Source organism: Rhyacophila brunnea, unplaced genomic scaffold, assembly GCF_057557595.1.
Source record: "Rhyacophila brunnea isolate RB1 unplaced genomic scaffold, BYU_Rbru_1.0 scaffold_23, whole genome shotgun sequence".
Classification (NCBI taxonomy): Eukaryota; Metazoa; Arthropoda; class Insecta; order Trichoptera; family Rhyacophilidae; genus Rhyacophila; species Rhyacophila brunnea.
In genome coordinates, this window is record NW_028232893.1 from 18598134 (window position 1) to 18884601 (window position 286468).

General features: G+C 34.5%; 8 protein-coding genes across 11 annotated transcripts; 4 read left to right on the top strand and 4 right to left on the bottom strand.

The window, feature by feature from the left end:
* The first annotated feature begins 75360 nt into the window (after positions 1 to 75360).
* LOC147069631 (uncharacterized) lies at positions 75361 to 170439 on the top strand. Of its 2 annotated transcripts, none has more exons than XM_085950388.1 (11): positions 75361 to 75711; positions 153595 to 153747; positions 157215 to 157338; positions 157677 to 157820; positions 158268 to 158387; positions 164785 to 164947; positions 165683 to 165920; positions 166872 to 167010; positions 167673 to 167812; positions 168221 to 168418; positions 168716 to 170439. In XM_085950388.1, the coding sequence occupies exons 2-11, from the start codon at positions 153630 to 153632 to the stop codon at positions 168856 to 168858; spliced, it is 1527 nt and encodes a 508-aa protein (XP_085806514.1). In that variant the 5' UTR covers positions 75361 to 75711; positions 153595 to 153629; the 3' UTR covers positions 168859 to 170439. The 2 variants fall into 2 exon arrangements, with proteins under 2 accessions (XP_085806514.1, XP_085806515.1); XM_085950389.1 differs by lacking the exon at positions 75361 to 75711 and adding an exon at positions 123152 to 123341.
* Positions 170440 to 174079: 3640 nt separating this feature from the next.
* On the bottom strand, positions 174080 to 178608 carry LOC147069632 (uncharacterized). Of its 2 annotated transcripts, none has more exons than XM_085950396.1 (3): positions 178490 to 178608; positions 178271 to 178402; positions 174080 to 175024 (listed from the first exon to the last, which is right to left on the bottom strand). In XM_085950396.1, exons 2-3 carry the CDS (start codon positions 178386 to 178388, stop codon positions 174561 to 174563), a joined length of 582 nt encoding a protein of 193 aa, XP_085806522.1. In that variant the 5' UTR covers positions 178389 to 178402; positions 178490 to 178608; the 3' UTR covers positions 174080 to 174560. The 2 variants fall into 2 exon arrangements, with proteins under 2 accessions (XP_085806522.1, XP_085806524.1); XM_085950398.1 differs by having other exon boundaries at positions 174561 to 175024; positions 178478 to 178608.
* Positions 178609 to 178804: 196 nt separating this feature from the next.
* LOC147069633 (uncharacterized) lies at positions 178805 to 182135 on the bottom strand. Of its 2 annotated transcripts, none has more exons than XM_085950386.1 (2): positions 181822 to 182135; positions 178805 to 180523 (listed from the first exon to the last, which is right to left on the bottom strand). In XM_085950386.1, the coding sequence occupies exons 1-2, from the start codon at positions 181981 to 181983 to the stop codon at positions 178961 to 178963; spliced, it is 1725 nt and encodes a 574-aa protein (XP_085806512.1). In that variant the 5' UTR covers positions 181984 to 182135; the 3' UTR covers positions 178805 to 178960. The 2 variants fall into 2 exon arrangements, with proteins under 2 accessions (XP_085806512.1, XP_085806513.1); XM_085950387.1 differs by having other exon boundaries at positions 178812 to 180518; positions 181822 to 181943.
* A 218-nt stretch (positions 182136 to 182353) lies between these two features.
* eIF3c (eukaryotic translation initiation factor 3 subunit c) lies at positions 182354 to 201304 on the top strand. The gene is made up of 17 exons (XM_085950145.1): positions 182354 to 182479; positions 184932 to 185033; positions 185907 to 186039; positions 186947 to 187091; positions 187357 to 187496; positions 188699 to 188918; positions 189311 to 189467; positions 190760 to 191022; positions 191537 to 191746; positions 192540 to 192693; positions 193577 to 193792; positions 194717 to 194857; positions 195200 to 195372; positions 195826 to 195985; positions 196285 to 196474; positions 196961 to 197142; positions 199360 to 201304. The coding sequence occupies exons 2-17, from the start codon at positions 184941 to 184943 to the stop codon at positions 199594 to 199596; spliced, it is 2814 nt and encodes a 937-aa protein (XP_085806271.1). The 5' UTR covers positions 182354 to 182479; positions 184932 to 184940; the 3' UTR covers positions 199597 to 201304.
* A 13837-nt stretch (positions 201305 to 215141) lies between these two features.
* Positions 215142 to 223127, bottom strand: Mst85C. The gene is made up of 3 exons (XM_085950395.1): positions 222473 to 223127; positions 217803 to 218036; positions 215142 to 217050 (listed from the first exon to the last, which is right to left on the bottom strand). Exons 1-3 carry the CDS (start codon positions 222787 to 222789, stop codon positions 216882 to 216884), a joined length of 720 nt encoding a protein of 239 aa, XP_085806521.1. The 5' UTR covers positions 222790 to 223127; the 3' UTR covers positions 215142 to 216881.
* A 642-nt stretch (positions 223128 to 223769) lies between these two features.
* Positions 223770 to 231862, top strand: LOC147069636 (uncharacterized). Its single transcript, XM_085950857.1, has 4 exons — positions 223770 to 223896; positions 226358 to 226592; positions 231620 to 231760; positions 231821 to 231862. Exons 2-4 carry the CDS (start codon positions 226404 to 226406, stop codon positions 231860 to 231862), a joined length of 372 nt encoding a protein of 123 aa, XP_085806983.1. The 5' UTR covers positions 223770 to 223896; positions 226358 to 226403.
* A 388-nt stretch (positions 231863 to 232250) lies between these two features.
* LOC147069637 (uncharacterized) lies at positions 232251 to 233090 on the top strand. Its single transcript, XM_085950334.1, has 2 exons — positions 232251 to 232350; positions 232573 to 233090. Exons 1-2 carry the CDS (start codon positions 232269 to 232271, stop codon positions 232710 to 232712), a joined length of 222 nt encoding a protein of 73 aa, XP_085806460.1. The 5' UTR covers positions 232251 to 232268; the 3' UTR covers positions 232713 to 233090.
* Positions 233091 to 240906: 7816 nt separating this feature from the next.
* On the bottom strand, positions 240907 to 282677 carry LOC147069638 (nardilysin-like). The gene is given in 21 exon segments (XM_085950858.1): positions 240907 to 241820; positions 242600 to 242698; positions 243328 to 243596; positions 243894 to 244044; positions 244046 to 244102; positions 247508 to 247651; positions 249923 to 250157; positions 253927 to 254066; positions 254329 to 254479; positions 255313 to 255637; positions 259070 to 259199; positions 260163 to 260303; positions 261865 to 261948; positions 263273 to 263393; positions 268674 to 268795; positions 268979 to 269149; positions 271526 to 271734; positions 271833 to 272001; positions 277093 to 277233; positions 278983 to 279220; positions 282508 to 282677. Coding segments are annotated over 21 exon segments (3510 nt in total). The 3' UTR covers positions 240907 to 241577.
* Between the last annotated feature and the right edge of the window lie 3791 nt (positions 282678 to 286468).

Sequence of the window (286468 nt, forward strand, 5' to 3'; positions counted from 1 at the left end):
GTAGTGATAGAGTAAAAGGGTACCTACGTATATGTTAATATTATAATACATTACAAACAAGTACAGCGATCACTTTAATAATGTAGATGTTAACATCCCATTAATACTTTGGACGCGGAAGACGCGCACAGCGCGTAATGGCCAGGCGGCCAATCGATGTAATTAACGTGCATTTTAAAGGGGGCAATTAAAATCTCATTATCTCTTCAGCAGCGAAAGCGTTAAATCTGTAGAAATACATATAAAAACAAAATAAAAATAGACGAGGACTACGCCACTGATATAATATTGACTTTTCTTCAATTACAACCGTATGAGATTGGAAACAGGTTGTCCGAAATTTCAACTTCAGTTATAGTTGACTGTCCGAAAATAAATTAAAGTATGTTGTAGAAATAATACAAAACCATTCGTTTTAACGTACTTGCAGATTATAATATTTTTTATTCGATGAATAATACACAAGATTAAAGAATATAACATTCGTTATTGCGCAGCGCTAACCCAACATCCCATTAATACAAGAATGAATGTAATCGTTTTGACGTAAGCAGAAATAATTACATAATAATAAGAAATTTTTATATACTTACAACGTTTTTAAATTTTCTGTTTAATCATATAAACTTGGCTTGACTAGCTTAAACGATCAAAAAAAAATGTACTTGATAGAAATAATACTGAAATGTCATTTTGACATTAATATTGATTTCCATAGTAACGCACGTATATATTAATAATTTAGTTGCTAGGACCATCCCGCTTAGCAAGCAATAAAGGTGTCGAAATAACTTTTCATACAAAACAGAATTAACTGAAAATGAATTCAATTCTACTTAAAGATGGCTAAAAGTCAATGTCATTGCTAAAAGTATTAAAATAATGCATTGGCATCGTGTTCTGATATATTCTAAAAGTTTCAAATGTTTAGCTAGTCGGGAAGTTAGTTAAAAATCGAATGCAAGATTTGTACTGGACAAACAACTACCGGACAAACAAGAATACGAGCTATGGTAATAAAATACATACGGGAAACTGCGTAGAAAAATTGTATTTATAAAGAAGACTTTGAATTTATTTGTTTTAATTCCAGAGATTCCAGGAACACAATATGCATAATATTGCATTCCCTAATGAAAATAGAATCTCTTGCGAGCAATTTTATCTTATGAAAATGTACCTACATCTACCTACCTATCAGTAGCGAAGATTGCAGAGGGAGGTAAACGATGGCTAAATGAATTAAAAATAGTGCACATTTTAAAAATAGTATCTAATAAGTGTCTCAAATGGTATAACAACATTTACATAAACATATTTTATTGAAGACTGTTATGTACCCAGGGCTCGAGATGGACCGAAGCGCACCGGAGCGCCGTTCCGGTTCGTGAAATCGATAAAATTGTTGCTGTCTCGTGGAAAACAATATTTTGACCGTCTGAACTAAATAGCCTATAATAATAGAAAATCGAACACACTTATTTTTATAAATACACATAAAATTTGATAACTACAATGTAAATATCTTCAGAAAATTGTCGAGCGTTCGTAAACTTTTACATTTCGAACGCTGCATGTGCCATAAATTATTTGACTAATAAATAGAACAGAATAATACACGAGATTTAAAAATGTAACAGTATTTAGATATTATTAATCTATGAATAACATAATAATAATTATTTCTAATTGAATATGTATAACTTGCGACTCATCCATGTGTGTTATAAAACTAATTTATGTAATGTGTATATACCTACCTACAAGCGAGGTATTTTCCAGACCCAGGATTCGTACCTGGCACCCACTACACTATAATTAAGCCGACTAGACTAGTAACACCATTTTGAAGCGGGCCCCCAGGCTAGGATCTTTTGCGGCCCCCCCTACTTATCGCTAAGGATAAAGGCAGTGCGACGCTCTACAGTAACGTTTTCCAAATGGTGTACGCGGTAAAATTAATGTGTTTATATACATTTTACCTATATTATTACCTATATTTAGTGTTTTTTTTATATTTTAATACATCCATTTGAATTATGGATTTGTTGATCATCGATACACAATTAAAATTGTATCGTACAACCACATAATTTTAAATAATAACATTATCAAATGAGAATAGCGCCGCGGCCGACTTTTTTTGCTATTAAATCAAATTTGTGATGTGTGTTTATCTAACTTAACTGGTCGACTCGCCACGCCGGGCCCCTCCTGAGCGATGGCTCCCGGTTTAGAGCCCTGTTAGCCCCCCCTTGCGGGGGCCATGAGACACACGGTATTAGAGGCGAAAGCTCTGTCGGTACAGTTCGAATGCGGGTGCAGTGTTTACGTGTATGCAGTGTTGCCAACCGTACTAAAATTATAGTACAATACTATAATTTTGATTCGGCGAAAAATGTAAAATACTATAATTTTACGCCAAATATGCCAAAATACTATAATTTTAAAGGATTCAAGACGAAAAATGTTCCTGTACTATATTTTTTTCAAAAATACTATAATTTATACGCCTTTGTACTATAATCAGCACAGAAAAAGATGGCAACACTGCCTGTATGAGAAATGTACTCATCCAGTGGTACCCAAAGTTTCAAAATATCCGAAAGATAGACCTACAATCCGCTGGATTAACGACATTATTCAGTTAGTAAGGAAGATTGATGAAGGTGGATTGATCCAGACTGATGATGACGGTTGCGATTGCGAAGACGTTCCAAGCCTTGAGCGTGCGCACAGTTCGTGTTCAGCCCGTCCATATTGTATGAGGTCACGGCGATGTCTTTGATTATAGATTGGATTATTTGCATGCCATCTCGAATTCGCACATTTCGAACCCGAATTCAGTTTGTAGGTACGACATGGTTTCAATAAGCAATCATCTATGTTGCCGTGTGTGATCTATGTGTGAGTATACACAAGGTAGTGGCCAGTGGCGAAGGGTGACTTTTGGAAAGAGGTAGGCTGTGGAGATATGATAAAAAGAGCACACTTGTCAGGTATACTTACGAGAATAGTACGATATTTACTACTAATGAATAGGCACACACTAATAAATGATAACGACACACTAATTCAATGAAACTTCAAAAACTCATTGACGACATAAAAATGAGCGATGTGTTTAAATTACGTATTTTTCAAAACATGTATACGCATCAAAAATCATTAGATAAAATTTATTTTTATTTTTAAAAACAATCTATACTTACTTATTTATTAATATTCGATTAAACGCCGTTGAAATTATTATTTTAATTATCTAATTATTAATGATTTTGGACAAAGTGCGCAGTCGTGACAACAATATTATGCGCGAATGTTTTAGGCTCTGCGAAAGGAGCTTGCCTCATTTCGTACAAATCAGCAGACTTGCTGAGGTTACGAGACGTAAAGTCCATACGAAAAAAACTCAGAATTATTCCAAACATAATCGGAAATTTATTTACCGAGAAGTCGCGGCGCGGCGTTTATTATTTAATTTACGGCGCGGCGCGCTGTGGTTTTTTTAATACCTTTGCAGTTGTTTTGTAAACTGTGTAATACTGTAATACATTCCTACATATGCGATCTCGTTGGCAAAATAAATTATTGTTATATAACATAAAATAATGAAGTGATTAAGTATATAAATATGTCAATATGCAATTAAAAAATATTTTTCTTAAGAAGGTAGGCTTTAAATAATCGCCTAGTATGGAGTCTTCGCCACTGGTAGTGGCACACCCGGGCCCACCCTGAGGGATTCAACCGCCCGGCGAGAAAGCCAAAAATTCCTCCCTCCAAATCATTAAAAAATATTAAACTGTTTTTCTGACTCAAATGTGATTCTTATTAATGGCATTCAAATATAGATTTCCCATTGTGCATAAAGTATCTAACCAATAGATGCTGATATCTGCGTGTGACAACCATGGCCTACTATATAGGCAGGCCGGGGCACCGAATTGCGAGTCAAAATGCTACTGCTAGTTATTGATTAATTTTTAATACAATGCGGTAACGTGTTCGCAGTAAATGAAGCTTTTCGTTTAAATCATTGAACGTATTACAATTTTTAACATTTTACCATTTTTCAGTTAAAGTATGAGCAATAACTACGACAGAAGTTTATAGTTTCGTGTTACGGCCTTATTTAGTAGGCCTTAATAAACGCAATAATATTATAATACTTATTGGAAAAAAATAACGACCAATCTTCAGTTGACAAGGTTCTGTAAAGAGAACGAAAACCAGTCCTGGGCATTAATAAATAGTATGGAATAATTACTAAATATTGTGTTTTATTTTAAATAATGTATATTTTTACAAATCCCATTTCTCATGTATTACATAATTATTTTGGCCGTTAATAGACGCTATTTTCATGTATATAAATTTATTATTTAATTTAAAACTAATCCCAAAAACCCGGTAGATATCGCAAAGTCTGATGAGTACCTATATATTATTTGTTCTAGAATCTAGTTAAGGATTGCAATACCGGTATTCTGAAAATAGGGATCCCGCTATTCATCGATATCGAAATACCGGTTTTTTAAATCCAAAATACCGGTAATAAGAAATAAGCGAAATTAATAATACTATAATATCTCAAATGACTGAATCACCAGATAATTGTGAAATTATAACAAAAATCTACCAGATATTTATTTTTGGCAGAAAACGTTTTGGACGGAATTTGGAAACTAAAAAAGTCCTGTAAATTTTGGTTTCTGTGTGGAATTCTAATTCATTTTGTGCAGAAAAGTTGACGACACGGAAAAAAATGGGATACCGTGAAAGAATATGTTTTTAACAAATACCGGTATTCAATATGCAAAACCGAAAACCGGAATTACAATCTATAATTCGAGCCCCTTCATTAAAAAGCATGATAATCTATCTGAAAATCAATTATACCTATATTCCAAGGAATGTTACCAGCATTTGTGGTAGGTATATTAATTAATCACTTCATTTATTTAACACGTTATAAAAACAATGTAATAATTTATTCTAATAGCATTAGTATAAATAAATAATATTGGCGAACGGAATATTGTGTAAAAGCATTGGACTTAATTATGCAAATTGAATTTCGCTTTGCAAATGGATGTTAATTAATTCAAAATCATTAATGCAAGGTTTATATTATTAATATTATAACAGAGTTAATCCAAGCAATGGCTGCCTCAGTGGATATAATATTTGGATAATCACGTGATGATTTATTTATTTTACACCACTAAGATTAGTATTGATTTTCGTGTTCCCACCAACGTCACTCGTAATCCTGCTGTCTTTAAGAAAGGAGGTGGTGCATAATGGTGTTTATCGTCCGGCTGGCTTAAGAGCATCCCTTCTTTGATGTATTTTTAATATCAAGCTAATTTTTAACACTATAACAGTCTACGAATTTACCAAATGCAACGGGTAAAGCGCCAATAGTAAAAATGTGCAATTTTATCAAAAATATGTAATCCCATTAAAAATGCTTTTTGTTAAAATATTATTATTCACTCGATTGTTTTCATAATATGCTGCCCCTATAATTAAAAAGGCAGCTTTTCGACAAAAATCACAACTTGAGTAATAGGCCATCTATGGACTGAAACCGTATTGGCGTTTCGAACCGTGTGCCATACTAAGCTTATCTTTTCTGTTCATGGAAATATATGTTCACAAAATATATTATAAGCATCTGATCGTATCCGTTTATACCATACACTACACTTACAAATTTAGTGAAAATATATTTTCATGAACAAAAATCATAAGTTTAGTATGGCACACGGATCTAAACCACATACGGTTTCAGTCCATGGATGGCCTCTTAGTGTACAGATAATGCTCTACGTGAAATTCTGAACCATTTGAAATAAAGTAAAAAGCAGTAAGTATAACAATTATTTCAGTATAAAAATCGACATATTGTTTTTCGTTTTTTTTTTCATGAAAACGGTAGTTTATCTAAACAAGAAGACAGAATAACGAAGACAGAATATACAGAATAAATGAAGATATTCATAAGCAAAAACACAGCATCGATTGAAAATATACTGGTTTTTGACAAGACTAAATTTTATACAAATAACTATTTGGAATTTATGGTTTTTATCTTATTTTTTACCGTATGGTCCTCAAAATCAGTCAGTGCGTCGGGACTCCACCACCCTGAACGCGCCACTGCCGAGGCTACAGTAAGTAATAAAGTGGATTTACACAGCAGTGGTAAATCTTTGCTACATCTGTCACAGGGGAGAATTTTATTGACATCCGTATGAATTGCCAAACCATGTAAAACCTAAATAATTGGCACGTAGAACACCATGATGACAAATGCAAGATATTTTGATGAGGGTGTAAAAACGCATCCGCTGATTGGAAATGAAATATCTCAAATTCCAGGCTAAAAATATTTGGCAAGGAGAGCCAAAAGAAGAAGCTCACGATGATTTAGATCCTCGACTGAATTTTGTTTAACATAATTACAAGATAAAAAGAACTTTTTACATACTTACCACGTTTTTAAATTTTCTGTTGAATCATATAAACTTGACAATTCTATGTATTAATAAAAACTTTTTATTGTACTTGATAGAAATACTAAATAAATAAAGAATACTGAAAGGGCATTTTGACATTTCATATTGATTTCCATAGTAACGCACGTATATATTAATAATTTTGTTGCTAGGACCCCCTTAGCAACCAACAATAATAACCTTCCATACAAAACAGAATTAACTGAAAATAAATTCAATTCTGCTTACAAATAGCTAAAAGCATTAAACGAATGCATCGTCGTTGTGTTCTGATATATTCTAAAAGTTTCAAATATCTAGCTAGTCGCGAAGTTAGTTAAAAATCTTCAATCGTCCAAATCTTGGATAAACAAGAAAAAAATTATACTGGACACACAAGAAAAAAATTGTACCGGACAAACAAGAATACGAGCTAATAAAAACGTGGTGAAACAAACTTTAATTTGGTAAATTCACGGTTAAAAAATTGGCCTGAAGAGGTAAAAAAATAGCTCATGACTGACTGATGATTGACTCATGATTCTGAACTGAATTTTAAAAATTACTGGGTAAGAGAGTTAAAACAAAAAAACACCTTGGCACACCACGTATTATCACATTATTTTTGTTGTTTTTTTGGCACATAAGCATAAAGGGTTCGCCACCCCTGGTTTAATATAATATACTATTTTTTCGTGATTCCATTTGTTTGTATAACGCGTTTGTGGGTGCGGTAGGTTAACCCAACTACCTTCCTAAAGTCCTTGCATTTGCAGTATGGCGGAAGGAAATATTGTGACATGCCGGACACTGTATCTATGTGTATTATTATAAAAGATAATCATAATAATACAACATTGTTGACCTGCTTGGACCTATAAGCTTACAAAATGCCTTTCACTTTTATTCGAGTGACATATTTTTAATAATTGATCTTGAAACAGCATTCAGTTGTAATTAACCAATATTCGAAAACAGAACATCGTCATAAAACCTCTATGTAAATTATATTATTAGAGTGATCAGTCAATGCGACTGATCCATTGACAAGTCAAAATTCCGAGGTCCGTTTTGCCCACGTTCTGCTACTGACCAACGGACTCGAGGACAACGGAGGTTTCTCGAGAAATAACGACATAATTTGACTCTCTTTTGTCGAGAAATATTTATTGACAAATTTGGAGATTCTCATTTCTTGAGAAATCAACCAAAAAGAAAACCACAAGAATTCGAGAAATTTTTACCAAAAATATGTAGTTACCTACATATATTTTTTTTAGATTCGGGAATAATTTTATCTTGAATATATGATTTCTAGTGGCGTATGGTGACTTTTGATTGTGGGAATTCGGTTCGAGTCAATTGTGGCGGCCCTAATCTGATATAATTTTCTTACCTACCCCCATCATTATCCATGTGCACCAGACACACTATTAAAAATTCAGTTATTATGGCATAAACACATGTTCACATGTCACCCGTCGAGACGTCATTGCTGGCATAAGTGTGAGCGTCGATCGCCGCGACACAAGGTAACTCAACAAGAAGTTATCGTGCGAACTTCGATATCGCTAAGGTCGCGTCCATCGTCTATTACAAACTCATTTTCATTATTATTAGTATTACCGCTAGAGTGACACTACTAGTGGGAATATGGAACCAGTCCAGCGCGCCCACTTTATCAACATTAAAGGTGAGTGCCTGGAATCCATTTATAACCCCCAGCATCCAAGTCATCTCCTTACTACTACAGTTCACTGAAAAGCGTAGCCACTATATTATTATCCACCTAGGATTTGTAATTAACTGAATCTTGATACGAAGTATAATAATTTATACTACCATATCACACAACTGTACAAACTACGTAATATACACATACTATTTCATCGAAATTTAGAGGTGCTCCGCATCTATAGTAGCGACCGTACGCCACTGGCGATTTCTTCCAATGCGCAGAAATTAGTCAGGGAGAATAATATTATGATCTTGTAACATTTGCTTTTTTCGACTATTGTTACATCAAATCCGTTGAATTGTTTTCTCTCTAATGTCCACTATAGTCAGGCCGTGACATGAAACTATAAATTTAGATCATAGTGCTAGTTATTGCTCATACTTCGAGTGCAATATGGTAAACTGTGTAGAAAATGATGATAATATCATATTGAAATACCGACATGGCAATACGTTAATTATATTGGTTTAAACGAAATATACAATCGATACACCCACGATGGCCGCACGGCTTAAGCGTCGGCCTATAGTGACGTGGGTCCCAGGTTCGAATCCTGGATCTGACAAATACACATAATATTGTTGTTTATTAATTTGTGTTTGAGTCAGAGTATGAGACCTAATAGATTAAGCAAGTGGCTGACATCCATTTCTCGTATAAATAAATCTGTTAATACAAACTTCCACTCTGTGGAGGCCCATAAGATCTTATTCGGATCGGACATGGTCGAAGAGAAGAAAGATTCCAAGCCATAGTAGATAATAGTCATAAATATTCGTTTATCTATAAAAAATATCTAAAGTTATGCCATCAAACCATACATAATAAGTATTATACTTACATAATATAATAATACAAAAATACAATCGAAAATCAATAACTAACACTACCATCGTAACGCGCAATTCAGTGCAATAGTCTGTATATAATAGTCGGACTTATTTCTCCTGCTCGGAGCCATTCCGAATATGCATTGTTGCGTGGCAAAATTCTCGAATAACGTTAATGTTAATATGGTAGGTATTTATAGTTGTGTGAGAATTTTCCAGGGAAAGGGAGCCACTGAGAAGCTATCTTTGAAAAGGGGTGAGTAAGTCAAGAATATTTGGGAAACGTCTATTATACAATATATACAAATACGTTTAATAGTTAACTAAGTAGGTAATTGAATTGAACGGGGTTGATTTCTGAAAATGAGAAAAAAATCCTGGATTTTCCTTTGTGACACTTTTCCCGGTGATGTCATTTCTTGTTACAACCCATCTATTTTTGTACCATCAGGCGTTGTATTGTAGGATTTTGTTTACAGTTTGTTTACACTGAAGTTAGGTACAGAGCTCAATGGCACCAGCGTATCCGGTCGTTCCCAGTTCACCCAATAAAATATTCAATTCACTTCCTGTCCTGTTTCCCTTTCTCTACCTCCAACGACGATTTTACTTTCCCTAACAACTACTCTTGATAGATTCGACACAATACTATATGGACAGCGTTGTATTTATAGCACGTTCAGGTACTTTGTAGAATATTGAGGCGTATATTATTATTTAAAGAAAAAAGAAAAAACGACAAGAACACATAATATTGTATAACGTGGTATTACTGCTAAAATTTGGTAAGTCTCGTAATCATGTTATGGAGTAAATATTGCAATTTGAAAGTTTGTCATGCTAAAATCAGGCATACTGCTATTTTTTGTACTTTATGTGCTTTATAATATATGGGATGCAGATAGATAATGATGCAAGATAAGCGACAAAGTAGGCTTGAAAATAAATGTAAGTACTAAAGACAAAAGTAATGTTCAACTGCTTTGCGGGCCAAAAAGAGATCCACATCAATGGCACTCAGTTCGAACAAGTAAAAAACTACATATTTCTGGGACAACAAGACGTGTCTATATAAGTATGTGTGTATATTTGATGAAATTGTTCGCAAAGTAAAGCTGGGCTGTCGTGCTTTTGGCCGCCTGAGTAATGTCTTATAAAAAGACCTCCCACTGTGCCTAAAGTGTTCAACCAGTGTGTGCTTTCCATAATCACATATGCGTGTGAAACATGGACCTTAAGTAAAAGAGAGATCAAGAAACTTAGAGTAGCACAGCGTAGTATGAAGAGGTGCATGCTGGGCATGACGCAAAAGGACAAAAAGCGGAACAATTGGATAAGAAAACATACAAGTGTTTGCGATGTAATAGATATCGCTAAAAAGCTCAAATGGAAATGGGCTGGACACATAGCTCGAAGAATGGACAATCTCTAGACAAATCTAGTCATCCAGTGGTACCCAAGAACTATAAAACGTCCGCAAGGTAGACCTAGAGGCCGGTGGTTCGATAAAATGGTTAAGTTCTGCGGAAGTACCTACGTGGCAATGCAACGCACATGCCCGAGATAAGTGGAATCAGCTTGGAGAGGCCTTTATCCAGCAGTGAATAGATTCAGGCCGATGATGATATATCGGATGACCTGGAATTTTGTTTCTAGCATAGGTACATATTTATATAATATATACACATAATCCGTTGTTAACTCTAAATACCTAAATTATCGATTTACCAACTTTTGGCAGCAACCACACGAATTATGTAAGGTAATAATTTAGAACTATTATAATTATTGAACAGTCGATTGCGGGATTGAATTTGGTCAGGCCCATTGGAATTGTGTCGTGGATACATGATTTTATAGAGATTTTGAAGACGAAGCATTAATCATACCTATTTTGAATACCTTAAGTAGCTTATTTTAAATTAACCATGAGGAAACCCAGTGTAACCTAGTCGTACTACTTGATCTACATTGCATCACTCCCAGCATGGTGCAGAAGTGATATAAAGAGATGGTGTGAATCTCCGTACTCTACGCTAAGGCGTGGTTTTCCTTTGAGCACAGTAAAATGTTTGCACAAAACAATTTGACGATGAGTGGAATGAGTACACCAAAAGCTTCAAAAACAAATCATTTTGTTACTTAAACACTTTTCGTATTAATCCTTTTTTTTAATTCGGCCCAAATTTTCTGCCGGCTGAATCCGATGAAGATCAAATTTGACACCCTTTTTTAAAGCTTATCTTACAAAAAAAAAATCATCACCGAAATTATAAAATGCTTTTTTATTTATTAAATTAGCATTTGTTCTCTTCGGGGAATTTAAGAGTTTCCATTTCAGATCATAGTCAGCGGTTTTCTTTTTCTGTTCCAAATCCCTTTTGTTTTCATGTTTTACTTTTTTTTTCTAGTGACAATATCTCGAATTTTCGAGATTCGAGAAATAAGAACTCTCGAAATTTATTTCTCGAGATTCGTGATTCACTTTTTCTAATTATTTCGCAAGAAATACCTGTAGCTATTACTAAAACCACCTTATCTTGGCGACGACTGTATAGCGCTGTAATATGCAGTGTTACGGACTATAGCGAAGGTCGAGGGTGTAGATTTATAAGTACCTGAAAGTGCGGGGTTTCGTAGTTCCCCAGATCACCGTTATGACGCCCGTAGCCAAGATATTATAATGGTAAGACTATAACTAAATCAAATATTTATGCGCCAAAGAAGATTATTTTTTTTTTAAAAATATTTTTGGTAAGTAAATATTATGTTTCTTTAGAAAAACTCCGTCGAATTATCTCAATAACTATATTATTATTATGTAAATGTTACTAAAGGTTGCACTGGAAAATAGCGCCTGTAAACCTTTTCCTTTAATATCACCCAAGGGTAATTTTGTTTTACGTTCAGAAACACTGCAGGTGCACTGTTCTAGTACCTAAACAAAATTTATCGTTCACTTTAAGAGTATTTTCTTATAAAACAGGCCGGGTACTAGTAATTATTAGTACACCTATAAGCTCACGATAATAATGTAACTAATCGTTCCCTTTGTGATAATAACATGAACCTTCGCATACATTTATAGTAAGTTATCTATATTTTGACGCAAATAAATAAATTCATATAATGACTAAAAATATTTTTTCTACTACGACGTTATAGATTTTTCTCTCCATATAATATACGCAGTCTAAATAAGTGAATGCAAAGCTGTTAAAAGGGTTTACTAAGACTCATTCACACGCATCTGTCAAAAACTACGAGTAGGTATTTCAATAAAATTTTAGATTCACGCAAGTCAGTCGATTCCGTGAATTATTTAAGGTTCATATATCGGGCATTGATTTATTAACCACGTACTCAGTGTTTTTCAAAGTGGGCGTTTTCCCTAGGGGACTCTGGAGCGAACCAGGAGGGAAGTAGTAGCCTCGGACGCGCAATTGGGGGGCATTGAATATGGGACGGTGGAAGCAAAAAGAAAGCAGAAGTTTTTTTTTAAAACGGCTCGTACACGTTTCATGTGTTTCAGTTAAATTCGTAGTAAATACTGTATTTTCCAAATAAATTAATAATAAGTAATTTAAATAATAATTAGTTATTGTAAAATTTTTCTGTGTTAAGTGCAAATATTACTATAGTTGATTTTAATAAAATATTTTTATAATACATTTAAATATCTTTCTTTTTTATATTCCGTGGGTGAAAATAGGGTTGGTGGGTCACACAAACACGGAAAATGTTCGATTTGCACCAAAACTAAAATATCGACAACATTATACTTAATATAAAACCTACTAATGTACCTAGTGCTTGCTTGAGAAATGACGGGTTTTTGTAGATAGGTAACCAAATACACCGAACCACCATTATTTAGAACAAGGTGCAAAGCCCATCCAGGGATGTACGAAAAAATTTAAATTATTTATAATTATTACGAATTTTATGCTGACATTTATAATTTGAGAACGTATCTCACGTAAAAGAACAGAAATGATTGTCTAAAGTCCCAATAAAATGGTTTTATCTAATCTCATTAGCATTTGTTTACTTTACCACTATCAAGGATATGTTGCTGATGTGTTGCGTATGTACAACTATTATTTCCAAAATTAATAACTAATGAAGTCATCCAAATAGCTTGGATGTTTTCTGAAATCTTCCAATAAATCTTTTTCATGGTCCCCAAAAATGTCCTCCACTAATTTAACAAAACACCACAATATACCTGTGGTGACATGCAGAAAAGTAATAATTTAATTCATAATCATAAGTATTTTACAATGCGTAATGCGAATGAAAGCAATGCTATTTTGGTCAAGTGTCATTGACTTCTAAATAATGTTTTTAATAAAGAAACTGCGCAGAATTTCCATGCGCATCTCAAGATTGAAACTTTGGAAATAATAAAATTGTTATACCTGTATAACATATTTAGGCAAACAATTATTACAAAAACATCGAGAGCAACAATATGTAAGTATGCCATGCATATGTACTTTGTAATAAAACGTCAAAATAGACTTCTATAGTGTTATGGAACGGCGGGATCAACTTCATATAAACACCTTTTATATTGAAACTAACTTCAATATAAATAATAATAGATTTTGTTTTAGACAATAACTTGTTAACAGTCTGTTAGTGAATTGATTCAGTGATTGAATGTAGTTGATGCGTCCTTCTTTAAGGTTGAATTGAAAAGCTATTTTGATTATATATTATTATATAATCGTTCGGAGCGCCGTTCCGGTTCGTGAAATCTGTAAAGTTATCGCTCCGTCTCGTGGATAAAATAATTTTACTGTCTGAGCTAGATATGCCATGTAACAAAAAATCTAACATACTTATGTTTATAAAATACACATAAAATTTGATAACCATGTTAATATCCTCAGAAAATTTTCGAGCGCTCCGGTTCGTAAAATTTTCCATTTCAAGCGCTGGTTCTCAGACATTTAGTTTGATAAGGAAAGTGAAAACCTATAAAACAATATCGTTAGAAAGAAGTTTGAAACAATAAGCGATAAAGATGTATTGCATTCAGACGATTGGTTTGATAAGAAAAATGGTGCGACAAAGCAAATCTTTATCAAATGCACTGTCAGCCATTCATTATGCATGATTATTAATACTTGATAAGAATATAAAGATAGGCTCATAGCTGCGGGGCTATAACAATAGAGGGCCGGGATGTGGGTTCGAGTCGCATTCTGTACAATTTTTTTCTACAATTTTTAATATATTATGTTCAAATTATGTATGATATTGATAATAATATATACAAGTATAACGCCGAATTGTGTATTTATTTGTGACAGTAAAAGACAGACCATTTTGTTTAATTGTGTTCTTAGTCAAAAATGTTCAAGCCGAAGAATGACAATCACTGCTACTGGATAGTACCTACTTCACAGCCTAGGTACTTGAAGTTGGACATGCCTGCCCTATTTATATCATTAAAATTAATCATAATATTATTGAATATTGTCGTAATAACATAACTATACTTGTAATAATTATTAACTAATACAATTTGTTAGAAGTCTCTGTTAAAACAGTTATAATTATTATGTTAGATACCACAATATGAGGCTAATTACTGTAATAAGTAAGTATTGAACTTGTCAGTCAATACAAATTATATCAAATTAATTTTAATATGCTTGCAATTAAGCATGTCAAAATACTCGACTCTTTTCATAACCGGATAGTAAAGTATTACAAGACTTAGTAATGTGTTTTATGCAAAAGTGAATTTTGAATTCTTAATTCTAAATTCAAATTTCCACCCATATCCTTCCAAATTGATGTACAGTTAATTTAATACCAAATCGATCGCCACTTACATCAACATCAATAATTACAGACCAATAAACAGCAATAATACAAGGTGACCGCGCGCACGTGTTAATAAGTAACCCAATCATAATATAATAGTAAAAGTGTGCAAGTGAGTGGTCCGGGATCAAGGAGTGCTTCAATGATCCAGAAGAAGTTTCTCTACTCACCATACCATAATGTCTAATGTTCGGACTCCCATAGTCCACTCTACTATTTATAATGAACTTTTTTTTAACGAATAATTCACAAGTAATATTTTTATCGAACATACATAACTTTAAAACACTTCAGATATATACTTAGGTACCCACTAGAAAAAAATCATATTTGAAAAAAAAAAGATGCTCGACGGGATTTAAATCCGTATAAACACTGGTATCGCGCCAATATACTGTAACCAATTAAGCTACGAGCCTCATACCTAATTGCGATAATTTAAACTAGTAGGTCCTACATGAAATGTTTATCAAATACGATTTTTTCTAGTGGGTATATATCTGAGGTGCTTTCAATATAATATGGAATGTTACATTCTCAAATCTTGTGAATTATTCGTTGAATAAAAAAATAGTGTATATTGTATTTTAGTTTGGAACTACACTTCATAAAATACTTTAAGCCCGGATGTGTGTGCATACTTAATTATAATACGTCATCCAGAAATATCTTCAATTGATTCAACGTTTTTTTTAACGGAGAATGAGCGGCTTTTTTGATTTCGCACAGGGGCAGCCTAGTCCCCAAGGGTGGGCCAGAATAACGTGTATATTAGTTTTACCCAAGATTTTGAAAATATCCTCAAAGCAATGTTTTAATAATACAACAGCGCGCTCGCTTGGCGGAAATACTTGTAATGTACTTCACATTAATTAAAACATACTTCATTTAAAACGAAGTTCTCGTCAGAGGTGATAATTAATTGTCATTGCAATTCAACGATAGAAATGATTAAATTTGTATTAAATAACTTTACTAATTAGCACATATTTGATAAGATTCTAATGCTGGATTGTGTGTGATGAGCTCATACGACAGAAGTGAAACCGATTATTAGCTATATTATTATATTCTCAGATTGTCGATCGGGCTTACATTCAACCTGTTTTCAGTTTTCACAAAATATTTATTATTCTGTTCCTATTTCATATTTTTAAAGGGATTTATTTTATTCCAAAAATAGCTGACCTAGTAAAAATTGACTGGCAGTGAAAAGGTTAATTAATTTAGAGCTGAAAGTGCGGAAGTCACATTTTTATATTTTTATTAGTTAAGTATGCAGATTTAAATGTGTATTCACATTCTCTTTATGCTGAAAATTTGGGAGTCCAATGTCACATGGTTATCAAAATACTTACTTCTAAAACGATGGCAGTCCAATTATTATACTTTAGAGCTGAAAAAGTGAATGTCCAATTTAAGTAATTTTTGCTTTAATATATAGCAAAAAGATTAATCGCAAAAGTGCGGAAGTCCAATTACATTAGATTAACTATTTTAAAAATGCTCTCCTGCAAAATATTGAATATGTGAGTTTCAGACTTTCAGCTCGAAAGTTAATAGTTTTTTTCATATTAGGACAAACACAATATGCGAGGAACGAATATTTAATTAAGAAATTATTTATTGTGAACTGCTTGATTCAAAGGTTTGATATCGACTGAATATTAAATTCTTATATTATGATAAGTTCGAGTGACGAGTACTTAATTATCGTCTGAGCTCATTTTTTATAATGTATGTTGATAGATGTTACTATAGTTCCTGAGTATTAACGACATGTAAACAACTTTTCCTTGCCCTATTTCAATTGTATTTTAAAAAGTCGAATGAACTGAAAAAATAAGTGGTAACGACCATTAATCGAAATAAGCTCAAAACGCCAATTAACCGGTTACTCGATATAATCGGCTTCATGCCTAGTTGTAAGTAGATAACGCACATCAAAGACAAAATACCTACTTCCGATTGATTCATATCAATACACTGATTGCTTAATTACATGAATAAATTGTAACACACTTTACAAAAAGGTCAAACAGTATTATAGAACTGTCTAACTGTATTTAAATGTGAAATGATAGTAATGAATGACTACTATGAAACTTATTAATTACATTATTTTCACATGACGAGTTATTGAATATAAACTTGCGTGAAATACCTACACACCTAATTAATATACATTTATTTAACGATATTATCAATTATCCCATCACTTCCAAAAGTAAGGGAGAGAAGCTTTTCGTACTCCCTCTCACTGAGGTTGGTATATGATAACATCGTTTGCTGTTTGTTACCTATTTCGGATGATGAACAAACAGTGAGATTTAATCACTGGAGAATAATTGCAGTTGTTACATTAGAATAAAATTGTATAAAAGGTACAAGAGGAGGTGACAGTAGGTACTACCGCGCCGATTGAATGTAACTAATTTAAAAAGAGAACAGCGCGTGTCCATCCAGACGATCAAAAACGAGTTGGATCATGCTAAAGACCCGCGCTGACATTAACATATTACGGTTCAGAAACATATTTTAATATTATTATTAATTTTGAATAATACATTTTTTGTCTCTTTTTCCTCATATTTCACTGAGACTGCCCGATAATGATTCCGGCTTCTTTAGGGTTCCATGGAATTTGATTCTTAGAGAATGACACATTTCGAACACATCCAAATGGCCAGAATATTTTATAAAATTTACCAAAAATGTTGTTAATGCTAGGTTTTTAAAATTTCACCTATTATTTTAAGGAACATACATAAAATATAATATTCACATACAATTTCATTAACTATTTTTTCGGTGTGTAAGAGAATGACGGAAACGCTATTTTCATTTGTTTTGTTCATCTATCACGTCATAATTTGCACACGTAGCCTAGTGCATAAGACACTAGCCTTTCATCCGGGGGCCCCGAGTTCGATTCTCTGTAAGGTTACAATATATTTAAGTATGTGATTTTTTCAAAGCCTAGGTGTTTGTGATTGCTTCTCTTCTATTAATAAATACACTACTGTTTTACCACACTACAGTCATTGGACCTCACGGCATGTTGCAATGTCAAAAAAATAAGAATATATTATCATAATAATATGTATGACTGCAAATTTAATGTAGTGTTTCTTTGTTTTATTGAACGTGAGTTAGTGCATAGTTAGAATTTATGGTTTTTATCTTATTTTTATGGTAAATAGCTCCAAAATCAGTCAGTGTGTCGAGTCTTCACGTCCATAAACCCAGCACCGTTTAAATTGCATATATTTACATACCATATAATATGTAGATAGTGTTTTCTTACACGTGTTTGAAAAGTTTTTGAAAAAAATATTTATAGATTTCAGGGCACATACCGACTCGCGAACTGATTTCTATTTGTAATGGCCCTTAGGCATCCATAGGGACTGAACATAGCTTTAATATGGGCCATAGTACTGCGATTGTGGAATAAGGACCTATTTCAATATGTGCTTAGGTTAGAACATATTATATCCAGGCCACGGCACCAGTGACGTCCCTAGGCAAAATGCCGCCGTTAAACAAACTTAGAATGCCGTCCACTTTCATTTTCATTTATAAATTTCTATACCTATTTTATTATTTATTTTCGGCTATCCAGACTAATACACAAAAAATCTTTAAATTGACATATACTATCTACAGAAAAATAAATGAAAAATTCTCTCAAATAGTGGTTATTTTAGGTACGTGGGGGTCTGTAACGTAAATTTGGAGGCATTCATGTTAAAAATTTACCTATGTGATAAATCGCTATTACAATGTGTACTACAATGGATATTGCAATACAATAATGATTGTGCTGTCAGGATTTTCATGCTTCAATTGGAATGTGGATATGTGTCTTCAATTGCTCTCAAACATATACATGTTCCAATGTACTTCCATGGAGCGGAGGTAGTCATCATCAGGCTACTGATGATTTTACATAATAATTCTGTTTAAATTTGGTAGCCGTACTGAGAAGCAACATGATGGTTTAGAGTTTCATAGTTAAGTTATAATATATAATAATAAAATTGAGGTTCTACAAGGCGTTATACGCAATTTGATAGCAACTTACCGAATTACCGGTAGTTTCATTTTATATAATAATTTCTGTAGCCCTTAACCAAGTAATACATCATTCTAATAATTAATGATATGTTGCAAAAGCATAATATTACTTTTTTTAGTCCACTTTTCTCTTCTTTTTTAGTTTGGGACAATGGCATGGTAAATATGCACGCCAATAAAATGAATAAGCCAACAACACTATAATTTTTACGGATTTTAAGCGAATAATGTTTTGTTAACTAAGTTTTTTTAAAAACTATGCCTAAGTATTTTTTTACATCTTGGTACTAAAATCACCATATAAAAAAGATGACAACACTGCTTCCCGTGAAAAAGTGAAAACTATTTGACGTACAAATGTAGACAGTCAACGCAGTACGGTCCACTCATGCAATATAAAGCATTCGCACTACTCGCTGATAAAACCAGAATTAAAAAGTTGAAGCGAAGTGGAAGATGAAGTGATCGGAACAAATATTGACATAGCTATTCTGACATCGAGTTCTGTTTGCGAAGTGCCATCTCCCGTGATGGATTTATTAGGTAACGATAAAATAAAAGTGTGAAAAATACCAACAAGATTTGCAGTAGAAATATCAAATCGTTTGTCGACGTAATCGCTAAGAAGTTTCCTCGTGCCCTGGCCGGACAATAGAAGGCCTTGGGTGGAGCGCGTTTGTTATAAAGTATCCATCGAGCGGCTGCAAATCTCTTTGTGATCTGCGATAATATTAGCTCAATGCCGTCGATGTTTGCGCGACAACGACATAATAATATTATTATTGCAAAATGTACAACGTAATTCGTAATGAAAGGGCGGTTGAAAGGGCCTAACTGTATAGTGTAGGAATTTAAAGGGTTTACAGACCTTATGTAAACATCTGTGAATGAGGGGTTTTATGAGGGATTTAGTATGTGCTTATTTTTTTTAGTACCCACTCATTTCACTGGCAATAATTAATATAATATACTTATAGCAGAGTGAACAACTGGTTTGTTGTTATAATCAATTTTTACATAAAAATAATATAGTCGCGAGCTACATAGGTACTAAATTCGCATTATGAATGAGTAAAGAACTAAATGCTGTGGTTTTTCACAAGTAATAAATTGTTATTTTAAACAGAGCGTTGGAGCGGACCCTTTTTTTAGTTACTCCGTTCCAGCTCCGCTGAGGGACCTAATACTTGCTCCAGCTCCGGTCCAGGGTCTGATCGGCTCCGGATAAATGTTATAATATGTATTATAATGTCAAATAAATATAATGTTTTCATTGGATTTTAGGACGAAAATTTAATAATAATAATAATAAACATCCAGAGCAGTGGACCACTACAAATTTTCGGTGCTCCGGGTAAAACCCCATTGCTCCACTGCTCCGTGCTTCTGCTCCGTGCTTCTGCTCCGAGCTTCGATCCAACGCTCTGCTTTTAAGTCCTTTAAATGGAGAGTATTGAGAAAGAATAGACATTTAGAAAACATTTTGTTGGGTAACTCGACATTCGAGAACACGGCTGTTGTCAGGAACAAAACTAACATCTCCCTAAAAACGAGATGAACCTCGTACTCGCCAGCAGATTGAAGAGAGAAAATGCAGCGTTCTTCACACTGAAGAGAATATTCAGGTCCAACCTGTTGTCTAAAAAGACAAAATTCAAAGAAAACAAAGGTGGCGCTTCTGTACGAATGCTGAAATTTAAGCTCAATGTCTTGAGGGCGCAAAGACTCAGATGGAACAGTCACGTTATTAACTAAAGCTCTTCATAAAGTTTATGAAGGAACCCATGTAGGCACACGGCCCCGGACCATCCCCAGATGACACGGGTGGATAACGTCAAGGGGGTCGGATAGAGACTGAGTGGAGAGAGATAGGTCGAGACAGAGTTTCCTGGATTTCGGTTTTACAGTCGGCCATGGAGCTATACGTAGAATAAAAAAACTGCCTAAAAATACGTAAAGCTATTCATTTTATACGGGCAGTAGAGTTTTTTTTATTATATAGACACAGGTCATAAAAAACTACTGACGTCAAATATCATTATTTAAATTTATAAAAATAATTTAATTTCCGTGATTCATTAACTGATAAGGTATAGATTTTAATATCAGAATACTGATAAGACGTATTATTAAATTGGCACATATTAAGTTTATTGTATAGAAATAGAACCAAGGGGGTCTACATGTAGAAGTGGATAATTGGAGCGTAATAAACCATAACGATGATATCTCTCCACGCATAAACAAACATGATTTTTTATCTACCTTAAATTTTACTTGACCTTATTTTGAATTGGTAATAAAATGTAAAACGTGATTTAGGTACACAGTTACTTCATTATGACTATTATATTATTACCTATCATATAGCCATAAACAATATTTGAAAAAAAAAATCAACCGAAATACTCGGATCGTTCGAAAATTCGAATATATTTGAACGTAATAATGTTATAACGTATAGTCAAATGTTACTTATTAAAAAAAATATCTTAACATTTTAGAAAGAAAGACTACAATGTACGTTGATGTTTTAGAATCTAAATGCTTTCATTTAAATACTAACAGATTGTTCTTTCAAATTGTTGATCAAATTTAATTTTGTCATTGATTTTCTTAGAATTGGGCTCTTATCTTCAAAATTCTAGAAGCTCGTACATTTGTGTATTCCTTCGCTGCAAGGTTCTTTTGTGATTTCAAATTATTTTTCAGATTCCGGAGACCTACTAATTTAAGGTCCTGGACCTGTAGCCCGTTTAGCCCCTTTTGTAAACACATCTGAAGTCCGAACAGCCTATATTATATTATAGACCTTGTAGGACTTATCATTTTTTATTACATTTACAATCTTTTTTCCCACGAATCAGTTCTTACAACTTTAAAAACTACATACCTACATGCAATATTATCTCAATAACATGAAACGGAACGCAATTTTCAAAGAAGCCACGAGCAGGAACGGTATCTTTTAGAATTTCACGAGCAGGAACGGCACTCCGGTGCGTTCCGGTCTATTTCGAGCCGTGATAAAACCATATACACAGAGATGATGTTAATTTATTTCAATAATCTATCTTTGGGGAGCAAGGTGCTGTTTGATGGTCGAAAATGAAGAATTTGGGGTTAGGTTTATTTATGAGTTTAGCATAAATTATGGTAATTGTGCCGCAGAGGTGGACACGAGCATTTATAAGTTTTTTTTTACGAAATCAGTTTATTCCATGTAGACAATTATAATAAATACCTTTCTCTGTCGGCGCACCGGCTTTTCGATCCAATAATCGTTAATTGAAAATTTGAAATTTTCATAAATTTTGATACACCATTATCACAAACTAAGTTTATAATATGAGGTAATATTAGGTTGGGGTAGGTTAGATTAGGTTAGGTCTAAAAAAAAAGAAAGTTGTAAAATCTCATGTCCACCTCTGCGGCACATTTACCTAAATTATATGTACCCTATGTAAGACAGACGCACCTATATGTCATTACTCATTATAATACATTGTCGTTTGTCATCGTCATCATAGATATTAAGCTAACCAGATAAAAAATAATGATAACACAATTAAAGCGTATTATTATAAATTATTATCCATTATAAATCCATAGATATTCGGGGTGATATTATAATATAACACTTTTTAGAATTCCTTTTTTCTGAACACGTGCATTATAATAGGTTCAATTTTCATATAATTTCACATTATATGAGTCACAATATTTTGTAAGATTTGTTATAAATCGAAATTGCAATATTTCACCATCTGCATTTTCCATGGTAGTATTATTTTATGGCGTCTTCTATTTTCATTTTCATTCAAAACAATGCTTAATAATATAGATATTTTAATTGTGTAAAATTTACTTAAAATTGTCTATGATATCTATCATCTATTCATTCGTAAATATTAACATATTTCTTTTGAAATGGAATAGTCTTGATCATGGCCCCCACAAGGGGGGAGGGGCTGACAGGGCTCTAGCCTGGGGGCCCGGGCTCATGGGGGGCCCGGCGTGGCGAGTCAACCAAATAAGTGAGGTAAACACACACACACGACAAATTTGCTCTAACAGTAAAAAAGTCGCCTGCGGCGCTATTTTCCTTTCATAATGGTTTTATTTTAGAATATGTGTTTGTGTGATGTAATTTTTAATTGTCTCATTACTTGATAATTCCATAATTCAAGTGGATGTAAGTATTAAAAATACACTAAACACCCTTACTTTTACCGTGAACGACATTTGGAAAACGGTACTATAGAGGCGTCACATTGCCTTTAAAATTTACGACAGGTAGGGGGGCCCGACAAAAATCCTAGCCTTGGGGCCCGCTTCAGGATGTGGGGGCCATGATCTTGATACAACTGAAATACACATCGACTATAAATATTTAATAATATTATCAAAAACTGTAAAATTGGATTTTACCAAGAAATTTCTATAACACCCCAGAAACATACACATTAGAAACTATGTCTTCAAAAAATATTGAACCATCTCAATGGATAATCTTCTTTTGCTGTAGTTGAAAATCATTTTGAATATAATAATATATAATATCATATCATACGTAATATCTATTGCATATCGTTTGTATGCGTAAATATCCCGATTTCACTATATGAAAGGGTTGAAAAAAGAATACAGTTTTAAAAAAAGTATTTTTGTGAAAATTATACGCAGGTACGTAATAGTCTGAACCATTCTAACTAGCACGTAATAAGTTTTTTTTTTTTTATTTTCCATTTTCAATATAAGAATTAAAATATTATGTCTGATTGTAAATAGTATATTTTTATAACATTAACCATTATCTAGTTTTAATATATGGGATTGCGTTTGAAAGATGGAGCGACCGTGTGCTCGTCCTATGATCTGATTGATGCTGGTGCATGATATTTAGACATACGAAAAAATATCATAATTTATTATGATAATTTTATCAATAAAGTTGATTAGGTACTTATTTCACAACAAAGGAGCACCATTTTCAATAATTAAATCATTGAATTTTGTAGCATATAGAGTGAATGAAATATAGAATATAATTTAATGTATCTAATGATTTAAATTTGTATAATAATATATTACTATTATTATATACCTACCTAAGTATATCGACAGACAAACGCATCCCCTGCGTGCATACAGCGTGGTAGACTACAAAAAAAATAACGCGATTGCCGAATACGAATTAAAAACAAACTAATTACTATTGTCTATGGAAATATTATGCTCTATGAAATAATTTGACAGGTCATTGTAATTTTATTTGATGGTTTATTCGATGCGTTCGTAATTCAAATTGTTTGTGTCGAACTTTTGTTGTTTTCACTAGACAACGAAAAAAAAACACTCACCTGCTCACAACGTGGTCGAAACAAATTCGCCTCAAAACGTAAATATAACGCTTTAAAATAATCACTTTTTAATTTCACCCATTTGCAATGGATTAATTAACAAGTTAACATTGAATTAAGCCATTAAATTGGCCAAATTTGATGCAATTGTTTGAACAAAACACGCGAGCCGTCTGACTAAATTCGATGCAAATCAATCTGACGTAAATATTCGCGGCGCATGCGCACTTTTTAATATTAATGACACTGACATCTGGAGGGTTGCGGGAAAGGATAATTTTCTCGAATTTCCAGGAAATTGGGAAAACCTATTGTCGACTGGTTTGCGTTCTGGCTTAGCGTATACCTACATCATGCAATCGTTATTGGGAAAAGTCCAAAGTAGCAAACCTGGATTGGCATCTGATGCGCACCACATAGGTATCTAAAATCATTTGTTATATTGAGTGCATATTATAGCAGTGACAAAGGGTTGATGTTAAGGCGTCATATTTACAGGACTTGAATTTTTACTTTGTTCATCTTCAGTATTTCACATTTTTATAATAGATAGAAAAAAGACAACAGACACTAAAATAGATAAATTAATTTTAAATTATACTTCTTTTGGCGCGTTTGGGAAATCAGATCAGAGTGTATTTTCGGCGTGTGACATGAAACACATAATTTATTTTTTCACACGAAAAAAAACGCACTCGATTGGATTCGAACCACCGATTGTTCGGTTATCAGCCAAGCGCACTACCTTCACTTACGCCATGGTATGGTACTGCAAGTGTGACGATTATACAGCATAATATTATAGTTTAGAATTGTTCCGTTGCCTAGGCAGCGAATTTATTATAGCCATTTGCAATTCCTTACGTAAACAAACAGTTAAACGTCAGAGTGAAAGTTGGTACTTTAAAAACAACGAGAAACCATTATATATTTTAGTAATATAAGTAAAAATGTATAGAAATAAATCAACGGCGTTCCAATAAGCGGTCCTTTTTCTTGTGTGTGTAATTTAACAAGATAATTAAGAGCTAGTCAAAGAGTCTAGTTTATTACAAGTTTTGTTTTTGTTTTGTTACGACAGATAAGTACCTATAACTTATAGCGCGCGTAAATAAGTACACACACCGATTTTTTTTATTCAACGAATAATTCACAAGATTTAAGAATGTAACATTTTAATTATTGAACATAAATAATTTTGAAAACACTTCTGAGAAAATATATTATAACTCATTTAGTGCTAACCGCGACTGGCGCGTTTGGAGTCGTTGACCATTAGATATTATAATTAATGTGTTATTTAAATGTGGTAATTAAAAGGTTAGCAGTGATTGTGATAACATAACTAATAGAAAAAATCTTTATTGAAAAAAGTAAAACACCCCGCAGGAAAAGGAACCTGCATCTGTCAGGCTTCACGTCCATGCGCATAGACCAGTATGCCAGAGGCGCCATACTTAATTTCGAGTATTTAATAATTAGTATCTACATGGTATCTTCACAGATAAATAACCAATAAGGTGCTCGGTGCATAGATTCTGAAAAACTATAAATCATCATAGTGATCGAGTGAAACTTTGTTGTTCTCTTGCCTCTTTCAAAACAAGCTACTAACAAATTTATCTTATATTTCCTGTCCTTTTCTTATTTTTCATTCTCTAGTTACCAACTTGGTACGGCTACTAGGTCGGTTTGGTTTTGCCAAATTTGTTTTGCATTTTCTATGCTAATACTAACCTAATATCCGCATCAACTCTGATCAAACACGATAACTTGCAGCGCCGTGTGTCGTATACCAACTGCTTAATTTCTCCCTTAAACTGTGTGCAATTCTTAATAAGTATTACCTGTCTGATTTATATGTAGATATAAATATCTGCCTGATTTTCCTTGGTCATTAATTTTTATTAATCATTATTATTATATATTAATGCGATTAGTTCTGTTGGTTGACCATAATAAAAATGCAATATATTGTATAACTAGGTTTTATATATACATCTTAATCACATATATAGCCAAATAGAGACGTTTAAATTCAATCAATAAATAATAATATGTATATATTTAATCACAGCCTTGACAAAATAAATACTCACTAAATTGGATATCCATAAAGAAAGTAATAAATACTTACATCAATTAATATCTTTGATAGTTTTAAGGTTCAAATAGACTGTATGACGATCGGGCACATATATGCTAAGAGCGTTTTAGTGTCTATGATCAAATCTATGCCATTCCGACATTTATACATACATATTGTATGACAGCTATGACATCGTATTTACACTCTGTGACACCCTGTGACACAGGACGCCAACATAAGAAACGGGTTTTTCGACATATATATGACCGATCGTCATAGAGTGTATTTGAAGCATTACATCGGAACATATAATAAAACCATAAACAATAACAAAAATGATATTTAGAGACCTGACCGGTATATAAATAATGATTCATTAGCTTTTTAAATACGGTAGTATTTATTTATGATTGGATTTAGAGATATAATCGATATTGTTAATATTTTGAAAGCAGTCAGTGAACGCGATCGTAGGGTTTCCTGATTGCAAAGTTTATTTTTATTGCTATGTAACATTTTAGTGACCTTAGGTTGAATAAATACCTCGGGTCGTTAAAATCAACGTACTTCCTTGGAGGCCTAGACCTGTCTAGTTGTCATGTCGGAATTGATTTATTTCATAATTATAATAATCAGCTGGTTTCAGTTGCGTAATGCTGAAGTATTACGTATGTAAGTAAATAAAAAATTGTAGAATTTGCGTCATATTTTTACAGCAACGATAGAGCGAGGACGTTGAAACGAACCTTCTCTACCAGACGGAAATTAACTATGTACTTATATGAAAATGGATCTGGAAAAAAATGAAAAAAAAATAAAAGTCCCTCAAGAGTGACACATGTTTCACACTGACAAAGACCCTACGTTAATGTTAAGAGGGATGAGTTTTTAGCCATGAGGTCCTGATGGTGAAGAAAATCTTTATAAAGGGAGCAAATTTTGTTGCGTTACATTGGCTTGTCTAAACAAGAGGTTACAAAATATGGTGAGTAAAGGTGTTTCATTTCATTTAATGCCCTTCAATATGACGTATATTATCTTGTGTATAATACGTACACTTGTATGTACTATGTACCAGTCATTGGCGATGGGTGGAGGTAGGCTGTTAAGATTCGACATAAATAATGCACACTAAACTTTGTCAGTCATACTTATATGTTTTCATTGATTTTTTTCCGACCATGTCTGATCCTAATAGGATCATAATATGGGCCTCCACAGAGTAGAGGTTTGTATTAACAGATTTTGTTTTTTACGAGAAATGGATGTTTGCCCCGAGACGGAAGCTGTCCTCTTCAGGGGTAGTTCTCGGGTCAACATAACTCGACGGCTGCCCACGGTTCGTTTTGGCCAGACCTCAGTGCGTTTCTCCGAAAGGGTTACGTATCTGGGAGTAATTATTGATGACAAGCTGTCTTTCGTTCACCACGCCAAGACGGCCGTCTCTAAGGCCAATTCGGCCTATCAGAGAATGGCCCGAATGGCGGGCAACAATTGGGGACTTAAGCCTAGAGCCCTTAAGGTTGCATACGGAACAATTTTCATGGGAATTGCCGGTTACGCCTCCAGCATTTGGCATTCCCGAGTAAACTCCTTAACTCTCGTGAGACGCGCACTACTAAGCGGGCAGCGACTTGCGCTGATCTCGCTTACCAAAGCCTACCGCACAACTTCTACTGACGCGCCTGCCGTACTCGCGGGGGTGCTACCCCTCGATCTGCACGTCCAAGTCAGAGGATCGATCACCCTCCTCTTGAGGGGGATCAGCACAATACTCGCCGGTGTCCATCTGACACCACCGCAGAGATCCGAGGTACAAGTGTACGTGTGTACAAGTGTACGTGTGGTACGAGTATACAAGACCGCATTTGCGGCATGGCGGGCGAGGTGGACCGCCTCCCCCAAGGGGCGGCACACTTACCGTTTTTTTCCAGACGTATTCTGCAGGCACCAAACTAGAAGACTCCAACCTTTGCACTGGATTAGCCAGTTCCTCACCGGCCATGGCAACTTCGCCGCCAGACTCCACGAGTTTGGCTTGATAGTAGATGGGCCGGGTTGTACCTGCGGGCATGACCACCAAGATGTTGAACACATCCTCTGGGATTGCCCGCTTATGGAATTCGAACGAGCGGAACTGTTTGCCAGGGTCCGTCCTCACACGGGCCCAATTGGTCATGGAGATCTGGTAGCAACCGAGGCCAACTTTGCAGCATTTGAGAAATTTGCAGCGTCGTATGGGGAGCAGGATAGTCCCGACTCTTCTGTAGACTCATCCATTTCAATTCGTGACACTCAGTATGCGGGTACACAAAGCGCTTAACATCAGCGGATAGCAAAGCCAGTCCAAAAACAAACATTTTCTTTCTTAACTTTCTTCTTTAAGCACTACGGTGCATGGTTGCAGCATCAGTCCCGTGCGGCTCCGTCTCGGGATGGAATGAGCACTTAAAATCACTTCTTTCAGACACGTTTAAAGCGTCATAGAAAGCTGCCGTGCATATCCATGGTTGTGCATATATGACGGTTGGTGGTGGGCACTTTAACGTAGTCCACTGCTAAAAGCGCCACCAGTTGTTTTTATAGAAGGTGATGTTGCGGAAGAATGCTGGAGCGACCAAGTGAGCTTAGCCAGTCCTAAAGAAGTAGAGTGCTATGAATTTGGAAGCGATTCTCAGCCATGATGCAACGACTGAGAGGAAGAAGAAGAATACCGCTAATTTATACGTCTAATTAGTTACTCATCTTAGATAACACTTAAAATATATCATGATTCGAGAATAATAAAATATTCATAACACGCTAAGAATTCAACATAAAAACAATCGTAATAGTATTTCGTGTCAAGATTCGAAGGTCATCATCACTAGAGCGTGTTCTAGTAAAACCTTACTTCAAGTTCGATGCCGTGTTAGAAGTGCATTGAGACCAGATCTTTATGGTTTCGGGCAATGGTGGCTCGTGAAAGTACAGGTGTAAAATCTGTGATTATATTTTTTGTCTTATGTCCATGAATTATTATAATACTACTGCATAAGAATTTTATTAAATGTTCGTAGATTTATGTTAGCTTCCTTACAACCTTTCCAATAATGATAACAATATGTCTTCGCCATTATCAATTGGATTAATTTATCGGAGGTAATAGGAAGATGCTTGGTTTTCCCCGCTGTTATGAATATATGTTCTGAAGGTTGCGGATGTGTGCGTAACATGGAGTGTTCCGGGACGTGATGAATGACACAGATGTGGTATTTTCATGGTTTTATATTGTGGTAATAAAGTTTGTTTATACACGGCACTCTGGAAAGACTGTCACATTTATATTGCTTGAGTTGGAATATTTACACTATACTTTGGAATTTAGATTAAGTGCGACGCGGAACAAGGACGCGTCGTCGACTACATTGTTGAAAGGCTAAAATGCAATTTTTCTAGGACGGTCGAGATGCAACCGTTTCCTTTTCCGTTGTTGCCTAGTTGTCTATGGTATATCAATGACCATAGACAGCAACATGACAGTTTGTAGGTTTATATACAAAACCTCCAAAAATTCACTGCTGGATGAATGCGTCTGGGCCGCGTTGCGTTATGGCTGTGGCAATTTGGGGAATCAATATTGATCATACTCAGGCATCCCGAAAATTACTAACAACACCATATCGACATGAGCGCCGCGCAACGGTCGCACTTGTTACTCCCTTCTTTGCTCTTGTACCTAGCAGCCTGTTTTAGTTTTCCATCAACTTGTCAGATATAGTAATATGTTCGTCGTCAATACATTCACATTCCTATTACTCCAAATTTTCAATAAATGTCTCGATGACTGTGATCATCAAACTTATTTGGTTGTGTACCAAGACAGAAAAAAGAATTAACACGTACTTACAATATAATTTATATAATATACTTATGGAAAGGTGTATGTAATTGTTGGGTTGTTTGACTGCTGGATTAAGGCGTCCCTTGGCATATATTGCTCTTCTCGGTCCCTAGTGATTCGTTGCTACGTACATCCACCAAACTTTATGAGGTCGCTTAGGGCTTCTCTGGTCGTTTAGCGGTTCTTGTCTAATTGTCATCTCTTGTCTTGTCTCTATCACATCGCGTACTTTTGTCTGCCTCCTTATCTATTGTATTTCCGTGTTGTGCCCAACATACACCTTTCACGCCACGTCGCGCTACTCCCATATTTTTAGTTTTTCTCACATCAAAAGTATATGTTTCGCATGCATTGAGTGAATACTTTATGCTTAAAATACAATGGGAGGTCACTTTTGAAGATACTCAGATTCCCAAACAAGTCCATGCCAGTTTGTTTCTGCAAGCAAGCTCATCATACATACCACCGTCAATTGGCATGTTTTGTCAAAGATAGACGTACATTTTGACCCGCTCGATTTGAATGCCATTAATTAGGATTGCTTTTGGTTCAGCAAAACAGTTTATCATTATTATTGTCTTTGAAACATTTATCTTTCAACCTGTTTTACGGCTTTCATTTGCAAGCTCCTGCATTCTGTTCTAAATGTCTTCTAGTTTGTTTGCAGAGACAACAATATCGTCTGCAAATAATGATGTTCATCAATGTCTACAAATCACAGGTTACCGGCACATATATTTATCCTATTTGAGTAATGTTCTTTTTTAAAACTACATTAGGCCATGAGGCCCAATGATAATAGTGTGTTAGTAGAAGTGAAATCTTCACAGAAACACCCAGGCTTTGAGAAAATCACATAAAAATATTGTAACCTCACCGGACATCGAAACCAGAGCTTCTGGATGATAGCTAATGCCTTACATATTGGTCTACAAGTTTTTTTTAAGCCATGTCCAATCCTAAGAAGATTATAATATGCAATAAATTTCGTTATAAATACCACTTTCAATAAAATTGACATCAGCCTATTCAGTAGCGCACCCAGGGGGGGGGGCAAGGGGCCTTGCCCCCCCCCAAAAACATTGAAATTGAAAGCCAATAGATTAGACAAATAAAAACACGGCAAAAAAAATATTTGAAATTCTCCAGCACCCTCTAGAAAAATTTCTTAGATTTTAATTTCTAACACAAAAATTTCGAAACACTAATGTCCGGTTGTTTTAGAAACTCAATCTCTAATGGAAATGTCAAAAAATTCTCGGTGTCCATCCGAATTCCGGAGTGGAGTACACCGAGTGCAATAGACAAAAGTCCGATAAACGAGAAATTAGGCTGTGTTCTGTTGGGTAGGTTTTTGCACCTATAAGTTAAATGCAATAATACTTTTTTTTCCATTTTCAATTAATATTTTGGAACTTCACTATTAAAAAACCCAAAATCGACGATAAAAATTCGGCGAAAAGTACGACTACACCCACCACCATGGGCTGACATGGCTATAGCCTGGGGGCCCGGGCTTAAGATAAACACACACCAGAAATTTGTTATATTATAAAAAAAAATCACATGTGGCGCTATAGATACTACTTCATCAAAATTAACATAAAAAATATGAAGTATGATGAAAATAATATGATATACGTAACTACATGATAATAATTCACGTGTATCATTTTATATTACAATTATTTTTAGTGTTTCTAGAAAAATAAAAATGTTTATTTAACCAATATCGATGGGTCGAATGCAACTTGGCTACCACAAGAGGGGGTCGTGACCAGTGGTCTATAGTATGATAACGATCGATAATATGATATGAGGTCCGACAAATCAAGAATTCAAGGGAATTATTTAACAATATAGATAAATCCACGGAATACCATTTGGGAACACTACTGTAGAACATCACATTCCCCTTAACCCTGTTGATAGATAAGGGGGCCCGCCAAACATTCATGATGTGGGGGCCATGCCCACCACAGTCGGTGGTGGTGTAAATTAAAAAAAAAAACATTTTTTCGGTGGAATTCAGCATAAATATTGTGGCTCTTGACCAGTGGTTCTTAACCGGTGCACCGCTGGCTTGTTGCATGTGCACCGCGAAAATAATGATAAAAGCAGAAAAATCCGCGAAATAGCGAAAACCGAAAAAGTCCTTCGTGAAATAATGATAGCCGATGAAAGATCTAATGTGATTTCGATGTTGCCGAATCGATCGCACGCGTCTAAAATCTAAAATATCATGGAGGAATTTGTATGGATGGTGCTCCGTCAATGTTAGGCTCATTTAAAGGATTTGTTACTCTCGCAAAGACAAGAAATCCTAACATTATATCTACGCACTGTTTTATTTACACAGGGAATCTATAGTTTCGAAAACATTACAGCAGTGCTAAAACCTGTACTAGACCAATATTTCATCTAATCCAGACCTTTAAAAACAGGCATTTTAAAAAAAGCTTTGCATTTCTATGGAAGCTAATTACGATTGTTTGCTTTTTCACACTGAAGTGAGGTGGTTACAGTGGCGCACCCAGGGGGGGGGGGGCAAAGGGCCCTGACACCCCCCAAACATGAAAATTATCAGAATGATTTTAACCATTAAAATTGAAAGCCAATAAGCATTTGGGCTTAGATAAATAAAAACACTGGCAAAAAAAACACAAAAATTTCGAAACACTAATGTCAGGTTTTTTTAGAAACCCAATCCCTAATGGAACTGTCAAAAAATTCTCGGTGTCCACCCGAATTCCGGAGTGGTGTAGGTCATGGCTGAGGAGGGCTGACAAGGCTCTAGCCTGGGGGCCCAGGCTGTGGGGGGCCCGGCGTGTCGGGTTGACCAGATAAACACACATAATAAATTAGCTTTAATAGTAAAAAAGTCGCCTGCGGCGCTAATATACTTCTTGGCCATGAACATTTTCAATTACTTATATAATTGTGCAATATATTTTTTGATTATTATGTGTCGATACTCGACAGCTCCATTATTAAAGTGGATGTATTGAAAATCGCCAATAATTCTTATGTATAAGTACCCTTAATTTGAACTAAAACACAATTTGAAAAACGTTAATGTAGTGTTTCACACTGCCTTCTTAGCGGTAGGTAGGGGGCCCGCCAAGCCTAGCATGAGGGCCCGTTTCAGGATGTGGGGACCATGGTGTAGGTACACCGAGTGCAATAGACAACGAGAAATTAGGCTGTTTTACATTCTCCTCCTTGGGCCCCCCCCAATATTAAATCCTGGGTGCGCCACTGAGCCTATTGACCCGCTCGAACTAATAATTGCCATTGATGAGGATTGGTTTTGGTTCAGCAGAGCAGTTAATTGTTACCTTTGTCTTCAAAACATTTACCTTTAAACCCACTGTGGGTTTCGTTTGCAAGCTCTTGAACCTCTGCGCTCCATTACACTCTTCCACATTTCTTGTTATTGGTGTAGTGGTCAATGACTTCGTGCCTTGTCAGCATTATTTCGACAGTGTAAGAATTAGCAAATCATTTAAACTATCGCACAATAGTCACATCCACAGTCAGCATATTCTACACGCAGTGACGTCCCGTAGGGGTAGGCAGATTGAGCGTCGCTTGGGGGCGGCAGCTACACGAAGGGCGGCAAATCGAGGAGAATCATTGGGTATATATCGAAACAAATGTACCTAAGCTTAGTAATAACGGAAAATTTCCATTAAAAAATTCAACTCACTGGCCCCCTATGTTAGAACTTGCGAGTGCCAGCTGCTCGGTCGATATGACGTCATATGACATCATTGTGACGTACTACCGGAGTGATAATAGCATTCGAGAAAATAACGCTACTCAGACAGCGGCGCTATTCATTGTCACCATACACATATAGGTGTTTCATCGTAATAATATCTACGGTGAGCACTGTGCGCTGGGCGGCATGCCTCGAGCGTGTATTGGCTGACGTCACAATTACGTCATGTCGTCTGGTGCCACACGAGTCGATAGTTAGGAAATCGCGGTGCTGGTTAGACAATTACTATAAAAGTTTTAATATGACTATACTTTTTGTTGAGTTCGCGATGTCTAGTTTACTTACGTTGTACTTGGACGTCACGTCCTTAGTGAACAGAAATGACATGTGCAGGTTTGCGAATTATATTTGAATTAGGTATATGTAGGTAGGTAGTAAGTACATACTTACTTAATTTTGTGTAAAATGTTTGCCAGCCACTCGCGAGTTTTGGAAGTTGTCAGGGGTATTTTTAAATGTATCTGTAACGGTTTACTCGCAACATTGTCTATTGAAGCAGAGATTTCATTTCAATTAAATTGAGTGGTATATATCTTGTTAGTAATGTATCCATACAACACATTTCATAGATATTGGAGTCATGAAAGGATGATAAAAATACAAAAAATGTGGCGGCATTTTGGCGCTACCTAGGGGCGGTATTTTGTCTAAGGCGTCACTGTCTACACGTGTGACATCGAAGTGCAATAATGCATGTGGCCAGCGGAGTTCTCAATTGCAAACTTCATTAGCAATGACTCGCAATTTACCGAATATTCATGCGTATTATGTCATAGTTGATTAGTGGCTCAGTCTAAATGTCTATTAGTATCAATCATAATCTCCGTCTGATCAGTAAGCTTCGTGTAAGTCGCTCCTGTCCTACGAGTTCGGACATTGGGACAATACCATTAAGGCTATACTCCAGCTGGGACACGGTCTAAAACGATCGTGACTACGCGACGCGAAGATTGTGCAAATGGTGCGTGCAGAACAAAACATAATTTGTCATAAAAAGTCAACATGCGTCCATTTAATGTTATGTTTATTGTTTTATTACTAATAATAATAATATATATTCATTGACATGTTTTCTTTTTCAAGTAAATGGGTAACGTTTTTTAATCATCTTTACACGATTTAAGAATTAATTCTCCCGTCGCCATTACAAAACAAATTGACGTGTTCACAGCTCGACTTTCGCTCTCCGATTGCCAGCCAGTCCGAAATTTCGTCGCATCTATAGTTGAAAATTATTTGCCGTTTCATTACGTTTTGTAACATAACGCTCTTGTAACATACTATTGTACCAACTGTTTACGCTGCAAATAAAGCTCGCTCCTGCATCCATCGGAGCAACCACCACCAAATCTCGACTTCTCATATATTCTCCTGACGACTCTCCATCTACACCTCCTGCTCATCCCCTAATACAGCGGTCTCGTCCTCCTCCAACCACAAGACCTCGCAAAATTAGAATCAAATTATGTATTTTTTTCATCTAAGGTGAGTTAGGGTAAGTGCGTCTATGGGGGAAGAGCATCTAGGTTAAATAACTTTTTACTGCAATGAATATAATTACTGCCGTCGATAGGAATCTATTACAAATACATAAATGTATGCCAACACCCAAAGATGGCATCATAATAATGTTTGATGTGTCCAGTATGACAACTAAGAGTTTGACGTTCGTTTGAAGTCAAAAATCAAGTTGGACATGTTTTTTCAATCGATCTGTATCTCAACAATCTTTCGTGCTAAGAAGGATATATTTGGTGAGTACCTTTTTTTTAAATTGTGATTTGTGTTCCGACTGTAAGATTTATGATTAATGCAAATGATTATGTTTTATTGAACTAGATGCACTTACCCCGCCAAAAATATATCATGGGGTAAGAGCGTCAGATGCTCTTACCCCATATTCTCTATTTTTTTTGGTTAGTGATGTTCCTTGAAATAAAAAATGTAATGATTTTGTAATTTGTTGTACCTAAACATTTTTTAATACAATCTCTAGATCCATACAGTACATTACTTAAAATATAAGGCCACAGATTAAATACCTACCGTGCAGTGCTTATTACATATCGACATGACCGATTACTTCATGGCATAACACACCAAATCTAAAATGTTAACTTTTAACCTTATATTTTTTCCTTTACTATTTATAATTATTGCATAAGAGAGCGTTGACCAATTTTATTACTGTTATCTCATAATACTGTGTTTTTTCAGAATAAATAAATACATAAATATTAATTCAACATAAATCACAAGACGCCAATGATATATGTTGTCTATGATACGATCAAACAATATAATGCGATATAATTATTCCATTACCCAGCCATCACGTCGAGATAATTCTTTTTTTTTATATTAAAACTCATATAATCATTTATAATCATAACGGACGAAACATTGCACTTTATAATTTTCTAAAAAAAAATAGAATTACATAAATTATTACAATTTAATTTGATTGCCATTGTTAACGTTCGCGTGATTTAATTATACGGAGATGTGTGAGAAGGAACCAATCCACAACGAAATTATAAAATAAATTAATTTATGTTTAGTAAGTATATTAAATCAAGATATTATATTAAAAAAATCGGTATGTGTACTTATGTGTGTACACGCGTTAGAAGTTATACTTCTTTGGTGTAACAAAACAAAAACAAAACTTGTGATAACTAGATTCTTTGACTATTATCTTGTTAAATTAGACACTCAAGAAAAAGGACCGCTTATTGGATAGCCGTTGGTTTATTTCTATACATTTTAACTTATGTTACTAAATTATATAATGGTTTCTCGTTGCTTTTTTTATTTTAAAGTACCAACTGTCACTCTGACGTTTAATCGTTTTTTTACTTAAGGAATTGCAAATGGCCGTCAATAATAAATTCGCTGCCTAGGTAACGGAACAATTCTGAACTATAATTTTATACTGTATAATCGTCACGATTGCAGTATCATACTGTGGCGTAAGGGTAGTGCGTTCGGCTGATAACCGAACAATCGGTGGTTAGAATCCAATCGAGTGCGTTTTTTTTCGTGTGAAAAAATAAATTAGGTGTTACATGTCACACGCCAAAAATATACTCTGATCTGATTTCCCAAACGTGCCAAAAGAAGTATAACTTCAAAAATAATAATTTCAACTTTTCGGAAATAGCTGTTTGATAACAGCATATGCTTCTATCCATGTCAGTCCAAAACTACGTCTATCCAGCTTTTGTAGCCCAATATTTTAAATCCAACTCGATACAACTTGTTCGAGAAACATTTTTCGGCTTTTTTTTACTAATTAAAATGTAATACTTACTTTAAAACTAAGAATTATTAAAAAATAACTTTAATAGCGTACGAAATAACTTATTAAACTAAATTTTTATGACAAAAACAACCATATAATATTCTTTCGACGATGTCTGATCCTATTAGGATCATATGGGCCTCCACAGGAGTGGAGGTTTGTATTGACAGATTTTGTTTTTACGAGAAATGGATGTCAGCCACTTGCTCAACCTATTAGGTCCATACTCTGACTCATACACAAATTGAAAAACAATATGTGTACTTGTCAGACCCAGGATTCGAACCTGGGACCCACGACGCAATAGGTCAACGCTTAATCTGCGTGGCTATCGGGATATAATATAGTAATATGTAATATTTAAACGAGGCAATTCAACGAATGCACATTATTTTCCTGAGTTTATCTAAAATCTAAAGAGTAGATATCTAAAATATCTAAAAGCATTAACGACTTTAAATGAAAATTGTCAGTAAAATTAATCAAATTGCAATTTACGCCAAATGTAATAATTATTAACACTCAACGTCAACATCGTTAATACGTTTCGAATACTTACTTTAAAAAATGTGGAGAATATTAAATTTTCTCTTTGTGGTATGCCTAGTTTCTGTACGACGACGTCAAATTTAAAAAAAGCAAAAACATTGATAGTTTTTTGCCGTTATTTTAAAAAGATTCAAGAATGTGTCAAAACTTATTAAAAGCATTATGTAAGTAAGTACATTATTATTATGTAAGTAAACAAACAAAAAACTATTATTAGGAAGGTAAAACTAAATAGATGTTTATTGTTTTTTTAGCTTACTAAAATAGTAAATTATTTTCGTATGAATTATGAACCGTTGCATAATAATAGACCCTGAAGATGACGTAGATAAAACAGTTTATTACTGACTCTTTATAATGGCCCGTCAGGTGAATGTCAATTGTCACGTAGTGCTCACCATGGTGAAGAGTGCGACATACGCGTTGGATGGCAAACGTTTGCCGTCTTTAGACACAGTGTCAGTGATTTAACATATTATATCAAAAAGCATCAACACTTTAAAGAGGAAGCATAAAATTCAAATATATACGTATAAAATTAAGGGCGGACGTGCTCAGCGTGGGTCAAAATGGAGCTTTTTTTCTATTTTCAAAGCATGATCCTGGACATACCTTAAACGTTGTAGATAATCTATTTATATAATTATGAAGCCTTATTATCCGTTATATTTATTTTAAACATTTGATGACTGCATAAAGTATTTTTATTACATAAAATAGTATTGTTTTAAACCTCTCGCTCTAATGTTTTAGAATATAGTCATATTTCGGTACATAACTGTGCAGTGGTGTTAAGATTTTTTACATTTATTAATTTTTAAACGCATTTATAAAACCATCAGTATAATTTAAATTGACAATATTATAGTGAAACTAGCTGATCCGGCAAACGTTGTTCTTCCATATAAATTATTTCTAGTGAATATTTTGGTTGTTAAATAAAAAAATAACGAATGTATCGTAAGTGTGTGGGGATGGAATCTATGATAGAAAGAGGAATAGAGCGCTGTAGACGATGACCGCCGATAAAAACAAAAAAAACATCAACCATTCATTTTCTCAATTCAAAATGAGTAATGATGTTCATAATGAATGACTTACCTGTGACAGGATCTCGTTGTATAATGTTTATGCGATATCCGTCTTGTCCCTTCCAGAAAATTAGCGGATATTGGAGAGCGTCGTATGAACGGTGTGTGTCAGCGATGAACTCCAGATTATTGTTTCTTCTTCGAATCACGATTTCTCGCGTCGATGTGCGGTCGCCAACCATGATTCCAGCAATGTCGTCAACAACAGGCGCATTGAATCGACGCACGTGCTCTCCAGCTGGTGTTTTATCAGGATTGATGACAATAGCGTGATTGTCACTTTGCAATTCGTGCATGTGTGCTTTGAAGAATTTCAATAATTCATTGTGCTCATTCAACAGGGCGTCCAGTTCGCCGACGATGCGCCTGGCATTAGGCGAATTGAGGTTATTGTAGCCGCAACGTGCATCCACATGATTGATGTCCTCACCGCCCATGAAGTAGATTTGTAAAAATTTATGTGGTTCGTTTGGCATTGGCAGCAATGAGCCTACTTTGTGGTATACTTGGCCTTGATTTTGAACGTAGAATGGAATTGTTGACCATTTTCCGCAGTATTGTGAACTATTTCTGTTGCTCCGAACGAAGTCATTTGGAAGCATGAATTGAATGTGAGAATGGACTTCAGGAACAGGTTTGAATCTGGAACCGTGCCGATGAGCAAGCCTTTCAATGGTTCTAGTGGTATCTCAATTTCTGATAGTTGCACTTTTCCTGATGCGCAACACATCCCGGCTGACTCATGTTTGAATTTGAGCGCATGACAATGGGGCCATTCTTTATCCATAGCACCAATCAGCACTTTCGGATGAGCGGTATATTCAATATCTGGCTCGTTCTCGAATGCGAGACGAAGGAACGAAGCGGATGTAAATGTTCGATGTACTTGTTGGCGTTGTCGGTCATTTGCTCTGCGTGTGTTAACTACGAACCGGCGCGCTTGGCTCCGTTCCAATTGTCGTTGTTGATTTCGTTCAGCTCGAGCCTCTTGTGATTGGGATGCACGCAATTGCGACATGCTTACACGCATGTTTTTGTTATCTTGTTGGATTTGTTCGTCTGTTCTTTCTGCTCTACTATTTTGCATGTGTGTTGCTTTATTCGTTCGACGGCCCAAATGGCCCCCCTTGCGTCTTGGTAGCATTGTGCACTGTAATACACGCACATAAAAATAGATAAATTAAAATAAATCGTACAAAATTTTGCACGCACTGCGTTGTGATATGCCGAATGAAATGTCAAAATGACGCGACGCTTTTCTTGAATTCTTCTCGGACGTAGCGCCATATGTCATTCAACAACATAAACAATTTCGTTCTGTTTGAAATACGAACGACGGTTAAATTTGTTCATACAAAAATAATAAAATCGCGATTAAAAAATGGGAGGGTAGGAGTAGGAAGGTGAAAATTTGGGGTTATAAGTATTTTTTATGCCAAATAATAAAAAAAAATACAAAAAAAAAATTGTCAAAAAAATAAAAGAAAAATTTTCTGGATAGAGATACCCTAATCACCTAGCGGTATGAAATATACTTGTTGACCTATTCTCATATCTAACAAATATACATTAAAAAAATCATAAAAATCGGTCGAGCCATTTCGGAGGAGTTTGACCACAAACATCGTGACACGAGATTTTTATATATATAGAGATATATACGATAAAAAAATATATTGATAATCTCTGTGATCCCAAATTTGACATTTGATCCCAAAAATGCCAAAAGAAATGGCGTATTTCAAAAAAACAGTACCTTATTCTTAGGTCAATAATTATTATATAGCAATCATTATTCGTAGGATGTTTATCACACTTGAATGGTCAAAAACATAGCTTATAATGAGTATCTTTAGAATTATCTTCAAATATGTTAATCTTGCCTATGTTTTGAATAATGAAATGCCCAATTCTTGTCAAATTTGGGATCACAGAGAATATCAATATAATTTTTTATCGTAAATATTTTACTATAATAGTGTCGATATAAATTATACTGATGGTTTTATAAATGCGTTTAAAAATTAATAAATGTAAAGAATCTTAACACCACTGCACATTTATGTACCGAAATATGACTATATTCTAAAACATTAGAGCGAGAGGTTTAAAAGAATACTATTTTATGTAATAAAAATACTTTATGCAGTCATCAAATGTTTAAAATAAATATAAAGGATAATAAGGCTTCAAAATTATATAAATATATTATCTACATCGTTTAAGGTATGTCCAGGATCATGCTTTGAAAATAGAACAAAAGCTCCATTTTGACCTACGCTGAGCATGTCCCCCCTTAAGGGGGGACATGCTCGTCGAAGGTCAAAATTGAGTTTTTATTGTATATTCAAACCATGATCCTGGACACTCCTTAAACGTTGTAGATGATCTATTTACATACTTTTGAAGCCTTATTATCTTTTATATTTAATTTAAACATTTGATGACTGCATGAAGTATTTTTGTTACATAAAATAGTATTCTTTTAAACCTCTCGCTCTAATGTTTTAGAATATAGTCATATTTCGGTACATAACTGTGCAGTGGTGTTAAGATTTTTTACATTTATTAATTTTTAAACGCATTTATAAAACCATTAGCATAATTTATTACGAGATAATTTTTGTAAAATATTCACGATAAAAAATTATATTGATAATCTCTGTGATCCCAAATTTGACAAGAATTAGGCATTTTATTATTCAAAAAATCGGCAAGATTAACACTTTTCAAGATGATTCTAAAGATATTTATTATAAGCTATGTTTTTGACCATTCAAGTGTGATAAACATCTTATGAATAATGATTGCTTTATAATAATTATTGACCTAAGAATAAGGTAGTGTTTTTTTGAAATACGCCATTTCTTTTGTCATTCCCCAGTAGTTAAGCTACAACATACGGCCGTAGCCATAAATTGACAAACTATAATTGAAGTAGGGAGTAAAATGATATTGACGCGCGTGTTTGAACATGTACCGTTTAAAAAAAAATAAAAAAAAATTCGGTTAGGTACATGTTCAAACACGCGCGTTAACATAATTTTACTCCCTACTTTAATTATAGTTTGTCATTTTATGGCTACGGCCGTATGTTGTAGCTTAACCACTAGGGAATGACAAAAGAAATGGCGTATTTCAAAAAAACACTACCTTATTCTTAGGTCAATAATTATTATAAAGCAATCATTATTCATAAGATTTTTATCACACTTGAATGGTCAAAGACATAGCTTATAATAAATATCTTTAGAATCATCTTCAAATGTGTTAATCTTGCCGATTTTTTGAATAATAAAATGCCTAATTCTTGTCAAATTTGGGATCACAGAGATTATCAAAATTTTTTTTATCGTGAATATTTTACAAAAATTATCTCGTAATAAATTATACTAATGGTTTTATAAATGCGTTTAAAAATTAATAAATGTAAAAAATCTTAACACCACTGCACAGTTCTGTACCGAAATATGACTATATTCTAAAACATTAGAGCGAGAGGTTTAAAAGAATACTATTTTATGTAACAAAAATACTTCATGCAGTCATCAAATGTTTAAAATAACTATAAAGGATAATAAGGCTTCAAAATTATATAAATAGATTATCTACAACGTTTAAGGAGTGTCCAGGATCATGGTTTGAAAATACAATAAAAACTCAATTTTGACCTTCGACGAGCATGTCCCCCCTTAAGTTTTTCAATTTATGACGTTGAACATAACGTTTTTGGTGGCGTATTTCTGTCGCTGGTCTCACCCGTAAAGTTTGTCAGTTTAGCCTAATGTAGTCATACAATATGATTATGTGATCAATCACATCTAAGACTGTCCGCATATATGGGATGTACGGGAAGAGTACTGAAGTCTGTCCTGACTTAGGTCGATCGTCTTTTACAATCTGGTTTATACGAGGGGTAATTACAAAGTTGTTGATATATTAGATTATTTGTTAGGTTAGGTTTTGGTTTCATTCTTGAATTCATGAATTTTGCCAAAATCAGCTATGAGAATTGAATTAATTAATGTTCATATTTAATCTATAGCATACGGTCATCTCTTTCCGATAAGAAAGCTCACGGTAAAATGTTTTACGTACAATTTACATGTAACCTTTTCTGTGTCCGCCCCTGCTAACTGCATCTTCAAGCGTCTGCGCATGCTGCATTAAATTAATTGAGTCGTATAGTTCCTATATACGATAAATCAACTTTTGGTCAAAATTGAGAAAATGATGACATTTTTTTCTACCGCCAGCGCTCCACAATTTGGTTCAGTCGATCGGTTCCTAAAGGCTATAAATTCATATGAAAAGAGAGTTTCAAAATCACGATGAATTCCTATTGGCGATAAATCCACAGTGCGGTTTGTTCCAAAGGCCGATAAGTCCATGCGACCTTGTAGACAGCTAATTAGTGAATATTTGTATAAAAACAACACACCACCATAATATAAATTCAATCATATGTTTTCATAATAAAAAATAGTATTAAATGAAAATATTTAGTTTGCCAACATATCATCAAAGTGGACTTATCGTATATAGGAACTATACGACTCAATTATTCACTTGCTGGTTTTTTTTTAAATGTGAGTTTAATCCAGATAAATGACACAATGCGCTAGCTACTAGGACTCTAGGAAACAGAGATCAATTTTATATCAATGCGTAAAAAATCACCATTCACAACAAAGATCTGTGAGGGTTGAAAGCGGTACTTTCTGCAGCGTAATTGAATATCCAAAATAATCCCTTATTTATTATTCTAATGTAATCACCGGCTTACCATATTTTACGCTGTTCTGATAAATAGTTTTAATGGATTCATAATCCGGTATTCACAATTGCAAAAGTTACAGTCCCAAAAAGTTCTGAAACCACTAAAGCTTATCTGCATACTCTATTTCCCCGCGTTCTTTAGCAATCTATACTGGGATAGTATGAAATTATTGAAGTTTTAATCACGTAAACATATTCTGCATTTTAGGATTTTAGATTACGGACTTTATCCGCTTGAAATAAGAAAAATAACAAATGGACAAATAGACAAAATGAAGGAATAAACTACTAATTCAGTTTTTGGTAGTGATAATATGTTAGAGATGAATACACTGAAGTTTGTTGAGTAGATGTGAGAGCGTTTATTTACAGAAAAATAAATACAATGACATGTGTGAAGTTAACCATGCAAAGTAACGCGCCGTGAGTTCTGTTCAGTCCGAGGCATGTTGGTAGAGTGCCATCTCCCATCAACTGTGACTCACTATTTATTGAAATGAATATTAGATAAATTGCGGCAAGCTATTATTAGTGTGGGTAACAATTGGTTAAAAAGCTCACTATCACATTGCTGCTACGTCGCAGCATTTTTCTGACAAGTCCTGAGTTTGTCGACCCTCACCGGCGTATGTCACACTTGCAGAATGTACTGACAGTAGATGAAGAGTGATGTGCGAATATTGGTTGATTCGCTGATTATCGCGTTGTTGTAATCACTCCGACACGGCCTGAAGTTGTTGACCCTCACAAATATGATTATTTTTAAATTAATGAGATGAACATCGATTGGCTCTAGATACACGTCATTCTATCTGCACTTTACTGTATACACAACGTAACTTCATTTTCTTTTCGTAATTTCCATGTGGTTTTCTCTTCCTGGCACCTTGCATTTTAATAAACTCAATAAACTCAGTCAGGGCTCACTTTGAGCGTAGCAACCTAAGTCTTGGGCATCTTCTCCCAGGATACTCCCAGTCTAATTGTTTCAAATGCTTCACATCACCAATTGTAGGGTCCCGTGATACGCTCGATTAAGACCGAGTGTGGTGCGGGGCGGGTTTCGGTTGAGGGCGCTTAACTTCAATGCACTTCACCTTGCCACTCCATCGCTACGCACTCTTTATTAATTGTTACAATTGCGTTGTTTTCGATATTTTTTTATTGTAACACGATAACCTTTAGAGAAACTGACACTCCCTTCCCCCTCCGCCTCCCTTATGTGTGCATCTTGTACAGTCGTTGTTTGAGTTATAATGATGTAATAAGTAGACAGACAGACAACTATTATAAAAGCAAAATCAACCTTAGCCCGGTTAGTCAGCAGGAAGAGATACAGTTCAAAGGCCGGGCCTATCTACCTTATATCAAAAACACCACCGATACCATTTCCAGGATACTTCGGAACTCGAAACAATATTCTCAACATCGACAAAGGTCCGAAATATGTTAAGACCAGTAAAGGACTCGCAACCTTTGGACTCGGCAGGTGTATACCAGTTAAGATGTCGCGGATACCCAAAAAAGTATATAGGGCAAACTTCTAGAACAGCAAAGAAGCGTGTGAGTGAACAGTAGAGGGCATACCGACTTAAACATTACACGATATCAGCAATTTCCAAACACAGGCTACAGGATACAGGACACAAATTTGACTTTGAAACCAAGATATTGGGTCGGAATAAAGGATACTTCACACGATTGGTAAATGAGGCCATTGAAATCCATAGAAACCCTGAAAATATTAATAGGGATGATGGATTACGGTTAAAAACATCATGGCTTCCGGCACTATCAGCAAAATCCAATATTCGAACCGGTATCCCTGGTCGTAATGATTGACAGATTACTCTGAGCAACGCATGCTCTTAGCTAATCGGATTCCTTTTGACATTCTTAGAGCAACGTTTACATTCATATACATACACTACATTTTCATCATAAAACATATCATCTCTTGATAATGGCCTCTGAAATGAGCCCGAAACGTCGAGTAAAGAAGAACACACGGTGGAAACCCAAAAATCTACTACGATAAAATACAACCGTGAAAGCCTCAAATATTATATAAACAATTATTCTTTGCGAATATGTAAGATGCTGACCAAAAGAAAATTTGGTAATATTAACAAATAATAGACTGATACTTTTATACATAGAATTCTTGTAAATATTCTGTTACCTGAGACTAGCCGTAACAAATTCTCTCAATTTCCTCGTTTTTCCTTGAGACAGATGTCACCAATGTCGGATATATTATTTATACATCACAAAACAACAAAAAAATAAACAACAAGGATTAGTTTAGTAAGTAAAAAAACTTCGTTAAAACCAACAGCGTGCACTTGAACTTGGTTTTATTTGAAATAATGTCAAAAAAATGTAAGGAAATCCGTTCATGCTTGATCGAATTCTCGATAAAAGATTACCTATTATTGATTTCAACATGGTAAACACTTAGGAAATTAAATATTATATTCAATGCACACAGTAAAAAATAATAATTTACAGAACTAAAGATTTATATTTTAACACGATAATATTACTGGCATATTATTATTCATATTTTTGTGAATAATATACAGGCCATCAGGGAAGTTATACAACATAATATTATTATCAAGAATAATATGTAAGCTAATAGTAATATATTTCGTAAGCATGTCAATTTTAAAGCTTACTGTTATAATTTATCTAATTCTATTTCGACCGCTGCAACTTTTATGGCACCATCTTTGGTAAGTCGACGTTATACGAGGGTGGGTCAATAATTCCTTAGAAAAAAGCATTAAAACAGTTTTTATTTTTGTATTTTTTTTTTATTTCTCAACATAATCTCCTTGGAGCTCAATACACTTGGTTAGACGTTTCTCAATTTTTTTTAAACCGTCAGAAAAATAAGTTTTCGGAAGGTCCTCAAAATAAGCATTTGTCCGATCGATGACTTCTTCATTTAAAAAAAAACGTTGTCCACTTAGCCATTTTTTTAAGTTTAGGAAAAGGAAAAAGTCACTGGGGGCTAAATCTGGCGAATACGGTGGGTGGTCGACCAATTCGAACTTCAATTCTTCAATTTTAGCCATTGATCGTAAACATGTGTGAACACGGGCATTGTCCTGATGAAAGAGGATTTTTTTCGTGTTTAAATGAGGCCGTTTTTCTTCAATTTTGTTTTTTAGCTGGTCCAATAAAGATGCATAATAATCCCCTGTTATTGTTTTTCCTTTTTCCAAATAGTCAACGAAAATAATTCCACGTGCATCCCAAAATACAGTAGCCATAACCTTACCAGCTGATTTTACGGTTTTCGCCTTATTTGGACATGGTTCGCCTTTCCCAATCCACTGCTTTGACTGTTCTTTCGTCTCGGGAGTATAGTGGTGTATCCATGTTTCATCTACAATCACAAAGCGATGAAAAAATTCATCCGGATTGCGTTGCATGAGCGACAATAGGGCCTTAGAGGCCACCACCCTATTGCGTTTATTGTCGACTGTGAGCAAACACGGCACCCATCTTGCAGACATTTTTTTCATGCCCAATTTGTCATGTAAAATAGAAATGACGCTACCTTTTGAGATCCCTGTAACCTCAATTATCTCACTTAACTTTAATCTTCGGTCACTTAACACCATATCGTGGATTTTATTGATCATTTCTGGTGTAGTCACCTCTACAGGACGTCCTGAGCATGGTTCATCCTTTGTTGATGTACGACCACGTTTAAATTCATTTAAGCAGTTATAAATAGTTGCAAGTGAAGGAGCAGATATGCCGTGAACTAAATCCAACTCATTTTTTATTTCCTTTGCTGTTAACCCTTTTATATTAAAATGTTTAATAACAGCTCTAAACTCAATTTTCTCCATTTTTTTTAAATGTACGAGAAACACACAACAACCCGACCAATCTGATTGAAACTTCGCAGCATACTGAATCGGTAGTGCCGCTGCATGAAAACAAACCGCTTACAGTACTAGTCGTGCCACCTGTTGGCTTTTCTAAGGACTTATTGACCCACCCTCGTATATCTGATCAATATTTTCTTTTTAGAGTTATCAATGGTTTTGTTGACTCGCCAAACCTACTCAAAAGGGTGGGTTACCATTGTCCATCAAGATTTACGCGAAACCAAAATTTGTACCATATCAGTCGTAGCGGTTCTAATTATGCACAAAACTCTTTTATTCGGCGCTCTTGTTTAAATTATAATATATATTTCTCCACCGTTGATCCTTTTAATAACTCACCTGTTTCATTTAAACGCGCTATCTCCAAAATGTTGTATAAATAGATATATATGTTACTTTTTTTTGTATATAATTTAATTATTCATTATTCTTCCTCATTTTTCTCATGTAATTTTCTTATGTAATTTCTTTATATTTATGTTATTCTTACTCTCTATCTTGTTAGGCTTAACTATATTATAATGTATACATGGAAACTTTGCTGGTTGTAATAAATTTTCATTATTATATTTTAAATTTTTGTAATCAAAATGTAACTGTTTGTTTCCTTAATAAACAAAATAAATAAAAAAAAAAAAAAAGAATAATATTTATACTCTACCACCATACCTGGGTTCCATTGATTGTGGAAAGGGTATTTGATTCTATCAAAAATCCTCAATTATAGACTCCTTGTATAACCAAGGAATCTTCTGGCACTATATAAACAATAATGAATAGGTAATATAATACAGTTATGCAATCAATATCCAGAGTAAAACTTCAAAAGCTTCATAAATTGCAGGTTTTATAGGAGCAATGGTGTCCGATAAGGCGACACGATCTCACCCATAGTATTCACCGCTATTATGGAAGATTTATTCAGGTAACTTGAATGGAAAAACAGTAGGATCGCCATAAACGGTAAATGTGTTTTGCAGACAATATTATTGTCTTTAATAGCGACCCAGAGTAAATACCTATACGGTATGTAGTCGTTACTTACTTTGTTCCAACTACACCCATTATTCGTTTGACATCAGATAAAGTTGCTTGTGTGAGTGAAATGCGTTCGGGCAGAGTTGAATAATACACGAGCTGATGTTTTATATCGTTTATATTATGGCGCATATTAACTTGTTTGTTATTTCACGGCAAATAGCATGGTGTTAAATTATATTATATGGCTATGGTTTGACATGAATCTTTTAACTTGATAATTCAGACTGGAGTGTCCTTATAACCTCTACACAGGAACGAGGTCTCTAGACAACTCCCAGTTTCTTATTGCCGCTTCGCTGCTGTGTATGGCCCAAACATGAGCATAGACAATGGCGTGGCAGTTGTAGAGTTGGGTAAAACCTCTACATAAGTATCTTGCAAATGCAAGCCGCAAAATAGGTAGGTATAGTCTATATTTAAAGATAAATGTGTTGAAGAGAACATTTAACGATAAACTGTTTTTCTGAACCAACAGTGATCCTCATTAATATCCCCCAAATCGAGCGAGTCACCAAGTACGTCTATCTTGGACAAAATAATAATATGTCAATTGACAGTGGTATGTATGATGAGATTGCTCGCAGTACCAAACTGGTATGGAGTGCATTTGGGTGCCAGAATAGTATTTTGAAAAGTGATCTCACATTGTGTCTTAAGTGTAAAGTTTTCAACCAATGTGTACTACCACTGCTCCCATATAGGGATTCCAATCCCGGGATCCCGAGCTATTTTCGATACCTATGAATCCCGGGATTGGTAAACATAGTCCTGGGATTTCAGGATTGATTTTTGTCTTGATTGATTGATTGATCAATTTTTATGGAAAATAAAATAAAAGCGAAATATAACAGAAAAAATACTTTTGATAAAAAATAACTACATTAGAAATAAACTGAGTTTGAATGAATTTTGATTTATACCCACGTGTAGGTTGCCGATTCATTATATTTTTTCACATAAATTATTAAAAATGGAAAGATTGGAAAAAAACAAAGCTTTGCACTTTTAACAAAGTAATTCCACCATGATATCATACGTTTTACAGCAGTTTCATATTTGGCTGACTAATTAGATTTATGAAGCGGAAAGGCCATAAGTACGCCATGATTATTTGCTTTACTATTTTAAATCTCGCTAATCCATTCATTAAGTCTTTACTATCAGAAACAGCAATCTCCTATTAAATTTACATTATTATTTATATTACAATATTATTTACTCCATTAAACTTGTGTATTTCCAAGATTAAACGTAAACAATAAATGTCTTAAATAGTATAAATTATACTTACTAGATTTATTTTGGACCGATTTTATCAATGTTATTTGTAAATATAAAAAAATTATATTAACAATTGAAAAAATGCCAATCCCGGGACCAGTCCCGGGATCCCGGGATTGTCAAATTGTAATCCCGAAATCCCGGGATCAGAATTTTGGCTCGGGATTGGATTCCCTACTCCCGTATGCATATATAATATGGATTCAACCCTTAACCAGGCGACATGAAGTTATTACAGCAATAATTATAATTAATTTCAATGAAATATATCGTTTATTTATATGGTAATTATAGTAGTTTCAGTAGGTAGGTATAACGCGTGAACGATTTTCCCATGGCCTGATTATGGGGACTATGTAACCATTGCCCGATAAAAACAGCCAAATTGTATGTTATTGTTGAAGGACATTACCATGACCTGATTAAGGGTTAATAAGATAAATGCAGAAATTACGGGTAGCGTAGCGTGGCATGGAAGGTGCATGTCAGGCATAACGCGGAAAGACCACAAAAAACTAGTGAATAAGTAAGCAGACACGAGTATGCAATGTGATGGTCGCTAAGCAGATGAAATGGTAATGGGCTGAGTATATAGCTTGGTGAGTGCACAATCTGTCAATCAGGTGAAACCTTCATCCACCTGTGGGTCAATCCTGGCTGATGATGATTCATATTATTAGTATTATTTTCAGGGTTAATATCATCGTAAATAATAATGTTTTATCTGTGGTCGTAGTTTTAGGTATATGGAAGGCGTTGATAGGCTGAGGTCACCTACAGAATTCCAAAATCTTTATGATGTTTGACTGAAAACCTTATAACTTATAACTATCTGCATCAATTTATCTTTGCGAAACCGGTTTCAAAGCCATGAGTATAATTATTGAGACAAAACGTTACAATAATGAGGAGTTTCATTATCGTGTGGCATTGTCCTCAATATGACCACGACTTGTTAACTTATGGGTTAACAACAAAGCTCATATAATGATTCTCATTAGCTTCTAACATAAGTGTACCTATAGAAGTCTTAGTAGGTATATATTGTAACCCTAAGGGCCAAACCACACTGCTAGTGGCCGTGCGATGCACAGCCTAGTGCACAAAGCAAGTACCGTTTAATACCTCCCGCGCCATGTGCGCATCGCACGCCTTCTTGCAGTGTGCTCCGCTATTAAGACGCCGCTAAAACCTTAACTTTCTCATGGAAGATAGAAAACTATTCATCGTGATTGCATTTCAAGGATGTGGTGTATTTCAAAGAAAATAGAAATTCCTACACGGTTATAACGTTTTTTATAATCTATACACAGTTTTTCCATTCTTACGTCAGGTAGGTAGTCAGCAGTATGACTAAATATCTCCTCCGATTAACAGATACTGGCAAGTTTTATATTTTTAATAATCGAGTATTACAGAACATCGTAAACATCGATTAACTGAGAAAATATTCGATCTCCCGCCGGACACCTAGCTCCCTCTATTTTTGTAAACTGTGTGCAAATGGTGGGACATTTGAAATTTATAAAAAAATCCCGGCATGTTTAGCTCAAACAATTATCCTAAACATAATAATACATCGTTTTGAAGTCTCAGCGAGGCGCTATAGTATTGGTGGTAATACATAATATTGTATTTACCAGGGAACTCATAAATAATGGGAACTGAAATATTTAACGGGTGTGGAGAAACAGGCAACCGATCTCGAATGTGGAAGAATACGGAATAAACTTAAACACGTGTTAAGAATACGCTTGTATATATTTCTGACAACTGTTCTCGTTTTATGAACTGACGCTCATTCAATATTGGGGAATTTGAAATTGCAACACACACAATTGCAAGTATATAATGTGTGTTTCATTTTCGTAGGGCACACACATTCAAAACCCTGCGTCAAAATTTAGTGTGTTGGGTTATAGCCAATCAGAATTTTATTTATTGATCTGTTCTGTGATATTTACTATAGGTACCGTCTAACTCCACCAAAATATATATTATGTAGGTATGGGTACTATTATATCGGTCGACTTTATGAGACAAATTCAGTAGCTCTGAACTTTGTCCATGGATATATTGATTTTTAATTGAAATAATTAAGCAGTTCACAAAATTTAAAACAATTTTGATTTAAATTATTACGGATAAAAGTGATAAATTTACAAAACAATAGTTCCGTATAAAAGACAATTAATCGCTCATTAGTTATGGTACTCTGCTAATTCAATTAAACTAATCCATTATTCAATAATTTGTTCGATATTATTCAAAACAATGCTGCGATCATAAACAAGTATTGATCCCGTTAACCTTTTAAGTGTTCCAGTTGATTAAATCATAATTACGCCGCCAGGGTTTTATCTAATCGAATAATTATTATGTCAAATAGGTAATAGGTAAGTATTATTAACAAAAATCATAGAAAATATAATTTAAAAATTAATTATAACAGTGATAAATTACTCAAGAATCATTTAACCAGGAAGGCAACTGTTTTATCAATAACGTTCATTGATCATATTTTACACACAAATTCGGTTGAAAATACAATAAAAATTGATGCTTTTATTTTGAAAGAATATCAGATATTACAATAGGTACTAATAATAAATAATAATAATATAAATACAGACATAATATGACGATCGTCTTATTTTTCACTGCACTGGTGGTTTTCATACATATTTTAGTAACGGTCGATAGTAACGCAATATTGTACCTAAATAATTTCAACTAAATTTGGGAGAATTAACGGGAGGTATTGTAATGGGATAATAGGATGATTCGGCGCGGGGACAATTGGGCGCTACACAATCGAATGAAATTCGAAAATAAATGGACGTTCGTGAATGATGAAATATCGTCACTGTTCTGGCAGAAGACACTAATTCGAAAAAATGACATATTGAGTTAGTTATACCAAAATGTTCCTTATTTCAAACATTACCGTCTGGAAACCTTAATAAATAAACAGTCTTTATTTTAAAGTCATTCTTGTTACGATTACTTAATAAACTCACATGATAGACCATTTCAAACATTTTAACAACTTCAAAGTCAAATTACTCAAAACTAGTATCCTCCAGTTAGTGTGTTGTGCCAGAACAGAGACGATATATTCTTATATATTATTATATTTTATATTGTTTAATACTAAATAACGATTTAATTGTGCATATATTTAAGTTCCAACGAGAAGTTATTTTTATTTGAAGCGACATGTAGGTATAATAAAATCCGCAGTGAGAGCAAAATCAATTAAAACTACTAAGTAGTAGATAGAAACGTATTAAAGTTCATTAATAATTAACGTAATTTCATTCGACAGTGCGGCGCACACTTGTCCTGGCGTCCAGTTGTACCAGTGCCGATTTTCGAATGCAGTTAGATTTTAGAATTGATTATTATTTTCTTCTTTTATTGGCAGCCACAAAAATAGAATGGCAGCTCGCATAAGTCTGCTACTTCGTTTACATAGCCTACCCATTTTACGTGATTATTTATCATTAAAATAATGATCAGTGTATTTTTATTGACTGCCTACATAACATTAACGAGATAGTGTCTTTCCACGTGTATTTAGAGCTAAATTTTATATTAAAATGTCTACTTTGATACGGCAACATGTGAGATGTGTGAAATTGGAATTACACTATACGTTATTAGCGTCGTGGGACCTAGGTTCGAATCAATTTGTGTTTGAGTCAGAGTATGGTCCTAATATGTTGAGCAAGTGTCTAACATCCATTTCTCGTTAAAATAAAAATCTGTTAATAGAAACCTCCACTCTGTCGAGGACCATAATGATCTTGTTAGGATCGGACATGGTCGAATATATTTTTAATTAATAATTTATATTAATTTAATAAAAATATAATTTATTCTTTGCTTCAATAGACAATATTGCGAGTCCACGGTTACAGATACATACCTAACAATTTCCCAAAACTCGCGAGTGAAGTATGTACCTACTTATAATTCAAATGTAATTCGAAAATCTGCACATGTCATTGCTGATCACCAAGGACGCAACGTCCAAGGATAACGGAAGTAAACTAGACATCGCGAACTCGACAAAAAATACAGTCCCGTTAAACCTTTTATACTAATTCATACATTTTGTTTCCAACCAGTGAGCTGATTTTTTTAATGGAAAGCTATTTATTTATATACCTAATGATTCTCCTCGATTTGCCACCCTTCGGGTAACTGCCGCCCCCAAGCGACGCTCAATCTGCCTACCCCCACGGGCAGTGACGTCCCTAGACAGAATGCCGCTCCTGGGCAGCGCCATAACGCAGCCCCATTTTTTATTTTTTACCATCCGTGTTCATGTCGTTGCTGGTCACCAAGGACGTCAAAGGGTAACGGAAGTAAACTAGACATCGCAAGCCCGACAAAAAAATACAGTCCTGTTAAACCTTTTATACTAATTAATACATTTTGTTTCCAACCAGTGAGCTGATTTTTTTAATGGAAAGCTATTTCTATATATACCTAATGATTCTCCTCGATTTGCCACCCTTCGGGTAACTGCCGCCCCCAAGCGACGCTCAATCTGCCTACCCCCACGGGACGTCACTGAATGTTACTTAAATACCCATCTGAAATATTTTCTCACTGTCTAATTGCATCCTTATCTCGACGTGTCTATCTGCAGATTGCAATGCAATCAAATTATAATTAAGGCGTGCTATCCGATGATAATAGTCGATTAGCGAATCAGGCATTTCACACTCGGACGGCGATTTGTATCACGGGATACTATTGTTTCACGCTTCGGCGCGCGGTCCTTCGGCGGGCGGCGTTTACGGAGGTGCCTCGCGAACGCCTTGACCTTCTGCCAGCTCGAAAACACCGAAAAACTACACGCTCAGACGGCAAAAAAGTGCCGAATGCCTGATCGGAAACTTAATGCAACACGGAGTTTTCGATAGTCGCCGACAATGCGAACAGTGCAGGTCTGAGTAAAATTATTTTTAACCAGAAATGAGTAAACCTTGAACGAATAAGTCAAGACCGACTATAGACAGGCCGGGGCACTGAATTGCAAATAACGATTGTATAGTCTGTCTTCTATAAGCTGGCGTGCGGTTTCCGCCAGCTTCAGCACCATAACACTGCATTCCCTCTCGTACCCTCCCATTAAAAACTTGCAACAGTCAAACGCGATGGCACAATGCTTTCCGTCCACAAACGACGTGACGTGAACGCTAGTTTATATAAGACAGACTCTAGTGCTGATTATTGATTGTCTTCGAATGCAATACGGTAACCAGTTCGCAATAAAAAAATAATATTCTTGATTGCATATTTTGTTCAAATTATTGCCATTTATTTCAATATGCAACAATCATCATTCGCCACAAATCACATATTACATTCGAAGTACGAGCAAAGTATTAGCACTAACATCAAAGATTACAGTTTCGTGACACGGCCTGGCTATAAATAGTGGGCCTTGACTAATTCCCATCGCTATGCAGCAAGACCATATTAACTGAAATCGATACTTACATTTTTTAAGTTCAAATTTTCTAAATGCATCAAAATTTGCTTTTATGGCAACCAAGTTGGATGACCCGATGGCCCCAGCAACTTGTATAACAGGGAAAGATGTAAGTAATTAAGTAACTGTAAAAGATCTTTTTATTCTTCTTTGACCATGTCCGCCCGTAGTTAGAACATTTATGGACACCACACGACGCCTCCAAAAGTCCCTGTCACTCGCCAGTCTTCCCAGGTAGGGATTGAAATACCGGTATTCCAAAACCGGTATTCCAGTATTTATGAATACCGAAATTTTCGGTATTAAGAAACCACACTCGTTTACGTTTTTGATGATGAATTTAATGTTATTTCTTCATTAGTTTGTACTCTATTTCCTATCCAATTGAGTGTATAAGTTATGTACTGATAAAATGCAAAATATTGACTAAATCCAACATAGGCGAAATAACAATAAAAGACAATTCATTAAATATACCTATTTATAAAATTGTCTCAATAAATAATTAACATTCATACTGATATTATTTCGAAATAAAAAAAATGTTCAATTATTCGATAATAACATTATTGATTATCGTAGCGTTGTATTGTAAGTGTTGAATTGAAGAAGCTTTTCCTGCAGCTGTGCTTGTTTACACTTAATGAACGAGCTTTTTTGAAGACCTTAGTTGAAATTATCAATATATTCAAATTATTAAATCACAAATAATTGTACAATATTGTGACTAATACATCTTTTTAAATGTCATCATAATAAATGTAGGTAGGTAGGTTTTTTCTATAAAATTATATTTTTAAAGAGATTATAAAAGCTATATTTACCGATAAGTACTTATATTTGAACGAATACCGGTATTCAATAAGAAATACTGAAAAACCGGTATTGATATTTTCAATCGGTACTGTAATCCCTATCCCCAGTCCACCCACGGTGGCCGCGAGGCTTAAGCATTGGACTATCACGCCGTGGATATCAGGATCGAATCCTGGGTCTGGCAAGTACACATATTGTTTTTCAATTTGTGTGACAGGGTATGGACCTAATAGGTTGAGCAAGTGGCTGACATCCATTTCTCGTAAAAAACAAAATCTGTTAATATAAACCTCTACTCTGTGGAGGCCATATGATCCTATTAGGATCGGACATGGTCGGGGAAAAAAACGTGTACACGTGCACATACGTTTAATATTTTCCCTTTACCACCAACCAAATCTTAACTTTTCATGTGTACCTTCTTCTTTAACCATATGAACACTACACGGCGTTTCTAAGAAACCCTGTCGCTCGCCAGTATTTTTTAGGTTTTCTAGGCCATCCCAGCATTCCGTAGCTCCGCCGTATACACCATGTGGATGATTGTTGCATATTTAAATAAATGGAAATAATTTGAATAAATATACAAACGAAAATTTTGATTTATTGCAAAAATACTACTGCTTTACATTCGAAGATAATCAATAACTAGCACCATCGCCCCCACAAGGGGTAGGATGACAGGTATCTAGCCTAGGGGCCCGGCGTGGCGCTTAAGTGAGATAAACACACACCAAACGTTTCTCCAACAGTAAAAAAGTCGCCTTTATTAAACTAAATTTCTCTTAATGTGTTTCCTGACGAATAAAAATGATTATTTATACAATATGGCGAAGGCTTGCATGTTACTTGGCTATCAAAGGGGGTCGCGATCAGTGCTTCATAACGTCTCTGTTCTGGCAGAACACACTAACTGGAGAATACTAGTTTTGAGTAATTTGAATTTGAAGCTTTTAAAATGTTTGAAATGGTCTATCATGTGAGTTTATTAAGTAATCGTAAAAAGGATGACTTTAAAATAAAGACAGTTTATTTATTAAGAAGGTTTCCAGACGGTAAAGTTTGAAATAAGGAACATTTTGGTATAACTAACTCAATAATATGTCATTTTTTCGAATTAGTGTCTTCTGCCAGAACAGTAACGATAATATTATTATGGTGCCGAGTGCCGACAATTTAAGTGGATTTATTTAAAAATCTGTAAACATACACGGGATACATTTAATTTTTACATGTAACCTTGGTGTTTTGGGGAACACTACTCTAAATGACTGTAGAACATTATGTTGGGGGGGCCACCAAACATCGTGGCCTGAGGGCCCGCTTCATGATATAGGGGCCATGACTAGCACTACCATTGTAATTCTCAATTCAGTGCAATTGCCTGAATATAGTCGGCCTTGTATTACCAATATATTATTACGATTTATAATACTACGTAAAATGGGTGGAAAATACCAACTGACATTGCCCGTTCAGCAAACAAGTGGCCGAAAAGAAAAACGCAGTTCCGTTACAACAAAAATAAAAATAGCATGAGCTGTCTGCAGTCAATAGGTACCGTTTTTATTTTATTTTTACATCAACAACAATGGCCGAATCGCTTTGTTTAACTTTATAAAAAGAAAAACACAAGTTTATATTTTATCACAAAATTACAGTACTGTATTTTCATTATTCAAGTTATCTTTGATCGAAAATATAAAATAACAATTTTGACTAATCATTTTGTAGTTTTTTTTTTTATATATTATGATGTATGTGTAACAGAAGAAAAAAATATATCTGCCATTAAGCTACCTGTTCAGTGTATAAAGTCAATAATTAAAGTAACAGCTTCCGCGTCAACTCGGTGGACACTTGAATGGATTATTAAAGGGAAATCCTATAAAGAAAATACGCATTGAACGTCCTTCAGATGATAATAGTTGGTTGACCAATATGGAATATTTTAGTGTATGGCCGTTTTGTTTGGCAGTTTGTAGCCTTTTTAAATGTTTGCCTCTATGAATTATTTGTCTCTTTTGCGGGCACTTATAGTTTCAAGCTGTCTTGGAAATGGAACCGTAACTAAACCCTGCAAACTTGAGAACCGTTTAATTATTTTGGAAACGGGACCCTTTACAAAATACGGTTTTTTTTCTAGATGCTTTTATGGATAGGTACATCGCATTTACTATCGAGGTTTCTAAATGAAAATTGTACCGGCTGAGAAATATGCCTTATTGAAAACTATTCTTCTACCCGCATCGGGTATTTCTAATTTGAATTCGGCCAGGGCCTATGAAACCGCCTTGCAAAAACCCTGAAAAATTCTTTGTACCCCAAGGCAGTGGTGATTCTGATGAATATTTTGTCGTATTCGTTGGGAACTGAGAACTGCAATTATTTATAGCCGAGTTTTTCCCGTGGTAAAAGAAATGTCGCATAGGACTGATATTCTGACCATATACTTATCCTATCTTAAATGACTGCAGTCACTGGATCTGAAAGGCATGAATCATCATTACAATATGTCACCATTTATTATTTTGATTCTTTTTATTACATCAATACAGAAATTATCGTTAGGTTATATATTGTTCCAGTATTTTTGGTCTTCCTTTACTCATCCTGGACCCAAATATTCCAAAAATCAGTTATTAATCTAGGTATATGTATTTATATAATACCCGCGATGGCCGCGTTGGCATATAGCGTCGTGGGTTCCAAGTTGGAATCCTGGGTCTGGCAAGTACCGGCACATATTGTTTTTCAATTTATATATGCGTCAAAGTATGGAACTAATAGGTTGAGCAAGTGGCTGGCAACTATTTCTTGTAAAAACAAAATCTGTTAATGCACATCTACTTTGTGGAGGCCCATACGATGGTTGAAAAAAAAAAGTCATTATATTATTATTAATATGATATTTTTACGTAATTATACAATATAAGATTGAATACCTACATTGAAGTTAATGGCCTCACCAAACCACAACAGCTCAGCACCACACCCGGTCTTAATCAGGATTATCGCGGGACCCTACGTTTGAATGTGAAGCGTCATTTTTTTATGACTTCTAATGTCTCAGGAGTAGTTACCCAAGAAAAGTTAAAAGTGCCCACTGGAAATAGGAAGAAGAAAAAGTGGTCAATATAAAAGTTATTACAACGTTTTGTAACGTTGACAGAATCATTTGCTGCATTTTTTGTATCTAATGTAACAAAATTGGCTTTTGTGGCGACCAGGTCGGACAGTCTGATGGATCTAATAGCTGGTTTAACTTAAGCAATAATGGTGTCCTGATGAGTTTATACAATAGGAAAACATAGAAAATCGTCTCGACGGAATATGGTCATAAATCAAACACACCAGCAATGTTGCATCTGTCTTCCGCGCACGCAAGCGGGATCATGCCGGAATAATGACGTCACCTGGCTAGCCGAAACGAATGAAAAACAGCATCTCCACCTAAGTCGTTGCAATAATTTGCTATTCTAACTGCGGTCCATGCTGCGTAAGATTTGTTACGTGCGACAAGCAGATGATTTTTTTCTATGTACATACTGATACATTTGTTCCATGTACACTGTAGAGTTTAGGCGCAATTTTATTTGGTAGTTATTAAAAAAAATGTTTAAAAAAACATTATATTATTATTAATATGATATTTTTAATTTTGATATTTTATTAATATGATATTTTAAAAAAATGTTTGCGCGATACAACATATTTTTAAAATTCAAATATTTTATTTCACCCATTGTGGGTAAAAGGTTGCAAACCACTGGATGAAGCTTGAAATAATATGAAAATGGACAATATAAACACAACGGAAGAAAAATAAGGGCTGTTACTGTTACTTGGCGAACTTCAGTGATTGATTACCAACTTATTTTCCCTAATGGTCCTTTTATATATTAGAGTCATTCACATTAAGACAGTGGTGTATTTTATTAGATAATTCTCCCGCATAAATGGATAACAAGGTGTACGAAAATTTGTCCAACGAGCCACAGTTAACCGAAATGACTATACTTACATAATATTATCACTGTGTACATTATTCATTTCATTTCACGAAAAAGAAACGGAAATATTTCATAGAAACATCAGTGAAATGCGAGATATCGCAGGGTCTCGAGATACCTTTTTGCATCGCAAAAGTACACATAATGAATAAAAGGTTATAATATGAATCTTTTGAAATACATATAATATATTCTTTTTATTAAGGAAAACAAACAGTTACATTGATTAGAAATAAATACATAATTTGAAAATATCTCAGAGAAATATATAACCACTGGAGAAAATCTTTTTATAACAAAACGACACCCAGCAGGATTCAAACCCGCGCCCTGAGATTTGTGCCAATGTTTCCAAATGTTGAATGTTCAATAAAAGAATGTTACATTCTTAAATCTTGTGAATTATTTGTTGAATAAAAAATAGTTAAGTAATCAGATTATAAATTGAATATACTTATATAAAAATAGATTGAAGAACATATGTGGGAATCGGTAAAGTTTCCATATTTATAAGAATACCTATAGCAAATTTTATCAAGATAGCGATAACATAAAATAGAAATAAATTAGAGAATAAAAACAGAAAAAGAATATTGAATATAATATAAATAATATGACGTAGGTATGTTAGATAGATATTATTGAATTTTGTACACATTAATGTAAAAAAGAGCAGAAAGGAGAAGAGAATAATAAGGAAAAACCAACAACATACATTTGAATTTCGATATGGGTCGATTGTACGATATGTTGGAGATAGCGCGTTTAAATGTATTATATGTATTATTAAATGGATATAATATATCTTTTCTTTCCGATACGATTTAAGCGTCGTAGAAGGCGGCACTGCATATCCATAACTGTACATACATCATGGCCCCCACAAAGGGAGGGCTGACAGGGCTCTAGCCTGGGGGCCCAAGGTTAGAGGGGGCCCGGCGTGGCGGCTCGACCAGTTAAGTGAAAAAACCACACCATAAATTTTCTCTAATGGTAAAGAAGTGCCAATAGCGCTATTTTCCTTAATGATTATTAATATTTAAAAATATATAGTTGTATGATATAATTTGATTTGATTATATTATGATTGATAGTATATTAAATGATAATGATTCACGTGTAAAATTTTATTTAATAACTGACTTACTTATTCAATATGCAGTGCTCGAAATGGAACGGAGCGCACCAGAGCGCCGTTCCCGTTCATTAAATCTCCAAAATTATCGTTCCGTCTCGTGGAAAAAAAATATTTGACCATCTGAGCTAAATATAACATAAATGACAAAAATATAACATACTTCATTTTATAAAATATATATAAAAATAGTTAACTATGTTAATATTTTAGGAAAATTATAAGCGCTCCGGTTCGTAAAATTTTCCATTTCGAGCATGGCGAAGGGTTGCATGTTACTTGGCTACCACAAAGGGAGGTCACGATCAGTGTTTCATAATATGCTAAAAACTCAATAAATCAACTGGATTTATTTAAAAATCGTTAAAATACATGGAATACTCTTAACCCTGGGGTTCCGTGGAAACCACTTGGGGAACACTACTGCAGAAAATCACACTACCCTTAACATAAGCTATGGGTAGGGGGGCCCGCCATAGATCCTGTCCTGGGGGCCCGCTTCAAGATGTGGGGGCCATGACATACATGAAGGGTGGAGACGGGGAACCTAAAATTATCGGTAAAAAACCTTGGTCATATTGCACTTTTAGCTATATTAACCTAACCTAACCTAACCGACGAGATAAGTGCTAATTCCTCATGAAATTTAGCCTGATAAGATACCCATAATTTGCTGCATCCTGGTGTGAAAATAGTACTTAACTTTTTACCTTAAATGGTATTAAACAGTAGTTATATTAAACAATAAAACGAAACATTGTTGTGGTTAATGTATGACGTTTTCAAATACAACTAAACTTGATTCTGCAGTAACAAATACTGTTTCTTTGAATTGACGTATTTTTTGTTTTGCTATTTTCGAATACCTGTATATTGTAATCGACCAAATATGCGACCGAGATCACTTCCCCCTTTCGAAAAACCTGATATGTGTTAATTTTCCAAGAACGTTACTTGCTTAAAAAACGAAAGTGCAATAATAACAATGTTCGCCAATGGATCACGTGCATATGTTGTCGTCACAGAGTCTCCGTTACCATGTCATTATTTATGGCGTAATGTATTTAATGCCGAAATAATCACATGGCTTTGCGACATCTTCGATTGCTATCAGAGAATCTATAAAGGGTAACTTACATAATTCGAATGTTAAAAGGAAGACGGTCTTAACCCACACAAATCAAATATTACAGAAACCATAAAAACATTATTATTATGGTTTTAGGTCAAAGTTAAAATATTTAATAAACATAAACCTTAATTGAATGAAGATAATTATTTTGGCATTTTATTTCACCAATGTGATATTAAATATTGAAGTAATTAAAGAAAAAAACAATAATAATTACAAAGAAATTTTTATATACCACGTTTTTAAATTTTCTGATTAATCATATAAACTTGACAATTCTATGTATTAATAATTTAGGACAAATGAGGCAATTATCAACAAATCATTTTTTTGCTATTTTGTAACAAACAAATATAGAACACTGAAATGTCATATTGATTACCATAGTAAGGCACGTATATATTATTAATTTGTTGCTAGGACCCCGGACCCCTAGCAACCAATAATGGTGTCGAAATAACTTTTCATACAAAACAGAATTAACTGAAAATTAATTCAATTTTACTTAAAGATGGCTAAAAGTATTTAAAAATGCATTGGCATCGTGTTCTGATATATTCTAAAAGTTTCAAATGTCTAGCTAGTCGGGAAGTTAGTTAAAAATCGATTGAAAGATTTGTACCGGACAAAAAACCACCGGACAAATAAGAATACGAGCTAAGAAAAACGTTGTAAAAAGGACTTAACCCACACAAATCAAATTTTAGAGGAGGCGTAAAAACATTATTATTATGGTTTTAGGTCAAAGTTAAAATATATAATAAACACAAACCTTAATTGCATGAAGATGATTATTTTAGTATTTTATGTCACCAATGTGATATTAAATATTGAGATAATAAATAATAAAACCAATGAAAATGATGGTTAAGTCTTTTTTCCCACTTTACTTCCTTATTAAAAAAAATATATATAAGCTAAATTTAGATAATAATTCGGCATTTGCAGCTAATATAATTTTTATACAGCGTGTATTAGGCATGTTCAATCTTATTCTCCAATAAAACTTATTTTGAAAAAACCGAGAGCTAATTATTATTCCTTTACCTTTCTACAATCGATATTATATAATTTAAATTTGAAAAATTAATACGTCATTTGCATTAGTTACAGATTTTAAGATTGTTATTGCTTATACAAATTAATGTACTGAACTAATGTAATGCAATGGACCCTAGATACTTACCTAGTAAGTCTTATAAATGTATTTCGTATTAAGAAAATTAAAGGCAGTTCGATTTCCGAATCGAACGAATGTACGTGTGGTAGCATTGGTAACGAATTCATTAATTTATTCTTCTATTGGCAGCCTCAAAGACAAAATGGCTGCTAGCGTTCTGAATTGAAGTCTGTTGCTTTGTTTACGTAAAAAAAATACACTTTTACATAATTATTTATTATAAAATAAGGGTAAATGTACCGTACAGATCTTGATTATTCAACGAATAATTCACACGGGTTCAAATCCCGTCGGGCGTCGTATTTTTTTCAAATGTGACTTTTTCTAGTAGGTATATATCCGAGGTGTTTTCAAAGTATGTATGTTGAATATATACCTACAATGTTACATTCTCAAATCTTGTGAATTATTTGTTAAATAAAAGAAATGGTTAATTAATAATTGTCAGCAAGTTCAAGTAGACGTTATAACTAAATATTTATCGAGAGCCGGGCGTCGGTTAGTAATTATGGTAATTAATAATTCCTTGATTTAAAACACAAAAACCGATAGTCAAAAATAGCACAATTTGATAAGCATTTCATATAGGACCTACTAGTTCAAATTGTCGTTATTAAGTATGAGGCCCGTAGCTTAATTGGTTAAAGCATATTGGCGCGATACTAGTTCAAATCCCGTCGGGTGTCGTATTTTTTTAAATGTGATATTTTCTAGTACTTAGATGTTTTCAAATTATGTAATTTCAAAATAGATTGTGTTCGTTAGTTTTTCCTGGATATAGACAAATTTTGAAAATAGCCGATATACTAGATAATTTGTTAGGATAACCTAACCTAACCTAATTTAACCTAACCTAAACTAACCCAAACTAACAATTAATCCAGTATATCGGTTATTTTCAAAATGTGTTTGCTGCTGTATCCAGGATAAACGTATATAAGCCAAAAAAAATAATAAGAGATAACATTTTAACATTAACTAAGATAGAACTTACAAATATAATGCTATGTTATGTTATAATATAATAAGTATATGATTGTATTTAAATTGGATTAATAGTTAAAAATAAAACTGTGGTGTTATTAATTACGTATGTGTTACAATATTATTATTCTGTTATCTTCCTAAACATTTTAACTAGACATATCCGCTGACAGGTTTTCGCTTCTTGTCAGACATCTAGCCAGTAAGCACTCCTCGTACCAACCTATAAATGATAAAAAATTCTCAGTATTGTTTTTTTAAGTGGTTGGTATCCATTTAACATCGTTGTCCGTCTTCGTTTTAGATCATAGTAATTGATTAAAATGCGGTCAATAACACTCATCATGCGCGGATTCCTATAGTGATGTCTACCTACTTAGCTGACAATGATACGAGGGTGGGTCAATAAGTCCTTAGAAAAGCCGACAGGTGGCGCGACTAGTACTGTAAGCGGTTTGTTTTCATGCAGCGGCACTACCGATTCAGTATGCTGCGAAGTTTCAATCAGATTGGTCGGGTTGTTGTGTGTTTCTCGTACATTTAAAAAAAAATTGCTTGTGGAAAATGGAAAAATGGAAAATGGAGAAAATTGAGTTTAGAGCTGTTATTAAACATTTTAATATAAAAGGGTTAACAGCAAAGGAAATAAAAAATGAGTTGGATTTAGTTCACGGCATATCTGCTCCTTCACTTGCAACTATTTATAACTGGTTAAATGAATTTAAACGTGGTCGTACATCAACAAAGGATGAACCACGCTCAAGACGTCCTGTAGAGGTGACTACACCAGAAATGATCAATAAAATCCACGATATGGTGTTAAGTGACCGAAGATTAAAGTTGAGTGAGATAATTGAGGTTACAGGGATCTCAAAAGGTAGCGTCATTTCTATTTTACATGACAAATTGGGCATGAAAAATATTTCTGCAAGATGGGTGCCGCGTTTGCTCACAGTCGACAATAAACGCAATAGGGTGGTGGCCTCTAAAGCCCTGTTGTCGCTCATGCAACGCAATCCGGATGAATTTTTTCGTCGCTTTGTGACTGTAGATGAAACATGGATACACCACTATACTCCCGAGACGAAAGAACAGTCAAAGCAGTGGATTGCGAAGACAAACCATGTCCAAAGAAGGCGAAAACCGTAAAATCAGCTAGTAAGGTTATGGCTATTGTATTTTGGGATGCACGTGAAATTATTTTCGTTGACTATTTGGAAAAAGGAAAAACAATAACAGGGGATTATTATGCATCTTTATTGGACCAGCTAAAAAACGAAATTGAAGAAAAACGGCCTCATTTAAACAGGAAAAAAATCCTCTTTCATCAGGACAATGCCCGTGTTCACACATGTTTACGATCAATGGCTAAAATTGAAGAATTGAAGTTCGAATTGGTCGACCACCCACCGTATTCGCCAGATTTAGCCCCCAGTGACTTTTTCCTTTTCCCAAACTTAAAAAAATGGCTAAGTGGACAACGTTTTTTTTCAAATGAAGAAGTCATCGATCGGACAAATGCTTATTTTGAGGACCTTCCGAAAACTTATTTTTCTGACGGTTTAAAAAAAATTGAGAAACGTCTAACCAAGTGTATTGAGCTCCAAGGAGATTATGTTGAGAAATAAAAAAAAATACAAAAATAAAAACTGTTTTAATGCTTTTTTCTAAGGAATTATTGACCCACCCTCGTATTTCATAACGTGAATATTCATTCATAGTTTGATCGTAGAATCAAACAAAAAAAAACTAATATTAATCCTAATTGACGTAAGTTTTGATTGAATTAAATCATTTTTTTAATAATCATTTTTTTTAATAATCATTATTATTAAATGCTAATATACTTCAAAATCAAATGAAAATTATATTATTTATTAAACACTATTAGGTATACTTACTTAAGTTTTTATTGAAGATTTAAGAGCTTCATTTTTTTTTTAAATATCTAAGAGATGATTTTAGACATTTATTAATTTATACGTGAAATAAGATTCAAACACGTATTGATTTACATAAAAAAATATACTTTAGTCCAAATATTGGATAATATTTCATAGATTCTTTGGTATACAATTTTGCTATTATTTAAGTGGCTATGTTATTCAATTTCAATGATTTTGCTTGACTTGTCCTTCTTTAAATTCTAAACACATTAATCTACTTTCTCTTGCATTATGAGTTGTAGTAAAACTATGTTGGATTTCGATCACTATGCCAGGACCCAGGTTCATAAAGCTGGGACGATCTTCCAGAGAGTCGGCCGTATGGCTGGTGACTGAAGGGGTCTACGCACAGAACAGATAATAAATAGAATACCGATAGGCAATATTCAATACGCTGCATGGTGAAGCAGGCTTTTGAATGTGTGAGTGTCCTACGAAAATGAAGCACGCATTATGCACCAACATTAAATGAGCGTAAATGCATAAACCGAGAGCAGTTTTTAGTATTTGACGTAAAACGTATTCTTAACACGTGTGTAAGTTTAACCCGGATTCTTCCTTACTCGAGTCGGTTACCTGCTATCGCCTTACCCGTTGTGTATTTAAGTTCCCATTATTTCTGAGTTCACTGGGTCTACGATTAAGGGCGTTTAAAATTGCCTACAACGCCATATATGCATGGATATAGCTGCCAACGCTGCTAGCGTTTGGTGTACGCGTATCCAAGTATCAAAATTAGGAATATCGTGCGCTGTTATCTATCACAAAGGCCTACCGCACAAAATCCCTGTCCTGGCCGGACTCAAAGGTGAGAAAGCCGTTGTTGGTGACTTTCACCTGGCCCGCATTCAAACCTTGATACTGAAAAAGTATCCTTGAGGAAGCGAACAATGCGTCTTATGACGCTTGATGCGGGTTCGAATACCTGGCAGCGAAAGTGGGATGCTTCTACTTAGGGCAGGTACACATATTATGTGTTCTTTCCGAATATACAATGGCGATTGGAGATAACCGAATTGACTCCTGATCGCTACACCAGCTAGTTTTAGACATGCCATGGTGGATTCACTGCCAAGCTCTATGACTTTGGACTTGTTACCCAGCCAACACGTCCTCTTGGTGGAGAACTACATAATGCAAGCCACGTTCGAGAATGTTCTCCGAGAGAGAAGAGATGCTCAAGTCGGTCCAACCAGCTGTTAGGCCCATCGGTTCGTCCAACCTGGTCGCCACAAAGACCAATTATTATATTACATTAAAAAAAATTGCGGCGTTTTATTACGGACGTGAAGATCTCTTCGTATAGTTTTGTTTATCCGTATTGTTTTAGCTTTGTTTTTTGTATCTTATTATATCATTAAATTCATTGATGTGCCTCCAATGGCACTTTTTTTTTTATTAAATTACGTCTTTCATTAAACTCAGGTAAAGCTAACTTGAGAGTGTGGCATCTACTCCTGAGACATTCCCAGGTGTAAAAAACTGCTAATGCTTCACATCCAAGCGTAGGGCTTTGTGATACGTTCAGTTAAGACCGAGTGTGGTGCGGCGTGGGTTGGTTTGGAGATCCATATTTGCCTCATAGTAAATCATACTTCTCACTGCTTCATTTTTGGTAAATATTATACATTTACCTAAAATAATTTATGATACTCGTACCTTAAAAGACTCATGTCGATGATGTGCTCTTATATTCCAATCCTACACTGAAGAACTGCAGCATTTTGAAACGGTTATACCTATGTAAATTGTACGTAAAACATTTCACTGTGGCACAGTTCACCGTGAGCTTTCTTATCGGAAAGAGATGGCCGTATACTATATTATGGTCTCGAATTTTATTAGATTCAATATGAACATTAATTCAATTTTCATAGCTGATTTTGGTTTGGCAACATTAATGAATTCGAGAATGAAAATCTAACCTAACAAAAATACCTAATCGAAATATCGGCTATTCTCAAAATTTGCTTGCTGCTGGCTTCCTGTAAAGTGTAAATTGACAAGAACGGTGTTTTATTTAGACATGAATTTTATGTCAGTACTATTATATACGACCCAAAGAGGTTGGACGGTCTTTAACTGGCGGCCAAATATTTCCGATACAACATTTAACGGTTAAGTGTGATACAGAGAACTGTATACGTACAAGTTTCCAGACACGATTTGAAACACAATGACATTTATATCAGTAGTTTAGTTGACAGAAGCCACTAAGTAAAAAAATCTTCACTTCTGTTGAGTGTGTTCGCCGGCTACATTAATTTTGTTATAATTAAATACAGCACTTCATCGTCTATCTATAACCATGGTATATTTCACTTTCTCGTAGTATATTAACACACATAAATATAACTTTCATTGAGATGATAACTGTAATATAATGCGGTCTAGAAAATCTCGTTAAATTTTGCATCTAGCGCGGTCGGGTTCGACTTTCATTAGCACACATTAAAAGTAGGTTTTTTGCGATGTTTTGTAGCATTATTTTATTAACACATTACGTAAATACCTACTTACATAAATACTATGCCGAACAAGAGGTTTTTGCGTGGATTGGTTAGTGCTTTTTCGATTCCACCATGACTTTTTGTGACTTATTTTATAATTTTATTATGATTTTGGTTTCTTATGTATTTTTTTTCTTTTTGAAACTATACTTCTTGGTTTGGAAACGTTTGGAAAATCAGATCAGAGTGTATTTTTTCGATTCGAATCACGATTGTTCGGTTATCAGCCGAACGCACTGACTTTACGCCACAGTATGATAATGCAATCGTGATGATTATACAGTATAAAATTACAGTTTAGAATTGTTCCGTTAACTAGGCAGCGAATTTATTATTATATGTACAAAGAATTTTTCCGTTGCCTAGGATACGAATTTATTATTGTTGGCCAAAATAAAATAAAAACAACGAGAAATAATTACATAATTTATTTAGTGATATAAGTTAAAGTGTCTAGAAATAAACCAGCGGCACTCCAATAAGCGGCCCTCTATTCTAGTTGTTATTGATATGGGGCTATTAAAACGTCAATTCTTATATCATACTTTATTATTTTACAGATCTGAAACATGACGTGTCGCGCAATGATGTGATCACAGCCGACCATAGTGACCATAGAATAAGGAGTATGGATTATTTTGCTTGGTGAAAAATATTATTTCGCGTTGTGAATTGTACTCGTACCTACTCTTTTTATATGTGATTAGCTGTCAAAACTAAGCTTAATATTTTTAAGTGTGATAGGTACGTAACTTTTGATTGGTATTACATTTAGTTTATGTAAAAACTATTTTATAACTGTTTGAAAATTTTTGGTTGATGTGAATTTTGACGTTACGCCAAAGAAGTATAACTCCTAACGCGCGTACATAAGTACATAAGTACACACACCGATTTTTTTTTATTTTACTATAAGCCAGATGCAGTGGTGTTACAACGGGTGTGCGAGCGGGCAGAAGTGGAGTTTCGTTGAACGTACAAGGATACAAACTGAAAAAATTTCATTATAATATGACCATATTATGGGGGAACGAACATTTTTGATCATGATAAAAATTTATCATCTATCGTAGTATGCCAAAAGTGTTTATTATCTTTAAAAAAATGTGTTTATGTACTGTCCAACAAGAAGATTTAGGCACAAGCCGGAAGTCGCTGTCGTCCATAAATAATAGGAGCTTGTTTAGTTCACAGTTTTAACACGTGGATAACTCGTCGCTAATCGGAAGACGCAATAATCGAAAATGGGAGGAGGTTGTTAGTTCACAGTTTTAACACGTAGCCAAGAAGATCTTGTTGGACAGTAATACTAAGTGTGAGTCAGGGTATGGACCTAATAGGTTGAGCAAGTGGCTGACATCCATTTCTCGTAAAAAACAAAATCTGTTAATACAACCCTCTGCTATATGGAGGCCTATATGATCCTTTAGGATTGGACATGGTCAACGTACATAATTTGAAAACATCTCATATAATATATACACACTAAAAAAGATCATTTTGTAGAAAGAAAAAAAATACGACACCCGACGGGACTTGAACTGCTATCTGCTGGATTCCCGCCAGTATGCTTTTCCAATTAAACTACGGGCATCTTACTAAATTACGACGATTTAAACTAGCAAATAAAACAGCAGAATTAAACAGCAGATACAGGTCGAAGTCCCATTGGATGTCGTATTTTTTTCTTTTAATAATTTTTAATATTTTCTTTCTCCAAATGATTATACATAATATAACTTTAACTAGATATAAAATTAAATTGTTGTTTAATTTAATAAAACGCAATTTTTTGTAGTACTTATTCCACTTTTAATTAATAAATTAGAACCGGTTTCGGCCACCTTTTTCATTTTCAACTGAATTTTTTAACTCTTTGAGTTGAAAATGTCCCTCTGAGGCGGACGAAACCGGTCCTAATTTATTGATTAAAAGTGGAATAAGTACTACGAAAATGCGTTTTATTAAATTAGACAACAATACAATGCAGTTCCACCATGAATTGACAGTTGTTAACAAAATAAAAGAAAATTAAAATAAATGTTCAAATACACCCCCATATGAGAATTAAGGGAGAAATTCGTCCAGTAGTGGATCGATCCCGATTAAATATTATATAAATACTAAATATTACACTATTTTTGATTCTTTGTCGCAATCGAAATTTGTTTCCCATTTGTTTTTTGATCAGCATCGTTTGCAATTATTGTAAACACTTTAATAGTTAGTTAAACTAACATATAATATCTTTCACTTACAAGGGGAGGGCATTTACCGCTAAGCCATCAATCAAGTCTAATCAACGAAAAAAGTATGCTCGAATCCCGAACAGTCCAAGATTTCGTCGACGATTTCTCAACATTTCTGAATTACTCTTGGTGATTTATTTCAAATTAATAATCTTCTGAAAGTATATACCTACTTATTATGAAGAAAAATAACACTTGCAAACACAGATGTAAATTATGTGTAAAGTTAAGCATTGCAATTCAACGTATTCAAGTAAAGTGGCGTAGTGTTATGAAAAAATCGGTGTGTGTACTTATGTACGCGCGTTAGAAGTTATACTTCTTTGGCGTAACAAAACAAAAACAAAACTTGTGATAAACTAGATTCTTTGACTAGCTCTTAATTATCTTGTTAAATTACACAATCAAGAAAAGGGACCGCTTATTGGAACGCCGTTGGTTTATTTCTATACACTTTAACTTATATTACTAAATTATATAATGTTTTCTCATTGTTTTTATTTTTAAAGAACCAACTGTCACTCGTTGGACTCGTTGAAACTGACAACGTTTACGTATGGAATTAAAGGCTCAAATAACACACGTATTTTACTTGCCGGGCATAGTCATTTACTAATAAGCAACCCAGGCAAGCTCAGTCGTTTCAAAATATTGTCTGCGATTTTGTATGCTATGTAGTTACATATATTTAGTTATGAATAAAAAATAATTAATTAATATAATATCTTTCATCTTCGTAGAATATACTCTATACCTGTAGCGACTTTATATTTCATTGCCATTCAAATGAATTTCACACCGAGTAGGCTATTCAAGAAAAATATGTTTTGAATTTATTTTGATTTTCAGAAAAGCTCTCTCCGCTCGTTTATTCATATGGAAATTGGATTTTCCAGAAGAATTATGTAGGCATTCACTCGCATGGATATGTTATTACCTACGGTTTCATCGTTACTTTCCCAATTCCGTATTCAAATCTAGATAAAGGGAAATTCCCGGAATGTACCGCGTACGTTTTTTTATTCCTATTACTCAGCATGCAGTTTTTGGAAATAGCAATCATATATTTTATTTTATTTATTCTGTAAATATATTATGGCAATACTATATAACATAAAACTTTTATAATAATGGGCGACCTAAATGCAAAAATAGGCCAACCCAGACAAGACGAATACTTAGCTACGAAATCAAACGGGTATGGAGAAAGAAACCAGAGAGGCCAGAGATTAACACTTTGGAGGAGGCCTTCACCCGAAGAGGGGTTCTTACAAACCAAACAAACTACTTACATACCATTGTTCAATTTATAAACATTGTCTAATAGTATTATAATATACAAAAATAAAAATCTTAATATATATAATATGTATTATACAAAAATACAAAAAATAATAATAATTAATATTATATAAACTAGAAAATAAGTAAATAATACAACCATAGACAGATATATATTCATAATAGATATATTCATAGATTATATATATGTATATTCATTAGATATAGTCATTTAACTGGCATTTACTTTTGTTTGTAAGAAATAAAAAGGCTTTTTATTTTATTTATTTATTATATTATGGCAAAACTGCACCACATATTATAATTAGTAAGTGTTTTGATGGGAATCTGATGTGAACCTTGGACGCTTCCCGAATAGGACTTAGGAATAGGATTTTTTTTTACAATAAATGATTGTTAAATACACGTTCAATTTATGTATTTCATATACCTATTCTCTAAATTAAAAAAAAAACATTTGAATTTGTCAGGGCTCGTGAATCGAACCCGTCATCCACAGCTTCACATCTGACACTCTATCGCGGTGACGTCTTCATTGTAGTAGCTACCTTTTAATAGCAATAAATATGAGATTTAGTCTATGGTTACAAAGGCGCAAACAGACAATACACTACACTTTTAATAAGTTGTATAACTTAGGTAGTGAGTTTTGACTATGTACCTACACGTAATTAATTAATATAAAGATTAATTTGCTTTTTGCAAATTAAAGCTGTTGAAATAGGTTTTGTCAATGTTCAATAAATATTTAAATATTATTTACGTTTTAATACTACGATTATTGATTAAACTGAAATAATTTCAGTAAAATAATTTAAATTGAATCGCCTTCCTGGATGGCTGTCAATTTATTATTCAGTAAATAATATGAGCAATTATCATTATGATATTAGCATCATGATATACACTTGATCGGATAAAACAGTTATACGAAACCAGTGACACGTATACCGAGTCGCATTTTAATTATTATTAGTGTGTGAAGCGATTATGTTGAAATAAAATTGTTGTCATGAAAACTATCAGAGCGGCATTATAATAAATATGGATAGGATTTTTTAATAGAGGAGGAGGAGTTTTATTGATATTTAGTTATTTAATTAAGAAAACAAAACATTGTGGACATAATAAATTTAAAATCAGGACGTTCACAACATGAAATTTACATTATAACAAATATTATTCTCAGAAGAGAGAAGAATAATGATAATAATAATAAAAACATAACAATTTTTTACAATAAAATAATGTATAATAAATGCAACTTTGTGCAAAAATAAATGCACAAAGTACAATATTGAAAATGTCTATATGTTTAGGGAGCGTATTTACTAGTCTTGCAACCCTCGCTAATAAATGGTGCCTGATAGGCTTGACTTGAGGAAACAGTTCTGACCCAGAATAAGTCATGGCTGCGACCACGTAGGTAGGTAATTTGACAGGCGCATATCAATTTTAATTCTTTAGGATGCCAGGATTAGAAACCATCTCTCGTGATAGCGGCAAAAATGTTTCAAGAGCATAGGTGACTTACGAGATTCAAGAGAGTGAAAAGTGAGCTGCCTTGTAGAAAGGCAGTCGGAAAGTAATCGTTTGACTATTATTAAATATTAGAATATTAGAATTTTAGAAAATAGAAAATTTGTGATTTATTTAGCATTTTATTATACGTTGTTGACACTGTATTTCCATTATATTGATTTTGGAAAAAGGTTTTATTAAAAGCAATTTTGGCAGTGTTTTCATGATGTAAACATGTCTTCAGAAAGAGTAATCGTTTAACTGGAATTACGTACTTTGATAAAAGTACCACAAAACATCGTTCACATATAAATAATGAATTAAATTGAAATACATTTGAATAGTTTATGAAAATATACAAAAGTTCTCTCGATAAGATGAGAATTTTGGATGCTTAATCATATAGGTTGAGCAAGTGACTGACATCCATTTCTCGTAAAAACAAAATCTGTTAATACAAACCTCTACTCTGTGGAGACCCATATGATTCTATTAGGATCGGACATGGTCGAAAAAAATCATATTATATTATATTTCAATGGTAAAAGTAAGTACCTTTTAATAAAACTGTAATATTTGTATGTAAATCTGTCATACTGTAAGTTTATATTGTTTTTATAAAGGTACGTATCGCTTAATTATTTTTTATAAAGTTATTTTTCAGTAAATTGTCAGTAATTAATCGCATGTTTAGTAATAATTATCCCTTCACTTATTATCCTCAGTAGCACGTCATTCACTTTTAATATAATTTATGAGCCCGTAGCGCACGCAATTCTAGAAATGTTGACAATCCGCGCAGCTTTTCTTACGTAGCCACCGGCCGGCTACAACGCCTAATGTCAGGGTTACGAATCGCAACCTATAACTTGTTCATTGTTACGATACGATTCGCGAAGAGGGGGGCTACATTGTAACGAATCCACCGCTAAAGAGAGGGAGGGCGACTTCGCGAAGCTCTGGACATTTTAAACTTTGAGCTGGAACACCACCAGTCAATAGGGCGATCCAAGACTGCTTGGACCTATCTCCACAGGCCAATAATCACCACCGGAATATTAATCCAATGGCCTAAAAGTGAAAGAAAAAAAAACAATTAATAAAACCTCTTTAGTTCAAATTAATCGATCAATAATTGTGTCCCAAATTCAAAGACTATGTAATTAATTTATTATTCCATCACCAATAATTAAAGTGTTCCATTTTCAAATTACCTTTAATAATTTCAGTGCTTTGTTCTTTTTTTTCAATACTAATATTGATAAGGTTCTATACCTAGTAGAGCTTTGTTATTTTTCCTGATACCGAAGAAAGCTTGCATTTTTTGCTGTCGGATTTTACAAGGTGAGTCTTTTTTTTGTATGCATTTTTTTCGAGAAGGTCGTTAATAATTCAATTGATATTTAATATTGTTTTTTGCTAGTAATTAATATTAAATTCTTCCGTATTGCATTTTTAATAATTATAAAGGACTAGTGACAAAACGTTTAGTTCATTTATCGCATGTTATCGTATACTTGATCAGGAATTATATAATTTTAAATATTCTCTAAGTATGGGGATGTGTAATATCATATCAAGTAAATTTATGAATTGACTTTTCTATAATATAACGTATACCTATGAATCTGACTATCCAGATAATCGATGTCATATTTTGTAATAGATTGTCAACTAAACATAATTACGTATACTATACTATAAGTATTAAAAAAGTTATATATATATATCGAAATTAAGTAATTTGTTTACAATGTAACCAAGATACTACATAATTATAGTCAGAATATAGACGTTTATTCAAAGTTTAAGGCTACATAAGTAAATCTCAGTAACCGAGGTACACTTCTATATTCTACAGTTAATATTATTATTCTTTGATTATTATTCTATTTCTAGGAGGAAAGACATTGTACTTAATTGAAATAATAACACAGTTATTATTATTTTTCTTGTTATATTATTTCTTTTATATATTTAAATTATGTACTTTTCTACATTTTTTTAAATACCTACGATTTAGGTTTTAAAACTGGTTTAGAAAAAATTTATAAATGTAGTAAAAGAAATAACATATTGAAAGCATTGTATGGCTATTTTGTTCAAATACAAATAAAATTCTTCGTTGCAAATGACGTTTTTGTGTTTCAAACGTAATTGGTTGATTATAACGTTAGTCTCTTATTGATATGCCCGTTTCAATTAGCTAATAAATCCTTTATTTCAATAAACATATTATACAAAATTAAATTGCACATATCGTTATAAAATTCAATTAATCGAGTACTGCTATAAGTTTTTCACATATAATATTATGTACCCATGTACGTATTTTTTGTAATATTCTAACTTTATAATATAGACTTAGGAATCGGTTTTTCGAAATAGATGTCTGAAATATTACATCTTGTCATTTTTTACGTATAATTATGACTGAATATTAATTATCATTGATCACACATGTTAAAAATCGACTTGGTATCCCCGTGTGTCTAATTATTTAGATCCAGTCTCGTGCGTATATTCAATTTTTGGCTAGCTCTACTTAAGTCAAATTGCAATCTTATGCAGATGTAGCATTTTTTGATTGTATTAAAACATAAGTATATAAAAATGTCATAATAATTAGTGGGTCATTGCTGGAATTTTAATAAAATCTTAAAATAGAATTCATGGTAGTTATAGTCTTTAAAAAAAATATCTGGATTCTGTAATCTATTATTTCGGATAGGTACATATAAAACACAATCAAAAATATGTCAATATTTAACCAGTCATGGATATAAATAAGTAGGCAGTCGTGCGGTGATTGTTGTTTATAGAGATGCTGATAAAAAACTACATATCCACATGCCTAATATTTGCTGCATGTTATCTTATTAGGATTTTGAGTATGAGGCTAATAAAGTAGTATAGTGTGCAGTATTTCAGATGTATATTTACGTAACATAAATAATATAATAGAGCTCTAAGAAGTGTGTAGTGAAAAGTCTCACACTATAATCCCCACTCTGTGGAGACTCGTATGTGGGTAGGTAGGTCATGTGTTGCTTAGGGGTGACAAATTATAAAGGCTAGCAAACGAAGAAATGAATACGATCATTACAACTTTTGAAAGTAGTGGATGTTTTCGATTAAGCGGAAATACGCTCACTTTGTTAGTAGTACCTACCTACTAACCAATGCTCCCTGTAAGGTGTGCGCGTGGGCATGTGTACACCTACCAAAATGTGTCCGTACACATGTTTTCATCCCCACACAGTCCTCATACAAAAATATTGTAAAAGAAAGTTTCCTTTGCCAGATTTTAGTTTTGCTCGAATTCACGAAACCATCATAATATTATGCACAATTCTTCGACTCATTTCTCGGAAGGCGAAGGTCAAGTGCGACTAACGCGAGCACGCAAGTAAATTTTTACGTCGAGCGGGTGATCACTATATTCGTCACGTTGTATCGCGTGCCAAAGTATACACACACGTATCTTAGTGTTTATCACTGAAATTAATAAATACCTTAAAAATATACGTTTAAATGAAAATTGTATGTGTGTGTTTGTGGGGGGGGGGTGTAAATGTACCGCACCGGATGACACAAACCCTAGTTGTGCCACTGCTCAGAAGCGTTGATGACCCACACACATAATAGAAAGAGGGAACGTTGCTACTAACATCTTAATTTTTCAAAATCACAAGGGGTCCTCCAAAATAGTCAGCGCTTTTGACTTCCGTGTACCTAAAACTGCTGCTCTTTGATTTTTTTTTGAAATGCGCTTCAGTAGATAATATGGATACCCCTCACAATTTTGTAGACAATTTGAGACTAAAAATGAAAGAGGGCTGCATTCTAAATATGTATGAGGAAGCACTTTTCATATTCTCTACTTAGGGGTAACATGGTTAAAAGAAAGGAAAATACTAAATACAATAATTTAAAGTTTGATAAAATGGTGTCTAATAGAGATTTTTCTTTCTCGTTTTTATATTATGTAGGTACGTCTTCTTCAATGTGACATAACATTAAACTTGAATGTTCGTTTCCCTGGCTTTCATAACTCATTTTTTTTAAATGTCTCTTGATCAATTAATTTTAAATGCAATCAGAAATTCCGATAAAACCGGATTTAAATCATATCAAAAATTTATTTAAAAAAATCCGTACAAAATAATAACTAAGAGCGGAATGCACAATCTAAGATTTCGTTCCTAAGGATAAGTCGCCGAAAAGCATGACTTAACTATAGACAATCCTGAGTATAGAGTTAAGGAATCCTTAACCATAGACTACTTTTGTTATGAACACCCCCCCTTCTGTATTACCATTTACCACTGACAGCTGCTGTCAAAATAAATTCGCATGTCTATAACACAGTCCATACACTCAAATTCATTTAACAATGTATCTCAATATGGATATTGATAGTGTTAATTCGTTTGGCATGTACTTGCAGAATATTATTTTATTTTTATACGCCAGCCCGCAGAAATACAAAATACCAGATGAAGAATGACACTTGATGCTAGTGTTACCATGTTAAAAAAAATCTTGTGGTGCCTGTGGAATCACGTATAATGACTTATAACGGAAACATAAGAGTATTATAATTAAATATTAATATGTATTTATAGTTATTGCATTTATAAAATGCAGTTGTCATATTTTTGTCATCGTTTAACAATTATAAAATAATTTACCTAATTTACCTAACGAGAATTTTTAAATATGGTATTATTTTCAATAAAAATGATCTTAACTAAGGACAGTGTTTCTGCATAGTGTTTTCTGCTAAGGAAATTTTAGTTATGACAAATGTTTCTGCATTCCGCTCTAAGTATATACCTAATAATAATTACAAAAAGGCCAATTCCTGCGTATACTTGTATATCCCCAATTATTCGTCATTTGGTAAATTAATAATTAGTCATTGTCTTGATTATTTTAATATTTCGAGTGATAAGATAAGAAATGATAATAAATACTTTATAGTATAATACTACAATCAATAAAACCTGTGTGACATAATAGTGTACCTACATATAATATATATTAAAAAAAATATATGTCATGCGGTTTTCCGTGTCTCCTGCATTTCTTATCATGGAATTAACGTAACTACAATATAATGTCGCCTCATTTCCTGAAAATAAATTTAAATTAAACTGTATTCATATCTCGATATCACACGATATAAATTGTATTTATTATTATTATTATAAGTAAACACAGATAATATACATAGAAGTATGTGAAGGGTGGGGGCAGGCTGTTAATATCTGACATAAATAGTGCATACTAAACCTTGCCAGTCAAATGTATTTGTTTTAATTAAACCAATACAAGAATGTGTGGATAGTATTATTTTGATACTTTTTAAAATTTAATTAAACCCTGCTTAACCCAAGCCATAGTAGATAAAAGTAAAAAAATATTCGTTTATCTATACAATATATGAAATTATGCCATTAAACCATACATGCATTTAGACATTTTATAGATAAAAGAATATTGATATACAATGATGCAATTAAACCATACATAATTTTAAATATTTTATAGATAGAAGAATATTTTTTATCGATTATGGTTTGCTGTGGGTGTGAGTTTTAAAACTGACTAAGCAATTTGTATTATGACTAAAAAAGTCTGCACCATTTTTTCGGATTGCCCATAAATTAATCTACCTATACCTAAATGGCTGTTATGGTTTGGTTAGGCAGTGTTTAATTGAATTTTCAAAACTAACTAGCAACATCTGAAAATTTTATTCTTAGTTCAATGAAAACAAATAAGTATGAATGACAAAGTTTACTGTGCACTATTTATGTCGAATCGTAACAGCCTACCACCAACCTTCGCAACTTATATATACTTAAGCGTCAATTACATTGAGCTTCTTTACGAGCTGTTTGTTGGCGAATTTATAATCTGCCTGTAAAGTCGCCCAGTGTAATCATCGAAATGTCAGCTTGTTCGATGATACACTGGGCGACTTTATAGGCAAATTATAAATTCGCCAACAAACAGCTCGTAAAGAAGCTCAATGTAATTGACGCATTAGTAAATATACTAATGAACTAATGAACAAAAATGATAAATACGACAAGCAAAAACATTAATTTTATTTATGTAAAAATGTACAATTATATATAAAAAAAAAAGATCCCATGAATTTCGTACAATAAATCAGCCGAAAAAGAACATAAAATCACTTCATAATTTTTATACTGCGGTCATTTTCGTTGCCATGTAGAATATCTGATTTTATGAACTTCCAATAATGTTTTACAGTTTTATTTTTAAATTCAGCACTCCCAAAAATATATAATTTGACACGAAACTTGCATTTAATAAAATAATTTTAATGTTATGGCTGGAATTTCTCAAACATCGACAATATCGGTGTGGACACGACTTGTGCCAAGTTTGATGGTCTCCTCAAAAAGTGCAGCTTATTTTACTTACTCGTATTTATGTGTGTGAAAGAAAGGTAAAATAAGAATGAAGAAGTAGATTAAGTTTTCGACAACTTTGTTTGTGAATGTTTGTGTGAAATTTACCTTTGACTTGTGCACACAATATTATAAATTTGGTATATCTCCCTTTTTCTTACGAACAGATTCATTCTTCTGATGTGATTGTATTATATACATTCAATTTATATATTTGTTTTACACGAGACTAATCATATAGGTATATATCGATTTGATGACCAAAGATTTTTCATGGCTTAGAACCATTTTTTTTCGATTGTTCATTTCAGTGTTTTTTTTTTTATTTTTTATGGTCAATTATCGGAAATAAATTGAGGCGTCTAATTCCAAAAAGCGATAAGTCCATATTTGGTCAAAATCGAGAAAAAATACGTACACATTCTTTGTATAATTTTGCACAATATGTATTGATCTATAAATTCCAAAACGCGGCATAACCCTACGAAAAAAAAATTGTTAAGTCTCGATTTATTACAAAAAGCGCCAAGTCCGTGTTTCAAATTATTATTTAAAGCTTGGTTGATTTCACGCGTGTTTAAGTCAACCAATAAGGGAACGTTCAATATTGAAAAGGGCGTCTCCCATGCTGTAGCATCTGGTAAACTCATGAAAGTGCCATGGAAATATGTGCCTTATGTGGAGTAAATTAAAAAGTGAGGTACAAATAGCGCTACGTCCAATTTTATTTTGCCTATATTTATTAAATTTAAGAGTTTATCGGCTGAAACAAATTATACATAGACATAGAATACAACGGAAAAAATAATCTCACGGTAAAACAAATAATTAAAGCTTGAAACATAAAAACGTTGTTTCCCGAAAATATTGATCTGTGGGCTTGTCGCTTTTTGTAATTAGACACCTCAATTATTGATTTTGACACCTGGACATAATAGATCTTCATCTACATATTATGCTTCATCTAGAATGGACATTGAATTGTTTATTACATAAATACTCTCTCAATACCTTGTTTTATACGGATGGCGGAATACAGGGATCGCTTGAGAAACAACTAAGGCATTTGATACGAATCACGATCCTCAACAGCGAGCAATACAAAAAGAAAGATGGAAAAACGAATAATCATGAGTCATAGAATCTGTGATTATTTAGAAACCAAATTGGTATAAAGTTGTTTTGATAATAATGAAGATGTTTAGTTCTGAGATGAATTACAATAAATTATTGTTTGTAAAAACCTATGACGAAATTCTCAAAATATTAAAAAATAGCTTGTTAGGCTGTATTTTAGGTCAAAACAACATCTTTATTATTTCTATGATTTCTATCACGTGTTACACATAATTAAAATTCATCCATTCTGGGAACACATTCTGAAAAATCATGTGATTTTTAAAAACGGATATTTCGTTACGTCATTGAATAAAACCAGAAATTTTAATCGATTCCAAAATATTTTAATCTGACGTATCTTTATAGAAAGTATATCTAGAAATACGCACACGTTTATTGGCATCAAATTTAAAAGAAATCATTAAATATTTTAAGAAAAAAACTATATTTAAATTCTGTAGAATAATAAAATACATAAATTCAAATGAAGTTTAGGTACATGAAAAATGAATACGTCAAAATAAACTAATATTGTTTATGGTATCAATTTACCTATTCGATTTTTAAATTTGTAACTAAAATTAAGATAGTACAATAACATTGTCAGTACATAATGAGGCGTCATTAGAAATTAAATATGAATTCAAAATTGACAGATGGGCCTACATTAGGAACGCATTGTGCAATTATTACATAAGCTCTACCTTGACATCTTTAGGTTTAATACAATACAATAATAATAATCAAATTTCCAGTAATAATACAGTACCTACCTTGTCGTTATTGAAGTCAAAACATATTTACTGTGTTGTCAATATTATAGATTTTTAATATGATGTTGTTTATTACAAATTAATGTATCTACTACATTGTATTCATTTAAATTTAAATAAAAGACAATATTTTAAATCTATTTATTCCTTTAATGTATACGTTTTTGGTATATTTCAACTGGTTTTGATGATTATTATAAACTATGACGTAAAATAAATAATAAATACTGTAGTTTTTTAAGAAAAATATATACTTTAACGGCCCACATGCTCAGCGTACGTCAAAATGAAGATTAATAAAATGAAAATAAAATGATTAAGGGGGGACATGCTCGTCGAAGGTCAAAATTGAGTTTTTATTGTATATTCAAACCATGATCCTGGACACTCCTTAAACGTTGTAGATGATCTATTTATATAATTTTGAAGCCTTATTATCCTTTATACTTATTTTAAACATTTGATGACTGCATGAAGTATTTTTGTTACATAAAATAGTATTCTTTTAAACCTCTCGCTCTAATGTTTTAGAATATAGTCATATTTCGGTACATAACTGTGCAGTGGTGTTAAGATTTTTTACATGTATTAATTTTTAAACGTATTTATAAAACTATTGGCATAATTTATTACGAGATAATTTTTGTAAAATATTCACGATAAAAAATTATATTGATAATCTCTGTGATCCCAAATTTGACAAGAATTAGGCATTTTTTTATTCAAAAAATCGGCAAGATTAACACATTTCAAGATGATTCTAAAGATATGTATTATAAGCTATGTCTTTGACCATTCAAGTGTGATAAACATCTTATGAATAATGATTGCTTTATAATAATTATTGACCTAAGAATAAGGTAGTGTTTTTTTGAAATACGCCATTTCTTTTGTCATTCCCCAGTGGTTAAGCTACAACATACGGCCGTAGCCATAAATTGACAAACTATAATTGAAGTAGGAAGTAAAATTATATTGACGCGCGTGTTTGAACATGTACCGTTTAAAAAAAAATAAAAAAAAAACGGTTAGGTACATGTTCAAACACGCGCGTTAACATAATTTTACTCCCTACTTTAATTATAGTTTGTCAATTTATGGCTACGGCCGTATGTTGTAGCTTAACCACTAGGGAATGACAAAAGAAATGGCGTATTTCAAAAAAACACTACCTTATTCTTAGGTCAATAATTATTATAAAGCAATCATTATTCATAAGATTTTTATCACACTTGAATGGTCAAAGACATAGCTTATAATAAGTATCTTTAGAATCATCTTCAAATGTGTTAATCTTGCCGATTTTTTGAATAATAAAATGCCTAATTCTTGTCAAATTTGGGATCACAGAGATTATCAAAATAATTTTTTATCGTGAATATTTTACAAAAATTATCTCGTAATAAATTATACTAGTGGTTTTATAAATGCGTTTAAAAATTAATAAATGTAAAAAATTTTAACACCACTGCACAGTTCTGTACCGAAATATGACTATATTCTAAAACATTAGAGCGAGAGGTTTAAAAGAATACTATTTTATGTAACAAAAATACTTCATGCAGTCATCAAATGTTTAAAATAACTATAAAGGATAATAAGGCTTCAAAATTATATAAATATATTATCTACAACGTTTAAGGAGTGTCCAGGATCATGGTTTGAAAATACAATAAAAACTCAATTTTGACCTTCGACGAGCATGTCCCCCCTTAAGAAAAAGAGAGCATAACCCTGGACTATGTGCTACGGCCGTATGTTGTAGCTTAACCACTGGGGAATGCGAATAGAAATGGCGTATTTCAAAAAAATACTACCTTATTCTTAGGTCAATAATTATTATAAAGCATATATTATTCGTAGAATGTTTATCACATTTGAATATTCAAAGGCATAGCTTTATAATCAGTATCTTTAGAATTATTTTCAAATGTGTAAATCTTTCCCATTTTTTGAATAATAAAATGCCTAACTCTTGTCAAATTTGGGATCACAGAGTTTATCAATATAATTTGTTATCGTAAATATTTCACTATAATAATGTCGACATAAATTTTACTAATGGTTTTAAAAATTAATAAATATAAAAAATCTTAACACCACTTAACATGGACGTACTGAAATATGACTATATTCTAAAACATTAGAGCGAGAGGTTTAAAAGAATACTATTTTATGTAACAAAATTACTTTATGCAGTCATCAAATTTAATGTTTAAAATAAATATAAAGGATAATAAGCCTTCAAAATAATGTAAATTGATTATCTACAACGTCCAGGGTTATGCTATGAAAATAGCATAAAAGCTTCATTTTGACGTACGCTAAGCAGTCCCCCCTTAATAATGTATACAATTTAGTGATGATTAGGTGTAATCATTGATACCTTCTCCTAAGTATTATAAACGTATTTTAAAAAAGTTAATCAAAAATTAAATACTCAGCTACGTCTTAATAATTCCGAGGGCAAATAATATTTAAATTATTATTAATTTTGCATAATATTACAATTTATTATTTAATTGCCTACTGACATAAAATTATAAGTAAAGAAAGGTCAGTATATTCAGTGGTCCGCTAAAAGTTGGATTTATTTCCGTTGCAAATAAACGTTGTAGAAAAACTGTTGGGTGCAAGTTTGAATCCTGTGTTTGGAAAAATTAGACATTCTTTTTTGAACGGGTGTTTGATTGTAAGCAAAGAATCAATAATTTTGGTGAAAAGCTGATAGTAAGTAAGAACCAGGGAACACAAAATAAATGGAAACTGGCTCATTCTAACGGGTTTGCTAGCAATTTTGAAGCATGATCTGTTTTATTATTTTAGGCCATAAAACCAAGGAACACCAAAGCGCACTGAATGTTCTCAAATATTGAATGCGCGTTATGTTTACTTGAAAAACTTAAGATGCATATTATGAGACAGATAGAACCAAGCGAATATGGGTTCGAGTTTCACAAAAGAATGTGATATTCTCAAGTCTTGTGAATTATTCGTTGAATAAAAAGATATTTATTGAAAATCTTGATTTTCGAGGGAAATGTAATTTTTTCGGTTTAGTCTAAAATATTATAAATTATTTAGCAATGCTCAATGAACTTGTAATGATCCGATAAGGAATCAACCCCAAAATATCCATAATATGTACCTAACTGAATTATTCGTTATTGGGTTATATGTAATATTTAAAAAATACTTGTTTCTTTATTGGATTATAAAGAATAGATCTCTCTATATTGGATGGCACCATTAACTTTGAAATTTTGAGTCGTTTCCATATAGAACTATAATCCGATATGCTAAGATGAGAATGTATCAATAATTTTAAAAAACTTCTGAGAAATATTTATAATGACTAAAAAAATCTTTTTCAAAAAAATACCCAGCATGATTCGAATCTGCACTTCTCGAAATTCGCACTCATGTGCACTGATCACCAGTGACGTCCCGTGGGGGTAGGCAGATTGAGCGTCGCCTGGGGGCGGCAGTTATTCGATGGGCGGCAAATCGATGAGAATCATTAGATATATATGTATAAATAGCTATATAAAATTAGTAATAACGGAAATATCTTTCCTTTAAAAATTTCACCTCACTGGTTGGAAATAAAATGTAATTAACATAAAAGATTTATCAGAACTATAATTATGTTGTCAGGTTCGCGATGTCTAGTTTACTTCCGTTGTCCTTGGACGTTATGTCCTTGATGACCAGCAATGGCACGTGCAGATTTTCGAAGTAGGTATATTTTAATTATAGGTAGGTACTACCTACACACTTACATAATTTTAAATGTATTCAAAAATGTTTTTGCCTGTCACTCGCGAGTTTTGGAAGTTGTCAGGTATATTTTTTAATGTATCTGAAACCGTGGACTCGCAGTATTGTCTATTGAAGCAGATAATATATCATTTAAATAATATTAGATTTAGTGGTAATTATATTTTGTTAGTAATGTATCCGAACAACACATTTCTTAGAAATTGGAGTCATGAAAGGATGATAAAAAATACTGTATAAAAAATGGGGTGGCATTATGGCCGTGCCTAAAGGCGGCATTTTGTCTAGGGACGTCACTGATGATCACTATGCTATACATGTCCTATCTAATTGCGACGAAGTTAACTAATATATTACAATGATCTCTGAAGCGCTTTATAAATTTGTATTTTAAAGCGAAGTATTGAATTACCTTAAAATTACAAACCGGTATCAGGATCACTCCAAATTTTTGTTATAACGTACTTGCACTTGATAATAGTTAAATTTTATAAATTAAATTCAACATATTATTTTACTAAAATCTATATAAAATCACAATCAAGCATTAGAAAACAAACATATAGGTTATACAATGCAGTTGAATATAGGAGTTCAAAGCCGTCGATAATAATACAATATTAAATTGAACCATAGATAATATACGTCATATTATTTAAAATTGGAATATTCGTATTTCTTTACGTTTGAAAACCGGATATCAAATCGTAAAGTAATTCAACCCCACTTTGAGTCAGTCACAGTCAGTAACAACATGCTGTTTCAAGGTTTTACTTTTTGATCTAGCCACCCGGCCGGCCATTGTAATAAAATAACACTCGATCAGGCTCGCTGGACCTTATTATTATTCAGCGACTCAGGAGTTTTCAATCGCTTCGATTTATGTATATCTATATATTATTATTATTCTCTAAAGGCGATCAAGTCAGGCTTCTTTGCATTGGCGGGTTTAGGGACATATCCCGAGGCATACTGACTTATTTTTAGCCCCACGATAATAAATAAAACAAAACCAGAAACTTCAACTATCAACTTACCTAAAATAACAACATACTTATCTCTTTTTAGGGATTTTGTTATGCGTTGAGTATCATTTTATACTCAATTTGTGAGAAATAGACATATTTTTAAGATGTTGGTATAATTTAATAACTATGATTAGTTTGAACTATTTCGTGGCCCCTTTTTAAATATTCTGATGAATCGATTGCATCTTTTGCGTTAAAGAAAATCGCTGCTGTATTATATTTCATACATTAACACTAATTACTGTGTTACATAAGTACTTATGTCTTTAAAGTTACGCAGGGACAATGGTATGACGAAAGCCTTCTCTGTATGCATAAACGGAGCCTGAATATGTTGAAGTAAACCTGAAAATGTTACTTCAAAGACTAATGATGAAATTAGCTAGGCACGAGTCGTTTGGAGTTTCTGATTCATTTGTAACAATAGTATCACGTTGTTACTGTACGTATCTGTCAAAAACCTAGAATATTTAAACGGGATTTTAAATTCACTTAATCGATCGATTCCATACAAAATTAAATAAGTATACAGATTTGCCAAATAAACCATGAATTATTACGACTTTGGATTAAAACAAATACGTACCTCACGTTGACTTGTCAATCAGCACTATAACATGTAGTTTTATAATAGTATGTAATAATTTGATTTTATAAATTTATGTTTATTTACGCTTTTGGTGTTGTCCAACGCTTAAAACTGTATCTATACATGCTCATAAAGCCATTAAACTTGTATAATATTGTACATTTCATTATACTTCATTTTATTGGGCGTATGTTGAACGTAAAGACAACCAAATTAATAATAATTAACATACTATTACATCGAATATTAATTATTGAAATCTTCACACAACCAGTGACAGCCCTCGGTAAAATACCTCCCTTACGAAGATAAATTAATTATTTTGCTTTCTACCAGGTTAAGTATCAAATTTCTAGTAATCGATATGTAAGTAAATTTTATTAATTAATAATGGCGTGGTTAAATTAGATAGATAAACTGAGATAGCATACTTATCCACTAACAATAATAGTTGAAGATTTCACACGCACTCAGTGCTGCGGTCGAAAAAATATCATATCTACGGAATCTACGGTGAAAAGTTGTAATATTCGTTTAAATTATCGCCCATGCAGTTCTTAAGCAACCCATGGCCTGCCTACTTCTACGGGAAGTCACTGCAATGAATATAACAATCTTTAGGCCTTTTACGCACTGTCAACTAGTCTCCGGAAATCATGGTTGTGACTGGTTGTGCCAAAAACAATATGCGTAAACGGTGATGAAGTGATTAGCATGAAAGACGACCCTCGTAGTCCAATGCGTAAGGCACTGACTTTTTAATGTCATAATAAATGAGATAACATTCTTCAAAAAATTTGAGACTATAGAAGCGATGCAGATTTCAATGAACAGGCTTAACGAAACGAATTGAAATCATTATAATAAATTTATTTATCTTTTTATAAAAGCGGGGAGATTTTGTACAACTTTAGTAATGAAAACTATCCCCAGTTGTCTATGGCTAAACCTGTCCGCGAATTCCTATTTTCAAACTTTTGTTCACGTAGCTACACACTTCCTTTGTTAGAACAAGTTTTGGCTCAAGTCGCTGACCGCAGACTAACATAATTATTTTCGAAAATGGCGGAATGAAATCAGATCACGAATCTGTGTGATACGGCTTGCAAATTATGCCATCGAGATGATTTCTTTTGACGTAATGGGCGTGAAACATTTTGGCGAAATTCGACTTGATCTTGAATCTTGATACATGACCATGAGAGCCCGCTAGAATTTATTACAATTTAGATGTGCAACAAGCTGTACCAGATAAATTGCGGCGATATCCGAATTATTATTTGTGTTTATTTCTTTTAGTAATCGAATCAAATCCTAGTTAAAATTATTTGAGTAAACAAAACACTTTACAAATAAAATAACAAGATTTGCAATCCATTATAAATGCTGTTTTACTAGCAAGGGCGATGGACGTCTTTTCCAAGCAGATCATTGCGCTTATCAGTTTTAATTGTTGCCTTTTTGCGGCAGAAATCACGCACACTTTAATTTTTCAATTTAAAATTTATTTGATATATTGTGGAGATTACAAATTATAAGTTTAAGACGTTCACAACATGACATGAAACATTATTATAAAGAATAAAGAAAAAGAAAAGTAATAAAAGTGATAAAAATGAAAATATAAAAAGAGAACATAATATAAACATACAAAAGCAGTGAAAATACAATTATACATTATTATAGAAGTTCAAAGTAGTACACCAAGTTTTCTACGGAGACCCTATTTTAAGAATTTATAAAATAGCGTCCACCTGAACTCAGCTCATGCAAGTGGAATATATCAACACAATAAACAATCGAGGTTGGTGTATATCGTTTGATATGTTACGGTATCTACACAACGAATGTAAACATGTATCAGATAGTGGAGGGTAAAAACACGTTTAATACTATCAAATCATTTTATGACATATTTTTCTTCATCGTGAAAACGGATGATTTGGCCGTCTGTAAGACTACTCCACAGCTTGGCTGTATCCTACATCCCTATTGGAATTTAACGGGACGCACGGCTGTGTTAATGAATTGTTTGATCCCGTTTGATCTGTCAATATGGAGGGAGCTCTTCGTCGTCCTCTCCAACTTTCGATCTCAATCTTTGATAACTGGTCCTGATACATTCCCAGGCATATAAAACTGCTGATGCTTCACAGCAAACACAAACCCTTGTACTACGCTCGATTAAGACAGGTGTGGTGACCAAATATCGCATTTTATTCAGATCCTCGGAATATATGAATAATAAAATTAGAGAGTTCGGTGAATAAAAACCCGAAGAAATTATGCATTGAATCTAAAGTTCGCTTATCATAAAATGATGTGTCTTGATATTGGAGTTAAATAACATTGTATATTTATTATGTACCGTTATACCTTTTAATTTATTTTGAAATATTTCAACAAGGCGTAATGCTCATAATGTCATAATATATCAGCTCTCCATAATATAATATTATTTTGTCGTAAGTTGCAATGCGCAAATAAACCAACCTTTATTTATTTATGACTATTGCGTATTTTCGATTTTTTTATTGTTATTATGGGTCATTTACATTGTATTTTAATATTTTATCTGAGAGCGTATACATATATTTACAAATTAAGCGAGCAGAATTTCCATTTTGCGTCGAAACATTTAGTATTTTGATTTTAGTAGCAATAAACGACTTGTTCTATAAAAATTCTACCTTCAACTTTCGAGTTCTTATTTATTTCTTTATTTGTTTATAAAAGTGATATTAAATACATTAAAACATAATATTCATTTAAGACGTTCACAATGAGAAATTTAAATTTTAAAAAGAACTGTTTATAATATAGATGAATTAAAATAATGTAATGTACATTAAGAATAATTCCAAAGACGAGCGATCCAAAATATATGACAGCAAAAAAATGCTAATTATGAATTTTCTTGGAAACTGGAAGAAAACTTTACATTGTCATCTGTCTTAATCGTTATTTAAACTTAATTTAAAATCCTCTCAAACAGTCAATACAATAAATTATTAAATAAATATGCAGATATTGTCGAATAAATATCAAAATTTGAGTTTGTTATGCATGGAAGATATTACTTCATTAATTAGGAATATAAAACATGATTGACTTGTACTGAAACCAAAATATTCAATATCAAATAATAGCTTTAGCCCTTTTATAAGACAATACATAATTTTAAAATGTTTAGATGTAAGCCAATAATCTAATAAGTCTGTAAGCCAATAAGCATTCAATTCTAAATTAAAACTATTATTTTAATTTCCAATGCCACCATTTTGGTATAATTCTAAATATTAACACAATCAATAACTAATATTAATAATTATAGCTATGGCCCACCTGCAACCAAATAAACTAAATAACTCAAAATTTCGGCTCGATCACACCAATCAACATACGAGTTTATGAATAAATTAATAATGAAAATTATTCGCCAAGATAATTTATAAGTAAGTATATAAAGAAAATATGTATTTTTATTGAGCACTTGCTACAAGATTTATGTGTTTTTATGACGTAGGCCAATCGAGATGTTGTGTAGTTGTCGACGATTTTGCAAAATGTCGTATGGCGCAAATTAAGTAGTTTCTCGATGTATTGTGATATAATCCATTTTAACATTCTATACAAAAACTGTTTCAGAGGTAGGGTAGTTTTGTATCGAAGTATTAGCACTTATTGTAACAATTATTACTATAAGTAGTTTTAATTGTTACAATAAGTGATATGCTTTAACAGCACCTCTCTAGGGTGTGTTAAAGTTTAGAGCGAGATAGACAGTTTTGACTGCTTAGACGGCTAACGTATTGCAACAATAATACATATAAATAAAACATATGAAAAACTACCTTCAATAGCTACCGATAGCAGTCTTGTGTGATGAGTAGATAGATGCGTAGTGTAATGTCTAGTCTCTGTCTGTAACCTTAGGTTACACGACCCATTCAAATGAAAATATTTCAGTTAATATGCACTTCGTCATCTTCATATTTCGGCTATTCTTAGATTCATCAATATTAATTACATCTAATTAAAATGTTATTTTCAACATCGATAGCATTATCCAGTATTTAATTTACCTGCTGGCTTCAATTTTCAGTGGACTGTAAATTATGACGGAATGATTCGGATGCTGGGGGGAAGTTATGTGTAGGATGCCAGGCACTGACGTTTTATGCTGTTGAGGCTGGCTCTACCATTCTCGCGCGCTATTGCTTATTAGGTCACCCGGTGCGCGGCACTGCACGTCAAAAATTTGTTTAAAAATTAAGTTTTGATCTCTTTTACAAATTGTCAATTTTGTATAGTAACGGTTAAACGGCGTATGCGCCTAATGCGTCAATTACATTGAGCTGCTTGTTGGCGAATTTACAATCTGCCTGTAAAGTCGTCCAGTGTCATCATCGAACAAGCTAACAAGCAGATTGTAAACAATCTACCGAGAAAAGTTGAAAGCCGGTCAACTTTATACGCTACACGCCGGCGTGTGGGCCTACTGCGTCTGCGCAGTAGAGCGTAGTAGCAACCTCCCGGTAAAAAAACGAACTACGTTCTGTCAAAACAGTCGCTGGCTTGTGGCTTTTCAGCGAATGGAAAGTTTTGTGTGTAATCATCACTCAGCTGAATCGCCCGCTTTTAAATTCGCCAACAAACAGCTCGTAAAGTAGCTCAATGTAATTGACGCTTTAGAATGACAATTAATATCATTTACACATTATTAAAATAAAATATAAGTAAAAAAAAAGTGTCGGAAGAACTTTACAAATAGTCCTGTCATAAGCATATCCTATCAAAATATATAACTAAACTGCCAACCTGAAGAGAAATGGTATTTCTCATTTAAATTATGGCAAATATTTTTTTTGACATACGACGTATTGACAAATCAGCTTCATTGTCACAACATGATATAACAAAACTATGTAGGCAGTAAATATTAATATTATCAGTGAAGTAGGTAGGTACAATAAATCTAATAATTTACAATATCCTCGTGACTTTAAAGACCTTGCTGTGAGACACGTCTTCTTCCCACATCTTATCACTAATAATTTTCTCATAATAATACATTAACCGATTATTAAACGAAATGCTCAAAGATTATAATTTATTAAACACACAATGTAATTATGTTACGGCTAGAGTCTCTATTTGATAATACAAAAATTCGAATTGGTATTTTTTTAATCTTTATTTTATGGCCATAGAATAAAATTAAGGAATCTGTTTTAACCAAAGAAATTCGGTCAGTTCTGTTGTGACATTTGAAATTGCAATCACACGAAACTTAAGTTGATAAACTCCAAAAATATTAAGATCTTTCTGTCTGTCAGCTCGTCGCTGTAGATTGGTTTGTCGAATAGACCAAATGTCAAATGTTCAGGAGACGAAAAACAAATTTGATTAACCTATATTTAAATACACGAAGGTATTTAAATTGTAGTTTTTACAGCATATGAATGCTGTTTTCATTATATAGCAATTTAAAGAAAAGAATGGTTTTGGTCCACTTAGATACAAAAAATCATTCTACATTAAAAGGTCGATTTCAACAAAAACGACGAGCTGTCTTTATGTTCTTGCTCAAACTATAGCAGCCATTTTTTGAGTGAATTTTGATAAAGTAATTATAGACACCTACTGCTTTTCCAAGAAAGAAGGTATAACTGACTCTCACATACTTTCGAAATAAATGACATACTTAATGTGTTTTTTTCCATTTTTTTATAATACTGTGAATTAATAAAAACGGTGATATTTTGTATTTTTTTTCCGACCATGTCCGATCCTAATAGGATCATATGGGCCTCCACAGAGTAGAGGTTTGTATTAACAGATTTTGTTTTTTACGAGAAATGGATGTCAGCCACTTGCTCAACCTATTAGGTCCATACCCTGACAAACACAAACTGAAAAACAATATGTGTACTTGCCAGACCCAGGATTCGAACCTTAAGACCCACAGCGTGATAGTCCAACGCTTATGCCGCGCGGCCACCTTGGGTGTCTTTTTGTATTAGTAGGAAGTTAAAATACAAATAAAGTAGTAATAAATAAGCAGTAACTGCAATAAATACGAGCAATAACTGCCTTTTTGCTAAGAAACGTGTATAATTTTAGCAGATGTCCATTTTTTCACTAAGGATTTTAACGGTATTTTAGTGATAATACTAATTTAAAAGTTAAGAGAATATTTAGCTTTCAAAATTAGCTGACGGATGGCATTCATAACTAAATTTCATAAATTTTGCGAGTTACTGCCTTCTTCGTTGGAAGGGCAGTGTAGTGGATTGCAGATATAAATGGTTTTACACAAAATTTACATGAATTTTCAACTAAATAACATTACCGATGAGTATTATTCTACTAATCGTGACGAATTGTATTTTTTGTCCGTCACTAAAATTGTCGACAAATAAAAGTCGTAGCAGTAGTGTGAAGTTCTCTACAAATGAACATGCTAAATCACTTGTAGCTTAGGTAATCAAGGACACAGTGGTCCTTTTTTTGTTTCTTCATCTCTATATAAGATGTTTTTTGAACATCTTTGGTTTTAACGTAGTTACCTATTCTTTTTGTCATGAGTTTTTAAGGGGGGACATGCTCGTCGAAGGTCAAAATTGAGTTTTTATTGTATTTTCAAACCATGATCCTGGACACTCCTTAAACGTTGTAGATGATCTATTTATATAATTTTGAAGCCTTATTATCCTTTATAGTTATTTTAAACATTTGATGACTGCATGAAGTATTTTTGTTACATAAAATAGTATTCTTTTAAACCTCTCGCTCTAATGTTTTAGAATATAGTCATATTTCGGTACATAACTGTGCAGTGGTGTTAAGATTTTTTACATTTATTAATTTTTAAACGAATTTATAAAACCATTAGCATAATTTATTACGAGATAATTTTTGTAAAATATTCACGATAAAAAATTATATTGATAATCTCTGTGATCCCAAATTTGACAAGAATTAGGCATTTTATTATTCAAAAAATCGGCAAGATTAACACATTTGAAGATGATTCTAAAGATACTTATTATAAGCTATGTCTTTGACCATTCAAGTGTGATAAAAATCTTATGAATAATGATTGCTTTATAATAATTATTGACCTAAGAATAAGGTAGTGTTTTTTTGAAATACGCCATTTCTTTTGTCATTCCCCAGTGGTTAAGCTACAACATACGGCCGTAGCCATAAATTGACAAACTAAAATTGAAGTAGGGAGTAAAATGATATTAACGCGCGTGTTTGAACATGTACCGTTTAAAAAAAAATTTAAAAAAATTCGGTTAGGTACATGTTCAAACACGCGCGTTAACATAATTTTACTCCCTACTTTAATTATAGTTTGTCATTTTATGGCTACGGCCGTATGTTGTAGCTTAACTACTAGGGAATGACAAAAGAAATGGCGTATTTCAAAAAAACACTACCTTATTCTTAGGTCAATAATTATTATAAAGCAATCATTATTCATAAGATTTTTATCACACTTGAATGGTCAAAGACATAGCTTATAATAAGTATCTTTAGAATCATCTTCAAATGTGTTAATCTTGCCGATTTTTTGAATAATAAAATGCCTAATTCTTGTCAAATTTGGGATCACAGAGATTGTCAAAATAATTTTTTATCGTGAATATTTTACAAAAATTATCTCGTAATTAATTATACTAATGGTTTTATAAATCCATTTAAAAATTAATAAATGTAAAAAATCTTAACACCACTGCACAGTTATGTACCGAAATATGACTATATTCTAAAACATTAGAGCGAGAGGTTTAAAAGAATACTATTTTATGTAACAAAAATACTTCATGCAGTCATCAAATGTTTAAAATAACTATAAAGGATAATAAGGCTTCAAAATTATATAAATAGATCATCTACAACGTTTAAGGAGTGTCCAGGATCATGGTTTGAAAATACAATAAAAACTCAATTTTGACCTTCGACGAGCATGTCCCCCCTTAATAATTTCATAGATACTTTGGTGTGTTAAAGTTAGATCATTAACTATCAAATTCAACTCCCACCGATCGAAAAACAAGAGTTAAAAAAGGAATTTCAAACGTGGTAATATCAATCAGTCGATCGTCATTATTTAGTACAATGTTTATTAAATCCTGACTGAATGCCTTTCTTAATTCTTTTCACTATTCTCGGCCGCTGGTTTCAAGGCTGCCACTTACCTGCCTAGACTTGATGAATTTGTCAATCTAGCTGATTTATAGTATCCCTGTGATCACACTTATCGCAATTGTTCATCAACTGGCCGAGATACCTAAAATACGGAATACTGTCATTTCATCAGCTTGAAGAATAATTAATTAGTTTTTGTTAACACTTTGAATGATTTGTAGTATTTCTGAAAATACACATATTCCAGTCACGTTACGATACTCTCAATTTTTAGATCCATATTGTATCTTATTACATCGATGATGATTTACATCCACGATCAATGGATCAAGAGGCGAACGTTATTACCTCTGATCCACGGTGTACTAAATAATCAATAAAATCCATTGATTTTATTCAGCTATTGTACGTTAAATGACTCATGAGAATGACATTGAAATTGTCGTTTTATAAACAATAATAATTCCTATTAACATCAACATTTTATACATTATGAATGTTGTATTATTAGTTATAACTATTTTCTTTTTTGGTCTAACCCAGTGGTTTCCCAACTTTATGTTACTACGCCTCCCTTTTAAAAAAAATCTAATCTTGGCGCCCCCCCCTTTATTTAATTAATAATAATAGACATATATTTAATTAGTTAAAAATGTACAAATACAAAATGAAAAAAAAACAAGGTTGTTATAATTAAAATTAATTTGTTTTTCATGCGATGAATGTGCTTGTTAATACAAAGTGCTCTTTTTCTACTAAACGGGATCGATATTTGGATTTCATTGCATCTATATGTTTTCATCTATTTGTTTCGCATAAATATGATGTTGCGAATGTTAGCAGTACTTTACTTACAACTTACATTACTTTTCTTGGCAAAGTATTATATTATTCTTCACTTAGTTTCAACCAAAATTGAACTAGGGTTTTTGTTTCAATGAATTATCGCATGATAATTCTACCAATTCTTCATTTTCAATTAAAATTCATCATCGTTCATTGACAAATCGATTCTATCATAGACCCCACACCCTAAAGCGGTCCCCCAGGCCTAAATAAAGTAGCACCGCAAGCGGCTTTTTTACTATTATAAAATTAGTTTCCATCATTCAGACAGGTTTGCAAACAACCTTTTATAGGATTGTTTTTTTATGTAGTTTATAACTAGCGGCCGTTTTATAAACTATGCATTTGCAAACTGCAAACCTGTGGCTTCATCAATTTGTCATTGTGTTAAACTTTTTGCGCCTCCCAGTTTGGAAATCGCTGGTCTAACCTAGCCATTTTCCTGAAAACGCTTAGGCTTTTCCGACAAATCATGCTTTGTCACTCGGTTAATGAAGCGGAAAACCGATAAAACATTTTTCTCAATGAAAACTTATTTATTATACTATTTTACTAAGGTCAAACAGTTTACAATATAAATATGTTCAATTATGTTTTATAAAGTAGACAATTTATAAGTCTGTCAATTTTCAATGCATACAAATTAATTAATACTTATGTAAAACCTTTACAACACTTATTAATATTGAACGTCGTTTCTTCGTACATCATTAATTGAAAACACCTCAGCAAAGCTATTCTATACACAAGACGGCTATCAATGGCTATTTATCATATGTATGTATTGAGACCATGGCCCCTACATCCTGAAGCGGGCCCCCAGGCCACGATATTTGACGGGCCCCCAACCTATCGCTAAGGTTAATTGAAATATAATCTTCTATAGTAGTGTTTCCCAAATGATATTTCGCGGAATTCCGTGTATTTTTTAATGTGAAAATGAAAATAAAGGGTATTCCGTGTATTTATTATCGGCACTCAGCATCATAATATTATGAAAGACTGGTCGCGACCCTTTTTTGTGATAGCCAAGTTACATATTGTCACCCTTCGCCATGTTGGATAAATATACATTTATATTAGTCAGGAAACACACTAAAATTAATTATAAAATAAAATTCTACCTGTCTTATAGCGCCGCATGCGACTTTTTTACTATTAGAGCTTATAAATTTACGATGAGTTTATCTCACTTAACTGGTTGACCTGCTAAGCCAGGCTCCTCCTAAGCCCGGGCCCCCAGGCTAGAGCCCTGTCAGCCCCCCCTTTGTGGGGGCCATGATTGAGACGGTTAATTGTTACAATAAGTCTGTCAAAAAGTGCTATGTTCTAATAGCCCCTCTCTTGGCTTTGTTAACTTTTAGAGCGAGATAGACAGTTCGACAGTTAATTTATTGTAAAAATTAACTGCCTCAATATATAAATGTGATAACATGTATCACTTTACCCGTCGATAGCTGCATTGTGTATACAATAGTTTCGTAGATATATTATAACTACTAGAAAAAAACTTTCGAGATTCGAACCCACATCTATTGAGTAGTAACAGTATGAAATTTAATATAGCTCTAATCAATGCCATATTATTCTTCTGATCATAATGTACGATAGCAATACAATTTTCGTAACTAAATCTTAAATATTTGTGCTACAAAAACGTGAAAGAAAATGTGGCTTGACATCAAAGTTTGAACTGTTCACGTCTTTGGAAACAAAAGTGGAACTATTTTTGACAATCGTGCTTTCGACCAATCACAGAGCTGCCCAGTCAAAGAGTCAGAAACGTCAAAAGCGTAAAAAACATTTTGGGATAATTTTCTTGATTAATGGATTGTTCTACATATGATTCTATACGACTCTATTATTCTATTGGATTCCGGCAAATATACTTTACTAATTTTCCCCATCTGCGTCATACCTAATCATGACGAAATTAACTAGTATTCATACAACTAAAGACAGAACAGATACTAAATATAATTCCGATAGGCTATATACCAGTACAGTAAATTTTGACGCAGGGTTTTGAATGTGTGAGTGTCCTACGAAAATGAACCATTATAGACGCGTAATAGTGTGTGTAATATACCGATATTAAATGATCGTCAATCCATAAACCGAGAGCAGTTGTTAGTAGGGATTCCAATCCCGGGATCCCGAATCCCGGGATCCCGGGATCCCGAGCTATTTTCAATACCTATGAATCCCGGGATTGATAAACATAATCCCGAAACTTTCGGGATTGATTTTTTTATAAATTTTTATGGAAAATAAAATAAAAACGAAAATATAACAGAAAAAATACTTTTAATAACAAATAACTGCATTAGAAATAAACTGAGTTTGAATGAAGTTTGATTAACATCCATGTGTAAGTTGCCGATTCATTTTATTTTTTCACATAAATTAATAAAAATGAGAAAGATTGGAAAAAACAATGCTACGCACTATTATCAAAGTAATTTCACCATGATCTCATACGTTTTACGGCAGTTTCATATTTGGCTGACTAATTAGATTTATGAAGCGGAAAGGCCATAAGTACACCATGATTTGCTTTACTATTTTAAATCTCGCTAACCCATTCATTAAGCCTTTACTATCAGTAACAGCAATCTAATATTAAATTCACATTATTATTTATATTGCAATATTATTTACTCCATTAAACTTATGTATTTCCAAGATTGAACGTATACAATATTAACAATAAATGTCTTAAATAGTATAAATTATACTAGATTTATTTTTGACCGATTTTATCAATGTTATTTGTAAATATAAAAATTTTATATTAACAATGGAAAAATGCCAATCCCGGGACCAGTCCCGGGATCCCGGGATTGTCAAATTGTAATCCCGAAATCCCGGGATCAGAATTTTGGCTCGGGATTGGATTCTCTAGTTGTTAGTATTTGACGTATGACGTATTCTTGACACGTGTTTGCTGCTTCTCCTTATCCGTTAGGTATTTCAGTTCCCATTATTTCTGAGTTCCCTGATATTAACTCACTATTAATGCAACAGTAAGACAAAAACATTTTGCCTTGTTATACAAATTAATTGTATAGTGTTCAAAGCAACATATTATTAAGGCGCACCAAATTATTAGTGCCTGAGGTTATTAATTCGGTTCTGGTTATAACTTTATAAAAATAATAGTCTTCAGTGTGCATTGTAGACAACAAATCAATGCATATGTAAACCTTTATAAAATAACAAAACAAAACGCGTTACAAACGATACGTCATATTGGTTTATTATTCGCTGTCATGGCGTCACGTGTTTACCTATTCGTTATTTATTATTCCTGCTAAAATATCGTGAATCATTTTACATTTAATAGACCTAGAAATACTAGTAATATTATTCAAATTTCCCAGTATCACTATGTTATTTTCTAATAAATTATTAATATTATAATAGTAGATTGTCTCTGAAATTGATTGGTTTTTACAACGGCACGTTAATTACCACCAAGCCAGTTTCTTGTTGAACTATTTTCATTGCCAATGACAGATCAATCATATATTCTAATATACGTATGTAATAGCCTGTTGCTATGCAATTATTATTGTATGTAACTATGTAATATACCTATTTGTTTTTCCTTATTGTTTTATATTTACATTGTCTACAATATGACAAGTTTTACAAAAAAAATGTGGCTTCCTATAAATTTACAATCCTATCAAATCCTGAGCATGGAACGATTGAAAATATTGATTTTTAACTAACTTCCCGACTAGCTAGATATTTTAAACTTTTAGAATATATCAGAACACGATGCCAATGCATTTTTTTAATACTTTTAGCAATTTTTAAGTAGAATTAAATTCATTTTCAGTTAATTCTGTTTTGTATGAAAAGTTATTTCGGAAAAAATCCGTAATCCAATCCACTATTATTGGTTGCTAGGGTCCTAACAACTAAATTATTAATATATACGTGCGTTACTATGGAAATCAATATTAGTGTCAAAATGACATTTCAGTATTATTTCTATCAAATACATTTCTTTTATCGTTTAAGCTAGTCAAATCAAGTTTATATGATTCAACAGAAAATTTAAAAACGTTGTAAGTATATAAAAAGTTTTTTTATCTTGTAATTATTTTAATTCAATATGTAAAAATAACATTAATTGTATACTAATTGTTATCAAATATCTGATAATAATGACGCCGTTATTTGATAATTGATACAAGCACGAAATATTTACGATATAATTGTACCTATTTCTAATTTAATTAACTACCCATTTTCTTTTGTCTCTCCGTTGCATTCCGGTGGTTTTTTATTACGTGTTTTATTTAGAAATGGAGTTGATAGCAATGCTATTCGCCCATCTGTTTACGTACAACATCTCACTGTGAACTGTGATAAGGCCAACTGTATAAGTACAATTTTCCGGACACATTTTTTTTATAAAAATCAGTATTATTTTTAAATAAATAAGTAAATACCTATAAAATATATTAAAATTATGATTCAAATATTTTCACTGCATTAGAAAAAACTTAAGAAACGAAATCACGTTTTATAACGTTTTCTTATTGTGAGTTTTAATATAAAAAAATCTTTTAATGTTTTAATTTGCGTGCAATGTATTTTTCCGCTTTGGTTGGCGGAGCATTCACCTTAATATCGGTCCAGTAGTTTTAAATTATAATTTAAATGATAAACTATATTTTGTGCTTCTATAGTAACATATCAACATAAAATAGAACCAACGATCTCAGACAATAATTAAGTACGCGAACATATCATGTTATATTGTATTATATTATAATGATTAATCGATATCAAACCTTTCAACCAAGCAGTTCACAAATAATCTCTCAATTGAATAATCGTTCCTGGCATACTGTGTTTGTCTGAGAATAACGCAAAACCATTAAATACTAAAATCACATATATAACATAATATATACATCCTCAAAATGTGATACAGTTTACAAGTGCATACAATAAAACAATCATAAAATTAGTTATGTATTTATTCAGGGCTCGAAATAGACCGGAGGGCATCGGAGCGTCATACTGGTTCATAAAATCCCCAAAATTATCGCTCCGTCTTGTGGAAAATTTAATTTGACCGTCAAAGCTAGATAGGCCATATAATAAAAAAAATCTAATACACTTTTTTTTAGTAAATACGCATAAAATTAGATAGGTAACTATGTTAATATTTTTGTAAAATTATCGAGCGCTCCGGTTCGTAAAATTTTCAATTTCGAGCGCTATTTTTAATGTGTATCCATATAGAGCTTAAGTTATGGGTGGCCAACCTTTTCAGCAGCCGGGCCAGATTCTAAAAATGAGACTTCCTACCGGGCCGTATAACCATCCTACACGCAAACAGTTTTCCAAATGCACATCAGTGATTCGTGTTCTCACTCGGGATTTGATATGCTTCATCCGAGTAAAAAGCTGTTCACACGTGTTTCCAAATAGCGAAGTCACCATTAGAACATGTTTGTAAAATGCAGGAAATTTCTCCTTATCCAAATATGTTTTGTAAAACTCTTCCAAACGAACCTGATGGAATTTCTCCTTTAACTGTTCATCGTAACTTATTTCACAATGTTCCATTTGTAAATTTCCCGGTAATAAATTCACCTCTACGGAAAATGGCGTTGAAAATGCAGCAAAAAGCACACGGCAAAACTATTTTTGCTTTATTTTTTTCCTCCACTTTGTTTTTTCTGATTTTCCGAACTGATTACTTGTAATTTTTATTCAAAATGTCATGTTGTGAACGTCCTGAATTAATAATTTGTTATGTACTCAAAGTGTCTTTTTCAAATAAATAAATAAAAAAAATAAAAATAAAAATCTTGAGATAATAACGAATCTCAATTTGCGAAATTAGCACATCTAGCTGTAGCATTTGATATTATTTTTATTTTCTCACTGCTACACGGGCCACAAGTTGACACGCAGTGGGCCGCATGACGCCCGCGTGCCACGGGTTGGCCACCCATGGTTTAAGCTGATACTGAAGGTAAGAACAGGACACACAATGGATACAAGATTTGATGTCCTCATGGGAAGTTGACGTTTTAGAGGACATTCTACATATAGCAGTACAATGCCCTAAATATAAATTACATATAAATGACACAGAGTACATTTGCGAATTGGGGATATCTTTGAGAATGTCGACGAATTGAAAGGTACCCTGGCGGTGGGTAAGACGGAAGAGCTTGGCAAAATTGTAAAGTTCTTGGAGTGAGGGCCTGGTCAGCGGATCCTCTTCCAAATGAGAAGAGGCGATATGACAGCGAGTCGCAGTCAAAGCCTCGGTAAAATCATAAAAACAAACTAAACTTAGTGGTTAGATGTCATACCAAATTATAATGAAGAACAACAGCTACACTTCCGTAGCATAGAAGTAGTCAAAACGTTAACCAAAAGATAAAAATAACTCGGAATAAAGCCCACCAAAGCAAAGTAGGCCCCCTCCCACCCGCGCATTACCCTTCACCTATGTAATAAGGGGCACAAGAAGAACAAAATAATTATTATTATCAGCGTCTCTCATAACAGAGCAATAAAAATATTATTAAATTTCTCGGGGCTTGTAATTAATATTCATCATTCTACCAGCGAAATATCGGACACGCAGCAACTAAACAATGAGTTCACTGTTATTAAATAATGCCTACACGCCCGTCTATCGACGACGCTTCCAGAAGCGTAATTTTGCTTGCCGTGTTCAATGAACGGGCTATGTTGTATTTTCGTTAATTCGTCCCGCTGAGAAGCCAAACAATGGTGAATCATGGGGCGGGCGGGCACAATGCGTCGTCAAATCCAGTGTGCTCTGGCGTATTTGATTACGTTGTATTTTCGATGATTTACGCGCCTTTTGTGAAATTTTGCGCGAATGCCCCACTCGCTGCGTTAAGTGGGTTTTTACGCCTAAATCAGCGGCAGAAACTTACATTGTTTTATTTGTATTATAAATAGATGGGGCAAGAGAAATAAATAATTCTATCTGAATAGGAATAAAATTATATTCATAACTATAATCCTAATGTTATTGTATAGCTGTAGTAAATATGTAAATCAACTACAATCAGCTTACGTTTATTTCTAAGTTTGATTTAATGACATAGTAACAAAGTAACACATATATTAATTAAAACAGGTTTTTTTTTTAAAGAATTCCATGTAGGACGTAAGTAGGTATGAGGAGCTCCTCGCAATTTTAACTTTTCAAGGTTTTAGTAACTAACTAAGAAGTACTTGCCAGAATAATCTAAATAAAAAACCTATTTTATGCTAATTTAAAAACAAACGAAACATGCGATCGGACACTTGGCTTATATATTATTTAGATGCCATGTATTGTATTAATAACCAATTTTTAGAAGAACCCTACAATTATAATTCGATAAGCAAGACAACATATTTATTATACCTGCTAGGTATATCGTCTTTTTTTTCATGCATAATTACCGATTAGGAATCTCAAAGTATCATTATGTAACAAAAAAAAGCTTTCAATATACCTATATTAATGAATTTTAATTGTGTGGTATTGCTAAACTTGTATTGACAGTAGTGTAAAAAAATCCGGTAGGTTGTAGAAGTAGGTATATGCTTATTACAATGATTAGGGGTGGAGGTATGCTGTTAAATAGTGCAGTGTGTGCAATAGTAAGCTTTGTCAGTCATACTTATTTGTTTTCAATGAAGTATGAATACAATTATTTGCAGATGGTTTTGGTCAGTTTTTAAAATTCAATGAAACTATGCCTAGTCTGAACCATAATAGTTAAGGTATGCTATGGGCGATCCGACAAAAATATTCCACAGTTTTTTTAGTCATACTTATTTGTTTTCGTTGAATTAAAAATACATATTACAGATATTACAGCCCTGCCTCAACCAAACCATAATCGATAAAAAGTATTCTTCTATCTATAAAATATTTAAAATTATGATATAAGTATTATAAAAAACGAATGTTTTTTTACTATTATCTACTATAGCTTGGATTAGGCATAGTTTAATTGAATTTTAAAAACCAACAAACTTTATTTACACACTGTAGTCTTAGTTCAATAAAAATAAATACACTCAATTGACAAAGTTTATTGTGCACTATTTAACAGCCTACGTTCACCCTTCGCCAGTTTAGCCCGTTTACACGTGCATGGATTTACTGACGGCAGTACGTATTATCGCGACCACAATAATTATACAATGCAAATGTAAACACGTATTAATTATCGTGCGTGTTGCAAGACTGAGTGCATGGATCTAGCAGCTTATGAATTTTCACGCGATAGTGGCGAACCTTCCGGAAAAAATACGAAGTATATAATATAATTTTTCCGTTTACCTATTTTCACAACCTGATAAATAGTACCATACAATGACAGCAACGCGTTTCGCTTAGGCTTGAAGAATGAGATTGACGAGACAGTCTGCAGTGTTAACACTTTTGCGTGTAAACAGTTATTATCGCGACTTTTTAATTTACACACTTTTGATGCCAGTAATCCATGCATGTGTATAATATACGCTATTATGTAAATTAATTAAAAATAATATGACTTTTTTTAAATTCTTTTTCTAGTAGTGCCATTCCCTATCAGTGGTTGGCATCTGCTACACGTAACAGTTCTACGGCTATGTACTCCTATCAATCACAGAATGCGGACCTTTCATTTGCTACGTTTTCTGTAGATTTTCCTTGAATAATGAATTTGGGAACGTTTCACTTTTCTAGTGTGGCCAAAGTATTGTAGTTTTCAAATTTCGATTCTATGTAAAACTTCGCGGTCTTTTTACATTCGTTTGAGAACGTCCACATTAATAATTATTATTGTCACCCATTTTTGTTTGATGGGTAGGATTCCTGAAATGGAAGTTAATGAGACCACCAAACCACAGTCGCCCGCACCACACCCGGTCTTAATCGAGTGAATCACGGGATCCTACGTTTATATGTAAAGCATCAGTATTTTTTACATACAAACTGGGAATGTCTCATGAGCAGTTAGCCAATACATAGGTCGCCATGCACTCGAGTGTGCTTTCACTGAATTTATATTGATAAATACAAAACCTATTACAAAACTGCAAACAATCTAAGTAAATAGAGCTTTACGTTGACAGTATGACGCCGCAATTTTTTTAAATGCAAATTGGCCTTTCTGGCGACCAATTCAGACAGTCCGATATGTCCAACAGCTGGTTTAACCGATTTGAGCAGCTCTTTCCTTTCTGTACACATTTTAGGATTCCGGATAATGTGCTTTACGAATTGATATGTTTTTGACGTGTTTCCAAGATAAATATAATATAATGTCTTTGTTTCTTGTGTCGTTGACAATCTGCCGCCATATTACGACCGTTTGTATTTAAATTAACAAAATATTTAAATATTTATTACAACTCAATATTACGACCATGTACTCGCAAAAATATCAAGCCGCATATCAAGGTTATCGTAAAAATAATATGCAAAAACTTAACATTCTTCTTCATTATTACATAATTTTATCGACATTCTGTATTAATTTCCGCATATCCGTTTTAGTCATAAACTCGTTACTAATGCTAATATTGTGTTACATTAGTATTGCATTTGCAAAATAATAGCTATGATTTGATACATTGGTTTGGTGCTATTCAAAGTGTGCGCCATGATCAACCCCTTGTCACAATGATAAGCTTGTATATTTCGATGATTGTTTTCATATTTCAATAACAATATTTCAACTGTTATTCCTTTGTGGAACGGCCCATGACCGAACGACACTTTTAATAAAACAAACAAAATAACTTAAATATGATTCTGAAGGAAAAGCTAAACATATAGTTACTCTCGCGCTCAACCATTAAAGGAAAATATTTGATTGGTCCACGCAAAGCAAGAACACCTACTCTAGGTGGTCATCACTTTCCGTCGGGGTCACCATTTTTAGTTGTTTGGTATGATTTTCAACTACATACTAAGTTTAATTGTATATGAAAATATATTTGATTAATAAACACATAACTACTGTTTTAATGGTTGTTTATTATTTCACACATATTTTAATATTACATGATAGTATGGCTTTATTGTTTTAGTAGTTTTATGTATATTGCGGACAAACACAGTATGCGAGGACTAATTATTCAATTGAGGGATTATTAATTGTGAACCACTCGATTGAAAGGTTTGATATAGACTACTTGTTATATCTAATACAATGCAATATGATGATTCCGAGTGAAAAATACATACTTCATTTTCATTTAAATCAATTAGAATTTAAATTCAAATTCCACCAAGTATATAGGTACCCCCGATTGATAGTATTATTGTTTTAAAACAATCCATGGTTAAAATTAAATACGATAATTTGAATAGAAACATAAATGATGATGTTGTCAACTTTTTTGTTATATTGTGTACATGGCTTTAAACGATATGTATGACTGAACAAAGTGATGAAAATCAAATATATTATAATATATAGAACCATACTAGAGACATATTTTGTCATTTTAAAAGATTTATCTGCTTAAAGATTATGATTCGATTTATTACTTCTTTCCCTCAAGTGTGTACCTGTATGATATCAAGTAAATCACATTTAAGTAACTGTACACTAATCCAAACGCTAACTAAAATAGCACGAAACGTTGTTCACTCGTACTGTTATTTGAAACTTAGTCAATAAACGTATGCCACGAGATTTGACCGTCTTCAGTCTTCACTGACTAGTCTCCCATAGCTTCCAAAACGGTTTAAAACTTCATATAGGTATGCAGTCAGACCGTTGCTACAAAAAACAATCCATGATAAATAAGAAGTTCAGCATTAATTCTAGGACGAACTACTTATCAATTACTATCACTTCTTCTTCCTCTTCATCAGGATCTCATACATTACTGAATATTGTGACTGGGAAAATTTGAATGTCGAACAGTTTTCTCAACGGGTCCATCGGAATTCAATGATATGAACAAGAAAGGGGTGCCAGACGAAATCCCGAACGCTGAAATCCCGAATGGCTGAAATCCCGAATAAATATTGCGATGTCCAATAATCAGAGGAAAGCCAAGTGACATTTAATATCCAAAGGGATTCCGGCCATTCGGGATTTCAGCGTTCGGGATTTCGGTATTCGGGATTTCGGCTTTCGGGATTTAGGCTTTCGGGATTTCGGCCTTCGGGTTTCCGGCCTTTGGGATTTCGACCCAAACCCACAAGAAAGGCCTATTAATTTCCACGATAAGACCCGTAATACATAGGTTGTTGCCATTTTGGTAATTCAATGTTTGCTTTAATATTCTGAACTCAAAGTGTGAAGTGTCTGAGCATGGAGAATGTATTTGTAAAGTGTGGAATTTCGCGACTAAAGCGTCGAGAAGACATTGAGTAGGTGGGGAAAATGTGGAAGTCAGTGATATCTGCAAGATTTTATTAACTCTGCCCTCCCGCCGCCATCATCAATAATAAATCATTATGGATATTTTTTGGAAATGGACCCCTCCCCTCAAACTATTTTTCTATGCGCGCGCCTTTGGATATTAAATGTCACTTGGCTTTCCTCTGATTATTGGACATCGCAATATTTATCAGAGTAAGTAGGTATACGGTGCTTTTAATTCCAAATTAAATTATAAATTAGTCATACGGATCTTGTTTATTCTGAAAAAAATATCCAAAGTTTTAAAAAGTTTGCTTCCCCTTTTAAATGTTTTACTTCGGACACAACTTAGTTTAACAGTTTCAACTTTAGACTATAGATACATCTAGAGGCCACCCGTTGCATTGCTAAATGAAGCCGCGTGCCTTGCGTTTGGTGTGTGGGCGAGCGAACGCATTCGTCTACAAATGTTCGAGACCATAAACGATTTCACTAGTGCTCGCCCAAAGTGCTCGCACTAGACGCTCAGAATTAAAATATAATTTTCTATTTTTTTACGTTATATAGTATTTTTAAGCGGTCAAAATGCAACCATTAGATAAAGATATCCATAATTTAAGTTATTTTAAAGAAACACTAGGTCACTGATATTAAAATATATAATAAAATACAAATAAATTATCACGAACATGTATCAACTTACTTATGAGACGTAATACCATCTTCGTGCTTATCAGTAGGTACGGCTACCACATTTTAAGACAACACACAGAACCATCTTTTCTAGTTAATTAACTAAAAATATTTACCACTGACGTTTCGCCCCGATTTGATGGCGATACTTTTGGAAACTAGCTCACACATATGTAGACCTTTTATCTTACTCTAGCGCATGTCGCAGAGATTGTAAGGGTGCCGAATACTTTCTCACTCGCACTCATGCATCGTTTTTGTTCAGGCCTTGGTTTCAACACAGGTCAATTAGATTATACCGTAATTTCGTGTATAATAATAATATAAATGCAATAATGCAGCAAACATTATTTTTTGATCTTTCCATAGGTATACATTAAAAATAGATCCTAGGGGGTCTAAAAACTAGAATTGAGATCACAAGGAGTGTTTTTCTCAAAATGAGACGCCTCCTTAGCAATCGAGACCTTAACCGAGGTCTGACATTGCGTATGGTACGTTATGTTCTCTCAATTTTTTTCAATAGTATGGAAGTGTGGATGCTAAACCAAGAGATGTCACGGAGAGTTGAAGCTTTCGAAATGTGGCTGTATAGACGCATCCTCAAAATCACGTGGACTGACAAACGTTGAAGTTCTAAATTGAAAAAGGAAAAGTAAAAGAATCGAGAAGTTTTGCGTAGTATTAAAACCAGAAAACTACAGTACCTCGGCCACATTGTGAGAGGACAAAGGTACAGCATTCCCCAACTCGTCATTCAATTCATAAGCCTAGCAAAGGACGACGCCGCAACTCGTGGTTGAGTGGCAGCTCCACTGAACTGTTTCGGGTAGCAAATGATAAATCTAAGATCGCCTTAATGGTGGCCGACTTCCGTTTTTGATGACACGAAGGGAGAGGGGTCTATGTGAGCTATGGCCATCCCTTTAGATATGTGTATTTTTAAATACTTACTATATTGGACTACAAGAGTCGACAAAGCCTTTCAGTATATTCCTGTGAGAATAATATATACTATTATTAACCATAATAATATATTGGCGAATTGTCCACAGAAGCCGCCGTCGATTTAATTAAATATTATTTTTTTCATTTATAAAGCAAATTCAGTTCTCGTTTTGTGGTCAAGTTTTTCAACGCATTTTAAAGTTTTTGCTGTGTTTTAAATTTATTTATGGGCAGGGCCAAGGCCGCGAATTGGAAACAAAAAAACACCGGCTTTTTTGCTATCGACAAAATCATAGGAGTCTGACGAATTGAAACCTAGAGTAGTGTTGTCACAATAGCCATCAACAGGCTCGATAAAAATATAATTATTAAAGATTTGTTTTGTTGACCACACAGACAACTGAAGAAAAAACTGATGAAATCTTGAGCGAACATACACTAGATCTAACCATTTGCTGCTAAAATCATTATTAGTTCAGTTGCTTAGTTACCAATATCGCTCCATCCAGAAGACAAAAGCTCTCGAGAGTTCCTTTCTTCGATGTCACTAATAATCACCTTCTTGAACGTACATAATTTTGAAAAACACTTTCTGAGAAAATATTTTATAATCAATAGAAAAAATCTTTTATGAAAAAAGTAAGCCACCCCGGCAGGGAATCGAGCCCTGCATCTCCCGGGTATACACCCCATCCACGCATTATCTCTATGCTACGCAGTGACATACTAATTGCGACAAATTTTAACTATTGGCCACTTTTAATACCCACTCATCAGCGCTCTTCTAAATCAAGCTACTTTGGCAATCGATTTTTGTTTATTTAAGAAATAGCAAGTTCAAGTAAGTTACATCATAAAAAATATTGGAGAAATCCACGACGTCGGTTACTAATTAGGTATCTACTTTGATAGCAGGCAAAAATGTTTGTTTCAAGAGCAGAAGTGACCTACGAGATTCAAGAGAGTGAAAAGTGAGCATGCCTTGTAGATAGGCAGTCAGAAATATTTCCACTAAAGTATTGCTCGAGACCCTGTAGATAAAGGGACACCACTAAACCAGTTATTTTTTACATACTTTTTTCATGAACTTTGTGCAACCTGAATCCACTGCTGTTTTTCAATTATGGACATTACGTGTGTGTAATAACTTTTTAAAATGACATAACATTGTTTTTATACAAAAAAATGTATCAAAATAGTGTGCGTTTCATTCCGCATGAATAGATTACAGGTAACCTAAAAAATGCGTAGGTATATTTTAGATAATTTTAATAAATCAACATATTACAATATCACTTTCAATCTTCAGATTTCCACCTACAGACCTACAAACTTATCTGAAGAATGGGATGGGGGAGCCACTGTCGAAAACTACCCAATCAAGACTCGTAACTGAACAAAATTTGACATTCGAATGACATTTTAAAAATGGCGTCCTATGGTCGTTCGTAGTTCCATTTTTGGCCATTTTACAGATAAGTTAGTAGGTCTATACTTTGAAACTATTAGGTATAGGGTATTTTTTTCATTCAATTTCTTTCATTCATTTTTCTTGGATTTTATAATATGCAAGTATGTTTCTGATTTTAATCAATAATTAATTATTTAATTTTAAACATCTTTGATTTATATTGGTAAATGGTTATTTGTGACTGAAAAAATATTGTCATTATTATGAAAAATCTAAATTTGAAAACACGGCTGAAAAAATAATAACCACTAGAAAAAATCTTTTTGAAAAACAATAGGTACGACGCCCGGCACGATTCAAACCTGTGCCCTCGGGGCTTAATAAACTATTACCAAGTACGTTATAATAAAAATTTGGAGTTATCCTGGTACAGGTTAGTAATTAAGGTAATTATAAAACTTTGATTTAAAATATAAAAGCCGATTGCCAAAAAGTAACGCAATTTATCAAGCGCTTCAGAAAGTATTGCAAAATTAGATAGGCCACGTATATCATAGTAGAACAGTGCAAATGGGCGCAAATCCTGAGGAACGCAGGTTGGAATCCTTCTTTTTCCCAAAAAGTTTTTTTCTAGTGGTTATGTACCTATTTCTCAGAACAATTTTCATATTATGTATGCTTAATAGAAGAAAGTTACATTCTTAAATCTTGTGAATTATTCGTTGAATAAAAAATAGTTTCGTTTCTGCAATTAGTCTTTCAGTCTTTTTTGAAGAGGTGAGATGCGGAGCTTCAATCCCGGTGTTTTTTCAACGTGTGTTTAATCCAGAGCATGGTCTCATTAAGTTGAACTTGTCAACTATTCTTTGAAAATAAATATTACTATAACTTCATTATCGTGAAAATTGTTGAAGATAAAGCAATGTTATAAGATAAGACTATCTGGTAATTAGTATGAGAAGTGACAGGTCGGCCATGTTGTATTATATATTAACTATTTTTAAAATAAGAACTTAAGAAGTAATATTATTAATAATTACAAGATAAAAAGAACTTTTTAAATACAACGTTTTTAAATTTTCTGTTGAATCATATAAACTTGACTTGACTAGCTTAAACGATCAAAAATATTTGTACTTGATAGAAATACTGAATAATAAAATGTAATTTCATATTGATTTCCATAGTAACGCACGTATATATTATTTAATAATTTAGTTGCTAGGACCCCCTAGCAACCAATAATGGTATCGAAATAACTTTTCATACAAAACAGAATTAACTGAAAATGAATTCAATTCTACTTCAAGATGGCTAAAAGTATTTAAAAAATGCATTGGCATCTTGTTATGATATGTTCTAAAAGTTTAAAATGTCAAGCTAGTCGGGAAGTTAGTTAAAAATTGATTGGTAGATTTGTACCGGACAAACAACTACCGGACAAATAAGAATACGACCTAAGAAAAGCGTTGTAATATACACTTTGCTCAGTTATCAGACAACAATGGCTAATATTCTGTCATGATTTTACTCGTTTTTACAAATCTGATCATTATATCGATCTGTAGATAAATTCAACTGTGACTTTATCAATATTCAATATCACCAACTAATAATAATTGCACAATATAAATCCGAATACAGAGCAAGGTATTTAGATACGCCTTGATATAAATTTATTGGTTTTTTGTTTATACAAAACATTATAAATCTATGTCTACAACCGGATATAGCCTCTGGCTTGTGTAAAATCAATTAAACAGCCATATATTGTATAGCTTTTAGTTTTATTTACTCTAAATAGATATAGGTAGTATACGATAATTGTGATGTATTGCAGTTATTCAGTTGACATTGTTAGACTTTTATTAGAGATGTAATGATATTTAAATGCGATTGATTTAAAAAGTGTTTAATTGCGTACCTTATTTATTTATGTACTTATTCACCATTTCCGCTCTATATTATGGAAACAATCTAGGAGATAAATACCTTAAGGTACTTTTGCGAGGAGTTTTTAGGTTTAGATTCACGCACAATTTAAATACAATGGATCCAGATATAGGCATGAGAAACTAAATATGGGTGGTTCACAATAATTATGGACCAAGTCTATCAAAATGAAACCTGAGATATTTGGACCTAAAAAAGTTAAAACTCCTTTTGTAAAATTCAGGAATATTTTTACTGTATATACTTATATTCCATATTTTGATAGTATATGGATCAATTTAAATAAATAGTCAAAACATAAAGTATATTCAGGCTTTATTAATATTTTTTTTATTTTGTTAACTGTCAATTCATGGTGGAACTGCACTGTATTGTTGTTTTAATTTAATAAAACGAATTTTTTTGTAGTACTTATTCCGCTTTAAATAAATAGATTAGGACCGGTTTCGTCCGCTTCAGAGGGACATTTTCAAAATTAGCAAATTCATGTTAGCGAATACCTCTATATTGCTGAAGGAACTGTCAAAATGGACATGATTCCACACTCAATTTGATGTCTTATCAATATTAGTATTGCCATTTATGCGGAAGATTGTAGAGCTGCGATTGTGATATTGTGTTAATACACAAAATAGAAATATGGGTACAGTTCAGTTATGAGGAATAAAGCGGAAAACACATTTTTAAAATACCCGATATACTGGATTATTTGTTAGTTTGGGTTAGTTTAGGTTAGTTTAGGTTAGGTTAGGTTGGGTTAGGTTAGGTTAGGTTTGGTTAGGTTAACTTAACAAATAATCCAGTATATCGGTTATTTTCAAAATGTGTTTGCTGCTGTATTCCTCATAACCGAACTGTACCGAAATATGTTTTATATAGTCACTGAAATAAAAAAATGAATTTGATTAAAATTGGACTTGATCCATAATTATTGTGAACCACCCATATGTACCGGTATCTATTTAGCAAGGACAGTGTGAAGAGGTCATTATCGAAAACACTACCTCGGTTTATTAGTCACTTGAACTCTTCAGTATCTTGAATATTGAGCCAATTACAGAAGATTTTCAGCAACAACACATCCATTCTATGCTTTCGTTCTTCTTTATCTGTCTGTATTTTGTGCCTAAGAGAAAATACTTCCCATTTTTAAAAGGAAGTATTGGTAAACGGTTTATATTTTACAGTGATGATGATTACAGTGAGCGTACAGTTTACAATATTTAAGTAGTTTAACTGGGATAGCGTTAATCTCACGCCGGAGAGAGGCTGGATCTGACCGCCCAGATATCCTTCCCAAAACGATTACGATACATGAAATTGCCTTCTTAATTTTTTTGTTCATTGAAGTTAATGGTCCCACCAAACCACACCCAGTCTTAATCAGGCGTATCGGACCCTACGTTTGATGTAAAGCATCAGTATTTTTGTGACCCAGGAGCAGTCGCCCAATACTTAGGTCGCCATGTACTTAAGTGTGCTTTGACTGAAATTACATGACTTTAAATTAAAAATACCCATGGGAGATATGAACACGTATAGGAAAAAAATGGTAAATACCAAAACTATTATAAAACTGCAGGACAATTTAAATAAAAAGATATTCACGTTGACAATATGGCGTCAATTTTTTTAAATGCAACACAATTTGGCCTTTGTGGCGAACAGGTCGGACGGTCCGAAAAAAATTGTTTAGCTCATATTCTGACAAGCCTTAGTTTAATTGAGGCCAACTCCTCGTTATAAGATCGCCAGAAGCCAGTTCCAGCCTAATCCACGAAATGTGGTGAATTTAATGGATGTGGTCCAAATGAGCATATTTCTTAATCATGACTTAAAGTTAGTTATGACTTGTATAGTGTTCCAGAGTGGCTGTGAAACTTAGTAATCACGAATCGACGGATAAAGATAAGATGGCATACTCAACTCAACTTTACAATAATTACGTAGATCTTGCTGCAAATTGGTTACGTAATATAAATAATATGTTGACATTCCGCAATTTTACATTAATTTATAAAATATCTAATCAATTAAATCTCATGCATCGCAAAACGAATACAAATAAATTCATTTAATTCGCTTCGATGACTGGAGAACACGAAATATTTAAATTCAAGTAAATGCGTTACATTTTCGAACATGCAGAATAAAATTAAAATCAATATTTTTACGTACTGGTAACTATTTATTATTCAGTAATGTATTGAATCCAGAAAACTAATATTACTGTTGTGCCCAATACATTTTCTTTCGTATAATAATTGTGGCATTTGATCATTATAGTAAATAGAATATTATTAATAATTATAATACTTTGGACATATTACATGAAACAGCACGTAGTGTCACGACCTCGGACTTCGGGTCTTATACCTAGAGTACCTTTTAGGGGTGTAGAGTGGCCTGAACACGCCCTTGGCCTCGTAGTCAAATAAACTGCACCGAGCCGCACCCTTGACCACCCAGAGGGACGTTTCTTTCCAGAAATAAGTCCCACGGCCCGTGTCTTTGAGGCTGAGGACACGGTTCGTGGAAGACCAGGCCTGAATAAATAAGAAAGCATGCGAGACGACGAATGAAATTGGGCTTTTGCCACTTAAACATGTCAGTAGAATGTGTAGGCAAAACGCCAATAGATTGTAATAACTTGTATTGTGAATGAAAGAGAGGAATGTTAGGCAGTGCTAGGAGAAGAAAAAGAGTATTACGTCATAACTAAATCGTAAGATATGTAAAATTAAGATATATAAAAAAATCCGCAGTACGGACACTACGTTGTAATAACGCGTAAGTGTGCCGTACAAAATAAATGTAAACAATTTAACAGCGTTGATTCCGAAATAGAAAATAATGTTAAAAGTCGGCCGGCAACATTGTCTTTGACCGTTGGAGATATGCAACGTCGCCCAAGAAAAAAACCGTTGGGGATGAATTTCAAGATGGCTTGAGTATGACGAAAATAGTAAGATGCGGGACACGTATTTCGTACTCGGTAACATAAACTATTAAAAAAAAATCGCGTGTCGATAGTATTTCGCGGCTATTGTATATTATAAGTAACCAGCTCGGGGATATAAATATTTTGGAATCAATTGCGCTTATAAATTGTGTGTTATGAATAACTTATAATAATTCTTTAAAAAAAAACATATTGTGTCCGTAAAAGAAACTATAAAACTATGTAATAATTATATGACATCGACGTAAATATACCCTGCCGTTATAAAATTAATTCCGGTGCGTTATTTTACCCAGCCCAAATCCTAAAAAAAAAACCATACTAAGAATAAAAAGTGATCGTTTATCAGTTACTAACAAAAAATTGTGATACCAGGGTTCGAATTGAACTTTGTCTGAGCTAGACCGGAACCCTGGAGTTATCATGTGGCGCCCAACATATGCGGCTTGTGAATTGTACGGATTTGCCGATCCCGCAACCATGAGGACCGAAAAAAATTAAAATAAAAATATTTTTTTTTTGTTGATTTAAAAAAAAAAAAAAAAAAAAAATACGCCCATTTGCGCCGACAACCTCCCAGTATCACGAGCTAGATATTGACAGGATTGTTCGGCCGTGAAAACAAAGAAAAATAAACAATATTCACCATCTGATACCCATATAAATAATATCAAAGAAACCATACTGAGATCGTCAAGACGATACCTACTTGTTAGTTAAAAAAAATATATATACTTAATTTAGATATAACATTAATAATATTATGCATAAACCACAAGTTAAAACTAGGTAAGCAAGTAATTGCCCCACGATTAGATGTTAAATTAGAATATTAAGCTAGATTCCTTTTAGTATCTATTTAGGTTCAATAGGTAACTATTATAATAGGTATCTTCTAGACTATCAGAGGGTAAGACGTGTGGCCACGTGATCAGATGAGAGCCGATGCCGTAGAAAGGGGGAATAAATTAGTTTGCAATTCTCACATCGGTCTAACTGATGCCTGCATATTAAATTCGGACGGATAAGCGAGTCCACTGATCACACGATATGGCTTAATAAAACATATAATCCGACACCCTGATAGCCTACCTGAGAATTAAGTTCGATTTGAATTTCTCTGTTGTATTTGCCAGATCTTTAGTAGATCTGGGAATATATAAATATGTAAACGAATGCATGTATATGTATCGTCACCCGAGCGAACTGGAAGTCCCGTCTAAACCCATGGATTGCGACCAATGCATTGGTAATAACCCTCTCCTCGATTGGGCGGACTAAAAAGGCGCATGCTGGTGTCTACATCGGTCCTTTAGGAGTGATGCTTGATTACAGGCCGAGATGACGTCTGCCTCCCTTTCCGGTTCCTGAGATTCGCGACTCACGGTCTAAATAGGTTGGATGTGGCGAGTCATAGCCCCGATCGTGTCACCCTCTAGAACGAACGCCTAGACCTTAGACACTCTGATTCTGGAGAAGTCTATTGACGAAATAACTTGTAGAATACTGAATAGAATAATAGAAACCTGATTAAAGTAAACATTCCGAGGCTGGAATATATGAGTCATTATTAAACCAAAAGTAATTAAAATAAATGTAAAACTAAACACTGTATACGATATTCCTATACCCAACGGTTTGTCAAGTGGTGGGAACGGTGGCCTATTTGAGACCAAGGATTATGTTCACGCCAAAATCCAGAGAGGTCGAATTGTCACGACCTCGGACTTCGGGTCTTATACCTAGAGTACCTTTTAGGGGTGTAGAGTGGCCTGAACACGCCCTTGGCCTCGTAGTCAAATAAACTGCACCGAGCCGCACCCTTGACCACCCAGAGGGACGTTTCTTTCCAGAAATAAGTCCCACGGCCCGTGTCTTTGAGGCTGAGGACACGGTTCGTGGAAGACCAGGCCTGAATAAATAAGAAAGCATGCGAGACGACGAATGAAATTGGGCTTTTGCCACTTAAACATGTCAGTAGAATGTGTAGGCAAAACGCCAATAGATTGTAATAACTTGTATTGTGAATGAAAGAGAGGAATGTTAGGCAGTGCTAGGAGAAGAAAAAGAGTATTACGTCATAACTAAATCGTAAGATATGTAAAATTAAGATATATAAAAAAATCCGCAGTACGGACACTACGTTGTAATAACGCGTAAGTGTGCCGTACAAAATAAATGTAAACAATTTAACAGCGTTGATTCCGAAATAGAAAATAATGTTAAAAGTCGGCCGGCAACATTGTCTTTGACCGTTGGAGATATGCAACGTCGCCCAAGAAAAAAACCGTTGGGGATGAATTTCAAGATGGCTTGAGTATGACGAAAATAGTAAGATGCGGGACACGTATTTCGTACTCGGTAACATAAACTATTAAAAAAAAATCGCGTGTCGATAGTATTTCGCGGCTATTGTATATTATAAGTAACCAGCTCGGGGATATAAATATTTTGGAATCAATTGCGCTTATAAATTGTGTGTTATGAATAACTTATAATAATTCTTTAAAAAAAAACATATTGTGTCCGTAAAAGAAACTATAAAACTATGTAATAATTATATGACATCGACGTAAATATACCCTGCCGTTATAAAATTAATTCCGGTGCGTTATTTTACCCAGCCCAAATCCTAAAAAAAAAACCATACTAAGAATAAAAAGTGATCGTTTATCAGTTACTAACAAAAAATTGTGATACCAGGGTTCGAATTGAACTTTGTCTGAGCTAGACCGGAACCCTGGAGTTATCAGTAGGTACTGACACCAGCGAGGCTATTCTAACATATAAATTAACATCCAAAAAGAGCTACATGTGATAAATATATCACATTTATCACTTTATGTATTCCGGCAGTTAATTATTACAATAAGTTAACTGTCTGAAATGTCAAAAAGTATTATCTTTTAACAGTCCCTCTCGTGGCTGTGTTAACTTTTAGAGCGAGATAGAGTACCTACTTATGTCAATTTTACATATTGAGAATTGAAATGCAAGATACCTACGACTGTTTTGAAAAATAATTACGTCATGGCCGCCGTCTTCATATATAGTTCCCCGCGTGCTGTCAAATATAGAGTGGATAGTAGTAACATAATATTTGTGTTACAACATGCTGCAATCGCAATGACATGCATGGCCCCCACAACGGGGGGGGGGTGACAGGGCTTAAGCCTAGGGGCCCGGGCTTTGGAGGGGCCCGGCGTGGCACGTTGACCAGATAAATGAGATAAACACACATCATAAATTTGCTTTAATAGTAAAAAGCCATTATACTTCATGACCATTAACATTTTAAATTATACTATGATAATGCTATGTAGTTTTTGATTATTATGTGTCGATACTCGACACCTCCATAATAAATAGATTTATTAAAAATACAAAAAATTGCTAGTACCTAATACATTGAATAGGTACCTCCCTTAACTTGATCTAAAACACAGTTTGACACAACCACAAAACGGTAATTTAGTGCGTCACACTGCCTTTAACCTAAGCGATAGGTAGGGGCCCTCCAAAGACCCTAGCCTGAGGGATGTGGGGGCCATGATGACATGACTAATAAAACTATAGGTTATATTGATATGTTTGACGTTTCCATGAAAATTTTGGGATTCGGGTGGATACGCCAGTACGAACATACCCGAATTTGACCGACATGTTCACTAACCTAAATTTTCACCCAATTACAAATTTACCAATTATTGGAAATGACCGTTGCCTTTAACCACCTTATATATGGAATGGCTTCCATGTTAATTTGAACCAATTAAAATAACGGAAACGTGCTAGAGTGCTAACTGTTAAGAGTAGCTGTGCAAGACAGCTCTCAGTAGGCGTAGAAAAAGTACAAGAAAATTAAATTGCTAATGTACGTTTTAAATGTACTTATAGACATCATTTTATTCCAAGTCATACACTTAATAGGTACCCTTAATATTTGACCTAAAATACAATTTGGAAAACGATAATGTATCGAGTGCGTCACATTGCTTTAACCTTAGCATAGGTAGGGGGCCGGCCAAAGATCCTAGCCTGAGCGCCCGTTTATATTTTTTTTTCCTACATAAAGCGTATTTTACCACGTTTTTCTTAGCTCGTATTTTGTTTGTCCGGTGGTTGTTTATCCAGTACAAATCTTGCAATCGATTTTTAACTAACTTTCCGACTAGCTAGACATTTGAAACTTTTAAAATATATCATAATACGATGCCAATGCATTCTTTTAATACTTTTAGTCATCTTTAAGTAGAATTGAATTCATTTTCAGTTAATTCTGTTTTGTATGAAAAGTTATTTCGGAAGAAATCCGTAATCCAATCCAATATTATTGGTTGCTAAGGGGGGTGGTCCTAGCAACTAAATTATTAATATATACGTGCGATACTAAGGAAATCAAAATGACATTCAGTATTTTCTATATTTGTTTGTTTGTTGCAAAATAGCAAAAAAATGATTTGTTGACAATTGCCTTATTTGTCTTAAATTATTAATACATAGAATTGTCAAGTTTATATGATTCAACAGAAAATTTAAAAACGTGGTATATAAAAAGCTCTTTTTATTATTCTTATTGTTTCTGTCATATTTATTTAAATACTGACCACAGTATTTTCCAGTATCGTCACTAATATGCGTGTAATAGGTACAGCTGCAAACTAAAATGCTTACTTTTCGTGATAATCTTATAAAATATTTTTACTCAGTAACCAATAATTACCTAGCTACAACAAAATCGACTCAAATCAAGGTTGACAGTTGAATCTTTATTTTATTATACTCACAGTTAAATATATACATTAAAATAATATAATAATTGCGTTTATGGTTTATTACAACACAATTAAATTTTGCATAAAATAATTACACTTTAATAGAAAAAATGTAATAAGAATAAGTGTTACCAAGAGATTATTGAGTTTTTTTTATTTATTCTTTATTTCATAAATCAGTGGTATTCAATATTTGCACCGAATGCTATTGAAAAAAAGAGAATTCAACATTACGTCTGATTACAAATTATTACGATAGATTTTCAAGACCCACTACAGTGAATTTCAATCGTAATGTCAGTTATTTATCATCAATTGTTTGTAGAAAACAATGATGTCATATACTATACTCGAGCAACATCTTCTTGGCTACGTGTTAAAACTGTGAACTAAGAAGCTTCTCCCATTTAGTCGACAACAGCGCCTTCAGGCTTTTGCCTAAATCTTCTTGTTGGGGAGTAGTTTTCAACAGCAAATATCTCATAAACGGTCAGAGATAGAAAAAAACGTATGATGCAAAAACATTATGAAATTTAATAAGCTTTAAAATTGTATATAATAATATTTTTGCTACGACCGACCGTTTTTGAGATATAAGCGAAAAACAAAAAAAATCCCAATTTTTTTCAGTTTTTTGCCCGTCAAAAGTTGTGCCGAAGTCATCCGAATTGGCAAACTCGTTTTTTTCTTACTTATTATCATCTATATAAGTAGGAAAAAAAATCTTCTACCCCACCTTTTGCAACCATAACGTATTTTTCGGTCTAATTTGACTGCAATGTCCTTATAATTGTCGATTTGAAACTGTACCACGACAGAACAGTAGGTACAGTAAGATATAGCTATATGTTACGAATATCATTATTTAATATTCCCTTCCAGGTATAATGCGTTAACATCGTTATCTTGAGTAATATCACCCGTATTGCATAGGCTGTTAAAGCTAATTTTTGTACATGGTATCGAAAAATGTAAGGGTGTCGAAAATAATAAGGAACAAACTGGGAATATTACTTTTTATTTATTATAACTTGAAATATGATTTTCGTAATATACTTATTACATAATATAACATTTATATATTCTTCTTCTTCTTTCACCCTGTCACGATCCAGCGTTGGGATATAGGGCAAGCACAAGTTCGCGCCACTTCCCTTGATCCATCGCCAACCCTTGCGCGTCCCGCCATTCCAGACCTACAGCATGTAGATCGCTTTCGTAGCACCGCTGCAGGGTGAGGGAGGGCCGGCCACGACGACGGAACCCTTGAGACTTTGCTACAAGGGTACGAAGTGTCGCACTTCCGGTAAAACGTCTCTTTGTGATTACGTCAATCACCGAAGGCTGCTGTGTTTGCTCACGAACTCGCGCGTTTGTAACGCGGTCGTACCAATGTACCCCTAAGTTTCGGCGGAGACATCGATTCTCAAAGCTCAAAAGCCAAGACCTTTGAATCTTAGTAAAATGCCATGTCTCACAGCCATACAGGAGCACAGGTAGCACGCATGCGTTAAACAAACGGCATTCTTTGGTCCTCAACATTTATAATCGCGGTCTGACTATAGACGGCTTTCTCGATTTGTGTGTTATCATTTTGGTGACTGTTTTCTTCAGGCGATAATAAAATGTAAACTGAAGGCCTTTTCTGTATAGCGACGATGGTTATTCATCAATTATTATTTTAGAGGATACTTGTTTTTAGCGGTGTCCTTTATTTTTTTTCAATAATTCATATTAAATTTGTCCTCCGTATTTCAAAATGTATATCTTTATTTATTTTCGTTGAAATTTTGATATGTGTATAATTATTGATAATACCCAAAAACATCTGCGCATATATTGACACTGTAAAAGAAACACTCAAGTATCTAAATAATACATTATTGATTGTGATAAAGACATTTTATTGGCAGTACGAAAAAATCTCGATCTAATTATATGCAAAAAAAAAGATCAATAATAATTGTCTGCTCAAAATAAATGTGCAAGTATCCTTCTATATATACTTCCCTTCATTAAGTGCACCAAGAAACTTGAAAACTACTACAATATCTACGTACATAGCCTAAAGGAGGACGTCTTCTCCTTTCCCTATTTTAAGGTAATGTCTTTCTTTCCAATACATATTTTATAAGACAAAAAAATGATTTTTCATATTGACTACTACGAGAATTGCTTTTATCTAATTTTGAAAGGAAACCTCATAATTATGTTAGTGCGGAAGATCTAAAAACGATCATAAAAACTGAATATCATTGTAAAGGGAAAAGGAAAACATAAAAAGTACTTACCCATAATAATATTTCATTGCAATTGAAAATATTGATTGTCACCAAGGCCTGAACAAAAACGATGCATAAGTGCGAGTGAGAAAGTATTCGGCACCCTTATAATCTCTGCGACACGCGCTAGAGTAAGATAAAAGGTTTACAGATGTGAGAGCCGCCAAATCTTACCTTATTGCTTAACTAAGCGTCGATAACCATGTTGCTAAAATTGCTATATTTTGTATTAAGCATAAAGTCAGTGGTAAATATTTTTAGTTAATTAAGTAGAAAATATGGTTCTGTGTGTTGTATTAAAATGTGGTAGCCGTACTGATAAGCAAGAAGATGGTATTCATTTAGCAATGCAATGGGTGGCGTCTAGATGTATCTATAGTCTAAAATTGTCACCCTATTTCTTTTTCTCATCTGGTAACACACAGCCATTAAAAATCTATTAGTTTACCAATAAATTGTTTTACTATTGTAAACCTACTACGTTTGTCTATGGTAAATCGTTTTAATTAAGTAACTTTGTGTGTCGGTTTTTTATTAGTATTTTTTATTGTAATGTCATTAATTATTGTACATGCACTTTGTGAAGTATTATTTCCCTCAAACCTTCTTAGAAATGTCACTTCTTTGTCTTATTTTATAACTACACAGTCCCAGCAATCGAAATGGAAAATTTTACGAACTGGAGCGCTCGATAATTTTACGAAAATATATAAATACATAGTTTTCTAATATTTTGTGTATTGTATAAAAATAAGTGTTATATGGCTTGTCTACCTCAGATGGTCAAATATTTTTTTCCACTAAACGGAGCGATAAATTTGAGAATTTTCTGAACCTGAATGGCGCTCCGGTCCATTTCAACCACTGCACAATCCGAGGTAAGCCTTAACCGCCTCAATCAAGACAGTATTTTCAAACCACACTATTTGTGTTTTTTTAATTATATGGATGACTATTTAACCACCCTCCTAGTTATGTCTGTAATTATCTTTAATATAAAAACAGAAACACTTGTCAGAAACTCAACATTTTACTAAGTAAAATCATGAATCATAACTTCCTGCTGTCCATTGAAGGTAACAAAAAAATCGGAAGGTATATTATATTATTTTCTACTGAATGCTTAATAGTAAAGACACAAATATAACAGGTAGGTATCTATCAAGCGTTCTTTAATGGAAATGATGCACTTGATTCTTCATAGATTAAAAAAGAAGGGGTCAAATCAGTTCAAATGATTCAAATTATTCCAAAATCTTAAACAAATTGAGGATAAAATATTACCCAGAACAAACCACCATCAAGGGGGTCTATAAAATAATTAATCAAACATATACGTGCCTAGTTTTACTCGAAACATAATATCTTTATCTGTATTTTACGGTTCTCTTCAATACTAATAATTATTTTTGGTTACAGGATGTGACTCTAGGAAAGCGATTCATTGATAATTTTACAATGATGGAATTTATGGTTTTAATTTAATTTTTTTATAGTGGGACATGGCCCCCCTACCTATCGCCACGGTTAAGGGCAGTGTGATTTTTTACAGTAGTGTTCCCCAAGTGGTTTCCACGAAATCCATGGGTTAAGGGAACTATATCGAATATATAGAAAATAAATCCAGTTGATAATATTATATTGAATTGTCAGTACTTGGCATATTATGAATCATTGATCGCGACTTCCTTTTGTGGTAGCCAAGTAGCATGCAACCCTTCGCCATATTAAATATAGATCCATTTTGTAAGTTAGGAAACACAGTTAAAATAATTATAAAATAAAATTCAACACGTGAATTATCATTTAATTATATCATTCATTATATCACATCAAATTACACCGAATAGCCACATATTTTTAAATGTTAATAATCATTAAGGAAAATAGCTCCGCAGGCGACTTTTTTTTTTTACTATAAGAACAAATTTGTGGGTTTTCTCACTTAATTGGTTGATCCGCCACGTCGGGCCCCCGGGCTAGAGCCGTGTCAGCCCCCCTTGTGGGGGACCTGAAAATCAATCAATGCTTCGGGCCTTTATGTCCCTAAACCTACTAGTGTACCTACTGAAACAAATCAAGAATGCTACATTTTATTAAAGATACTCGGCTGTGCTTCACCAGTTTAAAACACCTTGCAACGACCTTGACAGGACGTGATCATTATCAATAAAAAAACGTCCTTGACACAGGCGAGGTCATGGTTAATACCTTTTTATCGTTCCGTGTACGCGTCGCTTTGTTCGTTTTTCTATTCTTTCACCATGGTTCAATGGGCACCGCTCATTATTCCATCAATACGGAAAACTTAAACAATGGTAGTTGTACATCGAATTGCGATAATCAATTTCGATCTTATTTTTTACTATTTGTTCAGACCATCTTCGGGCATGAAATAAAAAGCATGCCAAGCACTAAGGCCTCGCGCACACGGAGTGTTTGCAACAGAATCACGCAACTGTTGAGCATTACAGCCAATGACAGCAATATGGACGAAGCATCTGGAAAAAAAATGACACTCACTTTTTTGTCGGGTCTGCCGAATGGCATAATCTGTTCTAACGCCATTACAGTAAAGGTGATATTGCTATAAATTCCCGATGCTTTTTGTCTGGTCTGCCGAATGGTTCGGTTCGAACGGGTTCGCTCAAATGAACATTGACACTAGAAACACTGTTCTAACGCCATTACAATAAAGGTCATATTACTTTAAATTCCTGATGCGTGATATCGCATAATGGAAATTGCGTGACGTCTACCAATACATTTGCGAATGTCGCTATGCGCGAATTTACTTCCTAGCTACTATTTTGAGTGCGTTGTCCATTAATAATGTCATTGATAACAAACAGCGCCTCTATTCTATACACAAGGCTGCTATCGGCGGCTATCTAGGGTAGTTTATCATTTATTTATTTAAGAAAACAAAACATTGTGGATATAAAAAAAATCTAAATTCAAGACATAGACAATATGAGATTTACATTAATATAACAAATATTATTACCCTCACAAGAGATAAGAGAATATAATATATTAGTGCTAGTTAATGCATATACCTACTTCGAATCTAAGTTAGCAAAATGTATGTACGCTAAGTAATATGGACGAAATATGCAATCAAAAATCAGCATTTACTGCAACCAGATTACTGTATCGCATTTGAAGTTAAGCAATAACTATCACTTAATACTACCTAGGTACCCACCACCACCCGTCATGTATGTAGCCGCGGATATGCACGGCTCCCTTCCATGACGCTATAAACGTGTCTGAGAGAAGTAATTTTAAGTTCTCATTCCGTCCCGAGACGGAGCCGCACGGGAACGATGCTGCAACCATGCACCGTAGTGCTTAAAGAAGGAACCAAAGAAAGAAAAAAAATGGACTGGCTCTGCTGCTCGCTGACATTAAACGCCCTGTGTATCCGCATACTGAGTATCACGAGTCGAAATCGATGAGTCTACAGAGGAGTCGGGACTATCCCGCTCCCCATACGACGCTGCAAAATTATCGAATGCCGCAAAGTTGGCCTCAGTTGCTATCAGATCTACGTGGTCAATTGAGCCCGTGTGAGGACGGACATGTTCAACGTCTAGGTTCTTCATGCCTGCAGGTACAACCCAATCCATCTACTATCAGGCCAAACTTGTGGAGTGGGTTCAACTGGATAATCCAGTGCGAAGGTTGCTGTCTATTGGAACTCGCATTAAGTGCCGTATCCTGACTTCATGGCCCCCACATCCAGAAGCGGGCCCCCAGGCTAGGCCCTTTGGCGGGCCTCCCTACCTATCGCTAAAGATAAAGGTAGTGTGACGCTCTACAGTAGGTGTATCAAAATAAATGGTGTAGGTAAGCGATAAAATTAATGTGTATTTAGTGTTTTTTTGTATATTTTGGTACATCCATTTGAATTATGGAGTTGTCGAGTATCGATACGCAATTAAAAATATTAAATCGTACAACCACATAATTTTAAATAATAAAAATATTGAAGAACAATAGCGCTTTTTTTACTATTAGAGAGAATTTGTGATGTGTGTTTATATCACTTATCTGGTTGACCCGACACGCCGGGCCCTTCCTGAGCCTGGGCCCCCAGGCTAGAGCCTTGTCAGCCCCCCCTTTGTGGGGGCCATGCCTGACTTATAGACTACCTTGGGATCTCTCTTATATTACACATTAAGAGTCCGTGTGTCGCTCACTAATTGGAAACTTTCTGCATTAATTGACACAATACGCTATAGTTTTTCTGTCTAATAAAAACCTTCCCAAACGCTTTATTCAATGCCAAAACTTGTCTCGAATTTCCGTCGAATTGCATTATTTAATTTTCCAACGATAACACCAGTGTCGATTACAAAATAATCAAATTAGAAGCGTAGGATTCCGTATTAACTGGTTGACCACGAAATCAAGTCGAATTGGGCGTATTACTAGAGCAAATCATTGTTCGGTTAGAATTGTTAGATAATTTTTGATTGAAAACATTTAAACTTGAAATTGATCAACCTTGCTAGTCACATCGGGTGGCATTTTTGAGGTTAAACAATTAGCTACCTACCTATTTTATTTATAGTCAATAACATGATATAGTAACATAGTTATAAAAAGCTAAACATTTTTTTATTTAACGGATAATTCACAAGATTTTTTTATTTTTATGATTTTACCGAGGCTTTGACTGCGACTCGCTGTCATATTATCACCTCTTCTCGTCTAGAAGAGGATCCGCCGATCAGGTCCTCGCTCTTCCGTCCTACCCACCGCCAGGACACTTTTCAATTCGTCGACATTCTCAAAGATATCCGCAATTCGCAGCTGTACTCTGTGCCGTTCATATTTAGGGCATTGTACTGTTATAATTATGTACAGGTACAATGTCCTCCAAAAAATCACATTTAAGACGGCACATCAGTGAAACAGCAAATAATTTTCAACTATAGGCGCGACGAAATTTTGGACTCGCTGGCATTCGGAGAGAGAACGTCGAGCTGGGAACACGTCAATTTGTTTTGTGATAGCGACGGGGGGTATTAATTCTTAAATCGTGTAAAGATGACTAAAAACGTTCCCATTTACTTGAAAAAGAAAACATGTCAATGAATATATTATTATTGTTACTAATAGAACATACGCTTAAGTTCCCACCACCACCCGTCATATATGCACAGCCGTGGATATGCATGGCCGCTTTCTATGACGCTTTAAACGTGTCTGAAAGAAGTGATTTTAAGTGCGCATTCCGTCCCGAGACGGAGCCGCACGGGACTGATGCTGCAATGTAATGGTTAGCACTCAGGACTATGTTACTAATAGAACAATAAACAGGACATTAGATGGACGCATGTTGGATTTATATTACAAATTATATTTCGGTCGGCATGCGTCATTTGCACCCGCGACCCGCAATCCGCGCATCGCCTAGCCCGATCTTTTTAGACCGTGCCTCAACTGAGGTATAGCCTTAAATTCCTTATTGAACATACCACAAAAGCCGATTGCCAATTTAACGCGATTTGTAAGCTAATGATACTAGCTAATTTCATCGTGATTAGATAGAGCATAAGTGGCTTTTGGTAAAGCACATTGGCGCGTATCCAGTGGATGCGGGTTTAAGTTCCGCCGGATGTCGTATATCAAATTTAACGTTTTTTTGTTGTTATTACTAACGTAAGCCATCTGCAGACAGGTGTATGTGTCAAATTTAACAAAACCGTGTTAGATTTAATTTCACATAATTCATAATTAGACGCGGTACATATAAGTATAGAGACGAGAGAAAGAACGTTTTTTTATTTTTTTAAAGATTGGATTCATTGTTTATTACCTGTTTCAATATAAAAGTGAGAAGAGATAATCACAATAATGAAAACCTAACTAATTTAAAACGATAATAATATAATTATTAACAGTATGTAGAATATTATTTATGCAAACCATTCAGTGTGACTAGTCAATCATGTTGTGCTACATTCGCAAGCGCGTGGCATCTGCCTCCGGTTCGCTGGTCAACTGTTACTGTCATATTAATATCATGGCATGACCTCATTATGCGAATGCACTACGACAGCTGCTATGCGTTTATTAAGGGGATTGTACCTTATTTTTTCCTCACAGTGTATTATTTTACATGCACTGTTAAAAGAAACTGATTATTATGTAATACAAACTTACTTTATTTACAATCTTATACATAATACCTACTCTTTTACAGTTATTTTACCACGTTTTTATTAGCTTGTATTCTTGTTTGTCCGGTACAATTTTTTTCTTGTTTGTCCAAGATTTTTAACTAACTTCCTGACTAGCTAGACATTTGAAACTTTTAGAATATATCAGAACACGACGACAATGTATTATTTTAATACTTTTGGCCATCTTTAATTTTACAATTAATTTTCAGTTAATTCTGTGTTGTATGTTTCGGAAGAAATTCGTTAAAAGTAATATTTACTACTCACTATTACTGGTTGCTAAGGGGGTCTTGGCAACTAAATTATTTACATATACGTGCGTTACTATGGAAATCAATATGAAATGTCAAAATGACATTTCAATATTCTATAATATTTATTCAGTATTTCTATCAAATACAAAAAAAGTATTTATTTATACATAGAGTTGTCAAGTTTATATGATTCAACGGAAGATTTAAAAACGCGGTATATAAAAAGTTATTTTTATCTTGTAATTATTTAAGTTTTAAAACTACATTTTTTTCTCAAATATACGGCAAACTGCTGTAATTGACTGTAAGGATTAGTGTCCGGAAATTTGTACGTCTGCAGTTGGGCGTATCACAGTTCACCGTGAGCTGTTGAGCCGGAATATAGTAATGAGATCAAATTCAAGTTTAAATAAAACATTTACTTAATAAATATATAGTAAAAAAAACTACCAGAATACAAGGTAGAATACAAAAGAAAATAGGTAGCTAAGTAAATTAGAAATACAATCATATCGTAAATATGTATATAAAATTCGGGTAGGTCCTCGTAATTATCAAGTCATACCTATCAAATATCAGATATTATTTGATACCAATCAATTTCAAATTAATTTTCTTATTGGCACTAATAAAATTGAAACATTAGGTACTGTCTGCAATGCTCCACGAATAACCCGTTATTTTTATCTCAATGCTATTCGGCCATTTCCTTCAAATATGACAGCTCACTGTTAACTGTGATACGGTGAAATGTAATACGTATCTATGTACAACCCTTAGACAATGTAAAATGTTATATTTACCGTCTTTAAAGTGCATCTGTGGGTTTATTCTATACACAAGGCGGCTATCGACGACTAATGTGATAAATTATCACTTTATCATTATTCATGTATTGGGACGGCTAATTTTATTGTTACAATAAGTTAACCATCTAAATCTAAACTGTAAAATTGTCTAAAAGAGGGGCTATTAAAAGTAAAACATATAACTTTTTGACAGTTTAGCTTAGACGGTTAACGTCATGGCCCCCACAAAAGGGGGGCTGACAGGGCTCTAGCCTGGGGGGCCGGCGTGGCGAGTCGCCAGATAAGTGATATAAATACACATCACAAATTCTCCCTAATAGTAAAAAATGTCGCCTGCGGCGCTATTTTCCTTCAGTAATGTTATAATTCAGAATTATGTGTTTGAATTATACATTTTTTATTTGTGTATCGGATACTCGACAACTCCATAATTCAAATGGATGTATTAAAATATTTTAAAAAAAACACTAAAAATATACACATTAATTTCACCGCGTACACCATTTGGAAAACGCTACTGTGGAGCATCACACTGGCTTTATCCTTAGCGATAGGTAGGGGGCCCCGCCAAAGATCCTAGCCTGGGGACCCGTTTCAGGATGTGGGGGCCATGGTTAACGTATTATAATAATAATTAACCTTTCAATCATGGCCCCCATATCCTGAAGCGGGCCCCCAGGCCAAGATGTTTGGCGCCCCCCCCCCCCCCTACCTATCGCTAAGGTTAAGAGCCGTGTACTGTGCTACAATAGTGATCGCCAAATGGTATTCTGCGGAAATGCAGGTTTCTGGCATTTTTAAATAAATCTTGAATTGTCAGCACAGTATCATATTATTATAAAGCAATGATCGCGACCCCCCTTTGTGATAGCCAAGTAACATGTGGCCTTTCGCCGTATTGGATAAATATAGAAGCACACTATAAATAATTATAAAATAAAATTCCATACGTGAAATAGCGCCGCAGGCGACTTTTTTACTATTAGCGCGAATTTGTAGTGTGTGTCGACCCGTCACACCGGGCCCCTTCTAGCCCTGCCCCCAGGCTCTAGCCCTGTCAGCCCTGTGGGGACCATGCTTTCAATACAATAAATATGATAAACTACCTCGATAGCCGCCTTGTGTATAAAATAGCTTCGCAGGGAGAGTAATTATTCCGTGACATTTATTTTTACAGGGTAGTGAAAATATAATATGACAAAACGGAAACCAATATAATTCTTTTTTCAAAATTAATGATTTCGTATAAATATAAAGTTGCGGAATCATAAATTACCCTTGAATGAATTGAGTTAAATTCCTGAAAACCATTTAATATAATAATCGAGGTGTTAATCTTAAAACTACCTACCTATCTGTATTGATATTAATTTCTCAACCGCAAGATAATCAATCATCCTAGAAGTGGAAGTAATATTAAGTCCCTTTGAATTAAGGTAACTCGCTTGACCATTAGCTAACTAACAAACACTGAAGGGTAAATAATAAATATTTCTTTGAACGCATTTTTCTTTTACATTGTTAGAATGTGCCTTTTTGAATTATTAAAATCGTGACTGATAAAGAGTAAATACTAACATAAAATATTCATAATAATGACATTTATTTTTCTTTGTTATATAATTATTAGGTATAGTATTTATGTAATATACAGAAGAAAAACAAAAGTAAAATGTATTTGTTATGTTGGCAGGACCGTAGTGTCCATAGACAATGTAATTATTTATATGTCTAATACATAGTAAATAATATTATAAGTATGTTAGGTTAGGTTAGGTGTAATGCGCCGGCTAGACGACAGCGACTTGCCCGCGCGGTATAGTCTGTGCAAAAAATAAATGCAAACACTTTAACAGCGCTTTTCGGTTTGCGCGAGCTACAGTTTTCCCGTCCATATACACGGACTTCCCGATACAAACCGGTCTGCGCAGGTAAGCTTGTGGTAAACCATGAGCGTCTAGCCGGCGCTTTAGGCATATTGGACTATATATAGGTACGTTATTTTATGTTATAATATTTCAAATTAATTAGCAAGCGTGTGAAGCATGGTTAATTTGGCAAACTCCACAAATATGAACTTCGCTCAGTTGCCGATCTGATTTTCTTATAAACACAATATGGCAGCCATTTTTATGTTATTTGTAATCTGATAACTTACTCGAGTACAATAGTTATAAGCGGTCTTACACAAATTTTACTAGATTTTTCATCTAAATAATAATGCCTAAGTTGTAGTATTACTGGCTCCTTATCTATTCATTGTGACGGATTATCTTTTTATACGCCCTGCAAATTGCCAAATAAATGTCATATAAATAGTGTGAAGATATCTGCAAATGAACCTGCAATGTGAAGTTACTTGTAGTATTGGACCAGCAGTCCTTTCTTTTGCTTAAATTTAATTCATTAATTGTGCTCAATCTTCGTAGAAAGAGTTTTTCAACATCTTTGGCTACGTTTTATTTACACGATTATTGTACGATCGGTCTGTTCTTCAATTGATTTTTTAAAACCCAATTGGAGATTCTAATCGGATGCATTTGGAGTCATGTAAGACCTGCGTCGATGCACGCAAACTATAGTTTCGTGTGCCTGAGCCCTTAGCCTTTCAGTAAATCCGACCCTGACCGCAATTCTATCATTGCAGTGTTAACATCTTACATCGCAGGGCAGATGTTCTGTTTCGTGATGCTGCCTATCACGCTGTTGGTTTATTTGATAGCATCATTAAGATTGATGCATTTCTATTGTTAATTACAATATGAATAATGAAGTGTATAGATTGTCATCGGCGCAAAAAAAAACTTTACATTCTGAAATTATTTTTTATAATTCTCGAATTTTCAAATCGTTCTCAAACTTTTGGCATAATATAATATTAATTTGCATAAAACGAATGGCTCAACATTGCGAATAAATTATTGTAACAAGAATTTTCATTCTGAGTTCCGCCAGTAAAACTCAGCATGGGCGACTCACACAGTTAGTTACCCACAATCTGTTGAAAGATATTTATCGCTAAACCTTTTGCTTAAGTAACCGGTCAACCTTGAGACAGGTTTTGATTTTTTCAACAATAACACTGTTACGCCTGACATAGACATTGGTTGCCGAAGTATGTTTTTATGGTAATTCATTTTCATTACCTGTGCATATCGAAGTTCTTTCGGTAGTGTTACTCGGTTAAGCGCGAATTAAGGTTTAATTAAACTGCCGATTAACAATCGGGTCGTTACGACAGCGAAGTTGTATTGAGAAGCGCGCAGAGACAAACACAAAACTAGCCAATTCTAAAATTTATATCAAGTCACAGAATTGCGACCAATTGCATTCATTATTCACTCATTGCTTACTATTGCATCTTTCCCAGATCTCTCACAAGTCACAGCCAGTCAGTTTCGTCTGATTAGCTCTGACCCTTTTGATCATGCAGGTTCTCAATTTTGAGACTAAGCACCTAACACTATTGAGATTCATTTCTAGTGGTGAGTGTGGTAACTAGTGATACCTATCTGACTTGAACTAATCCTTTGGCAAGTGTATTTGGTTATTTAGTCGAGAGCGACATTTTATATTGTTAATCTATCTTCGTGTACCGTTTGAAGTATTATCGGTTATTGTTGATTAATCTCTGTGAACTCGAAATGCATACTAACACCGGAAGTGTTTCTATTTTATAAAGACTATAACATAATATTGGCGACCAACGTGTCCTCAAAGTATTGTTATTGTTATCTATAAAATAAAAACCTTCTTATAACTGGCTGATAATTAAAGCTATTAAGCCCATGATAACCACACGTCTCAGCAACTTTCTCACTTCTGTACAACAGCGCGCAACTCATACTCTGTCCAATTTTCCTCTGTAGCGATTGTAGGGGCCAACCTATGTCTACATTAATTGATAGCTTTCATCTTCCATTTCACTTAACTTTAAAATTCTGGTTTTAACATCGAGTCGTTTTGCACATGCTTTAGAGGTGGAAAGCGTGTTACGCACCGCACCACCTCTCTACACGTGTACGTCAATAAGTTTTAAAATTTTCACACGAAGATTGTCATATTTTTATAAATATGTACAAAGATGTAAAAAATATAGTACTTACACAAAACATTTTTCGTTTTGAATCCTTCAAAATTGTAGTATTTTTAGATTATTTGGCCTAAAATTATAGTATGATATGAATATACTATCACATAATATTTTTCGCCGAATCATTTGGTTGGCAACACTGACGTGATATTTGGTTATGGATCTACGTGCGCTAGCACTTCCATCATGAAAAAACGGCAATTTTTTTCGACGCCCTTGTAGTCGTTTAGAACCTCTCGTATACCACCGTATGATGGCATTTGTCCAGAAGTTGTCCACTTGTCGAGCAAAGTGTACATCCCATTGCCATGTCATGTGCTTGGCAACCTCTATCACATCAAATACTCTTGCCTACTTCCTTATACCTTGGTTTCTTTTGTGGTGACCTCGCATACTTACTAGCAATTGTTATGACATCATTGGAAGCCACTTGAGTTGGCGAGTGTGGCAATTTCTTAGTTTATTATAAATATTAATATGTATTGTTTAATTTTACAATAATACTTGGATGTATATTTTGTTGAGCACAATTATTATCTCGACTATGATATTATTACCAAATAAAATAAAATTGTTACTTTCCATCATGTTCTATTCATTGCAGTTTAAGAAACACTGTGTCGGGAATTGTTTTAATAAAATTAAGCCTTGGGCGATTTACATAACACCTAAAATGGTAAAGAATTATTTTTTATTACCCACGTAATACTAACATGTGTTAATATTTTCTTTTTAGAGTCAGAGTAATGGTTGTGAATTGCCAATTTTAGCCATTATAGTAACACTGGAGCCTTGTTGGGGCAATAATTCTAATCTATAATTACCTACTATCCTGTCCTATCCGGTTCGCTTAGCTGATTTACCTTCGACGCTTTCAGTGATCACCTCGTCTCCAGATTGATTGTAAGTAAGTATATCTTCTAACAATGTGGCCGAAGAATTGAAGAACGCCGCGTCTCTTGTGGATAAACAAGATACGTTCTTTGATATTTAGATTTATTTTCTTTTTATTACTACGTAAAATACCATTAATCACTTTAAACTAAGAGCGCGATGCAGAATCATCTGGATTAACTAAATCGCACTTAGCAATAAACACCATCCAGAGTTGCTAATTCAGCCCGACTTAGTCGTGTCTTGACCGTATATTAAATAGCTTCGTTCTGGGCCACTGCCTTTTTCCGTAGATTTACTACCTGCTATAATATGACGTATTGCTATGTATGGATACTGTAGGCGACGCAATATAAGTTATCGATATCGATCTATTAAATTTAATATAAATTATAATTTATCTTAGGGTCTTACGTGACTAAGTATGGTTCTACATCGCTCTCTAAGGTCGATCGCACAATTAAAACCATCTCAACTGGGATATGGTCGTAATTCAAAATCAGGTGTAATTTTACAAGTGTCTTAAGTGCGTACACGTGAGGATATTCCGATACGAACGTGGCTAGAAGAAACGAATGAACAAGAAGCTTCTGCTCATGTGTCGATATGGCATTCTTTCTAGTATTATACTAGCGCCTTCTTTCGAGTGAAATATGTTGGTTGCGACACCAACTGTTTAACTGAATTGTCGCATTCGAGCTTATGTGCAAAGATATATTATTATTAAGTTACATTAGTTTTGTGAATACCAACAAATTCACATCGACATATTCGATGTGTTGCAGTCGAGACGAACTTAGATGTGCGACACGTTTTAGTGATTTTCAAAAAGCCTTAATATATAAACAAAACTACACACCTACGTTGAGTATAAAAAATACTGATGTTGAGCTAGTCAATTCATTCCTCTACCTATAAATCTCGGTGATTATGAAACGAAAGCACAACACTTCCATTCATTATAGCCAACGATAGTTTTTTTTTTTATCTAACTAGCTGAAAAAAAACTGAAAGTTTCAGATATAATTTGGTGAAAAACTTCAGCACAGTTACAGAAACTACCAAACTCTGATAAAATTTAATAAACGTATTGTGACCTCACAGGTGACTACGAGAACCATTTCTTATTATTACAGTACCTATTGACAATGTGTATACTCGTATCTTATCCATTAAATATTAAAAAATGCATCAATGATTTTTAATTTTTTTTCGCTCATTTTAATGTGTGTCCATGGTCATGTATTATACATTATTATCCACAGAAATTCACAAAAATCTGTTGACAATTTGTTAGAATTATTTATTGTCATTCAGTCAGGGTTAGACTAGTTATCTTAAGGGCCTTGGCTTCTTATACTGGTACAATTGGTACCAAGATACAGAATCTCATTTTTTAATTTCAATTATCTAAATTAATTGACCTCTTGTCTACCCGTACAAAAACGTCTGTCAAACCTTCATGTAGTCGAATCTGTCATTACGACCTGGTTTTTATGAGGGATAATTATTTAGTAATTGGCCAATCCGTGGTGTTACACGGTGAGAGAAGATATTTATTTTCATCGTAGCATCCCTATATCGGGTTAGGTTATGTTAGGTTACCAAAGGCGGCAATTTCAACCGAAGGGTTGGTCTATTAAGTGAAAAATTACTTGGATAATTAATTGATTAAGTTAAAGAACACATCATCTAATTCTAAGTTAACAGTCAGCATTTCTAGAGAATGTACAGAATAGCTAGAATTACGCGCCCACCAAAAAACAATAATAGTGAATCTATACAGGTACACACGTCTGCATAAAGCGATATTCTCGGGTCAGAAAAACGTGCCTAAAATTATAAACATGGCCATTTAACCGGCGATGTTACTTCTTCTTTAACCATATACAGACCTCAAAGCATATGGACACCACGCGGCGACTCTAAGAAACCATGTCTTTTTGCATCTTCACAGGTCATGCCAGCATCATTTCGTTCCACCGTATACACTCTGTGGATGGTATTTAATGGAATTCGGTTAGCTTGAGGAACAGAATAGCGATGTTTAAATTCTCTTGAGGTATCCAAGTTCAACGTCGTCTCCTCACTGACATCATGATAAGAAGCTGCATGCCCCCTCTCTCTCATCTAATAGCTACCTACTTATAAAGTTATACTACCGAAAACCCAATATTTACCACAAACAGAGCCTTCGTAAGGTGCCATGACTCGCTACTGTAAAGCAGCACCATTAGAATGCAAGTGTAGAATAGGCCGCATTTTGTGTCACATCACAAAAGTAAATTCCACGGCATTATAATACTTTTTTCATAGCACCAACGACACAAGAAGACTTCCGTTGGTATCTATAATATGCACCACCTAAGACATATACATATACAGAAAATAAAACGCAACTATGTGTGTTCCTCTTGAGGTAATTTTATTTTTAAAAAACCCTTTTCTAAGGAGTCAAGGAAAATATGTTTTAAAAAGGGCAACTACTCAGCACTTAACGAACCGATCACGATGCATTCCAGGAACACGCACAAGGTCCTAGCATAATTCTATAATACTTGCAATCTTCCCACGAAGTCCTGAGAAAATATATCGTGCCACACGCAATATTAATATCAAGGAAAATTGGCCCTAATATTGTTTGGAGCATTCATGAGAGCACCTTAATCTCTCAGAAGTTTAACTACTCGTAGATCGATAACACAGTGTACTTTCATGCCAGAAACGTATTTTATGATACATAATAATATATTCCAGTGGTTATTAAACCTTTTCATTCATTCATTATCATCATTATTACAACCGAACATGGCTCTTGGCTCTTCTATCTATCGCGAACTCCCTACACTCCTTTAACCTAAGGGATGATTTTCTACAGTTTATAACCTTAGGAGTCTAGATCAGTCCGATGGCCTAATCGATAGAATCGCCCCAAACAGAACTGGAAATGGAACCGAAACCAAATCCAAGAACCCTAAAATCCCCTTAAATGGTTTGCAACGGAACATGTCCCACCAATGATTCAATTCAAATTCAAATATATTTTACATTTATAATATGTAAATTACTTATGTAATGAACTTAAAAAATTTAATTTAAGATGTTTAACAAATAAATATTTAACAGTATTAACAATATTTATACGAAAAGAGTAAATAGGAAAGTAAACAGAAACATAATAAAAAATAATACTTAAGGTATTTTAAGAGTTATATAAAATAACGTCCGTCTAAACTCACCTCACGCAAATGGAATATATTAATATCCGAAGCAATTTCGTTTACCACAGTTACTGCTCTCCCAATTGGCATTAGCAATGGCAGGCTAGTTCTGTACCTTGCAAACATTTGTTTTACATAACACCTAATTTGTAGTTTTCAAATTATTAGAATTAAATATCCACATAACTAGGTACGTATTTATTTGTTATTTTAATGTACCGGAACGGTTTAAACCATTCTTTAAGCTATTAAATTATATTAAAATCTTAAAAAGATGCAAATTTCTTGCAAATTAGTTTTTTTTATAATACGTTGGAGTAGGCAGATTATGCGTTGCCAGTAAGACAGTAAGTAACAGACCAGTAACCAGACAGTAAAATTAGGACAGAAATTGCAAATAGTTTATACCTAGTTCAACTTTCATAATGAATTTCGTTCACGTGATTTTTTCCATCTTCAAAATCAACGCTTCTACGTCACTAAAGTCGCCGGTGGATACTTGCAACAGTTGCAACTGACAATAATATGTTGACAAATTAGTAAAAAATAATATTGACAGTTTTTAGTAGTCAAGTGGGTAATTAATATTTTTTACAATGCTACAAACAGGTAACAGGACGAATAATAGTTTATTAAACACTTCCGTAAGAAAGCTTAAAAGGACAGTCACTTACACTACTATAGTAAAGTATGTACAGTGTAGGTATTCATTAAAAGACAACAATGTTAATAATTGAAATAAATACATTTTCTTTTTAACATACAAATAATAAATTATATATACATAACACTGAATAATAATAGATTGTATAACTTCCCGTCTCAATGTAGTTACAGTATCTGAAACTGATAAACTACATTGATAATATCTTTTAATGAATTTTTTTAATCACATAACAACTTGACCATGAAAATTCAGCAGGTATTTTTGTCTTGTACTAGCCTACATATTATTTCAAACGCGACCTTTATTTTACTCACATAATAATAAAATATGTTGATTTATTTTTAATATATATTTTTTAATTAATATCATGAGGAGTGTTCGGTTCACCTGTCATACTAAAATATAATTAAATTTCATCAGAATACTTTTATGTCGACCCTTTTGTTATTTTAATAGTGAGTGTGTAATATAACTCACATTGGCCGAGCAGTTACGCGTTAGGCCTTTAATGTCTAGCAAATTCACATGTTGTTTTTCAATTAGTGTTTTGAGTAAGAGGTTGACCTAGTGGCTAACATACATTTCTCGTAAAAACAAAAATCTCATAATACAAACCTCTACCCTGTGGAGGCCCATATGAACCTATTAGGATCGGATATGATCAAAAAAATGACTCACATTAACCGACCAGTTACGCATCGAATCTATAATGTCGTGGGTCTCCGGCTCGAATCAAGGGTCTGGCAAATTCACATGTGTTTGGATCCAGAGTTAGGATCGGATAGCAAGTAGCTAACTTCCATTTCTCGTGAAAAAAATCTGCTAATACAACCTTCACTATGTGGAGGTCCTAATTATCTTCTTAGATGGTTTAAAATATACTTAATGGGTCTCTGCAGAGTGAAGTTCATTTTTTAATTATTTTAATGAGAAATGGTTGTTGGTTAGCCATTCATTTTGCTCGTTGGGGATTTACCCTGAGCACTGACGATTTTTAATGAAGTAGTCAAGGCAATGGCTTTGTTGAAAAATACACAAATCTTAAATGGATACGTACCTTTTTACACCATCTGAAAGCAAACAAAAAATAAAAAAAACCTGGTAACACTGTTATATCCAATACCGGCTTATCGAATAGGTAAAATTTTCAAATACAGAAAATATTTTTTCATAGTTACCAACTCAATCATACTAATTAATGTTCTAGAATCGATTTCAAAATATTGTTTCTCATACAATACATAATTTATATACGGAGTATTTACTTCTGTTTAGTAGTATGTAGATATATTTTTAAAAATTTAATATTAGTTTAATCAACTGCCCCTTTTGATAGATTGGCGCTGTTAAATAATAATGTTAATACATTCCAATGTTTCTTGTAATGGCGTCATTTTATTCGGAACTGAAATCAATTAACATGAGGAATTACCAAAATTGTTGACAGGTAGAATTTATATCAATAAATCAACAAAATTTTGTTTTAAAATAAAATATTTACCTCAATAAATATTCATGCGGTGCATAATAATTTATAACCAAAAACAATTCATAAATAATTAAACTATTTTTTCGATAGTTAGAACGCATCATATTTGAAAAAATCTTGACACTTCTTGCTATTATTGGTACCTTGATTCAAAGCACAAAACTCAGCGCTTCCGATGCACGACTACTAAGTAGATAGGTAAGTACTTAATTTTGTTTGTAATTAAGTAGAGCGCAACTGGCTAAATTGATAAAGCATATTGACCGAAATCCGATAGGCGCGGGTTCGACATATTTTACATTTTTTTTTTCTAATAGGTATATTGTATCGTTCTGAGGTATTAACGAATTATGTATGTTCAATAAAGGACGTCACATTCTTAGATATTGTGAATTATTCGTTGAATAATAAAAATAGTTTATCATAATATCAATATTTTGTATTCTACAAGTTTTGACAGAAATTCCAGAATGATTTTTAATATGAACTGAAAAGCTTGGATTTTTGAAACAATGAATAATATGTAAGTATCATTTATTGGACATACACAATTGGGATCAAACTCAAAAACATACCCAACAGACAAATTCTAGAAACAAAAATATATAGTCTAAGAAAAATATACTTAACGGAACTTGAATCCACGTCTATCGCAAATCGGGCAGTCCGGTGGATGCAAGTGGAGGGGGGGGGGGGTAGGGGAGGTATTCATCGAGCAGTGAATCGACCCGGCTGATGATGAATATATAATAGGTTCCAGCAAAAGATTTATAGAATTCTCGAAAGTTGATTTATAAAAACGAATGGACATATTAGTATAGATAAAAAATATGAATCATTGATTGAATATTTCCGATTGAAATACAGCTGGAAATTTTCCTTTGAATTATACAAATTAGTCAGTGAATAATATAATAGATACATCTTTTACTTTTTACTTATGTCTATAATTATTTTTAAGAATATCTTTGTATTATTTTTCGGCTCCCTTTTAACCATAATAATAATAATAATAGACCTGCTGATAATATTGTGGAAGTATTATGAGTATTGCATAAGTCAAAGGTTTTTGCTTACATTTTTAATGCGGCTTTGCTAATTATTTATCATTAACCCTCTTACGACTTTGTCACTTTAATTTTCGGGGCATTTTTATTTCTAAGCATATTCTGTTAAATAGTAAAGTTAAAAGCTGGAAAAATTTGTTCATGTCCAGTCGAGCTACATATTAACAGAAATTCAGCATGGCGCTGATAGATTGATTAAAATTAACCTATTCAACATAATTCAATAAATATCCAATTGTTTTCATTTGTTTCATCGATTTTAGTAAATTATCTGGCTGTTAGGTATTACTTATATTGTCTTTTATTTTAATTAATAATACATTGTATTTCAAAAAGAATTGGCCGTTCACAATGTTTACACCTCAGAGTAATGGTTTACAGTGTTTACACCATTAAAGTCAAATGAATAATCAAAATGGCCGCTATTAACCCTAGGTAGTATATTTTATCACCATTTTAAATGAAATGGAAATGTCATTATATATATATAATAATTATATCAAGAGGGATTAATGATTAATATTATCATTTTAAATACAATAATTTGATGGTGATTCCAGAAACGTTTTAGTAGGTGGTTTAATTATTAGAAGCTATGGAAAAATTAATATTCTAAATAAGCCTTGAAAAATGGCGACATAAACAAGATACCTGTCTGTTTTGTATGTATGGTGTAGGTTCTTTATTAGCGATATTTTTAATTGATCATCTAAGTATAAAAATGTTTTACATCTGTAACGCAAGGCAATGCAAGATCTCAACTTTTGATATTGTGTTAAGTATATGTATTTTATAATAATATAATGGAGAGATAGAGCCAGAGATCCAACTACGAAGCCTTCTGAATGATGCCCGACCAGAAGCTGCAAAGGCATGGTTGAGAAGAGTCTAGCTGTGCACATCTTTCGTACGGCACGACAGACGACAAATAATTAAATATTTATTTCATATGTACTTTGTTTAACAATTAGAAAATCTCTACCCTAATAAAACCATGGAGTTTGTTGTTATTAAATACATACATCTAATAATAATTAGAATATCCTAATGACGTTTTGCTTAGTGCAAGGAAAATTTATGAGACACGAGGTGTCAGCGTTTACCTTAATAGTACACGTTAAAAATTTACAAATACTTACTTGCAAAAATAATCATGATTAGTACGTACTTACCAAATTAAAAGAACCCACAATATTGTAAGTTTAAAGTAAGCACCGTCAATTTTAGGGTTAGTAGTTAGTTTTTATATTAATGTAACTAATACACAATATAAATAATCATTTAATAAGCCGAGGCTATAATTTATTGGTGTTTTGACCTACACAAAATCACGACTACAGGTCATTATTTCATTTTCAAACATCCGAATAGTTTTTGCAGCATCATGTTAACTGCAAATTCGTAGTTTTTATTTTATTTGCAACGTGTAGTTGGCAAAAGTATTCGCCATTTGGGTATGTAGTAATTTTAACAATATATTATTATGTTTTTTGGCAGTACTTTAATAAGTAGGTAGGTGTTACTTGCATTTGTGTTTATTATAATAAGTCTGAATATTTGATCTGTCTTTGTTCTCAATCTAATATTATTTCTTGAGTCAAACTTCTCGATAATTCATAATAATTAATATAGATTCGATTGTCTTTATTATTGTACAGGAGTTATGGGATTTCTCTCCAATGCAGTGAATATATCCTTGTCAGACATCTTCAGTTGATCTTCTTTATTAAATTTGACACTGATACGATAGCTGCCGTCTTGCACCTGTAGTATCTATTCTTTAGTTACTAGATACTAATTTGTAATTATTAAAACTTTTATTGTGCTGAAGATTATTCAGAAATAATAAAAACACAGAACTAGTGTGAATTATTAATGACGTTTAATGATGGAATCAAAAGAAACAAGTGACAAAGCGACTCACTTGTTTCAAAAGAATGAAAATAATAAAACGTAAAAGCATAACTCATTTGTTTTTTTAAATCAAATGAAAATGCAGTAAACTGCATTACCGCCCGAGCTTTCATTTATTATTTTCGCCAATTGATGTCACGATACACCTTGCCATACTCTCATAATATGGTACATCCTCATAGGTTTATTATAATAATGTCTGATATTTTTAGTGTTCTTTAATTTATTTTGTAGTTGGCAAATCTTGGTTTTGTAACTACTTTTTCAGAAGGTTTTTTTTTAATTCTCGCGAAACCCCTGAGATGAGACTGTCATTGGAAATAACTATTTAGTTGTGATTATATTGAGATGCATGTCGCGTACTATCACGGCGACAAATTTAGTCTGTGGTTTCGTCATTTTGTAGAATATTTTGAATGAACACGATCACTGTAAATTCAATGATGGAGTAACCTAGTAACGAGTCTCTGTAAATTTAATAATATTTTGAACATAACCTAACATGCAGATCATAGATAATAGACAACATTGTTATAGAAAATACATAGTGCCAACCGCCAAAAACAAAAAACACCCATGTAGAAAATGATAAAAAAAACGTTCATTGAGTCATGCAGGTGTCGATGCAGTGCAGTACAATGTGAGGTGACCTCATTCTTGTTCTGGTGATTTCGGCAGATTTTGCTAACTGACAATATTTGTTTAAAGGTTCAAAATGTACTACGGGATAGGAGCATCAGTCTGATAATATTTTTAACACCAAGAAAAACGACATCACATACTTATTTCCCGCAGCGCAGCTTACTGTGATGTCACGTGATAGTACGCGACATGAACCTTAATATATTTCGCGCTTTATAGATAAATCCATAGAAAGATTACGCAAATTCGCATTACGTTAATTTTCAATGGTTTTTTTTAATATGTTGTACTTACAATATAGTTAATCTCGTGTTTTAAACCACCAATTGTTACTTATCAATCGATCTTTAAATGAATGTATTATAATCAAGGACACTTGTTATTTTATTACATTTATAATATTGCATATCGAAATCGTTGATTATATCATTGGATAAAATAACCACATGACATACGAACCAAACTTGTTCATTAGTAAACTTGTCACTTAATCGCATTACCGTTTGTTTTTTGTCCGCATATCAAATTTAAAAAAAACTTATCTAATATAATATCATTATTTGATAATGTTTTACGTCATATATTTTGTAGGTAACACACCCATAGCCCCCACATCTTGAAGTGGGCACCCAGGCCAAGATGTATGGCGCCCCCCCCCTACCTATCGCTAAGATAAGGGCATTGTAATTTAAAACAGTAGTGTTCCTCAAATGGTGTCCGCGGAACCCCAGATTTAAGGTTATTCTGTGAATTTTTAGTGATTTTAAAATAAATTTATTTATTGCGTTGTCGGCACTGATCGCCACCTACGTTTGTGGTACTAGCCAAATATCATACAACCCTTCACCATATTAGATACATAGCCGTTTTGTAAGTCAGGAAATACACTTAAAATAAAATTCTATAATTACGTGAATTATCAGTTTATTCCTATATCAATCGACAATATATTACATCAAATTGCATCGCATAGCCACATATTTTAAAATGTTCTTTTTTTACTATTAAATGTGTGGTGTGTTTTGTTCTCACTTAACTAGTCGACCCGTCATGCCCGGAATAATAAAAAAACGACACGGTATTAAAACAGCACACGTCATAATTATTATCTAGGAAATGGTATGCGTTTTGAAAAATACCACTTCCTGTAAATCATTATAGAATGGAGAAAGAACTCCTGGAATAAGGAGTGCATTGAGAAGTGCTAAATATGCATCTTAAATTTAAAGAGGTTCAAAAACTAAGAGAAACACAACGCGGTATGTAGAGATGCATGTTAAGCATAACACTCAGGGATCGAAAAATAAATAAATGCTAAAAATGGTAAATTTTGAAACAAAGCTTTTTTTATTAATTCTATTCGTAATTATTAGGCAGTTTTGTATTAGATTTTGTTAACTTTATTATTACATGTTTTAATATTGTCTTAACTTAAACTCATGTAAACTCAAAATAGGTACTCTTAAGACCTCAGTCTTGTATTACTGCTCCCGAAACATTCGCAGTCATAAAAAATACTGATTCTTCATAACCAAACGTAGGGCCTAGTGATACTCTCGAGTAATGGTCACTCTGAATCTGTAGTCCAGCTATAAATACCGGTGCTAACATACGAGTTATTGCGACTGTATTATCAAATGCTAGTGAAGATTAGGATCGTTAGTGTCCGTTTATGTCGTCCGCGTTGTCTTGTTACGTTCGAATATTATAACAAATATTGAATTCCTCAGATGGTTGCATTAATTCATGAATTCGACTGACACACGCTTTGTGTGTCACCGAATACCGAAAGCTGTTCAACAGCCAAGTCATACAGGTTACGATCCTGAATCATGAGGTCCTGACGAAGAACGAGAAGTCATATTCCATACACCTAGGTACACAGTTTGTCTTTTTTTCGTTCCGTTGTGTGTGATCCTGTATATATTAATAATTAATAGGACAGTATACTGCGCTCACTCCATTAAACTAACCGTTCGGGTTCTTTCTTATTGATAAATTAAAATCAATAAAATCCATCTCTTCAAACAGATGTCACATCAGTTTAAAAAATTGACATCTCATAGTTGGACCACTTTTAATTTCACCATATTCATTCTTCCGAGCACAGCGACTCTTTGCGGTTGAAAAAAAAACTCACGTGTATATCATGATCACTCATGTTATTCTTAATATTATTGTTACAGTACGTAGCAAGTTTAAATAACCAGTGACGTCCCGTGGGGGTAGGCAGATTGAGCGTCACTTGGGGGCGGCATTTACTCGAAGGGCGGCAAATCGAAGAGAATCATCTCGTATATATATAGATATAAATATTTACCTAAACTTAGTAATAATGAAAATATCTTTCCATTTAAAAAATCAGCTCACTGGTTGGAAACAAAATGTATTAATTAATGTTAAAGGTAAATTGGTGTCAATTAATAAAAGGTGTAATTTTTTTGTCAGGTTCGCAATGTGTAAAAAGCCACTGTACATGGTGCTGATGGAAACCGATAAAATACCAAGATGGCGGTGAATTATTGAATATATTTAAGACGGTACTTCAGTGAAACGGCAAATAATTTTTAACTAAAGGTGCGACGAAATTCGACTCGCTGGCAATCGGAGAGCGAATGTCGAGCTGTGAACACGTCAATTTGTTTCGTGATGGTGACGGGGGTATTAATTCTTAAATCGTGTAAAGATTACCAAAAAAGTTACCCATTTACTTGAAAAAGAAAACATGTCGATGAATATATTATTATTGTTACTAATAGAACATTAGATGGACGCATGTCGGATTTATATGACAAACTATATTTCGTTCGGCACGCGTCATTTGCACAATCCGCTCATCGCCTAGCCACGATTTTTAGACCATGCCTCAACTGAGGTATAATAGCCTTAATACAATCGACCAAGAGTTCTTGATGGAATGTTAATTTTAATTGTAATTGATTTAAATCTTGTTCTATTCCATTTGAGTCGTATTATTATGATCCGAGTTTCGCTTTTCGACATCTTCTGGCACTATGGGCACTCACTGTGTGCATTTGTCTAAGTCGGTGTGAATTTACAATTGGTGAGTACACGCACTGGACAATCGAATTACTTTTATGATACTATTAACATAAGGAGTGATATACGTACGACAGAGTGTTTAGATTTACCCTTTTTGCGAACCTATTCATTGCTAAAACGTACGTACGATTGGCAGAAAAGCCTACATTTGCAGAAGTTTCTGCTAATCTAATAATAAGTATGATTATATACAAATTACTACTAAATGCATACTAAATAGTCAGTGGTATACTTTCAAATCAATAAAGCGAACATAATTATTAATAGTCGAAAACATTAATTAAACTAATCATTGTCACTATAATAAAATTAATAACAGTTTTGTGACAGGTACATATTATTATCATAAATTTAAATGAAATTGTAACATAAACCTCTTACTATATACTTAACAGATTAGTTTAGTAACATCCAAGGACATAAACGACATTTTTAATCGTTAATAAAAGTGCATTGACTTATTGAAAACGTCAAAGCTATTTGACCATGGTGATAACCAGAAACGTATAAAAAAAAAATAAAGCGATCAATTACGAAACGTTAACTCGTAGATAGTTATTGTTAATTGAAATCAATGTTAACAGGTTTAACCCAACAGTTACTGAAGTTAACAGGAAGAGAGCTAAATGTGTATTGAAGTAAGTAGTTTTTTTTTTTATATATTATTATGATACTTTTCTTCTTCGACATTATTATCAATTTTAGACGAGAGGCGGTTTATTATGAAAGAAAAGATCACTTAACTATGCGCTTATATGCATATTGTCTACTCGTTGTCCAGTGAGTAAGACATTGGGTTCTCATTCGTGGGCTCCGGGCTGGATCCTTTGAGACCATTCATAGACTGAAACCGTATGCGGCTTAGAACCGTGTGCCATACTAAACGTTTGATTTCTGTTCATGAAAATGTATGGTATAAACATAAACCAATGATTCCCAACGTGGGGCGTACGCCCCACCGGGGGGCAATTTGAATGTTTTGGGGGGCAAAAATGTCATCTTGAAAATCATATTTGAAGACGAATCATAACACAAGGATCGCACTAATTTCCTTCCTAGTTAAATTAAATAATTACAAGATAAAAAGAACTTTTTATATACAACGTTTTTAAATTTTCTGTTGAATCATATTATAAACTTGACTTGACTAGCTTAAACGATCAAAAAAAATTGTACTTGATAGAAATAATACTGAAATGTCATTTTGACATGTCATATTGATTTCCATGGTAACGCACCCATATATTAATAATTTAGTTGCTAGGACCCCAGACCCATAGCAACCAATAATGGTGTCGAAATAACTTTTCATACAAAACAGAATTAACTGAAAATGCATTAGCATCGTGTTCTGATATATTCTAAAAGTTTCAAATGTCTAGCTAGTCGGGAAGTTAGTTAAAAATCGATTGCAAGATTTGTACCGGACAAACGTTGTAAAATAGTATTGCCTATGTGCATTTTTTAATTAAAGCAATTCATTTTTTTCAGAATTAGTTAGGTAAGTATAAAATTTGTTGAATTTAGAGATGTTTGAAGCGTTGAAGTGGGACTTGACAGAAAAATAAGGTTGGATAAACGGATACGATCAGACGGCACACGGTTCTAAACCGCATACGGTTTCAGTCTATGGATGGCTTTTTATGTGATTTTTCCAAAGCCTTGGTATTTCTGACAGTTACGACCACGGATCCGCGTTGCAAATATTCTTTTACTAAAGAACCTATTGCAATTATGCATTTTTCACATGCAGTAAACTTTGGAACACGGGCCTGTTATAGTGTTAAAAATAAAATATTATATGACAGTGTTTCTTTTTGTTTTACAGTCCAAATCTCCATAATGATATACATATTATGAAGAATACCGACCAGAAACTTGCTTTAAGTGAACTTTGGTCCAATTATATAGCATATGGCACTACTTTTTATATTGGTATCTTGTTCAAACTTGTATTATATTATTTTTTCAACCGGAATAATCAGCTATGCGTTTATACATCTGAAATGGAAAACAAATGTGAAATGGGGGTTAACACAGCCTTCGCAGATATCTGGTCAATATTTCACGGTTTTAACTGGTCGTTTAAATTCACTTTTGACCACTCCTACGCTCGGCGTTCATTACCATTTTACACTGCGAATGCATTAAGAGCGATAAATTTGAATTTTCAATTGGTAAAGTAAACATTTCACATTAATAACCGGCCAGCTGTATTTTTTACATTAACTCCACCGTGTGCTTTTATCAATAACCGGATTATATTATTTTATAACAATTATTTATGCGTGAACCATTTTTATGGCTAAAGCGTCAATTACATTGAGCTTTTTTACGAGCTGATTATTGGCAAATTTATAATCTGCCTGTAAATTCGCCCAGTGTAATCATCGAATAAGCTAATAAGCAGGTTGTAAACACTCCACCGAGAAAAGTTGAAAGCCGGTCAACTTTTCACACTACACGCCGGCGTGTGGGCTTACTGCGTCTGCGCAGTAGAGCGATGGTGGTGGAAAAACGAACTACTCATTTTGAAATTTACCTTTTTGACGTTTATGGAAACATTGTTATGGAGCGTAGCGACCTCCCGGTAAGTTCCGTCAAAATCGCTCGCTGGCTTGTGGCTTATCAGCGAATGGAAAGTTTTGTGTGTAATCATCAAATCGCAGTAGCTGAACCGCCCGCTTTTAAATTCGCCAATAAACAGCTCGTAAAAAAGCTCAATGTAATTGACGCTTAAGTGTCAAAGTTTTGCGGAGCGAGGCGTGTGGTGTGAGTGCACACAATATTCACGCTGCACGCTCCGCACCGCAAAACACTGCCACTGAGGCCATACACTTAAGAGTTAAATATTAAATATTAATACTATTAAATATAAAATAATATATTAAATAATAAAACTAAATTTTAGTTTTATCTAGTTATTTAAATTAAATATTTTTAGATTCTGGGTACAGCTCTAGAGTGACAAATATCACGGCCACAGAACAGATTAAAAAATAGGCTATACTCCAATACACTACATTTTGAAGCAGGGTTTTGTATGTGTGAATGTCCTACGATTAGTATGGTGTAACAATATAATAATAACAATGTAAGTATTTTGTAGAAATTCATAATATGGTCTCAAAATGTAATTCTCCCTAGCGAATTTTATCTCAATTAATAAATCAAGCTAAATTTCATACTGAAGACAAAAATTGATTCTTTTTAATGAACTGCGACCAATGTTTCCCAGTATATCCTTGACATAGTAGGTACCTAATAAAAAAATCTTACATCACGATGAGTTTATCATTGTAATATTGTCAGCTGATTGTCCAATAGCTTCATCTAGCCCAGTGTTTCCTAAAGTGTTCTATGCCGTAACAACTTTGTAATAATAACTTGTAAATGAGCACCAGTAGTTATAGCTGCTGTCCATAGTTATACTCAAAATGCGGAATGCCTGGGTATGGGGAATATACCTGGAAGTTGTCGAGTTGAATAATGCTCCAACCATTTCCATTCGGATAGCGAGCTCTTTTTTCAAAATGCAATCTCTCTCAGTATGACACTCTCGATGTTTTCTCGTCGCTAATATGGGGGAAATCTAGATAAGGATAGCTGCTATTGCACAAAACGTTGTCTTTCTTCGCATTGATTTGAAAATCAACGCGAGATGAATAATAAAACAATAATTGTCATGCGCAGCCTATCGATTGTCTCTTGAATGCCCACGATGTCGAATAGTAGGTACAGCGTATGCCTCGGTTGGTGGAAACAATATCTCAAAAGGGGTACGCCTGTGTTACAAGTTCGTGAAACACTGGCCTAGCTGATGGTTATTGATTGAACTAATTCAACAGCAGATACGAGATACAAACTAATTATTGCTAATAAAACAATGCCGCGCTTTAAACGGCTGCATAGCTAACTATTTCGAAATAAATAGTAATTATAACCGCATTTTTTATTGTTGTATAGTGATATTATAAGTCATTTTGTTCATCAACAATAATTATAAACATTAAACGATCTTAACATTATGCGTTGATGGCTATTAGCGTTTGCATTTATCCATACAAATGTCATGCAATGCGAACATAAGAGTCAGCGCCCATTACGACAGTCAGCCCATGTCAGTCGCAGTCAACAGTTATAATTTTACAATATTTGTTAATTAATTTTCCAATACATTCAAATCTAACGATACCAATACAAATAACGAAGACATTATAATAGTCATGAAACTGAATTACAATGCAGTTGCATCATGTCTTATTTAATTGAAAGAAAATCACATAACATTGCTAACTATGTGGAAAACTCATAGAACATTTTAATATATATAATTCACATAAGCTCCCCAATACACCACATTTCGAAGCAGGGTTTTGTATATGTCCTATGAAAATGAAACACACATTATATACGTGCAATAGCGTTCATATTTTCATATTAATATTTTTTTATTCATAATAATATGTACATTCGTTTTTTATAAATAAACTAAATAAACGAGAATTCTATAGATCTTTTACTGAAACCTATTATACATTCATCATTATCATCAACCAGGGTCGATCCACTGCTTGATGAATACCTCCCCTAGCCTCCTCCACTTGCATCTACCGGACTTTATGAGTTCGTCTATCCGATAGATTCCAGGGAGTCCCTGTGCGCGTTTGGGTACCACTCGCAGAACAGCTGATTAATAAAAAATCAGATTGGCTATACCCAAATACACTACATTTTGAAGCAGGTTTTTGAATGTATGAGTGTCTTACGAAAATGAAGTATGTACACATTATAGACTTGCAATCGTGTGTTGCAACCTTCAATTGAATGAGCGTCAGAGAAATAACCAAGAGCAGTTGTCAGAAAGAAGGACAAACTTAGAATGACGTATTCTTGACACGTGTTTAAGTTTATCCCATATTCTTCCACACTCTATATCGGTTGCCTGTTACTCCACACCCGTTAGGTATTTCAATTCCCATTAATTATGTGTTCCCTGGGAAACCCAATACATGGATGAATGAAAGGGTATCTACATTCTTGTTAATTATATGGAACTTTATGCTGGCATGTATAATTTAGAAACGTGTCTAATGTAAAATAACAGAAAAAGATTGCCTAAAGATTTTTTGCCACTGGCAAGGAAAATGACTTATATATATAAAACTATTATTTCCACAAGTGATTATAATATTAATGAAACCATCCAAATGGGCAGAATTTATTATCAAACCTTCTAATTGCTTTGCAAAATGATCTCCAGTCAATGACATTAATATGAACGAAGCATCTGGAAAAAAATGACACTCACTTTTTTGTCGGGTCTGCCGAATGGCATAATCAGTTCTAACGCGATTACAATAAAGGTGATATTGCTATAAATTCCCGATGCGTGATATCGCATAATGGAAATTGCGTGACGTCTACCTATACATGTGCAAATATCGCTATGCGCGAATTTACTTGTCTATTAATAATGCCATTGTCTCCAGTACATAGATATAATATAACCTGCAGTAAGCGCGTATAACATAATTAATAAAATAACCATTTTTTTCAATACAAATTGCGAATTGTTCATCTAACATCGACTTCAAAATAATCTTTTTAGAATTGGAACTACGCATGTCAGGCTTATTGTATTTGGAAAACGAAACGTTATAACAATATATTATTAGATAGAAGTAGATGTTAATTATTGTTAAACGAAATAGTAAAGTTGAATCCATTTTAACCAAAATATTTTTATTTTTTTGTTACAGGACCTCAAGCATTGGAGACACCATAAAGCAGCACGATGGCGGTCGGACTGAAAAGCAAATTGGCTGAGAAGCTAAGGTCTCTCTACACGGCTTATGTCCTGGGCATCGTATCGATTGGATACATCCTCGGAGAGTTGGGGCATTATCTTATAGGTCAGTATTTTTGTGAATTACTGCGATTTTAACGGGTGCAACTTTCTTCTTCAAAATCAGCTTAAGTTTAGTTTGTTGGTAGGCACATCTCCTGTCATAGAAAAATCTTGATGTATACGAGTAGTGCTGTAACTATGGATGGTCACCCAGTGGCGCACCCAGGGGGGGGGGGCAAGGGGCCCTGGCACCCCCCAAAAATGAAAATTATCAGAAAGATTTTAAACACTGAAATTGAAAACCAATAAACTATACCTTTGGGCTTAGACAAATAAAAACACGACAAAAACATGATTTGTAATAATTATCCAGCAACCTTTTTAGAAAAATTTCTTAGATTTTAATTTCTAACACAAAAATTTCGAAACACTAATGTCAGGTTTTTTTAGAAACCCAATCCTTAATGTAGCTGTCAAAAAATTCTCGGTGTCCACCAGAATTCCGGAGTGATGTAGGTCATGGATGGGGAGGGCTGACAGGGCTCTAGCCAGGGGGCCCGGGCTGTGGGGGGCCCGGCGTGTCGGGTTGACCAGATAAGTGAGATAAACACACATCATAAATTAGCTTTAATAGTAAAAAAAGTCGCCTGCGGCGCTATTATACGTCATGGCTATGAACATTTTCAATTACTTATATAATTGTGCAATATATTTTTTCATTATTATGTGTCGATACTCGACAGCTCCATTATTAAAGTAGATGTATTAAAAATCGCCAATAATTCATTGTATAAGTACCCTTAGTTTGAACTAAAACATAATTTGAAAAACGTTAATGTAGTGTTTCACAATGCCTTTAATCTTAGCGGTAGGTAGCGAGAAATTAGGCTGTGAAGAAGAAAAAGAGCCTATAGGACTAATTTACATTCTCCTCCTTGGGACCCCCACAATATTAAATCTTGGGTGCGCCACTGTGGTCACCTACGAGCTATTTCGACCGGTCGTAAATTGTATTATTATTAGGAGCGTCAGTGACAGTTTGTGTCGTCTTGTCTATTAGACATCCCGCATCAGAATATTAGAGCAACATTTGGATGCTTCAGATGGTTGCACAAATTTTTAAGTTTCACCGACAATCTTTCCAGAATGCCGAAAAGATGGGGAGGGGGCAATCCGTTCAGAAGGCTGTCCGACAGCTAAGTCATCCGTGTCGTCACAATCCTCAGTTATGATAAAGAAGACGTATTATTCTATTCGCCTAAATAATTTATATTTGTTTCGTTCCTAGGGGGGTTTGGCCCGAAAACCCTCCTTTGTGTGTGCGCCTGGATGATACGCATTTAATAAAAAATAAAGTAGGGCAACTTTCCATTACATCTTACCAACCAAATAAAAGTAAAAGAATGTAGGTAGAAGAATGCAGTTTTAAAAAAAAGTCTGTCAGAAAAGGCCGGAATATTATGTAGTTACCTACTCTTTAATTCGTATGTTGGCAACACTAATTCACTAATTGGTACCGGTTTTATTCTGCGAAATCGCTCTGTGGTCGAATAAATTAGATAGAAGGTACGTTTCGAATAAAAATGATTGAAGACCGTCCAACCTTTTTGTTTCGAGTACGTTTTACTAGCTGTTGGCATGCTGGCTGCCAGAATAGAAGAGGTAGAATACAGGGAATTGGACGATTGGCGCCGCCATCTTAGCGCAACTGACTCGGCGACGCCAACTAATCACATGTAGAACTGGACGATGCCATTTGGATAATTATCAATTCGGCACGTCCTGAAAAGTTGAATGTGATACGGCAAGAGGAGTGGTTGGAGCCAACGTTCCCTCTAATTTCTCTATTGTGTGTGCGGATCATCAACGCATCTGAGCAGTGGCGTAACTAGGGTTGGTGTCATCCGGTGCGGTAAAATGTACCCCTCACAAACACTTATATTTTTAAGGTATTTATTACAGGGAACATTGGTTGGAGCCCCGTACCGCCCCCCAATATTTAATACCTATGCGTCTTCTTCTTCGTTGTTTTCGACAAAACTGAGTTAAGAGCGTACTACAGTGAAACGGCAAATAATTTTAAACAGTAGGTGCGACGAACTTTCGCACTCGTCTCCAATCGGAGACCGAGAGTAGAGGTGTGCGCACGTCGATTTGTTTTATCATGGCGTCGGATGAATATATTCTTAAATCGTGTAAAGATGACTAAAAAACGCACGCGTCATTTGCACAATCAGCGCGTCGCCTAACCACGATCTTTTTAGACCATGCCTCAACTGAAGTATAGCCTTAAAAATTAACATTACAGTTTACAAGACGATTGACGGAATAGTACTTTAAAAAATAATCAGTAGTCGTAAATCAGTAAAAATAGTCGAGAATTTGGATAGAACTATTGATTACTGTCGTATATTCGAGGGATTAAATTGGAAAGCGGCGATTTTGAGTAGAGTATGTGGAGAGAGTTGTAGGGGGGAGCTAGGGCCGAACTCAGGTTGTTGATGTCCAGTTGACTTTAACTCGATTGTTGATATTTCAGAAAAACCTTTTCGTGATTGTGGGTATTGAATTAATAAAAGAATCAGTCTATTTTCTTCATTATGTAGGTATCTATTTATATTTATCTACTTTTTCTTTCCGCATGTCACGCGGACGAAGTTGTAAATAAATACTTTGACCTGTTATTAGGTAGATATACATTGTTATGATTATATTGAGTGATTCTGAAATATTACAATCCAATAACACAATAATTCACCGCCATATTGGTATTTTATGGGTCTCCATTTGAAAAATGTCACGTTAACTAGGTACGAATTAATATTCAGCACAATAAAATATAACACTTATTTTATGTCATAACTGAAAATCAATCAAATCAGGTGAGGGGCCGTCCATATATGACGTCCCACTCTAGGGGAAGGGGGGGTGTCAGAGAAAATGTGACGTCACAAAGTAAACAAAAAATATAAAAGGATCTCAAAATAGAATATTGGGGATCAGGGATTTAAGGATAAATTTAATATTAAAAAAAAAAAACCTTTTTCTGTTTTTTAATGTCTAGTTGGGGGGGGGGGGGTTTCAAAAATGTGACGTAATATAATAGACAGAGGAGAAAAAGGTTATGTGACGAAATGTGACGATGGGGGCGGGGGGGTTTAAAAATAGCCAAAATCGTGTGACATCATAATATGTGGACGGCCCTGATGATAATTTTATAGAAATAAAAAATTGTATTGCCAGGTTGATAATAATATATCTATACTACCTATCAAGTTTTAGGTCGAATAAGTATTCACCACCATAAAATATATGTTAAAACTGTGTGTAGAGGCATCTGCATAAAAATGATCAAATAAATCACATAAAAATGATGTGATATAATAATATTATAACCTCTGTTCGGAGTTGAACCAGTAACCTACAATAAAAGATGAGACTAATAAATCATTTAACAGACATTTTAAGGTACCTACATAGATCAATGTCTTGAGTTTTTTTAATTCACCATTTTTGTACTATTGGTTTCAGGAACAACTTCAAAGGTGACAGCTATTGACTTGCACTACGGAGACATCACTTGCCAATTTAAGTCAGAAGATTTATACACTACCGACGTAGATGTTCAATGTGGCTCTGCTAATAGTAGTGACATGTAAGTTTTATCCAACCTAACATAGCTACATAATATTATACGGATCTAAAGGCGGATTCCATGACATGAGCCGTTTGTGTTTACATGTTTTTTTTGTTTCCGCAATCCTCTTGATTAATTTTGGTATGTTTAAAATACTAGGATAGCATGGAAACAGACAATATCACAAAATTAAAATAAATATGTCATGCTTATGCTTGAGTAAAAGCATCTTTTCACGCTGTCGCTAGCTATCCTAATAAGTGTTCCAAATTCATTCCTTATTAGCCGTAAAATACAACAGCGCGATTTTTACACAAAACCAGGAGATTACTAATTGGAATGAATGTTTTTTATAGATGCCTGGGTCTGCTGCATAATGGCACAAAATATTGTGAGTGGAACTACAATGGACTCGGTATTGACTACCAGGTGCTGGCTGGACCAGTCTACATGGCCGTCTTTACAGTTGTCGGAGTATTCCTGGGAATCGTCGCGGACAAGTAAGATTTCATTATTTTTATTTCAATACCTAGCATCAATATACATAATATGAAAACACCTCAGATATAATATAGGTATAATCATATATACCTACTAGAAAAAATCTTTCAAAAAAATATCATGACAGATGGGACTCAAACCATTATCCACTGGATTCGCACCTATGTGCTTTAGAAATTAAGTCATGTACGTCATATCTAAAAAATTGTAAAAAATACTTAATGCAAAGTGTAAAAACCACTACTAACTTAATTTCGGGATGCACGTGGCTCAATTGGTAAAGCTCAATGGCTTGAATCCAGTGAATACCAGTTCGATTCCCATTTGGCATTTTCAATAGACGTTCTATAATTGCTTTGGCCCAAGAATGTGCCGTGTCTGTAGTCTTTGTACCTAACGTATCATAATTAAAATTCGAATTATGTTATAATTATATACTTTTTCAGGTATAACCGAGTACGAGTGCTGGCCATTTGTACCTTCGTCTTCTCTGTGGCTATCATCCTGATGGGATCCGTCACAGAATACTGGCATCTCGTGATCCTGCGTATGATTGTGGCAGCAGGGTAAGAATTCCTTTTAATAACTACCTACGTAATCAAGCTAATTCTTTAATAACCACAAACGAATTTTAAATAATTGTTAATAATTATTTTCTTACTGCCATCTCTTATGCTTCTTAACAACCTTTTGAGTTTGTGAGTGTTAATGACATCTGTGAATAATGAAATGTTTTAATTAAATTTTATATTATCTTTTGTACTCAGCTTCGCCAGGATTTTTCTCTGTGGCATTATTTGTGTATTTCTACTGTTCCATATCGTAACTCTTCTTAAATTATAAATCAATCTACAAGTGGCAACTAACGGAAAAATATTGAGCTGGTACTTTGAGACATTTACATTTTTAAGTGTTTTATTTCAATACGTATCTAAAAACATTAAAAAAAAAATATTTATTATTTAAAGTTAACAATAAATTTATGGTATTTAAAAAAAACTGTATAAACTGTGAATTCTATCCCATCTTATCATTTACTATTTTACAGCAATGTTTATCATTAAAATTTAATTTATAATTTTGAATAACGGCTGGTCGGCCCCAAGTGGACACATTGACGCCAGTAGATGTGTTCATAGCAAAAGTTGGGAAATTCCAAACTGCCAGCAAGTCCCATCTGCTGGCCTCCCCGTGGCGACCTCCGGGCAATGCAGCGTACGCTGTAGCTAACAGCAGGGGGCGAAGGGCGAGTGACCGGCGCCATAAAACTGGCCTTCTGGCTAAGGGAAGGAAATCCCCGACAGAAAAACCTGGTCGAGCCGACCTTCAGGGCCCTCGTGGCTCAGGCCTCGGGAGCGCTGGGCTAATCACCTTGCCTCCTTAAACGAAACAGATTAACAAAACACCTACACAGCAGCCTCGGACGACAACCGGCTCTGTAAAACGACGACCTTGCATGGAAATGGACAATGAAACAGGTAGAGTAATCCTCTCTAACAACTCGAGTATGCGCATTGGGACATATAATGTTCGCACCCTGCGTACCCCCGGAAAGGACCTGCACGCCACACGCATCATGCACACCTATGGTGTGGACATCCTAGGGCTGAGCGAAGTGCGCTGGAAAGGAGCCGGGAGAAAGTTGATTGAGGGTTACTCTATTGTCTACTCAGGTCAGGAGCAATACCATCGCCAGGGAGTGGCAGTGTTGATGTCAAAGAGAGCGGCCCGTTGCCTCGTGAAATGGGAACCAATCTCGGAGAGACTGATACGTGCCTCCTTCAAGACGCCTGGTAGCTCCTTGACCGTCTTTCAGTGCTACGCCCCCACTGAGGATGCCGACGCGCAGACAAAGGATGCTTTTTACGATTCTCTCCACGCGGCAGTCTCCGCCATCCCCCGAAGAGACCGCGTGATTGTAATGGGGGATTATAATGCGAGAGTAGGAGCAGACCCGGTGCTTGGCCCCACGGTGATGGGACGACACGGCCTCGGTGACCCCAACGATAATGGTGAGCGGCTCGTAGAATTCGCCACTCTGAACGAGCTTGCAATCGGAGGCACTGTTTTTCCCCACAAAGACATTCACAAATATACGTGGACGTCTCCTGATGGACGCACGAGGACGCAGATTGACCACTTCTTATACAGCTTGAAGCACCGAAAGGAACTTCTCGACGTGCGTACTTACAGAGGCGCCGATATCCATAGCGATCATGAGTTACTTATTGGAAACATCCGAGTAAAACTCAGTCGCCAGGCGAGGCCTCCAAAGTGCGAACGAATTGACGTTGAGAAGCTCCGACGCCGAAGAATTCGGACCGACTTCGAAACTGCTGTACGAGATAGTGTAGATCGTATCTACGAGCGGCACAAATCTGAATCCGACCTCATTGAGGCGGACTGGAGCCTCATAAAGAGTGCGATTGTGTCGTCGGCTCGTACCGTCCTTGGTACCAGAAGGAGTGAGCAGCCAAAGTGGATGTCTGACGAAACGTGGGTTGAAATTGGTGAACGAGCCAGGCTGAAAGCCCTGAGAGACGAGGAGAGAGACCCCGACCGAACCGAGGACCGCCGGACTGACTACCAGACCCAAGACAGGGTAGTCAAACGATCCGTGCGGTTGGACAAGCGCAATTTTATGAACCGGCAAATTGAAGCGGCAGAGGAGGCAGCAAGCAGAAATGACACCAGGAAACTCTTCCGAATCACCCGTGAAGTCTGCGGCAGGCGACCACCGACTCCCGGAGCCATTCGTGGTCCCAGTGGAGCAATAGAGTCTGACGCAGAATGCGTCAAGAAGATTTGGAAGAATCATTTCTGCGGAGTGCTGAACCGCCCACCCCCCTTGGATCCCTTTGACATATCTGCGGAAGCTTTACTTTTGGACATTCCCCGAGCGACCGACATTTCCGATTGCCCGCCCACGCACACCGAGATAAAATCGGCTGTGAAAAGGCTCAAGAACGGAAAGGCACCGGGGGGAGACGGGATTCATCCTGAATTCCTCAAGTACAGCTTGAGCGCAATCCTGCACCCTATGTTTCATCTGATGACAAAGGTGTGGGAAGAAGAGCGCTGCCCAAGGGACTGGGTGAACGGTGAAATCATCACACTTCTTAAAAAAGGTGACCCTCTAAGCTGCGACAATTACCGAGGCATTACGCTACTCAGTGTTCCGGGAAAGATTTTGGCAAACATCATTTTGATGAGAATAAGGGACCCAATAATGCACGTCCTCAGGAAAAACCAAGCCGGGTTTCTACCTGGTCGAGCGTGTGCAGACCAAATCCACAACCTTCGATGTCTTCTCCAGCAGAGCCATGAGTTGAACAGTCCGATGGCCTGCTGTTTTGTGGATTATGAGAAGGCTTTCGACAGTCCGCACCGCCCCTCCCTGTGGATGATACTGGGAGCATACGGGATCCCTCCCAAGATCATTGCCATAATCAAAAGCCTGCACGAGAATAGCGAATGCTGTGTCAGAATTGGAGACACTGTCACGGAATGGTTCGGGGTCACGACCGGAGTCAGACAGGGTTGTGTCCTTGCACCGTTTCTCTTTATCATTCTCTTTGACTTCATACTACGGAAGTCAATACCACCCGACCGAGGCATACCTGTTACCCCCACGGTGAAGCTATGCGACCTGGAATACGCCGATGATGCTGTCCTATTCGACAACTCAATCGAGGGCATTCAAGAGACAATCGACAGGTTGCATAACAACTCCTCTCGCGTTGGTTTGAAAATCAACGCGAAGAAAACCAACGTCTTGTGCAATAGCACCTGTCCTGATCCAGATTTCCCTCTGATTAGCGATGGACAGAGCATCGAGAGCGTCGACAGCTTCAAGTACCTGGGGGTACACATCACGGGAGATGGCATTTTGCAGAAAGAGCTCGCTATCCGAATGGGAATGGCTGGAGCAACATTCAACTCGATGCGAAATGTCTGGGACTCACGATTGTACTCGGTCAAAACCAAATGCCGCCTATTCGACGCTTGCATTCTGACGGTGCTGCTTTACGGTAGCGAATCATGGCACCTTACGAAGGCTCAGAGCAACCGTATACTGAGCTTCGAAAACAGATGTTTGCGACGAATACTGGGTGTGCGGTGGTATGACTTTAGGAGCAACGAGGAGATAAGAGAACGTACCAAGCAGCCTCTCATCACGCTGAAAGTGAAGAGGCGACGTTGGACCTGGCTCGGCCACGTGATGCGGATGCCAGAAGAGAACTTTAACCTGGCTTGCCTGTTCTTCAAGCCGACCGGATTCCGGCGTCCTGGAAGGCCGCTAAATACAATCTACAGAGTGTATACGGCGGAGCTACGGGATGCTGGTTTGACCTGGAACGAAGCAAGAAGACTGGCGAGCGACAGGGATTCTTGGAGGCGCCGCGTGGTGTCCATATGCTCCAGTTAAGGGGCGGATATGGGCAAAGAAGAAAGAACATATTATTTTATTTTAATTTTTAAAACATCGATTTTTCCAAAAAAATATTGAAATCTTTTTTATATCAAATAGTTACACATCGAAAGGTTTTAAAGTTAAATAAATTTAAAATACATTAACAGCGCCTGTACACGTGCATGGATTTACTGGCACCGATAGTGTGTATTTTAAACTATCGCGATAATGACTGTTGACTGTTTACAAGCGGCGAAGGGTGGAGGTAGGCTGTTAAGATCCACCATAAATAGTGCACATTAAACTTTGTTGGTCATACATAGGTATTTGTTTTCATTGACCTAAGACTACAATAATTTACAGATGGTGTTGGTTAGTTTTTAAACCCTTAAAGCCTTAGCCAGGCCATAATAGTTTTGGTTCACTTTGGGCGATACGACAAAATTGTGCACGCTTTCTCATTCATACTTATTTGTTTTCGTTGGATTAAGAATACATAGTACACATATTGTTGGTTATTTTTATTAAATTCATTAAGTACTGCCTAAACTACACTACAATAGATAAAACATATTATTCTATCTATAAAATATCCAAAGTTACATATGATTTAATTGCATAATTTAAAATATTTAATATATAGAGGAGTTTTTTTTGACTATTATCTATTATGGCTTAGTTTTCGCAGGGTTTAATTGAATTTTAAAAAACTAACCAACACCATACTCCGTAAATTGTTATTTAGTAAAAATTTGTATGACTGACAAAGTTTAATATACACTATTTATGTCAGATCTTAACAGCCTACCTTCACCCTTCGCCACTGCTGTTTACATGTAAAAGTGCTAACCATCTCTCCAATCTCTTTCTTCAAGCGTAAACGAGATGCGATCAAATAGATATCAAATAGCAACACACGATGATGTTGTCATTGTGTGTTGCTATTTGACAGGTTTGTAGATAATCAAAATGTTCTGCGTGGTGTAGTTCATATTTCTTCTGGCAGATTCGCCACTATTGTTCTACTGCGCATCGTATCCGCCATGCAAGTACCAATTATTGTGCGAAAATTCAAAAGCTTCTAAACTTTTTTTCTCCATGTGTTTACACGTGCATTTTCTTGTTATGGTCGCGATAATACGTACTGTCAGCAATCCACGCACGTGTAAACGGGGTATAAAACTGTGAAATATTAAAAAATATTTTCACTACATTATAGAAGATTAAGTGCCCATACGCACTTGCGGCAGGCCGCGTTGCGGCTAGCCGCCTATCGTTTTTTGTATGCGAAGTGCGATATGCGGCAGGCCGCTGCGGTTAGCCGGCATACAAAAAACGATAGGCGGCAGGCCGCCGCGGCTAGCCGCGAGGCGGCCTGCCGCAAGTGCGTATGGCCGCTAACAGATTTCATATTATATGGTTTTTTTTTATAAATTATTATTATAAATAATTATCTTTGACTTGAAAAATTAAAAAATTGTCATCTTCCCATAAGACATCATAATGACATTAGAATGAAATTGAAGAGTGACATTCCAAACTGGCCCAAGTCTAAAAATCTGATTTTGAGATAATCATATTTTTGTGATTTGCAATTTACCTCTTAATTTTTCGGTGCTATAATGTTTGGCAATTTCATAGAAAATTCAAAGACTCGAAAACATGACATATAAATAACATTAAACAGTATAGTAAAACTTCAAAAAAATTCATTCAAAAACTGACTTTTTTTTCAAAATGGCCCTAAGCCTGTACTAGGTACAGTTTGGAACACAATAACGTAAAGTTGAGTAACTTTTGTGTGTACAATTATGATTGTGTAACAGAATGTGGTCATGGCAGGATTGGCAGGTCTGTTGGGATGATTAATGAATAAAAATAATATTAAATTTCTTTCACCTTATGAATTTTTTGATAAAAAAGGTAAACATTGTAACTTTTACAGCATAATATTATATAATAATACTACAATGTAGGTATCATCTTCATTAAAAAAAAATAGTTTACTGATGTGCACATGGACTTATAAAACACAAATTTTCTAATATTTCGTCTGACATTTATAATCTGACGTGTTACAATATTATATTATGACCGCTTGGAGCGAAATGTAGCAAAGAGTTCAACTGCGCATATATCCTTAGGCGAGTTTGGAAAGAATACGTTACCTTAGTGCTGTTTTGAAAAAAAAGGCACATTTCGACATCAAATTGAAGAGACTTAGGATTTTTTGTAAAATATAAGTTTTAGTGTGACTATAGATCTCAGCACACTCTATCGGATTCCATCAAAACATGAAAATTTGTGATTTTGGACTAAGGCCGGTTTGGAATGTGACTCTTCAATTGGTAGGTATGTTCCCTGAACAATGATATCTTTTCGTGTGACCGAAAACTGCCGTGAGCCTCAAACATTTCACATCGAGTTGAATGTCACTCCAGCCATTCCCCCTCGGATAGCGAGCTCTCTTTGTAAAGTGTCATCTCCCGTGACAGCCTAAATATTTCTAATTAACAGATCTTAACAACAATATTTTATTACCATTTTAGTGAGTCCGGCTGCAATCCTCTAGCGACAGGAATCTTGTCAGATATATTTCCAGCAGAGAAGAGAGCTCTGGTCCTGTCCATCTTCAACTGGGGAATCTATGGAGGATATGGAATTGCTTTCCCCGTTGGTCGATACGTACCTGATCTCAACGCCTGGGGCTTGGTGAGTTATAAAAATAATTTTGTCTTACATTACTCGTCTGAAGTCTTTTGCTTTATTTATTTATCCTACGTATGCATTTCTGTGTTTTATGTGATTATTAATTTAAAAAACAATAATTAAGGTTAATCTTCTACCTACCAGAGACACCTAGCGAAAAAATACAAAGCTTGCAATTTTAGACATTTTTTTGATGATTCAAAATTTAAACTGTATTAATTAATAAATATGTACCTGAAAACATTAAAAAGAAAAATATTTTTTTATTTCAAGTCAAAGATAAACTTACAATTTAAAAAAAATGTGAATTTGTTAAAGGATCCCATCTTATTATTACATATTAGTTTATGGTTATATTTATTATTAAAGTTTTCTGAAGAGATTTATTTTAAAAAACATCGATTTTTATAAAAATATAAATAACTTTAAACTCTTTTTATTTATATCAAATCGAGTTCCAAAATTGGGACCATACCTAAATAAGAGAATGTATTGCTTCTGACCAGGTTGTTTAGCTTGATTCCCTACCTATCACTAAGGTTTATGAGCAGTGTGATGTTCTAATACAGTGTTCCCAAATGGTATTTCTTGGAAAAAATGGTGTTACTATACTTACAAACAAAAGCGTATCTGTGTTGAATTTACATCTGTAAAATTGCCGCTCCGTATTATTGATTTGATAGTCTTGTTAATTTATAATATTTCATTAAATTTACTTGGTAAAATTGTTAATTACAGAGCTGGCGCGTTGCCTACTATGCCGCTGGTATAGTGGGAATTATAATCGCAGCCCTCACAGCACTGACCCTCAAAGAGCCTCCGAGGCAGGCCATCGGAGAGGAAAGGGCCGGAGGTATGGAGATGTCACCAGAAGAGGGCGGCACCGCCACTACTTCCAAGTTTTCTGAAATCTGGAAAGTACTAATCCAGCCCCGCATCATTCTTCTATGTCTTGCAGCCTCAATCAGACATTGTGGTGAGTACTCCTATTTATTTATTTCAACGCCTTGTACTCATCAGGTAACATGCACACTCACACTCATGCTACAGTAATATGCAACAGTTACATCCATCTAAAGATTCACTGAAAATTGACTGTAGATGACGTATTTTCCCACTTTCAGTTTTGACTTACCCACAACTTATAGTGCGAAATCTTTACAGTGATAGGGGGCGGCTTGAAGAACTAGATCCCCTCCTCTCGCGTTTCAGTATTTTCAATACCTTGAAATCAAAAACCATAGACAAGATATAACACGAACGCTGCTGCCAGTCTCACGTTAAAGATTTCGTAGTTTAACAATGATATTATTATCCGTGTAAGTATGGTGTGAATAAGTTGATAAGTCTAAAAACATCAATTTTCAGGGCAGCTATTAGTAAGGTTGGTTTTTTCTGGTAAATCAGGAATGTTTTTAAATTTTACAAACATTTTACCAAAAATTTAAAATATCCAAAAACATATTATAATCTTATTTACCACAGGAAGCCACACATAGAAATAGCTGCCCTGAGAATTAACGTTTTTAGACTTATCAACATATTCACGCCATACATGGAATATCACCTCATTTGTTCTCCATACCAATGGGCCGACAAATAAACAAACCCGATTGCCTTACAAAATATCAAAAAACTATGTACAAATCAGCATTAAGTCTCCTTGTGTTAAAGTGGCGCCCAATGTGGGGCTCGACTCATACTTGTTTCACGATATACTTATTATCACTCATACTTGTTAGCGTAATGGCTCAAAAATAACGAATAATAATGTGTTCGACCTGTGACCTTTTCGGCTATGCCGTTCCCAAGATTTAGATTCTCGGAATATTGAGGGTGTGTCAATAACAAAATATCATCCATATTGTATTGAGAATTGAAGTAGTAATAAATTAGCTTTAAAATATTTTTTTTTATATTATTTCAGGCGGTATGTGCTTTGCGTACAATGCTGATCTCTACTACCGAGACTATTTCCCAGACGTGGACCTTGGCTGGTGGTTGTTTGCTGTCACTGTCGGTATTGGATCCATCGGTGTGGTTGTTGGAGGAATCGTCTCTGACAAGTGAGCACTTCATATTATTTCTGATTGTCTCTTTGTAGAAAGACATTTTTATTAATGTCAGTGGCGAAGGGTGGAGATAGGCTGTTAAGATCTGACATAAATAGTGCACATTAAACTGCCAACAGTAATTTTGAGGCAGTTTTTCTACTATACAGATGAGCTATATCAATCGGGGAATCCATATTTATTGTTGGAATGTAATTAACATGTCTATTATTGTCTATCTAAGACATAAATCCACCTATTATGCTAAAAATCTTACAAAAAATACAATACAAATACACTATATTATGTAATTTCATACAATGGCTTCCAAAACCCATAAACAGATTGTTAAAACTTTATAACCTACAGAAACTGGTAAATTAAAAAGATGCAGACAAGTGCCGATATATCCAATTTATTTTGCTTATATTTATTGTAATTAATCGTCCATTAGCTGATAAAAATGGGCACATTGGTCTAATTTTAAAATACAATGACGGAGAAAAAACCCAACATTAAAACCAATTATTTAACACTTAATTGAAACACTAAATCGTTGTTTATCATAAATATTGAATTGTTGAAATATCGGTATTTGGAAATAAATACCTCATATTCACAATAATTGTAAATCTGTGAAATTTACAAGATATTGATGGGTGTCATTTTGTGTTAAGGTTCGTCGCAAAGATGGGTATACGATCGCGTGTCGCTGTCCTGGCCATCTCACAGCTCGTATCCACACTGCCCGCCTTCGGATCCGTCATCTTTGGACCTCTGTGGGCCATGATCACCCTCGCTATCTCATACTTTTTCGGTAAGAACATTGAAATACACTGAATCAACTAAGTTTTCATGTTCGGCATAAATTTGTACATGGCAGCGAAGAACAATTATTAGTAACCAACCAAAAAGAGTGAAAGGGGCCATGGGGAGGCCTTCATCTAGCAGTGAGTTGATTCCGAATTATAATGATGATCTGTGTGTGAAAAGGGAGCTATGTCTATAATCATTATTTTTGCCGATGAGTTTTGGATAACTTTGTTTGTTTCTATGAAAGATTTACCAAAACGGCGGCATTGATTTGACTCATCCCTTTTTTTCCTTAACAAAAGTCATGCATTATAGTTAATTTGGCATATTCAATACACTATTTTCAATATTTCTCCTGTTTCCATATACAGACAGATATATCTGATTTTTAAATTTCTGTTAAATTTTGCAGCTGAGATGTGGTTTGGAATTGTCTTCGCCATCCTGGTAGAGATTGTCCCCTTAAGAGTACGCTCCACTACCGTTGGAATCTTTCTCTTCGTTATGAACAACATTGGAGGAAACTTGCCCATCGTTGTGGAGCCCGTCTCTAAGGCCATCGGCTACCGTGAGGCCATCATGATCTTCTACGCCGGATTCTATGGAATTAGTAAGTCTCATAAATAACTTATTATTTCTATAATAGTATTATGAAATAATTATTACAGTATAAGACAACCTTGGATTTTTAAGTTGTTACCTTATAGAATTAAGGTATAAAGAAATTCTTGCAATGAAAACTTTGCATGAATATAATATGTTAATTAGAGGAAGTCTAGACCTACACAGGTTACTACAGCCACTGCTGATCATGTTTCAAATCTACCTCTTCCTTATAGTCATTTTTCTTCTCTGCTCAGGAAGGACTCAATAACAATTATTCTAATATACTCACTGTCAATTGCAGGTTCAATTATGTTCCTATTCACCATGTTCCTGATGGACGGACCCAAGCCGGAAGCCGACAAACCGGTGACGGGCCACGACAACAATGCTTTCAGCGGAGAAGACCCTCGGGCCGTCAGACAATCGGAAACCAGTAGACTTTAACTTCGACAAACGGACTTCCATCCATGACATTAATTAAAATTATACATTAATTCGCTGAGCATTGATCTATTATGCTTCGATGACGCGACTCAAACTGAAAAGTGGCTTTGCCAATTCACAACCATGCTACACAGAATTATTCATTTACTTCTGTTTACTCCTGCCTAATGTAATGGTAGACGTGTGCTATAACCATATATTATCTAAATATTAAGAATAGCCTTGGTGGCAAACTGACTCACTCCACAGTTATATAAAGGTTTTATTTGATCAAACAACTTTATATAGGTATACCAAATCAGTGAAGACTTTATATTAATTAAAATAACAACACAATATGTACATATAAATACTTATTACACATGAGTTATCTCATCGGTTGAGAATAATAGGGTTGTAATTTCTCAAGATTTGAGAATTCTCAAATTCAAGAATATTTGCTGTCTCGAAAAATTGAGTTTAGTTTATTGATTTCTTGAAAAAACTACATTATAATCAATTTATCCAATTTTCACCGGAATATAATATAAGAAATTACGTTCAGAATCAAATTGGACCTTTGCACCTTTGTTTAGTAACAATTTCTCAATTTCTGAAGAAATAAGAAAATTGGAAAATTAATTTCTCGAGAATTCTCGATCACAACCCTAGTTGCAAATGTTAACAAACCAGTCCTTAATTTATGTAGAATGCGTACCAAGTACTGAACAGTTAATGCCTAGTGAGTTGTATAAAAACATGTGTTTAATAAGACTTAATATTTTCAAACAACCGTGTCCCTGAATTTGAAGAGGTCAGTTCGCTACCAAGATTTGGTGATATTCACATGTTTGTCATATGCTAATATTGATTGTACTTATATACTCATTTTGTAAACTTTCTATATTATGCGATATGCTGAATATATATAATTTAAATATTATCGTGAAAGACAATAATTATTAAGAATATTATAACTCATTTTTGCTATTTTTTAGTAACATTCATGAAGTTTTTGATGTTAAATAGACAGCCATTTTGCTGAATGTCTTCACGCAATATTCGTGTAATTGTTGTGTAATAATATGCTGTTATCAAAAAATGTCTAGATAAGATATTTAAGACAATAATACTGAATGATATGGCATGCATCTAGACAGGAATACCTATATGGTTGAAATCCACATTAAAAGTATTTTAATACAGTTCATTTCTGATTCATACTCTCGACTTTGCTCTCTGCTACAAGAAGCTGCGCCTTTCAGATATTTTTTCTAAAAGGAAACTATTTAACATTAGGGGGCCGTCCATATCTTTTGGGGGTTTGATGCAATATGATAATTTGTGATAAAGAAGATGTGGGGGGTTGTAAAAATCAGAAAACCAACAAAATATTATAAACTCAAGTTATTCTGAGAAAAAAAATATTCCATGAGAACATTATGCAGAAATCATTTTCAATGAGGATTCAAAAATGTCATAATTTAGAGGAGGGGGGGGGGGGTAAATGGTTTGTAACGAAATGTCACAATGGGTGAAATGGGCATGAAAAAATACCCAAAATTGAGAAATATCATTTATGGGTAACTCATTAATTAAATTAAAATTAATTAAAAAAAAATCTGGGTGCACAAATGTAGAACTCTAATATTTTATATATTAATTAATGAAAGTACAGTGCTGTCTCTCTCCATCATCCATCATGAAACCGTAAGGAAAAATGTATTTGAAATATACTTTTTATATTTTATACATTAAGTATACATTTTGAAAACAACGTCAACATGAAACAGCACTGTAGTCTACGTTTTGCCCGACACGTCAGAGCATGGTTTGGAGGGCTTAGTTCACCAAATGGCCATAACGTGTTAGCCAGAAAATAAAAATCATACCATACCTAAACTGAATAAATTAAATTTTGTGATACACCTTAATTTTATACCAGTATTTTTTAGTTGAAAATAATTTTGAAAGCAATATTTTCAAGATGGCGATCGTACATCAGTAAATTTAGTGTGCCACTATGTTGCATAATATGTTTTTGTCACAAATTAATACTGTACATGTAAGCCAAATGTCGTGACAGTATTGCAAAGTGTGTACATTTCACTAGAGGCTGAGTGTGCGTTTAATAGTAGCTGTCATTCTGTTTTGTGTGAAATTGAATGAAAGTTAGGTTATTTTAGAATTTTGTACATAATTAAAGTAAGTTTAAATAATGTGTAATCTTCGTGTTCGTATAGATTTAATGAAAAATGAGATTTTCTTGCCACAAATTACACAAACGTATTACGTCCGTACAAAAAGATTCAACATAATTACTTAATTACGAGACAGAAATCATTATATTCGTGACTATGTGTCAATTTGTGTTTTGAAGAAGGTACAAAGAAATTTTTTTCCACTTTTTATTCTAAGTTAATTCTGACATAATATGTTAAGGGGGTTCACAGCACAACATAAACAAGTCAACAGGATATAATAGTCTCGAGGTAATTGTAATTTTGTAAAGCCCAGTCCAGACCAAGAACATTTGTATGTATATATTCAATCTTTCCCATCCACATTGGGAAACAAAAATCAAATGTCATTTGTATCAGAACATATTAAATGTTCTAAAACTTTTTTGAAAAAACCTCTATGTCTCACGATATTACTATGGTAGTATCTGACAGGCTATAGATTTTTAACGACACACGCTGAATGTAGAGCAAAGCTCATACTACAATCGCTGTAATATCGATAATTTGTGGCTTAGTATTTCATAATGATTCAAACAGATGTCACTGTGTGTTTAATTTTTTGGATTATGCAAATCAATCGGCAGTGCCTAGTAATTTAAATTTAAAGTCGGACGAGATAACTCGCGAAATTTCTATGTGCGGTCTGTCGATCACGGCCTCATAGAGCGAGATAACTCGCTGAAGGCAAAGAATTGGTTATTAAACAGTTTATATTCAATATTCAATGAAACGATTAATCTAGGTTTTACCAATTGAATGTGTGGATATAATATTAGCTATGCCAAATAAAAGACCTCAAAGGGACTTCACTGTTTTAAACGGATATTTAAATAAACTCAAGTTCCAACTTGTCGTAATTGCAACTTATCAAGTTATTCAAGTTCAAATATTGAAGCTAAATATAATACAATATTCGAATAAACAACAGAGTAGAATTCCAGGTTATCAACCAATTAGGTCTATGCTACAAACTCCGAAAACGCGTTGAAAAACAATATGTGCATTTGTCAGAACCGGGATTGGAACCTGTGGCATTACAAGCCGACATGTTACCACTCGGAAGTAATTAAAAATAAGTTAAAAACAGCATGGTGAATAGTCATTTTGTTACATACAACTATTCAATATTCTTGTTTGCACTTGTTTGTCTCGTGGTCCAAATAAACCACTACATACACTGTTAAAAATTGTGGACCTATTCATGTTGTGCTTTCAACCTCTCATTGATTTTTCATTATTTATTTTCTTTATAAATAAACCTTCCAAGAAATTTTATTAGAACATTGTAATTAGAATCTCTTAACCGATTTATAAATGGCTCTATTATGTATTTAAGAAAGTAATTTTAAGGAAAATTAGAAATCTTTACATTTTTAAGTGTGTACTTATTTTTCTGAAAGAATAACAAATTTTTATAAAAGAAAAGAATGAGATTTTATGTTATTGGTAAGTAGCCTCAATGTTTTAGTTGTAAACTAATTACAGGCTGTGTTATTTGCTGTTACCGATGATTATATTACTATTGTTTAGGTAGGTTTTGTATTAAAATAAATACTTTACAAACTAATGATGTTCATACTTTATTCATTTTAGTAGATATAACAGTGACATAAATAGTGCACACTAAAATTTCAGTCATATTTCGTCTCTATTCTGGCAGAACACACTAACTGGAGAATACTAGTTTTGATTAATTTGACTTTGAAGTTGTTAAAATGTTTTAAATGGTCTATCATGTGAGTTTATTAAGTAATCATAAAGCCGCGTTGACACGGTCTAAGTACGATCCAAGTAGACTTGGATAGGAATAATTAGTATGAAGATGTCTCATCCAAGTGACAGCTTCATACTATTTATTCCTATCCAAGTGACAGCTCCATACTATTTATTCCTATCCAAGTTAACTTGGATGAGTAGGACGCGGTCCAAGTAGCTTGGATAGGAATAATTAGTATGAAGATGTCGCATACGAGTGCACTTGGATAGGAATAAATAGTATGAAGCTGTCACTTGGATGAGACATCTTCATACTAATTATTCCTATCCAAGTAGACTTGGATCGTACTTGGACCGTGTCAACGCGGCTTAAAAAGGATGACTTTAAAATAAAGACTGTTTATTTATTAAGAAGGTTTCCAGACATTAAAGTTTGAAATAAGGAACATTTTGATAACAAACTCAATATGTAATTTTTTCGAATTAGTGTCTACTGCCAGAATAGTGACGATTTATTTGTTTTCATTGAACTAGGAACACAATTTGCAGATGGCGTTGGTTAGTTTTTTTACTTCATTTAAACCCTCCTTAAACCAAACCATAATAGTTTAGGTATGCTATGGCCGATCCAACAAAAATAGTGCACACTTTTTCTGTCATACTTATTTGTTTTTGTTGAATTAAGAATAAATATTATTTTAGATTGTTAGTTAGTTAGTTTTTTAAATACATTAAGCCCTGCCTAACCAAATTATAATCAATAACAAATATTCTTCCATCTATATAATATCTAAAATTATGTATGGTCTAATGACATACTTTTAGTTATTGTATAGATAAACGAATATTTTTTGATTACTATTTACTATGGCTTGGATTAGGCAGGGTTTAATTGAATTTTAAAAGCCAACAAATACTATCTACACATTGTAGACTTAGTTCAATGAAAACAAATATGTATAACTGACAGAGTTTAGTGTGCACTATTTATTTTGGATCTTAACAGCCTACCTCCACCCTTCGCTACTGATATAATATAATAATTATCCTTCTACAAAAATAATATGACTTTTAATTCAATATTAAATATCAGTAGATCTGCTGAAATTTCAATGAACATGGCAACACAATTGTGGCAGCCCGTTTCAAAATGGATGATGGCAAGAATTTAACCAATAAAATAATTGATTGTAAAACATAAAATATATGAAATGCTATACATATAAAAATTGCCACCCAGATTACATAAATAAAAATAAATAACTGGAAAAATAAACTGACACACATTATTTGAGTTTAGTCGGCAAATCCGCTCTGGGCGATTTTTCAATAAAATTAGTTATTGAATGTGCGTATATGCTATATCGATAGTTCTACCAGCGTATCGAGGTGAGTTTTAAATTCCGTCTTGTTTCATAAAAAAATTTAAATGAATATTGACTTGAGACACCAAACCTGCTCTAGGATAAATAATAACAGGTTACTAAATCCGCTCTATATAGCTAACCAATCAGACGTCGCGATTCAAACAATGATTTTTAGCATATGTTTAAATCGCTATACAAACATCACCACTACTAGCATTAACATTACTCATAAAACCCTCCAGAGGGGGTTTAGCGACAAAGCGACTCATATGTCCATTTTTTCTACCTACTAAATTTATAAGATAAATATGCCATCTCGTGTTTTATAAAATAATCCTATAAAATATTTGATGAAACATCTTTGCCAAAGATCTTTTATAGTTAACACTTAACATCATTAATCTTCCAGTAACGTTAAAACTCTCGGTCCATCTTTTTTATATCTATACACTTTCTCTTTTCTCCGACTCTTCCAATGCTTAGTTTCCACGTCACTCAATACATGGTCAGCTGACACTACTATACTCTGTATATCATCTTTAGACGCTTCGACTTCTTCTTGTAACTTTCTTTTCTTAATCTTCTTCCTGGATTCTTTAGTGGGTAATACCTCTTCCGGAAGCTGTTCAGAAAGATACGCTGTAGAATCGCTGAATAACTTAACACCACCTTCAATAGAAACGTCAATTGGATCAGAGGTCTTGACATCCACAAATTTTATTTTATCTCCGATAATTTCAGACACTTTCTTGCCTATTCTGATCTGCATGTCTGCGCTGACTCTCACGTCACTATGCTGTTCTTCATTCAATAAGTATCGTTGTGATTTTGGTAATTCAGCGATTACGGGAGACTTTTTAGCTGTAACAAAAATTAATATATATTCGCGCATTCATTATTCATGTTTTGACATTTTAGCACGGAGGCTATCAAAATTTATTAGGTCACAGCGCTCTTTGTGTGCAAAAATTCTATCACTCTGATGGCAAATCATAAAGTAAAATCACTACTAGCAAATATCATTCTTCAAATAATTTCAGTCAGAATGTTAGTTCGCGAGGCTATTGTAACATATCACTTAACACCCAAAAAGTGATAACTCGGCTGTGTTAACTTTTAGAGCGATATAGGAGTATATCAATTACATATTGAAAATTGAGATGAGAGTGGAAAAATAATCTACATCCCGGGTAACATCCGCCGCCTTAATTTATAGTTCCTCATGAGCTGTCAAATATCGAGTGGCGAGTGGTAACATATTTTTTTTTAATACATACTGCAATGACATGACTAATAAAGTTGTAGGTTATGTTGATATGCTCAATTCTTGTTTGAAGTTTCAATACAAAATTTCAAGCATTTCGAGGTTTGGGTGGAAAAACCATAGATACGCCAGCACGAACATACCTTAATTTGACCGAGGTCCGCAAATAAGAGACGTATTTCACACGACATGTCTACCAACTTAAATTTTCGCTGTATTACAAACTTTCCAATTACTGTATATAACCGCTTGTGTGTAGAATTGCTTCTGTGTTAATCTGTACCAATAAAAATAACGGAAACATGCCAAAGTGTTAACTGTTCAGAATAGCTGTGCAGATCTGATGTGTCTGATATGTTTTGACAGCCATCTGAATCAAACACCTTCGTATTTGCATCAACAATGGAAAAAATTGAGATCCGTGCCGTCGTTGAACATTTTGTCTGTCAAGTGATAAAAACACAAATAAAAATACATATTAAAACAGATCCTCCGAGTAGGAGTCAGACTGTATGTTCATTATTGAATAAAAGATAATAAGTTTTATTTAAATGAATTAACAGTCGAGCAGATCAAAACCGAGCAATAAGTGAAAACGGGAAGTATATTTGGAAAGAAATATTTGAGTAATTCAATGATTTACACTGATTCCCTCATGAGATATTTCAAAAAACGGTGCTTTCTACTGGTTCTCCGTCATCGTAATCTGTCAGTCGCCATTTTGGATTACAGCTATCTTTTTGTCATCGAATTATACTATGCGGTCCAAGCCATTATAGTATTTCGGCAAAAATTATAGGACGTGTAGAAAATGAAAGTTTTTTGTTTGTCACATAAACATAACGGAGAATTCGAGAAATACCGATGCCCTGCTTTATTATAACACCTCTTATGACCGAAAAATGCTAACACCGGCCGCCGTCATTAACTGCCACGTTAGTTTTTTAGAGTAGGTATACAACGCAAAACCACGTCCATAGACCAATATCGCACACTGAGATCTTACATTATTTATATTATACACCTAGATTATACTTACTACGTCCCTCGCTTCACGTTTTCACGATTTGCTGTGATTGAAGTACGAACATTTTACGGAACTTTAAACATCGCAACATATGAACCCCTAACCAAACCGGCGAATTCAATTAATAAAATTTTTCAAAATTGTGGAATTTTTGACGTACAATACTTTTTTAATAGTACACGGACGAAAATGTAACTTTTCGAATAGTACGCGAACCAAAATGTACTATAACTATAGTTAAGTTGGCAACCAGTGGCGGCCGGTGATTTTTTGGATTGTAATTTTTGAGGGTGCGCTGGAAACCTACCTTATTGAAAAATGAAATCAATTCGGCGTTATTTTTGATTTGACAAAACGTTATTGACATTTGGGAAATTACCTGTATATTTTATATTTTTAATTAAACATGTTGCGAGTTACTTAAATCTTTATTGGATTTGTTTTAAGAAACAATTGCAACTCTTATAGTAGATAAATACCTCTTACTTTCAACGTAAGCCATCTTATTCTATATAAGTACATTATCTTTAGCAATTTGTACACTGTATGAATAATGATTATTATGAAACTGCACTTTGTGAAATAGTATTAAAATTTATTAGCTTATCACTAGAATTCATGAATTAATAATTTTCTATACCTATTATAAATAACCGACATCATTTCGCATTTAGTCAACACACAGGATAATGAAATATTAATTTTCCAGAAATGCGGTAGGTACCAAAATTATTTTTATCTTCATTGATTTAATTTGCAGTACACATAAATCAAAATATCTTACTGACATTCTATTATATTTCTTATCCATTTTAAATTTATAAAATAATGAATTCTATTGTATTAAGTTTAACAGGCATTTTACATACGAGATTGCTAAATATGATACTAAACATAATTTGAGCGTGAAGTCGCGGCGTCTATAATAACAAACCATAATTCAAATCTGTAATTGCTCTCTACTCAGAACAATATGATGTCATTTTACCCGGTCGGCGCTCGATATTCTGGAACTTACGCATGGCGTAAGTGATTAGCACGGTTTAAGTTGTTTTATAATGGCTTTAGTTAATACTAAGCTTTGGGTTCATTTTAAGTAAACAAAATTATTGCCGGAGCGCAAACGATTTCAGCGAGGATGACGTACACGGAGCATAGTGCCTGTATTATCGCCGATTGGGAATGTGGGCACATCGGTTTGTGGTTTGCATTAAAATAAGTGAGCGATAATATTAAAAACCTATGAAGAAAAAATATGATTTACGATTTTGAACGATGTTTCATAGCAATGCAAGCAGTGCGGTGCACTTGCATGATGTTAGACCAGCCGCCGCTGTTGGCAACACTGCGCTCACTGACAGATGACAGTGAGCGGTGGCGGAGAACCAGTAAAAAGACCCCAATAAACTTTAACTAATGTAACGTTTATCGCCAATATGCACGAATTACAATCACAATCCATGCCATCGCCACATTAAAATTGCTATAACATGGCTACTTATAACTTTTAAATTGTATCGCTATTGACACCAATTACCGCCAATGTGGTACAAGTCGGTTACGGGGAAGGCAGGCGGGAACAGCGCTAATGGTCAAAGCCGATTTTGGCGAAATTCATGAATTCAAGAATGAAAACCTAACCTAACTTAACCTAAACCAACAAATAATCCAATATATCGGCTATTTTCAAAATGTGTTTGCCGCTAGCTTCTCCATAACCGACTTGTACCTAAATTCATTATAATAAAGAATATTCGGAGTAAAATTAAAATAAGACTTCTATTTAACATTTTTATCTGGAACCAAAATTACACACCTGATGTTTTTTTATACATTGCATCGTTGAAAAATGTAGGGTCGACTGCTTCGCGTAATAAATCCGCATTTTCATCTTCAGACGAATCTGAATCCGTTGATTGTTTCTTCACTTTCATTTTGATAAAATAACCTAAAAATGTTTAAGGGATATCAGAGACGTCTAATTAAATATCATGACATCTGTAGAAATGTTTACTTTTTAAACCTGTTAGCGCACCTATTGAGATTATGTACTCGATTGATTCTGTAGAATTAAATAAGGTTTGACTTAATCAATGATCGGTTTATTTGATGAATATTTTGACAGTTTACATGTGAGTACCATAGACTAGTATTGTTTTTATTTGCAATATTCGAGTGCAGTAGAAAGCCATAGACAATAATTCACCTTTACTAGGAAACCTCTCTAATTTGATAAATAAATTATCATTATCTAATAGCAAGAACACAAAACTCGAGACTGGTGGCATAAGGCTATTTTTTTTACGGAAACCGATATGGATCTGTTCTAGAATTAGTAAAAAACAAATATTATGAATACAAAATTTATTCAATACATTCAGTCATATTTATACAATATAATGAGATTAAATACACCAATACTAATTTAATATCATTGAATAAAAGTACACGGATACACATTGTAATTTATTTGGTAAAATGGAGTTTGAGTAAAACTATTTAAAACTTATACTATCACTTCAAACCCTGGTTCAGGTACGGTTTGCTTGGTTTCTAAAACTGTAACTTTAGCACAGCGTGTTTTCGACTGTCTTGATTGACGGTCCCCAGAATGAACATGCAAATGTAAGTTAAACGCGCGACGTAGATGAAACCTTTTGGAACAAACACGACATTCATATTGCGGTTCCATATGTTTCGTTTGAACATGTTCGTTCCGTCTAGAACTAGATGAGAATCTCTCAGTACAGTGAGAACACGGATAAGGCCTTTCGCCAGTATGCAAACGCATGTGTTTTTTTAGCGATTGCTTATTAACAAAGCGGCGCTCACAAAGTTCACACTCTTCCGGTTTTTCTCCCGTGTGCACACGTCGGTGTTCTGCCAATCCTGGTTGCGATGAAAATGTTTTAGGGCATACATCACAGCAATACGGCCGTTCGTGAGTGTGTCTATGCCGTATATGAATCTGCAGTGACGCTTTAGCCGTAAATACTCTGTTACAGTTATCGTGGTCACATTTAAAAACTCTAACCGGAGGCTCTTGAGTATGCAATCGACTGTGCTCTCGAAGATAAGCAGGTCTAGTGAATCTTTTGCCGCAAACATCGCAAGGATACGGTTTTTCTCCGGTATGTATTTTCATGTGACTCGTAAGAGTGGATTTCGCTGTAAATTTTTTACCACACACTGAACAAGTATTATTGTAGCGGTTATCGGAATGAGCACACCTAATATGTTCTCTCAATAGATACATATTACAATATCGTTTCTCGCACAGAGCACAGCTGTGCAGTTTGATCCGCCTGTGGCAGTTAAGATGCTGCCGTAGTCCGCCAGCCAAATGGAATCTTTTACCGCAAACAGGACATAGATGCGCTTTATTTTCAGTGTGTGTTATCAGATGATGCTGCAACGTGTAAATACTAGAGAACGTCTTCTCGCATATCTTACAGCTATGTCTCATATCAGGCGGATGAGTTTTCTTATGTGCCCGTAGCTCTGCGCGATCGGTAAAACTCTCTGAACAAATAACGCAAGTAAACACTTCAGGATCTCTAGCTACGGAATATTCTAATCCGTCAGAAACCTCTTCTTCATCATCTGTCATATCCGAATCAAGTACTGTAGACTTTTTTGGTGTATTTAATTTCTTTCTTTTCGGTAAACGTTTAACTATTGTCTGCCGCGGGGCTTCTTGGACCGGCGTCAACTGATACGTCTGAGTATCACCTTCCGGATCGCATCTTATCGTAAACTCTTCCACGATCAGTTCTTCGTAATCAACGGTACTGTCCATTTTATCATGTGCTTCCAGTAAAGTATTGTGAGCTTCGATTTCACTCTTGGGTACGACTCTGACGCCGTTTGGACTTACAAGTAACATAGGGCCTGACGGTAGCAGCGCTTGCTGTATGACTCCTTCTAGTTTGACACATTGCTCTGATAAACTGGCCTCTCGCAGTACGGCATCAGATCTTTCGCATAGGACCCTAAAATTATACGCCATGTTGGCTTTTTCGGCGCAGCTCTGGCAGATTTCTTCGGGCAAACCATCTCCAGTGCTGATCTAAAAACGGAATACATGAAAAATCAAATATAATACAGGTATTTTTTCTTCTAGAATCTAGATCATCATTCTACTACACCGAGATTATTTCATGTACCAAGAAACATGAAAGTCCATCCACATAAAATATTGATGAGATTAATATTGTGCTATGATTCAGAGACAGCTTCTCAACCGTCAAATTATTAACTTCAAAATGTTGTATTTATTGGCAAACAATGAATAAGGAATATTAAAAACAATTGCCTTCTACTTCATACCGATTATCATCCGGAGTCAAATTATACTGATAATAATGGCTAAATCAGCTATCATCGTTTAACATTTACTACAATCATTGAAGTATGTCATTTTGTATAAAAAAAGGCTACTGATACATGAAGTTAACTTAAAATATATAAAAATAATAGAAGAATTTAATTGTGTCTGGAAACTTGTACGTATGCAGTTCGCCGTATCACACTTCACCGTGAAATGTTCTATCGGAAATATATGGCCGTATATTAAAGACCGTCCAACCTCTTTGGGCCGTATAGTACTGTCATAGAATTCATGTCTAAATAAAACACGGTTCTTGTCGGTTTACACTTTACAGGAAGCCAGCAGCAAACAAATTTTGAAAATAGCCGATATACTGGATTATTTGTTAGGTTAGGTTTTTATTCTTGAATTTTGCCAAAATGAGCCATGAAAATTGAATTAATGTTCATATTGAATCTAATAAAATTGGAGACCGTATAGTATTTTATAAATATTTTAAGGATTTATGTGAATTAAATGAATAATAAATGAGTTATATCAATTTTAGTAATCACTGTGCCTTTTCAAGTGATCTTGTAAAATCCACCTTGTCTTCGATGGGTTAATTAAACAAATATTTGTTTTCTTTAGTCATTTTCACAATGAATTTTATTGTTACCGGGTACCTTCCCCTTAAGCCCCTAAAGCCGCTTTGACACGGTCCAAGTACGATCTAAGTACACTTGGACCGAGCGCCATCCAAGCGCACTCGTACGGGACATCTTCATACAAATTACTCCTATCCAAGCTACTTGGACCGCGTCCTACTCATCCAAGCTAGTTTGGATAGGAATAATTAGTATGAAGATGTCTCAAACGAGTGCGCTCGTTCCAAGTCAACAGCCAGAACTGGATAATTTGTTTACGGGCATATACTTTAAGTCACAAATTGATAAGACATCAAAATTAATCAGTGTTACCTAAACCTGTTTAAATATAACATGTACTGAAATATTATTAACTAAGCAACTTTAACTCCACATGTAATGTTTGTTTACCTGAAGATAAGCGACTGTCAACAGTATGTCACAGAGGGTAAGTTTTCCATCGGCGATCATACAATTGGGACTAAATAACTCGAGTAATGGCTGGTCGCCTGACAAACATGTTCTGCAGATCTTATTGATGGGAGATTCTATGGTGTCTTTCAACTCCATCATTGAAATAGGCCAACGGCTAACTATACTGTATAGTTTCAATTATTTAAAGATGACATTTGAAAAAGTATACTGAATTCAATCAATTATAATGACTGCTGTTTAGTGCATTGTTGCTTTTCTTGACATTTTTTGACGTTTACGCTAGAAACAGTGTTGCCATCTTTTTTTTGTGCAGTAAATGAATTTTATGATTATTTTCTATATTTTAGAATTCTAATAAAGTTCTGAGCAACATTTTAACGTTTTAAATCCAATTTTTATTTTAGTTTTAATTGTTAAATAATAAAAGTCTTGTCTTGTCTCCGTAAGCCTCTCTGCCAATATTTTTAAGCTTGTATAATAATATAGAATCATAGATAATATACGTAAATTATGCTGGTAACCCAGAAAAAGTCCTTCCGCTTTGAGCGTGTCACTTACCGTGGTTTTTATGTCCCGGCTTGGACTTTTAATTAAGTTTTTCGGAGTGTTGTGTCGTTTTAATAGTGAAATTAATGTAAGTATCATATCTATGCTATCAACGAGTATTAACAGCATTTCATTTTGATGTGATTAATAGTGCCAAACCGTGGATATTGTACAAAATGTGTCACCTCCCCTCAACACTTTCGCCCGTTTTGGCGGAACTTCAACACAAAATTTGCTATTTTTAAACAATTACAACTATTTTTGCCGACAAAGCTTAATCGATTTCCACAGATATGTATTATTCTCTTAATTCCAATATTCATTATTCCTCAAAATATCTTATTTATACATATCGGTGTAGTTCGCCAATTCTGGACCTGATAACCTTTTCTGTCAATATTACATGTGTCTGATATATAATTAGTGGTTTTATAAACATTATTTCACTCGAAAAATACGAATAGTAATGTAAAGTCGACATTAAATTGTATTTACATTAAAAATCAAGTCCATAACAATGAAAAATTGACATAGGTTGCATTACAAAATTTATAACCTCCAAATAAAATTTTTACGCCGTTGGCTCCAGATTGTTGGTTGGTAATTACAATTTAGTTCGTAGTGTCTTTTGTTTACACTTTGTACGTTGATTCCATTTAATTATAAATCTTAATATATTGCAAACAAATGATAAAAATGACCCCTTGGGTTTAAAACTAACTATTATTACATACCCCATATTGCAGGTTCAGACGATTCGATTTTTGTTGATCAACTAAAATCGAATTAAAATGGCTGCTTTTCAATTTTTGTTGAACAACAAATGTTTTTGTTGAAAAACAAAAGTCCAACTTTGTCTATCAAGCTATAAGTATGCTATTATGTGTTTCAATAATTTCAACACCTGTTACTGTCTCAGTTGAGTTGAATCACCGCAGACTCTTAAAGTCTACATCACCATGTAGACTTTAAAAGCTTATAATAGAATTAAATAATAAGGCAAGTCATCAGTGTTCTGTTAAAAAAATATGGATGCAAGACCAAAAATATGATTGTTTGACATAAATAATTAGACACCTGATTTATTGACCGGCTGATTTAAAAAATAATAACTTTTCATCAAGATTTTTTTATTATTAAGTTAAAGATTTTTATACTTATCCCTCTCCAGCCTCCACAAAAAGTTTTCTCAGAAGGCTCCCTGAAGCACCTAGTTTAATTCTTCTCGAATTCCAATTCCTGACCCAGACAAAGCATTTTGTCAGTTTTTGTTATATTCTGAACTGAAATGAACAACTGCATTTGGCGTTATTATATTTTCGGTGCTTTTTACTGGTTCTCCGTCGACTTTATCTGTCAGTCGCCATTTTGGAATTCAGCTATATTTTTGTCATCGAATTATAGTACGCGGTCCAAGCCATTAAAGTATTTCGTTAAAAATTATAGGACGTGTAGAAAATGAAAGTTTTTTGTTTGCCACATAAACATAACGGAGAAGTCGAAAAATTCCGATGCCCTGCTTTATTAAAACACCTATTACGACCGAAAATTAATGCTAATACCGGCCGCCGTCATTAACTGTCACGCTAGTTTTTCAGAGTATACAACGCAAGACTACTTCCATAGACTAATATCGCACACAGAGATCTTATATTATTTATATTATATACGTCCCTCGCTTCACATTATTACGATTTGCTGTGATTGAAGTACGAACATTTTACGGAACTTTAAACATCGACAATATAGACAACTTTTAAATGCAATCAAATAAGCAATGGGGAATATTCGCACGAACGGCGAATTCAATTAATTCCATTTTTCAAAATTGTGGTATTTTTTACGTACTATACTTTTTAATAGTACGTGGACGAAAATATTACTTTTTTTATAGTACGCGAACCAAAATGTACTATAAATATAGTTCGGTTGGCAACACTGCGCTCACTGACAGATGACAGCGAGCGGTGGCGGAGAACCAGTAAAAAGACCGATATTTTCCAATTGTCTATTCGATATTCGCTAAAATGTATGAACAAAAAGTTGCTTCGATTTTAGTTGATCAACAAAAATCAAATTGTGAGAGCCCGCCTTTAACATGACTGGATTAGAGGATAATTTGCTTATCCTATACTTACTATCCTATTATCAACTGATACATAACTGAAACAAATCAAACCATAGAACAGATTAATAAATAAGAATTCCAATAGGCTATTCCAGAATACACTACATTTTGACACAGGGTTTTGAATGTGTGAGAGTCCTACGAAAATGAACCACACATTCGACGTGCAATAATGTGTGTTGCAACCTTCAAATACACCCAATATTTAATGAGGGTCACTGCATAAAACGATAGCAGTTGTCAGAACTAAAAACTAAAGATAAGTGTATTCTTAACACATGTTTAATTTTATCCCATATTCTTCCAAACTTGCGATCAGTTACCTGTTTCTCCACATCCGTAAGGTATTTCAGTTCCCATTATTTCTCAGTCCCCCGAATCGAACTAATGTTTGTATATCTTTCGTTTGCAGTAAATCAAGATGAGCAGATTCTTCGCAACGGGTTCCGACTCGGAGTCGGAGTCCGATCGGGAGACAGAGCAGGTGGTGCGCCACCTCACAATGCCATTCACTGTAAGTACTCGTGCCAATCTGACTATATTGTGTTCATTTTTTCTTGCCATGTCGAACATAATAAGGTCGAACCGAAGTTTGAAGCTTTTCAACTGTGGATGTCGGTGTACTTTTGATGATTTGGTGAAGTATTGACACGGCATTTATTTTTGTACCTAGAGTGGGATTTTATTTTACCCCCTTTTCTTAGCTCGTATTCTTGTTTCTCCGGTGGTTGTTTATCCAGTACAAATCTTGCAATCGATTTTTATCTAACTTCCCGAATAGCTAAACATTTGAAACTTAGAATATATCAGAATACGATGCCAATGCATTCTTTTAATACTTTTAGCCATCTTTAAGTCGAATTGAATTCATTTTCAGTTAATTCTGTTTTGTATGAAAAGTTATTTCGGAAGAAATCTACGGATTACGATCCAATCCACTATTATTGGTTGCTAAGGGGGTGGTCCTAGCAACTAAATTATTAATATATACGTGCGTTACTATGGAAATAAAAATGACATTTCAGTATTCTATATTTGTTTGTTGCAAAATAGCAAACAAAAGATTTGTTGACAATTGCCTTATTTGTCCTAAATTATTAATGCATAGAATTGTAAAGTTTATATGATTCAACAGAAAATTTAAAAACGTGGTATATAAAAAGTTCTTTTTATCTTGTAATTATTTACACATAAGATTACATAAACTCATTTAGGTACTTACTTTCATTTTAATTTATTTAAGTTTTGTACTTTTCAATTATTTTTTGCAATCCAGGTTTTGCATTTCGTCATCTTCAGGCACACATACATAAATCTATCGATCTGTAACATGTTGTGTAAATTTCCTCATTAATTTTGTTTTTTCCTTATAATTGCAATATTTCAGTTCAGCGATGAAGAAGAAGAAACTAAGCGAGTCGTCCGCTCCAATAAGGAGAAGAGGTACGAAGAGCTGACAGGCATTATCCGGAATCTGAGAAACTACAAAAAGATCAAGGACATGTCTTCCATGTTGACAAGTTAGTAAGATTTTTTACAATACAGATGGTCATTCAGTATCATCATTTACGGCACACAACCCTTTGGCAGATCTTGACCTCCATCAAAAACTCCATTCTGGATGATCCAGCGCAGACACTCTTCAGTTGCTTTGACCGAGCACACTTTAATCTTCTGTGGCGCTGTCCAGCTATCCCGGTTTCGGCCGTCCAGGTCCACCTTGCCGGTAACTCTATGCCAGCATTTTATGCACTTGGCCGATTCAGCGCATTCTGCATTTTCAAGTAACATATAAGTATAGAAGACACTCACTATAATAGGACGCAACAGGGGGTGTTCCTGCAACGTTGTTCATAATATATTTCTAAATTGTGTATTTCCCAAATAAAGAGGGAGTGTATGCCTGATTCGCTGTTATCTCTAACCAACTAATATTTGTATTAAAAAATATCTGCAAATCGAATTTGTAAAATAATTTTTCAATTCCGTTATAGAGAAATTCCTTTGTGAGAAACCCCACAGAAGGTGGTGTGACAAAGTTTGGAATTTGTTCCTATACCAACCATATTAGTAGTGACATGTTTTTTCTTCATATCGTGCCATCCCCTAACGGAGGTCGGCCACCATCAGGGTGATGTTTATTTTTCATTATATTGCAAAGGAAATTGGCAGCATATTTTTTTTTACATTTTCATCTGGCAACCATGAAGAATCAATTGATAACAGTTTCAGATCAATAGGATCAATAGCAACAAAAGATAGGCGATTGCCATAAGGGATGTCACCATAAACCACAAATTGAGCAACCTAAGCGACGATGCTTAGTGTAATCACGGCTTGAGAATTAAATGCATACACCGCCACCTGTCATAGGCTTTGGGCCTAATCAGTATGCTATTTTAATAATGTTAATGTATTTTCTCAAAGGTTTTGAAGACTTGCAACGAGCTTACACAAAGGCACTACCTGTCGTGGCGAAGGAAGCAGCTGGTCAGCCGCCAGATTTCTTCCTTAGGTGTCTCATCGAGTGCGAGACCTTTGTTGCACAGCTATGGGAAGACAGGAACTTTAGGTATACATAAAAAGCTATTCACGTTTGTTTATTCTGTTCTCTAGCGGTCAAGTTACCACATTTGAGTATTACTATCTCAATATAATTATTTTCACAAGAGTCTATAAATCAGTTGAGATTCATATGAGTTGTATTATATAATAATATATAGATGGAGAATACTTAGACTAATGATTGAATTAATTGATAGACGTTTTGCATTGATGAATATTCTCAATTGTTCTCATTATAAACTAATGAGGTTATGTAATATTACTCTCACTAGGAAAAACATGTCAAAGAGTAACAGCAAATCCCTGACTTCGCTGCGTCAGAAGCTCCGCAAGTACTGCAAGGAAATGGAGCCTGATCTAGCTCGGATCAGAGACCAGCCCGAATTACCTGAACAAGAAGACGGTGACAAGTGTAAGTATTGTCTTGTTTCTGAAGGACCCCAGTGCCGTAAAACAGTAGAACGTTTGGGGTAGCTTTGAAAGCTTATCATAGGGAAGATGTTATAATGTCCTGACTTTTTGCATCTTAACACTTTTTAATCGGGCGCCTGGAACAATAGACACTATCCTGTGGTGGGCGTTTTTCGCGATTAGCGCAAAAATATATTGCTTTCTTAAAATTGACACATCTTCTAAACCATACAATATTTTCGATTGAAATTTTCAAAGAAATCGTATGTGACATTTGATTATTAAATATAAATTATAAATACTTTGATTACATCATAATTTCACTAATTTTCTAAGCTGAATATAAAAACCTGATATCAATTTAGTAAAAGGCACTCAATATTAAAGTTTACAATCACTGGATGTGTGAAATCTGATCACGTAAATATTTGAGAAATACGTGTCACCTAAACGCTGTTGGCGAACATTCAATGTATAATAACACATGAGTTTTATTGCTTCTTGTCAAAAAAGGGTGTTTGGCGGTGCCCGCGCCTAATTTGAAGAAACCATTCAACTTATGAATCATAGTATTTATTCTTCCAAAGAATCAATACACTCCATTATATGTTGATAATCAATCACATACTAAAGAAAGGTGTGTAATATTATATTCGAATAATAAAATACGAAACAGTAAACAAAACAGCGCGAGCGATATGAAATATAGTCCGACACGTGAAACGACTCGAAACTGAATTAGAGATTGAGATAGCAAAACAAATCTATACGACAGTTAATTCTTTGTTTACTCTTATAATCTAGCGAAGAAGTAGAACTAACAATAATTAGGTTCGGGGTTTTATTTCATGCCGATATACAAACCCGTGAAAAGCCGTTTCCCGCAAACAACCGACAGTCAACAAAAACGACTTTTGCCGTGTCCCGCATTCGACTGACAATCCGCGAAAAACAGCACTTTCCGTTTTCGACGAAGATGTGTTAAATATCAACATGTCATGATCGTAACAAATATATTAATGCCATAAAAGGGTATTGTAAATGTCTTCATTTAAAACTTTTGAATTAAGACATATTTTTTGTCAGTATGTGCATTAATTATACCATTTATTTTATTGTTTTATAACATTATATAGTGAAATATATTTGGGTGCTCAATATTTAAATGCAAATGAATTGATATCGTTATACATTCTAATACAGCTGGAGACGATTCGTCGGACTCGGAAGACGTGGTGCCGGTGAAGAAGGCGGAGCTGGTCCCCGCAGTGGTGCCCCCTCTAGACAGGGTTGTGAAGGGTCCACAGCCCGACGACGATGACTCAGAGGACTCCATCGATTGGGGATCTGACTCGTCTTCCTCGGGAGACTCCAGCGATGAGTACGACAAGAATGTCAATCTCAGGGAGCGCTTCTTGAAAAGGTTACTTTGCCATTATACTGAATTATCTTTTTTCCAGTGTTCGTTTTCAGTCGTCATCATGAAGGAAATCATCTTATTGGAATTCATGAATTTATACAGTTGAAAGTGTATTTGAAAAATATTAAGAATTTAGTTTAGTTTCACTGTATAACAAAGAACCCACAGTGGACTAGATTTTAGAGCAGTCACAGTTTTTCAAATAAATCTCTTAATAATAATAAAACTACGTTTTTGTTCAAATGTGGCAGGAGGTCGTAGGTTACATGACTATTATAAAAGGCGGTCAAGACTCAAAAAAAGGTGGAAACTTGTCTACAAGCAGGTTAATAGTTAATATCATGTCCCCAAATTAATTTCATAATAATTTTATAAATGTAAATTACTGATTGCAGAACCACCGACAAAGATGATGATGAAGACAGAGAAAGGAGGCGTGAGAAGAGGAAAGACAGAGCTGCTCCCGGCTCAAGAAGGAGGGACAGGAGAGAGAGGGAAGATGACGGAGAGGGTGCTTGGGAAACCGTCAGAAAAGGAGTCGCCACTACTCAGGTTATTGTGATTTTTTTGCCACTTGTCAAATGTCCCATACCGAGATTTCAGTATCATTAAATCGAGTGAGATCCCGAAATTGAAGACCCTTATTCCCGGCTTGCGTTTGTGATTATACTCATGCACAACAGTTACGGCGAATAAACAGTCATTTCGCACTGAAACAAGTGTAATCACCCACAGTGGAGTAAAGGAAAAAACACTCACGTTTTTATTCAGTTAGTCGCAGGTTCAAATCCTGTGTCTGCCCCGATATTAAATGCTGATTTTTCAGTCAATGTGTGAATAATATATAAGATATTCATGTCTGTATGAACAACAATGATCTGGCGAAGTAATGTTAAGTAATTCAATAGGACATTGGAGAGGCGAGATAAAAAATTATCAGCTATATGGGGCTACCAATGGTTGGAATATACTTGGTTTATTAAACTGGAAAGTGATCACTTTGAATAGGACATGTGGAGAGTTCTGTTGTAAAAAGCCAGGACTAACTGTCTTGGTTGATAATAAAACCACACATCGAACAGTTAGTACAAATAGAAGTCATCCATCCGCAAATGATGTAAAACTTATTAACTTTGTCTCATTACATTATAAGATTGCAGTTTGAAATATATATACAGTAGAACCTCGTTAATAAGAACACTGATAATTCGAAATTTGCTGTAATTCAAAATTTTCGTGAAAAAAAAGTCCCTTGAACATTATTTTCATATAAAACCATACCTTTTAATTCAAAATTAGTCCTGGCATTTAAAAATATTCAGTAAATCGTAATAAAGTACATTCATGAGCCAGTCATTGACAGATTTTTCGTAAAATATCATAAATTACTTATTTTAAGAAGGTAATAAAATTAATCCTGACATTTTATGACCCATTAAAACACACGGCACCGGAAATTTGGTAGGCACATCTATGATCGTAAACAATATTGATGAAAATCAGAAAAAAAAAAATTATTTTAATATTATTCCCCATACATTTCATAATTCGTAATTCGAATTTTTTTTCGATTTTCGGTCCCGTGGAATTCGTATTAACGAGGTTTTACTGTATATCGTATTGTAGTCTGCAACAACAAGTGAAACAATAAAGTCAACATAACGAGTGTCTTAATATAATATGTGCCCATCCAAAATCAAAATTGGTAGTTGTGCGTAGTGACTTTAAAAATAGATAGTGATGCGTGACTACACACTCAACCCAGGTTGTCATGCTCCTAATGGGTTGAGTGAGTGAAAATGGTTATTTCCTTTGTCTTATAATTTTTGTTTATCGTTTGTTAGGAGAAGCCCAAGATGTTCGGCAAAGACGCGGAGGTGAACGTTGCGGCGGTGGTGAAGAAACTTACGGAAGTTGTGGCGGCGCGCGGTAAAAAGAGAACCGACCGCAAACTACAGTTGGAACTATTGAGAGAGCTTCTGGCGGCTAGCGAGGCGCACACTTTGGGCCCCGCCGTCGCCAGCAAACTGCGTTCTGCAATTGCGGCCGCTCTCTTCGATTACAACGGAAAGGTCTCCGATGCTATGAAGCCTGATCACTGGAATAGGTCAGTAGAATGGTTCTACTTTAACAATTCCTTTGAGAGTGCAATGTAGCGGTGTATTTGAAGGAGGTAAACGATTAAAACAAACAAAAGAACAAAAACACACACTTAGACAGTGACCAATGTTTTATCGTATGCTGCACTGTATTGTAACGCCGTATTAACGTGTATTTGACATTACTCATAAAAAATTTAACAAAAGCAATATTGTTCAGTTTATATTGTTTACAAATTAATAAAACAGTGCCTGATCACCGTTTTTTAAGCCTTATATGCACTTTGGAATTGGACTGACTAATTGCTTCCCGAATTTTAAGTGCAGTACTTATCACAAATAATTATACAATTACAGACCCAATAATTTCATAGTATTTATAGGTGTCACTACTTTCTCACGTAATTTCATTTAAAAAAACTCGTCTTATTCTCCACACCATCATGCATAGATCTGTACCTGTCCTAGAAATTTCTCTAAATTATATTATTTTCTTCAGCTAATGGTTGGTGTTGTTTGCAGGCTAGTGGAATGTGTGAGCGAGTTGATTGAACTGCTGGTGGCGCACTCTGACCTGTCCATGAGTGAGACGCTGGCTGAGGAAGCTGAAGAGCTTTCTACGCCGCCTTACCAAGTGCGTGGCTGCGCTCTCACCGCCGTTGAACGCCTCGACGATGAGTTCACCAAGCTGCTCAAGGAGTGTGACCCTCACTCCAATGAATATGTCGACAGGTAATCACAAAGAAACAAGCCATTTTTTAATGTGTCATAAATTGAATAATCCTTTGCGGGATTAATCATCATTACTTTGATTCAATACTAGAATATCTTGTTGACTCCTTATTGAACTATTGATCTAAATTCTAGTCATAATAAAATCAGATTTCACTCAAAAATCAACATTCGACTGAAAGAAAAATTGGTACAAACATTTTAAATGTTTATTTTAGTTGTTACTGTGGTGAATTAGCGTATCAATTATTAACATCCATTTCATTGCCCCCCTTCAGGGATTAGGCTGGAGCTGGATTTAAACGGTCAGGGATTGACTGCAATTTATTAAGATCGATATTAAGTTATTTATTAATTATCGTAAATTATAACCAAATGCCTGCTCAATCGAATATTAGCATACCCAAAATTCTAAGAAGGGCGCACGGCAACTAAGGAAAGAAGCGAGAAGAGGCGACAATTAGAGTTTGTCGTCACTTGTCACGGTGCAGTCTCCTTCAGCCATAACACGATATACTCCACCTAAAGTGGAACGCCCACCATAGCCGAGCGGCTAATACGTTGGCTTACAATATTATGGGTCTGGGTATGTTTTGAGTCAGAGTATGAACTATTAAGGTTGAGCAAGTGACCAACATCCATTTCTCGTAAAAAACGTTGTCATACAAACCTCTACTCTGTTGAGCCCCATGTGATCTTCTTAGGATCGGACATGGTAAAAAAAGTGGAAACGGTTTGACTTCCTGTTGTTGCTTTTTATCGTTTTCATTGGGTAGTAACACTTATATTTCAGGCTAAAGGACGAGATGCGTGTGGCAGCCATCATCGACAGAGTGCTTGTTTATGCTGAACGCCGTAACGTCACTGAGGAACTTTGCCGCGTCTATTTGAGGAAGATTGATCATCTCTACTACAAGTTTGATCCTTCAGTCCTCAAACAGAAAGCTGTAAGGTTTTAAACCCACGTTAATTAACTATCACAGTTAAAATTTTACAATTTATTGTTTCCCACATAATGCTGTGCCAGTAAGGGATGAAAACTAATGTATTGTTACTGTAAAAAGTTTAGTTTTTCTGACATAACATTCCTATTTGATAATAAAAACTATAATCTGTGAACACTGGGAGAAATCCAAAATGGCCGCTAGTGAACAAGATGTCGTTCTTCTCTGATCTGACTTAGTCGGAGCAAGTCGCTCTGTTGTCAAGTCCAGATCAAGACCATTTGTATATGTTTTCTACCCGTGATGGAATACAAAAAAAACAGGCATTTGTATCAAAACATTTTAAATATTTGTATGCAGCTTTTATAGAACTGTAAATTTTTTGTACAGTAGATGTGTCTTGGTTTGAACTAGGCATATTGATCGCTTCGTACATATTATGTTTTATTAAGTGTAGTCCAACAGTGTAAATTCGTTCCGCCATGTTTCCTGGGCGAGGAAACGAACTTCTTGGCCCTGCGTCAGCTTTTAATTGTCTTATAAAAAGTTATTGTAAAAAAAAAATATGAACTTTCTGTTATTGTCAAATATTCGGAAACCGGAAACCATGTGGATACATTTAATGTTATTATAATGCACCGAGCCTCTGGTGGCTTTTTCTGTGAATGAAGTGAGCATCAAATCTTGTGTGATTTTATTATAGTGCTTTGATCACTGTGTTTCAGTGTATTCTGTCTATTTCAGTGGTACTCCGCCATCTTACGAGTGAATGAAACTAAAATCGCTAACCTTTTTGTAGTAAGGGAACCAAATTAGAGAAATACATTAAGTGAACGCACAAGAGAAATAAATGTATATCTAATCATACACTCGTCGTTTTTTTCAGGGTGAACTATCAGCTGATGTAGACACATCTCTGAAAGTGATGGAACGCCTGTGCAAGTTTGTTTACGCCAACGACGCCACTGATCGTCTCCGAACACGTGCCATTCTGTGCCACATGTACCACCATGCTCTCCACGACAACTGGTTCAAGGCGAGGGACCTGCTTCTCATGAGTCATCTGCAGGAAACCATTCACCACTCCGATCCTAGCACACAGGTAAAACAATTGTTTTCTCTGTAACATGAAAATGCTATACATAGATCAAAATAGAATGGTAGCTGCGAAAATAGTGAGTTAGTGAGCCGATATTGCCATATAAAAAATATCGATTGGTTAATGGTTAGGATGAAAACTGTCAATATAAATTTAATATTATAATTTAATAATTGATATACCTAAACTTTAATTAGTTTAATGTTTACTTTATTATGTACTGCGTTTTAAATTTACAATTCGCCTTCGCCTTGATAAAGTATACCTACAGGATTATCTGTATATTTTACAACGTTTTTCTTATGTCATATTCTTATTTGTCCGGTGGTTGTTCGTCCGGTACAAATCTTGCGATCGATTTTTAACTAGCTTCCCGACTGGCTAGACATTTGAAACTTTTAGAATATATCAGAACACAATACCAATGCATTTTTTTAATACTTTTAGCCATCTTTAAGTAAAATTGAATTCATTTTCAGTTAATTCTGTTTTGTAAGAAAAGTTATTTCGATACCATTATTGGTTGCTAGCGGGTCCTAGCAACAAAATTATTAAACAATATATACGTGCGTTACTATGGAAATCAATGACATTTCATTATTCAGTATTTATATCAAGTACAATTTTTTTTGTTTAAGCTAGTCAAGTCAAGTTTATATGATTCAACAGAAAATTTAAAAACATATATAAAAAGTTCTTTTATCTTGTAATTATTTATTCATTGACATGGCAAGAAATTCATATATTGTACCGCCGTCTGTTTACTAGTACAAACAGTCACAAATAAAGCCCATGATATTATTTTCTTGAATTTTAAACGTAGGCAACAAACAAATTTGACAGCTGTCACTTCATTTCTCAATTTCACTGCAAAGTGTGCCGGCGTTAGTAACTAAGTGTCTGATTCAATCTATCTAACCTTTATAGATTCTGTACAATCGTACAATGGCCAACTTGGGATTATGCGCATTCCGTCACGGTAACATCAAGGACGCCCACGCGTGTCTCGTTGATCTGATGGTCACCGGCAAACCTAAAGAACTCTTGGCACAGGGATTGTTGCCTCAGGTATGTATATTTTTTGTATGACGATGTATATTTAACTGTTGATTCCAAGAATAAGAATATTTATGAGACGATAATCAGATTACGGCATGATGCCATTTTGATTAAGTCAAAATGCAGCAGTGACGATGACTTGGCGATTATATAAAGCCTACCATCTTAAGAAAAATAGATTTGAAACATTCGACCCCTCTCCGCGAACTAATAAATTAAAAAACTACAATATATTTTCCGCTAAAACTTAACACACGCGACGCCATGAAATAAAAGTGCCACTCTAAACATTGATGATTTGTGATTCACCGTTTTCATAAACATGTTGTTGATTGGACAATGAAATTACAGCGTCAACACGAGCGTTCTAAGGAGCAAGAGAAGATTGAGAAGCAGCGTCAGATGCCCTTCCACATGCATATCAACCTGGAACTGCTGGAGTGCGTCTACCTCGTCTCCGCCATGCTCATTGAGATACCCTACATGGCCGCCCACGAATTCGACGCTCGCCGCAGAATGATCAGGTTTACTTCCATGTTGATTTACATGATATAGTTCAATGGTCTTCAATCTTTGTCGACTCTCGGAACCCTTATAATTATAAGTTTTTTTCGGGGAACCCCATCCCATATATATATATCTTAAAATAATCACAATTTGTCGAAGTCTAGGTCTGTTTGTCGAATTTTTTTTTGACTCGCGGAACCCTGGGATTCCGCGGAATACAGTTTGAAGACCACCGATATAGTTGAATGTCTATAGAAAGCTATAAGAATGGAATAATTCTGATTCCTTTCTAAACTCAACTCGTTCGTCTCCCAATACATTTGTCGTGGCGGAATATGTATCAGTATTCAGTTGTCACCCTCATGACCGAGGTATTCTGAATTAGCTTTTTCAATTTTACCTATCTTCTGCAAGACTTGTGACAGATAGATTCATAGGACATTTAAATTGATGGCTTCTTTTGTTTACAGTAAAACTTTCTACCAGAATCTGCGTGCATCTGAAAGGCAATCTCTCGTGGGTCCTCCGGAGAGTATGCGAGAGCACGTGGTGGCCGCGGCGCGAGCCATGCGACATGGCAACTGGCAACTCTGCCATACTTACATCGTCAACCCCAAGATGAATGCCAAGGTGGGTAGTTGTGTTTTATTTTTTCTTGATAATCAAACTGACTTGCGGATCTTGTTAACGTGTCCATATATACATGGACACTTAGAAGTACTTGCTAGACTACTTGAATCTTGTTATCTTCACACTGTAATCGTCTTAATTTTCAATAAACGCCATTCTCCACTGTAACTGTTGATTATTCTAACCCTCTCTACTCAGCCTCCTGACCAAGGCACACTGCCGAAAAGGGTCCCGTTTCAAACCTTATTAATACATAGGAGGAAAAATTCAATTAATAATGAATTTATTGTTTTCGCCAGGTATGGGATCTGTTCTACCAGGCTGACAATGTACGTGAGATGCTAGCGCGCCTTATCCGCGAGGAATCAATGCGGACCTATCTGTTCACCTACAGCAACGTGTATGCGTCAGTGGGTCTCAAGGCCCTGCAGGACATGTTCCAGCTGCCCGCCCCGGCCGTGCACTCTCTTGTCAGCAAAATGATCATTGGTAAGGATTACTATGCAACATGATTTATTGATATTAATTTGTTTCAGCGAGAGTGGATGGTTTGCTGACATTCAATGCAATACATGAACTACTTTCCTACAAGCCCAAATGCTGACCAAACAAAACCTGCATAGTTCAGCCATATTTTCTGCAGTGAGATAGTTATGTAAAAATAAAATCTGTACCATGTTTAATCACAAGTGGAGCATATAAGCGTCCACAAAGTGGAATTCTTTATGAGAAATAGTTGTTGGCCATTAGTACAACTTCAAAAATCCTTGCACTGGTTCAAATACATATATTATGTAAACGTAAAAAGATATTCTCTTAGCTATACAACATCCGTAAGTGACGCAATATGCAATACATTGGTGAGCTGATATAACTGGTTGAAGATATGTAGATATACCGCAATTTGGTTTCCAACCTTTGATAGAAGAATACAATGTGACCTATCAATGATTGATCATAATAATTTGTTTATAGGTGAAGAATTACTAGCCAGCATGGATGATCCGAGCAACTGTGTAGTACTGCATCGCTGCGAGCCTTCCCGTCTGCAGGCCTTGGCTCTGCAGCTCACCGATAAACTCTTCAACCTGGTGGACTCCAACGAAAGGATCTTTGAGATGAAGCAAGGCGCTTTCTTCCAGAGAGGGGGGAACCAGGTATGCAAACCATTAATTATCTTCTTCCTGCCATTTATGTTGCCAATTTGGATGATAAAAATTCTTAAATTTTGTCGAATTATTGTCCAGTCATGGAAATTTTTAACCGAAAGGTTTGCCTTCAGCCAGCTTATCTATATGTCTTAATTATCCGTTCTATCAGCCCCATTCTAGTAGACATGTTTATTGTTAACATGAACACGTTATTTATTACAATGGCAATATTGTGTGCGTGCAAGTGCTAAATTTATTGCTAACAGTAAACAGAACTGTTAGAAGAAGGTTACATCATCATCAGCATGACAACCTGTCCTGATACAAAGTGGCCGCTTTCCGGAAGGGTACTCCCAAGTATACGGTAGTCATTGGTGACTTCATGTATGCAGTGAATTTTTTGCCTACTTCTTCGAACCTTTAGATTTGTTCTCTTTGTCCGTTCATTGTTGTTCATACGGTGCATATTATGACCTAGCCAGCGCAGTTTTTATACAGACTGTAGGGTTCAGAATTGTATCTTCTAATCCATTTGTTGCCATCCCCGATTGGTCCATATATCTAGCAGAGAAAATCTTTTATCAAAAATCTCAGTTGCTCTACGCTTGTCAATCATCCATTCTATTGCATAAAATCTCTATTCTAACATTTTGTATACTATTTACCAAATGATTAGGGGCCGTATGTATGAGATTCCCAAATTCTTTATAAGCTATTTAACCGATTTTCCATCGAATAGCTAATAACACTCTTTGTGACGTAAGCGATCTGACGTCACGCGCCATTAAAAATGGCTGCCTCAGCTAGCTGTCACTTTCAAATGTCATTTTAATTTTGCATTCATTGCAAAAAACATTTGGTTGAGGCCCTTATTCGTTTTGTAGATTCTGTAAAACATTTGCGAACTTTAAAAACAGTTCCTAGTCGTGCTGTTTACAAAATACGTATAATTTTGATCCCTAGTCTATAATCTAGATAGTAGGTAACTGATAAAATGCCTCGCTTATTTCGCCTATTTCGCTTGCAATATTTCTCATGGAGACATAAGATGGACTTACGTAAGATTACGATAAAATATCTCCGCTAAACCACCGCAAAAATATGTATCTACTGCTGTATCTGGCATTAAAATATACAATTGTAAGCATTCTGTGTTCTTCAAAATATTACGGTACCACCTACCTACCTAGTTAATTATTGTAAGATAACTGTAATAAACAAGGCACAACTCTCAAATACACTGGAAACATCAATAGTATCATACGGTGATTGGTATAAATGATAATATTATACAGAGATCATTACATATTATTGTCTTAAATCATTTGCATTTTCTGTCATTTACTCTTATTCTCTTTTGAGATCTCAATAATTGAAGTGAAGTTAGTCATAATAATATTCAGTATTGCCACCAAATGTATTCAGTGTTGCCACCAAATGGAAAAGTTTACTGGCAATACAACCTTTCGTACAGTAGAATAATTATAAAATACATGTGATAAAATAGCTGATAAATTATTTAAATTTCATATTAATTATTCATGTATAATTATCAAATTTATATGGTACCGTTCGCACACTTTCAGACACATTTACAATTTCAAAATTTTGAATTATTTATCGGGGAATGAAATTTTATAATACGAACACCATGACACATGATATGTCACATTCGTGACGTCACTTAACAACTAATTACGTTTTTACTCATGCATACAAACGTGCAGTATATAGCCTATAAGGTTTTTGGGAATCTCATGCATACGACAGTTTGACTAGAGGTGAGTTGGAAATACTGTCACCAGTTTGTGTTCTCAAGTATCGGCATGAAACTACCCATACTCAGTATGTGTGGCCCAATAAACTTGTTCGAAAAAACTTGTTCGAACGCATACTAAACATAAAAATACAATTTCGAAAACAAAATACATAGCATGTCACCGAAAATGTCTACGTCTCTGGGGAGCGCGTTGACTAGTCTTGCACCCCTCGCTAATGGTGCCTGATAGGCTTGACATGAGGAAACGGTTCCTATCCAGAATAAATCATGGCTGCGACCACGTAGGTATGAATGAGGCATAGAAAAGGTTAAGCATGTGCGCAGACAGAATATGGTTATCGCAATATTGAGTGGAAAATGCTGGTTTTTTTACATTCTAAATTCTGTAATACTATAATATTTAAAAAAATCGTAAATTCTAATTAACATTGTTTTTATTCCAGGGCGGGTACGGTGGAGGCCGAGGGGGTGACCGCGGGGGGAGGGGCGGCGACAGGGGTGGTGACCGTGAAGGAGGCGGCGGCGGCGGGGGTAACAGAAACCGTGGTGACCGCGGTGAAGGTGGGAGAGGTGGTGACCGAGGAGGCGAAGGAGGTGGCAACTGGCAAAGAAGGGGGCCCAGGGGGCAGCGGAGACACCATGATGACAATCGACAGGGGCACGACAACGATAACTATTAATCGTAATAGTCAAACAAGAAACAGCTTGCCACATATTGGAACATCTCATACATGTAACTCCGAACACAATAAAAGCATAATCAGGCCTGTATGGACCTGTTGTCTCAACGATAATGAAAATTCTTCTAATAACAGTTTCGTAAAAGATTGTAGACAGTACAGAAGAAATTTAATAAGACAACAATGTAATATTAAAATTCCTTCAGAATTAGTTTCGAACATTGTTACCCGACATCCTAAATCAAGGAACCATTGTACTTTACATCACTCTGATTCACTTATCCCTTGTATATACAATAACTGTCGAAAACGCAACAAAAATTCTGCTGTTGATAATAAACCTGAAAACCTGTTTTATCCAAACTTCTCCACTGTTCCTATTGTATCAGATGGTTCGAAATATGATCAAATCTCTCAAATCGTCAGTCGGTTGAGTCCCGTATCTAATATTCATATTCCAATATCGGCAAGCCTGTACGATACTGCCAACTTGACAGTTGTCTTATTATCGAATGTGCAAAGATGGTTAATTCTTATTTCTTCTTTTTATTTACCTTTACCCGTTTTTTCAACGTTTACTTCTGTGGTGGGCAGGCAAAGAATTGTCACAATGTATTCTGCGTTGTAATTGTTCATTTCAATCAAGTTCTTGTTTTAACAACTTTATGGGGTTCGATAGCAATATTGAATATCAGAAATGGTGAAGTGATGTCAGTAACTGTAGTTTGACGCTATTATTGTAATAAGTGCAGCATCATCAAAGAAGCAATGTCTGCCGTAGCTATTGTGTACTGCAATAGAACCAAACAGAAATGCAGTTATAGATTAGTTAAATATGAATATAGTGAAACAATTTAACCTTGAACATGCTCCAGATGCAGATAGTATTTCTTCAAGTGTGACAGAAATAAACAGGGCTGTAGTATTATTGTTACGGTTACTATCAACAATATCGCATTAATAAAAGATTCAATGTTTATTTACCGGTAATTAATTCATTATATTTTATAATATATATAAATATATGTGGTGAATAACAAGTGATAAATACGTTTTATAAACAGAATATTGTATATTATTTGCTTGTTATTGATTTGATCAAATGTTATTTCATAATAAATAGGTCATCAGTATAAAATTAAGATAATCTAACCACAAGAATTGAATGAATGAGATAAATAAATAAATGAATGGATTATCTACAAATATAGTACAATTATCTTCTGGAACACTTTTGAAATCGAAAATATCTGACCGGCAATCATTATTGATAAATAACGCATGTTATTTTGGTGCTTTGGTGTCATTCCTAAATCGTCATAAACGCAATTTCAGTCATAAAAACTTCTGAAATGGAATTACATATCTCTGATTACTTTTGCAAAATATCTATGTGAAAAAATATAGTTCTTTGCCTGCCCACAAAAAGCCGAGTAAATATTTTTGAACTTTAATCAACGTCATGTTTGTCCATTGTTTTTTTTTATTGACAATGGTAAAAATTAGTATTCTCTTCATATTGCACAGAATATCAGTTGGATATTTTACATTTATTTGTACTTTTACATAATACGTAACTCTTTTATGTACATATATGCCAAAACATCTATTTAATTTAATTGTTTAAAATTTCCATAATTGTTATTTTGTCTATGAAGTGAAAATGTATTCTATTATTGTATTGGTGGATTGAATAAAGTTGTATACAAAAAAAATGTCTTATTATTGATTAACTTAGTGGTTCCCAAAGCCCCCTGAGAGGATCTAGAACAGTCTTTCCCAAAATTTTTGATTTCAGTCGCTAAGTCGCTCGCTAAACCCACCCTGGTTTTTTGAGCTTCAAGTAAATCACAAAAAACCGTTTTGTTTAGCATTTTAAACATATACTAAAAATCATGTTGGAATCGCGACATCTGATTGGTCGGTTATGTAGAACGGATTTAGTAATCTGTTATTTATCCTAGAGCGGATTTGGCAACTCAAGCCAATACATATATTGATTTTTTGACAAAATGCCAGAATTTAAAATTCACACCTCGATAGGCTGGAAGACCTAGCGACATAGTATATACATACGTACATTCAAAACTACTATTGAAAAAATCGACCGGAGCGGGTTTGGCGACTAAATGACTCATTTAGTGTTTATTTGAATAAGCAGTGACATCTCGCGGAATCGTAGAAACCTCACAATTATCGCAGCCTAATTTATAGAAGAAAGAATAATGAATTTATCACCAATCCAACTACATGTACGTATACAATCAAATGGCTAGACAATTATTATTGAACTAAAATTCCTACGATGGCCGCGTGGCTTAAACGCCGGCCTATAGAGTCGAGGGTCCCAGGTTCGAATCCTGCGTCTGGCAAGTACACATATTGTTTTTCAATTTGTGTATGAGTCAGAGTATAGACCTAATAGGTTGAGCAAGTGGCTGACATCCATTTCTTGTAAAAATAAAATCTGTCAATACAAACCTCCACTCTGTGGAGGCCCATATGATCCTATTAGGATTGGAAATGGTCGAAAGAAAGAAAGAAAATTCCTAATATGGAATGTGTATACGACTACTACCATCTAGAGCAGTGTTTGGTAAACTTTTTTATCTTACAGCTCACTGGGGAAGGAGAATTTTAAATAGACACTAAATTAATATGAATAATGAAAAAATCTTAGTACATATAGGTAATAAATAATAAACTAATATTTTTTTATGAACACATACAGTTAATAGAGTACGAAAATTGACCGCCGTCCTGGCGCTGCGATATATTATGAAAGGATTGCCAGTATTGTAGTTCTCGAAATGGCCACGCTTCACGTTAAACTTGCTGCAGTCTACATATCGTATCTGTTCTGGCAGAACACACTAACTGGAGAATACTAGTTTCGAGTAATTTGACTTTGAAGTTTTTAAAATTTTTGAAATGGTCTATCATGTGAGTTTATTAAGTAATCGTAAAAATGATGACTTTAAAATAAAGACTGTTTATTAAGAAGGTTAAAGTAAAAAATAAAACAAAATTTTCTTTTTTAATGTTTATTTTCTTATTTGTTTATAAAAAAACGAATTAGTGTTTTTTGCAATAACACATTTTGTCTTTTTCAGCGGTACTGATTACACTCAGTGTTATTTAGTGTTTTCTGCCAGGAGAAAAATGCAGAATATTCTAAAGCCATTGTCATAGTTTTAGGGAAAAATTTTAGTACGTAAAATTATCTAGGTATTTTTATAAATAAAATGAGATAGATACATACTGCAATAGTATATTCTTATAGAGCGTAGAGATTATAAATAGGTACATGTGCAAATAAGTAGAAGACATTAATAAAGGGAATTTCAGAGTAACTATCATTGGTGGAAAAGTAGCTATCGTTAGAGTCATCATCATCAGTCTGAATCAATACACTGTTGAATGAAGCCCTCTCCAAGCTGATTCCACTTCTCTCGGTCCTGTGGGTTGCGTTGCCACGTACTTCCGCAGTACTTAACCATTTCATCGATCAAGCGGCCTCTAGGTCTATTTTGCGGACGTTTTGTACCTCTTGGGTACCACTGGATGACTACATTTGTCCATCGGTTGTCCCTTTTTCGGGCTATGTATCCAGCCATTTCGATTTGTGGTTTTTAGAGAACACTATTACATCGCAAACCCTTGTCTGTTTTCTTATACAATCATTTCGCATTATGCCCAACATGCACCTCTCTATACCACGCTGTGCTACTATAAGTTTCTGGGTCTCTCCTTTACTTAGGGTCCATGTTTCACACTCACTTGTGATTACGGGAAGCACACATTGGTTTAACATTTTGCGCTTAAGGCACGGGTCATTTTTGAAGACATTATTCAGACGGTCAAAAGTTTTTCAGCCCAGCTTCACTTTGCGAACAATTTCATCGAATATACATCCACCTACAGACACCTTGTTGTCCCAAAAAATATCAATTGAGTTACTGCATATGGCTCTTGCAGACGAATCATAAAATAAATTGCATCTCTCATAATTATTACGAAAAATTGTTTCAGCAGTGGCTTAATAGAAAATTAACCATGTGCATGTAGTCAAGTTAAGTGGTGATTCGTGAAAGGCATGACCACTTCTACGACTGGAAACATGACCTGGTTTCTTACTGCCTCGGGTAGATATATCACAATTGAAACAACTGCGTCTTTCATGTTAGAAGAGTCACGTGAGCTTTGTTAGTAGAAGCACATATTGAATTTGTAGTTAATTCGAACACGATGTTCAGTACACAGAGGGGTGGAGCCCATATGAGTCACGACCTTCGGCCATGAGGTTCCTACTATGAAGAAGAAGAATGATGCTAACACCAAAGTAACCAATACACTGGCTGGATACAATGGCACCATGCCTATATTCTTGACAATAGCCAGCGTCAAATAATATACAAAGTCATACTGCGTCTCTCATATACATACGAAACTAAGATGCTCAGACAGTGTAATTGTAGTTCCAAGTTAAGTAGTGAGGAGTTGGATTCACGACTACTTCCGATGCTGCTACCGTGACTTTTCGTGTATTACTTGCTATCGTCTTACGAAATTACAAAATAGACCATGTAGGCATATCATATTGTGCAGGTGAATCAGAGGTGCACTTGCGGTGCCCATCGAGGATATGAGGAGTGAGAGCCCCGTCGACTCCTTGGCATGGTGCTATATCTTTTCGTGTATACTATCGTCTCAGGTATACAGATTGCAAAACAAACTTTATATGATTCCGACGAATCCGATGTACGCGCGGGATTCTCATCAAGTACCAAGTTACGGAGGTGAGGATTGGAAGTCACGACCACTTTCCAACCTGTTACCATAACGCACCGCGAACAACACCGCCACCAACCTATGCAAGGACGACACGGTCGCAATCGAAAATTAAAACAAAAATACTATGTGAAGGATCATATATTAAACCAGGGTCCAGTACCGTGCCAAATAATGTAGAAACATCTTCACAACCTCTAATAAAAAAACCGTGTGATAAGGCCTCAGATAAGACCTCAGCAGCAAAAACAAAAACTGACGACGGATGGGCTACCATTTCACGGAAACGCCGAGTCGCCGTACGTGGAAGTCTCGAAGGACGGGTTAAGCCAGTGATGAAACACTATCATTTTCACCCGTTTCACCGAGACACTACTAGCAATGATCTCCTGACATATTTAAAAAAGTTATGTACCGCTGAATTTACAGTAGTACGGATTAAATCAAGAGGGGACTACGCATCATTCAAGGTGGGTATCCCTTCTGACGTTACTGATACTGTTCTGAAGGCTGAAAATTGGCCACGTCACTCATTTATAAAGGAATGGGTGGCAAATGTGGAAACCCCGAGGTTACCAAGTAGCTGACTTCGGAATAGTAACCGCTCTAATGAGCTGTTTTTCTACTACCAAAATGTCCGTGGCTTGAGAACTAAAACTGTGGAGTTTTCGAGTGGCGTTTTGGTTGATGATTATGATGTCATAGCATTAACAGAAACGTGGCTCAATAACAGTGTTTTCAGTCATGAATATTTTGGTAGTGAGTATACGGTCTTCAGAAGGGATCGAGACTCCGGAACAGGCCACCGGCAGGGTGGAGGCTGTCTTTTGGGAGTTAGAAATATGGAAGGGTGACGGGCCGAACGTTTTCATGTTTTGGAGACTCTTAATGAGGACCTTTGGGTAAAACTAACCTGTAACGGAGTGACCACGTATGTTTGTGTCGTGTATTTTCCTCCAGCGAGTGAATTGGAGATGTTTAAACTATTTGTTGGGAAAATGTTGTCTAGCGACATCTTAATTAGGGATAGAAGGATTATTGTAATGGGAGATTTTAACCTGAATTCAGCGCGCAGCAGTGAAAGGGTCAAGAGCGAACTCGAATTTCTGTGTGCTGTTTTTGGATTTTCCCAGTACAATGATGTTCCTAACTCTGTTAATGGGTTTCTAGACAGGATTTTTAGCAACGTTAAAATATCGATTTCGCGATGTATATCACCGATCGTACGAGAAGATGCGTATCACCCTACTTTATCTTTTTTACACGATTTTCGTCCAACTCTCATTCAGAGGACTAACATTCCCTCACACAGAATAAATCTGCAGAGGGGGTGGAAGTTTGAAGGGGGAAACTTCGATTTACTTTACTCATTAATGGGTGAGGTAGATTGGAGTGAGTTGTATGAAATTTGTGACGTAAATGACGCGGTACAGCACTTTTACAACATTATTTATAATATTTTTGACCAGTGTTTTACAAGGAAGTCGCCATGTCGTGGTGGAAGGCGATACCCGAGGTGGTTTTCTCGGGAAATTGTCGGGGACATTAGGGTCAAACATTATTACCATAGAACTTGGAAGACTAAGCATATTCAGCAAGACTATGAAATGTTTAGTCTTTATCGCTCAAGAGTGCGGCAAGCTGTTCGACTGGCCTATCGAGCGCATATAGAAACGGTAGAAAATTGCATCCGCGAAAATTCTAAATCGTTTTGGGACTATGTTAAATCTTTAAGAAGGGATGGTGGGTTTGCCAATTCAATGAGTTGGAAAGGCGAAGAGGTGACCGGATCTGGAGTGGCAGAGGCATTTGCCGGTCACTTTAGGTCTGTCTACGCAAGTAGTAGTCCGAATCTGGATGTTGCCTCAACGTCAAGAAAACCATCACGCGGTGCCCAATCTATTGATATCCTTCCGATTGATGTTGCTATTGTGTTTAGGTTCATTAAAAAGCTAAAGAACACACGATCTTTAGGGCCGGATAATCTCCCAACATTTTTTTTAAAGGGGTGTATTGACTTTGTCAAAGGCCCGCTTTCATATATATTTAATCTTGTGATGGAGACGGGTATCTTTCCCGAATTGTGGAAGATGTCAAAGGTTACTCCAATCCATAAGAGTGGTGCTGAGTCATCAGTGGAGAACTACAGGCCGGTGGCTGTTCTCTCGGCACCCGCAAAAGTTCTTGAGATGATCATGCATAACATGATTTATCCAAAAATTGAGTCATTTATAATGAATGAGCAGCATGGATTTAGAGTTGGCCGATCAACGGAAACTAACCTGATGGTATTTGTAGATTATGTGTCGTCAGCACTAGATAGAGGCCATCAGGTTGACTGTTCCTACAATGACTTCTCAAAAGCGTTTGACAGAGTCGATCACGACATCCTGTTGGAAAAACTCCAACTAATTGGATTGTCCGATCGTTTTCTGAAGTTATTCGGGAGCTATTTTAGGAATCGTCAACAATACGTATCGTATGGCGTCTATCAGTCACAGATGTTCAATACATTTTCTGGTGTCCCTCAGGGCTCAAACTTGGGGCCATTGCTGTTTACGATTTTTATAAATGACATAGCAATGGTCATTAAAAATGCTATGTTTTTGTTGTTCGCTGATGACCTGAAACTCTTCATGGAAGTTGTCACCTTGGACGATTGTCGTCAACTCCAACTTGATATAGACAATATATTAGATTGGGGCAGGCGTAACAAACTGGACTTCAATATTGAAAAATGCAATATTTTATCATTTACCAGAGCCTCGCGAGTATTATTTTTTCAGTATTCGATGAATGGCAGAGTTCTTTCGCGAATACCATCTGTAAGGGATCTTGGCATTACGTTTGACAGTAAGCTGTCATTTAGTGGTCATATAGCTATCATTTGTAAAAAGGCGCTACAAATGTTGGGCTTCGTCTTGCGTACTTGCCGGGTCTTTTCGGATGTTACTGTATTAAAAATTCTTTATAATTCCTTAGTGAGAAGCCGGCTTGAGAGTGGGTCGATTGTTTGGGCCCCGCATCAGTTGAAATATGACCTTATGGTGGAGCGAGTTCAAAAGAAATTTTTGAGACTCCTTTATTTGAGGTTATATGGATACTATCCGTGGCTTTATCCAACTGACTTTCTCTTAGGTATGCTAACATACTGTAGTTTAAGTGCTAGAAGATATCAATATTTGGCCACGTATTTTTTTCGACTAATACGTGGTGTGAATGAGAACTCTGCCATTCTTGGTAATATTGACTTGTGTGTCCCTGATAACTATCTTAGAAATCGGGAGCATCAGTTGTTTGTTCTCCCGAGGAGCAGAACTAACCTGCCATTGGTGATGCCAATTGGGAGAGCAATAACTCTGTTCAACCAAATTGCTTCGGATGTTGATATATTCCATCTACGTGAGAATGAGTATAGGTGGACGTTATTTTATAAATTCTTAAAATAGGGTCTGCTCAACTCATCCGGTGTACTTCCTTGTACCTATATACTTCATATTTTTTGTATTTACACATTTATAATATAGAATAACTTAATATTGCATAATTACAATATTACATAATACTTTTTTAATAATATTTATTTGTTTCTAAATGTCATGTTGTGAACGTCTTAAACTTATAATTTGTAATGTCCACAATATGTAAAATAAATTAAAATTGAAATTGAATACTATCATATTCTCAAGTAAACAAATCACAGAAGAAAGTATGTCTCTCTGATTATGTATACGGGTTGTTGTAACGCACCTGGACTACATGTAAATAATCTTTTTAATGTATTTTATACATCAGTGGCTTGTTGTCGATTTTGATTATAAAATAATAAATGAATGAATAAAAGGACTATGATGATTAAAAGCAATATTTATAATTGCTAATCAGGCTCTGTCAATCTCTCAGATCATATTGTTGTAGAATGTAGAGAATATAGACACTAAGTCGCTTGCCAGTATAAGGTGAAAAGCAAAAATGCTTCTGGCAGAAAACACCAACTCAATTAGTTGTTACTTCCAGGCAACATTTCGTAATTTTTCATTTAGTGAGTTTGCACAAAACTGTTTTTAAGTAAATGTATATTTTATAAAAATGAGTGTTTTTCCAGACGGTAAAGTTTGAAATAAGGAACATTTTGGTATAACTAACTCAATATGTCATTTTTTCGAATTAGTGTCTTCTGCCAGAACAGTGACGACATAATAATTATATTAGTAAGGAGTAAGGATGTAAAACAATTATGTCAAAACGCAGCTCTAAATTAGATAAACGGACACAACTCTTCATCTACCATCTGTGACTATTACCATTTTTTTTTAATTTCATTTCCATGAGCTTATTTAACCTTATACATAAAGATACAACAATCTAAACGGCAACAGATATTTAACAGCTCTAGTAGTTAATCGAGGATATTGACCCCAAACCGAAATGCTGACAACTCTAGCTCAGAAATTGAGGCTTTCTGCACGGAATAATTTTTCAAGTCCATTACATTTTCTTCCACTGTTGATAATAAGGTGCGTACAGTCGACTCTTGCAAAAGGATCGATGACCCACTCGTACATTTGATAATCAAGTGATGGAAAATACTTACAATGCGGCACAGCTGGACCTCTTGAGGCACACAATTTGGCAGGCACTAATCTCTACAGTCAAAATTCTTTGATGACACCAGATGGTTTGAACAACTTATTTATATCAATCATCTCATTACACAATTTTAGTCTTCACAATAATAATTATTACGTACTTCCGCAGCATAATAATTTGACGAGTCCATTTATCAAACGTTGCATACAGGTATGTAAATTTCTGCAACACAGCATAGATTGATCACAAAAATTAAAGACACTCCATTTTGATTTAAGTATTTTTTATTTTATTCAATCATAATAAAACGCAATCACAGAGACTTAATTACCGCATAATTCTCAAAAAAAAAAAATCAATCACACTTGTGTATATAAAAATCCTCAAGTAATAATATAATGTATTGTACAGTAACGACTAAAGTTGAAATAGAAAGTATGACATTTTTTAATGGATTCGGTACTGCAGTAAAATTATATTATGGTATGGACCAAGTGTAGTGATTAATAGGTTATTATATTGTCGCCCCGAAAGCAAAAGGGCACTTGTGACATTTCGAGTTATGAATTTTCAATTAACGTATAACAAAAACGTCACATGTCCACGATTTTGTGTAAGGGCCTTTGTACAATAAAAAAAAATTTTGTTGCAGAAAACTGTGACGAGAATCTTCACGAGATATGAAAATTAAAAATTGCATTTAAATCTTTGAGTAATAAGTCACAATATGTGCTCGGAAGTTCATTAAAAAATATTAAGAAATAACCTCCACACGATTTTTTTTCAATAAAAAAAAACAAAATGCGTTTTTCTCAAAATTCTATTTTTGCACAAGTGCCCTTTTGCTTTTGGGGCGACGATATATAACTAGAAAAAATTAACGCATATCAACATTCTTGGATGTGGCGATATACTAATACCGTACTGTAAGCATCTGTCAAACTATTATGACAGTATCCTATCGTTTACACGTAACACGTGCATTTTTTTGTAATGGGCTGCAATAATGCGTACTGTCAGCAGTAAATCCATGCACGTGTAAACGGGGTATTATAGATCATTGCATAATGTGTGAAATGGCACATAGAACATAGACATATTTTTCGTTAGGTTTTGACCATTGAGGACATAGATGACTCGTATTATATACTGCCCAGTCAAAATAATAAATCAAAAAATATCAATTACTCACCGACTGTGTTCATAATGTATAATGCTAAGGCATTATGTACAATTACTTATTAATTATCACTTGGTCCATAATATATTATGTAACCCTTTGATTTTGTCTCAGTACCCAATTAATATTATTCACATGGATCGCGCGGAAGAAATGGAAGGCATACAGTGTAAACTGTACTATTATTATCTAATAGTTTTAATATACACAACAACATACATACCAATTATGAATAGAATAATTGAGGGCAATAGCTGCAAAGTCAGTTAACTCCCATAAATTTGTATATACATGCTTTTCCTTCCACAATATGTATACATTAAATTTCATACAAATTATTTGCTTCAACAAAAATTATTAAATACCTACATGAGAAATCTTGAGCGAAACACACGTACATTTGGATAAATTTTATAATTCCTTATTAATTACAACCAAATAAGCACTGCATCATTTAAAAGGATTATGAAATAATTAGAAATCTGAATAACGAAGTAGAATGGTACTATTATACAATTTTATTTTGGTATTGGACAAACAATAACACATCGAAATAAGCTGTGTGTGCCATAGCAACTTCCGATTTTAACCCAATTTTATTGAGAGGAAGGAGACAGAACATGTCATGATAGAAAGTAGATTTATTAATGAACAAAATTCTTAACAAATATGATATCTAAAAGAAACTTTAAAGTGGAGGTAGATAACTGACTTTGCATTAAACTAATAATCAAATAAATTGTTAGATAAAAAAATATAAAATTAATAATACAATATCCAGATAAAAAAATTCTCAATGTCTGAGACTAAAATTAAAAAAGACAATACAAATTTATTTCAGTAAACACATAATAAAACATTTTTACTAGTAAATGATAAAATAAATGGTAAGGATTAAGCTGATACAAGAACACCGGTGCCAGGTCGAGTAAATCGACTTCAAAGTTAAAAATGAGATTGTAAATTCTACGTAACTGTTTTTAACATTTTGGAAGTAGTAAGAATGTTGTAAGTCATGTTCTCGAAACCCCGTTCATGATCACAGTTAATTCGAAATTCGCCAAAAATCGAAATTTTCGCGAAGATACATAAATTCTATTTAAATCAATTTCTAACAATTTTACAAAACTAGAACAAAAAAAATGTTTTTATTACAAGTTTTACTGTTTTTTTGCCTTACATTTTGAATTTCGTAATTCGATTTTTTTTTTGGATTTTCTGATTCATCTATTTCGAATTAACGGGGTTTAACTGTTTTAATTATTAACATTTCAAGGACAAGTTAAGCCAATATCGTCGGTATTTTGTAAAAAGGATGTATCAACCATTTTGGCGAAATTTGAGATTTTATTGAAAAAACAATATACACTACTAGCTTTGTTGTGTAAAAACAGCGAATTTCTATCTCCACAGGAAAGTACTTAAAAACAATAATAGTAAGGGCGAATATCCACTTAGTGTTACGGATAAAAAGCGAATGTGGCATATTAGGCCTTTTAAAATATTATATTATAAAGCCAATTATACAGTATAAACTAGTTAGACATTTATAATCATCCACAGGTAATTAATAAACAAATGTCAAAAGCTAAAAATCCTCCTGTAATATAGCATTTTAGTAAATTCGCCCTTTTTACAAAACACTGACGATATAATATGGTTGCTATGAAAAAATTAACATGGAATATACTAGAATGTCGGAAATGAAATGCTTATATATTTTCAGACGAAGCAGTTACGTGTTTGAATCCTGTTTCAAGCATAAATCTGTGGAAGAAAGGAAAAGGGTGATAAATTTTTCGTCAGTGAATTACTAACTTTCACACAGAAACATTGGAGTTCCCATACAAATCAATCTTCTTTTTGGCTTTATTGAAAAGTATCGATTTAAGACAAACACAAATATCTAAGTGGTGATGTGAAAACTGCGCCTAACCCATTTTTAATTACAATCTTGCACTTGTTTAATCCTCCCTCATCAATGCAATTATTCAGATTTGCAACATTTAACAATGTTAATCAGAGCTGATGTTTCATCAATGGTTAACATTAAAACATAACTAAAAAGCAGAGTAAACATTTGAGAGTAGGTATAAGATTTTCTTTGCCCGCCCACATCAACTGCATTTCTAATAATCCTAATCTATATACAGTCAGTCAAAAACAAAAAAAAAACACTACAACACCAAAGAGCTATTAACAACAAGGAGTTCTCGACTTGCCAACGTTCGACATTGATATACTCCACAATGTATCACAATGGTTAAATTTGCAGGAGCCATGTTATACATACAAGAAATTCTTTTATCAGATTTGATTTCACAAGTAAAATTAAATTGTGGTAATTAATGAATGAAGATCTGCTGCAGGTCCACGTCTGACACCTATGCTCAGCCGTGCATTCAGAGCGGAATGGCCAAAATTAGAAGGTGCTTGCACAATTCTATACCCAATTAAAAATAATCCCAGAATAATGCAATTAATATATATTATCAATATAGTTTTAAAGAGAACCAAAAAACGAAATAGTCATAATATGGTTAAATATTATTACAAAATAGTAGGTATGAAAAATTAGGTGATTAATGCTGTTATGTCTGTATGCTGTATTGTCTCCGATATTTCGATGCAAGCGTTTGGTGTATTCGTTCGGTTATAAAATATCTATCCTCCTAAAGGATGTAAAAAAAACTTTTTTGAAATGGTTTAATTTTGAATTATTTGTTCGAAGGCTAAATATTATGAAAAATTTGTGTTTTCATTCGAGTTGGCTCCAAAGGCTGGTTCAGACTGGTCGAGTGATTTAGTCGAGTGGCGAGTGATTTAGTAACTGAAAAGTGTCTGAACGCAGTACATTAGTAAGTGACGTGTCAAAATGAACAGAGCATAACGTAACAAAGCAAAAATTAACTATTTTTTTTATTCACAAGATATAAGAATGTAACATTATTTTTATTGAAATTTTTATAATTAAAAAAAAAAATACGTTAATAACTTCATATAATATTAGAAGAATTGGAGGAAGAAATTCTACAACAACTAATGAACTTGACTAAACATAACGTGTTCAGACTTGTCTCGTAACTTGTTTAGTATTTAGTGAGAGGTGGTGGGGGTCGCTACTCGACCGAAAAAATAGAATGAAATGGATCGACTCAACTAGATGATTTTACTCGACTAAATTTGACTGTTCATACACGTTTAGTTACTAAATTACTCGCCAGTCGACTAAATTATTCGACCAGTCCGAACCAGCCTTAAGTCATGCATGACATGACCTGCAGTTTAAAATATCTTCAGTTCATTACTTGGCATCGTTTATATCAACTGAGTATGGTTTCCGAATCCAAAAAAAATCTGTGCATGACAATAATAAAATTAATATGTAGCACAATGTAGCAATAAAAGCCAGCGGTAAGGAATGAAAGAGATAACAAGACGGACAGAGAAGACAGCATTATTAATACAATACGATTTCATATTTCATAAACATCGTATATTTCGTAAACAAGCTGAAACGCAGTCTCCTCATATAAGTTGATAGCTCTATTAACAAAAAGTATTGTGTACCTTAACATATTCTTTATAGAACCAACTTTTAAGTCGTGTACGCTAGAGGTGAGTTGGAAATACTGTCACCAGTTTGTACATGCAAGTCTCGGATGCAACTACCCATACTCAGTACGTGTGGCCCAAGAAACTTGTTTGAACGCATGGGATGAGATCATCGGCATCGCAACTCGCTAGTAGGATCACGAGCGAGATAGCATAATACACGTATGTCGAGCCTTGATACACTCAACTGTCATTGCTCTCTCTTTCTTCCCAGTTGTAAAGTTGGTATAGTGAAGGACAGAAATGGTGACAACTGACAAGTTTTAGTTCCAGTTGAGTATGAGACATATCACGATGTCGTCGTTGACGTCAGTCTCAAGTCCCGGAATAGGTACTAGTGCTCGAGTTCTGATATTTACGCATTTATCTGGGTTTAGTGTTATAATTAGAACTTATAAACCGAATTAAAATTTTGGTTGTGTAAATGGATAATAATTATACAAACAATTTGTGTAAAAATGGCTTCTAAAAAGTCAAGGAAGCTAAACGCTCTATATAATATCCCAAATACTAGTAAGTATTTTGGAACAAGTTTCGATACTAAGTATTTTTTTTTTACTGGTAGTAAAGTCTTCAAAATTGACCAGTTTTCCCACCTCTAGTGTACGCACAGAGAAAAAGTTGGCAACCTCATAAAATATAATTTATTTTAACGGTTTGTTGTGTCAACAAGAGCTTCATTGCCGTTTTTATGATGTTGTCAACTTGTGTGCGTGTGAACAGTCTTTTAGAGCACAATGTTTACAACATTTTACAAAATACCTCACTAAACATTTGGTATAGCACAAAATTCATTTTTCTTATGACTTAAAATTAGTAAATCATGTTATTTAACATACGTAATAGTTATTATGTACCCTATTTAATATGAAATAGATTTTTAGTGTGTATTAAAATCAAATAAAATTTATATTTAATTAATCTAGTCGACATAATTCTTTGAGTGGTAATTTTTGAAAATCTTACAAAACGCGGGTTCGGTATTTTTAAATGCGTGATGTCAAGAAAATCTAATATTGTATCCATTAATAAAATTCAATGAAGTTTTTAGTTAGTAGTAATACTGTATAAAATGAAATACAAAGTATGCGTGTATAACGGACATACAATGATATAGAGATGGCGAACCAATGACATGAGGGCAATTATTTTTATATAATTTATCTAATTAATGACAATTTAAACAATATTTTTTTATCATAAACTCTTAGCAATGTCAGTGACTAAAAAAGATACATATACAATACGTAAATAGTACATGTATCTAGGTAAAGATACCTAGATACGTATGTTAAATTCAATAAAAAAATTAATAAACTGCCAATTGTGCCAATCTTTGAGTAAATACGTGACTGAGAACAACTATTTTCCTCGATGAATAATTTCAAATCAAAAATAAAATATGACATTCGTAATGGGTTGACTGAATCATGTGTTGTAGCATGATCTCTCATTTCAATTATAAACATAAAATAAATGAATTGACACCAAACAACAAATTTCCAACTAAATTGTAAAAAAAAATGTCTGATATAATATAAGGCAGTATTTTGGTTTATTTATCTGAGACGTGAATATTTTTAAAATAATTTTTGTATAAAATTTGAAACACTTAGAGGAAAGGGTTCGCCATCCCTAATATGACAGTTATAACTTGAGGTATGACCTTGGAGTTAGTGTCGTGATGTGAGTATCGCCAGTGTATTACAAGTTATTAGTTCTTCAAACGCCTCAAGTTATAGTTGTACTTGTCTAGCCAAACATTCTTTAAAAGAAAACATATAATGAAATAAAACAGATGATACTATAATATTGACGGGTTAGTGCACATACTTGTATCCTGTTTTGTATCTATTGAGAAAATCGAATTTAAAAGATTTAAATCGAATGCAAATGATTGCGACCTAGAGATATTATTTTTGTATTTGACTAAGACAGTGTCTTCTTAAATTACCATATTTCAATGAATTTAAAAAATTTTGCATTTGTGCAGGTAGAAAGACTTTTTCGTGGTGCCGTAAAAAAGTGTGTTATGAGCAGCCAATTGAAAATTTTGCCTTCAATTCACATCACATTTGCCAAATGGTGATTGACTGTTTGGAAATGAAGTCATATCTTACTCTGAGTATGTGCATAATGTCTGCAGTAAGAGCAGTTGAAATATTGTTATCACATGGAAAAAGCCAAAGCAAATGAGTCTACGATTGTGATTGTGCATCAGCGCATTGAATTAAGATTGTCTGAAATGTATGAGCTTACAATGCTTTGTATAAGAAATATTTTTACAGCATAAAGGTAAGGTATATATGGGATCGACCATTAGCGATGGACGGATGTAAAGCAGAAATAAAAAAGTGCACACAGATTGCGAAAAAATTTATACAAAACTATATTATGGAAGGACTGAACAACTTCAATTGACTTGTGTAAACATAAGTCTTGTCCATATTTTTATATGGTGTCGTCATATAGACCTTGAGGACAAAGAAGCGAAAGGTAACTGATGCCTTTAAAATGTGGTGTTGGTACCGAATGCTTCGTATATCTTGGACAGAGCACAGAACGGATGAATCAATAATCCAGAAACTCCAGATAAAGAAATGACTCTCGACAATATGTCTAGGACGCATTCAGCAATTTTTAGACAAATTATTCAGTGCGGACCTGATAACCTGGAGACTGGTGGTTTTGGGTAACCTCCAGGAAAGCAAGTGTAGTTTTCCTCAGCCCTGAAAAAAGCAATGGATCGTGAGGAGTGGAGTCTTGGTTGTGCAGAAAATAACACATTACAACACGGTTACGATCCTCAGCCACGGAGGAACAACCGAGAAGGAGGTACAATACCAACGAATAATTTGTGTATATTTATAAATTTTGGTAAAAACTATCTGTATTTACAATATTTATGCAATAACACACCGATATCTTGTTTTATATATCTGCATTGTATACTGATAAATTGTTTCCTGTGAAGTTAAATGAATGGCAAACGACCAAATCCTATTAAATAACGTGGTATATTCATAGTATATATTCGGGCTAACATGGTTTAATATACATTAACAATCTTATCATTAGATTAATAATATGAGAGTAATTGTTAATTATTCTACATGTCCATGTCCATGGAGTTGGTGTCGGGAACTAGGAGACTGGTCCTGCCATGGCAGTTGTTATTGTCCGCGTGGCGAGGATTGTTGTTGGGGTCTTCGATCTGGGGAGAGTCCAGTCTCTTGGGTGGTTTCCAAAGCACCAGGGACATGCAGGGCTTTTCGATCCTAAAAAAAACAACTTAGATTAAGAAACGGTAATGTAATTTTACAGCACGTCAGAGATGAAGGTAGGCTGTGGAAACCTGACAAAAATAGCATACACTTTGTCAGTCATACAAGCATATTTATTTTCATACTGCGTTGATTAGAGCCCTGCCTAGACCAAACCATAATAAATCTAAAATAAGTATGCACATATTTTTAGATATTTTATCTATAAGTATGATTTGGTTTAGCGACGTTGGCCGAGCGGCTTGCGTGTTAACTTATAATGTCATAAGTCCCAGGTTTGAATCCTGGGTCTGGCAAATACACATTTTGTTTTACAATACGTGTTTGTAGTCAAGAGTATGGTCTTGAAGGTTGAGCAAGTGGCTAACATCCATTTCTCGTAAACACAAAAAACTGTTAATACAAACCTCTACTCTGTGGACATGGTCTAATCAAAATAATGATTTGGTTTAGGCAGAGTTTAATTGAATTTAAAAAACAAACCAACATCATCTACAAATAGTATTCTTAGTTCAATGGATTGATAAACTCATAACGTAGCAGCAAAGAACTAGGGACCAAAAGAGTGGAAGGAGCTAGAGGACACCGTCATCCGAATGAATAATTAACCAAACAAAAGTGCTAAACCATCAACGCAAACCTAGAAAGGCTTCCACATACCCAAAGGGTGTACACTCCCAGTTTGAGAAGCACTCTCCTAGACCCCTGATGGATTAAGATGTATGGATCGTGATACGAATATTTACCTCTGAAGCAACGATAGCGGCAGAATTGGTTCGCTCCTAAGCTGCCGCATTTCTTCGCAGAGCACTACTCTTTGGGCGGACCTGAACCGGGTGCCTCTGCTGGTGCAAGGCAATTCCATGTCTTCGGACTCGTCCCCCCCTCCGAGTCGGTTGTTCTGGCCGTACTCGGAAGATATGTGAAGCCCATCAAAGTGGGCAGCCATCTTTTCATCCGTTATCAGCTGCTTTGAAGGACTGGAAAAAACATAAGCGTACTGTAAGTATGTAGCAACAAAACAATCTCGACCCACATTTCAGGACCAGTGACGTCCCTAGACAAAATGCCGCCCCTAGGCAGCGTCAAAATGCCACCCCATTATACAGTATTTTTTATTATCCTTTCATGACTTCAATATCTAAGAAATTATATTATTAACCACTTGACTGTTTATCCCGAGTGTGACTCGGGCGCGGATTTACTTTGCACACTGACTAGCCCGAGTCTCACTCGCGCTTTTTTTTTCTTAACTTGACAAGAATGTTTATCATGAGCTACATTCAGGAAGATCGTATTTCAACTTGTCACACAGTTTATTATTTGTTTTGACTGGTATTTGAGTGATATATGAGCCATATGACATAACAAAAGCTTTATTTACTGCCGGGCAGAGCAGGCCTGTGTATATTACGATGTCAATGACTTCATTGTTCATTCATAGTTATTTTTGTGTTAGGTATGTCGCATGTTATTGTAATTTGAATTTAGTTCAAGGCCTGAACAAAAACGATGCATGAGTGCGAGTGAGAAAGTATTCGGCACCCTTATAATCTCTGCGACACGCGCTAGAGTAAGATAAAAGGTCTACATATGTTTTCGTTAGTTTCCAAATATATCGCCGACAAATCGTGGTGAATCGCTTCAGGTAGCATCGTAGCTCGTGTTGCTAAATTGCTATTTTTTGTGTTAAACATAAGGTCAGTGGTAAATATTTTTAGTTAATTAAGTAGGAAAGATGGTTCTGTGTGTTGTATTAAAATATGGTAGCCGTACTGATAAGCAAGAAGATGGTATTACGTTTCATAGGTAAGTTGATACATATTCGTGATAATTTATTTGTATATTATTATATATTTTAATATCAGTGACCTAGTGTTTCTTTAAAATAACTTAAAGTATGGATATCTTTACCTAATGGTTGCATTTTGACCGCTTGAAAATACTATATAACGTAAAAAAATAGAAAATTATATTTTAATTCTGAGCGTCTAGTGCGAGCACTTTGGGCGAGCACTACCGAAATGGCCTATGGTCTCGAACATTTGTAGACGAATGCGTTCGCTCGCTCACAAACCAAACGCATGGCACGCAGCTTCATTTAGCAATGCAACGGGTGGCGTCTAGATGTATCTATAGTCCATGATTTAGTTACTTTTGAGCACATTTTAGAAGTATGTTCGTAAAAAATAAGTATATATTATTCATACTTATTAGCTTCATTTTAGTTACCAACCAATACCACCTACGGCGAATAAAGAAAGGCCTACTAGACGTGCAAAGTATGCTGCTCACATATGAATGAAAACGACAAACGAATACGGAAGGAGACGAGATTGTGATGTAGGGTTGTGTATTGAATTTTTCAAAATTTACCATACCAAAAAGATATTATTTTCGTAAAATTTAAAACATAAACCTACATATCTGTTGTGATAAAATGTAAAAAAACATGTAAACAATTTATAATAAAACGTTAAAAGAAGATTTCACATTTTTCATAAAATTTTAAATATTGTAAAAAAGTGTTAATTTAATGTGAAAAAAAGTAAAACAAACGTAAAAATAAAATTTTTAATAAATTGTTTAAAAAAATATCTGACAATTTTTAGACACTCTTTCTCACCAAAATCTAACTGGGAAGTGGTTAACAAAATATATAAGTACCACAAAATTTAATTTAAATGTCATCTCTACTTCAATAGACAATATTGCGAGTCCACGGTTTCAGATACATTTAAAAATACACCTGACAACTTTCCAAACTCGCGAATGACTGGCAAAAATATTTGGATAAATTAATTAGGCACCCAAGTATGTACCTACCTATAATTTGCAAATCTGCACGTGTCATTGCTGGCCATCAAGGAGTGATGTCCAAAGACAACAGAAGTAAACTAAACATCGCGAACCCGACAAAAAATACAGTCCTGTTAAACCGTTTATGCTAATTAATAGGTACATTTTGTTTCCACCCAATCAGCTGATTTTTTTAAAGAAAAGATATTTCTGCTATTACTAAGTTTAGGTACCTATTCCTATATATATTTATTGATTATCCTCGATTTGCCGCTCTTCGAGTAACTGCCGCCCCCAAGCGACGCTCAATCTGCCTACCCCCACGGGACGTCACTGTTCAGGACAATACTTAACTGTTTTCGAAATGAAACCAAATACATACAATTAGTGTTTAATACATAGAATACGTTTTTAAAATTAAGTAGGTACTCCCATATGGGGTGCCATCCGGGAATTAGGATGTTATGAAATTTGTATCAATTTTCAACAACTATGACTAGTCAAGTTATTAGTGCAGAAATTCCTAAACTCAATTGGCTCACTGCCCCATTTTTAGAAAAAGTAATTCCCCCTGGAAATTTACCATACTTTTTTACTCTTTAAATCCACTTTGCAATATTTCATTTGTTGCTACTTCTGTAAAAGTGCGGCCACACCGAAAACAAGTCGCGCGACAACTCGTTAAATTTTACGATAAGCATGATAATTATCGTAAAATTTCTTAAGCAATTATGATAATTATCGTAAAATTTAACGAGTTGTCGTGCGACTTGTTGCCGGTGTGGCCCCGCATAAGGGTTACAAGGATCTCCAGACAGACTGTACCTTTTTAGTTAGCATCTTAAGTTAATAATTTGTTACCCTAAAACTATGTTACGTTGTAAAACTAATATTAAGTGTGTCTTTCAAATCAATCTCAAACCAATTGTCAATGATATATTCTGCGGTCAGTGAACCCGGTTGAGCAACCGCCTCACAAAACATGTAAATTATATTTCTTGCTAAATTCACCATTCATAAGAATTTATGGAAGGCCGACGCATCAATTTCAAGCCGATTGTTATTGCGAGGAAATTTATTAGAACAAACGTGCAAAAATGCGATGGCGCAACCTTGTAACAAGAAATACATTATAAATTAATTGATAACATTGTGCCATAATGCAAGCAGAGACAGAATTCTACGAAATGGTTTACAGGGCATGAACCCACCATAGGTCAGTCATCCCAAGCCAACTTTACGTTTCCTTTGGCTCAATTCATTATAAAAACCGAGGAAGCGAAATATCGACAACACATACGTATTAACGCCGTTCAACTTTCAAGACGCATCTACGATTCAATGATTAGTAATTTTTCTCGCAACACAATCTCCGTAAATTATTAATTGTAAAATTCATTAATCTCATTGTACGAATCTGTATTAACTATTGTCTCTTTTGATGGTTAAGGGAAATAAACTGGGACTACTTTATCACGCACAAAATTCTTCTACTCATTGGAACCTACCTACCCCATCACACATCCCTTACCTCACTTCTATAAGATTTTCTTGTTATTTTAGAGATTCTTCGGCGTTTTTACTTTCAAATGTGTCCAAAACTCAATCCAGATATCCATAAAATGTTCATTTTAAAAATATCAAAACGTTGATCGGTCAGTATGGAGAGCACAGAGGTATTAAATAAAAAGAGAGGCAAGAATCGGCTTTCTCATACAACTAAATGAACCAGGCCAACAATAGCCAACAACTTACGAGAATTAGCGACGCGATAAAAAAAATGCAGGACGTCATAGAGGATTTACTTTTACCTTTTGACCGTCATTACAATGTACCCATATAATATAATAATGTTAACATTGAAGCTTGATTACCAGCTTGCCTTACCATACTTTTATACAACCTGCATGCCTACCAGCACCCCTTAGTGTAAGGCCTGAGTGGACAGCGTTCGGCGGGGCGTGAGCGGCGTGCGCAACTCAAGCGTATAACCATGTGTGAAAATGTTCGTAGACAAAGTCGTTTTTTGGTTATACGTTTGAGTTGCGCACGCCGCTCACGCCCCGTCGAGCGCTGTCCACTCAGGCTGTACACTTGGGGTACCCAATTTGGGTAACACTGAATTAGCTAATAATAACTAGTGATATCCTGTTGGATTGATGCCTAATGGTATAATTGTTAACAGAATACAGAGTGACGATGAACAAGAATTCCATCAGTCAGTGGACTGGAATCAATCTTTGATCTCCATGAACCACTGAACGGTAATATTATAGTAGGTACTCCTTATCGTCATTTTGGTGAAGGTTTTTGAGACGAAAAATCGGAGCAAAACCTAACACAACCTACTTATTTTTGGGTTACAGTAGGTTTTGGTTTGGATTTCGTCTCAAAAGATTTTCAATCCAATAATCGTTAATTGAAAATTTGAAATCTTCATACATTTTGATGCACCATTATCACAAACTACGATTATATGAGGTAATATTGGGTTGGGGTAGGTTAAATTAGGTTTGGTTTGGTCTAAAAAGAAAGTTATAAAATCTCATGACGGCATCTGCAGCACATTTACCAAAATACCTTCTTAAGATATGGAAAAACCGCTCGGCAGACTTACATATGAGGTTCAACAGCGGATTTTCGCTTGCAATGCAGTACTCCAGAAGGTTTAATCTTGTGTTGATACTCCGGCTGGGCCGTGAATTCGACGAGCGTCGGCTGCGGCGCTGACATTCCCCACGACATCTCGTTGATATTCCAAGGTAGGCCGGTGGGGTGAGGCATGGCGTGACACATATTATTGCCGTGACGATGAGAAGGACCCGGATTGCTGTCGTTCGGATCGTAGCCTAGAAAGCCGCCTCGATTTTTCGGCAGCATCTTCTTATTTGCGTGATCGAATAATTCCCACTGATTGTTGCTGGAGAGAGACATTGTCTAAAATTCCATTGTTTTTTTTTTATTTATTACAGAACATCAAATAAACAAAATAAAAACGGAACCAATGTGACAACAGCTGAGTTTATACACAAAGGTTCTATTAACCTTTCACAGGTTTCGATCGAAATTTAACGTTGTTTTTAACAATGTGAATTGTGAAACGCGGTAATAACGCGTTAAAACAAGGAATACTCTGTAAATTGAGTTATAAATCGGTACCGATATTCGTCAAAATGTTTTTCACATTTATTCCGACACAGAAAAAATAAGTTTTGTTTGTGTATGAGACAATTTAATGTAGCCAGCCAACAAAAAAACTGCTGGTTGGTTATGAAAGGAAAATTGATTATTCCCGAAATTTCTAGATTTTGGCATAGACAATCTCTCGGTATACTCAGTTCCATCTACATTATTTTTTAAAAATCCAAATGTAAAAAACTTCATTGTTTAAAAATGAAAAAAACATCAATAACAATTTACAATGTAATTACTGTCCAACAAGAAGATTTAGGCAAAAGCCAGAAGGCGCTGTCGTCGACTAAATGGGAGGAGCTTATTAGTTTATAATAGAGGAGTTTGAGGAGGAGTTTTAACACGTAGCCAAGAAGATGTTGTTCGACAGTAAATATTAATATTTTATTAGAAAAGACTTGTTGAAGTTGAAAAATATATCATTTCTCGAAGTGAAAATAAATAAAATGCTTCTCTAAAAATGTATTTTTTATAATGAAATAAAATAGAGCCACAATAAAATACGAATGGAGTAAAATGGATCTAAAAAAACAACTTTTCTTACTGGCAATAACTTTTTACGTGCACACGTTATTTTTTGTTTTTTTTTTTTACTATATAAACAATAAACATGTTAATATGTTATGTGAAATCAAGTGTAACTTTTTAACCGGTGCTTAGTTGCGTTAACATCAATTAAAATGCTAAAATCAAGTCCCACTTTCGAAACCGATGTCACAAATTAAAAACATCTATTCAGTGTAATCCTAAAACAAAACCGCAGCTATTTAGTCTTAGGGTCGTAGAAAATCCGAAGATAGAAGTCTTGGAAAACCCTATACAGTCGGAGTCTGACAAAAAGAAGTACAAGTCAGCTCTCCATTTACAACCACGGAATCAACATTCACTTAATCATTTACATACCTATCTATCCCCCAAAAATCACGGCTTTAAGTTAATATTTTAAGAATATTGGGTACAATGCCCGATCTATTGCATGAACCTTACAAGACCCTTTAAGGCGATGTGTTTACCTACCAGCTAGCGGAAAAATACGAAGCTTGCAATTTGAGACATTTTTTCGAAAATTTACAATTTACACTATTTTAATTAATAAATTTGTAAGTAGGTACCTACAAGAAAATTATTTTTTTTATTTTAAGTCAAATTACTTACTTATATTTAATTTAAAAAAACAGTGATTTTTATAAAAAAAATATAAAAGGGTACTTATAGGTATAACTTGAAATCCTTTAAATATTAAAATAAATATAAAAAATATGAAAACTATGAATTGGTAAAAAATCTCTTAATTACAATATAGAAATCTTGATAAACTAAATTTTAATAACAAATATGATCACATATAATTATGTAATAAAATAATAAGATGGGATCCTTCAACAAATTCACAGTTTATAACATTTTTTTTAAATTGTAAGTTTATCTTTGACTTTAAATAAAATAAATTTTTCTGTTCAATGTTTTCAGATACATATTTTATTAAGTTTAAATAAAATTGTAAATTGAGTCGAATGAAAAGGTTGTAAGCAACAAAATTTTACTTTTAAGAAAACATTTTTTATTTTTCTTATTTTTGCAGTAATTTATTAATATGGAATTATACAAAATATTACAAAAAAATTGTTCGACTATCTTGGACCTCAAACTAAAAAAATAAAACCTAAACTGCATTTTAACACTGAAAAAGAAAAAAAAACTTAAAATTCGTGGGTAAACGTTGTAACTGACGTTGGTTGCAACGTTTTACCATGTCTAATTCAGTGTCATAGCAGTTTGTGTTACAATATTATTCCACTGTAAAGTTAGCCATCGGTCATTCCACAGTAATCAAGGACTCGTAAAACTATATTCCACAGGTATATACTGACCATGGCCCCCACAAGGGGGGCTGATAGGGCTCTAGCCTGGGGGCCAGGACTTAGGAGGGGCCCGGTGTGGTGGGTCGACGACTTAAGTGAGATATTACCCATCACAAAATCGCTCTAATAGTAAAAAAAAGTCGCTTGTGAATTCACAAGTACACTTTTTTTTATCATCATTAATGTGTTCCCTGACTAATAAAAATGACTATTTATCTGATATGGCGAAGGTCGCATGTTACTTAGCTATCACAAAAGGGGGTCGCGGTCATCATCATCAGGGGTGCGACAACCCGGTGTGGGTCCTGGCCTCCTCCAACAGCTCCCTCCACCTGTCCCTATCCAGTGTGACCGCTTTCCAATTCGGTACCCCCAGAATACGGCAGTCACTGGCAGCTCCATCCAACCAGCGAATCTTTGTCCTCCCTCTTCTTCTACGTCCTATTGGATTGCTGGACATCATTCTCTTTGCCAGTTCATTGTCATTCATACGGTGCACATGACCTAGCCATCGCAGTCTCCCAATCTTAATTGATTGAACTGCGCTGCAATCTTCATACAGCCCGTAAAGCTCAGCATTATATCTTTTCATCCAATTGGTGCCATCCCTGATCGGTCCATATATACGGCGGAGAATTTTTCTTTCAAAGATGTTCAGGGCTCGCTCATTTCGCAGAGTTAATGTCCAGGTTTCCGATGCGTAGGTGAGCACTGGCTTTACAAGTGTCTTGTAAAGATTGCTTATAGTTTGGCGAGATAGTAGGGGTTGCGGTCAGTGCTTCTTAATATGATTCAAGACAATTCAAGTGGATTTATTTTAAAATGCCAAAAATCTCGAAAAATACACGGAACCCTAGGATACTAAAACATTTCGCGTTAGCTCTGAGTTTTCAGTCGTCCTCTGAATTAATCTGAGTCTTTAGGTTATCAGTTTCCATCATCTTAATTCATGGAGGCCAAAAGCTTTTTCCACGATAAAATTATTGCTCGTCCCGGTAGGTTGTTCCATGCCTCAGCTACGCTAAATACGATGTATGTTAATTTCCTTTAAGGTTTGGGAAATGTCCTCTTCTCTGCTTATTGCATCCATCAAAATTCCAGCTGACATAGGCACGCGGCGGACCACTGAATTTGACATATGAATGCCGGCAAATTATAGAGCTTGATCTTGTGCTTTCAACTATTAAAAATAATGGCGGATTATATACCTAGTAGTTGTCGGATAATCTAGCGGCAGATTGCTGAGAGAGTACTGTACGACCAAATTACGAGGAAATGAACCTTCCTACGATTATGATAAAAAATAATGTTTTATCGAAAATCGGCACACATCTTTTTGGTGTTTCTTATCTTTAAAAAAATGTGTTTATGTAATACATTGACGACTATTGTTTATCAATGAGGTGCACTCTTTGAAAACTTCTGACCTATTGTATTTTTCCTTAAAGGGTAATCCAGCTGGAGAATGGATTGCGAGCGTTGTTAATATCAGACATGTCCCCGGAGAAACCGGCGAGTGGGGTAGAGGAGGCGACCACGACTTTGGAGGATGATGATTCTCCGGAGTCGTGCAGAGACGACGCGGAGGACAACAGCAGCGAGGAGGTAGACACAAATGACGGAGACCACAATGAAGAGATGGGGTCGCCGCGGAAAGCTGTAGACACCGGTGAATTTCAAAAGGTTAATTTTTATACGTTTATGAACACCAACTATGATGACAACTAGAGGTGATTCTATGCCAAAGGAGTTTGCCATAATATAGAGAAGGCATGTCCTGCAGCTTTTAGCCAAATCAATGATGCAATTCAAGGACTCAGACACCAATAGATCTTCGAAGGTACACCGCCTCATTCAGCAAGCACTTTCCCGTTATAAGGAAATTCGACTTACGACCTAGGTGGTGGAACGGAACCCCGTCATAAGCTGAAAACTCACTGTAGTGTGAAGTTCTCTGCAAATGAATCTGCAATGCAAAGTCACTTGTAGCTAAATTAATCACTGAACCGGAGGTTCCTTTTTTGGCTTCAATTTTATACATTGAGGCTCCAGAAGGTTTCTATCAATATTTTTGGTTACCTCCATATTTGAAACCCATAACGCCCATAACCTCATTTTATTTAGATTATAAATGATTTCAGAGTTAAGGATTACGTTGGGAGAGATCCGCTGGTATTTTTTTGATCTCTGTGAGAATTATTCTATAAGTTCAGCGCTCGAAATGGACAGTAACGCACCGGAGCGCCGTTGTGGTTCGTGGAATTCCAAAATATACCGTTCCGGCTCGTGGATTCATTTAAAATTGCGTTGCGGTTCGTTAGATTGAGATATTTATGTGTGAATGTATCTTTTAAAGTTTTTCTCAAAATTAAAAATTAACGAAGTTATGTCATGCCGGGCGTGCAAGGGTTAAAAATAAAATTTATGACATCCCTAAATTTCATTCAATTTTCTTTTTTGTGTCGATACATCCGTGTCTAAATGCATTGTCTAAACACTCCAAATAATTGCATACTTACATAAAAAAAAAAGTAACTACAGCTACAAGCTACAAAAGAATTGTGCCTTTGCTGACATTGTTTGAAAACCTTTTGTACTTAAATAACTTAAATTCAATAAAAAATAAAGTTGGCACCTACATATTTGTATAATAATTTCTAAAGTATGAAACATCTCAGTACAGTCTCGCTTTTACCTTTGACTGGTATGCATTGCGAATTTACTTACCTACTAATTTATTACTTATATATTATTGTGAGTGATAAAACTTATTTATTTTCATCGCCATCTAATCGCCGTGTTAATTTTATACCCACGTCTATTTTTGCGGGCAAAATTTTGGGTGGTAAAATTAATATGATAAAGTTTGGTAATTTAAATCGTAAAATTCCGCTAAAATCTACTTATTAGTGATAATCGCTTGTTTTATAAAACATTTTGTATTATTTAAATTTTTTCTCTTAAAATTTGGTTAAACATCTCAGCAGGCGATACCTTTCTATATATTACATATAAGTATATTTTTTGTCGTTGGTATCCAAACTGATTTAACATAATATAATGCTGTTGACCAGTGGCCACAAGCAGAATTTTTTCGTTTTGAAAATGATAAATATGAGTGGATATTTATAAATTTTATGAAGGTTTAATTAAGTAGTAGGTACTTCGTGTAAATCTGCTAAAACATTAAGAATTCACTCCGATAAGCATTTAAGATCGACAATACAGTTGAAACAGGGTTTTCTGATTCAATGTCATTTCGACAATTGACTCGACGTGTTAAAAAATATTTATGACGTGTCGTAAACCCTTATTTTAACAATGAATAATAAATGAATGCACCATTATGCCATTTTCCTACAAAAATGTTTTTGGTATGAAACTATTGAATAGCCTACCGTAATTAGTTTATTTTTAAGGGACGTTTCTATTGTGTTATAATTACATACGTTGTAACTTGCTATTTTAAAAATAATAGAAATAATAGATACCTACTATGTAGAGAACTTTTAGTTAATTTTTGTTTGTAAATTTGTTTTAAAAAAAAAGGAATATCCTACAATAAAATTTTATTACTATCATAATAATAAATTATTGTTCTGTATTATCATTATTCATCACCGTGGCAATAATAATGACTATAATGAGACTAGGTAAGGACAAACATCACAAATTGAATCGTTTAGTTTAAAATACACTCACAAATTAGGTAGGTACGTGTTCAGTGCGGACAACAAATAATTTTAGATGGTAGTCATAGATTAAATAAATACGGTGGTAAGTTCTTTAATCTGAGGTGGTAAGTGTACGTATATTACAATAATGGTAACCAAAGCATCATCATTGTAACATATAGGTCATGGTCTCCACAACGAGGGGCTGAGAGGGCTCTAGCCTGGGAGCCCGTGCTCAGGAGGAGCCCGGCGAGGCGAATCGACCAGATAAGTGAGATAAACACACATCACAAATTTGCTTTAATAGTAAAAAAAGAATTTTCTTACAATACTATTATTTATAGTTATGTGGTTATACGAAACAATTCTTAATTGTTTATCAATACTCGACATCTCCATAATTCGTATGGATGTTTTAAAATATACAATAAAACACTAAATATACAGATTATTGTTACCCCGTACATACTGCCTTTATTCTTAGCGATAAGAAGGGGGCCCCACCAAAGATCCTATCCTGGGGGCCAGCTTCACGATGTGGGGCCTATGGTATAGGTATATACATACACTACAATATTAGTCCTTATAATGTTGAATATAGGTAGGTACCTACTGATTAATGACAATTTTATATTGTTCTATAGGAATCGTGTTTAGCAACTCGAGTTGCACCTTCCGTCATGTTTTATCTTATATAATTAATGATACTTCTTCTTCTACCCTGTCATGTCCTAATATTGGGGCATAGGGCAAGCATTGGCGCCACTTCTTTCGGTCCATCGCCATGCGCCTCCCGCCATGTCAGACCTGCAGCAAATAGGTCACTTTTGTAGCACCGCTGCAGGGTGAGGGAGAGGCGGCCACGGCGATGGAACCCTTGAGGCTGTGCCACAAGGGTACGAAGTGCCGCACTCTTTGGCGGCATCCGGAATACGTGTCCCAGCCACGTAAATCGTCTCTTCGTGATAACTTCAATCACCGAAGGCTACTGTGCTCACGAACTCGGGTATTTGTAACGCGGTCGTACCAATGTACCCCTAAGATTCGGCGGAGACATCGATTCTCAAAGCTCAAAAGCCGATAATTAATGATACACCATTGGTAATTTAAAATGCTATAATTACGTAGTTTGGTGATGATGGCTTGAAGCTTTTCTTAGAAGTAGGTATGGCCTAATGGCCCTTATGGTGGAGAAGGTTCAAAAGAAATCTTTGAGGATCCTTTGTTTGAAGCTGTGTGGATGCCATCCATGGCTTTATCCGATTGATTTATCTTAAGAACGCTTATACACTGTGTTCAACCAAATCGCTTCGGATATTGGTATATTCCTCCTGCGTGAGAACGAGTTTATGTGAACGATTTATAAATTCTTTGTTTTATAACTTCTTAAATAATTAAATGGCGTAGTTAGCTCTATCGGTGTACAGATATGTACTGTATAAATTTTGTATTTACTCGTCTCTGTATAGGTACTTACTATTTTTTCTAATAGTTGCTGCATCTATTTCTTTATTTTTAAACACTATTTTAATACTATTTCTTTGATTTTTTTTTAAATATTCTGTGCTCGTCTTGAATCTATAATCTGTAAAATTTGTTATATGTAAATTAATTTTTAATTTGAATCTTTATGGTAGGTATGTGGATATGTTGTTTTTTAAGTTTAATTAGTTAACAAACTGAACTATCCCAAATGAGACAGTAATATAAGTTATAAGAGTGGTGGTAGAAGTAACATGCCTGCTGATTATGGGTGGTAGATAAAGTAAGAGTAAAGAATAATACAATTCTTGACGGTATACTTTGTTGAGACGAGGTTCTTTCGCCTGCGGCGCTGACAATCCTTGCCCACTTGCTCAATATACATCCATGTAAGAAGTTCAAAGTTTATTGTTGCATTTATACATCCAACGTATGAAAAGAAAAAAATTAAGCATACCGTTTTTTCGGAAAATTATAGAGCGTTCCTGTTCGTGAAATTTTCCATTTCGAGCACTGTATAAGTTAAATTGATTTATTATCTCCTTGACGTATTTGTTAATTTATTAATGCTATACAAAGAAAATTGTTGTGGTAAGCTACCTTGCAATTAATTGAATTGAAATAGCCTCATTTCTAAATGAAATAATCATGAAACACAATAATTGCTAAGCACCTACATATTTTCATCGCGCCAACAATTGAAACAGCAAACCACATATTATTGATTGCGCAATTTTATTATTAAAAAAAACAGTGACGGTGTAATATTAAAATCATGGTTATAAAAATTGTCAATCGAAACCACACAGGATATCAAAACAATCTTGTTTATTTGCGCTATCCTCACATTATTCAAAATAAGTGGTTGATTCGTTCAAATATGGCAATTCAAATCACAAATATTTACAAAATAATCATATTTTTATAACCAATTTTTAGCCAATAGCCTTTTTTCCCCTCTTTCTTCCTTGCGCCTCCAATAGTCTCAATTCCTCATGGCAGTAGCAAAGATTCCCTGCTGGAGGGAGCAGTGACGTCCCGTGGGGGTAGGCAGATTGAGCGTCGCTTGGGAGCGGCAGTTACTCAAAGGGCGGCAAATTGACGAAAATCATTTAGAATATATAGAAATAGCTACCTAAACTTAGAAATAACGAAAATATCTTCTTTCAATTTCAGAAATATCTTTCCATTAAAAAAATCAGCTCACTGGTTTTGTCGGGTTTCGCGATATCTAGTTTACTTCCGTTGCCCTTCGACGTGATTGGTGACCAAAAACGACACATGCAAATTTTCGAATAATTAGTCTGCTATTTTATTAGTAATATTTCCATAAAAACATTTTTTAGATATTGGACTCATGAAAGGATGATAAAAATACTGTATATAAAAATGAGGCGGCATTTTGGCGTTGCCTAGGGGCGGCATTTTATCTAGGGACGTCACTGGGAGGGAGATAGGCTCGGGGTAATTGAACGAAAGTGCTATGACAGTCATACTTAATTGATTCATCAGTAGTTTACTTAGAATTACTTACTAATATTGTCGATATTTCAGGCTGCCTGCGCTCTGTGTGTGAACGTTGGAAGCTTGAGTGACCCCCTGCACATCCAAGGGATGGCGCACTTTGTCGAACACATGCTCTTCATGGGAAGCAAGAAGTATCCCAAAGAGAATGACTATGACTCCTTTATTCAGGTTTGTATATTGAATAAACATAATTCGGCAACATGCCCATTAGAAAAATATTGGTGACAGGTGAGACACGAACCTGCATCCATCGAATTCCACGAAATGTAATTAATTAATAATAATATTTACTAATAAATCTTAAACACCCACGATGGCCGCGCGGCTTAAGCGTTGGCCTATTGAGTCGCGGGTCTCGGGTTCGAATTCTGGGTCTGACAAGTACACATATTGTTTTTAAATTTGTGTATGAGTCAGAGTATGGACCTAACAGTTTGAGCAAGTGGCTGATATCCATTTCTCGTAAAAACAAAATCTGTCAATACAATACGGCCCGTATGATCGGGGTATTAGGATATTAGGATATTAAGATCGGACATGGTTGAAAAAAAAAACTCTTAAGCCATGATAATGTTTTAATTATTCACAGAAAAACGGTGGCTCTATTAATGCGGCAACCTACTTTGAGGAGACCTCATTTTTCTTTGACATCGAGGAGACCGCCCTGGATGAGGCTATGGATAAGTTCGTCCAGTCCTTCATTTCATCATTGATGAGACAGGGGACCATGCAGAGGGAAAGAGAATCAATTCAGTCAGGTAAATTATTCGCCTATTCATCGTATAGCAGTGGCGAAGGATGACTTTTGGAAAGAGGTCGGCTGTAGGAATAACCACGCTTCTCAGATATATTTACGGGAAATAAGAAGATAACCCAATATTACTACTGATGAACAGGTAGGTATACTAAATCGATGAAATTTCAAAAGCTCAATTGGTTTGGTCAAAGGTTAGAATATCTATATTGCGTACACGTTTCAGAATTCAACTTGGCATCCAACATGGAAAGCCGTAAAGACCAACTACTACACCAGTTGCTGCCTGAAGGTCACCCGGGCCGCTCCTTCATGTGGGGCGACTCCAGGAGTCTGTCCCCCCCCCAAAGGACCCTCAGACCCTGATCTGTACCAGGCCGCTCATGAGTTCAAAAACAGGCATTACAGCGCTCCCAGGATGACTGTTGCTGTCCAGGTATGCGTCGTATGATGTTAGGGAAACATAGGGACTGATAGTATGCATCTAATAGGTTGAGCAAATGGCTAACATCCATTTCTTGTGAGAACAAAAGTCTGTTAATATACTTAACCTCCATTCTGTGGAAGTCCATAATATGATCCTCTTAGGATTGAACATGGTGATATATGTCCAGTACGTAAGGCGCTGGCCTTTCGTCCAGCTGGGGTTCGATTTTTGGTGAGGTCACATTGTATTTATGTGATTTTCTCAAAGCCTGGGTGTTTGTTTCACTTCTATTACTACACTACTGTCATGGCTTGTGGTAATGCTAAAAGAATATATATATATATATATACCTACTACTTATGGTAGGTTTAGAAACAAAAGCGTTGTGAATGTTCACGTATCTTTAATTATGGAATAAAATGATATTAACAGAATTAGCGAAAAATCGTCTTTAAGAAGTGTATTAAATTTTTTGCAAGGTACATTTATATTTTAGAGTCTTTTTGGACTCCTTTTCATATTACCGCTTTTTTGGAAACTGCGTATATCATACGTATATCACGATTCATTCCATTTTTAAGAAAACGTCTGTACATTATCATTATGGACATTTAACGAACCCTGTATATCCCCGTATGCAATGCGTTTATCTTAAGATGTTTTTGGAATCCTTTTAATATTGTCTCGTGTATATCGTTAGTATATAATGATACGTTGTCGTTTTAAAGACACGTCTATACCAACAACAGCAAATTTGATGACATAAAATGGATACGACAAATGGCGGCCGAAATTGTACAATTTGAAATTTAATTTGCTTGAATGGCTTAGTGGTGCTCGGGGTGAGGCTCGCTTTACGATCAGAAGGTTGCGGGTTAGAATTCTATCCACGACAACAGGTTTTGACCATGACACAAGCGATTAGCTCAGTGTGGAAATAGTAGAAACTTGAAAGAATGCATTCGTGTATGATTTCTCTTTTTTTTCAATAATTATTTTCGTTCAGTCTCTAAACTACACTTATTTTGAAAGAAATCATAGCAGAATTCAGAAAATTCAAAATGGTTGACATTTTAATAGTCGAGCTTAAATATTGGGACCATACCTAAATAAGATTCTATATAAATAAAAAGGATTTTAAGTTATACACATTTGTATTTTTTTTATATAAATCGATGTTTTTTAAAATTAATATAAAAAATATTAAAACTATAAATTAGGTAGGTAGTCAAAAACCTAAACTGTAAAATATTGAAAACTTAATAAACTAAATTTTAATAATAAATATAACCATAAAAATAGTGTAATAATAACATAACCTATGCCACAAATATGTAACAAATTCACATTTTTTTTTACAATAATTGTAAGTTTATCTTTTAATTAAAATAAAAATCTGTTTAATGTTTTCAGATTATATTAATTAATACAGTTGAAATTGTAAATTATAAAAAAACTCTCAAATTGCAAGCTTCGTATTTTTCCGCTAGGTTCTCTGTTGACATAAGGATCCCCTAAACAGATAAAATTGACATATATATCACTGTGAAAGTTATTACTGTCACCAATAAAACTTACAAAGTGTAAACTATTTTTTGTAATTTAGGCGAGATTACCATTGGAAACTCTGGAAAAGTATGTGGTCAGCACGTTTGGTCTGATAGCTTCCAACAATCTGGAAGTCGACGATTTCTCACAGTACGCCTTCAAGCCAGAAACCATCACGCCAGATTTTCACTCCATCTATTACATCAAACCGGTTGATCAGGTTAATGAGGTGAGTCTTAAAATTTAATATTGATTTACCAGTCTTATCAATTGTCAATATCAATTTTACCCGAAATATTCACCCGTGCGCGTGAAGGTAATCTGTAACTCCTGCGGTTCATTTGTTTCCGCACGAAATAAACAAAGGGTAGAATACTTTTTGAACATCCCTAATACTTTGCTTTTATTCACAGGTGGTGTTAAACTGGGGAATGAAGTAATTCCAGAAGCATTACCTAGATGCTCCACAGAAGTATGTCTCTTGGATTATAGGACATGATGGAGCCGGAAGTCTTTCATCGTACTTGAGAAAAAAGTTAGTCAATTCTTTTTGCTACTAACAGTGAAATTATTGCAATTATATGATTTTTCTCTTTTTAGACTTATTTAAAATCAACAATGTTCTCAATTCCCAGAACGACTGCTGAACGAACTTCAACCTACGGCTGTCGCTATGACAGTAGTCCTCCGTGTTGTAATTCTACGCGTTGCTTTTAATGCGTAAGTGACGTGAATGGTTTTGTTTACTTTAATTATTATATTATTTTAATATAATTCTAGAACGTTTTCGATTTTCACGAGGCACTGTGGTACTATGCGGGGGGGGGGGTTTGTTCGACCTCGAATCTATTATTTCACTTTTTCGGGTTGTTTAATAATCCATCATTAAGGTAAGTGAAACGATAACTATAGTACACTATGATCATTTGGAAAGATTGAATGAATTTTAATTTAGTCATCAAATGTTCAGAGTTTTTCAAAATGCCTGTCACGGTAATTGTTCCTACTATTTCCTTTATGTAGAATTCCGTCAGCTAATTAATTTTTTTTCGAATAAAATTGGTAATACCAAAATATTACAATTATATAGCGTTATATTATTATAGCGTATTCAGATTATGTATTAAGCGCGCAGTGTATTGTCAAAAATCAGCAAAACTGCTTCTCACTGTGGCAACATCTCGTCGGCAATCACTACTGGCGAAAAGGGATATCGTAAGGGATGGATGGGGGTAGGTTGATTCCAATGAATATAAGGATTCTGCGTGATTAAAGTAATACCCAATATATTTCCCTTAACAATAAATTATACAATTTTAATACAGACACGTACTATGATATTTAAGTGATTTTGACAGTTAATAATTACGGAGATGCGACATGAGAAAATTACTAATCGTTAGATCGTAGATTCGACTGGATGACAATATAGAAATAAACATTAGAAATACAGTCGAGCTCGGTTATATCACGGAAATAGCGAGATCTCGAATGTAACGAGGAAACATTCGTTGACATTTTAGTTTATGATTTTCTCTTTATAACGAGCTCCTTATCGGATATACCTAGCTAAAATATCGTCAAAAATTTTCTTAAAACTGTTAATGTGTGGATCGTTTAAAAACATTTCGACCCTAAGCAATAAAATCCGACCGGACAGGATGCCGCTGGGTTCGGATAACGTTTATGATACTAGTTAAGTGTCTAAGAACTTACCTAATTGGTGTTTTCGCAGACAAGATTGAAGTATCCACGCATATAATTGAAAAAAAATCCAAGGTTTGTGAAGTAAGTAGGTACCTATCAGCGTTCATTACAATAAACACCTTCTTTTGTAGTTTATGAATGCCATGCTTGTTTCAGGGAAAAATTCTAATTGTATATTTTTGTTTGAATTGCGGCTTTTTGTGTTATGTGATCGCTCATTTAAAAATACATATTCTCTGATATAACGAGTAACGATTATAATGAGTAACGCTTATTACGAGCAAATTCAGTCGGTCCCATCTTCCTCGTAATAACCAAGTTCGACTGTATTAAACTATGCATTTTTAGGTTGCCCCGCTTTTTGCTCCGAAATCCCGATTTTTTTAAATTTCATATGGTAAAAATACCAATTTGGTAAAATAATTATCTGGCAACGCTGAATTGCTCACATAAGTCGCTGCATCTATTCGTAAAAAAAAAAAAAAAATATATATATATATATAACCTGAGCTGCCCAGCATTTAGAAAGCCAGATGAACGACCTTGGAATACACTGAGAAGATTTAGACAAATAATGAAATTTTCTGTTGAGACTCAAGCTCAAAAGTAGATTCTGGAATTTTTACCAACCCCCCCTGCCCTTTGCGTCAGAATCACCTTCAGAGATGTTAGGTTTTTGCAATATATTTTAGTATATCGTCGCTATAGGATTTGTTTCCCGAATATCCATTTTTGTCGAAATCGACATTTTAATGCAGTTCAATTTCTTTTATCGAACTCTACCGAAATCGTTTATAAAAACAATATATTTTTATCTAGGAACAGAGATATTTTTTTGAAAAACCCGAATACGCCATGTTAAGTTACAATTACTCCGTGTTGTTCTCCCGAATGTCCAACTATTCGCACCTGAATATCCAAGTTAATTTCGGTCGAAATAAATCTCTGGCTGAGTTTTTATTTCCCGAATATGACTTTTGGCCAATCAAACCGCGCTGACGCCGTGCATCTCGCTCCCACATTCACGCTGTCCAGCTCTAAAACAATCTAGCCCACTTTCATATTTTTCGGCCGTCCGAAATGCTCTTTCAAATTTCGTCTTATTGATATTGTTTTTAAAGTTACTATTGTTTTAATAGTGAATTCATCAAATTTGAAGAGATCATTTATAGCTGATACATCACCAGTTCGCCCTGAACTTATAGTAAAGTTATGGAAGTGAGTATTTTAACCTAAATAACTGCATTTTGTTTTGATAAATGACACAAAATCCCAACGGTTATATGAATTCTACAGTGTGACCCGGCAACTACTATGACGTAAAAAATAATTATTATTTCAAATTATTATTAATTAAACATTGTTTGTCTTTATTTTACTTTTAATCTAGGTATTTCTATGAAAATAAAGGCGATGCTATTATTTATTTTTGAATGCGCTGATAGTTAATTTAATTTAATATGTATGTTAGTAACTAGTTATTTGGTAAATATTATATACTTAGGATATTGGTACCTACCTAATATTAGCAGCCAATGGTAATTAATTTATAGATGCTAATATTTTGTATTGTCATTCCAATAGTTAATATATAATATTTATTTGGTGGTTTGTAATAAGTTTAATTGTTAATTATAGAAATATATAGATATAATAATATACTGATATATATACATAGATTTTTTTTTTTTTTTGGAAAAAGTATTAATATAAAATTGTTAGCAAGTACGAGTAAGTACCATCATAAAATATTGGAGAAATCCGTGACGTCGGTTAGTAATTGAAGTAGTAGATACCTACTTTTATTTAATAAACCAAAACCGATCGCCGATAGTCGCTTGATTTTGAAGAATACTGATGAGCAGGTATTAAAAGGCCAATAGTTAAAGTTTGTCGTTATAAGTATGTCACCTCGTAGCATAGTGGATAATTTGTGGACTGGGTCGTAAAACCAGGAGATGCAGGGACGATTCCTGCCGGGTGTCTTACTTTTTTCAAAAAGATTTTTTCTATTGGTTATAATATATTTTCTCAGAAGTGATTTTAAAAATTATGTATGTTCAATAATTAGAATGGTACATTCTTAAATCTTGTGAATTATTCGTTGAATAAAAAAAAAAGATTATTAAAAACTATTTTATTACTTATTACGAAAAAAACCGAAAAAAGCGAATGCCGCATGTTATTATTACCTACGAACTTGGGTTATTACGATCATTTGGTATTGAAATAGTAAAAGTAATCATTAAAAATTATCGTGTAAATAAATATAATATTTGAGGTGCGTACTTTTTGACCACTCAGTAATCCGTGGGCCGTGCAGCAATACGCTACGGTCTTAAGTCCCGAACGTCCTTGTTTTGTCCCGAATATCCATTATTCTGAGAGAGCGCTAAATATTTCCCGAATATCCACAACGAGTACTTGTAAATAAAACAAATTTTCTGTGCATTTACTGATTTATACCAGTATATTATTCTTGGAATTTATTCTTAGATAATGTTGCAATCATACAGTGTAGAAAAAATGATTGATACATCTACTGATATTTCATAATACGACAATGAAATTTGTTTTTCGTCTCCTGAAAAATTGACATTTGGTCTATTCGGGAAACAAATCCTATAGCGACGATATGTCGCCCTGAGCCGACAACGCGCCTTGTAAGCTGGCTCGCACATCTAAACTCGTCCCGTCTGCAACGTGTCGAATACGTCGATTTGACATCATCGTTATTCACAAAACATACGTTGCCACATTGGCGGAATGCGACTTTTTATAATAAAAATATAAACATCTAGTGCTGCTAGCAACAAATTGAATGCGTCTCGGGCTGAGGGTCGAAGGCGCCAGTACGCATACGTACACGCTACGAATTGGTCATTCCTATACCGGATCGTCGGTTGCCGCATCCCATAAATCCTCATTTCGGTAGGTTACGCGTGACAGTCGCTAGGTGCCTATGTGCGCACGCGGTCTTTATAATATATTATGAAACATTGGTACTACGTTCCTAGAAGGTCTGATTTATGGCTGTGCGGCAGACGAGGCGAGTTTAGATGTGCGAGACGTCTGAAGGATATCCCAAATAGATAAGATGACGAATTATTTGCCCTTTATAAATGTACCCCTAGTGTTACCGTGTTAAGGTTATACTTCAGCTGAGGTATAGTCTAAAAATACCGGTAAAAGATCGTAACTATGCGATGCGCGGATTGAGCTAATAATGCGTGCCGGACGGAATATAATATTTTGTCATAACATTCAACGTGTGTCCATTTAGCGTTATTTATTTTTATTATGGTTATTATAATCTTAATATAATTGTAATATTTTGGTATTACCAATTTTATTCGAAAAAAAATTAATTAGCTGACGGAATTCTACATAAAGGAAATAGTAGGAACAATTACCGTGACAGGCATTTTGAAAAACTCTGAACATTTGATGACTAAATTAAAATGCATTCAATCTTTCCAAATGATCATAGTGTACTATAGTTATCGTTTCACTTACCTTAATGATGGATTATTAAACAACCCGAAAAAGTGAAATAATAGATTCGAGGTCGAACAAACCCCCCCCCCCCCGCATAGTACCACAGTGCCTCGTGAAAATCGAAAACGTTCTAGAATTATATTAAAATAATATAATAATTAAAGTAAACAAAACCATTAACGTCACTTACGCATTAAAAGCAACGCGTAGAATTACAACACGTAGGACTACTGTCATAGCGACAGCCGTAGGTTGAGGTTCGTTCAGCAGTCGTTCTGGGAGTTGAGAACATTGTTGATTTTAAATAAGTCTAAAAAGAGAAAAATCATATAATTGCAATAATTTCACTGTTAGTAGCAAAAAGAATTGACTAACTTTTTTCTCAAGTACGATGAAAGACTTCCGGCTCCATCATGTCCTATAATCCAAGAGACATACTTCTGTGGAGCATCCAGGTAATGCTTCTGGAATGACTTCATTCCCCAGTTTAACACCACCTGTGAATAAAAGCAAAGTATTAGGGATGTTCAAAAAGTATTCTACCCTTTGTTTTTTTCGTGCGGAAACAAATGAACCGCAGGAGTTACAGATTACCTTCACGCGCACGGGTGAATATTTCGGGTAAAATTGATATTGACAATTGATAAGACTGGTAAATCAATATTAAATTTTAAGACTCACCTCATTAACCTGATCAACCGGTTTGATGTAATAGATGGAGTGAAAATCTGGCGTGATGGTTTCTGGCTTGAAGCCGTACTGTGAGAAATCGTCGACGTCCAGATTGTTGGAAGCTATCAGACCAAACGTGCTGACCACATACTTTTCCAGAGTTTCCAATGGTAATCTCGCCTAAATTACAAAAAATAGTTTACACTTTGTAAGTTTTATCGGTGACAGTAATAACTTTCAAAGTGATATATATGTCAATTTTATCTGTTTAGCAATGACATTTTTTCATGATCAAATCACATCCTACGGTTAAGGGGGGGGTCCTTATGCCAACAGAGAACCTAGCGGAAAAATACGAAGCTTGCAATTTGAGAGTTTTTTTATAATTTACAATTTCAACTGTATTAATTAATAAAATCTGAAAACATTAAACAGATTTTTATTTTAATTAAAAGATAAACTTACAATTATTGTAAAAAAAAATGTGAATTTGTTACATATTTGTGGCATAGGTTATGTTATTATTACACTATTTTTATGGTTATATTTATTATAAAAATTTAGTTTATTAAGTTTTCAATATTTTACAGTTTTTATATTAATTTTAAAAAACATCGATTTTTATGAAAAATACAAATGTGTATAACTTAAAATCATTTTTATTTATATAAAATCTTATTTAGGTATGGTCCCAATATTTAAGCTCGAGTATTAAAATGTCAACCATTTTGAATTTTCGGAATTCTGCTATGATTTCTTTGCGAGTCGTCATGTAAAACCTAAAATTGAATTAAATGCAAAACACTAAATGGATAGCAGGTATATTTATATTTTTGCATGCCCGCTAGCAAAAATCATGATTTTGACATTCAAAATTCAACCATTGAGATATCCTTTGCCACTAGACCTGTGATGTTCTTGTATGACTGATTAGAACTGTATAAGTATGTTCATTATCTTCTACACACCAGTGTCATGACTGACTTATGAAGTCATTACTAAAAAACTTACGTTTCCATCCATTTGCATTTACACCCCCCGTCATTCGTGGACGTTTTTAAAATACTTAACAATTTCTCATTCATTTAACTGGAAAGGCTCCATCTTTGTAGATGAAGGTTTTTCTTCGACATATCTGGGCAGGAGTAACAAATTAATAACAACATCAAATTCGAGGTCAACACAAAAATATATAATATATTGTATAGTACACGTAAAAAAATATATAAATAGACAACTAGTGTTGTAATATAAAAAAATATGCATATTATTGTTTGGCGAGATTTTTGAGGCAATAGCCCAACAAATAGGATAAGTACAGAGTGGAGGCGATCATTCTGAGGGAGGCTATCATTTCCAGACAAGAGTGAGATCTTGAATCACGTGGATTCGGTCATCTGCGGCGTGACGTTGCGCCTCTCCGGCATCAGCTGCAGGTCCGCCTGGAAGACTTCTAAGCTTTCAAAAAACGCATTTGACTTGTTCACGTCGTCGGGCGCATCTCCCTCTCTTGGCACAAATGTCAGGGAGTAGTCGGTGACCGGGGGTAGGACTTCCACGGTCTGGTCCGCTTTGATCTTTTCGTCGGTGTCTAAGTTAGCGGTGGTCTTGTAGCCCATGATCTGAAGACAAAATATTTATAATTAATTACAATTTAGCAATATATATTTGTAACTTCCATACAAGAGGATGCCCCCCATTAATTATAAAAAATAAAAAAAAGATTTATACTGTTTTTATTATCTGCTAAAAAATAGATACAGGTGTTTAAAAACTAGAATGATGATATTGAAATGTAATTTCCAGGATGACAAAATGGCTCCAAAAATGGGCAGGGATGCTAGCAATATCCTGTGCAGCAATTCTTAACAGTTAGCATTTTAGCACGATTCCATTATTTTCATTGGTCCAAATTAACACGAAACGCATTCCATACACAAGGCGGTCATCTACATAATCGGTAAATTATTAATACGGTGAAAATTTAGGTTGGTAGACATGTCGGTCAAATTTGGGTATGTTCGTGCTGGGATACGCCAGATATGCATATTAGTCATGTCATTGTGATTGCAGCATGTAGTGAAACAAATATTATGTTACTACTAGTCACTCGATGTTTGACGTGCATCTCAATTTTTTATCTGTAAAATTGATGTAGCCCACATGAGTGCAGTGAAAAAATTTCAAACCGCATTGCTCTCGCAAACACTATATTTTGTCATTACATTGGTGCCGCCATTCTTCATTTTACAGATTGGCCCAACCCAAGTTCCTTTCTGAATACCCATTTTTTTGATAATCAGTAAGTAAAGGATTTATGTCTCGGTCCGGTATATCAGCGTCGGTTTCACGAGAGTGATTGACAAATAGTGCATTCGAACAATATAAAGAATAAACTTACTTGGATTGACAATTTTCTGGCCTTATTATCGACAACCTGCGTGTGCTCATCGACCCAGCTCCTAACGTCTTCGAGGGTCAATTCCTCGATCATTTTAATCTGAAAGAATAAATGAAATACCTTATAAAATACAGGAATAAAAATGCAAAACCTGGAATTAAATGTACAGTACAGTGTGTCTAAAGGAAATGTGCGACAGTTAAACAGTTCAAGGGTGCGACGCGGTGAGAGAATGCTCAGTCCGAGGCGCTATGAGAGACTCAATATCCAATCAATTGCGATCTGCTATTTATTGTACTACGCACAATTGAATAATGCATTAAAATGAATATTCAATAAATTGCGGATCAGCTATTTTATTGAGTATATAATACATAATTGGGTACATTCCCCAAAGAATTAGACATTTTCAGTGACATTCTTTGTATTTAGTTTTCGAAATTTTATTTTTCTGTATAAAAATTGTACTTTAGTTTTTTTTTACTATATAAATATTTTCTTCTCTGTTGTGAGGGTAATATTTGTTATATTGTAAATCTCACGTTGTGAACGTCTTGAATTTAGATTTGTTATGTCCACAATGTTTTGTTCTCTTAAATATATACTAGCAAGGATGGCGGTTCTCATGTACACTGCTCTGCACATGAGTCGGAAAACAGTAGCACTTTAATACTGTAACATCCTAAAAGACATTAGTAGCTTTTTGATAAAGTTAACTTCAAGTTCACCTCTTGTGCAATCCTGTCAAAAGTATACTCGTGTTGTGAGATCTCGGTCCAGTTCCTTCCGACCATGTCTTGCAGGTGAATGTCAACGGTCCGCTTGGACTCAATTACTGCATGCTTGGTCTGCTCGAAAGCCTTTGAAGTCAATTCACGAATCTCTTTGCGGAAACCGTTCAAGAAGTTATCTATTCTGCTATCCACGTGATCGGTACTGAAAAGACAGGAATTGTATTTCAATTGCGATATTGACCAGCATATTTGCCATAAAGGAAAAATTGCATATCAAATTTATTTTGTATGGCAAAGTTGCATGTGTCTAAATATATGCCAATGCGGTGCGTGTAGTTTGTTTTACTAGACTACCATAACAGGAGGGTGGGAGAAGTAGGTTAAGTGTTAAGTAAAGATGGAGGGAAGTGAACAATTTGTAACTGGAAAGAAGACTATTATGTTGTGGATCACGGGTTCGAATCCCAGGTCTGGCAAAATGGACTCAAAGTATGGACATAATAGGTTGAGCAAGTGGTTAACATCCATTTCTTGAAAAAACGAAAATCTACTAATTCAACCTCCACCCTGCGAAGGTCCATATAATCGTCTCACGATAGGGTAAGAAGGGGTTAAATTAAAATCAAACCTGTGCTTGTCGGCTTGCGTGTTGACTGTGATGAGGAAACCAGAAACGCCGAATGTGGAGACTGCATCGCATATAACTGTATACCTACCCCAGCTGTTCTTTGGTGCGGAGTTGATTATACAGTGGTTCCTCCATAAGTAGCTGAAACAAGAAGCCAATTAAATATTCAAGACTCTCCCATCTGAAAAGTTTGTAGGCCCTTTAGATTAAGGACTCACATGTCGCAAGTGGGTCAAAATAGAAATTTTACGATATTTTCAGAGTATAAGTCCGCACATTCCTTAAACTTCCTAGAAATTCTATTTATATAATTTTGAAGCCATATTATTTAGTTTTAGTTATGTTAATAACCAATACATAATTGAATATTGGTGTGATTTATAAAGTACCTACATATACCTGATATTTTAAATGAATGTTCAATACCTACTATATTCTTAATAAATGGATTTGCTAACATACCGCACCCCCAGTAAAATACTGTAGTAAGTCAAAAATTGGCATTTTGCAGGAGAGCCATTTGAAGTTTCAAATATTCTTTGTAAATACAGGAAAAGTCTGAATGTAAAAATTATTACTCATTTTTATGGAAAAACATGATCTATTTTCAACTGTATTCATCATTTTTCTCTAAAACATATACAAACGGAGATATTTGAATATTTCTGAGTTACGACTGTATTTTATTAGGATATTTGACAATTTCATGGTAAAATTTGAATCAACTCAATACTTTCTATGTAAATTTCCCTACCATCACTCTAATAATTTCAACTAATTTGTTGGGCACTGTAAAGGAAGGTTTTCAAAATATTAAGTTATGGTACAATCTTTAAAGATTTATTGAAAAAAAAAGAAAAATACAATTATTAGTTCAAAACAACAAAAAAATACTTAATTATTTAATTTAATGGGAAAATAATTTTTTTACATACGATTTTCAATTTTTAAACATCACTTGGAAGAGAAGCAAAAAATCATAATAAAATTCACGATGTTTAGCGGTGCAGAGGAAAGCAAATCCTTCTTTTTAATTGTCGTTATTTTTGGCCACACTTGATATGCTTTGGATATATTGAGACCATCCATTGGTAACGGTTTTCCTATTTGCTGTTGTCGAACATTCAATTTCCTACATTCTTCATGATAACTGGTTTTAAAAAAATAATGTATGGATAGTCTCTGTCTACTTTTATAACTTTAATCTTCTGCCACAAAACTTTTTCTCCATTTTCATCCGTGTTGTAATTTTTACCGATTTCATCTGCTAGTTTTTTCATGTTGAGAAAATTATTTGTCGTCATGGGTTTAACTATGTATGGTTGTCCTGTTTTCTTACTTGTTTGTACAATGGTAATCATTTGGCTGGGCACAAATATTGGTCCACTTTTTAGAGCCCTGGTTTTCTGCTGCTCAATTGTAGAATGGACGATATCGCCTTCATTTTGTTTATGCCCGGTGACCAAAAACTTATGAGAGATCGTTGTATTTTTTTGTCAATTCCCGGTGGCATATAAATACATTGCAGCAATGTATTTATTTTTATTCTGCCCGGCACAATTGTCACTGTAAAAAATAAAATGCTCATTGTGGTGATATTTTTTACATGCATTGTAATCGAGTACACAGCTACCAATTTTATTGGATCCTCATGCAGCTTGACTCTCGTCCCACATGTATCAGTTTGCAATATTTTCAGTGATATTATAGACTGTACGATTGTACATTGCCAAACTTTCGTTTATAATAGAAAGTTGACACATTTCCGCAAGGAAGCGGTAAAACAGCCTGAAAATCATATACAGCTACATTAATGACGCTATCTTGGCCATTAGTTCGGGACTCTGCTACGTCTTTGATCTTTTCATCCCTTGCCTCTTTTTTCCAGGTTGATGTGTCTCATATTTTTCTTGAAGTTGTTTTTTTTTCATCTGGTGGTGAAGAATTATTGTATAGGTCGCATTCAACGCACAAATCTTTTTTTAGGCTTAAAGAAGCCAATATTAAATTCGTCATTAAATATAGATGCGTATAATAGTGTTCTTTTCCAAATGGCATATTGCTGTCAGCTTGTTGTTTTTTGTATAACCGATACATTTCAGCAATTGTTAATTTACCATCTAAATACAATTTGGACGTCTGTGCACGCAAATAATGTTACTCGATCACTGGGAAAGACTTAATGTGAGCTCTTATATAATTTTTTTAAGCATCACTAATTTTTTTGTGATTTTTGTGATCTCTTTGTTCTGGAATTGGCGTTCCGGAAAGAAGATCTCTTGTTTTCCATGCAGTGGAGCAGTACCTTTCACTCACCCCAAATGTGTTGATAAAGTATTTTTTGCATACTTCTTGTATTTTACTTCCATTTAATTGTTGATAACAAAAATTGTTGCCTCTGCTGCTTCCAGTTTTTTTTGTTTGAATACTTTTGAACAATAATATCCATGCAATTAGTGAGAAAATTACGCTGTATCTCAAGATTTTCCTGTAGTAACAGAGTTACAACAGTATTTTTTTGAAAAGTATTGTTTTAGTTTTTTAGAAAGCTTCTTGTAAAATACTGTCGTAACTTAGTTGCAACACTATTTTATTATCTATTCAACAGTTTTCGGAAAGTAATGTACTGTATTAAGTGCTTTCTCTCCGACACTATTTGAGTTTGAGATACGATAGTATTTTATTAAAATAGCAAAAAAAAATACGAATCCAACCACATCCATAACTCGAAAACGCCCATTTCAGACTTACGACAGTATTTTACTGGGGGTGCGAATTACGTTCAATGTTGTTTTTTTTGTGAAAATTGCAATGAGATAGAATGAGAAAGAGAATTTTTTTTATCAAATTAGCAAGGATAAAGAGATGCAAAATAATATCATTTTTATTTTAAAAATATATACCTGGTTACTGTCTCACATTTACGATTTCAAATGAAAACAATATAATCTTTGTGCACACCTTTCCCATTAACCCTGAATCAAACACGTGAACACTGCCACTATTCCATTGTTGGTAAAAATATTGCATTAATACTTTATTACTCCACTATTAAATTTAATAAAGTATATTTAACCGTTAATTATGTGATTATCCATTTATGTCACATGGGGTGACATGTGATAATTTATGATGAAGGGGAGGGCGTTCACACTGTGAACACTACTGAAATTAAATACGTTAACGAATGGAACAGGGGTAGTTAAATATGGCGGCATATTTAGACTGAGGTGTAACAATTTATTTTCACAATTTTTAAATAATTATTTTCATTAAAAAAAATTTTTCATAATATACTTTTGACCAGTTTTGAAATTGTATATTAATTGGCACATTATTGTATGATATTACGCCTCAGGCTGATGGTGGCAGGCTCGCGAACTATTTTTTTAGCATCCATACTAGTCACTGTATCTGCAATGGTCACAGTTACGACTCGCTAATGAATTATCCGGCTTTAGATTGTGACCATATTATGTGTGACTTATCGGTTTATGAAAATAGACACCTCAATTGCATAATGAGATGCAATTGTACAAGACTTACCATGACAATGCTAAGTATGCTGTACTCCTTAATTGTGAGCGATTCGGTCTGGTAATAATTTGTAACAATACTATTGGTATCATCACTGTAGAACGAGTTTATGCGGCAGTACTTCTCTCCGGGTGGTAGCCGATACATTCTCATCTGAAAGCAGTCATAAAATTATAAGGAGCCAGTAACGACTTTTGAATGATTTGCATTTAATCGTACAAAAAAAACGAGAAAAAAGCTGTACCGTCATTGCTGCAACTTCTTTACAACTGATCATTGAAAAAATTCGAAAAGATAGTATGTAGATGAAGAATTTTCTGGCTGGATAACCTTATAGAATAGATCAATATTGCAGTACAGATAAAATTAAGCTAAAGAAAATATCAACACATAAACAAATATACGAGGTAGCCGTTTATATTTCGGGAATAACAAACAAAAACAATTTTTACAATAAAAACAGTTTTATTGTTTTTCAAAATATTCTCAACGACAATTTATACACTTTTCCATGCGGTTGAACCAATCTGGTAAGCATTTTTGCCACTTTGTAGAAGGTAACTCCAAAACATGGTTTTTGAATGCATCAACCCCCTCTTCTGGTGTAGAAAATCGTTGACCACGCAATTCATCCTTGGCTGTCGGGAATAAAAAGAAATCATTTGGTGCCAACTCGGGTCTGTACGGCGGATGACAAATCAATTTGATGTTTTGAGTGCTCAAATAGGCGCGTGTTTGAGCCGATGTGTGATAGCTCGCATTGTCTTGATAAAGGATGATTTGACGCCGACAGTTGCTTTTCCTCATTTCACCAAAAACTTCTGGAAAACAAATGGTTGTATTCCATTCAGAATTGACTGTTCTATGATTCTCTAAAGGTACAGTAGCGACATGGCCCGTTTTTCTGAATAAACAGGCGACCATTTGCTTCGAAGTGCTTCGAGCGCGAGCAACTTTTGTTGGTTTAAACTAATTTTGGAAGACCCATACGGTCGACTGCTGTTTACTTTCGGGCTCATACGCATAGATCTAAGATTCGTCACCTGTAGCAATCTTATTAACGATTTTTGAAGCACCTCGATTGTATTTTTTGAGCATTTCATTGCACCAATCGACACGCGCCTCTTTTTGAGCGATTGTCAAATTATGCGGGATCCAACGCGAACATAGCTTCCTTAGGTCTAAATATTCATGCAAGATCATATACACGCTAGTTTTACTAATGCCCAAAGATGCCTCATTCTCACGGTATATCACATAATGATCTTGCATTATCAGTTCACGCACAGCATCGATGTTTTTTGGAGAAACAACTGATTTTGGACGACCTTCACGCGGCTCGTCTGTGAGTGAACGACAGCCACGATAAAATTCGCTAAATCAGCGATATACCGTAGTTTTTGATGGTGCTTTATCTCCATATAAAGCATTAAGTTCAGCGATGCACTGTTCCCGTGTTAATCCGCGTCGAAAGTTGTTAAAAATAATCGCAAGAAAATTTTCACGAGTTAATTCCATTTTTTGGCCGAGATAAATTTTTCAAATGAATTTAAAAAAAAACAAAAAGCGTCCGTTTGTTAAAACTTTTTGAGTACTTTTGCCGTTAAAAATGTCAAACTTTAAAATACAGAAGTCAAATTGCACCTAGCAACACCAATGTTGCAAATTCCCGAAATATAAACGGCAACCTATGCATAACATGTTTATTTAAGTTGACTGCAGAATTAGAATTAGAAAGCAGTCGGCTTGGTTTAGAGGGGTCTATGTTTGTGTTGTTTACCATTTTTCTTGCCAGATCTAGTATTCTTGAATAGGTGTCTAGCAAGCAATTTTTTTACCTTACATCTTTTAAATAAATTTTACTTACAAAATGATAACTAAATTTCTTAATTGTATTAACTTTTAATTTTATGATTTATTTAGAGACTGTCTGCAAAATACGAAATTCGTCTTCGATCTCTCTGGTCATATAAAATCTCTTTGTATAAATACAATGTTGACAATTATTATGGTGTATTTTTTTGTAGTGCTAGTTTCTAGACACTGTTTGAATTTTGAGGAAATCTAGCATTTCTTACTGCTTACTAGCTTATTCTCTGACCCTCAGGGAATACAAAATTAATGTGAACTGGCATACCCTACTGGAAGTGGTATATGACAGATCCTGATCTCGAGTGTGTAAAAATATGAAATAAACTAAAATACTTGTTATGTTATTTTCAATAGTTACGTCAGTATCATGATAATACGCATTAAAGTTTGTCACGTAAATGTAATGCGTATTCAATATTTGAATGAAATCGGCACGCTTTGATATACCTAGGTTTTATTACTTGACCGTCATAAAGTACCCTATTTCAAAGCCACTGTTGAATCGTAGACGATTAAAAAATTAAGGAAAATGAAAATTAGTAACATAGAAACCTTTGGCCGATCTGCTTCAGTCATGGGCTTCCATTTAAGGTTGTTTATCACGGTGTTAGAGATGGCGATAGCGTCGTCCTTGAGCAGATTTCCCTGGATGAGTATCTGAGCGCGCAGTCTTTGCAAGAAGTTGTCTATGAACGCCTCTATGTCTTCGTATTTGATGTCTATTCGTGAGTACAATTTATGGGAAGCCGTGTAATAGTTTTCCACTGTCAAAGCGTACCACACATCACTGGAATAACACGATTGTAAATATTGAGTGAAAGAGCTTGTCACTGATTTTGTTTAGACAAAGATAAGTAAGAGAAGTGAATCGATTTATTTTTGTAACTAGGATAAACACGATCGTTCAATTTTTTCAAGGTGTCCCGGACTTTTGAAAATGGGAAATGACCCCCATGTTTTCTTACATTCTCAGAGAGACAACACTGGACCCTGAGAGTGACTTGTATTAGAAAATAATATAGTATTTAAATTCATCATATCAATCTGTTTAGGGCAAGTAAAAACAGGCCTTACTCCTCAGTCCCCTTTCGGTATTTTAAATTGGTTTATCTACACCAGGGGTTCTAAGCCCTGTGCCCGTGGAACTATTTTCATGCGCCCACTACATAGTATTTAATAACGAAACCTGTGATATCAAGCTGACCAGAAGGAGCTTAAAAAATAAAATCCTGTTTTGGTGCCACATATTTGTGCGAATCTTTATTTTCCACCATAAACATAGTAAAATCCAAAACCAGATCTCGACTTGCCAATACACTGAACTCCCTTTTTGCACAGTTTTTTTACACGATTTCGAAATAACACTGTTCAAATCCATCGGTTCTGAATGCATGTTGGAGACCAATTTGGCCAGAATGTGTTAAAACATAGTGAATAATCTTTGTTACCTTTGATTTTTTGAAGTATTTTAGTGTACTTATACGTTTTTTAACACGGTATCGCGTGGAACCGTGTAAATGGGGAGTTCAGTATACTGACCTTGATGATTGTTAGCTACATATTAGGATTATCATCTTAGAGCTGTATGCATGAAGTCTCAAACCGCGTTGAAGGTATTCGGTGGATTATAGTCCAAATAAGAAAGCTATAAAAAATGTATACGTCATAGGCTGCGTACAGAAATGCGCATGAAAAATGCAAATGGCGGTCACCTTTCAGGGTCACTTTCAGCCAATAATATATGTCAGAAGTCGGCAACTTCTGTGGAGGCCCATATTATGATTCTCTGAGGACCGGACATGGTCGGTATAGTCGGCAAAAATGAATTCATTACAAGCGTTTGTTGCGAGAGTTGTAGATTTCGCAGTGTAGAAAATAGAAAGGAGTAGACGATCGCGACTGCGAAAAAGGTATCTCAGAGACATGAACAATACATACTCTTGATCAGGGGTTCACAAACTTTTTCGTCAAAGGGACAATTTTTAGATCAGAAATATTTGGCGGGCCGCCGCCCTTTCTTTTGTAAATATTTTCTGTTTCTAAAAAACAAAAGGCAAATTCCAATGTGTAAACTTAATTGAAACTAACACTATACAATATTATTAATATACTAAAAAATAATATTTAAATTTTGTCACCATGTGATTCATGCAATTGTTTGTTTGAAACTAAATCCTGCAATCTAGGCTCAAATTTTGTGATGTCAATGAAAACAGATGCGATACGGTTGTTTGTTAATTTTGATCTTAAGTTTAATTTAATGATGCTCATTGTACAAAATGTTTTTTCACAAATATAGGGACTTCCAAACAAAGATGCCATTTGATGCGCATGTTTAACTTACTATATTTGGATATACCTCAAGTGAAAGTCCTTCGTCGAATTAAAGTCGAATTCAATTAAATTCTTATCACGATAAGATGCTTTTGTAATTTTTAATATTCGATATGAAGAATAAATTACAAGATAAAAAGAACTTTTTATATACCACGTTTTTAAATTTTCTGTTGAATCATATAAACTTCACAATTCTATGTATTAATAAATACTTTTTTTGTACTTGATAGAAATACTGAATAAATATAGAATACTGAAATTTCATTTTGACATTTCATATTGATTTCCATAGTAACGCATGTATATATTAATAATTTAGTTGCTAGGACCCCCTTAGCAACTAATGGTAGTGTACTGGACACAAGAAAAAAATTGTACCAGACAAACAAGAATACGAGCTATTAAAAACGTGGTAAAAATAGTACAGGTTCAACATATTAAATCTCGTGGGACACAACAAAAAGTCACGCAGGACACACTTTATGAACCCCTGCTCTAGATATAGCGCTGTTAAATTTTGAAACTAGTTTCGATTTTCGAAAGACGTCGTTAGAAACGCGATTTGCAAAATGTTACAAAGAAGGACTTACCCGTTCTTACTCTTCTTCACAACTTAAGATATTATGCTACATTTGCGAACTTTAAAAACAGTGATCGCGCTGTTTACAAAACATGTACATCACGGATTTTATTCATAGTCTAGACCAGTGCTTCTCAAACGTTTTCATACCACGGCTCCCTAAATCAGAAAAAAATAAATCCAAGGCTCCCCTTCCCAAAAGTTTTAGTCTTAAGTGACCAATAGTACTTTATTTAACATTAATTATTATTATGGGTACATTTTTATTAAAAATAATAGAACATTTCATTATCATTATCAGCTCACAAAAACAATTTAATGAGAGGGTGATTGCATATTTTTACATAATAAATCAATATCCGGTGCAATGTTTGAAATGCTAATTCGCGGGGTTTGCTCCAAAGTCTCTGTTGAAAGACATGACCTGTGTTTATTTTTTTATTACCAGTAATGATGAAAATGATGTTTCGCATGGGTATATTGTCTCAAAAGTAACTATTATTAATAATGCTGCTTTTGTGGTGTGATTGTGAAGGCTTCTTTTACTAAATTCGACTTCAAGGAAATTATATGATCTAATATCACCAATTCTTCTTGAGTTGCCTACGTAATATGATCATATTTTAAGGATTTAGCAAACGGCGTTCTTATGCAATTGTACTTTTGGTATTCATTTAAGTTTGGGAAATATATGTTGAAAAATCGTTGTGATTCGACAATGTGATCAAGTACCATAATACTTTTAATTGAAGTCGAAAGAGATATTTCATTGGTGGTAAGAAACTCATTCAAGCATGAAAACATGTCAGTGCATCCTTGATTAATTCCTTATGACCACAAAGAAAGTTTTTGTAGAAAGCTTGAAGTTTGATATTCAGAATTATAATGTTGATATCTTTTCCCTAGAGAGAAAGATTCAATTCATTTACTACTCTGCCAAATATGAAGCATTCATCCATTTTTCATCACTAAAGCGGGAAGAAAGATCTGATTTTTTGTCATGAAGAAAGAGGCGAAATTCATTACTAAGTTCTACAATAAATTCTTATTCATATCGGATAAAGTATTGTGATCGTGTAAAAATTCGACCTCGAGATTTTGACTGATTTGTATCAGATATCGACCAGGGATCACGTTATGATTTTTGTTTTTCAAATACTGACATATTTCGCGGCTCCCTAGCAGGAGCTCCACGGCCCCCCGTGGGGCCGCGCCCCCAGTTTGAGAAGTACTGGTCTAGACTCTAGATGCAATGTTCCTGTCTTTCGATTATTCACTAAAGATGTCATAAAAACGCAGTACTTCCCATGGATAAGATGGATTTATGTAAGATTACGATAAAATACCAATGACCCTAAAGTTACCGCTTTATCTGGCATTAAAATATTATGCAATGGAATAATTGGTTTCATTCTGCAATCTTTCAAAATATCACCTAAGGTGGTTAATTGTAAGATAACTGTAATAAACAAGGCGAAAGTCTCAAACACACTGGTGATATTAAGATTGTCATAGGGTGATTGGTATAAATGATAATATTATAAAGATACCATTACATACATATTATGTAAATCCCTTTTCATTTCATGACAATTTCGAAAATATGATCAAAGAAGGAATAAAAGAAAAGGTCACCAACCTGACGAGGGAGTTTTCAATTTTGTTGACACTTTTGTGATTTCCCCCCATTTGGAAATCATCCCTGAAGGCTGAAAACATGACGGGTGAAATGAAGTTTTTATATTCTTTCATTGTCTTCGTGATAACATCAACCAACATCTGTAAGATAAGAAATATACATGTTAATACATAGTATCAACTGAGGGCACTTGATGAAAATTGAATGGAATATAATATAATTTGAAAACATCCCAGATATGTATACTGTAAAAGTGTAAACCAATGATCTTAGATTAACTTGTTAAAACACAGCAGATGATCAATAGAGATTTCTTAGATTATATAAAAGATTAATAACGTCAATATAAATAATCAAACAAATCCAGTTTGCAATAACAATAATATTGATTTTTATAGTTACAGGCAGTTTCTGATAAAAACCCATGATTTTGATTTCGACCCCCTTATCGTCGCGGCTGATGTCACACGTAAGTCCAGCTGTCTTTGCTGCATAGAGTTTTTCATCCAAAACTAGCTGAAGCACAGCGATCCACGTGTCTAGCAGACACACCCTGAAAAGTGCAACAAGAAAACATTCCTTATAATACATTTCTATACGGTAGACTATGATAACTCTATAAATCCGGGTCACTGGTTAATTTAATAACTATTTTAAAGGCAGTTTGACTTTGTATTAGTAGATGTGGTTGGATTATTAACAAGTTCATTATTTTCTTCTTTTATTGGCAACCCTGAAAACAAAATGGTACCTATCTTAAAAATAATGGTCATTGCTTTTGGCTGATCAATATAAAATTGACACAAGTTAATTACAGCAAAATTTTATAATTAAATGTCTGCTTTGACACTCTGTGTGAAATGTCAAATTTACGTCGAATTTAATCAATATAAAAAGAATAATGTATGTAATTGATTAATTAACCAAAGATGTTTTAAAAACCTTCTTCTGTAGAGATGGAGCAATTGTAGCTAGACCAGATCTTTTTTTATTCAATTTCATATATTTAGGTTCCATCTCCATAGATATAAGGTTTATTTTTTCAATATATGTGATGCCCAATTAAATAAGCAACTTGTGGAGGCCCATATAATCTTAGGGTAGGACATGGTTGGGTGTTCTTTATTATAATTATTGTCAATTGATCTGGAAATGTATTGTATTAATTTAGTAGTTTGTAATTCCATTTTTTTATATTATTCCGTACCGGTTTCATCTGTTGTAGTCTTCAATATTATATTTTATTTTAATTACAATATACCTTTAAGCTTGTGTGGAGGTGGAAATGCTATTCCCAAAGTGGGGCCAATCGCTAGAGAAGGTCTTAAGCTGTCTGTATAGAGTGTTAAATGCTAAAATTTAAATAAACTTCTGTATAAAACATACCATTGGACCGACTCTTTCACTAGTGGTGTTTCGAGGAGAATGAGAATAATGGTAGTCTGGCGTCTGAATTTGTAGTCTGGCTTGAACCAAAGCTCCATCAACTCATCGTTTCTCAACAGCGTGGGGGCATCTTCAGGGGACTGCAACTCACCAGTGTTATGCTCTCCAGCAGACGCATCAGATGTGGGCTTGGCAGTTATCTCCGATTTTTCAGGCATAGGGATCAGGTCAAAGTTGTCCGTGATATAGATGTTGGGCTCCGGCAGATGGAATTCTGGCAATGATTGTATTTCTTTCCATCTGGTTATGGATTCCGTAGGTATTGCTATGGACATTAATTCAATGACTAAGTTTAGACATTTATATGTATCAGCAAAACGATAACTTAGTGACAGCACCATGATTCTTAATGGTAGAATTATGAAACTAAAGAGACAGCTGTCAAAATAATACAGTAGAACCTCAATATAACATACTAAAATGTAGGTGAGGGAATGTCCGTTAACACATTGGTGACCGACTTTATTTTTGTATATAGAATAGAAAATTGGCTTCCAACAATCAAATATTAATAATTTAAAAAGCATGCGTTTAAATCAATTGTGATTTTTTGAACATGAATAAATAAGGATTCTTTAATATGATTTAAAAGACAGAAAAGAGGCGTCTAATTACAAAAAGTCCACAACTCAATATTTTCGGGAAACAACGTTTTTATGTTTCAAGCTTCAATTATTTGTTTTAATGTGAGATTATTTTTTCCGTTGTATTCTAATCTAATATAATTCTAATGTCGGAATCAGAACCAAATGGCAATTTGTTTCAGCCGATAAACTCTTAAATGCAATAAATATTTGCAAAATAAAATTGGACGTAGCGCTATTTTTACGTCACTTTTTAATTTATTCCGCATAAATGACACTGTCATGAGTTTACCAGATGCTACAGCATGGGAGACGCCCTTTTCAATATTGAACGTTCCCTTATTGGTTGACTTAAACACGCGCGAAATCAACGAAGCTTTAAATATTATGAAACACGAACTTGGCGCTTTTTGTAATTAATCGAGACTTAATTTTTTTTTCTTAGGGTTATGTCGCGTTTTGGAATTTATAGATCAATACATATTATGTAAAATTATACAAAGAATACGTGCGTATTTTTTTCTCGATTTTGACCGTATGTGGACTTATCGCTTTTTGGAATTAGACGCCTCAAAAGAAATGAAATATATTTAAAGGGAGATAGGGAGGTTCAAAGTTCAATAAACAAAAACTTTCGTTTATTTTTCTTCAGATACAAATGATAATTTGTAATAAAACAGTTTCTGTGAATTATCCTGTATCTAAAATCGCTTCCAAGGTTTGTAAATATTTTAACAGATGTTCATTCTTAACGCCGATAATAAAAATGTTAATAATCTTTCTGTCACATATTTTCGACATACACTTCTTCTCTTTTTGTACGGGGGATACATTCCAAAGACTACCGTCCAAAACAAAGCCGTGTAAAAAAAGATAAGGTGTCCATACAAAAATGGTAGATAGGTTCCATTACTAAAAATCAAAATACGAAATTCTTGACCTCAAAAATAAATCGAATTTATTATTTATACATAAAAATACTTACTTTTCGATTTAAATTAAATTTAGCATAGAGAAATACGAGGGTGGGTCAATAATTCCTTAGAAAAAAGCATTAAAACAGTTTTTATTTTTGTATTTTTTTTTTATTTCTCAACATAATCTCCTTGGAGCTCAATACACTTGGTTAGACGTTTCTCAATTTTTTTTAAACCGACAGAAAAATAAGTTTTCGGAAGGTCCTCAAAATAAGCATTTGTCCGATCGATGACTTCTTCATTTGAAAAAAAACGTTGTCCACTTAGCCATTTTTTTAAGTTTGGGAAAAGGAAAAAGTCACTGGGGGCTAAATCTGGCGAATACGGTGGGTGGTCGACCAATTCGAACTTCAATTCTTCAATTTTAGCCATTGATCGTAAACATGTGTGAACACGGGCATTGTCCTGATGAAAGAGGATTTTTTTCCTGTTTAAATGAGGCCGTTTTTCTTCAATTTTGTTTTTTAGCTGGTCCAATAAAGATGCATAATAATCCCCTGTTATTGTTTTTCCTTTTTCCAAATAGTCAACGAAAATAATTTCACGTGCATCCCAAAATACAGTAGCCATAACCTTACCAGCTGATTTTACGGTTTTCACCTTCTTTGGACATGGTTTGCCTTCGCAATCCACTGCTTTGACTGTTCTTTCGTCTCGGGAGTATAGTGGTGTATTCATGTTTCATCTACAGTCACAAAGCGACGAAAAAATTCATCCGGATTGCGTTGCATGAGCGACAACAGGGCTTTAGAGGCCACCACCTTATTGCGTTTATTGTCGACTGTGAGCAAACGCGGCACCCATCTTGCAGAAATATTTTTCATGCCCAATTTGTCATGTAAAATAGAAATGACGCTACCTTTTGAGATCCCTGTAACCTCAATTATCTCACTCAACTTTAATCTTTGTTCACTTAACACCATATCGTGGATTTTATTGATCATTTCTGGTGTAGTCACCTCTACAAGACGTCCTGAGCGTGGTTCATCCTTTGTTGATGTACGACCACGTTTAAATTCATTTAACCAGTTATAAATAGTTGCAAGTGAAGGAGCAGATATGCCGTGAACTAAATCCAACTCATTTTTTATTTCCTTTGCTGTTGACCCTTTTATATTAAAATGTTTAATAACAGCTCTAAACTCAATTTTCTCCATTTTCCATTTTTCCATTTTCCACAAGCAAATTTTTTTTTTAAATGTACGAGAAACACACAACAACCCGACCAATCTGATTGAAACTTCGCAGCATACTGAATCGGTAGTGCCGCTGCATGAAAACAAACCGCTTACAGTACTAGTCGCGCCACCTGTCGGCTTTTCTAAGGACTTATTGACCCACCCTCGTATATTCATTCAGTGTCGCTAATTATTGACAATAAACGTGCCCGTTTACTGCTTTTTTTCGCTGGTGAAAAATCACTCTCATCTCTGGAAATATTTAATGACACTGACGCCGAAGCACGCGGCGCGTCTCTCGTATCGAACCCGAAGTAGCTGACTAGTGGCGCAATGTAAGATACATGCAGCCGTTACTTTGCAATTGCGTTTTGAATCTTTGAGATGCTCTGATGTAAAATGTCATGTTTGCAGATACGGGATTATACGTAGGGAGTGTCGATACATCAGGCATACTTAAAAACCCCTTTTCGCCTATATTAATGTTGTAAGTATGAAAAAGAGTTTTTGAATTATTCAAGCTAAGGCTTTTAGTTTTCATGAAGTTTGCAAGACTCAAATTAAAAGAAGATTCTAAAATGGAATTTCATGCAAGTAAAGGCTTGTTCGACAAATACAAATATTAACCAGAGGTATTCTTTACATAAAATCAAATTCACTGATAAAGATGCTGCAAATGAATGTAAAACATTGCTCTATTTTTGTAAATTCAACATTCGTAAACACATTTTTAGAAATTAAATGTACGAAAGTCGAGGACTGCCTGTAAAGAGATTTCATAATATGTTAAATCATTTCGTTTTTAAAATCGACACATTGAATGTAAAATTTCTCCTATCGCAACCGTGTCCGAAAGATCTGCCCCGCGGTCAACGAGGGTCTACTAGAATAATATACAAAGATTTTCGTCAGTGTTTTTGCCAATATGTAATATAAGTCACATGTCATTAATATGTACCTGTCTTCTTGTATTCAGTGCCGAACCACTCCTCGGTCTGATCATATTGGATGGGTACCTTGTGGCTCTGTGAAGTGATCATGATGTTCACCGTCTCCGGAGTCATCGCGTCCAAGACGTAATTGATCAGCTGCGCACACGAAAAAATGTATATCATTGATCATGCATAATATTATGTGGAATGTTTAAATCATGTGAAAATGTGATTAGCTGACTCATACTAATGTAGTATACACTACTCCGGATGGCTGATCATGTATTGAATATTATGGGAATAATTAGGAGAAATGCTTGGATGTCTCATATATTCTGATATACTCATATCAGAGCTATGAAGAGGTACATTAAAGAGTATTATGGTTTCAAAAGATCTTAGCTCCCAATTTCATAGTATGGATATATATAGAAAAAGCAACAAAACAGCTATAATGAATGAATTTGGACACTAGATGGAAGAAGTCTTATACGCATTCCATATTAGGAATTTTAAATGCGATTCAATTTTCGAATCGAACTATTGTACATGTCTTAGTATTGGTAATAAGTTCATTATTTTTTCTTCTATAGAGTAGACTTCACGGACTTCACTTCAACCATCACGGAGGAAAAATTAGGCTCGAGATAATGTCATTATATATTATAATAAGTGTAAAAATCAATGACAAAAAATTAATATTGTGAATTTTGCAAAAGTTTTTGTAAAAATTGGGAATTTGGAAAAGAGCCACACGCCAATGCCCAAAGAGCCACATGTGGCTCGCGAGCCGCAGTTTGCCGACCTCTGCCCTATCCAATGGTAGGAATTTAAGTATTGAAGGCATATTTTGACAATACTAATATCTGCAATGACGAAAAATGTTCTCTTCGAATGATCGTACAATGCGAAGTCACTTGTAGCCAACTTAATCAATAGACCAGAGGTCTATTTTTTTGCTTCAATTTTATAAATTTAGATTCCATCTCCATAAATAACGTTTTTTTGAACATGTTTGACAGATAAGCATTTTCAACAGTATGCATTTACGTGTAAGATGGGTATATTCTTTAAACACAGGTACTTAACGTAATAATATGATAATTGGTGAGTAGGTACCTCTGGGTTGTAATTGTAGATGAGTGAATTTGCCGTTATGTAGTGCTGTGGCGGATAGTAATGCATGGCTTCCGAGAGGAATTCCACGTTGTCCCTGGGTTCGAGCTCATCCATAAACTTGAAGTTTATATTGTTTATAGTCTGAAAACCATTAATGAAAACACCTCTAACAATGATCGTATAAATAACTAAAAGTTATCAAAAATCGGCTGCGAATTCTATTAAACCATACATACATGCTGCAGCAGCTGCGACCTGTGTACTCACCTGCCAGTGGCTAGAAGGAATCAAATAAACGAAACGTAACGGCGATTTCACACTGTTGTCAGGTCGGTATCCGACTATTGAAAAACAATATGTGTACTTGCCAGCCCCAGGATTCGAACCTAGGACCCACGGCGTTATAGTCCAACGCTTAAGCCGCGCGGCCACCGTGGTTATATATACCATATACCTAATAATAGTAATACAGATTACAAAAATAGAAATATAAAATAGCAAATATAATTGTACAAGATTTTGGTCTGTAGCAAAGCGTTGTGCCGTCATTATATCGATTATCGATTAAAAATGCCTAAACCTTTGCGTTCTCAGGCTGAAAATATTATTAAAAAATGTTGCAAATACTTTTGTGGAGAAGAAAAGTGACACGGATCGCCGTTAATTTCTCAAGACAGAGCAAATTTTATTAATGTATCGCAAAAATTACATGTAAGAAGACATTTTATTGCCAACGTTAAAAATCCCCATTTTTGTGGAAAAAATTAAATTAAATTTTGTATGTTTTAGTGGTATATATTTTGTTAGTTATCCATACAACACATTTCTTCGATATTAAAATTAGAGTCATGAAAGGATGATAAAAAAAATGGGGCGGCATTTTTGGTGTTGCCTAGAGGCGGTATTTTGTCTAGGGACGTCACTGACCCGATAAATTGGATTATTTGTTAGTTTGGGTTAGGTTAGGTTAGGTTTGGTTAGGTTAACCTAACAAATAATCCAGTATATCGGGTATTTTCAAAATATGTTTGCCGCTGTATTCCGTATAACCGAACCAGTGGCGCACCCAGGGGGGGGGCAAGGGGTCTTGCCCCCCCCCCCCCAAAATATTGAAATTGAAAGCCAATAGATTAGACAAATAAAAACACCGCAAAAAATGATTTGTTATAATTCTCCAGCACCCTTTTAAGATTTTTTTTTAGATTTTAATTTCTAACTTCTAAATTTCGAAATACTAATTTCAGGTTTTTTTAGAAACCCAATACCTTAGGGAACTGTCAAAAAATTCTCGGTGTCCACCCGAATTCCGGAGTGGTGTAGGTCATGGCTGGGGAGGGCTGACAGGGCCCTAGCCTGGGGGCTCGGGCTGTGGGGGGCCGGGCGTGTCGGGTTGACAAGATAAGTGAGATAAACACACATCATAAATTAGCTTTAATAGTAAAAAAAGTCGCCTGCGGCGCTATTACACTTCATGGCCATGAACATTTTCAATTACTTATATAATTGTCCAATATATTTTTTGATTATTATGTGTCGATACTCGACAGCTCCATTATTAAAGTAGATGTATTAAAAATCGCCAATAATTCTAACTACAACTAGAACTAAAACATAATTTGAAAAACGTTAATGTAGTGCGCCACTGAACCGAACAGTACCAAAAAGCCGACGTATCGGAACTGTGATATTATAAGGTTACTACCTGAATTTCCTTAAAGATTCTTTCTCCATCAACGGGCAATTTTTCCTTCATCATTTTAATATATCCGAACACTGCATCGATCACCTGCAAAAGAACATAAACTATTATTTTAATCACATCACGAGATGGCAATTTCACAAAATTATTCATATCAAAAATAAGTCGTCATAAACCCATGTTCACCTTGATAAATCGTGAGCAAAAGTCCTTTCATATATCTGCAGCTTACACGTCCTTTACAGGATATAAAATACATCCTCTGGGAATATACTGTTTGAGACATTGGTTTGGACTAAGACGGTTGTTTGTTATCGTAAAAGATTTTTATGCTGTCACGGCATGTTCTTCCTCATTTATTCTTCGATGACAGCTATTACCAAGATTGGATGTACAAGAGTAACAAATTTGACTTTGAGATCATGATATTAATCCAGAATAAGGAATATTTTTCGCACTTAGTAAAGGAGGCCATTGAAATTCAAGAAACACTGTTGGCAAACGTAATGGCTTTCAGCACTTTCAGTAAAATCCAACACCTTTTTTATTCTGACCAATATTTGCTCTTGTTTGGCGAGCATTTGGCCTTCTGAGCACCGAGTTTCGTGACACCAGTGGTGGAAGGTGGAGGTAGGCTTTTGAGATCTGACATAAATAGTGCACACTGAACTTTTTGCTCCTGCACACGTGCATGGATTTACTGGCAGCAATAGTGCGTATTTTAAACTACCGTGAAATGTTTAAAGAGATTTTATAGCTATATAATTTAGACTTTTATAATTCGTTTTTTTCTATATTTTTTCTATTTTCTATACCAACTTTTGGCAGTAACCCCACAATGTTATGACAAATACCGGTATACTATTAGAAATACCAAAATACCGCTAATAGTATTTCTCATTCGGTATTGCAATCCCTAAGCAGACACAACCCGATCAAACGATTCACGCCAACCATCGTGGCGAACGTTTTTAAAGACTATATGCAATACGCATAGACTAATATACCATATTATGCAAGTACATGCAACGATTCAATCGCGTTGGTCCTTGTTTTTGATTGGTTTTAAATAAACACAGTGTTGCTATTATTAAAAATATAGGTTGATCGAAAACTATTTCTTCGTTAGATTGGCGGCTACACTGAACAGTATTCCCGCACAAATTTACGTCAAAACTGAGCTGTCAAACCCAGTGGGCGGTGTTCAGATATTTTCGTACGTTCTCGGCAATCTTCGCTTGGATCGGGACGACGGAAAATAGAATTTATCCCACTTTAATCACGATCACTTCCGATCCTTGAAAACCATAAAGAATAGATTTTGACAGTCGTGGCAGACGATCGGGCCAGATACAATCTGCCAATGTAATTTGAGCTTAAGTGCGGTGAGTATAACATTGGGCTCACGTACCTTGTCGATGTTGTCGAGGCCATCCTGTGTGAGTTGCATGGTGATGGAGAAATAGTGCATTAGCGACATGGGGTACATATGTGACACAGAATTGCCAGCTTCGACGCGCAGGCCCCATACACTGCGAAAACATATACAATGTTTTAAGTGAGTTATATTAATATTGGTGAAATGAAAACAAGAATTGTCTACTGTACCTACTATATCATAATATTTAACTATCTACACGCCAAATCTACCCTACTCTATAGAATGATTTAATTCTCGATCGGATATCTAAATGAAATAAAATCATAATATTCTATCATTTGAATGCGCCGCCACTGGCCCAAAAAAATATCACCTCAAAAGCAATTGTACCAACGTTGCCAGACGTCTTGCTTTTTAAGTAAAAATAGATTATTCAACAAATACATATAAGCAGTGGCGCACCCAGGGGTGTGGGTCAAGGAGCCCTGGCACCCCAAACATGAATATTATCAGAATTTTAAACATTGAAATTGATAGCCAATAAACTATACCTTTGGGCTTAGACAAATAAAAACACGGCAAAAAAATGATTTGTAATTATCCAGCACCCTTTTTAGAAAAAAATCTTAGATTTTAATTTCTAACACAAAAATTTCGAAACACTAATGTCGGGTTTTTTTAGAAACCTAATGGAACTGTCAAAAAAATTTCAGTGTCCACGCGAATTCCGGAGTGGTGTAGGTCATGGCTGGGGTGGGCTGACAGAGCTCTAGCCTGGGGTCCCGGCGTGTCGGGTTGACCATATAAGTGAGATAAATACACATCATCTTTAAGCATCGTCAGCTTTTAGAAAAAAAGTCGCCTGCGCCGCTTTTACACCTCGTGGCCATGAACATTTTTAATTATATAATTGTGGAATATATTTTTTGATTATTATGTGTTGATACTCGACAGCTCTATTATTAAAGTAGATGTATTATAAATCGCCAATAATTTACTGTATAAGTACCCTTAATTTGAACTAAAACACAATTTGAAAAACGTTAATTTAGTGTTTCACACTGCCTTTAATCTTAGCGGTAGATAGGGGGCCCACAAAATAGCCTAGCCCTAGGGAGGTACACCGAGTGCAATAGACAAAAGACCGATAAACGAGAAATTAGGCTGTGAAGAAGAAGAATAGCCTATGGGACTAATTTACATTCTCCTTCTTGGGCTCCCCCCAAAACTAAATCCTGAGTGCGCTACTGCATATAAGACACGTAGGTTAAGACAATTAGTCACTTGTTCAATTCAACATGATTATTTATAGTCATGTGCTGAACTTTACTATATTAAGCAGCAGAAAAAACTCCTCAGGAAGTAAAATCTTCCGCCAAGTAAAAACAGACCAGTGTCGGGAAAAAATATTGTTTTATATTATTATTTTGTAGTTTATGTTGCGTCATTTATGATTGATATATAAATATTGAACTGTGCGTTTTTTAGGTTGCCCGCTTTTGCTCCGAAACCCGATTTTTTTTATTTCATATGGTAAAAATACCGATTTGGTAAAATAATTATCTGGCAACGCTGAATTTCACAAACAAGTCGCTGCATCTATTCGTGATATATATTTATATATATAAATTGAGCCACCCACCCCGCGCATTTAGAAAGCCAGATAAACGACCTTGGAATACGCTGAGAAGATTTAGACAATTAACGGCCCACGTGCTCGTCGTAGGTCAAAATTGAGTTTTTATTGTATTTTCAAACCATGATCCTGGACACTCCTTAAACGTTGTAGATAATCTATTTATATAATTTTGAAGCCTTATTATCCTTTATAGTTATTGTAAACATTTGATGACTGCATAAAGTATTTTTGTTACATAAAATAGTATTCTTTTAAACCTCTCGCTCTAATGTTTTAGAATATAGTCATATTTCGGTACATAACTGTGCAGTGGTGTTAAGATTTTTTACATTTATTAATTTTTAAACGCATTTATAAAACCATTAGTATAATTTATTACGAGATAATTTTTGTAAAATATTCACGATAAAAAATTATATTGATAATCTCTGTGATCCCAAATTTGACAAGAATTAGGCATTTTATTATTCAAAAAATCGGCAAGATTAACACATTTGAAGATGATTCTAAAGATACTTATTATAAGCTATGTCTTTGACCATTCAAGTGTGATAAAGATCTTATGAATAATGATTGCTTTATAATAATTATTGACCTAAGAATAAGGTAGTGTTTTTTTTTAAATACGCCATTTCTTTTGGCATTCCCCAGTGGTTAAGCTACAACATACGGCCGTAGCCATAAATTGACAAACTATAATTGAAGTAGGGAGTAAAATGATATTGACGCGCGTGTTTGAACATGTACCGTTTAAAAAAAAATTTAAAAAAATTCGGTTAGGTACATATCACGGGAGATGGCATTTTGCAAAAAGAGCTCGCTATCCGAATGGGAATGGCTGGAGCAACTCGATGCGGAATGTTTGGGATTGTACTCGGTCAAAACCAAATGCCGCCTATTCGACGCTTGCATTCTGACGGTGCTGCTTTATGGTAGCGAATCATGGCACCTTACGAAGGCTCAGAGCAACCGTATACTGAGCTTCGAAAACAGATGTTTGCGACGAATATTGGGTGTGCGGTGGTATGACTTTAGGAGCAACGAGGAGATAAGAGAACGCACGAAGCAGCCTCTCATCACGCTGAAAGTGAAGAGGCGACGTTGGACATGGCTCGGCCACGTGCTGCGGATGCCAGAAGAGAACTTCAACCTGGCTTGCCTGTTCTTCAAGCCAACAGGATTCCGGCGTCCTGGAAGGCCGCTAAATACAATCTACAGAGTGTATACGGCGGAGCTACGGGATACTGGTTTGACCTGTAACGAAGCAAGAAGACTGGCGAGCGATAGGGATTCTCGGAGGCGCCGCGTGGTGTCCATATGCTCCAGTTAAGGGTCGGATATGGCCAGTGACGTCCCGTGGGGGTAGGCAGATTGAGCGTCGCTTGGGGGCGGCAGATACTCGAAGGGCGGCAAATCGAGGAGAATCATTTGGTATTATATAGAAATAGCTACCTAAACTTAGTTATATTATAACCAGAGCTTTGGAGATGTTTTGTTCCGGATGCTTTTTTTATTATTATCCAGTCGGTACTTTAGTATGATGTCACCATTTGACTGCTCGGTTTCGTATACAAATGCTAATAAACTTGGCGCCTATACACATTATGAATATTTTTATAAATGTAAAACATCACAAACGAATAATAAATCAGTCATAATAATATAATGTCCTTTACTCAGATTAAAGAGTTCCTTTCATAACAGTGGTAGGTGTACTGCTCAAAAGCCAATAATTATGTCGCGCCATAGTTATTAAAAGAAAATAATATTATATATTATATCAACGTTGGTAACGAAACAAGGAGAATTTATGGTAGAGATTTATACATACCGTATTTTTTAATTTATCCAAATATTTTTGCCAGTCATTCGCGAGATTTAAAAGTTGCCGGATTTACCTATTGCAAATAGATACCTATTCATAATGATTATTAATCCTTATTGACATTTGACATAATCAATTAGTATTCGTGCATATAATAGGTATTTACGTTAAATACCAGCTAATTGTAATAAAAATGTACACTAGTAGGTATCTACCTAGATTATATCATATTTATCGTGCTGTGAATACAATAATACTGTGCAATACCTTCTTGTAAGTCGTTTTTTTGTAAGTAAACATATTTTTTGCTGATAATAGTGTGGATTTGTAGTTTATTTCAATCATCAACGGTTGAATGTTGAGACTATTAATTAATAGTGTATTTATGATTAAATTTAGGTTTATATTAAAAAAATAATGAGGAAAATTATTTTGTTTACATGTTGTAGGGTACAATAATAGCATAGAAAAAATGGTGTGAAAATAATACATCTGCGTAGGTATTACTAATAATGATATCAACCAAATGGCATCTCAGACTCTGGTGATTTGGGTAAGTGTCTAACTAATATTATATTTATTCGCTTATTTATTTATTGATATCTAAATTTAATTTTGTATATTTCAGCTTAGTGGTAGGTGTATATTTTATTAGTAATGTATCCAAACCATGGCCCCCACAAGGGGGGGGGCTGACAGGGCTCTAACCTGGGGCTCGGGCTCGATAAGTGAGATAAACACTTATCACAAATTCGCTCTAATAGCAAAAAATTCGCCTGCGGCGCTATTTTCCTTCAATAATGATATTATTTAAAATTATGTGGTTACACAATACAATTTATAATTGTGTAGCGATACTCAAAAACTCCACAATTCAAGTGTATGTGTCATTGATTAAAATATAAAAAAACACTAAATATACACGTTTAACGCGTACACCATTTGGAAAACATTACTGTAGAGCGTCACACTACTTTTATCCTTAGCGATAGGTAGGGGGGAGCAAAGCAACATGAGGCCCGCTTCAGGATGAGGGGGCCATGCTTCATACAACACATTTCTTAGATATTGCAGTAATGAAAGGATGATAAAAAAAAATGGGGCGACATTTTGACGCTGCCTAGGGGCGGCATTTTGTCTAGGGACGTCACTGGATATGGCCAAAGAAGAAGAAGATACTTCAGCTGAGGTATAGTCTTAAAATACTGGTAAAAGATTGTAACTATGCGATGCGCGGTTGAGCTCATAACGCGTGCCGGACGGAACATAATATTTTGTCATAACATTCAACATGCGTCCATTTAGTGTTATTTATTTTTATTATGGTTATTGTTATAATAGTAATAATAATAATAAATTGTAATATTTTGATATTACTAATCTTATTCGAAAAAAAATAATTAGATGGAATTCTACATAATATATTTAAAGAAATAGTAGGAATTATTACCGTTTTTATATCTTTACAATGAGAGGATTTAAAATATGCCGTTTGTTGATATTTAGTGTAACAGGCATTTTGAAAAACTCTGAACATTTGATGACCAAATTAAAATTCATTCAATCTTTCCAAACGATCATAGTTTACTTTATTAATCGTTTCACTTATGTATGGATGATTAAACAACCCAAAAAGTGAAATAATAGATTCGAGGTCGAACAAACACCCCCCGCCCCCCCCGCACAGTGCCGCAGTGCCTCGTGAAAATCGAAAACGTCCTAGAATAATTATATTAAAATAATATAATAATTAAAGTAAACAAAACCATTAACGTCACTTATGCATTAAAATCAATGTATAGAATTACAACATGGAGGACTTCTGTCATAGCGACAGCCATAGGTTAGGATTCGTTCAGCAGTCGTTCTGGGAATTGAGAACATTGTTGATTTTAAATTAATCTAGAAACAGAAGAATCGTATAATCGCAATAATTTCACTGTTAGTAGCAAAATGAATTGACTAACTTTTTTCTCAGGTACGATGAAAGACTTCCAGCTCCATCATCTCCTATAATCCAAGAGACGTAATTATGTGGAGCATCCAAGTAATGCTTCTGGAATGACTTCATTTCCCAGGTTAACACCACCTGTAAATAAAAGCAAAGTATTAGGGCTGTTCAAAAAGTATTCTGCCCTTTGTTTTTTTTTGTGCGGAAACAAATGAACCGCAGGAGTTACAAATTACCTTCACGCGTACGGGTGAATATTTCCCAGGTAAAATTGATATTATTCATTAGACTGGTAAATCAATATTAAATTTTAAGACTCACCTCATTAACCTGATCAAATGGTTTGATGTAATAGATAGAGTGAAAATCTGGCGTGATGGTTTCCGGCTTGAAGGCGTACTGTGAGAAATCGTCGCCGTCCAGATTGTTGGAAGGTATCAGACCAAACGTGCTGACCACATACTTTTCTAGAGTTTCCAATGGTAATGTCGCCTAGATTTAAAAAAAAATGTATACACTTTGTAAGTTTTATCGGTGACAGTTATAACTTTCACAGTGATATAGGTATATATCAATTTTATCTGCTTAGCAATGACATTTTTTCATGATCAAATCACATTCTACGGATAAGCTAGATATTGTACTTTTTTCCATTCACCCATTGCTGAGTGTTTAATTTCAATAATAACTATAATATAGTATAATAGCTGGTTCCATTATAACTGTGTCAATAATTAAGGTTAGGTATAAGTATGTATGTAAAAAGTGTGTGTACTAATGTACGTGCGTTAGAAGTTATACTTCTTTGGCGTAACAAAACAAAATAAGCCGTTACCTGAGTCTATTAATATTACAGTGGATTAGGTTGATAAAAATGTATGCGATTCTCATATAGCACATAATAATCATTGTAATTTAATCATTGTATTAGACCGAAACTCATCTTTGCCATCAGTGGTTATAATCGATTCAGAAGTGCCCATGATGAATTAATAAAAAATGAAATTTTAATATATTTTTTGAATTATTTACCAATTCAATATTCACACTCATAAATAAATACAAAAAAAAAATACTTACATAAATATAGCCTCAAACCTTGATACACAATCCTTAAAATGAAAAATAAATATACACCAAATATTCCCAACATTCTATATTTATACATTATATACCCAACACTCAACACTTAAGTTTTATGAATATAAATTAACAGTGTAGCTAACTAACTAACAGTCACCAGAAATTTGTAAGTATATAAACATATATATTTAGTATAACAAAATATTGGCATGCGCATGTACCCCTGAGACCGAAATGAATATAATCATAATAATAAATTATGTGTTGCATCGGCACGCGCAACTTCCGTCACATGCCAAACGTGTTACATCGGCGCGCGCAACTTCGTCACACGCCAAAAATACACTCTGATCTGTTTTCCCAAATGCGCCAAAAAAAGTATAACTTCAACAAGTGATATAAATATGTCAATGTGCAACTAAAAATATTCGTAAATGTGATATTTCCACAGGAAATAAAAAGGATTTTAAGTTATACACATTTATATTTTTATATACTTATATAATATAAAATAAATATTAAAAATATTAAAACTATGAATTAGTCAAAAATCTCTTAGGTGATGCTTAGAAAGCTTAATAAACAAAATATAATATAAAAATTAATAATAAAAATCACTATAAAATATAATATGTAATAATAAGGTGCGGTCCGATTCCGATTAAAATATATGTAGATAACTTCCAAAAAAATTAATACACTTCTAAAAGACGATTCCTGGCTAATTCTGTTAATATCACTTTATTCTATAACTAAAGATAGGTGACATTCACAATGCTTTTGTTTCTAAATCTACCATAAGTAGTAGGTATACCAGATACATATACCTACAGTCAAACTTGGTTATTACGATCACGGAAATAGCGAGATCTCGGATGTAATGAGGAAACATTCGTTGACATTTTAGTTTATGATTTTCTCCATACATTTATTCACTTTTATAACGAGCTACTTCTCGGGTATACCAAATGGATATATGAAATTGATGTGTCGATCGTTTAAAAACAACATTTTCGACCCTAAGCAACAAAATCCAACCGGGCAGTTAACTAGACCGATGCCGCCGAATCATCGGATAACGTTAAATTAATTGTTTTTTTCGCTGACAACATTAAAAAAGTATCCACGCATATGGTTGAAATTGCATGTAAAAATCCAAGCTTTGTGAAGTCAGTAGGTACCTACCAGCGCCGGCGGCTCAGCACTTCATTACAATAAACAACTTCTTTTGTGTAGTTTATGAATGCCATGTTTGTTTCGGGGATTTTTCGGATAATTTTCAGATTATTTATGTTCTATACTTAAATAGAACGTGTCGCGAAAAATGTTATTTAACAATATAACGAGTAGGTAATGCTTATAACGAGCAAATTCAGTCGGTCCCATCTTCCTCGTAATAACCACGTTCGACTGTATATATATATATATTTTAGCACTACCACAGGCCATGACAGTAGTGTAGTGAAACAGTAGTATAGTAATAGAAGTGAAACAAACACCCACGCTTTGAGAAAATCACATAAATATAATGTGACCTCATCAAGAATCGAACCCTAGCTGGATGAAAGGTCAGCGCCTTATGTACTGGATTACGTCTTAGGTTACATACATACATATATCACCATGTTCAATCCTAAGAGGATCATATGGACTTCCACAGAATGGAGGTTATATTAACAGACTTGTTTTTACGAGAAATGAATGTTAGTCACTTGCTCAACCTATTAGATGCATACTATGAGTCCTTAGTTACCCTATGAAAATAACACCATATACGACGCATACCTGGACAGCAACAGTCATCCTGTGAGCACTGTAATGCCTGTTTCTGAACTCATGAGCGGCCTGGTACAGAACGGGGTCTGAGGGTCCCTTGGGGGCGGACAGAGACTTGGAGTTGCCACACATGAAGAAGCGGCCCGGGTGACCCTCAGGCAGCAACTGGTGTTGCAGGTGGTCTTTACGGATATCCATGTTGAATGCCAAGTTGAATTCTGAAACGTGTACGTAAGATATTCTGACCTTTTTACCAGAAGTGATACTTAATCGGAAATAAAATTAAAAGTAAACGATGAATAGACAGATAATTTACCTGACTCTATAGATTCTCTTTCCCTCTGCATGGTCTCCTGTTTCATCAACGGTGAAATGAAGGACTGGACGAACTTATCCATAGCCTCATCCAGGGCGGTCTTCTCGACGTTAAAGAAAAATGTGGTCTCCTCAGAGCCGGTTGTCGCATTGACTTTGCCACCGTTTTTCTGTGAATTAAAACATGATCATGGCTTAAGAGTTATTGGTAAATATTATTATTAATCTATATATATAAAACAAAGTCGGGTTAGTTACACCATTTATAACTCGAGAACGGCTGGACCGATTTTTATGATCTTTGATTTGTTAGATTTGTCTCCGCCCCGAATAGCAGAATAACTATTAAAATATCGGATAAATCACGGAAAAAATACATTATGAAGACAATTCATTTTCTCATATATTTTGACATTTTTAAAAATGACCTCACGCATTCGAAAATAAAAGAAAATCACACAAAATTTAAATCCATATACAACGATACATGACAGAAAGAATAAACAAGAAACAAATGAAAGGCGTTGTGTGCATTATCTATCCTTTGACAGGTTGTTTCAGTTCAGCCTGAGTCATAGATAACAGACGTATATATATATATATATATAGATTCGTAAGTTCCATACAAGAAGATGTCCCCTATAATTGGTACCATCTATTGGCGTGACTAGAAGTTTTGGCTATGACAGAACCATAGATCCGAACCCAAAAAAGTATTTATAACTATAAAAACGAAATTGTGACAAAAATGAATAAAAGTCGATATTTCAATTCAGATAGGTACACTTTATTGCAATGATAATCATATTGACAAATTATGAGTAACAATATAAATTTATGAGGACATAATTATGTAATAATAATAATAGTATTGCACTCCCACCATGGAAATGATTTGTCAGCACTTCCTGTCAGATTGATGACTTCATTAATTATTTCATATATTGTGTAGCTTGAAGATTTCTTTATAAATTTTCATCGCTTGACGATCAACAACATATTGATGTAGATTCTGAAACAATAATTTTAAAATCTACTTAATCTCAAAATATAAAATGACAATGGTCGCCATTTACACTTTTGTAAGAATGCGCAAATATAATATAGACATTTTATATAGGTAGGTACGTAATTTACTCAAACATAATCTTCTTTATATGCCTACCTATTTTTTATATTTGCCTTGGTAGATTTGCAAACGTGAAAATTACAATAGGAAGGTACTATCATTATTTCGATACCACGACTGCAAAGAAATTTCAAGGGGCATACAATTGTATATACCTATAAACATAATATAATAAAAGTAGACTTACCCATTAACTTATTTTATCAGCTATCGGATTGCAAAACCTTTTATCAATATGGTTTAAAAACGCCGAACAGCAATATTATTCTGACACTTGACACTTGGACGACTGCTTTTGTTTTGAAAATATCATGTAGAATTGACATGAAATTTGAAAAGACTGATCGAAAGCTCGAATGTTGATTGGCTGGACCATGGGTGAGCTCTGATTGGTCATTGAAATGGCCTTGTATCATGCGACTTCGTGTGTGACCATGCTACCATCTATTCTGAAAACTGAGTATTAGGTGGTCACGTTCGCTGTATGGAACTTTCATCCCCCTGGCCTGAGTTCAGCCTCAGATAATCTCGAAAGACTTTGTTGTATACTCCGGTGAATTTTGGAGGAAGTTGTCCTGCCTGAATCTTTTTTACTTCTTCGACAGCGTCCAAAAATAAAGCCAAGAATAAAATTACATGATCTCATTGCTGGTATTGCTCATTATTTACCTACCAATTTCAAAATCCATCCTTCGAACTTCATTCGACAATCGATCTACGTGAATAATCGAGCCGATTACCAGCTAGGTGCGCAAATAGCTATTTCGATCGTGATTTTCAAACGGTAAGTTGCCTTCGAAGATGTTCACTTTGTGAGGTTATCAAATTTGTGATTGTGTGTGCATCGATAACTGCTTCATTATGTAATTTTGAATTATGTGATTAATTTTCCAGTGTTTATCATTTGATGATTCGTCAAAATGCTGACAACTATTTGCTGCAATTTCGTCGATTGCTTAAAATCGAGACGGAGCGCCTCACTTTCATTCGGTTGAACCAAGCCAAACTGCGATCGGAGGAGTATATTCATTTACGCGATGCAATCAGCACCGTAGGAGATGCAGCTAATGTTGGTCGATTGACTATTCTATCGGCGATGTACATTGGCAGCCCACGTCATATGCATGAATATGCGCAAGATGCAATGAAATATGTTCGTCATTACGGTCGTCCAGATCTATTCATCACCTTTACATGAAATCCGAAATGAATAGAAATTGTTCAACTGCTACTCCCCGGACAAACATCAAGTGATCGGCACGTGTCTTCAAACAAAAAATCCTGTCGCTGATGAACTACATTGTTAAGCATCGCGTCTTTGGGAAACTCGATGCTGGATGTATTCGATTGAATGACAAAAACGAAGCTTGCCGCATGCACACATTCTTATTTGGTTAGTCGAAAGAATTCGACCAGACCAAAAAGATGACATCATATGTGCCGAGATTCCTGATCCCGAAACCGATATGATTCATGGACAGTGTGGCGCCATCAACCCCCCCCCCCCAATCAGCGTGCATGGCAAGTGTTCCAAGCGTTCTGCATGAAGTTTAACGGCGGAGACTATCACTGCCAATGATGGTTATCCACTGTATCGGCGTCGATCACCCAATGATAACGGTAGAACTATCACAACGAAAATGAAGTGAAACGATATCGTGGTCGACAACACTTGGATTGTTCCGTATTCGCCACTTTTTTCAAAAACATTTAAGGCGCATTGCAACGTGGAGTTTTGCAATTCAGTGAAATCCATCAAATACATCTGCAAATATGTCAGCAAAGGCAGCGATATTGTAGTTTTTGGCGTTCAAACTCCCAATACCAATGATGAAATCACGCACTATCAAGTTGGTCGATATGTGAGCTGCAATGAAGCATTTTGGCGTATTCTCTCATTCCCCATTCATGAACGTCATCCCACTGCTGTACATTTGGCGGTGCATCTGGAGAATGGTCAACAAGTTTATTTCAACGCATCGAATGTTGCTCAACGTGCTGAAATATCTCCAGCGCCAACATTGACCAGTTTCTTTTCGATTTGCCAAAGCGATCCGTTTGCACGAACGTTGTTCTACTCTAAGATGCCACATTATTACACTTGGAACGCTTCATCGAAGAAATTTCAGCGTCGGAAGCAAGGCGATGCGGTTCCTGATCATCCGGATGTGCATTCTACTGATGCTCTTGGTCGCATTTACACAGTTCATCCGAAGAATGGCGAATGATTCTACTTGCGGTTGTTGCTGGTAAATGTTCGTGGGCCGACATCATTTGAATCACTTCGAACTGTCAATGGTGTAGTGTGCCCAACATTTCGTGCTGCATGTCAAAAGCTCAATTTGCTTGAAAATGATACTCATTGGGACATGACAATCGCTAAAGCATTTGTTTCTGCATTTCCAAGTCAGATACGCACATTATTTGCTATCATTATTTCAACATGCTTCCCATCGAATCCACCTGAACTGTAAAAAAACTACAAGGATGACATGTCAGAAGACATTTTACATCGAATTCGTGTTATTTCAGGGAATCCTGATCTCGAGGTGAATAAGGAGATACATAACCAGGTTTTCCTTTTGATCGAAGACATGTGTTACCTCATGTGCGGCAGTTTGTTAGTCAAGTTAGGAATGCCAATGCCACATCGTGGAGTGAATTACGCTTTCAATCTAGAATTGGAACGTGAACGTGAAAATGATCGAGATGCATTGAACTAATTTTCTAACTAAGCTCGAACGAATGTACTAATGTTGAATCCCCAACAGAAGGTAGTGCACGATACGTTAATGAAGGCAATTGATGATGGAAATGGTGGCTTATTTTTCCTCGATGCGCCCAGTGGAACTGGGAAGACATTTCTCATGTCATTGATTTTGGCCACTGTTCGTGCGAGATCCGAAATTGCTGTAGCAGTTGCTTCTTCCGGGATAGCGGCCACGTTGCTAAAAGGATGCCGAACGGCTCATTCAGCGTTAAAATTGCCGTTAAACCTTCAAACGACTGAAAAACCGATATGCAATATTGCGAAATATTCAGCAATGGCCACAGTTTTGGTAGCAAGTAAAATCATCACCTGGGATGAATTTAGAATGGCGCACAACCGCGCATTGTGAGAGATGTTTTGGAGGCGCAATGATTCTACTATCTGGCGATTTCTGCCAAACACTACCAGTCATTCCAAGATCGACCGCTGCCGATGAAATAAATGCTTGCCTCAAATCATTGACTCTGTGGCGCTATGTGAAGAACCTTCAGCTGACGACAAACATGCGAGTTACATTGCTAAACGATCCGTCTGCCGAAGATTTCTCTAAGCAATTTCTGACTATCGGTAACGGCCGTGTTCCTGTCGACGAATCAAACGGATTGATTTCGTTTCCGCTGAATTTTTGCAATTTCGTGTCAACAATAATTGGTTGAGTGAACGAGCAATTCTTGCGGCAAAGAACAAAGATGTGGATCACTTAAACTTCACAATTCAAAATCAAATCGTTGGTCTACTGCATTCCTTCAATTCTATCGACTGTGTAAGTGCTCGGCCGTAGTAATTTGGCGGGCGTGGTACGGCGGCGTCTTGCGAAACTCAAACGTATAGCCATGTGTATTATGCCCGAAAAAAGACACTGTCTAAGAACATTTTACACACGGTTATACGTTTGAGTTTCGCAAGATGCCGGCGCGCCACCCCCGCGCGACCACTACGTTCTTGCACTAACAAACGAAGACGAAGCAACCAACTAGCCAACTGAATTTTTAAACTCATTGGATCTTCCTGGCTTGCCACCGCACAATTTACAACTGAAGGTTGGCTCGGTAGTCATCATGCTTCGAAATCTGAACCAACCAAAACTATGTAATCCATTTCATTTTGGTTTGATTTTTGCACATTTATTGAACTTAATTCATTTTGAATATTCATTTTAACTTAATAAAAAAATGAATTTAATTCAACTAATAGGTTAACACAAGATTATTGATTCTGAGGCGGTACGAAGTTCGCCGGGTCAGCTAGTTAATTATAAATTAGATTTCGTGGAATTCAATGGATGCAATTTCGTATCTCACCTGTTACCAATATTTTTTCTAATGGGCATGTTGCCGAATTATGTTAATTCAATATACAAACCTGAATAAAGGAACTATAGTCATTCTCTTCGGGGAACTTCTTGCTTCCCATGAAGAGCATGTGTTCGACAAAGTGCGCCAATCCTTGGATGTGCTGGGGATTACTCGAGCTTCCAACGTTCACACACAGAGCGCAGGCAGCCTGAAATATCGACAATATTAGTAAGTAATTCTAAGTAAACTAATGATGAACCAAAATTCAACTCTAATAGCACTTTCGTTCAGTTACCCCTAGCCTATCTCCTTCCAGCAGGGAATCTTTGCTACTGCCATGAGGAATTGAGACGGTTGGAGCCGCAAGGAAGTTAGTGGAACATTAAAAAAAAGCATATAAACATAAATTGATAAATTGGCTTTAAAAATAAAGTCATTTTGTAAATATTTGTGATTTGAATTGCCATATTTGAACGAATCAACCACTTATTTTGGATAAAGTGAGATTAGCGCAAATAAACAAGATTGTTTTGATATCCTGTGTGGTTTCGATTGACAATTTTATAACCATGATTTTAATATTACACCATTAAGTACTGTAGATAAAAGTTTTTTTCTAATAACCAAAAAAATAATAAAATTGCACAATCAATAATGTGTGGTTTGCTTTAGAAATGAGGACCGTTTCAATTAATTACGTGATAGCTTACCACAACAATGTTCCGTGTACAGCATTAATTAATAAAAAAATTAACATAGATTTAAAAAATCCGAAGAATCTATTCCAACTAGGGAATCCAATCCCGAGCCAAAATTCTGATCCCGGGACTGGTCCCGGGATTGGCATTTTTCCCATTGTTAATACAAAATTTTTATATTTACAAATAACATTGATAAAATCGGTCAAAAATAAATCTAGTATAATTTATACTATTTAAGACATTTATTGTTAATATCGCATACGTTCAATCTTGGAAATACAGAAGTTTAACGGAGTAAATAATATTATAATATAAATAATAATGTGAATTTAATAGGAGATTGCTGTTTCTGATAGTAAAGACTTTATGAATGGATTAGCGAGATTTAAAATAGTAAAGCAAATAATCATGGCGTACTTATGGCCTTTCCGCTTCATAAATCTAATTAGTCAGCCAAATATGAAACTGCCGTAACACGTATGAGATTATGGTGGAATTACTATGTTAAAAGTGCGAAGCATTGTTTTTTCCAATCTTTCCATTTTTAATAATTTATGTGAAAAAATAAAATGAATCGGCAACCTACATATGGGTATAAATCAAACTTTATTCAAACTCAGTTTATTTCTAATGTAGTTATTTTTTATTAAAAGTATTTTTTCTGTTATATTTTCGCTTTTATTTTATTTTCCACAAAAATTGATAAAAAAATCAATCCCGAAATCCCGGGATTATGTTTATCAATCCCGGGATTCATAGGTATCGAAAATAGCTCGGGATCCCGGGATTGGAATCCCTAATTCCAACGTAACCCTTAACTCTGAAATCATTCAAAATCTAAATAAAATGAGGTTATGGGTTTCAAATATGGAGGTACCTAACCAAGAATATTGATAGAAACCTTCTGGAAGCCAAAAAAGGAACCTCCGGTTCACTGATTAAATTAGCTACAAGTGACTTTGCATTGCAGATTCATTTGCAGAGAACTTCACATTACAGTGAGTTCTCGGCTTATGACGGGGTTCAGCTCCACCACCAAAGTCGTAAGTCGAATTTCCTTGTAACAGGCAAGTGCTTGATAAATGAGGCGGTGTACCTTCGAAGATCTATTGGTGTCTGAGTCCTTGAATTGCATCATTTATTTGGCTAAAAGCTGCAGGACATATTGTCTTCTCTATATTATTGCAAACTCTTTTGGAATAGAATCACTTTTAGTTTTCATTATAGTTGGTGTTCATAAGCATATACAAATTAACCTTTTGTGATTCACCGGTGTCTACAGCTTTACGCTGCGACCCCATCTCTTCACTGTTGTCTCCGTTATGAGTGTCTACCTCCTTGCTGCTGCTGTCTTCCCCGTCGCCTCTGGTGCACGACTCCGGAGAATCATCATCCTCCGAAGACGTGGTCGCCACCTCTACCCCACTCGCCGGTTTCTTCGGGGACACGTCTGATATTAACAATGCTCGCAGTCCATTCTCCAGCTGGATTAGCCTTTAAGGAAGAATATGTGCAATAGGTCAGAAGTTTTCAAAGAGTGCACCTTGGCTCTGGGGTACTGCAATCAGATAGTAATTCCAAATTATCTCAATTAAATGAACTGATGCACGGAGTCTACGACAATTTGGCCGCACCATCTGAATTATGCTGATTGGACGATGCCATCTGAGCGCTATGACAGCTGGATGATTGTCATCTCAACATCAATACTAATTAAGGAATAATGCATGTTGTAATGCATCATACAAATCACAGCAATGCAATTTAATATTTTGAGCTACTAAAATGGAGTAATTGAAGTTACTATTTCATTAGTCATAGATATAGTCAAATAAACAGATAGAGCATGGTCATATTATACTTAAACAAAACATAACTGCCACCGCTATTATCCCACTACTGGCATGGGACGATGGATATGGATATGCCCAGTTAAAAATATCAACCAATCACTCCTTAGCTTACATGTCAACTAGGTCACGTGACAAATGTCTCAACCGTCACAACATTCAAATAAACATATGATTTAATATTTTTTGTGTTGTTCTTTCAAGTAGTGACTAATCCCATCAGCTTTTTTTACATTTGAAAATTTGTTTTTCCATATTTGCATAACCACTATTCCACTGAGGGTTCGTCCATATAACACACTTCACATGATTTTCGGTAATATTTAACCCCCCTCCTCCTATTGTCACATTTCATCACAAAATCTTTTACCTCCCAATCCAGCTCCTTTCACAAAATTTTTACAATTATTAATGATCGATTTCAGTACCTAGTTATATGTATTGTATATTGTAGCGGTAAGCGGACTAAGCGGCCGCGTGGGGCCCCGAGATCTTGGAATGTCTTTAAAGAATTGTCATACAGACGGATTTTGATAATTTCTGTGATTGGGTGCATTTCATCATTTACTTTATTATGGTCTCGCTACCAAACAATGCAATGCGAACTATTGAAAGGATCTATTCTACTCAAGTCATTAGAAAATTTCATAAATAATTTCCGAGAAGAATATGAAAAAGTTGAAAAAGAGGCAACTGATTTATCAGGATTATCCTTTAATGATGAATATGGACAAACTCCCAGAGAACAAAAAAGAAAAATGTTTTTTGATGAAAACAAAGAAGTCGGACATGAATTTACAACTAGAGAAGATTTCAAAGTAAATTTATTTTATGTCATAATATGTGATAAGGCCAAGGTAGAACTATCGCAAATGACACAAACATATGAAATAGTTATAGAGTCTTTTCGAATATTTTTTGACTGGAATCTATCAATGGAAGAAAAAAGGAATGCGATAAAAAAAATTGATGGATATTTACAAAGAGGACGTTGATGTTTGTACGTTTGAAGATGAATTTGACCATTTTTCAATATTTCTCAAAGAAAACAGACACTATTAAAACCACACAAGACATCTATCGAGCCGCCAAAGAAATGTCTTGCGTCAGGTGAAAGATCATTTTCTGTTTTAATGCGTGTAAAAAAATATTTGAGAAATACCTACTATGGGAGAGGAAAGATTAAAAAATAGTACCTATAGCCATTTTGTATAATATAGAGCAAGAAATTTTAAACCAAATTGACACTGCCAAAATAATTGACGAATTTGCGTTTGTTTTTGTTTTTGTTTTTCAATAATGGTAGGTACTCACCCGATAGCTTGTACAAAACACCAAACATGATACACTCGTCATAATTCTCTCGAGCAACAGCTGATGCTGTATTGAGTGCATGGCCCCCATAAACGGGGGGCTGACAGGGCTCTAGCCTAAGGGCCCGGCGTGGTGGGTCAACCAGATAAGTGAAATAAACACACATCACAATTTGATCCTAATAGTAAAAAAGTCGCCTGCGGCACTAATTTACTTCAAATATTAATGTTGATTATGCTTTTAAAGCATGCAATTATGCTAAAAAATTGCTAAAAAATATACTAAATACTTTTAATTTTACCTCGAATACCATTTGGATAAAGTTACTGTAGAGCGCCATAATGCCTTTAATCTTAGTGATAGGTAGGGGGGCCTAACAAAGATCTTGGCCTGGGGGCCCGCTTCAAGGTGTGTGGGCCATGATTGAGTGACAGCAGCGCTCGAAATGGAATATTTTACGAACCGGAGCGCTCGATAGTTTTACAAAAACATTAACATAGTTGTCAAATTGTATGTGTATTTTATAAAAAGAAGTGTGTTAGATTTTTAATTATATGGCATATCTAGTTAAGATGGTCAAATTCATATTTTCAGGAGACTGCGATTTTATGAACTGGAACGGCGCTCCGGTGCATTCCGGTCCATTTCGAGCCCTGAGTGACAGGAGAAAGAAATAGCGATACCACTAACTACCAGAGGCACCCAGCGGAAAATACGTAGCTTGCAATTTGAGACATATTTTTGATAATTTACAATTTAAACTGTATTAAGTACCTAAATAATAAATATGTTTCTGAAAACATTGAAAAGAAAAATATTTTTTATTTTAACTCAAAGAAAAACTCAGAATATTAAAAAAATATTATGAAAATGTGAATTTCTTATTATTATATATTATTATTTTATGGTCAAAAGTTTTCTATATTGTTATTGAGATTTTTGACCAATTCATAGTTTTAATATTTTTAATATTTATTTTAAAAAACATTGAGTTTTATAAAAAGATAAAAGTGTATAACTAAAAATACTTTTTATTAATATCAAATCAAGCATCAATATTGGAACCATACTAAATAAGATATAAATAAAAAGGATTTCAAATTATACCCCTTTATATTTTTTATAAAAAACGATGTTTTTTAAAATAAATATAAAAAAACATTAAAACGATGAATTAGTCAAAAATCTACACGACGAAAAATTGAAAACTTAATAAACTAAATTTTAATAATAAATATGGCCGTAAAATACAATGTAATAATAAGATGTGACCCTGCAACGAATTCACATTTTTTTTAAATTGTAAGTTTATCTTTGAATTAAAAAAAAATATATATATTTTTAATGTTTTCAGATACATATTTATTAATTAATACAGTTGAAATTGTAAATTATCAAAAAAAATCTCAAATTGCAAGCTTCGTATTTTTCCGCTAGGTTCTTTGTTGGCATGCCTCTCCCCCTTAAAGGGTCTTGTACCTAAGGGTCAAGCAATAGATCGGGTATTGTACCCAATATTCTTAAAATATTAACTTAAATCCGTGATTTTTGGGGGATAGATAGGTAAATGATTAGGTGAATGTTGTTTCCATGGTTGTAAATGGAGAGCTGACTTACTTGTACTTCTTTTTGTCAGACTCCGACTGTATAGGGTTTTCCAACACTTCTATCTTCGGATTTTCTACAACCGTAAGACGAAATCGCTCTGGCTTTGTTTTAGGATTACACCGAATAGATGTTTTCAATTTGCGACCACCGGTTTCTAAATTAGGACCTGATTTTATCATTTTAATTGATGTTAACGTAACTAAGCACCGGTTAAAAAATGACACTCGATTTGACTTATATTTCACATGTTTATTGTTTATATAATAAAAAAACAAAAATAACGTGTGCACCAGTATAGCCATCTTTTTGTCACCGAATTATAGTACGTGGTCCGAGAAATTATAGTATTTTGTCAAAAATTATAGTAGGCGTACGCGTTGTTATAATGTTGAAAATGTAGGTACTTGTAGGTTTTTGCTTATCACCAAAAAAAATAACGGCGAATATGAAAAATTCTGAGACACCGTTTTTATTCCGACCAAAAACGCTTATCGACGAATTCAAATAAAATCATATTAAACCAAAGTTAAGGAAGGGCCTTTTTTACGTTTTTCGAGCATTTTTTTTCCAGGTTCTCCAAATTTTCTTATAGTACTTTGAACCAATTTACAGTACGGAAATATCTAAATTTGAGTACTATAGTTGCGTATTTTTTCCGATATTCAAAATTATAGTATTTTGGGCGTACTATTCCTGTTTTATATCGTACACAGTACGCCGACGAAAATTATAGTACAAGTACTATAATTATTATAGTACGGTTGGGAGCACCGGTGTGCATGTAAAAATTTATTGCCAGTTACAGATTCGTTCCATTGAAACGGAATCAAACAAACCAAATCGGGTGATAGGATCTGTTGGATTTCGGACCATTTGTCAGAATATCGATTTCTGACAACTAATTAGTGTTGTCAGTACTTTAAAATTAATTCAATAACTTATTTGTCTCTAAAACAGTTACAAATTTATTGAAATGTCAATAACACAAATTTAACTGTCGTACATATTCATTTATTTTAAATGTACAAAATATAAATAATGGTTCATGAATAAGTTATAGCCATTTAGTTCATTTATAAGATTTATAGGTATGACAAAGGTTTTAAAAAATTACTTTTCCCAAAGCTTTTCCTAATCGCCCACTTTTTGATTGTTTTCATGTCGACAATAATATTAAGTATGATATTGTGACTTAGACCAGCGGTCTCCAACCTTTTGGACCTCGCGGACCACTAAACTCAAAATCTTAAATCCCGCGGACCACAACCACGTATTTTCCACACTACTTGTTAAAAATTCGATATGTCAATATAGTGACAAAGAAAGTATCATGAATAAACGTATTAACAGATATCCATTACGAAAAATGCAAAAAAAACATTTTTAATTTCATTTTATTAAAAAAGAATCAATACAATATATATTATATAGTATAGTAAATTAATATGAATTCTACGCCGACAGAGGTGCATAAAAGATTAAGAGCATACTTCAGTGAAACGGCAAATAATTTTCAACTATAGGTACGACGAAATTTTGGACTTGATTATTGTTACAAATAGTGTTTAATTTTTATGAAAAATTATATTTCGTTCGGCACACGTCATCTTTTTAGACCATGCCCCAGCTGAGGTATAGCCTTAATTACAGGTAACCGAAAGATAATCAGTGTGACCATATTGTGTGCAATGAGTTAACAAGATATCTGGGTGTCCAACGTCTTTAATTTTTGCAACAACTCCTGAACGATGTCCAGTTATGCTTACGGCACCATCTTTGCATATCCCCACACATTTCTTCAATTCTATACTGTGTTCCCGGAAATAACTATTAATTGCATTGAAGATTTCAGAGCCGGTTGTTCTACCCGGCAAGAATAGCGAATAGGGAAGATATTCTTTTAATAAATTCTCCTTGGCAATCAAACCTTACAAAACAAAGAAGAATTGCCTTGTTAGTTATGTCTGTTGCTTCGTCAAGTTAAATCGAATAAAACGTAGAATTTTTTACAAGTGCGATCACTTGATTTTCAATATCTTCAGCCATGTCTTTAATTCTGCGTTGCACAGTGGTGGTGGACATAGACATTCCTTTCAGTTTCTGGACAGCCTGTTTCCCAAAAACCTCTTCACAGGATATTAATAAGCAAGGCTTAATCAAATCTTTTCCAATCATATACGGTTTTTTACATCTCGCGATTTGAAGTGCTATCAAATAAGAACATTTTACCGAGGGCTTATCTTCAATAAACATTGTTACTAATGAACTTTTTTGCTAATATATTCAAATTACTCGGCGGACCACCAAAACCATCTCACGGACCACCGGTTTGGTACCGCTGACTCAGACGACAATCGAACACGACAATGATAGAATTCGTTAGATTATAAAACCTGATCATTCCAGGTTGATTTTATACAGTTTGTAGTTTAGATTCTCCGTTAGAAAATATAAATAAAATGAAAATAAACTATTGGTCTGACATGATAATATAGGTACAGGGCTCGAAATGGACCGGAGCGCACCGGAGCGCCGTTCCGGTTCGTAAAATCTCCAAAATTATCGCTCTGTCTCTTGGAAAAAAATATTTTACCGTTTCAGCTACGTAGGCCCGCACGTAGATAGCGAGCGTAGATGAGCCATATAACAACAAATCAAACACAACTTTTTTTAGAAAATAACACATGAAATTAAATACTTATGTTAATATTTTCGTAAATTTATCGAGCGCTCCGGTTCGTAAAATGTTCCATTTCGAGCGCTGTATAGGTAATTATATTAAAACGAACTCTTTGCATAGAAAATATGACTGGAATTATAGAATAATAAGAACAAAAGCGGTCTCTTGTTCGCGTATGCGTAAACTATAATATAAGTACCTAATTCAATTATTGAACTTCTATAATATGGTGTAAATATCTAAAATATTAATTTGAGTATCTCACGATATATAAATGCCGAATACCTAATACTTATCATCTAAATTTTTCTTAATCCTAAAAATATTATAATGTTCATAGGACACTGGTAACGCAATAATATGTCGAGAAAATGACAGATACAGTCAGTCAGTATCAGTATTATCTTTAGTACTTTAATACTAGCATAGACTATCTTTAGTCCTACAAACTTATCTAAAGAACGGCCAAAAATGGAACTACGAACTACCATATGGACGCCATTTTGAAAACATGATTCGAATGTCAGATTCTGTCCAGTTACAAGTTTTGATTGGGTAGTTTTCGAATACCTACCTATTTAGACTGTGGCTCTCCAATCATTACAAAAATTTTCTTAGCTCGTATTCTTATTTGTCCGGTACAAATCTTGCAATCGATTTTTAACTAACTTCCCGACTAGCTAGACATTTGAAACTCTTAGAATAGGTATATCAGAACGCAATGCCAATACATTTTTTTAATACTTTTAGCCATCTTTAAGTAGAATTGATTTCATTTTCAGTTAAGTAATTCTGTTTTGTATGAAAAGTTATTTCGGAAGAAATCCGTAAAAAGTAAAACTATTATTGGTTGCTAAGTGGGTCCTAGCAACTAAATTATTAATATTAATATATACCTACGTTACTATGGAAATCAATATGACATTTCAGTATTATTTCTATCAAGTACAATTTTTTTGATCGTTTAATCTAGTCATATTATGATTCAATAGAAAATTTAGAAACGTTGTAAGTAGGTACTTACTTATATAAAAAGTTCTTTTTATCTTCTAATTATTTTTCAGATAAGTTTGTATGTATGCACCATATTATTTTGTATGTACCTACATCATTTATTATTTAATATCCGAATGTATAAAACATCGCTATAGAAAAGGCTTTTTAAAAATGAAAAAAAAAGATCAATAACAATTTAAGTACTTAAACGTGAATTAAATATTAGTATTAATTATGGTTCAAATAGACTATATGACGATCGGGCACATATATGCTAAGAGCGTTTTAGTGTCT

Excerpts from the sequence above, each read along its gene's own strand:
- LOC147069631 (XM_085950388.1), top strand. The coding sequence starts at position 153,630 with ATGGCGGTCGGACTGAAAAGCAAATTGGCTGAGAAGCTAAGGTCTCTC. Across the intron at positions 153,748-157,214 it reads GTTGGGGCATTATCTTATAG|GAACAACTTCAAAGGTGACA; the intron begins GTCAGTATTTTT and ends TATTGGTTTCAG. Across the intron at positions 165,921-166,871 it reads AGCCTCAATCAGACATTGTG|GCGGTATGTGCTTTGCGTAC; the intron begins GTGAGTACTCCT and ends ATATTATTTCAG.
- LOC147069632 (XM_085950396.1), bottom strand. The coding sequence starts at position 178,388 with ATGAAAGTGAAGAAACAATCAACGGATTCAGATTCGTCTGAAGATGAA. Across the intron at positions 175,025-178,270 it reads AATGTATAAAAAAACATCAG|CTAAAAAGTCTCCCGTAATC; the intron begins GTGTGTAATTTT and ends TTTTTGTTACAG.
- LOC147069633 (XM_085950386.1), bottom strand. The coding sequence starts at position 181,983 with ATGATGGAGTTGAAAGACACCATAGAATCTCCCATCAATAAGATCTGC. Across the intron at positions 180,524-181,821 it reads TGACAGTCGCTTATCTTCAG|ATCAGCACTGGAGATGGTTT; the intron begins GTAAACAAACAT and ends TTCCGTTTTTAG.
- eIF3c (XM_085950145.1), top strand. The coding sequence starts at position 184,941 with ATGAGCAGATTCTTCGCAACGGGTTCCGACTCGGAGTCGGAGTCCGAT. Across the intron at positions 186,040-186,946 it reads CATGTCTTCCATGTTGACAA|GTTTTGAAGACTTGCAACGA; the intron begins GTTAGTAAGATT and ends ATTTTCTCAAAG. Across the intron at positions 191,747-192,539 it reads TCCAATGAATATGTCGACAG|GCTAAAGGACGAGATGCGTG; the intron begins GTAATCACAAAG and ends CTTATATTTCAG.
- Mst85C (XM_085950395.1), bottom strand. The coding sequence starts at position 222,789 with ATGTCTCTCTCCAGCAACAATCAGTGGGAATTATTCGATCACGCAAAT. Across the intron at positions 218,037-222,472 it reads TCCGCTGTTGAACCTCATAT|TCCTTCAAAGCAGCTGATAA; the intron begins GTAAGTCTGCCG and ends TGTTTTTTCCAG. Across the intron at positions 217,051-217,802 it reads CCGCTATCGTTGCTTCAGAG|GATCGAAAAGCCCTGCATGT; the intron begins GTAAATATTCGT and ends TGTTTTTTTTAG.
- LOC147069636 (XM_085950857.1), top strand. The coding sequence starts at position 226,404 with ATGTCCCCGGAGAAACCGGCGAGTGGGGTAGAGGAGGCGACCACGACT. Across the intron at positions 226,593-231,619 it reads ACACCGGTGAATTTCAAAAG|GCTGCCTGCGCTCTGTGTGT; the intron begins GTTAATTTTTAT and ends TCGATATTTCAG. Across the intron at positions 231,761-231,820 it reads ACTATGACTCCTTTATTCAG|GTGAGACACGAACCTGCATC; the intron begins GTTTGTATATTG and ends TATTGGTGACAG.
- LOC147069637 (XM_085950334.1), top strand. The coding sequence starts at position 232,269 with ATGGATAAGTTCGTCCAGTCCTTCATTTCATCATTGATGAGACAGGGG. Across the intron at positions 232,351-232,572 it reads AAGAGAATCAATTCAGTCAG|AATTCAACTTGGCATCCAAC; the intron begins GTAAATTATTCG and ends TACACGTTTCAG.